Raw genomic sequence first — 275,513 nt, forward strand, 5'->3', positions numbered from 1 at the left:
CTATCGCTCCCTCCGTTCTATATAGGGCGCTTCTTAGTATATTAGTAAGGGTATTTTTATACTTTTTTTTATATAAAGTACTATTCTTAATATTTAAGATACGGGTTCTTCGGGTAATTCGAAAGTTTATTCAGTTCGCGGTAATTTATAAACGTTTTATAAATTCTTTAATATATTAAAAGGGTTCTTTTATCGGGTATATACTTATACGTCTTAAAAGTGTTAGGCGCTCTCTTTTAAACGTTTATAAGCTCGCGATTTTTCTTAGGCGTGTTTAAGGTATTAGTCCTCGAAGTACTCCTTTTAATCTCATCCTTCTAAGTGGCATTATCGTAGCCACCGTAGGTCTTTTTATACTAATAAGTACGCGCGTCGTTTATCGGGGATCGATATTCAGATTTTTTTAATAATATAACCCGGGTATGGTTACGTAATAAGTTATTTACTAATCCTTCGGGGAAACTATTCGTGCTTAAGTTTCTCCGCGAGGTGTTCTATATAAGCGTCGTGCACGCACGAGATCCATAAAAGCGTGAAGTATCCTTCGTATGTAGGGGAAATTCGTAGGTTGTCTTTTATAGCGTAGTTATTATAGATTCCTTAATTAAACTTAGCCGTGATAAGTATTTAGCGTAGGTGTTTCGAGTCGGGGTAAGGAATATTAGGGATAACTAACCATCTATCGGTCTTTAAATCTCTAAACTTAGCGATCTCGTATATTAGTTTATTTATTAGCATACTTACTAAGCGTTCGTAATTTATAGGTTATTTTAGCTAGCTCGTAGTATCGTTTATTGAATTACTATTTTCGTTGTAAAGGAGGGATCGTTCCCTTCGTATTATTGCGACGCTTCGGCTATAGTCTTTCTTACCTCCGGGGCTTTAAGGAACTATCCGGTACTTTCTTTATCCGTTAAATAAGAAGTATACTTATCGTTATAATAAGCTATTTAGGATAGGCTATCGTATTTAATAATAACGTTATTATTTTTAATAATTATTATAAGGGTATTTTTTACTTTAATAGCGTTAACTTATCGTTCGTTTAAAACTCGTCGGAAATCCTTCTTTAATATTTTCGAATATAATATCCTAGTTTTTAATAGTTATAATAAATACCGCATAGTTTTTTATCTTATTTATCGTATTTAGTAACGTCGAAGTTTATAAGCTTACTATAATAGTTATATATCGTAATATTCTTAGGCGATATATAATTATATTAACGTGGTCGCCCCGTATTAGCTTAAATTCGACTAGTCTACCGCTAAGGTCCGCCTTATTTCTTACGGCGTCGTTTATATATATAAATATTAATTTTAATAATAAATTCTATATACGAAAGGAAGTTATTAGGGGCGTTAAGCCGGCTAAGTTTATTTTTAATATTATTCTTTAATCCTCGATAATATATTATAATTTTCGTAGTTTCGATACAGTTTAATCGAGCTATAATACGCCGGAACTCGGCTATGTAAAAAGCGGCTAATCCTTTTTATTTAAAGGTTTTAAGTTCTTTCTCCGCCTATCACTTTTTATCGAGGTTTTAGAAAAATAATTTAAAGGTTTATTTAAGACCGTCGTAACTTTTGAAAATACGTTATACCTCTATGCAGCATAACTTAACTTATTAGTCGTTTTTTATAAATTCGTTTAAATAAGGTTTAAACTAAGCGAGTACTTTATTTTTAAAAAACGAGGCGGCATGGATAACTCGTTAGGTAGCGTTTTAGAACGTCTCTTTATAAAATTATTAATAGGCTTTAATTTAAATAAAAAAGCCTTAGAAATTTCCGCTTATTCCGTTAAAAAGTGTTAACATATTAATTTTTATACCCTTTTTTAATATAATAAGGGTCTAGATAATATTAATAATTATATAAAAAAGACGCACTTCTTTATATAACTTATTAATATTATAGGGTGTTTATCTTAAAGTACTTTTAGTTAAGAGCTCGTTACGCTCCTTCTTAAGCTTAACGTAATAATATTAATAATTAACGCTCTCCTACTCGAGTTCCTTAATTCGTTTAATTAATACTTATCGGGTAAGTTCATTATTACTATCGTCGCTATTAATGTCTATAGTAGGGTCCCGTTGAGAGGTATTAGGGGTAGCGATAGGAGTTTTTCCTTATTGGACGGTGTTACTAGGGCCAGGTATAGACATAGTTCCTATAATACTATTACTTAAGGATCTAAGTAATAACTCGTAAAAACAAGAGTAATCAAAATATAACGAACGCTATCTAAGTTTTTAAAAAAACTTAATAAAACATATTAAGGTTTATATTAATAATACGAAAAAGTATCTAAACGTGCGATAAAAATCGCTTCTATTAATATAATAAGTAATAGTTTATAAGAATAAAGATAACGGAAAGGCGTAAGTTTTAAAAATATTTATATAAAATATATAGAGAATATTTATCGTTATATATTTAATCTCTTCCCTTATTAATCCGTTAAATTATTTAATTTACTCTTATATTCTAATAATTTAAGTAATTCCTTTATTAATTAAATTACCGGCTCACTTCGTTATTCTTAATAATCCCCGTAATCCCTTACGTAACGTTATTTTTACTACTTTTTTAAATCGTATCTAACCTGCTGCTATTTAAGATACCGTCGTCGTGATCGCCGTGCGCTTTTATAATATAAGTAAGTTTATATTAGCGTAGTTAATAACGCGGTCGGTGGCCGTAATATCGTAGCTTAAGCGGGGTATTATAAATCCGGCCTAATAATTTATAAGTTTTAACCGTATAATTAGGTCAGGTCGTAATATTATTTTCCCTTTTTTAATTACTTTATCCTCGAAGCGCTAAATTCTCTTAAATATTTTTACCCGCCTATCGTATTAGGGCCTAGTAAGTTCTTCCTTCCCTTCGTTATACTTTTTTATTATAATATTTACTTATTATATTAAATCGAGTTAAAAAATCTGTTCCTCGTACAAAGTTTAAAAAAACTGAACAGCGTTATAACCTGGTCGCTCTTCTCGACGAATTTGGTTTCGAGGCCATGCCGTGCTCTCTTTGTTTAGAGAAGGGGTGGAATTATATTATGCTGGACAGTATTTCTCGCTATAAGGAGTGCGTCCGTCATCTTTATTCCTACGAGCTATTACCCATTGTATCGGTAGAAGCGACTTCTATCGCACGTTTAGATACTCTCTCGTATTGCCAACATAAACCCCAGTACGTCTTACTAGGTTTCTTTTAGAACCCAGATAGCGTTCGTTACATCTCATTATTATTATTATTATTATTATTATTATTATTATTATTATTATTATTATTATTATTATTATTATTATTATTATTATTATTATTATTATTATTATTATTATTATTATTATTATTATTATTATTATTATTATTATTATTATTATTATTATTATTATTATTATTATTATTATTATTATTATTATTATTATTATTATTATTATTATTATTATTATTATTATTATTATTATTATTATTATTATTATTATTATTATTATTATTATTATTATTATTATTATTATTATTATTATTATTATTATTATTATTATTATTATTATTATTATTATTATTATTATTATTATTATTATTATTATTATTATTATTATTATTATTATTATTATTATTATTATTATTATTATTATTATTATTATTATTATTATTATTATTATTATTATTATTATTATTATTATTATTATTATTATTATTATTATTATTATTATTATTATTATTATTATTATTATTATTATTATTATTATTATTATTATCAGCTCCCGGGACTATGCACGTGGGCGAGCAGGGCACTAATATATAGGTCGCCCTCGTGACCATCTCTAACTAGGCGAACTTCTTGCCTGCGCAGTATCGTGAACCTTCTGCAGACGGGCAAACAGCAGTAAATGGAGTAACGAAAGACGTCTTTCTTTCATGGCCATCACTGCCCCTCCCCTCCTTCTTTCTTATACGCCTCGTTGCACAGTCCTCTCCGCCTGTGCGACCACCTGTAGTGGGCGGGTAGGGGAGCAAGATCTTGAAGATGGCGGCGGGGCAGCGCGGCACGGTCTCAGTTACCGTATTCGCCCTCCTCGCTCATGATCCGGTGACGACCCCTGTGTGGCGTGGCTGGATCCGACGGGTTGTTAGCATAGCGCATGCGCGCTCTTGAGGCGCCCAGCCATAGCCAAAACGAGAAGCAAGCCGGCCCCCGTTAAAGAAGAAGCAGTTGTAGTCCGAGAAGCGCACGAATTCAGACAACGTCAACAATGGCACAAGATCAGATGGCCGGTGATACAGGGATCAATCCTTCCGCAGGGCAGTTCTCGACACCCAGGATTGGCCAATCCGTGCCCCTGACGCAGTCCCAGCAGGCAGTAACCATTGACGGCTGGCGTCGCACTAGCTAGGATGAGCAACCACAGGAGTGTAATCACGGGTCGTCCCGAGTCTGAGACTGGTCTCCCAATGATCACGGTGCGGACCAAGCCGGGTCTGCTCTAGCATTCCGCCGCGGCAAAGTCGTCGACCCGGCTATATCCGAGACTATCCGATTTATATTAACAAGAGGAGGGAACTTTATTTGGATGCGTATAGTTGGCCTTGGCGCTCCATGCGTGTGGCATTCGTTACCAGCTGGTTAGTACTACCTTGGGTTGCATTGCCTAGTGGCACTACGCAGACCAAAGGTTGTCTCAACGACATTGACGTAACTAATTGAGCCTCTCATGGTCTTGTATGGCTTTTATTAAAAACGAGTCTATGTTTCTCTTCCCAATATGTCTCGACTATCTCCCAGCATCAACCCTCTGGCCCACCCGAGTACCAGTAGTTACTTTCTCCTCATCATCCTAGACGCCGTCAGCACGCTACCCTGTCCACAGAGGAATAATAGAGAGGTTTATAAAAACTTACAAATTTCGGTACATTTGGGAATGGCGCCAAAGTTGTTCTTGGTCGCCTCCCACCAAGCCGACGCGATCATACCGTTATTACAGCTGTCCGGGACGACAAGCTGCCACTCAAACCTATTACCGACCATGCGGCAATCGAACTGGCTTTCTGCACACTGCCCAAAGGGGTGGAGATTGTCTCGGAGGCCGTTGCACAGACCATTGGGGTCAGTGACACCGGGCACGTCAAAGATGGTGTATTGAAAAGCGGCAACACCGCCGACGAGTTTCCGAGTGCAGCCGACAGCAGCAGCTAGGGAGGGAAAGCCTGCCAGAGCGGCGAGGACGACGGCAGAGGAGGTGGTGGTGGTGGTGGTGGTGAACTGCATTCTGAAGATGGTGATCTGGAAGATGATGATTTGCAAGTGGGAGATGTGTGTGTGTGTGTATGTGTGTTTGAGATGAGAAGTTTTTACTGGAATATGTCGACAGATGAAGGGGCTTTTATACTTCTCTTCTAGTGATACTGGTACGATGATAAGTTGTATTCCTCAACTTCGACCCCACCGATGTTAAGCGACAACGAAAGCCTACCCAGCAAAGACGAAGGACCGGGCATAACATCCGATTCTGGAACACCTGTGCCGCAGTCAAAACCTGTGCCGCAACCGCAACACCTGTGCCGCAACCAAGACCTGTGCCGCAGTTAATACGAGTTGTGTGGGGCCTTACGAGTATATCGCCATGCGACTTCCGCAGTTGCCTATTCGATATCATTAGTCCGGCATAACCAAACCCAATAACCGCATACTTGGACCCTCCAATGCGGCGTAGCACAGCCCTGACCAACCGCTCAGAGTCCGGTGGATCATCCGAGCCTATAATGATCACTCCGGCGATGCAGCCGAGCGGGTCGAACAGGCGACAACTTCAGAGCAAGACCCTGAGCAAGAAGCACGGCTTCTCTGCCAGAAGAAACCTTGCAGCCAACAGAGAATAAGGTCATTTCGCCTCCATGGGCACAGGTATATAGTTCCTTGGTCATCCCGACTTCTTTCTACACTCCCCTCATCCTCATCTTCAAGACATCAAGACTCTACCAACCTTACTACCAATCTTCATTGACCAAGCATCAAGAGTAAGTCTACACATCTCTCCCCTTCCCCCAAAACCTACACGTTGTATATTGACCTGTTTGTCCGTCTGTCCAGACTTCTCCAACCAGCCACCATCATCATGCAGTTCGCCAGCACCACCACCGCCGCCCTGCTCCTCGCCCTGGCCCCGGCTGCCTCCCCTCGCGGTCACCTGCAGGGGAAGCGGCTTCGAGGGGTGGGTAATCACGGCCAACAGCGTGGGGGACATCCCGGGCACCTGCGGCGGTCTCTGGGATAACTTGAAGCGCTTCGCCGACTGCGTCGGCGTCAGTGGTAGCTGGTGCGGCGGGACCAACGGCCACCTCGAGTGGCGCTTCACCGTCCCTGACACTTGTAACAAAGGCATGCTCTCGTCCACCTGGTGGGAGGCGACCCGGAACCAGTACGGGGCCCTCGCATGCTAGATGCTGGGAGCCAAGAGCCAACAGCAGCGGGAGGATAAGAAGACCTCCCGGGAAAGAAGCTAAGGGCTTGTCGACGGGAGAGACATGAGAAGTTATGTATTTAGAGTATCAGGAAATTTTCTGAGCGTATAGTCGTTTCTGGCCCCCTCCATCCATCGGAAAGAGCCATCGAACCAGCAGTCCCGACGAATTTACACAATTAACACTCAAATAAAAGAACCACGGGCTTCTTCAGCTTAGAATCACTACATACCAGGAGGGTCGCAACCTAGATGCTGAACCATCTCAGGACCTCTGCAAAAGCAGCATAGCAAGCGAGGACCCTCATCCATGACCAAACCAGGCAGATGGCAAGGGCACAGCGATCGACATATCCTGCCGCCGTTTTTGGCGAGTGCCAACTCGTGGAAAAGAAGTCTTCCATGTTGCGGTGAACGGGACGGGCCGAGCCTCCTATCCCTCCCTTTCGCGCGCAGCACACGCGGCCTTGGCCGTCCTCCTGTCTCGTTTGGCGGGATCGCGGGATATGTCATTCACCACCGCCACTGCGAACCGCAAGCTGTCTTTCCCCGGCATCGACTTGAGTCGCCGGCCTGTGTCTGAATTTGGTCCTCACTCGTGTGCGATGCAATATTCCGACCGCTTCATCTCGGATCGAAAGGCGGACTGGATAGGCAAGTGCTACACTTTCATACCCGAAAGCATGAATGCTGGGGCGGCCATGTTGCTCTCTCATTTTACATGGATTTAGGGCACCACTTTACACTGAAGGATGTTATTAAGCATCGTACTATCGCAGCGCAAAGCTCATTTGCTCCATTCAAGGGCTGAGTGAGGTGAACGATGGGGAGACCGAAAGGACGACAACACGGCCTTGTTATAATAGGATTTGCTTCATAGTTCCGTAGGAGAACCAGCGTCTTGGTCCTCCTCATCATGGACACTCCAAAAAGCGTGTTATGCCCATATCTCGAGCTTCACGCCCGAGACCGGGAAGAAATGGAAGATGGCCAAGGTGTTGCCATTACGCCTAGAGCCCTCCCTGGTGGAGAGGCTCCTTTCAGTAGATCACTATTATGCTATGTAAGCATATTTAGCATATCTCAACTCCAAAATCATCAATGCAAGAATGCATGAGCGTAGATAAGTTCTTCACATGGCATTCCGGAGTTTCACAAGTGTACCTACGGCTTCCTGGGACTTATCCGAAAAGGCAGTCATCTTCATTCCATGTGGTAGATGCCCCAGATAAAACATTGGCAGCCTCCCGGTATGCCTTTGAATCCGAAGGTGTAGGCCGGAAAACGTCCCAAAGGCATATTCCTAGGCGCTTCTTCCACCCTCCAATGCATCTGTCGGGAAGGTCCATGACGATAACGCCCACGGCCGTTGACCGAACGGTCCCATGTTGCCGCTGCATCACCGTGCCTAGGTGCAGGACGGAAATGTTACGATGAAGGTCTTTGGAAATGGCGCTTATAGTATGGGCAAGGTCAAGCTGCTTGTCCTCGGGAACGTCCTTCAAGGAGTGGTGCGCCTGGAGCCTCACACTGTTCAGCACTGCCGTGATATCCAGGGACACGCGGACCGGGCTCGGGTGGTACTTTCTCTTCTGACCGCTTGCGTCGAACTCCGAGACGAACTGCCAGGCCTCTACGAGAGGTTCGAAGAGGCACCGCTTGCCCTGAAAGTAGCCATACACCCAAGGTGCTTTTCTTGTAACTTGTCACCATCGCCAGTGGCACAACAAAAGCTTGATGGGCACCTCGGAAAATCTTGGCCTGTCTGCCAATCTCTCTCGCCTTCTCTTCGGAGCCCAGGTTCTGATCGATGCACGCAATGTCGACCCAAACGAAGTCAAGGTATGCCTCCTTTGCCACTCGCATGAGGGCGTTCTTGAACGTGTCAACTGAGAAAAGCTTCGGGCAGATTGAAGGGATCTTCCAAGTGATACCCTTCACGGGAAGTGAGGGGCATGGGGGTTGATGGTCGCAACGCAGCTCCCAGCGGCCCCAGGTATAGGACAATACGGCATGCTTTGGCTCCTTGAATCCACCATAGGAGTTCCCCTTCGCCCACCTGTATGATAGCCACTCGGGGATGTACAGAAGCCTCGACGGCCAACTGCCCATTGGGTCTGGTACCGTCGCATCCCTGAAAAGCTCGGTCAGTGAATCCTTGATCTTGTTAGGGTAGTTATCCTTCTTACGGTTCGTCCAAGGCCTCCCAGAAATATGGCTTTGGCCGGAAAGAAGTATCTGATGCGGACACGGTTGAGACTAGTCGAGTGTTGCCAACGCCTGGTTGTGCGAGAGCCAACCCAAGATCAGACAACGAGGCGGCATTGGTTAATGCAGCTTCTTGCATAATTGATTGAACCCGTCTGTCGGCGTCATCATATCTTGAAGTATCTCTCCTCTGTACCCGGGATCCTGCAACGTAATCGAACTTTGGGGATCTTGATGGATTGTTTATGATGCCAGAGCCCAGGTAGACGCTGTCGTCCTTCACCTCGGGGTCAGCGTCGTCGTCGAGCTCGTCCCAGGGGTTAGGAAGCAGAGAAGATGTACTTTGTGTCGTTAAAGGGTCTTCGAGATTGTCGCGATTCGCGTCGTCCCTTGGCCCCGTATTGCTCGAATGCTGAACTCCTGGTCTTCCGACTCTGTAAGGCAAGTATTGGGGGGTATCTGATATAGGGTCAGAACATAATACAGGAGTACCCCTCCTAATTGCAATTGTCGCCCACACTGCTTAGGCTAACCTACCCATCTGTGCATCTATGGTAGCTGATAGCGGTTCAAGTCTGGGTGGGATACCGATTTATCAGGTTTGGCGTGAGAAAGTAGCTGACATGATCCATGTACTTGGTGTATGGTCTCGAAAAGCTCCGGACGGGCCAGAATTTGACAAGTGGCTCTTGGTCAGCGGATGAGGCTGCGCTGGTAACACAATGCTCGTTTAGAGGGCACAGTAGAATCCAGGAGGGTACTTACGCTTTGTCGAGAAGGTTGACGGTAGTGTTATTACAGTAACTTGGGCTTCTCCTACCGTCTGTATTCGCACTTGACCAGCGTCAGCGTCCCAGGGTTCCGGAATTCACCACGGCCGAATCCTTGTCATCTGATCCTTTTGAAATGGTAGGTTGTATTGGCGTAGGAAATGTGGGAAACCTTTCATCCCGACCCAATCACACAACTGCCCTCCACACAGAGATACGATCACCCCCCCTGGCCCCCATTCTAGGTTAAGAACACTGTATTTTTAAACGAGACGCAGACCCGACGAGAAGCATTACCCCAACGTCTACGAGATCCCATAGAGCGACTTGGATTAGGATAATCGGCGACGTCCAGCGCCATACTTGCCCAGGTAGGTTTCTCATTTGTCGATGACTCCCAGCATATATCGTGCTGCCTAAGCCCCATCCTTTATAGCCTCAAGTGGAGTGGTGAGTCGAGGCAGGCACGCTACTAAGCCACCCATAGACCTATCTGCCTATTGATCCTTCGAGTCTGTCATAATAATATCGCATAAGACGCTTCCACGCCTCTAAATCTGGGTCTGATTGAGCCTGATGACGACGAGGCCGACAGGCAGCTCAAAGCCGCACTGCAAGACCTTGTCGACGGCAAAGCCGAAGCCGCCATTGTCGCTCAGGAGATCGACAGGCTTATCGTCAGAGATTGTCAGAGAGGATACGAGGCACATTCCGCATCCCTAAAAAACAACGAACCCGAAGACGGTGATGAAGATACGGTAACATTTCCCAACCCGCCAGGATGGACCGAATATCTTTGGAGAACCATCGGCTAAGCTGCCATGGCTGTTCCGCACAACCACAGTGGCCAAGACCGCCTCGTCAGCTTCCTCCAGGAGCTATGGCGCCTTCCACCCCATAGTGTCCAGTACATCTCAGCACACGGCGATGCAGTAGAACACACCTCCTGGGAGGACGACCGGCAGAACGATCGATTTTGCCAATCTATGCGCCTGCTCGACCACGGTTAGTAGTCTTCTCCGTTGTCCCAGCCATACTTTGTGCGCGCGTGTGTGTTCGGCAGTCATTGACAACAGGCCATCGTCGTGGGCATGTGCGAGTCCGAAGACGCAGGTCCCGCGCACCCGCCCGAACACGTCAACTTCTCCGCTTTCCTGGCCCGCGTGTTAGCGCGCGGCGTGGTAGACACGACCCGGTTCTGCGCCCTCGTCATGGACGCGTTCCTCGGCCTCCGCTGGCCCTACAACAAGCAGGCCGACAGGAGCGCGCCCTGCGTCCTGGCCGCGGCACAGTGGATGGAGCATGCGGGCGCGGCCCTGTGGGAGCTGTGCGAGAAGAAGGCGTATGCGGCCAGGGGGTTCAACCTGAAGGCCGCGGCCGCGGCCTTGAGGCGGATGACGGTCTCCGAGGAAGGCGGTTCTACAGGCTTTTCGATTATAGAGGCGTTTGGGCCTAGTGTGAAAGACTGGGAGGACGAAGAATAGAATAAGCCATACTCATGGTTTTGTTTCCTTATGGAACACTGGCCTCAAACTGGAATATGCAAGACACCACCGCCAAGTCATTGTGTAGTAGTAAGACTAGCTGCTGTGCTCGCAAAAGGGGTCACAATACTAGCCCTATCAAGCTAAGGGTGACTAGTTATGGACCGGTGGCTCCAGCCATGGATGACATGGTTCTATAAATAGCCAACCTCCCCACACGGGCTTCCAGGCTCCAGCCTTGAGGATACTTAAGTTGGTGTCTAACCATCTGGCTCTCATAACCACGGGATAAAACAAGACGACGTTTAAGGCATCCCTGGACCACACACGCGCACACACATATACGCACAATGCCCATCACCTCGCTCGCGTTGGAACTTCAACGCCAGATCCTTGGCCATGTCCCCACACAAGACCAAGGAAACACGGCGCTGGTGTGCCGCGCATGGTTGGCGCCGTCCAGGGAAGCCTACTGGAGCGGCATCACCCTGAGCCTGGACGGGTACGTGCCGGAGAAGCTGGTCGACTGTCTGAGATCCGGGAGCACGAGCATACCGAGACACGTGGGCGGAATCGTGATCGCCGAGTCCGAGGAGGTGGGAGACCGAGACGAGGAGGAGACTCGAGAGTGGCAGGACGGGGTCGTGGCCCTCATGACGCATTTTCAGACGGTCTCGTCCCTCCATATCCGGTACTTGGATCTCACGAAATTTCCACCGGCTCTGCAGGGCCAGATCCTGCGGCCTGGCATGGTGACGGCGACTTTGGTGGCGGGGCATATAGAGGCCACTGACGCCTCGATGCTGATTCATTTTCTTATGGGCAACCCTAACCTAAAGTTCCTGGGGTTGGGATCGTTCAAGTTTACCGCGTCGGAAGAAAGGGAAGAAGCCGATGCTGCCAGCAGTAGGAACGACACGGATCTCGAGGCCTCTCCCCAGTTCTGCATGAACCAGCTTGGGCATTTTGTCGTGTTTGGACGGAGCTCAGTGACATGGACGGTCCTTATGCCGCTGGTACTTCAACGACCCTCCATCGAAGACCTCAAGACGCTGGTCTTGGGTTCCACGGACCAAGATATTATGACGTCCAAGCTGATCAATCGAGCTGCGCCTTCGCTGCGTTCGCTGGCCTTATCCCTGAGCAACGAAGGTACTTCTCGAAACCCCACCTCCCATCGCACACGAGGAACACACGTACGTAGTAGTTACTGACCAAACTTTCCAGTATCGATCTTTGACCTCGGCCACCTCAAGTCGCTCCGCAACCTCAGCCTCGACATATCGTCCTACGCGACGTGCGAACCGGTCCTGGCCAATACGGTGCAAACCGTGCAGTCTGCCCCCACCTCCTCGCTGGAGTACGTCTTCCTCAACACCGGGCCCGCCGTCCTCGAGAAGGACAAGGAGCGGGAAAGCGCGGCGGCGCCGCTGTGGGCGTCGCTCGACGCCCATTTGTCCTCCCGGTGTGCCAGCCTCAAGGGGATCGTCGTCCTCCAGCTGCTGGACGGATGCCTTGGGATGTTTGCCGCCATGCCCGGGGGTATGGGGGGTATGTTCGACAAGTGGAAGCGGGAGATGCTTGGTTATGCCGAGTCGAAGCTCCCGGCTTGCAAGGAGAAGGGACTCTTGCAGGCGGCGCAGACTTCTGGCGCGTGGACAAGTAGAGCGTTTGCCAACTTGGACGTCCTGGAGTGATAAGGAGACGCATGGCAGACGTTCCCGTCTTGGTGACAATGTGGCGGCCGTGGATTATGCCATGTTTGTCAAACCGTAGGGGTATGAAATGGAATAGCCATTGCCCGCTTGAGAACATGAAGCTGCTGCTGCACTTCTACTCAGACTTACTTGACAGAAAGTACCAGCTATTATAGAACGTCACTTATATGTGACCAAAGCGTAGGCCGCGAGAAATATCAAGTGGGACTGGGTAATTGCTTTAAGTATTACCATATATGTATAGTACGTTTCCTCTTCCCCCGGGCTACAGCAGTTATATACAAATTTCTATAAGACAGAAGCTACTAGTAACACACATATCCGTACAGCACTTCCCTAACAACAGATGCAGAAGACCCATCATGGTACCGTTGGAGAAACACCCTAGCATTGGGTTGACGATGAATCATCCTTGCTACACAACATGTATAAAAAATTTAGGGTTCCGGTAACTTTGCCCTGGGCGGCAACGCGTCCACATCGAACCCAGCCGTCTGCCCCGGCTTCGGCCCCAACCCCAACCGGCTGGACCGCAGGCTCTGGACGTCGTAGTCGACAGTGACGGTCTGCACCTGGACGATCTTGCCGTCGCTGTCGGAGCCGAACTCGGCGGCCTCGGGGCAGAACTGCTGGGGCTTGTTCTTGCCGTTTCGGCACTTGCGGTTGGCGCTCGTGATGATGGTGGCGGTGCGCGAGAGCCCGTGCTTGATGTTGGACGCGCTCGGGAAGGTCCCGTCGAACGTCGACATGATGTACGACTTGCGGCGGCCGTAGGAGGGGCGTATGTCGCGGTAGAAGACGCGCAGGACCGGGATCGAGGCGGCGACGATGGTCGTCGTGATCTCGGTGATGGTCCAGATGGCTAGGTGGCCGTCCTCGAAGCTCAAGTCCGGTTTAGCTAGGAGCGGGATCTTGGAGCAGCGGATGAAAGCCGTAGCGCCCGCACTATATTTGGTGGAAGCGAATTTCGGATTAGCCATCACTGTTCATCACTTTTGTGCAAGTAATCAGTCAGGGTGGGGAAAGGGCCTCAAACTTACAGGAGACCAAGACTCATGCAAGTGGCAACGCCGAGCTTCTCCTTGCTGTTCATCTGCGTCTTCGTGATGACGACCCAAGGAACCAAGACCAGGAGGACATCCATGGCGCCTGAGAAGGCCGCGGCGAACATGCTGAACGAGAGCGAGATGTCGGCGTCCCAGCACTCGCCCTCGACCATCAGGAGGTCCCAGTTTCGCTCCACCGGCGAGCAGCGGAGGAAGGGCAGGACGGCGTTGGCGGCGAGCACCATGTTGATGGACGCGATGACGACCCAGATGGCCGTCCGCAGGGACCCCTCGGTGATGCGTATGAGCGTCAGCGCGAACGACGTCTTGGACCACGCCGCGCCGAGGAGCGAGAAGACAGAGGCGAGGTAGACCAGGAACTGTAGATTGGTGGCGGTGATGGTGGATATCTCGGTGATATGTTGACCAAAGCCCAAGCTGACACCGTATGTGAGGATTGCCACATTGCAGAACATCATTATCTGTAGGTGACGATTAAGAGAAACGTTAGCTGGCTGCCCTTCATATTATACCATATAAACAAAACAGTCCCGGGATTGCTTACCCAAGATGCCACCACGACATGATCGTCCCACCAGAGGCCCCTGTGCCTCGTCCACTTGACATATAGGCGAAGTATGAGGAAGAGGGCGGATAGGCCGACCAGAGACCAGCTGATCCCGAGGATGTACGGGCCTGCGTCCATCGTAGAGGGCGGAACCAGCGCCGACATCGTTGCGTATTGTTTGTCTCTCTCTCTCTCTCTCTCTCTCTCTCTCTCTCTCTCTCTACTGGTTTAAAAGGGGAGAGCAACGGCGTGGTGCAACATCATGTCAAGCAAAATCGGGGGAATGGGCCAAGGCATATCAAAGGCTCAAGAAGTTGGTCAGCGGTGGAGTCGTCGGAGCGCGCATGAATGCCTCCAACTTGGATTCCAGAGCTAACGGGAATGTTTCTCGAAGTCGACGGCGCAGGGTAGTCCCCTGGCCCTGTGATCGACTAGTTGTTTTGTTCTTCTCCCTTGCAAGTCACTATGCCCTGATGCTGGGGAAAAGATCAGGCTAAACGGGTTTGCCGATCGAATGGTAGTGGAAGCACCATGAGCCATGGCTGTATACCGAACCCGGCTAATTAATAATGGCGGTGGCCGTATGTCGGGGGTGTTCCATATTTACTGTTACTGCCGGACTGTTAGGCGTCTGGGTAAGGAATACGTACAGGTGACGGGATTTCCGCCAGCCTAACTGACCGGATCCACAAGGCCATGATAGCCTATGAGGGATGAAGTCGGGAGAGGGTGTCGTGTAAGAATAGGCAGATGACAGCATAAGGATGGGGTCGGTTGGGCTCGCGACCTGAAACGCTAGCAATCTAACTAAAACGGCGGAGATTCACAAAGGGGCCAACCCGGTCGACGCAGAGGCGCATTAATGAGCAAGAAGCAACTAGTCTCGGCGCTAAACAGCCCAACGGACATTTTGCCCATCCCATACTGGTCATAGTCTATATCTGGTTGCCATGTCCGCGACTGCTTGCCTTGCCTTCTCTCCCGTTTCTCCTGCAATGTTCGCTGAAACAGCCAGCTGCCACAACCGGGCGTCGCTGTTCTAGAACGAATGAACAAGCCATTTGGCATGCAAATTGATCCTATCGGTGAGCTGGATAATTAATTATAGCAGTGTGATTTAATTACTTACTCGTGAGGGAGCCTGAATTGCCCCTGTGATATTCATCGTCCAATCGACACGCTAACCTATCTGCTAATTATATAAGTATAGTATATTACAAGGAGAAATGAACCCAGCCAAGTTTTAGCTCGTTGTGGCTATACATAGAAGCACAAAAAAAGGTCGGAATCTGGGGTAGTCAGTTCAGTCATCAGGACGAAGAAGATCGCGAATTAATATTATTTCCTGGGATACAGCCACCAGTTCATGACAAGGCGTTCGAATTGAAGCATGCCACTGAATTCCCTTCAGCTGCGTCGTCAGTGACTACGAAATCACTTTTGAACACTGGCTGGGTCTTGTTCATTTGCTGATAACTACCATCAAGCCACCGTGAGACAAGGACCGATGCCCGTATAGGCAAGAGAAGCGAAGCAAATAAAGGCTTATCTAAGCGCAGGATGATGAATTAATATAGCTAGCTTCCTTGGGCTGTGCATGTAGGGCTGACGGAATATATCTCTAGCTGTGTCAGGTGCTATCAGGCAGATCGGCAGCGATCTACAGACACAGCCAGACCTCGAATCCTAAGCTTTCTCTGTCGGCGGCCACTATGGCTTGTAGTGTCGATCGATCGCTCGATTCGTATCCGGCCAGTGATTCGTTCCCTCCTTTCCCCGGATAATATGCCTCTCTTAAGACGCGTCCTCTAGGGCTTACCTCCGCATTTTTGCGTACCTACAGGATACACCCTTGAATCTTGTTCTTGCGCGTGATCATCGTCCTAGGCTGGAATGCAACCGAGTCTCTGTGGCGGCAGCGAAGAGGAAGCTAGAGTCATCCGGACCGAATTAGAGACGCCGCTGGCTGCCATTGCTCAACGCGAGACAGGCTTCGGTTCCGAATCTCTGAGAGGCAACTGTCGATCTTGCCACGCAGTCGGATTTGTGTCCCGGGCTACAACCATGGCGGTTAATGAGAAGTAAGATGGTATCACAACTCATTGTTAACGATTTGGCTCGTCCAACGATGATGAAAACGGTCAGTATCATGACGATGCCTGCTGGATATTGTTGCTAAAATGTACACGCCTGTTGCAGACCAAGACACAAGAAGGAGCCTTCAAGTGCCGATCTGGCATCCAACAAACCCACACAGCCTCTCAAATCCCATTGAATAGTATTGGTGACATCAGTAGCACAGACGCAGTTATCTAGCTCTGTCGAGGTTATGTGACTCTGGAGATACTCAACTACCATGTTGGCAGTTATTGTTGGCATGAGCTTGTTTCAAGCAAAGAGACCAAAAACCCAGCTCGGTAGACGCAGCCCAGTAAGCCGAGGCGTACCGACCAAATATATGACATATGTGCAAGGGTGGACCACGGAACCCTTTACCGGCCGTATGGAACCGGCTCGATCTCGATGCCCTTCTCGGGGCTTTTCCATGTCGGGCCGGCATCTTCGGGATGCCGTTCGAAATGTTCAATTGTTAGGATGTCAGGGCTTTCTATAGCCAAGTAGCCATATGATGAGCCCATTTGTCCGGATGGATGCGTGCCCCTTTCAACTACTGGTTAACTCTGATTTGCGATGAGATATCAGATTGGTCTGTTCAAGCGCGAGCATTGACTCCTAAAATCAAGGAGTAAGAGATATCATCGCTCCGGAACTGTCACCCAATATGGAGCACACGACGACGCAAAGGTGATTGCTGCAGAGGACTGAGTATGAATTAATATACACTCAAACATTTCGGTCTTTAGTTCCATCCGCTTCAAATATTGGTTTCTGTATCCTATACCTTAAACTGCCTCTGTACGGGGGGAGTGGTGTTGAGTTTCTAAGCCAGCCACATCGGCTAGTAGCAAAAAGGCACCATGGGCACGGCTCAGGAGACACGCTCATCTTCCTTACGCGGACGTCGGCAACCGTCCATACAACCATTGCATTGAAGCACGCCGGAGATGGTCCAGGCTCTTGGGCTGACGCTGTACTGTTTGGGTTTGTTTCAACAGCACATTGACCCTAATTATAGAACCCCGACTACACAAAGTGATGGGGCTTGAGCAGTATCCATGGGACATCACTGGAGACTTACTCTCAAGATATGCACATGTTGGATAACTGTCTCGAATCCAGCATACGTATTGGCGCCTTGTTCACCGAGTTTCTGGGCAACCTGCTGTCAGAATCTCGGGACTTTCAAAGGCCACGCGAGCTCTCCCTAAACACGACCCGGCAATCGCCGGGAACGGCACGGTTGGCACCTCGGCGAATCTCGACTTGCTGCCGTACTGCGATGCCATTTTCACCGAGTAACACAATATCATTCTGCTCTGCCGTACCAAGCAAGCAGAAGTAGCTATCTCTATAAGTACAAGGGACAATGGGAAGTACAAAGGGACAATGGGATGACCACCCAGTAAGCATTGAGAGAGGGGTTCATAAGCCAAAACAGAGTGTTCCTCTTCTAACCGTCACTGGATCCGATGGCTCAGTGGTTGCTGCGGCGTTTACCTATTCCCAGCGTAAAAGGCAGCGGTTAGAAAAAAAATGCTCGAGGCTCGTGTTTCTGGGGTGTGATTTTCGTACGGTTCGATCCTGAGACAGGACTAGACCTTAGCTTTTTTCGTTTTATTTTTCCCCCTTCCCTTTCGTGGTTTCCATTATCCTTCTGCCCCCAATTTCTTTCTATCTCTTTTTATTTCGTTTGACGAGTATGTTCCGTGGTGGCTGCAACGCCATGGGCGGCAGCGTCGACCTCAAACCGCGCAGCAGATAAGCACCCTAACCACTTCGCCGTCCTACCACATAAGCAGCCACCCAAATTGACTACCGATAAGCGAAGCCCCCTGACCCCCTTTTCGCATATAAGTCAGCATCCAACCCCCTCATCAAAAATCGGAGGATACTGCCAGAATCGTCACTTCTCGTGCTTTTTAGCCATGCCCATCCCAACCCCCGAATCCGCCATTCAGCGTGCCATTTTGGCCGTACAAGCTAGCGAGTCAGAACGTGCAGCCTCTAAGAGATTCAAGGTACCCCGAGCCACCTTACGGGACAGAATTAGGGGCAGACCGACCCGGACCGAGTCCAAGGAGTCCGTCAGGACCCTCTCTTCCGCCCAGGAGGAATATCTCAAGACCTGGGCTATCCGACAGGCGCAGCTAGGCCTTGCCCCCAAGCACAATGTGTTCCGGCTATTCGTCGCCCGGCTACTCAAGACGGACCAGCCCGCCCTGCCCCTTGGAATCCACTGGGTGAGGAGGTTCATCGCCCGTCACCCCAAGCTGAAGACCATACTAGCGACGACGATGGACTTCCGACGCGTCCACTGCACATCCGAAGAGAATATCCAGCTTCTTTTCTCTACTTTAGGGCAGGATTTCATCAAGGATATTCCCGCCCGATTCATCCACAATGTGGATGAGATTAGCAGCACTATGGGCCTAGGTAACAATCACCATGTGATTGGCCCGGCCGAATTGGCTAGGATCTTTATCCAGGATACCGCCCATCGCGAGTGGGCGACTGCTGTAGAGTCCATAAGTGCAGATGGTATTACTCTTCCCCCTTTAATTATCTTTAAGGGTGCTAGGTACAGCAGCAGTAGTTTCCAAACCGCGGCGACGATTTCTACGACCTATATATGGATCTTCAGGACTAGCTTTTCGCCTGTTCACTTAAAGGATAAACTAATAACGAGCTAGCGATAGTATAGCTACGGAATATCTACCTGCCACGGACGAAACCGGAGGACCCGGAGCAGTAGCGGCTACTTATCCTAGACGGCCACGGTAGTCACATACAGGAGTACTTTATAACTAATAAAGTCTAATTAATATATTTACCGGCATATACTTCCTATATACTACAACCCTTAAATCTAAGTCCCTTCTCGGTCTTAAAACGGAAAGTCCGGGATACTCTAATACTCCGCTATCAATTAACGTTCAATATGAACGCAGCAAGGCTAACTTTATTTAGGCATAGCACCGGGCCCGAGGGTCAGCTTTTAAGCCTAGGGTGATAGCTAGCGGGTGGCGGGCTACCGGGATCTACCCACGAGACATCTCTAAGCCCCTGAACTCCCGGCTACGCAGATACGAGCAGGGCCGCGGCCAAGAAGTGGTCCCTTCAGGCCCCAGACAACTTAACGACCAGCAGACACCTATCCGGGAAGCGCCTACACCTACCAGCTCCCGGCACACACGTCAGATCGAAGCCCTAGCCCGTAATGGGGATGTTCAGCTTGATGGAACCCATAGGAGGCTGCTGTTCCGTAAGCTCGGAAAGGGGCTTAACTCTTTGAACGCCCAGTTGGCTGGATTGGAGCAAGAGAGGGACCGTTTACAGGCTGAGCTAGATAAAGCACGTAAGCCCAAGACCCGTCGGGCAGTCAAAGACCCTAACCGGGCCTTTGTTACGATGCAGGATGTGATGGCAGTCAAGGATGGAATAACAGGCCAGCAGCATGACCCCCAGGATGAATCAGGGGAAGATGAGATGATCCAGGCTATTAGCTCTGACTCCGAAAGTGATTCTAATATTGCCAGTTGTATTGAGGTGGAAATCCGATAAGATTATATTTTTCCGGTTTTTTTTTCAAATAGTTATTGGCAAAATAAACTTGGGTTACGATATGGTCTGGTGTTGAGTTTGGGTGGCTACTTATGTGGTAGGACGGCTAAGTGGTTAGGGTACTTACTACATTTCGATCCAGAGGGCATTCCGCCACATACAACAAGCCGTCCATTTAATTCGCGGCTCAGTCGTGATGCTGCATGACAGCGTCGACTTCGAGGATCGCATCCGCTAGGCCAGCCGAACTGTCGAGGGCATCGTAGAGCAGATTACAGGCGAGCCCAGTGGTCGACTGAGTTATTACAAGGCAGCCCGACGCAGCATATTTTATGACAAAATACTTAGACGATACGGCAGAAACCAGAACGGATGAGTTGTAGTAGGAACAGAGGGAAGATACGGGTATCCCCTGTCGGTTGTTCTTTCAGAGGCCGGCCGCTGCCATTGCGTTCTCTGATGCACAGGAAATGGCCAAGATTTCGGCTCAGTACTAGAGTTCACGACGTACTGAGAATGATTATGAAATTAATGAGCTCAGCCTAGCTGAAAAAATAAAATAAACGGTTTGATGCGAACCTTGAAGGCGCACAGAGAAGAGGTCAAGATTTGGAAATGTAGATGATATGGTGTTGATGTACCTGGAATCTGCATATGCATGTATCGGTGCCTACCCCACCAAAAAGGTACCTCGAGAATTGGTAGCTTCTGCGTTAGGGACTCGGGAGAGCTGCCCGCAAATGCCCTCCATTGTTAATCCCCTCCAAAACCGGCCGAGCTTTTGAGAGCATTGTTGTGCCAAACCATTTGCGACAGGCAGCAGGAACGCTACCATTATTAGACGAGCCTGAGACGAGAAGCTCATAGCAGCAACACACGACACCCACCCACTGTCGAATTGATTACCGGCTACATTCCATCCCTAGATACCACGCCCAACCGAGGAATTCCTGCCACGACCGCCGCTTCCCCCCCCCCCCCAACCCACCTACCCAGAATCTCGCATCCTTACGAAAGCCAGCGAAAAGCCATGGCGGAAGAATCCAAACTCGTCCCGAACGCCGAGGAGGAAATGAAGGGCAAGGACAGGGCACCCGCCACGGTCGAGTCCGACGACGAAGATGTAGAAGAAATCACCACCACCTCCTCAGCGACGACGGGCGGCGCCAGCAGCAGCAGCAAGAAGAAGAAGAAGTCCAAGAAGACGAAGCTCAAGGAGGTCCTGACCGGCAAGTCGTCCTCGACCACCGCGACGGAGCAGGACCAGGACGCCAAGCTGCAGAAGGCCCTCGGGGGGCTGGGCCCGGAGCAGATCGCCCAGCTCATGGAGCTGAACCCGGCCCTGGCCGCCGAGATGGGCGGCGGCGCCCAGGGGCCCGCCCAGCTGACCGACGCGCTCAAGCGCCTGCAGCTGTCTGATGTCATGACGGGCCTGGCCGCGAGCGGTAAGAACGCCAAGGACATGGGCGCCTACAAGTTCTGGTCCACCCAGCCCGTGCCCAAGTTCGGCGAGAACACGACGGATAAGGAGCGCATCGAGGAGGGGCCCATCAAGGCCGACCAGACGGTCGACCAGGTCTCGCGCGAGCCCCCGCCCCTGGTCGCCGGCTTCGAGTGGTGCACCGTCGAGCTCGAGAAGCCCGAGGAGCTCAAGGAGGTCCAGGAGCTGCTCTACGGCCACTACGTCGAGGACGACGAGGCCATGTTCCGCTTCAACTACTCCATCAGCATCCTGCAGTGGGCTATGATGCCGCCCGGCTGGAAGAAGGACTGGCACGTCGGCGTGCGCGCCACCCAGTCCCGCAAGCTCGTCGGCTTCATCTCGGCCATCCCGCTGCAGCTGCGCATCCACGACCGCGTCATCGCCGCCTCCGAGGTCAACTTCCTCTGCATCCACAAGAAGCTGCGCTCCAAGCGGCTCGCGCCCGTGCTCATCAAGGAGGTCACGCGCCGCTGCAACCTCGCAGGCGTCTGGCAGGCCATCTACACGGGCGGCATCGTGCTGCCCACGCCCGTCAGCACCTGCCGCTACTACCACCGCGCCGTCGACTGGCAGAAGCTGTGGGAGGTCGGCTTCAGCCCCCTGCCCGCGGGGAGCAAGCCGCAGTACCAGGTCCGCAAGTACGCCCTGCCCGACAAGACGGCCGTCAAGGGCCTGCGCGAGATGCAGGAGGGCGACATCGATGCCGTCCACAGCCTGCTGACGCGCTACCTCAAGCGCTACGAGCTCGTCGCCGACTTCACCAAGGAGGACATCACGCACTGGCTCGTGCACGCCAAGAAGGTGGACCAGCTGGCCGAGCAGGTCGTCTGGTCGTACGTGGTCGAGGACGAGCACAAGAACATCACCGACTTCATCTCCTTCTACTGCCTCGACTCGTCCGTCATCGGCAGCGAGACCAAGCACAAGAACGTCCGGGCCGCCTACCTGTTCTACTACGCCACCGAGGCCGGGCTGGACGACAAGGACCCCAAACAAAAGGTCAGCCGCGACGCGCTCAAGAAGCGGCTCAACGAGCTCATGGCCGACGCCCTCGTGCTGTCGCGCCGGTACAAGTTCGACGTCTTCAACGCCCTCTCCCTCATGGACAACGGCCTCTTCCTCGAGGAGCAGAAGTTCGGCCCCGGCGACGGCCAGCTGCACTACTACCTCTTCAACTACCGCGCCAACGCCATCGCCGGCGGCGTCGACAAGCGGAACCGGCTCGACACGGAGCACTTGAGCGGGATTGGATTCACGATGCTCTAAAAAAACAGGAACCACGACAGACAGACAGACACAACAAGGGAGAGGGGTAAAAGAGAATATAACTGCATGGCGGCGTGGCGGGCGGATCTCTGGTTTTGGGTTTGGAGAGGTGCACCGAGCCTAGCATTCCTGGTAATTTAGCTAATAGAGGATCTATTGAATATCATACGGGCCTTTCTGTTACGAGATGCTGTTCTCAGTCCTGTCTTATTCAATATGTGAAGGAAGTGTTTCACTGGTAGACATCTTTGCCCGCTTCATGTACGTATGATATACGTTCTTGTCAATATTTGGAGGGAGCAGGTTCGCATACGTCGATAGATCCTTACCGGATCCGAAGAATGTACGATGTCTAGCTTGCAATAGTTATCTCCGGGAGCCAGCCCTCTTTCGTTCGAAGTCCCCCGATATGGCAGAATCGTCTGCTGCCTGAGAGGACCTGTCGTTTCCGCGGATAGTCGACGATTGGTCCAAGGTGAATTCATAACGGGGACAAGCTGTGTTCCTGGAAGGCCACTTGTACACGTCCGTCAGGATGGCGTCCAACTTACAGTGTTACGCCACTTGCTTGTTCAAAATCCGTCGCCTGTCATCCTGTGGCCTCACCGACCCAGCGTGTGACGTAGCGTCCAACTGCGTTAAACGACGCCGGCTCCAGGTGATCTAACGAAATTACGTCGAGGATCCTGAGGTTCGGTGGCAGCTGTAATCGGTATGTTGATCGCCCGATCCGTTCCGTGATTTCGAATAGTCCAGTGTATATTGCTGGCCGAGTTTCCTTCCAATAACGGCAGCTTTTGGAATGGTGTATCCCTTATGTAGTCTCAGCAACACTTCTGTTTCCTACATTGAAGAACATTAGCAAATGCTTGCGGTCGTAGTAAGCCTTCCACAACGAGCGTAACCGATGTGTACTATCGTATTGTTTGGAGTTTCCTGGACGCCGCCAAGGACAATATTGGCGACAATGAATACCGGAGATGTATCTTACAGACTTTCGTCAGCTGTTGTGGGGTGCCGCTTCCACTTGGTAACGGCGTGACAGTTACTCGCGCGTCAAAGAGGCCCGACAGTGCTAATGAACGAACTATTGTGCTCCAATTGTGGCATGACTAACGCGACATCCGGTCATGAATCGAACATTGAAGGGTTACTGGTTCTACGCCGATCAAGCGACCAGAATCGCACAGCAGTAGCAGCTCGTCTTTCTTGGAGAATCCAATACCGGATTCCTCCCAATTGTCCCAATCCATACCTGTGATGGAGGATAATCGGGATGAACTGGCGGCCCAAGGCCATGGACCACGAGTGAACCTGCCACAAAGGGGCAACCCCGACGGGCCTCACGATAGCAACCGCAATGGAGCAGGAGGACAGAATCCCAACGACCGACAGGACCCAATCGTCAACGCTGAACAGTTTGCCCGAGCATTCGCTAACCTGTCAAAGGACCAATGTAAAATCTGGTGGGAGCGGCGCTTTCGCCATGTAGGGAATATTGATGGTATAGAACTATGTAGTAAATACAACAGACAGACCCTTTGAACGAACCAAACATGAATCTCGCTATGCGCCCACACCTTTGTGTGGCCCTCCGTCGGGCCGCAAAGAAAACGCCATAGGCCCTGTCCACTATCTCTCCATCTCAAATATTTTGCGCGTACACACACAGACACACAGCCGTAGGATGTTGTATATAAAGCTCTGGCTGACTGAATCTCCGTCGCTCATCGCCCTCGCTGCTTCTAGCTCACACTGGCGATGAAGCTTTGATACTGCTCCTCCTCTCCCATCACCCTACCAACAGCCTGATGCGGCAACTTGGCGCCGCCTTTGCTAGCCCACAATACTTCAGTCTGCGGTTGCTGCTGCTGTTGTTGTTGTACATGCCGAATCTGTTGATCAGGCTTGGGCGTCTCGGACCGTTCGTCGACTTGATCCTCGTGCCTGGGCAAGCGCATGGCCAGCAGGATGTATTCCGCTCTCGTCATGTTACTCATGACATCGTCCATGTAGCGCTTCACCTCGTCCTGCGGCGCAACGACTCTCGCCAAGTTCTCCAGGTGCTTCCCAGTCCCGGAGTTCGCTTGCAGGCGAATCGTGATGGGCTGGTAGTAATCGAGGGCAGGGTCTCCACCATATTCCGACTTGCTACCTTTGCGCACCAAGAGGAACGACGCGAGCACCTGAGAGCCACCAGCCTGGTACTCGAGGATGCTGAATTTCGGGAACAGGTATCGGTCACCTGTGCCGCCGACGAATTCGAATACAATGCCCGATATGTCAGGCTTAAGATTCGGTGGCGGCCCTTTTGAGTGCAGTGCCTGTTGCGAGTTGCCGGTGGGCGTCTGCGGCGTCGAGGAAACCGAAGTCTTTCGCCCAGATAGGCTACTCGGCGCTGATTCTGCTGTTTGTGGCCTTGCAGTACTAGCACTCGATGGTGACTGTGCAGGTAGCGCGAGTTGTGGTTTCGGTGCGTCTTTTGGCACAAGATCCTTCAACTTGTCCAACACAGCCTTCAAATCCGTTGTGTCGTTGAACTTGGTCTTCTTTTCAGCCACTCTCTTGACCATGCTTTTCAGTGGCGCATCATCTAATGCCTTCCTCACTAGCAGGATTACTAGAGCGTCGCTGCCTTGGGGCGGTATGAGATCAGCTCCCTTTTGGTTCGGGTTCGATGAAAGAACAATATCCAAAATTGCATTCACTTCGTCGGCGAAATATTGGACAGTACGGCTATCAACGATTAATCGATCTGCCGAGGGACCCTGTTGACCTCCCCTTTTCTTATAGTCGGCGGTTATTTGATCGATGATTCTCTGGAAATGTGCAAGCTCATGAGCAGCAGCATCTCCTACGGCAACTCGTTTCATCAAATCCCTAAGATGAGGATCCTCCGAGGCCTTTTCGGCCAGCGTGACTATGATGGGATCGGCGCCGCCCGGAGCCGGAGTTGCGGGTTTCGCGCCAGTTGTAGGGGGCTTTGCAGCTGCAACGCCTATTGGCGTCCGAGCACCTGGAGGCCCCGTGGTAGCTGCGCCTGGGGCGACAATGGGTGAGTGGAGAGGTCTCGGGTGAGACAATCCTGGCTGTCCCGACGCATGGGCGGGAGAACGTAATGGCTGGTTCAAGTTTGGTGCTGCCACCGAGGGAGATCGCAGAGGTGGCTGGCCCATTGAAGCGGATGGTGCTGATGGGGGCGGCGCAGCCCCTGGAGCTGCGAGTACCGACTCTAGCCCACGCGGCGAGGCTGGTGAGGGGCCATTCGTGAGATACGGATTCATCGCCACACCCGAAACAGGAGGAGCAGGACGCTGTGCATTGGGTGGCGGAGCTTGAGACGGTGTAGGTGGCCGCACTTGCGCATTCGGTTGCGCCGGTGGTAGTGGAGACTGTTGCGCTAGAGCTTGCCCGTTGGCGGCCGCAGCTTGTGTGGACGGTCTCGCAAGCGCTTGCAAAGGAGACGCAGGAACGGCTGCTGCGGGCGTGGACGGCGTGGCGGGAGTAGCAGGTTTCGGCGGTGGTGGCATCACTCCGTTCGGCGGCCCGTACTGCATTATAGGACGAAAGGTCGAGTTTGTCGTGGGTGCCGCAGGAGGCTTCGAATCTTTGATCGCGAACATGGTAGCCTCGATGACGTGCGGCTCTACCGTGATCGTGACGGTACCAATCTTGGTCATGCTATCCTTTGCAGGATTGTTGGGCTCTTCTTTTACCACTCCCTTCCTCTTTATCGGCTTCGTCCAGTACTTCTCGAATATGCCCTCGTGAATCCATTTCTGGCGTGATCGTGTGAGTGACTCGGCAAGAACGCCACTGCAGCAAAATAGATCGTTAGCTTATCCAAACTCTGGGCATTGTGCTCGTTCATGACGCGAACAAGTCAGGCTTACCTTTCTTGGACCGATTGATAGGACTTATTCGACAAATCGTCTGCCTGCGCCTTCTCGACTGTGGGCAGTGAGTTGCCCGTCTGAACCGACTTGGGCAATGGGACCTCCTCGACTATCGGTTCGGGTACAGGCGTGGGAGGAGCTGGCGTAGGCGTGACCGACTTCTCGGGGGGCGTCGCTGTTCGTTTCTTGGCGAGGTGCTCGACGCGAGCAGCAGCCCGAGGGGGCATTTTCCGCTTTCTATCCATGGCTGGGCTAGCTGATGCAATTTCACTTGCGAGAAGCGCACGGCAAGAATAGCATGGGCGCGACAAAGAGACGGTAGACCGCAGCCGCGGATACGAAGAAGGAGGTTTCGGTAGATCAATGCATCCAGCGTAGATCTGTGGCCCTCGAGTGATTTCTTAAGTTGTTCTCAACCTCGGGATCTAGACGAACTCAGCATGACACTTTTAATTTTTTGTCACGCGAATTCGACGTCGAAGTACATGATAATCGATGGCGGGCGCGGTACGGGTGGATTTAGATGGGAAACAGGCTAGATCAATGTGGCCAGGAGGAGGTTTCAAAGAAGGTTGGGAAATGTGAGGCTCAATATTTTGTTGGAAGAGAAGGGAAAGGCAGAGAGACAAGAGGCAGGCAAGCGAGAGCAGCGATAATTGGCTTATGAGACAACGGGCTGACTGGAGGGAGGAGGCTCAAATGTCAGGGTACAGGTACTTGGTCATGAGATGAGATAGATCCAGGATGTGCTTCCTTTGGGGCGTGCAATGCTTGCGACGAAGAATGTCTGGGTCGAAGATGACCTTGGTGTTGGAGGAGCGAGGGCACGCCGTCGTTTTCATTCATGCAACACGAAAAATCGACATTATGGAAAGCAAATTTGATCTGAGTGCAAGCAAGGTACGAGACAAAGTACAGTAGACGGGAGACGATAGGCATGTAGACCTTAAAGCTCAAGACCTTGAGCAAGGTGACAGGCGCGCGTGCGAGAGATGCAGCAGAATTGAGTAGCAAAGCAAGCAGCAGCACTGCAGCAGAGCCTTAGGTAGCCTTGGGTAGGCCTTCCCGCCACGGGAATAAACGTCAACCGGTCTGTGATTCGTGGAAGCGAATGCTAAAGAGCAGATCAGCTGAGCTTTTGGTTGTGTGATTGGCTCTCGTCGCTTTTGCCTCAACAGCCACCCTCCACTTACGGGCCAGAAGCAGGCTTGGCAGGTAAGTGCAAGGGCGACTGGCCAATCCAGCATTCCAGCATTCGAGCATTCGTACCAGGGCTCTCAGGATGGACATTGACGAGACACCGGATTATTGAACCAAGTTATCAGATGTCATCATGGCTATAAAATCGAGGTCTTACACTGTCATCGTTCAATCGAGTATCGATACATCTGATTCTTCCATTCGAGCAGTATGCGAGCCTTGGCGCAGCATGTAGCTGGAGCTGGTTGTCACACAATGGCTTGTGCATGTGAATGGCTTCCAAGGCCTGACTGAGTGTTATTTCAATGTTGTAAAGTGGTAGCCTTTCCAAATTCTTACCTTTCAGTGTTTCTTCTCTGATAAAGCCACGGCAGGTCGCCAATCGAATAGAATATATCATATCAGTAATCATGACTGCGTCGGTTCCTTGCTAGCCAGGCACCACCATCTTGTGATGATGTCGAGATAAGCACGCTTGCTTCTGGCCTGGCCCCACACCTCCCAGCTCGCTCTTCCACTAAGGGCCAACCCAGCCACAGTTCACGACTTGGCCTCATTTGGGTATGTCATCAGCCAACAAACATGTTCAGATCTCGCCAGCTACCCCCGATGAAGTAATAAATCCTACGAACCGACTCTTCGAAAATGATACCCTGATCATCCGAACTTGACCTCTTATCTCTTCCAATCATTTCCGTGCTTGTCCGACCTCCGTCCTGACTTCGCTATCAGGGCCATGGCTCCTAGATGGTCTATTCCTTTGGTGGCCGGCCTGGCCGCTCCTGTCGGCTTATATATCTCCTTCCTTTTGCTGGGATCAATCCCCTTATTTCAGAGACAGTACGTCTGTCCAGTCAGGAACTTCGCCTCGCGATGCATGTCTTTTGACTGTACGAGAGGGCTAACCTATCTGCTGCCAGCTTCTTATACGCGCACAAGCTCAATACGCTCTTTTGGCACGACATCAATAAGCCCGAATACTGGGGATTTGCAAGTCAGTTACATGCTGGCTTCCCTCCTGTTCCCCCTTGTGCCGCTCGCTAACATACCTTTGCACGCAAAGGAAACCAAGTCACACCCTTCTCCATTCAGACTGCCGATGGCGAAACACTGTACGCATGGCACGTTCTGCCTCTACGGGCCTATTTGAAAAACGAAGACAAACTGCAAGCTCAGCCAGCTGGGTTTGCCGAAGATGTCACTTCTACCGAGTCATTCCGGATGCTCCGCGAAGACCCTGATGCGCGACTCGTAGTATACTGTAAGTAACCCTTGCCTTCGCACCGATGTCGCATCCGAGCCTGAACTAATCTTGCTACAGTTCATGGGGTACGTCCACGTCAGAGGGGGAATATGGTGCCGTAACTAACCCTTTTCGCCATTACAGAATGCCGGTCATATTGCGCAAGCCATCAGACCTGACAGCTATCACACCTTGACGGACACTTCCAGCCACCATGTCCTGGCCATAGACTACCGTGGTTTCGGCAAGTCCACCGGGATTCCGTCCGAGGCCGGGCTCATCAACGACGGTGTCGCCGCCGTAGACTGGGCCGTGAACGTGGCCAAGGTACCATCCAGCCAAATCGTCATAATGGGCCAGAGCCTCGGCACGGCCGTCACGGCGGGCGTGGCCGAGCATTTCGCCATGCAAGGCGTAGAGTTCGCCGGCGTCATCATGATCGCCAGCTTTTCCAACCTCCCTACCCTTCTGAGCCGTTACTCCGCTGCCGGATACATCCCGGTCCTCTCGCCGGTGCGCACGATCCCGCCCCTGCTGCGCTTCTTCCAGGGCTTCGTCGTCGACAAGTGGAAGTCGGACGACCGGCTCGCCACGCTCGTGAACTTGGCGCGCCACGGGCTGCGCCTCACCCTGATCCACGCCAAGAACGACGCCGAGATCCCGTGCAGCGAAAGCGACGCCCTCTTCCGCTCCGCGGCCGGCTCGGCCATTGGCACGGACCTGGATGACGAGGACTTTGCCAAGTGGAAAGAGGAGAGGACAGTCCTCAGGGACGATGGTACCTTCGTCGCCCTCGTCGAATCAAGCCAGCCCGACATCGTCATCAGAGAGGAGCTCGTCCCGTATGGAGGTAAGTCGGATGGCTACATATCCTGTTGACACTCATGCTAACGATACCAGGCCACAACGATGTGATGTTGTCTTCTCCAGTCGCACTGGCAGTCATGCGGTCTTTTGGTTTGGATTCCAAAGAGTCGTCCTGAAGTCACATCCCAACTTGAGCTGCCAAAATGGCCATTTGTGCTTAATACCCACTCTAGTCACATCATAATGAGACAGTGGGTGCAAATTTGCAGATTCCTGTTAAGAACATGTTAATATTACCGTTACTGTGTACCGATCTCGGAAGATGCGAGGCTGGATCGGACAAGTAGCACTTCCACAAGTTACCGCGCCGGCTGTCGGGCGCCGGCGCAATGGCTATCGGGACGGCTCCTCGGCCATTGCGGGGACCTGCAGTGGTACGCTTGCGCATCCAGACCTACTCCAACAACTCACCTGCACCCTGATGGACGTAGGAAAAGGAACTCTATGTAGTTCGATCACCTGATCATGGCATCATGCGAGCATTTTTCCGCGTCCAATCGAACAAAAATAAAATTATAATATAGTACCTGTGAAGTAACCTGGAAGCTGTCGTCGAACTCGGCGGTATCCCAACCTCGACCGCAGGGGCAAGATGATAGCTCCGGAGCGCAGGAAGATGATGCGAGGCGCCCCCGAGAATGACATAATTCTCAATAACTGGGGTCAGGACCAACCACGAAGCTCGCCCATCACGCAATACCCCTCCATGTTTCCTAAAGCGGCCGTATTGAGGGGTCGCGGGGCAGCTCGACGAACGCCATCCATGATCTCGTTGACAAATTCTCGCGTTGCTGAGTGATGGCGACATCGATAATAGCACCCTTTTTTTCCGGATTCTTCTACAAACCCCGTTTAGCTCCTGGGCAGCGAATGTACCACGGTAAGTACATAGCATGCTCAAGGATGTCCTGTAAGACGCGTGAGTTTGGGTGAGCGATTCTGGCATGGATGGGGATTGCTAAGCTCGTCCGTCTCTTCTCTGGCGTGCTCACCCCAGGTGGGAATCCCTCCTGCGTTAGAATAAATACTTAACCTGTAGCCCCCCTCTGATCTATTGGAAACTTACATCTTCAGTTTCATCATCCAGCTTCTTTCTCTCATCTGTGATACCCCCCATCCATTACCAGTCCCAAGCAAAATACACATACACCATGGCTGAAGAGCGCGCTACCCCGTAAGTCCCGCGATAACGTTCCTCCCTGACCCAACGTGCAAGAAGCCCCCTACCAGAGAAGGTCTCTCTAGAATGACTTTGCTGATATTGTCCCTTTCTCCGACACAGCCTCCGCCTGGGCTCTACCGCCCCCAACTTCAAGGCCGAGACGACGACGGGCCCGATCGACTTCCACGAGTTCATCGGCGACAAATGGGTCGTGCTGTTCTCGCACCCGGAGGACTTCACGCCCGTCTGCACGACCGAGCTCGGCGCCTTCGCCAAGCTCGAGCCCGAGTTCACCAAGCGCGGCGTCAAGCTGATCGGCCTCTCGGCCAACACGGTTGGCAGCCACGGCGACTGGATTAAGGACATTGACGAGGTCACCGGCTCCAAGGTCTCGTTCCCCATCATCGCCGACAAGGAGCGCAAGGTCGCCTACCTCTACGACATGTAAGCAATTAATAACCTCCCCTCTGCTATTGTCTTCATTATCGAGTCCAACCTTTTTGACTAACAAAACGAAAAAACAACAGGCTCGACTACCAAGACACCACCAACGTGGACGAGAAGGGCATCGCCTTCACGATCCGGTCCGTGTTCATCATCGACCCGAAGAAGACGATCCGGCTGATCCTGTCGTACCCGGCGTCGACGGGCCGCAACACGGCCGAGGTGCTGCGCGTCGTCGACTCGCTGCAGACGGGCGACAAGCACCGGATCACGACGCCCATCAACTGGGTGCCGGGCGATGATGTTATTGTCCACCCGACCGTCAAGAACGAGCAGGCCAAGGAGCTGTTCCCCGACTTCCGCATCGTCAAGCCGTACCTGCGCTTCACGCCGCTGCCCAAGGACAAGACCTCGGCGTCTTAGAGCAGAGCAGAGCAGGTTAGGTGATGATGGATGACGATAGATACAATGATGATGTGAATGAATGAAACAGTAAGGAAAAACTGCTGCCGGACAGACGAAGACAGGGGTTTCGTGGAACGCAGATTGTCGAGGTCGATCGATCAGGAAACAAACGAGATGGCGAAACAGGCCACGCAGATCATACACTCACGGCACAGCTTGGGCTATAGTAGATTTCCCTTGCCCGTTCAATATATACTCACCCCAACTAAGTAATTACAAAATCAAGAATTGAGACCCCAAATGAGATGTAACACGCATTGCACATAATAGGTCCATCAGGTGTGTTTTATACCGTCGTAATGGACACTCATCTCACACCACCACGCCGGACTTCGACGATGACCCTGTCACGAAACACAAGTCAGCCAGACGTCCCCTCCAGACTGGCAGGCGGGCAAAGTGGAAGCAAGGTTTCTCTACCGCGTTGCAGTAGTACGTAGATCATACTCGCGCGTCAAATATGAGTCGCGGAATGTCGGTAGGTGGATCTCTCCGTTGGGCACAGCATGAAACAAACCCGCGGGTGTGAGCTGGGAGGAGAAGTTTACATACATTTATTTTCACCTGTCCACACCGAGATTATACTGGATATCCTCGGTGTAGCAATAGTATTTTAATAATTATGTGCCTATAGTAGGGCAGGCAGGGCAGGCATCTCTGATAATCAGAGGGTGGGGATGAATGTTTGACTGTGGGTGTTTCCTCGAGTACAAGCCAATCCCTGGATCAATGCTAGATCTATATATCAATATGTAGCCTTATATAGATACAAACGGTGTCTCTTCTCTGGAACTCCATCATGCCATCATAGTATGCCCCTTAATACACACTAGCCTGCAACATTGTCGCTATATGTGTGTGAGTATGTATACGTAGTAGTAGTAGTGAGTTTTGTAGTGTGCTCAAAGCGAGAGCAAGCGAGGTGCGAGGACAAGGACAAGGCATTCTGCACATAACGCAGAAAAGGGAATAGGGCGCTTTGCTTAAGTCCTAGACTCACGAAGTTGATGGGGATTGTGGGGGCGACCAGGGGGCAAGGGGTTCGCGAATTTCCAATTCGTCTGAAGTCTTTCTGGAGCTTCCCGGAAGGAATCCGTCTCTTCCTAGGCCGACAGGGCAACAAACGAAGATCCAGCAGCACCGAGAGGTTCGTTGGAATTATTTGAGTCTGATGTCCGAGACATGCTTGTCCGAAGTTGAAGCCGCCTTCCTTTTTCTTTCTCTCTTCGGGTTTTGCCATTTCGAATTCGGATCATACCGGAAAGGGCACGCACTCTCTGTTTTACGTAACAACAGCAAAGTGACATCGTGACTTTCCAGAAGTCGATCGATGGACGTGTGCCGTTGCAGTTGCGAGACGGCCCGAATTTCTAGAACATTGCCTAAAAGGTGCCTAGCGCTCGATAGCCGCGCACCCAAGGTAACAAATAGGAACAATTGGTGTCGAACCACCAAAAGGACCACTCCCGATACGTGGTCACGAGTCACGACCCTGGAGTCCGGGTCACGCTGTACAAAGCTGTACATGTGCGGTGAAGAAAACCATGTGGTTTATATGCCATCTTCATCCCCCATTACGACATCTTGGCTACATATCAGGTACATAAAGTGTAGGTACATGAGTTCTGCTGCTGCACATGCATTGTGTTGTGAAGAGCGTGCCTCGATGATACTTACCATCACACACACCCTCTCCAAATGAATCATACGCGAGGCGTCTTGTTGCGGGTAAATCATCTCGACTGCATTTGGGGGCTTGTAGGCAGTAGACGCTGTTACATTCTGCCGCTTTTCAGCCCAAGGGTTTAGGTACGGATGAGGATTGCGAGGCAGAACATTCGAAAACCGAGGCGGTTACATGTTACGAGAACGGGAGGACCCGTCCGAACTACCACGTAACGTGATATTGATCGAGTTTGAAACCAACAGACCTCCTCCGCAGCTTTTTCTGAAGCCAACGCAGAATGATATGGGAGCAAATGAGGCATGTAACTTTTTCTTCCAGTGTGAACGAAACAAGAAAAACGAGCAAGACCTCTCTTGTCCACTTTTCGAACCAGGGGATGCATGCCCTGCCAGTACATGAGTGATTTAGTCCGGTACCTTGCATCGATAAACCAGAGGGAGGACCAGCTGTGAGGGAACCGCGGATGATACTTGCCCGCCTCGCGAACATGGGTGTTGAGTGGCTTGTTAAGCAGGGGTCCTTTTTCTCAGAGCCCCTGCCAAGGCTCGCAAACGGTACACATCACGATTCCGGCGACCATTTTCCCAGAACGATTATAAGGGAGAGAGTCCGGAGTTGAGAAAAATGCCAATGCAGTCGTACCACGGCGCGCTCTCGTTGGGACAGACACAACTCGGAGCGACATTTCCAAAAGCGTTAGGTGTGTCAGAAAGCACGTGTCTATGTATGCTTATGGCTTATCTAATGCTATGTACATAGTTGTGGACGCAAGTCTGCATGCTGCCGTAGTACAGCATGTACGGATATCGTGAGCTTCATTTCATCCGGTGTTCACCCAGGCAACAAAGTAGCCAGCATTTGACCCGAGAAGCGCGCAGGAGCAATTTTGGCATAGACTCATACGGATGCAGTAAAATTGTTCATGCTGAATTCCTTCCTTTTGATATTACCAATCATTTTCTTCTCGACCAAAAATGATGGCTGATGATGATGGCTGATGACGACGGTGAAGGGTCCCAGCCACCCCCTCCAAAAATGGAGGAAGGGGGCCAAAAGAGAAGGGTACTTCTCCCCCCCCCCAAAAAAAAAAAAAAAAAAAAAAAAGCGTTGGTTCAATCAATTAATTCGGCGCTCCATATCCGTACCCGAACCCACCACCAACTTGACTTGAGTGACCTGCCTTTCTCAAACAGATGCGTCGCCTATGTCGATGTCAGCCTTTCTGGTCTCTCTCAACCCCCCTTTCCCCACCGAAAAAACGGCGCGTGCGAACAACCTTTTGCCCCGACCTAGCCAGAGAACATCTCCAATTCCGTCAATGAATCACCAGACTGGCAGACCCATCCCGACATCCCGGCACACAAGCGAGCAGCGAGCAGCAGTGCCAAAAATAGCCCGAGACGTCAATTTGGAAGCTAAACTCAAATTAGCCGGCGGTTTTGGCTTCGCTGTCTGTGGTTGTGGTGCCAGTGATTTGTGTGACTGCTGTCAATCTGTCACACAAACCCACGGACTACGCTTGGTTTGGCGGCCGACAAAGAGCGAGAACGAGAGAGCCCAAATCCACCCGCCCTTGGCGCATCCGAGCACCCGCGTGTCTTCTCTTCCAACCGCCAACAACGAGTATCTGCAGAAACTACCACCAATAATAATACTCATAAGCTGAAAGTGTGTGCCTACATACGACGGGACGTCTGTGCGACAACCCATCCGGCATCATTCTATCCCTGATCCTGCTCCCTCTTTCTACTTACTACGCCTAGCACACACCATTTGTACTGTCGAACCCCCAATAGCTTGCTGGGACCAGGACCGTGGGACGGGGTTAAAATAAAATAAGAGAGGCCCAAGAAAAAGGGCATCTCAGCCTAGCCCGGAACGAACAAGGAAGGGCAGGGGAGGGCCTTGAGACGATCCGCGGAGGACTACGGGACGAGGTAACATCCAAGTCCATCCTCCCTCTTTCCCACGAACTTCCTGGCAATTAAAATTACAACGTCGTTCTCCCCCCATCCATCCCCATCCGCTGCAAGGTACGTCCAAAATCCACATGTACATAGCCAGCCAGCACCGACTGACTGGGAGCGGAGCGGCACTTTCTCTCGCTCCCACCGCCCCGTTCGCTGCCTGCCCATGACTGCACCCTCTTGCGTCTTGCCCCGTTCGCGCCTTCACGTTTCGCTTCATCCTCGCTGTCTCTGTCCCTCACCGATGCTCATATCTACCTAAACTGGCCAGCCCACCCTGTCTTGACTCCATCCACAACACGCACCCAGTACTTGTACATATGTACACTACAGCTGCTCCTCATCGTGTGCCCTTACCACTTACTGGTAGCGCCCTGTCGCATGGCGGACCATCTTGTGCTGTTTCGTCCCGACGGCTGCTACGTGACGACAGACCCTTTTCCCCAGTCCTAGCCCTCGCTTAACGTAGCACCGATCGTTATTCTCCCTCTTCACCCTTCTTTCCTGCCTTCTTTCTCTGCCCATAGACTGCACCAGAGTATCGCTTCCCATTTTGGCCTAAGTCGGAGGGGCCTCCGCTGTTAAGTCGCTCCCGGCCCTGGCCAAAGAACCTATCCACCATTCTTGCTTTCACCTCCCAGTTTCTTCTTGCTTTCTTCACTTTTTGGCTTCTTTCTCCTCCCTTCCTTGCATTTGGTTTTGAGACTGCCGGGCCGTTACGTTGCGGCGGGAGGGCAACATGTCGGGCAAGCAAGGACTAATATCGGGGTTCGCCTCAGGTGGTGTGGTCGACGACGAAGTCTGTCCCTGGGAATTCGAAACCAAGCATTCCCGCTTCCGACTCGGAGCCGAGTTCAGCAAATCCGACGCGGCCATCAGCCCCGACGAGATCACCATCCGACATATTTGGAGAAGCTCTTCGAGGAATCCGAAAGAAGGCCAACCCGAGTAAAGAAGCCCTGAGTAACCAAAAAGAAGAGCCGAGGAGAGAGAGTAGAGAGGAATCGTCCAGACTCAACAGGGCACCGTCCCGACTGGCGTTGAAGGCTTTCAATACCCAGAACACTCCGCCGCCGACATCTGCACCGTTGCCTTCTCGAAGCGGTACGCCACAACATGCGCGAAATCTAAGCTTGCAGAACAGTCTCGAGAAGCCTCTTCCCGAACCCCCGCCAGTTCTCGACACAAATAGTCCGACCACGCCGTTGGCCCCTACGCAGAACAATCCCCGTCAAGCCTGGACTCCATAGTTGATAGCGATTTCGAGGGGACATACAGGTGGCCTTGGGCTCCGATGTAGAGGGCAGGAGCAGGACCAGCACGATGGACTCCAACACATCCAATCCGATGGGCCAGTTATATGGTGGCGGAATGGATACCAGCGGGAGCGTGAGCAGCGTGGCGAGCTTGTCGAGGAACGATGGCCACGAAGGAGGACCACACAAGGATACCAAGACGCAGCGCACGAATGGGCCTGCATCTGCAGGGCCCTCACCCCCTACGGCCTCTTCCAGTCGGACACCGGCAGTGGGCCAGGCGGTAGGGACACCTTCCACATCCTCATCGTCGACCCATCTCTCGGGGTTGATGTGCAATGTTCATCGCACTACCGGAAGGGAGCCACACCCGCTAGTAGGCGCTACGACAACCATTCTTGGAGACAAGCTGTACGTTTTTGGAGGACGCATTCTTTCACGCAGCCGGCCGGCACCTCTCACGGCCGACCTTTTCGAGTTGGACCTCATCAGGCGCCATTGGACAAAGCTCGAGACCAACGGAGACGTCCCGCCGCCGCGTTATTTCCATTCTATGTGTGCACTGGGAGACACCAAGCTTGTCTGCTACGGAGGCATGTCACCAGTCAACAACCAGCCAGCTGCGACCAGCCAGGATCAACAACCCGAAGTAACTGTAATGTCGGATATTTACATATATGATGCCCCAACCAAGAAGTGGACATACATCCCCACGCAAGACGCGCCGCAAGGCCGATACGCGCATTGCGCCTGTATTCTGCCATCATCCGCCATCTTTTCATCCCACAAGGCGCCTTTGTCAGCTTTGCAGCACAATCCCTCGTCGGGAACCCCAACGAGGGCAGGATCGGCATCAACATCGACGGAGCTGGCGGTGCCGAAAATGATTGTAGTGGGCGGTCAAGATGGGGCCAACCACTACATCGAGCAAATCAGCGTCTTCAACCTGCGTAGTCTTAAGTGGACGTCAACGCAACCGCTTGGTAAGTCCTGTGGTGCGTATCGTAGTGTGGTCGCGCCACTCCCACCCTCGGTTACTTCCAGGCTCGGCAAGGCCAGCGCCATCACACCGCGCCAGGAATCCGGAATCAGCCAAGAAGCCCGGGAGCCAGGATCTTCGATGCTCATTTACTCCAACTACAACTTCCTCGATGTGAAGCTGGAGCTTCAGATTCGCGGTTCCGATGGGTCTCTGGCGAGAGACCAATGTCTGGGGCATACTCGCCTCCCGGTCTTCGCTTCCCTAACGGGGGAGTCATCGACCACTACTTCGTTGTCAGCGGAACATACCTCACAAGCTCGAAGCAGGAGTATGCGCTCTGGGCACTGGATCTCAAGAACCTGACATGGGCCCGCATCGACGCGGGTGGCAGCATCTTCAGCCAAGGTAGCTGGAACCGAGGTGTTTTATGGAACAGGAGAAACACGTTCGTGATCTTGGGCAACCGGAAGAGGAGTCTAGTGGACGATTACAACCACCGACGGATAAACTTCTCTAACGTGTGCATGGTGGAACTGGAGGCTTTTGGGTTCTATGATAGCCCCCGAAAGGTTTCACCAATGTCCGGTTTCGTTTCGGCGAGCAATCCTTATATGATGCCAGGACTAAGCCTAGCGCGAAAGGCTGGCTGGACCGCTGGGGGCCGACTCCATTCGCGTGCTGCCGAAGAGCTCGGCGAGAAGGCATTAGCGCTCCGAGAACTGGCCGACATGGACATTCTTTGCATCGGCGGCGAACGAATCCCCATCAATTCGCGAATCGTGGGCCGTCGATGGGGCCCGTACTTTGTGCAGCTTCTTCGCGAAGGCGCGGCTACGCAGGACGGCAGTGATTCGGCTACACTGAGGACGGGCTTGTCTAGCTCAGCCGGAGCCAGAATGTCTGTGATGACCATCACGCAGTCCAACACACAGTCGAACCGGAGCACGGGCGATAGTTCCTTAAGCGGCAGCTTTGGTGGCCAATCAACTAATGGTTCGGCTAAGCCGCCGAGTACGGCAGCAACCTCAGTATCTGGAAACGGTCCTACCGACTTTACCACCATTAATGCCGCCCCTACTCCCGCATCTCTGCCCCCCGCCTCTCGGCCACGATGCCTCTACCTACCGCACACCTATTTGACGATTCAAGCGTTGTTGCACTTCCTTTACACATCGTCTCTACCGGCTACCTCGTCGCCGCTCTGCACGCCACAAATTCTCTGCTCTCTGCTGCAAATTGCGCGGCCCTACAAGATTGATGGACTTTTGGAGGCAGTCGTCGAAAGGCTACATGCGCTTTTGGACTCCCGTAATGCGGCAGCAGTTTTCAACGCTACAGCCATGGCTGCGGGTGGCGGGCGAGGTATTGACGGGACGCTCAACCCCAACTTCTTTGTTCACCCAGACTCCATGTTGGCCGGCAACGGGCCAAATGGCCGTTCGATGTCCATCTCGAACTCTAGCACCGGCGACGACATGTCAAGCAACATGAGTGGACTCCGGATCAACACCAGCGTCCCGGGCGCGCGTCCGGGAAGCGGGGAGCATAGCGCGACTACTAGCGTGAGCGGAAGCGAGTGGAGCAGCGAGGTGGGAGATAGCGAACGGGGTGCGGTGCGCGAAGTGTGGAGTGGCGAGCTGAGCAGCGTCATTGGCCTACAGAAACGTGGGCTGCGCGGGCTGATGGAGGGCCGGCGGATGCGAGCGACGGTCGACCGGAAGCGAGAAAACAACGACGGGTCCCGAATGGAAAGTTATGGGCAGGGGCAACAGCAGCAGCGTGTCGGTCTGGGGATTGCCAGTACCTGAGAGCAGCTGGGAGGGCTGAATTGACTTGACCGGGTAGCGAGGGGCTACTAAGAAAGTGATTTGTTGTTTCGACTACATATATAGGCGTCTACGATACTCACACACGATTCTCTCACACATAGCCTCGGAGTCATGACAAAAGTCAACAACAGAGCTGGAGTTGTATGTAATCGATATACTTTGGGGGTTTGGGAGATCTGACCTAGCCTGGGCATTTGGAGGAGTATACACAATGGGGGGAGGGTTCAATTTTTGTATATATTCAGTATTCTGGTATGAATGGACGAGATATCCTAGGAAGAAGACAGCATTGAGGAAGATTAGACAGTTGGGCCTTACATTTGAATGATTCATGATGGTGATATGATTTCCCGTTCAATCGCTGAGTGAGGCTCAGTAGGCCATTCTTACTCTGTATTTCTGTCAGCTCTATGGTTTGCCCATGAGTTTCAAAAAAATATGACTTAGATGGAGAAGGCCTGTCGAAAGTGTCCGAACCATTTATTAGGGGTTCAAGCTGAGGACGAGATGCCGAGGTATTTTTAACTTGAACTATGTCGACGAGACTCCAGCCAGTCAGGATGGGCAGGCTTTGTCATACCCCCCGAGCACCCCACCCCACCTCAATCAGGGATGTAATAGTGTCATGGTCGAAAACCTAGGCATGCCGGGGTTGAGTGAGCACCCGCTTGCACGCGCTTGCTCGCTCACTCCCATCGATCTCGAGATTCGTTCCAGAAAAGAAGAAGAAGGTCCAAATTGCATGCAACTCATCGGCGACGACAATCACCGACCCGACCCGATTAGAACATCCATCTTTCATTATTTCCTGGCGATATATACCTACCCGTCTATCCGCCAGTAATAGAGAGAGAGAGAGAGTGAGAGCGCTCACTCACTCGAGGGCTAGCTGATCTTGGCAGCTCACTCGCCTCATAAACCAACAGGGGTGGCACACAAGCTGCCGCCGCCGCCGCCGCCAGCCTTCCAAGACGGCAGGATCAAACTCAACCGATCTCAAGATGTGAGCAAAAAAACTCCTACCGTAGAAGAACAAGAGAAGAAGACGGGAAAGGAAGCGGGTACCCGGGAAAGGAAAGACAAGAAGAAACTCGCTTTGGCTAACGAAGCACCGTCAGGTCGTCCTTCCCGTGCGTGGCCGAGGTCGTCACCAATCCGGCCTTTCCCACCGCGCTGTGGCATTTCGAGCCGCACCAGAGCGGCCTCTTGCCCGTCGCGGCGGATCGAGGCGGTCCCATTGACATCAGCTACGAGGTCCATGGCGATGGCCCCATTAAGCTGGTCGTAGGTTCATCCTAATAACAGCCACACCCTTGGCAAAATACATGCATTCTTTGCTGCTGCTTACTAACTGAACCCCCGTGCGTTCTCAACAACACAGCTCATCTGCGGACTGGGGTTCCCGAAATGGTCGTGGCAACGGCAGACGCTGCACTTCGGCCACGACCACGGCGACCGGTACAGCGTGCTGATCCTGGACAACCGCGGCAGCGGCCACTCGTCCAAGCCGCTGATGCGGTACTCGACGTCGGAGATGGCGCGCGACGTGCTCGAGGTGGTGGACCACCTGGGTTGGACGGCGGAGCGCCAGCTGCACGCCGTCGGCATCAGCATGGGCGGCATGATCGCGCAGGAGCTGGCGATGCTGGTACCGGAACGGCTGGCTTCGTTGAGCCTGCTCAACACGGCCGCCCGCATCGAGAACACGACCTCGTTCGCCGAGGACATGTCGCGCCGCATCACGATGCTGATGCCCAAGTCCTTTGAGCGCACCATCACGTTCGCGGCCTCGAAGATCTTCGCGCACGACTGGCTCGACGAGCCCGACGAGTGCCGCGTCCCGGATGTCCACACGACGCCGCGCGTCCGCCCGCCCCAGCAGCCGCCGCCGCACGACCCGGCGCTGGGCAACGGCAACCTCGAGCACGGGGACCCGCCCGTGCCGAGCAACTACGGCCGGTTCCGGACCAACTACGAGCGGTTCGCGGCGCAGGAGATCCACAAGTCGCGCGACGTGGAGGGGTACACGAAGAAGGGGTTTCTGCTGCAGCTGGTGGCGGCGGGGTTCCACTGAAAGTCGCCGGCACAACTCCAGGAGCTCGCGGACCGCGTGGGGCGCGAGCGGATCTTGGTCGTGCACGGCGTCGAGGACGACATGATTCCGGTGCCGCACGGCGAGAAGCTGATCGAGCTGCTCCGGCCCGCGGCGGGTCATATCGTGGAGGGGATGGGGCATGCGCCGGTCGTGGAGAAGACGGAGTGGGTGCACGGGGTGCTGGAGGAGCGGATTGCGGTGGGGGAGAGGTTGAGTGGGCGGGGTTGAGGGGGCATGGGTAAACTAGAGTAGAGTGGTGAGGGGGGAAGGGAAGAGGAAGAAGAGGCGTCGTTGGTTCGTAGGTCTTATTGTTAGTCTTCCCCATGCTGGCATCAGGTAGATGTAAGGGGCCGGGCTGTTGGTTCTGCTCAGTAGCCTCTTCATACCGAGTTATTGTACGTACAGACCCAGGGTTGTTTGGTTTTGAATACACGGCTTCAAGTTTCATATAACCCATTGTGAAGTGCAGATGATATCCTAGCTGGTTACCTTTGTGTCTGTGTGTTACTGCTTGCAGGGACATTGTTCGGACGAGTGGTGGTAGCTGTTATGTGGCGTACACAAGTGAGCGGCTAAGGGGCTAAGGAAAGCAGGCACGTGATGAACTTGCTCCCCAATCTGTCTCCTTATTCGGGCTTTCCGCAGAGGATTGCCATACGTCGAGCGCTTGAAGCTCTTGCTCGGTTTCTGGAAGTGATGATGCAGTCGCTTTGTAATATGGTCGTCGCAAGTGACATCTGGGATTGCCGGTTGAGAGACCAACGAGCCTGCAATATGCTTGAGGAAACTCCGAGTTGGAACAATGGCCCGGGATATGAAAGATTATATGCTGAGAAAGGAAAATTCAAATCCCAACGTTGAAAAGAGGACCAGTAGTGTAGGAGTACGGAAGAACACGAAAAAGGGGGCGGTTTCATGGTGCTTCCCTGTCAGCCGTTCCCTTGATAGCCATGGCCATTACCATAAACTTAGCAAACTCCAATCAACATAACAGTATAAAGATGCCATTATCAAGCAAGGAGGAGGACTCGTGTGAACATAATAGGAAATGTCTATAAGTACTGAGATCCACGGTTTGATAGAATGGTTGACTCTCCTCGTATTCCAAGAGAATCATTCAACAGGAACAGCAAGCCACGGCTATCAACATAATCCTACAACACGAAGGAACAGTTAATAGTGAACAACACTGAGGTTTCGTATCCAATATACCTAGACACAACCCGTCCAAAGGATTCGTTAGCCCGAAGGACCTGAAACCTAGTGGCCCGGGAGACCAGTTGCAGGAAGCGCAATATGGAATGGGCAGTTATTGTGCCCCGAGTAGCAGAGAAAACCACGGCCCCTTCCAGACAGGTGGTCTTGATTATTTGATTAGTGACAATGACGAGTGCAGAACAGCGTCTGCCTTTGCAGCCATGAGTATTGGTAGTGGTCATAATGACAACCCGGCCAGGGAGGAAACCGATGAAGCCGGCGGCGCGGCAGACGACTGCAACGACGCAGCACATTGGTCGGGCCTCTACTACCACACGAACCGCAGCAACTCCGTCGCGTACTTCAGCGAAGGCGGCGTCCCCATCGCTACCGAGACCGCAGACCTCGACCGGCCGCTCGACGGCGTGCCCAAGCTCCCCGGCGACGCCGGCCTGGTCACGACGTACAGGACGGAGCATCGAGACATCTCGCCCCCGCCCACCGCCACTTTTCCAAGTACCACCAGCACTTCCAAGCAGACCCCGGCGCCGGCGCGGCGGCGGTCACCGGCTGGGGCCACTGGGCGGGCCGCGACGCGGCGCAGGGCACGACCGCGTGTGACTACCGCACCCACGACGGGGGCACGACATGGCGGGCGCGGTGGATCTGCGGACGCGGCGGACTGACGCCTGGGCCGACGAGGAGCTGGATCGCCATGTGCCGCCGAAGGGGTGGGCGGGCTCGATGGCGAATGTGGAGCGCGGCAAGAAGGTGGGGGGGGGGGGAGAAGGAAAAGGAGAAGGAAAAGGAGAAGGAAAAGGAGAAGGAAAAGGAGAAGGAAAAGGAGAAGGAAAAGGAGAAGAAGGCGGAGAAGAAGTGGAAGTGGAAGGAGGAAAAGGGGGCTGGGCAGAGCAGGCGGGGCCGACGTGAAGGGGCTAAGTGATACACACATCTTCCGTCCGTCCTCCAATGATTCTTTTGGTATCCTCCCAGGCGTGCGTAGATGAGTGGTAGGTGGGTAAGTCTTGTACTTGGCAAGGTGGTTTTAACTTGATTGTTGTAGTAGATCAATAAAGTAGGGTTGGCATACAGCAAGAGGCTGTCCAGGTGACTACAGGGCAGCAACGTTTGAGGGCAATGGAAATGCAGTGCAGGATGGGGTTTCTCAGGATGTCGGCTTTTTATCTCTTTCTTTCTTTCCTTCAGGCGTCGGTTGTCACAGGAGTTCGTTGGCAAGGGCTATCAAATACTGCAAGGGTGGTCCGTCGATTGTGAGGTTAGATTCATATTCCGGAGCACTTGATGGTAGTTTTGATTCAGTCATTTAACCAGATATATGTGACGTATATGAGCGAGAGAGGAACGGACCGACAATGCTACTTAAAGTCTCCTTGCGCTTTCTGGTCTCGTACAAGATCAGATTCATGACTCCTCGAACACCTTCCCAGCCTTGAGTGGTGAGCATGGTGATTCAGTACTACATATCATGCCACAAGACGAGCCAAGAATCATGATGCGTCCCGGATGAACATCTCAAAGATGGTACATACCGGGCTCTCATGATAAGCAGCCAAACATGGCCAATCTGGAATATAAAATGCTGGAAAACCTAGCTCAGCAAACCAGGGGTTCTCTTCCAAGGGAAAGGACCAAAAGCGCTACAGCATAAACAGAGAATAAGAGCATACCCAAGCATATCGTAAGGTCTACCGCGGACACGAACCAATTGGTAAGTTAACAAAAAGCACACACATCAAACTCGAGAGGTCTTCTTGGGATCCGACATCAGGAGGCGGCAGTAGCGGGTATGGCAGCGGGTATGGCAGCGGGTTTGGCAGCAGCGGGTATGGCAGCAGTGGCAATTGGGACAGCGGCGGGAAGTACTGGGGCGGCAATTCGTCAGGAGACTATGGCTCCTATAACACCTCGACCTATTGGCCCCCGACCACCGGCTACACCACGACAGCAGGCCCCGGCTCCACGAACTATGCGAGCTCGGGCTACATGAACTCGACCCTGGGCCCCCAGAGCACCGGTTACAACACAACAGGAGGATACCCCAGCTCGATAGAATACTACAACTCTACGGGCTACTATGACAGCACAACGTTCGCACCGTCTCAGGCGCCGTCGTCCCTTGGAACTCAGGGGAGCGCCACCTACGATACAGCAGGGGGCTCGAGCTCGGCGGCCTCGACAGCGCGTGCCGGCACCTACGCGGACATGAGCGGCTATACCCACCCAAGCACCTCCAACGTTGCCTCGGCAGCAGTCTTTGGCCCCTCGTATAATTCCCCACTGCTCCCGCAGAAACGACAGAAACCGATGGCGCCCCGCCCCTTAGCCCCGAAGAGCAAGCGAGAATAGACGTGGCAGAAGCAGAGAGTGCTGGCACCATCTCGAGGGGCTACCGCACCCGAGGCGGGAGACTGTTAGGAGTCGGCATAGAGTCAGCCGTGGAGTCGATGGACATGACGCCCCGGATGCCGGGCGGCCAATCGACGCACACCCGGGAGACCGTGGACCTCTCGCCGCCCCGCACCACCGGTAATCGGACCAGGGCGGCCTACAACCGACACAACTTCGACGGGCCGCGGGATGTCGCCGGCTGGGCTGGAGCGCGCGGATCTACCACGCGCGGAGGCGGCGTGGCAGGAGCGCCGGACAGAGGACGAGCGGGCGGCGGGGCGAGGGGTGTACCACCCGGGGACAGCTGGGCCAAGCGGTTCTCAGCGCAACGCCCCCGGCCCGCCACCTGAACAGCACCAGCACCGCAGGCATCACCGATAGGCAGATGAGCAGATGCGGCGGTAAGGTGCCCGCTGGGCTCCAAGCTCCAAGACTGCATGAAGACCAGCAACGAGGATAGAATCAGGTAGGATCAATATGCCAAGGACCGAGGCGCGCAATGCAATTCGAGCGAGCTTTCCGTGGTATTAATTAGTTAGCTACACAAGTGGCTTATTCATCCTGTTGTTTATTACCCAGCTGAAGGCTGGACATGAACAGTCTGACGCCTTGTAGACGTCACCACCAAAAAGTCGAAGTATCGGGAACTACAGGAAGTGAACGATTGTAAACAAGCAATGGAAATTCAAGTAGGGTATCTATCTATATTAATGGGAAACGTCATGATTCGTCAAGACATACTATACTGCTTACTCCATTTGCCTTATCGGGTAGGCAAGAAGTGCTTCGAATCCTCCTCCTGCTGGGCAAAGGACTGGGGGAAGGCGGCGATGCCGGCGACGATGCCGGCGGCCATGAAGATGAGGGAGATGATGGACCAGATGACGCCCCAGCACTGGGAGGAGCCGCCGTAGCGCTTGGCGAAGACGCTGGCGTCGGAGCTGTTGACCTTGCGCAGGATGAGGTCGTCGCAGATGTCCCAGACGGAGTAGAGGCTCGACATGACGCCGATGAACAAAACCACAAACCGCAGGGGCTCGGCGTGCACGATGAACCAGCAGGCCACCAACAAACCGACGGCCAGCAGCACCGTCAGGACGGTCAGCCAGTCGCGCTTGCCCCACCAGAGCGTCAGCAGGAAGCAGACGGCCAGGACCATGCTGGCGATCTTGCTCGCGACGATGTCGAAGCCGCAGAAGATGAGCAGCGCGCCGATCAGGGACGAGCCCAGGTAGCCCGCCGGCAGCGTGATGGCGCTCTTGCCGCCGACCATGTGGGTCACGCCGCCCTCGCGCGGGTCGAGCGAGATAGACTTGACGTGGCCGCCGGTGAGGACGGCGGTGATGGCGTGGCCGAACTCGTGGAACGCGATGACCAACATCTATGAGACGAAATTTGTTAGTTTCATGGTGAAATACGTATCATAGCACATTCACATGGATGGGAATGAGTAAGCAAGAAGAAAACTAAGCAACAACTTACTTTGAAGGGCCAGAGACTCCATCGGACGTAGGGTAAGTTCCACAGCAGGGCGATGGCGACGACGTAGGCGGCGATGACACCGAGGGTGACCTTCTGGGCATCGCTGGTGACGGCTAGGTCCCGGCGGTACAGGACGTCGCGGGAGGCGAGGTGAGCAACCCCGGGCCGGCTGCAACCACGGCGGCTCTCGCGGTCCGGACCAGCTGATCCACTGGGAGACTGCCGGGTTTGACGATAAGCGGCGCCATATTTTTAGTTGTCGCTCTCCAGGCGCGATGTGTTTTGGTGTGTTGTGGTACGGAGTACAAAGCAGTCTTTCCAACCAATTAATCAATTTGTCGCAGAGCGAGTGTCGGTGTGTATACACGTAGGAAACGAACGTATGTAGGTGTTTTCAATAGGTTGGAGAAAAAGTGAGTGAAGTTATTTGTGAGGTTGGCTGAAAATGGCCGGTTCTTCATTCATTCATTCCTAGGTTGGTCGGCAATGCGGCAAAGCCAGAGTGAATGGTTGGCCGGGGTCGGCTGACGTGGACAGGACAATGAACAGCCACCCTTTTTGCATCGATGGCCATGCTTCCCTTGGCTTTCGGGATAGGCAAAAGCGCTGAAACACGCAAGGTCATCGGGTGGTGGCCCCTCGGCAGCTGATCGTCGAGGATTTAGCGGTTTGTTTTGACTGCGCCCTGTTTTTAGACGCTGGGCAGCGCAACCCTACAGTGTCTACTAACCTTACCCATGAATCTACTCCTACGACATTACATCATTCTTCATGCCCTTGCAATGCAATACAATCACAGCAACCCAATATGTCTATACATGCATATATGTATAGTCAACGTACAGGTTACCGAGACTCGAACTTCGCAGTTGTAACATACCCTCGTTTTTGCCAAAAGTTGTCGACATTGGCATGCAGCCAGAACCGATTATCCGCCCTGACTGGGATTAGTGGCGGCAGTTGATGGCTTGGCAGTGGCTCGGCTGCCAACCACCAGGCAAAAGGATGGAGGCTAACTTTAGCAATTGGGTTAGCCGTTACTGTACGCCCGCGGAGCCCCGTCAGCCCAAGCGACACGCAATCCAGACTCGTCAGGCCGTGACCGCGTAGGCGCTGCCTTTCTTGTGCGATACGAGGAGTTTGACCAGCTGCCATTCGTATAGTGACCAGCTGCGTACTTCGCATGCTGTTTGCTCGTCAACTGCGGCCGCTAAGGACTTTATCTTTTGAAGTTGCCGCCAAGCGATATGAACTCGATTTGGCGGGCGAGGCAACCTGTTCAATATGTACATACTGCAGTATGCACGCCTTAAGTGGTCAGCTCCCATTGTTAATTAGAATGCCGAACTCCACTTACTCCCGAGCACCTTCGGCCACTCCCGCAGCATCCACCCCTTCGAGCTACCGCTGATGGCCGGCTCGCGGAGACTCGGGAGACTCAGGTTGTAAGAACATTACACGCCCTGTCTTGCTGTATGACCTTGATCCTAAAACAATGCTTGTTTTTGCACTTGCTACGTTTCTCCTGGCCAGGTAGGATGCTATACAGCCGATGGCTCCAAGCTCGTCGACTTTAACCTCGCCTGGCCTCGATCTGTCAGTCTTCAGGTCTTGCAAAGCACCGAGCCATCTCGCCTGCCTGTATGTGCCGAAATTGTAGCTGAGCTTTTCCTAGCAAGATGGATTTGCCATGTGCGATGTCATAGGTCGCTCGGTACGACCAGGCCCTTCGCTTGCCCTAGTTGCTTGTGTAATGCTGAAGAGACCGAGGGCCTCGAATAGGCTTCCATAGGCCACTCGATCGTAAAGTAGTATAGAACACTATTCATGTGGCGAGCCGATGTATAAAGTCTCACGTATATATATGAAGATACTCAGCATTCCACAGTCCAGTGCCGACTTACATGAGTTCACAATTTTGCAAGTAGCCGTTATCCTCACCCCTTTCATCGCAACTGCTGGTCTGTCTCCAACTCGCCTTTCCCCAACAGCAACCAGAATCATACTTCAAAATGAGATTCGTCGCTCATCTCTTACCCATCCTGTTCGGAGCCATTGCAGCTCAGAAATATGGAGGATCCTCCTTCCAGATCCAAAACTTCATCGCCGGGGCGCTTCCCCACTCAAGCGATGGGTAGTATGTGGTTATACTTATTTGCGTGCTTGCTTGCCACAATAGACCAACGTACTATACTGTACACACGGGATAACAACTAACATGGAAGTACAGTGCAGACCTGGACTTTGGTTTCTCGGAGGACTCGAGTCCGGCCACATGCGATGCCACCCCGCCCAGCTACCAAGTCTTCCCCTCGGTCCCGTGGACGATCTGCAGCGACTATCGAACGGCTTTCAACTTGACCAAGACCAGCGACGGCGGCGCCGAGCTGCGACTGTCGTACCAGGCCGAGCCGGGCGGCTCGTTCACCAACGGCACCCACAAGATCGCGCCCGACGAGATCATCTGGATCAACCAGCAGTCGCCGACTGGCGAGGTGCAGGTCTACGTTGGCCCTCAAAACTTTGACGTAAGCACGGGGTGAACAGCTGGGTTCAAGAATGTAACTTTCCACCACGAGTCTGAGGACGGCGATGGGCTTCAGATAGCAAAAGAAAAGGCCATAGATCGTTTTACGATAGTGCTTTGACTGGTAAATTGTAAGGCGATTTAGACAGGTACACCTAGGTGTCTAAGTGAAGGTGGGACGGGTGAGATCAAGAAGCAATGCTGTTTGCATCTTGCTGTTGGGTGTGGCCAATCTGCCAATATTTACTCTACATCCGTCGTACTTTTGCCATAAGGTGAATCAGAATCATGCATCATCCTTGACTGAAGGTGATCTGAAGTCAATGTCAAGCTCGGGAATATCCGCATCGCATTGGTGAAGGAATGACGCAGCTACTTGATGCAGCTACTTAACACACAGGAAAGCTCCGATTTTGCCGCCCATGACCGCTTTATTCTCAACATCCCAATCAACCATCAGCTCTCTCGCATGCGCCCGCGCGCCTGGAGTCGGGCCATTTCAAGCAGCCAGATTGCAGCAACAAGACGTACGATTCTTTTCTCCGGATCGAACGCCCATGTCATCGGTCACGTTAACCTTGCAATTCTGGAGCACTGCTGTGCAGGAATCTCCAAACAACCTAGTTTATCGAGGCCAGGCCTTGTCGCTATGAGCGTCAACGCAGTTTCGTCATGTCCTCGACATCAACTGCAGCAGCCTCGACCTTGACGCGACCGAGGATTGCCATCACCTTCGTTTCTGCCGTCGCCGCTGTATCCATCTCCTACTACTGCTTCTCCCAGTATTTCCAGGCTTCAGATACTACTGCCGAAGGTCCGAGGGGCCTGCACCGAAGCAATGCCGTCCGTCGAAACCGTCGTCGCTCCCTCCGTCCCGATGACTCCTCCGAGTCGGACGCCCAAGCCCAAGGAGACGAGAACGCTGACACGAACAACGCTACCCTCCCTTTGCTCGGACCTTTAAACAATGACGACGATTGGTATAACGACCCTTCCCAGGCCCCTCGACAGCGGACCGGCGAGAACATTGTTACCCTGCTGTTTAGAGTATCCGAGGACAATGCCCGTCGCAACGCCTACGTCCATCGCGGATGTCAGTGCAATGGCTGCGGTATGGTCCCCATCCGGGGCATCCGCTACCGCTGCGCCAACTGCACCGACTTCGACTTGTGCGAGGTCTGCGAGTCGCAAGGCCTCCACATCAAAACGCACGTCTTCTACAAGGTCAGGGTTCCCGCGCCCCCGTTCGGTCCTCGCCAGATCCAGCCCGCCTGGTATCCCGGCGATCCAGATAATGCTCTGCGTAACTTGCCGCGCCATCTGCTCGCCAAATGGGCCAATGAGACGGGTTTCGAGCGCGTGGAACTGGACGCCTTCTGGGAACAGTGGACTTTCATTGCCAACACGGAATGGAGAGACGACCCGACTGGACTTTGCTTGGCCATGGACCGCAAGACTTTCGAGCGTTGCTTGGTCCCCTCGGGCGGCTACCAACACACCACGCCTAACTTGATTCACGACCGGATGTTTGCATTCTACGACACCAACAAGGACGACCTGATCGGATTTGAGGAATTTCTTCACGGTGTCTCGTATCGAAAGCGCAAAGACAAGCTCAAGCGGACATTTGAGGGTTATGATATTGATGGCGACGATTTTGTCAGTCGAAAGGACTTTCTTCGCATGTTCCGGGCGTACTACGTACTCTACAAGCAAATGCACCGTGACATCCTGGAAGGTCTGGACGACCACATGATGGCAGCAACCGAGGTACAGCAACTGGTCAACAGCAGGGCTCCCCTGAGTAGTCTGTTTGGCAGGGAAGGCCGAGTGCCACCGGCTGACCACTCGCGACCCATGGAAGGCAAGGTGTTCCGCTCGAATGGCGACGTCGACATCCATGATGGCAAAGTTGGCGTCATAAACCAAGATAAGCCAGACACGTGTAGCCGGGAGGACATACTCAGCGGCCTGTTCGCTCGCAATACCAACCAGAGCTTCTTCACCGAATCTTTCAGCTCGTCTTCTCGACAGCCGCGCTCCAGCAATGTTGATTCCAGGTATTTCTCTGGTCTCACGAGTCCGCCCCAAAACATCGTAGATCTCGAATCATTGGTCAACGGCGACTACAGCCAGCTCAACGATATTATCGCATCTATTAGTCGTGATGACACTTCTCACAGACCGGTGGATGATAATGACAGCGTCTCTTCCGAAGACCAAGATCACTCTTCTCCTGATGGCGACGCCGAAGTGCCCGAAATCCGCTTTGGCGATTCCAGAGGTTCTATCCGATACATAAACGGCACCAATCGGCGCGCTGCTACTATAACTCGCGTCCCGCACCCAACTGGCTCGGCCAATAGCCAAAGACTGAGCAACGAGAGACGCCGCAGAGTCCAAGCTAGGAGACAGCTTCTTGAACGGTGGAAGCGGCGTCAGTTCTACCTCGACGTCGAAGAGGGTGCCCTTCCCCCCGCAAGGCTGGGATGAGAACGAAGACGTGCTGGAAAGTCTGAATGGCGTTGCCGAATCATCCAAGTCTGCCCAGCCGGCTCCTTCCCCGTTCTAGATCCTCTTCGAAGGTTCGCTTTGCCGCGGACACGGATGATTTCGATATCCGATCCAATCCCTCTACCTCGTCGCGCAGCGTACTGGAGAGATGGGGCGGCATGGAAATTCCCGATGCCGAGCGCGATGCTGGCAAGGAGATCCTGTATCAGGTCACGCAACAAGCTTTCAACGAGCTCTTGGACGATATCTTCAAGAAAGCCGAAGATTTGGCGATTCGTTGTGCGGAAACCCGTGCGGAGCGCAACAAGTACCGTCACCTCTTCGAACACCTGGAGGTGGACACGACCACGACGCCTCCGGATGATGAGCCCGTTTCTGGCACTGATGCACACCCAGCGCCCCAGCAGCAGGGCTTGGAGGAATTACTGGAAGTTAGTGGCTACACAGTCGAACCTCCTCCTCCTGAATATGCTGGAACATCTCAGACCAGACCTGAAGAACGGAATACTCCTAACGGCGCTGCTGTCGATGCTCACACCAACACGGAGCACCAGTCTGATCCAACCCCCACCCAGGCGACGTATGTGCTGCACACAGAATCTACCCCGACCCGACTATGCCTCAGTTCCGGCCCAACGATGCAGCCGAGCTACGTCTTAGTCAAGAAGTCCCACCTGTCCAGGCTACTACTACCTCATCTACCTCGTCCTCGCTGGAGCCCACGCACATCTCCCGCAAGGAGGCCCTTCATGCCAACACCAGCGACGACCAGAACGGACAGGGGTGGTCGGAAGAGGACGAGAACGAGAAAGAGAACGAGAACATCAACGGCACGGAAGACAAACACAAGCAGCACCGCCAGACGCACATCATGCAGGCGACGCTGGAGACGTGGAAGCGGCTGGACGTGGCGGAGGAGGAGGCCAAGACGCGCGGGGGCTGGGGCAAGCTCAGCTTCCGCGAGTTCGAGGACATCTACCGCGAGCACGAGTTCCAGGACAGCTCGCGCAACCGGCTGGACTACCTCGGCAGCTGGATCGATTTCTGCATCCCCTGAGAAGCGGGTGCCGCCGTACGACGAGGACGAGCGCTGTCGCGAATGCCACCCGGAGGGGGGGAGGACGTGGTTTCGTTGGGGCTGTTGGAGCGCATGGTGGAGGATCATGTCGAGGCCTTGCGCCAGTTGTCCGAATCAGTCGGCTGACTACAGGGGAACGAGTGGTTGAGTGGGTGAGTGAGCAAGTATCCAAGCAAGAAGATTCGGAGCTGGTGCCTCAACAATGAAATTTGGGGAAACATAGATACCAAGCAGGAGAATAGAGAAGAAAGGCGGCGCTATTGATGATTGTGTATGATAGGCATGGATTGTTATACCAGAACTAGGGGTCTGCCATAGAGAACCCGGCCGGTGGGGAAAGAGCCGTGGCTGGGTATGTATTGCGTAGGCAGTACAGCTTGCGGTATACTTATTTTCACTTTACATGCTATGCCATCTTCTTACTTGTGCCGAGCAGTTCCCATTCAGATAAATGACTTGTTACCGTCCTTTTCGTATACCTGTGGCATGACATCGATTAATCTTCAACATGGCGCTCTGGTGCTGGAGCTAGTCAAACGGAACAGCACCTGCTGTGCCATATCTTCCTAAGACTTTTTATACTTGCAGAAAAAAAAAAGAAGAAGAAAAGATCTTGGGTCAATTTTCCTTGAAGTTGCTTGATGACCTGCAACAAGAACTGACCCCGGCTCCGGGGTAAAGCGGGTTGGGTTTCGGGTTATGTGCATATCGCGGTTCATGAAGCAGCTTATCGGGGAGCCTAGTTTTTCCGGACAGCCCAATCGGCCCAGGCCGGGTGGATGGGATCTCAGACTTTGGACGCTCCCGATTCCTGGCAATTGGATTCAATTTAATTGCACCCCCCACGCCAGACTGCCACCGAAAATCAGACAATTCACGACGAACGACGACTACGATCATGTGCAACCCGTCGATAGCCAGGTCGAAGACGACGACAGCGCCCATGTCGCTCCTCTCCTCCTTCATGCGGTCCATGACCCTCAACGCCTCGAGGCCCGCCGCTTTCCGTGCGTCTGCGTCTGCCACGAAGCAGTCGATGCGCTGCATTTCCCACGCGGTCATGCGATCTGCTGCGCGACCTACGACTGCGCTGGCGACGACGGCGGCTAAGGCGCTGCAGCCGACGATACAACAGCAGTCGCGAGGGATGAAGGTGCACAGTTCGGTCAAGAAGCGATGCGAACACTGCAAGGTACGTCACGAGGACGAAGGCGAGGACGGACGGGGGTTTTCTTGCTTTGCGATTTAGTTTGGGGAGAAATCCAGACCCTTCTTTTTGGACCGCGAAAAATCGATCGGATGAGTTCACAGTGAACATTGCGAATGATAACTAACGATTATTAATTCTATCTTTTAGGTGGTGCGAAGGAAGGCGAACAAGAGACACCGAGGATACCTGTACATCATCTGCAGTGCGAACCCGCGACACAAGCAGCGACAAGGGTAAACTGGTCGAGGTCGATTGAAAGTTGACCGATGACGAATTCGAGCGGACAATCCCCGACGATCAAATCAAGACATTCTCAGAAGACGACCACATTCAGACAGAGTTGTAACGTTAAGCCTCACGAAACATGTAAATTACGGTAGACGCGGCAGGGGGGTTTGCTAGGGCGGAATAGCATACCGGAGCAACAGCAGCAGCCATCGGAAACGAACAGCGTCGAGCGTTGAGCGAAAGAGAGACCAGGCAACGGGGCGATGGCCTGCAGATGCTGTCAGGCCTAAAGCTTTAACAAATGTATATTTCTTCGTCTGCATGGGAGACGCCCAACCAGCCCAGACTCTGCTCCAAATCTACATCCCTCCAATGTATCTCTCCATGGTTTCCCACTCGTTCTTGCCCGTGGACAAGAGATATCTAATGTGACCCTGTGCGAGATCAGAAAGCGCCAGCTCGTACGTGAACACCAGTTTTGATAGGTAGGCAAAAGGCTGGCTTACCAGGTCGGTAACGCCGCGATGCCTCTCAAATTCGGCTCGCGCAAAGCTGCGGGTTTCGGCCTTTGTCGTTGCATCCTTGATATGGCCTGTACCCCGGAGGATGGTTCGGTATAAAGCCAGGACTCGTGATCTTTGAAGAAACTAGTAACACAAGAGGAGGGGGGTTTCACTTAGTATAATCGAACATGTGTTTGTTTTTGACAAGTTAATGATACGTAGGAAAGTAATATTTTGTATACGTACGTGCTCTAAGCTCAGGGTTGCGCCGAGGCGACCACCACCACTACCACCACCTCGACGAGGAGGCGCCTCGGTCGCATAGCTTCGGATTCCATGTAGGGACGACCTTCCTACCACGGAGGCAGCCCGGCTCGCCGTCGAATAGCGCATGTCCAATGCGGGATTAGGCGGAATCACTCAAGGCATTGGAATTCTTTATACAAATACTTTTTACAAATAGCATATGGGAGAGTGTGCCAATGGTCTGAGTTGCTGACGACGGACGACTTCGAAATTCGAGATGCCAAATTCTATGTAGATGCCGAAAAAGAAACTGGAGCTTTCTGGGAGAGCTAACGTGGGGTTTATGCATCTACTGGGGTGGGGACCATCATGCTCGAAGGTGTTTCTGCATACGGTGGGAGAGAGCAGCAACAGCTACCCAGATCCTCACTCTTCTTTCTGATCCTGACTTTTCTGAAGTAATTGAAGTGATTTGATGTTGCTTCTATACTCATGGGCATGAGAGTTCGAAATTTCGGGTTTATGTCTGCATTCGTCGCCGCGCATGCTCGAAACCCATAGCAGAAGGTAACTCGCAGCAACAGGGAGTCGGTGCATCCAAAAGCCCAAGCCCTACATAGCTATGGCGACGACCAACACGAGACAGAAGCGCAAGCGCGGCACGCCAACCCCAATCGAACTGGTGAATAGAAAAGACGATGCACAGTTCATTGCAGACCACCTACGTCCCAGGTAAGTTTTTCTTTTTTCCTTGACGACACACCACCAATACCAGCCCTTGCACACATCGTCATACATCAACATTCTGACTAACACCATCACCACACAGCAGCCCCGACTGGAACAAGTGGACGCACCCCAAGACGCAAGAAGCCTACGGCCTCAGCCTGGTCGGCGCGGGCCGGCTGAGCGAGGCGGACCTGGCGGCGTGCCTCGGGCTGGTCGAGGAGACCAGCCGCGCCGACTACGAGCCCTCGTCCATGGGCTGGAAGCCGGGCCAGAAGCGCGCCGAGATGCGGTCCGCCGAGCTCCGGTACCTCCTGGTCCGGAACGGCAAGGGAGACATCCGCGGCTTCACCTCGCTCATGCCGACGTACGAGGAGGGGCAGCCGGTCGTGTACTGCTACGAGATCCACCTCAAGCCGGAACTGCAAGGGTATGTGTACATATAAGTTTTTTGCTTGTTTTATCTACTTACTTACCACCATAATGAAAAAGAAGAAGTAGAAGAGAATTTTTACACTACATATACTAACAAGAACACTTTTCACAGGACTGGTCTGGGACGGCAGCTCCTCGAGTACCACGAGCATGTGGCCCGCCACACCCCGACGGTCGCCAAGGTGATGCTGACGTGCTTCCTGAGCAACGAGCGCGCCCTCGCCTTCTATCGGCGGCGGGGGTTCGCGAAGGACGGGCTGTCGCCGGAGCCGCGCAAGCTCCGGTTCGGCAAGGTGTTCGTGCCCGACTATGTGATCATGAGCAAAGGCGTTGTCAACGTCGTCGACGACGAAAACGAAGCAGATGCGGCGGCGGCGGCATCGTCATGACATAGGTTGATGACATAAATAACTATGCGGCTGGCTGCCTTGTTTGGGGTTTGGGCGAAACGGTAATCAGGGTGTGTGTTTGGTTGTGTTTGATGGTATGGTAGGCCACCTCTATTACATATATACATAATCCACCTAACGTACCCCACGGTCTAACTGACCACACGGTCTAATTAACTATTTTCCCGCAATTCTTAATAACTAAGTCTATTTTATCTCTCTTTTATTATTTTATTATAGTTAATAATTAAAAAAAAGCGATATATAATTAATGTTTTAAATACTTTAAAATAGTTTTAAATTAAGTTTTTAATTTATAATATAAATTTATAATATTTTTTATATAACTTTACGTTTTTAATATTATAGCGATATTTTATAATAAGATATATAATTATTAATATAAAAGCTTATTATTTTTAAAGAAAATATAATAATTTAATATATAATTAAATTAAATTCGTAATCGTTTTTTTAAATAAATAATATTAAAGATATAACGAATTAATTACTTTTTTTAACGTGATATAAAACGCGTCGGCGTTAATTAAGCCTTTAGTTTTATATAATAATAATTAAACCTTTAGAAGCGTTTTAATTAAAAAATCGATTATTAAAGAGTTTTTTACGAAAATCTCGACGCGTATCGCACATAATTTATCCTCGTATAAAATATAATTAATAAATATAAGATCTAAGAGGAGGATATTTATAATTTTAACGAGACTAGCTTTTTTATAAGCTAAATCTCGTTTAAAATAATCGTTATAACCTTTAATTAATACGAGAAGCTTAAGGTAGTTTAATAAAGAGATTAAAAATAAGTTATAATTATTTAAAGCGTTGGATTATACGATTACGTCATCTCTTTATATATTATATTTATTAAAAAAACGCACCTCTTTTTTAATATAAAAATAGCTTATTATTAAAGAATTAAGTAATCGTAGTTATTAAAAACGACTAGATTATAAACGAGAGAAACGAGGATTAAATTTAATACTTTAATAAATATACGAAATCTTATACGAAAAGTATTTATTACTTATTAGTATAAAAGTGCATCGATCCCTAAGTATTGGCAGTATACAGGTGTGATAGAATAAAGTTAACGCTTGTCTCGTATATATTCTCTATAAGAATGTGGGATATTATAAAGAAACTGGAAAGAGAGGGGCCCGGGAGCTATAGGACGTACGGATACTTCTTCTATCTTATTTATTACGGTTGGCGGGTTAGTCCCCGCGGGGTAGCACTTAAGGCGTAAAATTAAATAAAAATAACCCGAAGAGTTATTTCCGAAGCTTTTATTTTATAGCGTAATAATTAATTTATACGTATTATAATATAATAACTCTTCGTTTTTATTAAATAAAAAATATAAGTTTAATTCTTATATTTATTAAATAAGAGCTCTTTTTAATTACTTAAACAAGATCGCTAATAAGCGGGCAAGGCTTTATACGGACTAGTTACCCGTATAAAAGCCTTAGAATTTCTCTATATCGAGCTTAAATAAATTATATAGTACTAGGGGTTTATTGCCTTAAGTATAAGGGTATACCTTTAGAAAGAGGGTATAATATTACGATCGGCGGGTTGGTCCCCCGCGGAGTAGCACTTAAGGCGTAGAATTGGACAGAAATGACCCGAAGAGTCATTTCCGAAGCTTTTGCTTTGTGGCGCAGTGGTTAGTCTACACGCACTATAACACTATTATAATTATCCCCCCTTTATTTAGTAGTCCTTGCTATATCTTTAGCGTAAGATCTTTAAGTGGTAGAAACGAATGTGTTCCGTAATTCTCGCAAAATGCCCTAGTAAAGGGTAGTAAGGGTATAAAGTAAGTAAAAATAAGGGGATCGCGTATTATATTATTAACGCGTTAATAAATATCTTTAAATAAATATATAAATAATCGCGATAAGCCCCTTATAACTTTAAAATAAGGTTATTCTAAGATTTAATTAATTCCTTTCGCTTTAATTAATAATAATCCGTCGTTTCGTATTATAATCTCGTCGTTTATTTATACGCTTTTAAATAAAAACTATCGCGAATCTCTTTTTTTATATTATAATAACCGCCGCTCTTTAATTATTATAACCCGACTTAACTATGCGGCTAAGACCCTATTCGCCGGAACGGAACTACTATACCCCGACTAGGTTACGACGTTATAACTACCCGACCGCATTATTAACCATATTAATATAAACTTTCTTACGTTATAAAAATATATAAACATAATTACGAGGGTATTTTAAATAACGAAAGGATAGACCCGGCCTAGGAAAATAGTTAGGAAAAAGCCGCGGAACGAAGAGTAACTAGATTACCGCTTTAATAAGTAAGCTAGGAGCGATAGGATCACGACGCTCCTGAGTAAGTTATTAAATTAGATCACCGTGATCTAAAGGATGAATTATAATAAGCTAATAACGGATTACCGTAAGCTAGCGGATAACTTAACGGATTAATAAAAAAAGGATTAAATATATAATAATAAACGTTTTTTATATATTTTATATAAATACTTTTTATTTTAATAATTAATTTAAATATTAATTTTAATTTATTAATAAAATAAACAATTTTAACGAAACTATTATAAATACTTTTAAACCTATATATTTTAATTACTTTCGTTTTTATAAACTATTACTTATTATATCGATAAAAGCGACTTCTATTATATATTCGGATACTTTCTCGTATTATTAATATAAACCTTAATACGTTTTATTAGGTTTTTTTTAGAATTTAAATAACGTTTATTATATTTTAATTATTTTTATTCTTATAAGTTATTATTTAAACCTTTAAATAATAATATTATAAAAACTATATTTATATTTAACCCTAGTAATATTGTTCGATAAGGAAAAGTTCTTATCGTTACTTTTAATACCTCTTAACGGGACCTTGTTATAGACGTTAATAGCGACGAAAATAACGACCAGCTTATATAATAAGCGTTAGTTAAGCGAATTAAAGAATTTAAATAAAAGAGCGCTAATTATTAATATTATTATATTAAGCTTGAAAAAGAGCGTAACGAGCTCCTAGTTAAAAGCACTTTAAAATAAATACCTTATAATATTGATAAGTTACGCGAAAAGGTGCGTTTTTTTCGTATAGCTATTAATATTATTTAAACCCTTATTATATTAAAAAAGGGTATAAAGATTAATACGTTAACCCTTTTTAATAGAATAAGCGGAAACTTCTGAAGCTTTTTTATTTAGGTTAAAACTTATTAATAATTTTATAAAAAAATGTTTTAAAATTTTACTTAACGAGTTATTTACGTTACCTCGTTTTTTAAAAGTAAGGTACTCGCTTAATTTAAACTTTACTTAGATGAACTTGTAAAAAATAATTAATAAGTTAAGCTATACCGCACGGAAGCATAGCATATTTTTAAGAGTTACGACGGCTTTAAATAAGCCCTTAAGTCATTCTTTTAGGACCCCGATAAAAAGCGACAGGCGGAGAAGGAACTTAAAACCTTTAAATAAAAAGGATTAGCCACTTTTTATACAACCGAATTCCGGCGTATTATAACTCGACTAAACTATACCGAAGTTACGAAAATTATAATATATTACCGAAGACTAAAGGATAATATTAAGGACGAGCTTAACCGGCTCGACGCCCCCGATAATTTTTTCTCGTATATAAAGCTTACTATTAAAATTAATACTCGTATATACGAATAACGCCGCGAAAAATAAAGCGGATTTTAGCGATAAACTAATTAAACTTAAATTAATATAGGGCGATTATGTTAATATAATTATATATTATTTAAAAATACTACGGCGTATAGCTATTATAGCGGGCCTATAAACCTCGACGCTACTAAATATGATAAATAGGATAAAAAGTTACGTAATACTTATTATAATTATTAAAAACTAGGATATTACGCTCGAAAATATCGAGTATTGAAAAAAGATTTTTAATAAGTTTTAAAAGGATGACACGTTAATATTATTAAAATAAAAAACACTTTTATAATAATTATTAAAAATAATAACGTTATTATTAAATATAATAATTTATCCTAGATAGCCTATTATAATAATAGGTATACCTCTTATTTAGTAGATAAAGAAAATACTAGATAATTCCTTAAAACTCCGAAAAGCGAGAAGGACTATAGCCGAAGCGTTGCGATAATGCGAAGGGAGTAACCCCTTCTTTATAACGAAAATAGTGATCCGATAGATAGTATTATAAGCTAACTAGAGTAATTAATAAACTACGAACGTTTAATAGGTATATTAATAAACGAGTTAATAAATAAGATTATTAAATTTAAAAACCTTAAGATTAATAGATGGTTAATTATCCCTAGTATTTTTTACCCCGGTTTGAAATACTTACGCTAAATATTTATTACGGCTAGTTTTAATTAAAAGATCTATAATAACTATATAATAACGAACGGCTTATAAATTTCTTTTATTTACAAAGGATATTTTACGCTCTTATAAATCTTGTATATATACGATATTTATATAGAACACCTCGTAAAGAAACTCGAATACGAATAATTTCTTTGAAAGATTAATAAATAACTTATTATATAACCATACCCGGATTATATTATTAAAAAAATCCGAATATTAATTTTAAACGGACGACACGCGTACTTATTAATATAAAAAAACTTACGATAGCTATAATAATACTACTTAAAAAAACGAGATTAAAAGGAGTATTTTAAAGATTAATATTTTAAATACGCCTAAAAAAAATCGCGAGTTTATAAACGTTTAAAAAAAAGCGTTTAATATTTTCCGGACGTATAAGTATATATCTAATAAGAGAACCTTTTTATTATATTAAAGAATTTATAAAACGTTTATAAATTACCGCGAATTTAATAAACTTTCGAATTATTAAAAAAACCCGAATTTTAAGTATTAAGGACAGCACTTTACGCGGGGAAGAGTATAGAAATACCCTTACTAGTATATTAAAAAGCGCCTTATAAGGAAAGGAGGGAATAATGGCGACGATATGAGGATCGATCGTAAGATATCATTAATAACCTATAGACCCAGCGTTCGGGAAATAAACGCCGCTTATTATAAAAGGACGATAATAAGCGGACCAAAATAAGTCCTTATGCTAAATAACGGATAATCGAGCTATCTATAAATATATTATATTAATACTAAGTATAAAGGGAGTTTATATTAAAGCGTTACTTAATAGCGGAGCGTAAAAAAACTATATTTCACTATGAATCGTTAATTGCTTTAAATTCGAATAATAGGAGAAAAACGTTTTATACCGATTTAAAACCGTCGATAAAAGATTTATAATTTATAATAATAAAGAAGTACGGAAAGAAGTTGCGAACTTTTTAGTTAATATCGAAAAACGTTATAAAAGAATTACGTGTAATATTATAGACGTTATAAGATATAATATAATTTTAAAAATATCCTAATTACGGGTAAATAATTTTAAAATTAATTAAAAAATAAGCTAATTTTTATAAGATATATTAAAAAAAGGTTTAATTAATAAATAGCGGTTTAAGAAGCGACCTTTTAATAAACTTAAAGTTTTTAAAATATATATTATTATTAAAAAGCTTAAGTTAAACGTTATAATAATTATACTAAAAAAGTACCGGTAATTCGAAACACTTTTTAATAAGAAATTAGAAATAGGCTTACCGCTTTATATACGGTAGAATTATAAAATACCCCTTAAAAATAGGAAAAAACCCCTATTTATACCTATATATAAACTTAACCAAGAATACGAACAAGCTTTAAAAGAATATATTATAAAAAACCTCGAGAAAGGAATTATCTAACCATTTACATTATTAATAAACTTCTTTATCCTCTTCGTTTTAAAAAAGAGTAAAAACGGGAAACCTAAATAGCGTATATATATTAATTATTAGAAGCTTAACGAAATTATTATTAAAAACCGGTACCCTTTACTTTTAATCGGCGATTTATAAAATAAACTATTATATATTAAAATTTTTATAATATTCGACCTCTTTAATATATATAACCTAATCCGAATTAAAAAAGAAAAGGAGTAAAAAACCGCGTTTCGAATTAAGTACGGCTATTTCGAATATTAAGTTATACCGTTTAACTTAATTAATATATTAATTAACTTTTAATTTATAATTAATTATATTTTATAAAAATACCTTAATAAATTCGTTATAATATATTTCGATAATATCCTTATTTATTCTAAAAATAACGAATAATACCGAGAATATATAAAGTTAATATTTTAAAAATTATAGAACGCTAACTTAATAATTAATTTAAAAAAAGCGAATTTTATTAACGATCCGTCACTTTTATAAAATACGTGATATCCTTGTGCGAAATCCGAATAAAACCTTCGAAAATCTTAATAATTAGAGAATAGTTTACGCTTATAAACGCTATAAAAGTCAGATCCTTTTTAAGATTAGCTAACTATTACCGAATTTTTATCCCCGGATTTAGTAAAATAGCGATACCCCTAACGAACTTAATAAAAAAGGACGAACTATTCTAATAAATAGAGAAAAAAAATAAAGCCTTTTATAATATTAAGGAACGAATTTTTAACGAATTAATACTTCGTATAATAAACTCGTTTAAACTTTTTAAGGTTGAAACCGACATATTAAATTATACGATCAGAGGATAACTAAATTAACGAAATAATAACGGAAAGTCGCACCCGGTCGTATTCTTTTCGAAAAAGCTTAACAAACTAGAGCTTAATTACTAAATTTATAATAAAAAGCTAATAACTATTATTAAAGCTTATAAAGAATAAAGATATTATTTTAACGGAATAATAAAACTAATTAAAATCTATACTAATTATAAAAACTTTATAACGTTTATTATTATTAAAAAGCTAAATAAATAATAAGTATAATAATTTAAATTCTTTTTAAGATTTAACTTTATTATTATTTACTAGAAAAGTAACGAGAACGGTCGCGCCGACGCGTTAAGCCGACAACCGAACTATTAAAAAAAGGTTCCGCCCAAAACGCAGATAATTTTTATTTACGATTAAAACGGTAACTTCGTACTTTTAAAATAATTAAACGTTATAAACCACGTTTAATATAACGACGAATAGGTTATTAAGTTTTAACAATTTAATTAAACCCTTAACCCCGCGAATTACTTTAAAGATCACCTCGAAGACCGCGACGGTCTCGCCTTTTACCGAGATAAGATTTTATCCCCGAGCAGTATCGCGAGGATTTTATTAAAGAATTCTATAAGTATCTTATACACGGATATTAAGGGATATTTAAAACCTGGAAAAGAATTACTAAGCAATTCGATTATAAGAACCTTAAACTAACCGTGGCTAAAGTAATTAATAAATATAACCTTTATAATAAAACTAAAGCCACCCGATATCGATTATACGAAGAATTATAGCCGATCTTACCACTAAATAAAGCATAGAAAAATATCGCACTTAATTTCGTTATTAAGCTACCCCTATTAAAAAAACCTCTAATTAAGGTTAATTACGATAATATCTTAATTATTACGAATAAATTTATAAAGTATACTTATTTTTTACCGTATAAAGAATTTAACGATATTAATAATTTAATATACACGTTCCTTCGAATTATCGTTAATTAGTACGGGCTATTCGAAATAATTATTTTCGATAAAGATAAACTGTTTACCGCTAAATTCTAGAAGTTATTTATAGTATAATTTAGAATTAAGCATAAACTATTTACAGCTTACCACCCCTAAACGAATAAATAAACCGAGCGGATAAATTAAACCTTAAAATAGTATTTACATTGTTACGTTAATTATAAATAAAATAATTAGGCGTAATTATTATTTATAACTTAATTCGTTTATAATAACGTAGATAACGAAGCTATACGTATCTTATTATTTTAAACAAATTACAGGTACGACCCGGAAATTATTAGAAAACCCCTAGAAGGAGAATTAGTATTAACCGCGACTATATAAATCGAAAAATTAAAGGAATTCTAAATTATATTATAATAAGACCTTACCTTCTTTTAATAGCGAATAAAAAAATACGCCGACCAGATAAAGTTAAAGGGACTAATTTTTAAAAAAGGAGAAAAAGTTTACCTCTTATAATAAAATATTAAAATAAAACGATTAAGTAATAAATTAGACTTTAAAAAAATAGGACCATTTAAAATCGTAGAAGCTATTTTAAAAACTAATTACTAATTATTGCTATTTAAAATAATATAGATATACCTTATATTTTATATTTTATTACTCGAACCAGCGGCTAAAAGAACTCTAATCGATATATAATTAGAAATCGAAATAAATTAATATAAGTATAAAGTCGATGGAATTATTAATAAAAAAAAAGAAAGGACGAAGTTTTTAATACCTCGTTTAATAAAAAGGCTACCTATCGGAAAATAATACTTAAAAGTTTAAGAAGTACCTGGCGAACGCCGCGGAAAAACTTTAAAAGTTTAAAAAGGAGCTTCCCCCGCGGGGACTAACAGCCTAAGTTCAAAGAAACTTATTAAACCAAAAAACGGCTAATTAATATTTCTAAAGATATTTAAAGAATAAAAGTTATTAAAAACGAAGTTCTCCTAGTTAATAATCGAGGAGGAAATATCATCTTTTTTATTTAATTCTTATATTTTTTAATAAAACGCCTCCGAACGTTTTTTTATTATAACCTTTTTTATATAATAAAAACGGGTTAGACAACCTAAAGCGGTAAATAACTACGTTTATAAAAAAAAATAAAATCTTTTTTATATTTAATTCTTTCGCTTCTAGCTTTTTTTATTAAGTAGCTAGCTTCGTTAAAACCGATATAATAAAGGTATTATTATAAAAACGACTAACCCGAATATATTCCAAATAGCGAAATAATTTCTTATTTATATAATAAGCTAGGTTCTAGCGAAAATAATAAGTATAAGGTATATTAATTAAATTACCCGTAAATTCTACGTTAATAATAAAAGTTAAACGCGTAATAGTTTTTTTAAACCGAGATTTTTCGATACGATTAATCATAATAAATAAATATTATAATAAAAAATAAAAAAAAAAGAACTTATTATAACTTAATAATACAGGTAATTAAAATATTTATAAAATCGATACTTTAAGGATAAAGCGATTAAAAAAAGGAGGATAATATTATAACCCGACCTAACCATACGGTTAAGACCCTACTCGTCGGAACGGAACTACTATACCCCGACCAGGCTACGATATTATAACTACCGACCATATTATTAATTATATTAATATAAACTTTTTTACGTTATAAAAATATATAAATATAATTACGAAGGTATTTTAAATAACGAAAGAATAGACCCGGCCCGGGAAAATAATTAAGAAGAAGCCGCGGGACGAGGAGTAACTAAATTACCGCTTTAATAAATAAACTAGGAGCGACGGGATTATAACGTTCCCGAATAAGTTACTAGGTTAGATTACCGTGATCTAAGGGATAAATTATAATGAACTAATAACGGATTATTATAAGCTAACGGATAACTTAACGAATTAATAAAAGAAGGATTAAATATATAATAATAAACGTTTCCTATATATTTTATATAAATATTCTTTATTTTAATAATTAATTTAAGTATTAATCTTAATTTATTAATAAAATAAACAGTTTTAATAAAACTATTATAAATACCCCTAAGCCTATATACCTTAATTATTTTCGTTTTTACAAGCTATTACCTATTATATTAATAAAAGCGACTTCTATTACACGTTCGGATACTCTTTTATATTATTAATATAAACCTTAATACATCTTACTAGGTTTTTTTTAGAACCTAGATAACGTTCGTTATATTAATATACCTAACTGCTTAATAATTATAACGGCGGCATTTTATTTATCGCGCCCGATTTATCTTATTATTCTTACGTTTCGTTATAAGCTTTCGCTTATAAACCCTTTATTAACGAGCGCCTTAAATTTAGTTACTTTTTTATTAACCTTTAATTCCTAGCTTATAACTAGTTTAACTTTAAAGTAGGTTATTATAATAATAATAAAACTTACGAGGTTATAAGTTTATCGTATCGATTCGTTTTCGAGGCGTTTTAGTTAAGCTCTCTCGATAGGTTTTTAACGCGCTAATCGGAAATTTTTAAATCGTTATTATCGTGTTTTTAAGCTTAATAAAGTATTTTTAAGAGGTTAATAATAATAATACCTTTATTTTTCTTATTAAACTCCGCCGCTATATAAGTAATATTTTATACTGTCTCGTCGTCTCTTTTTACCGCGTGGTAAAGGGCTATAAAGCCGAGTTCGGAATTTCCGGCTCGCAAAAGTTTATTAAAATAATAGGATTCCTACGGTAAGCTTTTAAATCCCGACCTCGTTTTATTAACGGTAGTATTACGAATAAATAAGCCTAATTACTTACCGCTAAGAGTACGCTTTACGAAAAGACGCTTTACATAAGCGTTTCGCCTTTCTCGGTATTAATATTATAAATATCTTATATTTATTAATTATAAGCTTATTCCGTTAATATTTCGTTAAATTATAAAAAAAGCCGACGCTTTTAAAACTATAATTCTATTACGCTTTCTTTATCGCGACCGCGGTTTTACTATTTAAAATATAGCCCTTAATTTTATTAAAAAGCGAGCTTTCGTACTTCTCGCCTCTTTTTATAAGGATATCGCCGAAACTAGGTTACTTATTTTAAAAACGAGTTAAGCCCTTTAGGCTTAGCGTTTTAAATAATTATACCGTTAAGTTTTTATTCTAGTTTTCTTTTCGTAATAAAATAGATTCCCCGGTATAATATAAACCCCGTAACCGATTAATAAGGCGTAAATTTTCTAGTTTTATTATTTAAATAAATAAGTTTAAATCTTATCGAGGTCCGGCTTTAGCCTCTTTTTAAACTAATTAAATAATTAAATAATAAAGGTTTCGAGGCCGGTTCTATTTTTATAATAATAATTTATAAGACCTGCTTCTTCGTTTTATAACTAATAATATAACTTAGTTCTTTTTCTCGTATTAGGCTACTTTTATAAAAACGTTTACTAAGTTCTCGGCCGGTTTTTATTAATTATATTCGGCGGGCTAACCCTTTTACTTCACTAAATAATATTATCGCCCTTCTTAACGCATCTTTTCCCTGACCTCCTCTACCTCCCACTTTTCGTCATCCTCTAGTTCTAGTATCGGCAAGGTATTAGAGGATGTTACCTTCTATAGCTCTAATAGCTAGATAGGGAATATATCGTAGAGGCGGGAATACTTCTCCGGTAAGGCCAGCCGGTACGCTAACGTTCCGATACGCTCGAGAACTCGGAACGGACCGACGAACTTTAGGGCTAGTTTTTTATTCTAGACCTTTATTATTTATCTAATTTTAAAAATAATTAACTTGTAATAAGAATTATAATATTTTATTTAAAATTTTATTACTTTTTTTTTAACGTTTTCTTATTTTTATTCGTAAGTTTTATAGTTTTAATAGCTTATTTTTAATTACTAATACCCCTTTTATAAAAGAGTCGTTTTTAATAAATATATAAAAGTTTAATTAATAATTATATATAGCTTTAAATAATAATAACCTTATTATTAAATTTATTAAAAAATTAATAATATAAAATATTATATATAATAAATTCGGCTATAATTTAAAGTATTTCGCTACGTAATACTTTAAATATATTTTAAAAACTTAGTTTATCCTTTCGGTTTAGCCGTCTATTTATAAATAAAATACCGTCGAATACCTTAGTTTTATTTTATTTTCGAAATAAAGTTATAACTAGAAGTTATTAATAAAAATCGAGCCTTATTCGAAAAGAGCCCCTTCGGGCTACTAAACTAATACTCGATTTTTTTATAAAATAGCTATACTAGCTTAGCAGTATTAATTATTTTTAATACGGGGAAAAAAAGGATAATTTATTATATTAATTTATTATTACGAGGATAGTATTAACGAACTATTATTTATAAAAAGAATTAAATAAACTTATAATAAAATCTATACTATATTTTTTTTTTAAACGGCTAAGCTAAGGTAACGAAGCAAGTTCATTATATAGACGGTAATATTTCATTTTAAAACCGAGGTCTATAACGTAGTGTAATAAACGCTATCCGGGTTCTAAAAAAAACCTAGTAAAACGTATTAAGGTTTATATTAATAATATGAGAAAGTATCTAAACGTGTAATAGAAGTCGCTTTTATTAATATAATAGGTAATAATTAATAAAAACGAATAGTAATTAAGGTGTGTAAGCTTTAAAAGTATTTATAATAGTTTCGTTAAAGTTATTTATTTTATTAATAAGTTAAGATTAATATTTAAATTAATTATTAAAATAAAGAGTATTTATATAAAATATATAAAGAATATTTATTATTATATATTTAATCCCTTTTTTATTAATCCGTTAAATTATTCGTTAGCTTATAATAATCCGTTATTAACTCACGATGATCTATCTTTAGATCACGGTAATCTAATTTAATAGCTTACTTAGGGGCGTCGTAATCCCGTCGCTCCTAATTTATTTATTAAAGCGATAGTTTAGTTACTCCTCGTTTTATAACTCTTTCTTAGCTGCTTTTTTAGATTAAGTCTATCCTTTTATTACTTAGGGTATTTTTATAATTATATTCGCGCGTTTTTATAACGTGGGAGAGTTTATATTGGTATAGATAATAGTGTGGTCGGTAGTTGTAATATTATAGCCTGGTTGGGATATAATAGTTCCGTTTTAACGAGTAAGGTTTTAGCCGTATAATTAAGTCGGGTTATAATATTATTTTCCTTTTTTTAACCGCTTTATTTTTAAAATATTAATTTTATAAATATTTTAATTATTTATATTATTAAATTATAATAAGTTTTCTTTTTTTATTATTTTTTATTATAATATTTATTTATTATAATTAATTATATTAAAAAATCTCGGTTTAAAAAAATTATTACGCGTTTAATTCTTGCCGTTAACGTGGAATCTACGGGTAACCTAATTAGTATACCCTATATTCGTTATTTTCGTTAGAACCTAGCTTATTATATAAACGAGAAATCGTTTCGCTATTTAGAATATATTCGGGTTAGTCGTTTTTATAATGGTATTTTTATTATATCGGCTTTAACGAAGCTGGCTATTTAATAAAAAAAGCTGGAAGCGGAAAAGTTAGACGCGAAAGAGATTTTATTCCTTTTATAAACGTAATTATTTACCGCCTTAGGTTATTTAACCCGTTTTCGTTATATAAAGAAGGTTATAATAAAAAAAATATTCGGAAGCGTTTTATCGAGGAATATAGGAGCTGGATAAAGAAGATAGTATTTCTTTTTTAATTATTAATTAAGAGAACTTCGTTTTTTAATAACCTTCGTTCTTTAAGTATTTCTAGGGACGTTAATTGATCGTTTTTTAGTTTAATAAGTTTCCCGAGCCTGGGCCGTTAGTCCTTACGGGGGAAGCTTTTTTTTAAACTTTTAAAGTTTTTCCGTGGCATTCGTTAAGTATTTCTTAGGCTTTTAGGTATTATTTTTTAATAAGTAGCCTTTTTATTAAACGAGGTATTAGAAGTTTTATCCTTTTTTTTTATTAATAATCCCGTCGATTTTATATTTATATTAATTTGTTTCGATTTTTAATTATATATCGATTAGGGTTCTTTTAGCCGCTAGCTCGAGTAATAAAATATAAAATATAAAGTATATCCGTATTATTTTAAGTAGTAATAATTAATAGTTAGTTTTTAAAATAGTTTTTATAATTTTAAATAGTTTTATTTTTCTAAAGTTTAATTTATCGCTTAATCGTTTCGTTTTAATATTTCGTTATAAAAAGTAAACTTTTTCTCCTTTTTTAAAAGTTAGTCTTTTTAATTTTATTTAATCGGCGTATCCCTTTATTTATTATTAAAAGAAGGTAAGGTTTTATTATAGCGTAATTTAGAGTTTTTTTAGTTTTTCGATTTAAATAGTCGTAATTAATATTAGTTTTTTTTATTAGTTTTTTAATAATTTTTAAATTATATTTATAATTTATTCGAAATAATAATATATATATAGTTTCGTTATTCGCGTTATTATAAATAAATTAAGTTATTAATAATAATTATACCTAATTATTTTATTCGTAATTAATATAGTAATATAGGTATTATTTTAAAGTTTAGTTTATTCGTTTAATTTATTCGTTCGTTTAAAGGTGGTAAGCTGTGGATAGTTTATATTTAATGCCGAGTTATGCTATTAGGGATTTTTAGAACTTGGTAGTAAATAACTTATTTCTATTGGAGATAATTGTTTCGGGTAGCTCGTATTAGTTGACGATTATTCGGAGGAACGTGTATGTTAGGTCGTTAGTATCACTTAATTTTTTATATAGTAGGAAGTAGATATATTTTGTGAGTTTATTCGTAATTATTAAGATGTTATCGTAATCGACCTTAGTTAAGGGTTTTTTTAATAGGGATAGCTTAATAACGAAATTAAATATAATAGTTTTTTATATTTTATTTAATAGTAAGATCGGCTGTAATTCTCCGTATGGTCGATATCTAGCGGTTTTAGTTTTATTATAAAGGTTATATTTATTAATTATTTTAATTACGATCGGTTTAAGGTTTTTATAATCGAATTATTTAATAATCCTTTTCTAAGTTTTAAATATTTTTTAATGTCCGTATATAAAGTATTCGTAGAATTCTCGGATAAAATTTTCGCGGTATTGTTTAAAAATATAGATCTTATTTTAGTAAAAGGCGAGACCGTCGTGGTTTTCGAGGTGATCTCTAAGGTAATTTACGGGGTTGAGGTTTTAATTAAATTATTAGAATTTAATAACCTATTCGTTATTATATTGGACGTGATTCGTAACGTTTAATTATTTTGAAAGTGCGAGGTTGCCGTTTTAGTCGTAGGTAAGGATTATTTACGTTTCGGACGGGATTTCCTCCTAATAGTCCGGTTATCGGTTTAATATATTAACGCGACCGTTCTCGTTACTCTTTTAATAGATAATAATGAGGTTAAATTTTAATAAGAATTCGGATTATTATATTTATTATTTATTTAGTTTTTTAATAGTAGTAAATATTATAAGGTTTTTATAATCGGTATAAACTTTAATTAGTTTTATTATTCCGTTAAAATAATACCTCTATTCTTTATAAGCTTTAATAATAGTTATTAATTTTTTATTATAAATTTAATAGTTTAGTTTTAATTTATTAAGCTTTTTTAAAAAAAATGTAACGTGGTGCGATTTTCCGTTATTATTTCGTTAATTTAGTTGCCTTCCGATCGTATAGTTTAATACGTCGGTTTCGATTTTGAAAGGTTTAAACGGGTTTGTTATACGAAATATTAGTTCGTTAAGGATTCGTTTTTTAATATTATAAAAGGCCTCGTTTTTTTTTCTGTTTATTAAAATAGTTCGTTTTTTTTATTAAATTTATTAAAAGTGTTATTATTTTATTAAATCTTGGAATAAAAATCCGGTAATAATTAATTAATTTTAAAAAGAATTTAACTTTTGTAGCGCTTATAGGCGTAAGTTATTTTTTAATTATTAAAATTTTCGAAAGTTTTATTCAGATTTCGCCTAAAGATATTACGTATTTTATAAAGGTGACGGATCGTTAGTAGAATTCGCTTTTTTTTAAATTAATTAATAAATTAGCGTTTTATAGCTTTTAGAGTATTAACTTTATGTGCTTTCGGTATTATTCGTTATTTTTAGAGTAGATAAAGATACTATCGAGGTATATTACGATAAACTTATCGAGGTATTTTTATAAGATATAGTTAATTATAAATTAAAAGTTAGTTAGTATGTTAATTAAGTTAAACGGTATAGCTTAATATTTAAAATAGCCGTACTTAGTTTAGAACGCGGTTTTCTACTTTTTTTCTTTTTTAATTTAAATTAAGTTATATATATTAAAGAGGTCGAATATTATAAAGATTTTAACGTATAATAATTTATTCCGTAAATCGCTAATTAAAAGTAAGAGGTACCGGTTTTTAATAATAATTTCGTTAAGCTTTTAGTAATCGATATATATATACGCTATTTAAGTTTCTTATCCTTACTTTTTTTTAAAACGAAGAGGATAGGGAAGCCTGCTAATAATATAGATAGTCGAATAACTTTTTTCTCGATATTTTTTATAATATATTCTTTTAAAGCTTGTTCGTATTCTTGGTTAAGTTTATATATAGGTATAAATAGGGGTTTTTTCCTATTTTTAAGGGGTATTTTATAATCTTATTATATATAAAATAGTAAGCTTATTTCTAATTTCTTATTAAAAAGTATTTCGAATTACCGATACTTTTTTAATATAATCGTTATAACGTTTAATTTAGGCTTTTTAATAATAATATATATTTTAAAGATTTTAGGTTTATTAAGGGGTTATTTTTTAAACCGCTATTTATTAATTAAACTTCTTTTTAATATATTTCATTAAAGTTAGCCTATTTTTTAATTAATTTTAAAATTATTTACTTATAATTAAGGTATTTTTAAAATTATATCGTATTTTATAACGTCCGTAATGTTATACGTAATTCGTTTATAACGTTCTCCGATATTGACCGGAAGGTTCGTAAATTTTTTCCGTATTTCTTTATTATTATAAGTTATAAGTCCTTTATTAACGGTTTTAAATTAATATAAGGCGTTTTTTTTCTTATTATTTAAATTTAAAGTAATTAATGATTCGTAATAAAGTATAATTTCTTTACGCTTCGTTATTAAGTAACGCTTTAATATAAACTTTTTTTATATTTAGTATTAATATAATATATTTATAAATAACTCGATTATCCGTTATTTAACACAGGGACCTGTTTTGGTCCGCCTGTTATTATCCTTTTATAATAAGCGGCGTCTATTTCTTAAATGTTACGTCTATAGGTTATTAATAATATCCTGCGATTAATCCTTGTATTGTCGCTATTATTCTTTCCGTTCTTTATAAAGCGCTTTTTAATATATTAATAAAAATGTTTCTATACTCCTATTTATACGAAATATTATCTTTAATACTTAAAGTTCAGGTTTTTTTAATAATTTAAAGGTTTATTAAGTTCGCGGTAATTTATAAACGCTTTATAAATTTCTTAATATAATAAAGGGGTTTTTTTATTAAATATATATTTATATATCTTAAAAATATTAAACGTTTTCTTTTAGACGTTTATAAGCTCGCGATTTTTCCTAAGCGTACTTAAGGTATTAATCCTCGAAGCACTCCTTTTAATCTCGTCTTTTTAAATAATATTATTATAGCTATTATAAGTTTTTTTATATTAATAGGTACGCGCGTTATCCGTTTAAGATCGATATTCGAATTTTTTTAATAATATAATCCGGGTATGGTTATATAATAGGTCGCTTACTAATCTTTCGGGGGAACTATTTATATTCGAGCTTCTTCGCGAGGTGTTCTATATAAACGTTATATATATACAAAATTTATAAGAACGTAAAGTATACTTTATAAATAAAAAAGATCTGTAAATTATCCCTTACCGCGTAATTATTATAAATTCTTTTATTAAAACCGGCCGTAATAAGTATTTAGCGTAAATATTTCGAATCGGGGTAAGAAATACTAAAAATAATTAATTACCCGTTAATCCTAAGGTTTCTAAGTTTAATAATCTCGTTTATTAATTCGTTTATTAGTATACCTATTAAGCGTTCATAATTTATTAATTATTTTAATTAGTTTATAATATTATTTATCGAATTATTATCTTCGTTATAAAGAAAGGGTTACTCTTTTCGTATTATCGCGACGCTTCGGCTATAGTTCTTCCCGCTTTTCGAAACTTTAAAAAATTATCTAATACTTTCCTTATTTATTAAATAAGAGGTACACCTATTATTATAGCAAGTTATTCAAAATAGGCTACCGTGTTTAATAATAATATTACTATCCTTAATAATTATTATAAAAGTGTTTTTTATTTTAATAACGTTAATATATTATCTTTTTAAAACTTATCGGAAATCTTTCTTTAATACTTAATATTTTTAAACGTAATATCCTAGTTTTTAATAATTATAATAAATATTATATAACTTTTTATCTTATTTATTATATTTAATAATGTCGAGGTTTATAAGTTTATTATAATAACTATACGTTATAATATTTTTAAACGGTATATAATTATATTAATATAATCGCCCCGTATTAATTTAAGTTTAACTAGTTTACCGCTAGGGTCCGCCCTATTTTTCGTAACGTCGCTCGTATATACGGGTATCGATTTTAATAATAAATTCTATATACGAAAGGAAATTATTAAGGGCGTTAAGCCGGCTGAGTTTATTTTTAACGTTATCCTTTAATCCTTAGTAATATATTATAATTTTCGTAGCTTTGGTACAGTTTAATCGAACTATAATACGCCGGAACTTAATTATATAAAAAGCGGCTAATCCTTTTTACTTAAAGGTTTTAAATTCCTTTTCCGCCTGTCGTTTTTCGTCGGGGTTTTAAAAGAGCGATTTAAAGGCTTGTTTAAAGCTGTCGTAACTTTTAAAAATATTTTATACCTTTATACAGTATAGCTTAATTTATTAATCGTTTTTTACAAGTTTATTTAAATAAGGTTCGAATTAAATAAATACTTTACTTTTAAAAAACGAGGCGGCGTGAATAACTTACTAAGTAACGTTTTAGAACGTTTTTTCATAAAACTATTAATAAGCCTTAATTTAAATAAAAAAGCCTCGGAAGTTTTCGCTTATTCCGTTAAAAGGGGTTGGCGTACTGATCTTTATGCTTTTCTTTAATGTAACAAGGGTTTAGATAATATTGGCAGCTATATAGAAGAGACGCACCTCTTTGCGTAGCTTATCGATATTATAAAGTGTCTATCCTAAGGTACTTTTAGCTAAGAGTTCGTTACGCTCTTTTTTAAGCTTAACGTAATAATATTAATAATTAGCGCTCTTTTATTCGAGTTTTTTAATTCGTTTAACTAACGCTTATCGTATAAGCTCGTCGTTATTTTTATTACTATCAACGTTTATAACAAGGTCTTATTAAGAGGTACTAAAGGTAATAATAAGAGTCTTTCCTTATTAGGCGGTATTACTAAGGCTAAGTATAAATATAATTCTTATAGTGCTATTATTTAAAGGTCTAAGTAATAACTCGTAAAAATAAAAGTAATTAAAATATAATAAACGTTATCTAGGTTTTAAAAAAAACTTAATAAAACGTATTAAGGTTTATATTAATAATATAAAAAAGTATTCGAATATATAATAAAAATCGCTTTTATTAATATAATAAGTAATAATTAATAAAAACGAATAATAATTAAAATATATAAGTTTTAAAAGTATTTATAATAATTTTATTAAAACTATTTATTTTATTAATAAATTAAGATTAATATTTAAATTAATTATTAAAATAAAAAATATTTATATAAAAAATATAAAAAACGTTTATTATTATATACTTAATTCCTCTTTTACTAATTTATTAAATCGTCCGCTGGCTTATAATAATCCGTTATTAGTTTATAATAATCCATTTTTTAAATCACGATGATCTAACTTAGTAGCTTACTTAAGGGCGTCGTAATCCCGTTGCTCCTAGCTTACTTATTAAAGCGGTAGTTTAGTTACTCCTCGTTCTATAGCTTTTTCCTAGCTGTTTTCCCGGGTCGGGTTTATTCTTTTATTACTTAGGATACCTTTATAATTATGTTCGCGCGTTTTTATAACGTAGAGGAGTTTATATTAATATAACTAGTAGTGCGGTCGGTAGCTGTAACATCGTAGCCTGGTCGGGGCATAGTAATTCCGTTCCGACGAGTGGAGTCTTGGCCGCATGGTTAGGTCGGGTTGTAACACGTAGGCCTTTATATATATAGCTATATCCTTTTATAAATCGGGTTAATAAAACTTTTTTTTAAAGAATTTTATTATATAATCGCGTTTAAAATAACCGTTAAAAAGGTTATTATAGTATACCTATAATAACTATACTTAAAACGATATTTATTTAAAGATATATATTTTTTTATTAAAATATAATAATCTATTTATTATTATCGCTTATTAATATTTCGAGTCCGCCTCGGCCCCTGAAACCTCTCCGCTTTTATTAATAAGCCTCATCCTTTTTTTAAGCTTAGTTAATAAGGGTTTCTAAATCGAGACTAACTTCCGACAATAGCGGGTCTTCCCGTTACACCAAATCTCTCGCTTTTCAACAAGTTATCGCTTAAGCTAGGATAACGCGTTTAGGCGTTAATTTTACCCCGTATACTACCTAGGCTAGTACGCGAGGCCTGCCTTTTAAAAAACTAATATTTATTACTAGTTTTCTTTTTAAAATAAATAATAATATTAAATTATTACCCGTATCGGTAATATAATTTAGCCGTCTTAACGAGCTATTAACGGGGTTATTTTTACCCGGTTAATAAATAATTACGAAATCGAAAAGGGTTAAATATATATATTAATATATTTAGTAATTATTTAACTTATTAATTTTTATAAAGCTTTATAAGTTTTAATAATTTAAAAATATTTTAATAATATATTTTACTTTTTTTAAATAATACTTCTAATATTTAAAATACGATATTATTACGAGTATCTTTTAATTTAATATATTATAATTAAGCTCCGCCTCGGAAAACTTTTTAAAATAAAAGGAAACCGGGTATTAATAGCTTCCGGTACCTTTTTAAAAAAGGGTTCTAACTATTACGAACTTAGAAGCGTTTATTTCTAACCGTACCAGCTTTTTGAGGTCGAAATGAGTTAAGAGCGGCGCCGTTTAAAAGGCTTACTTTAAAAATATAAAAGCTGTTTTAACAGGGCTATCTAAGTAGAACGCTCTTACCTTTTATCCGGTTTCGCTGTCCTTAAATAACCTTATTAATAGGGTAGTAATCCCGGAATACTTTTTTATAAAGCGTCGGTAAAAGTTATAAATAAACGTTGGCGCTAGTTAGTCCTTAATTATATCGATTTTTAAAAGATTTATAAATACCTCCTTTATAAAGATATAATACTTTAAAAATTTTAAAAACTTTTAAAAAAATTAATATTTAAATAGTTTTATATATAAATTAGTTTTTAAAAGCTTTTTAATTATTTATTATAAATATTTTATATAAGTTTTTTTATTTAGGAAATAAATTAAAATATTATTAATATATATTATATAATAAATATTTATTAAGTTCTTTAAATATTATAAAATATAATATTAAAAAATAGCCGAGGTATTAATAAGGTTTATTATTATTATTAAAAATTCGAAATAGCCGTATTAAGTTTAAAACGCCGTCTTCTACTCGTCTCCACGCTTAATACGGATATAATAATATATATCCTTAAAATCGATTTTAAAAAAAATTATAAATTAAGAAATTCTATTTAATAATTTTAAAATAAAAGGTAAAATATATCGGTTTTTAATAATAACTCTATTTAATCCTTTATAATTAATATAAAGGCGTAAAGTTCCGTTCTTTTTTAAAATAAAAAAGATAAGGGCTCTCGTTAAACTTTATAATTCTCAGATCTTCCCCCCTTTCTTCATTTTATTTAACTACTCTCGTAATACCTAAAGTTCGGAATACGATAAAAGGTAGATGAGTCGGTAAGGGGGCTCCGTCCCGGGTTCGAAATCGATAATATAGCTAGCTACTCGATCCGACAAGAGGACATTATATTTTTCGGTCTCGAAGAAAGTAGTTAAGTATTAGACATAGCTAGGGATAAAGGGTAGGGCCCTTTCTTTAAACGTTTCTCCCTCTTTTTATACTTCTTTTCGCGGAGATATAATAATATAATAAAATGTATTACCTTTATAAGCGCGGTAAAAAGGGCGAGGGTTTATAAATTAAACTTTAATTACGTCGATAAAAAATTATTAACGGTTCTTTCTCGTGTTAATAACTAGTTTTAATTCTTATATAGCTTCGTAAAATAATAAGACCGGGGTATTTTTATAGCGAAAGTCTTAGTCGATAATAATATAAAAGCGTTAAATCCGTTTTATAACCCTTTAAAAATTAATAAAATTAAACTTTACTTAATAAATATTATAAATAAAAATATATAAATTATTCATAAAGTTAATAAATACTATTCGTAAAAAGGTTTAAAATAATTTAATTTATAAAACGAAAATATAACTAATTATATTTATTTTAAAGTATATATTTAAATTAAAATAAATAGAAATTAATATTATACGTAATAAAAGAGTAATAATTATAATAAGGGTTTATAAGGTTTTAAATACCTTTATAAAGAGATCTTTATTTAAAAAAGGTACACCTTTATTTAAAACTTTTTCCCGTTTTTCGAAATTCATTATATTAATACTTAGTTTTTAATAAAATATTTATTAATATAATATCTTTTTTTACTATATTAATAATAAGTAATATAGTTTAAATTTAAATAGCCCGCGGTGCCGTTTCGTGCCGGTCCGGCCTACGCGTTCTTAAGATAAAACGGTAGGGTAAATACGTCTTATTTCTTTTTATAGTTCGGCGGGCCCTGCTTCTTACGTTTAAAATTCCTAGGCTCTAAATTATTTAAACTAACGTAGCTTCGCGGGCCCTTAACGGGCGTTATTATTATTCGGCCTTTCGTATTCCCTTTTCTTATTAATTTTAATAAAATTTCTTACTTTCTTCTTATTAAATCGATTATATTATTCCGTTATTCCGGAATATTATCGTAATAATTTATAATATCGTAACGTAAAGGTTAAAAAAGCTTACCGAAAAAGTAGTATACACGTTCCCGGTTAGAACGCGGGCGGACCTAGCTTTTTAAAAAGGCTAGGTACTTATAAAACTACCGCGGATTTTAATTTAAGAGTTAGTACGCCTCTTTTAATTAAGAATTAATTATAGCGGTTTCGTTAATAAGGCTTTAAATAACCGCCCGCGTTTATTTTAAAAAGGTTATTTAATAATATTTTAATTATTTCGATTCGTACTTAGAGGCGTATTACTTCTTTAAACGAAATTACTATTTTATTTCTTAAATTATTTAGTTATATACGTATAAAATCTTAGCGTAAGTGTTACGGTAATATTTTAAAACAGCTTTATAAATTATTCGTAACTTTTTAACCTAATTTTCTTACCGTGCTTTAATAAAAGTTAAATTAAATTAATTATATTAAAACTTAATCGATTTATTAAAGTTTAGATCGAGATCGTTAACCGATAGGGTTCCGTTAATATCGCTATTTAAGGATAGATTATTAATAAGGTTTAAGCTATGCCCCTTCGATTTTAAAGGGGTATCGGCTTCGCCGCCTAATAGGTTTAAAAAGGATAGAAAGTCTTTTACGTCCTTATTTTTTTATTAAGAGGCTTATTTTTTAACTTTTTTAAAGTGTTTTTTAAATAATAACCGTTTAAGCTTTAATTAGTCGAGCTCTTTTTAAAGGCGTACTTTTAAAGGTACGTTAAGGGGAGCGTCGAGCCCGATAATAAATAAGGGATTATTAATAATATCCGTAGCTGCTCTTGCTTCTTTTTCTTTTCTTTTTTTAAAAGGGGGATTCGTCGGTCCTTTATTTTCGCCATCCTTAATTATTGTGTTCAGAGGATTAGGGGTTATAAAAGTTCTCCCTTTTTTCTTTAAAGTCGATATTATTAATAGGTAAGTTATGTTATAAAAGCGTTAGAATTATGAAAATGTATCGATCCTTAGGTATTAGCAATATATAAATGTAATAAAATAAAGTTAACGCTTGTCCCGTATGTATTCTTTATAAGAATATAGGATACTATAAGGAAATTAGAAGGAGAGGGGCCCGGGAGCTATAGGACGCACGGATGCTTCCTCTGTCCTGTTATAATTAGTCTTTAACGATTATAAGAGCTATTATTCGATAACTTTTAAGCTTTATTATAAAGAGAATTCGATTATTATACTCTATATATTTTCTTATTTATTATATAAGCTTTAATTTTTTAATGTCAGCTGTTTTCGTGCGTTAAAAAAGTCGGACGAGAAAGAAATTAAACGTTTTATACGAGCGTATATTACTTGTATTTTAAAAGAGGACTTCTTACTAGCGTTCTTAGAAGCGTTCTAAGCTATTTTTATTATTTTAAATATCTAGGGAGGTTTTTAAGGGGCAGGACTTATATCGTACGATTTAAAATATATTATTTAATAATTAAATATAAAGTTACGTACGCCGACGCTTTTAGTGACCTCTTTTAACTTATTTATACCTTAAGAATTAAAGATTTTAAATAATTTAATTAAAGCTTAATTTTAAACCGAGTATATTAAAAATCGAATTGTATAATATTAAAATAACTCTTTGATATTAATTTTAATTAAGTTTAATTAAATTACGAAAAGTATAACGTAGGTTATATATTAACTCGCTTTATTAAAAAGTAAAGTAATATAATAAACGTTATTTAAGTTTTAATAAAAACTTAATAAAGTATATTAAGGTTTATATTAATAATATAAAAGAGTATTTAAACGTGCGATAAAAGTCCGCTTTTATTAATATAATAAGTAATAGCTCGTAAAAACGAAAATAATTAAAGTATTACGATCGGCGGGTTAGTCCCTCGCGGGGTAGCACTTAAGGCGTAGAATTAAATAGAAATAACCCGAAAAGTTATTTCCGAAGCTTTTATTTTATAACGTAATAATTAATTTATATATATTATAATATAATAACTTTTCGTTTTTATTAAATAAGAGACGTAGGTTCGATTCTTATATTTATTAGATAAGAGTTCTTTTTAACTGCTTAGGCAAGATCGCTAATAAATAGGCAAGGCCTTGTACGGACTGGTTACTCGTATAAAAGCTTTAAAGTTTCTTTATACCGAGCTTAAATAAATTATATAATATTAAGGGTTTATCGCTTTAAGTATAAGGGTATGCCTTTAGAAAAAGGGTATAATATTATGATCGGCGGGTTGATCCCTCGCGGAGTAGCACTTAAAGCGTAGAATTAAATAGAAATAACCCGAAGAGTTATTTCCGAAGCTTTTGTTTTATAACGCAGTGGTTAGTCTATACGTACTGTAATATAAAGTATATAAATTTAAAAATATTTATAATAAAGTTATTAAAACTATTTATTTTATTAATAAATTAGATTAATACTTAAATTAATTATTAAAATAAAAAGTGTTTATATAAAATATATAGGGGATATTTCCCGTTATATATCTAATTCCTCCTCTACTAATCCTTTAGATCACCTGTGGGCTCATGGTGATCTCGTTGCTGGCTCACGGTGATCCATCCCTTAGATCACGGTGATCCAACCTTGGTTAGCTCACCTCGGGCGTCGTGCCTTTTGTCGCTCCGGGGTCCGTTACGTGACTCATCGTACCTTATTATTATATCTGCCTTTATTCGTCCTATCGTTACGTGGGCTAGGGCCGCTTGTCTTATCGCACGATATTAGAGTGTAGCTACGTGCATATTAATATAGCTAGCGGTGTAATTACTAGCTGTAATATCGTAGCCGGACCGGGTTATCGTATCCCGTGCCGGTAAGTGGGGTCTTTTAGCCGCATAGTTAGGTCGGGTTATAATAAGTAATCGCATTATAAGAAGTGAATAAAATACTTAGCCGGCGCTATTATACGAAAAAAAAACAGCTATAAAATAAAGGATTACTTTATATATAAGTTAAAAAAAACTTATAGTTTTAAAAAAACGTTAATAAATAATTATAAAACGAATCGCATTAAAAGAGTAGTTATATAAAAACGTTTAAAACATGTTTATAATATTATAAAATTTATAAAGAGCTTAAATATAATGCTTATATTTATTAAAATAATATAAAAGTATTTAAAAATAAAGATTCCGATTAATTTCAAGATATTAAATACGTTATAGCGGAATTAATTTATACTTTATTAAATAAAGTCTTTAAAGGTGGTCATTTAGACCGTGTGGTTAGTTGGACCGTGGGTACGTTAGGTAAATGGACGAATGGGTGGTTTACGGTAAACCAGTTTGCCCACCCCAGCAATCCTCGTCTCCTGCGTCCGTTTGCATAAGAAGCTTGCATACGAGTGTATGCATTTATGTATGAGTAGGCTCGTTGTCAGACATTGAACAACAACGTGTTGGAGATCTAATCGGCATGGATTCTGTTATCCAATTTCATCCCGCGGGTGGGATGAAGCGAAGGGCGGAAAACGAAAGCATGCCGCATTTCGCTGCTGCTCCGCTTCTGTAGGATTTGGACTCTGACGCCATGTCATCTTAGGCGGATTCCTTAGCGCAGATCTCCAGGGCAGTGTCATCTGCTTGCATTGCATGTACAGCATTTTCGGCAGTACTTCCTGGCTTACTCATACAAGCAGTAGTAACACTACCTAAGGAAAGCCATGCCTCAAAGCATACTGAAGATGCTCAGTTCAAATACCAGAGAATGTTATTCCGCCTCTTGTTCTCGGCCATTGCGACGAACCTATCCCCAAAGAAGGGTCAACTAGAATAGGAAACAAATTGCTTCCATCAGCCCTAGGACGCTAAAACGCGTCGGCCCAAATTGGATTCGCGCTACTAAAGTCCCCTAATTTTCAGCAGTGCACAGCACCTGCAGCAGCCACCACTCAGCCTCAGCTCGGCTCCTCGAAGAAGGTCCCTGATTCGACGGCGGTTTGGAAAGTCCTAGGGACTCGCCAATGCGCGCCAATGCAGATCAACACCACCTAAACCTAAAAAGTTGATGAATGAAGAACCCTTGCTGCTCCTCCTCCTTTCAGCATCGATAGTGCCTTACACAAATGGCACCGATCGTCCACTCTTCCATGGGCCACAATGGGCTTGAAGGTAGCTTCTATCATCGATCATCATCATCGTATGTTGCAACACCTCAGCATACATGAAGCGAAGGATTTAAGAGATCAACAGATCAACACAGCCAGACAGCTCCGTCATCGACAAGTCGCTCCGAGAAGAGAGATGCTTTCGCCAGTTCAATCCCTCCACTATTGTTATCCGGTGGATAGCGTGTCACAACCCGTTATCCCAGTCAAAAGCACACACATAGACGAACCTAGACAGCTCTACCATGAGAGTCGTATTAATAGGTACCGTATGGTCACGGCATTGACCGTGTGTGTTCCACTTCATCTCCTCCACAGCCAGACTAAAAGGGTCCTGGACTCGGCTAGGCATGACCCTGGAATCACTCGGCGAGAAGGGCCCTTGTTTGCCTAAACGGAGAGCATCGCACTTACTTTTTTCTTTCAGCTGTGCCTCTTTCTCTTTCAGCCCCCCCCCGGGTCCAATAGCCCCATGGCGGCAGCGGCAGGATGTCAGCCCAACGCCTCCCCCATGCTGGACTTTAGTACACGTGAATAATAAATGCAACAGCCCCCCCCCTCTCCCCCCCAGCAACAGCACATACATACTTCCCTTCCTTTGTCTGTTGTCGTCTGGTTTGCCCGTCTGATCATCGTACCAAATCACCCACCCATCTCTTCCCTCCTCTAGCAAGCGGTAGAGATACAGGCAGACTCACTCCCACAATTTATTACTGTATTGTTTTCTTTTCCTCGTTGTTCGTGTCGGCATCGACTCTAGGCTTCATATATATATTCCGCTTGGCATTTTACCACACACACCACACAACCTTCAGCAACCACAAGAACACCGTCAAGATGGAGCAACAACAGCAGTACCAGAATCAATCGCCCATGCAGCCGATGCACCAACCCATGCCCTCCCAACAGGTCCAAGGCGGCGAGTGGCAGAACAACCTGTGCAACTGCTCGCCATGCGAGAGCTGCGTCTTGGGCACCTTTGTCCCCTGTCTCTGTAAGTAGTCACTCACTACTCTACCCACACCTCCACCATACCACAAGTGGCGAGAGAAGAGAATAATTACTAACCAGAAGGGAAACACAAAAACAGTGGTCGGCAAGACGGCGGACCGCATGCGTGACCCCACGATGCAGACGTCGGACCTGCTCAACAGCGACTGCCTGATCCACGGCGCGCTGACGTGGTTCACGGGCTGCGGCTGGATCTACGCCATGATGAAGCGGACCGAGATCCGCGACCGGTTCCAGATCCCCGGCTCGGCCGTGGGCGACTGCTGCACCTCGTACTGGTGCCCGTGCTGCGCCGTCATCCAGCAGGACAACGAGGTGAAGTCGCGCCTGCCCGTCGCCGGTGCGGCCATCGACAACCAGTACCAGGCGCAGCCCCCCATGGGCATGCCGTCGCCGCCTGCGCAGGCCGCGCAACACCACTCCAGTAAGGAAGGGGGAGCGACGACGCCGGGCGTTGGGCAGTACCAACCGCAGCAGGGCTACCAGTAGCAGCAGGGTGGATCTACTCGGGTGACGAAGCTGAGGCAGGACTTTTTCCGTCGGATGAAGGCTTGAGACCGGGGTTTTATGGATAATGAGAGCGGTTTGACGACCATGGGGCTGTGTCTTTTCTTCTTCTTCGATACCACTATAGCATTAATGGAAGGGTCACGCGCCTAAGAATCACTCATGAACGCAGTTCAACTTCCACACGTGAAGACGGAATGAAATGGAGACCATACCCTCCTTCTAAGGAATCACATGAATACAGGGGGTTGGTCCTGGATTTATGCCGACTCTGCTTGAGTCACGTATACTTTACAGCTCATTGGTCGTATCAGCCTCCGCTAACGGCTGGGAGAAACACTCGATCACAAGATTCTGCTGTGGCATAGGCGAACCTGATGGGCAACGACAGCAGCAGCGGGCGGAGGCGAATCAGGGCCGACGTCGATGTGAAATGTGCGAACCAGCCTCTCTCACATTTCCTTGGCAAACTTCATAGCTAAACACAGCTCACTTGGTCCCGCCCCGTGAATTCGGCTTCGGCAATGTGCACCACCACCCTCATTGGCTGCCGCCTGTATCTGGGTATGTCATCCAGCTTCTCGGCCCCCCTGACGATGGCCTTTCTTCCCATCGACGCCGGGCTATGTTCGAAAACCCGTCTGCTGTCATCTCAGGATCGTCCAGTGCCGCATATACATGTCGTTGTCCAACTCGAATCCATCCGACGTCCTAATCAAGCCGTTGGAGAGGCCAACGATTTCGGGTTTCCTTTTTCAAAGTATGCTATTCCCCTGATCTTTTGGCTTGCATGGATCCGCCAAAGACCCTACTCATCACGAACTATATGACCGTGGTGAATTCTGCGTAGGATAGTGCCAGGTGAGGTGCTGTCGTCCATACTTAACCCCTTGATTCACTTGGCTACTACTCGAAAGGGGTAAAAGGCGGGGTGGTTGGGAGCCCGGTTGCTATTTAAGAAGTCGAGACAGTTCACGAGGAATGATTGAAATAATTTAAATTGTTGGCAAGATGTGTAAAATGCGTGGCCGTGTGGTTTATTGAACGCTAAAGAGGTATCGAATGAGAAAGAAGCCGATGTTTGCACGCCCCCGAGCTGAATATAAGACCGACCCACCGAAACGCCCGAAAGAAACTCTTCCCCACGAGCAGCCCTGTGTGGCTTCTATGTGCGTGCCTTCCTCCCCCCTTCTCTAAGTAGGTTTCTCTCTACTTTTTCTCTAGCCTTCCTCTTATTTTGCTGATTTTGTCTCTGTCCTGTTGACCGTTTCCGTACCTTTTCTTTCTTTTAGTCGGCCCGGAGGAACGTCTTGAAGACCGGGTCGTCGGTGCAGTCCTTGTAGGGGTAGCCGATCTGCTTCAGGAACTTCTCGAGCTCGTGGACCTCGGCGCACTGAATGCCCGCCACGATCTCGCCGACGTCGCCGCCGCTGTTGCGGTACTGGAACAGGCTGATGTTGTAGCTCGTGCGCAGCGTCAGGAGGAACTTCTGCAGCGCGCCGGGGCGCTCGGGAAACGTGAACATGTAGACGCGCTCGTCGGCGACGGCGGACCTACCCCCGACGAGGTAGCGGATGTGCGACTTAGCCAGCTCGTTGCCGGACAGGTCCGTGACCGCGTCCGCGCCGAATGTGTGGTCGACGCGCTCCGTCAGCCGCCGCAGCTCCGTCGCGCGCTCGCTGACGGGCGCGAGCAGCGAGATGCCGACCAGCACGTTGGCGACGGCGTCGTGCGCGTACCGGTACGAGAACTCGGTCACATTGTGGGGCATGATGCAGTCGATCAGCTCGGCGAAGGCGCCGGGCCGCTCGGGGATGCGGACCGCCAGCAGGGCCTCCTTGCCCTCGCCGAGGTGGCGCGTTCGCCGACGAAGCGGAGGCGGTCGAAGTTCATGTTGGCGCCGCTCAGGACGGCGACGAGGGAGCGGTTCACGTTGCTCGACGGGTTGGCGGCGACCCACTTCTTGAGCCCGGCGACGGCGAGGGCGCCGGCCGGCTCGACGATGGAGCGCGTGTCCTCGAAGACGTCCTTGATGGCGGCGCACGTCTCGTCCTTGCTGACCTGGACGATCTCGTCGACGACATCCTGGCAGATGCGGAACGTCTCCTCGCCGACCGTCTTGACGGCGGCACCGTCGGCGAAGAAGCCGACGTCCTTGAGGACGACGCGCTTCCCCTGCGCGAGGGACTGCGCCATGGCGTTGGCGTCGTTCTGCTCGACGCCGATGATCTTGACGTGCGGGTACATGCGCCGGAGGTAGACGCCGACGCCGGCGATCAGCCCGCCGCCACCGACGCAGCAGAAGACGGCCTCGGTCCTGTTCAGGTTCGTCTGCCCAGCAGCTCGGAGCCGATGGTGCCCTGGCCGGCGATGACGTAGGGGTCGTCAAAGGGGGGGATGTTGATGAGGCCGTGGGTCCGCTCCAGTCGCTGGCACTCGGCTTTGGCAGTATCGAAGTCGGGGCCATGCAGGACGACGGTGCCGCCCAGCCTCGAGACATTTGCGTGTTTGATGCTGGGCGTTCCCTCGGGCATTACGATGGTGGCCGGGATCTTGAGCTTGCGGGCAGAATAGGCGACACCTTGGGCGTGATTTCCGGCACTGCATGCTACGACCTGTGGATCCAATCACAATCGAATCAGTATTACTTCAAAAACATGCCGTCAATGGCTTTCGTATTTCTTACTCCTTTCCAGCTTTGCTCTGGCGACAGATGTGCCATCTTGTTGTAGGCGCCGCGCAGCTTGAAGCTGAAGACGGGCTGCATGTCCTCGCGCTTGAGCAGCACATTGCACTCCAGCCGCCTGGACAAGGTGACGGCCGGGGTCAGGGGCGTCCGCTCGCATACGTCGTACACGCGGCTTGTGTTGATCAGACGGACGTAGTCCGGGTGGCCGTTCGGCAGGAGGTAGTCCTCGGGTACCAGCGGCGTGGAGCTGGGTGCCCGCGGCGGCGACGTGGGATTGACGCTGTACTCGGTCAGGGAGAGCCCCGACAGGGAGGGCGTGCGGCGCCGTGGCCGTTGACAGTGGCTGTGGTGCCATTGGTCTGCGGCATCTGGTCGGTTGTGCCATTGGTCAGGACGGCACCGTCGTCAGTTGGTGCTGCCGTTGACGCCATTGTGGTTATGCCGTTGACAACACCGGAAGAAGCCGAGAGATAGAGGTGTGGGTAGCAGTAGCAGCAAAGATGGTAGATTCGAACAAAAAGCCGTCTGAGATGTAGGGATAAATAAGTAAAGTAGCAGCCCCTAATAGAGCATCTCGACCGCCTTATTGAATTAATATTAACCTATGAATCCTACGGCTCTGCCCTGCCCGAGTTCGGCGCGCGAGTTCTGGGAATTTTCCAAGTGGATGTGGGGCAATGCACTGTCAGCTCGCAGCAGTCAGAGTCATGGAGGGGTACTCGGGCAATTACCTAAAGATAGGCGCATCTGATTGCCATATGGATGGACCCTGGACTTGAGTTGACGTTACGACTAACAGCAAGGCCTCATACAATTGAAGACATTCAATGTTGATCTATTTAATATTGAGTTCAGATCATGCAGACCTCGAACGATTACAAACTTAATACTCCATATCCTGGCCCGGTAGTAGACGCGGGGCTTATATGAGGCATTCATATGTTTGTATCAGCCAGTGATCAGGTACGCAGTATGTAAGTACTACGTAGAAGCAGAGAATTGATCTCGGATTTTCCATGGAGCTGAGAGCTATTAGCAGGAAGCATCAGAGGTATGTCGTGCCATGTGTTCTGTTTACCCTTCAATTCCGATGGCCTGATTCTAGGTACCGTCAGAGCTCCAATTTCGGCTTAGTGGGCGGCAAGCTCCCCCCATGGTGCCTAGCACTGCGCCTAGGTACAGCGAACTTACATAATTGTGAGCAGGGGTACCTGTCCGCGTATCCATGTCATCATCGTTTGATTTTCCCGCGGCATCGTGCATTTTCCCCAATTGAAGGACGAACGACTGGCAATCCCGGGGAACCGACGACGACAACACCCGGTCTCTTGCAACAGACCACCCCCACGGACAACACCTAGGGAAATACAGGCGGGAAGCTACAGACCGACGCAATCATGGCCGACAAACCGATGCCCTCGTCCTTTGACGACGATAGGTAGGTCGACTACTCCGCCGGAGGGGTGCGGCGTCTTCTGCGTACCCACAACAAGAAAAGAAGCTCACGTTGGGTGTCTCTCAACACAGGGAATACCAGGAGACTGGCTCGCAGAAGGTCTGGCGCAAGCTGAAGGAAGAGCCATTGGTTCCGCTCGGTACGTTATTCTCTCCCTCTCGCATCCTGCCGATTGCATTTACTGCCGCCAATCGATTACCCCTCCGACATAGCCTCTTCTACTCCAAATCAAGACCGACGAGAACATCACTAGAATTCAACCATGCAAAAATTGACCACCTCCCTCCAATCCAACAGGAACCATCCTAACCTGCGCCGCCCTCTACAACGCCTGGCGCGGCATGCGCCGCGGCGACCACGCCCAGGTGCAGCGCATGTTCCGCGCCCGCATCGGCGCGCAGGCCTTCACCGTCTGCGCCATCGTCGCCGGCGGCGCCTACTACGGCAAGGACCGCGAGAAGCGCCAGGAGCTGATCAAGCTCGAGGCCCAGCAGCGCGCCGAGGAGCGCAACGCCAAGTGGCTGCGCGAGCTCGAGGTCCGCGACCGCGAGGAGAAGCAGCTACAGGACCACATCAACCGCCGCCGGGAGCGGCGCCAGCAGCAGGCCAAGGAGAAGGAGAAGGAGGCGGACGCGGCCAAGACGACAACTACGAAAAGTACCGATTCGGCGGCGACGGCGACACCGGCCGGAGAGACGACTTCGGACGCCGAGGGCCAGGTGCCCCTGGAGGGCAAGAAGGAGGGATCCAATGTGTTGGGGGCTCTGTCACAGGCGGCGGGCGGGAGCTGGTTCGGCAAGAAGAAGGAGGATGCCTCGAAATCTTCAGATGAGAAGAAGAAGGAAGCTGCTTCGAAACCTTCCGATGAGAAGAAGCAGTGAAAGGAGAACAGAGGTGAAAAAGCATGAACACGCTGGATTCAAAGATACCAAAAAAAGAAACGTAATACTGATGATCACATGCAATGGGGGAGGGGGATTGTTGTACCGATGTTCGCATTGCCTGAAAAGCTGCATATCCGTTCTGTATATATGTACGAATACAAAAAGCCAGGGAGGGAATTTGGAATCACTCATTACTGCTTATGCCTTCGGCGCATGCCAATGGGACCAACAATATGCATACTAAAGTATGTACAAATACAGGACTCGCTTGATCACTTTTTTTCTTCCGGAGAGGAGTATTCGTACTCGCCGCGATATTAATAAATTATGCATACACCATGAATCTGCCCAACGCCGTGAACCATTCTGCGAAGCCACAGAAACCGAAACGAAACATGTCGTACCACCCTGAAATCAGCTCATGGAGCCCCCGGATCGGTTATTCCCAACCAACCCCGCCATCTCCAGCAGCGCCCGATCCGCCTCCCGATCGCCCGTCCCGAGATTGATCCGCCGCCGCGCCTCGGCCTCGCGCTGCTCCCACTCCCAGCGCTCCCGCTGCCCGCGGGCCTCGTCGTCGCCGCCGCAGCCCCAGACCTCGATGTTGTCGACCTGGAACCGGTCCTGGAAGTCGTGGCGGCGGGCCGCGCTCGTGGCGAAGGCGCCCCCTCTAGAAGTGTAGTCGTGCGTGAACACGCCGAACTCGAAGCTCGAGTCGATGACGAGCGACACGGGGCCCAGCGTGCGCAGGGTCGGGTGTCGTGACGCCGTCGCGCCTTTGGGCGAGGGCAGCCGACCGTGATGCCCGGGAAGGCGGCGGGCGCTTTCGCGAACGAGACGTAGTTCTGGTTCACGGACGAGGCGCGGAACACGTCGTGCACGGGGCTCAGCTGGAACAGCAGCGTGTCGGCATCGCCAAAGCACTCGCGGTGCGCCGCGCGCCAGGGCTGCTTGACCAGCACGCCGAAGATGACGCGGTCCTCGCTGCGGCCCGCGGGGCTGCCGTCGGGGAACCGCCGGGGCGGCAGCGAGTCCGTGAAGATGCCCTCGGCCCCCTGAGCGTGGTGGTAGGAAGAGGAGGACTCGGCGAGCCGGGTGCCCGACACGAGCAGCAGGGTCGGGCCCGCCAGTTGAAGACCTTGGTCTCGAAGCTGCCCATGGAGAAGCCCGCGTCGGCGCCCGAGTAGAGAAGCCGCAGGCGGCGGAAGAGCTCGTTGCCGGGGATGAAGAAGGAGAGCTGCGACACGAGGTTGGGGTTGAGGATGTGGCCCTTGTTGTCCGGCAGGAGGGGCGGCAGGGACGATGACGAGGTCCTTACTCTCCTTATGGCCGGCGGCGACGAGGGCGGCGAGCCGACCGAGGAGGAGGAGCCGCCGCCGGTGCTCTGCTGGCGCTTCTTGGTGAAGTCGAGGTTGCGCGAGAAGAGGAAGTGCTCGAACAAGGCGTTGAAGCCCTCGAACAGGAACGGCAGGTTGGCCGGGAGGATGCGCCGGAACTGCGCAAAGGTGATGCCCGGGGCCCGCTCGACGTTGATGAGCGACGAGAGGATGCTGTCGGCCGTGTCGCGCAGCCCGTCCAGCGCGTCGCCCGCCCGGACGCGCTCGGCGTACGTCGACAGCGTCTCCTGCGGGCCCAGCGGCGCGACGAGCAGCAGCAGCATGAGCAGGCGCCGGAAGTTGTCGGCCGGGATCATAGCGCCGTGGGTCGAGGCCGCGTGCAGGTCGCCCGCCTTGAAGGCGTCGTTGAGATCTAGCGAGTTGAGCGCGGCCAGGACCAGCTCGTCGTCGTCGGCGTCTTCCACGCCCCCATCATCTTCGTCGTCGCCAGCTTCATCGACGGCGAAACCAGCCGCATGGCTCCTCCCCGCCGCAGCGGTGGTGGTGCCGGAGGAGCCGGCCTCTTTGGTCGCCTCGTCTCCTTCTTCTACTGTAGGTGAGGCCGGCCGCTTCTCAATCTCGGACATCTTCCGGTCGTAGACGGCCAGGCTCTTGAACAGCAGCTTCCTACGCGTGGCTGCCCCCTTGGCCAGGATCTTGGTGTATCTGTCGGTGAGGATGGCAACGCAGACGATCATCTGCTCGAAGCCCAGGACGGCGGGGGCGTCTTCGAGAAACGGGAAGGCGCCGATGTACGACAGCATCTGGAAAACGACGGGTGATACATTGAGGACGTCGGGCAGCTCGAGGAACTTGGCGATCACATCTTCCTTGAGGTAGCGGATGTGCTGTTGGTTGTCCGCGAGCGACTTGAAGTTGTCTTTGAAGCAGTACAGTTCAAGCGGTTCGAAGCATTTGCGGGCGAATTTCTCGGCCTGGTGGTGCGTCACACAGACATAGTCAATGTCAGTAGACGTTTTCCTTATCAACACTTGTCACCAGGGTTGGGTGCGGGTACGTAACCTACCAGCTCAGCCGTGATATCCTCCTTGGAGCGCACTTCTTCAGAATGAGCTTGTCCCATGGTGCATTGCGGATGGTGGGCTTCAAGATTGAAGCCACTCAAGGACTAATCAAGTTGTCGTGGGCTGAAATCATTCCCAGCTTTGTTTCAATTTCGACAATGCTTTTTCCACCAAATAGGTTGGGGTTTTGTGAGATTGACTGACCGGTCAGGAATGCAGGATAAGACCAAGAAGATATAATTACGTGCCTAGAGAGGGTCGTCGTGACGTACGTAGTCCCGGCAGCTTGGCAAGCTTTGGTGGGGTGTCCGGGCGAGTCCCACAGCGTTGGCATTGGAGGTGGCTTGCACTAACGGAGTACCTAAACGTTCAATCGCTAAGGCATTCCTGCAGTGCAACGGTTGGCCCCCGAGTCAGTGCCAGCAGCGACAGGTCGTACGAGACCTCAACAAGATTTGCGCGTAATGTCAGTTCATAAAGTGTCACGTCCCAATACTTCCGCATCCTCGTGATAACATTTCTGTCATAACGTAGCTCGGATTACCTAAAGAAGATGCAGCCAAGCCAGGCCAAGCCGACAATGCTCTTCATGACCAGTGGCTGAGTTGGTACGTAGGTACTCATCTCAAGTCCTCGCCAACTTCCATGTTACTCGAGATGTTGACAACTTACATGTCTACCTACTCAATTAATGCCTGCCAATCGGCTATGGCCTAGCGGCACCCAACTCTTCTTCAACTCCTTAGATGTGAGAACTCGAGATCTAGCGAGGATAAGCGGGACTCCCAAGGGATTGGAAACAATGCCAATGCCAGGTCCCGATTCACAGCGAATCAGTTCTCAGCAAGTGCGGTATGATTGGGAATAACTCCTATTGAGAATTTACCAGTCCGGTTGTTTTCCATCGAATGTGACTTGACCAGACTGATCCTTTGTTTTTGGGTGCTGTCTTGTCTATAAATAGGTATCCAAAGAAAGCCATTGTAAGCCCCTATCCAGGATCTCCAACCCATAACCAACAAAGCAACCACAAACATTTACTTACACACGATACAATGACACAACAAGGAACATCCAACGGAGCCGCGTCCAGTGCCCCTGAAGGCACAAACACTGCTCCATCACCATCATCATCAGAGGTAACCTCCATCCCCTGGACGCCTTCCCCCGCTAACCTAGGCCGTCTCCACGCCCTGCCCCCCGAGATCAGAGTCATGATCTACCAGCACGTCATGGACGCTGACGACGCGACCCCCATGGTCCGCACCCTGGTATACGACCTGGCCCAGCGCGACCTCTACGTCCAGAGCGCCCATCTGGCGTCCCTGCTGTCGCCGTCCCGGGGCCTGCTCGCCGCGAACCCCGAGGCCCTCGCCGAAGCCGCCCGGCTCGGCTGGGTCCGGCTCGCGGCGCGGCTCGTCACGTTCCCGGGCGCCAGCGTTGCGCACCCGGACCAGGGGCTGCTGGACCAGCCCCTCACATCCCAGGCCATAATCGCCGGCGACGGCGAAGACCCCCTCCTGTTCCACCCGGCGACGACCGTCTTCTACACGGACCAGTCCTCGCTGACGCGACTAATTAACGCCGTCGCCGTCGGACTCGCCCCCGCCGAGCGCTTCGCCTGGCTCACCGACCTGGCCCTGGACCGTCGCACCTTCGAGCACATGTTCTGACTGCCGCGGCCCGCCGGGTCCGGCCGCCTCCCCGACCTGCCCTTCCCGGCGCTGCCGGGCCTGCGCCGTCTGATCGTGGGGTTCCTGCGTCGGTGGCAGGACGTCGTCGTGCTCGAGGGCCCGTACCGCGATGTGGTCGAGGAGGTCAGCGTCGTCATCCATTATGCCTCAGACAACGACAACGACAACGATGGCGACGGCGACGGCGAACCGACCATCCGGTACGTCCAGGTGGATCTGGGACGGTTTAATCCCGTGTTCGGCCTCATGATAACGGAGACTGTCCTGCATACGCACTCGTCGATCCGGGCTCTGAATAGGGCCGGCGTCCAAGTCGTCTGGGCCGCCATATGGCAGGGCGTCACCAGGAGGCGCGACATCCAGATAGGGCCGCCTCTTCAGGTAAGCGAGTAGTCGAACTGTAGCTGCTTGTTCATGGAGAGTAGGCGTCGTTTCTGTAGTACTAGTTGAGTAAGCTCAATAAATGCCCCTTTTGCGTAACTGGGAGTAGTCGGTCGCAGGATAACTGGTAGCAGTAGGATAACTAGCTGTCGGAGGGATAGTTGGCGGTGAGTAAAAGTAGCTGTGGTACTTCCAAGGCTAGTCAAGTTAACTAGTACCGAAATACAGGGAAAGCATGCCATATTGCCAGGATGCCCAGAGCCTCCATATTACGTAAATTGTTAAAACCCCCTGATTGTTCACCAAGTGGAATAGTGTCATGTAACAAAGCGGAATATTTTTATTACCCCAAACCCCAAATCCCCCTGTTAAATATCGAGATAGAACGAAATCCAATTGACAGAGCTGAAATAAGGACCCGAATAAGACTTTTTCACCCATCGCTCCCTGCCTCATCATCCCATAAAGATCCGAGCTGATCGCCTTCACCGCTTTCGTCCTCGTTATCATATGCGATCTTGTCCAGAAACTCACCCTGGGCCGCGGAGTAGTTCCAAAGCTTTGCAAGTCGCCCAGCTGGGTTTCAAGCGAGACACCGTGCTCTTGGAGGAGTAAGAGCTGTATGAACAGAGATTCCACCATGTCTAGTAGAATGTCTGGTGGCGAGGGATATGTTCCGCGAGCATTCCGGCTCTGCAGGGAACCGAAATAGGATATGCACGGGATCTTGGCAGTGTTCTCTAATCCCACGAGACAGGCGGCAGCCAGTGTGTTCTGGCTGGGATGAGACACGTCGTGTGGCCCTTGTATCCATATCGTGTTAGAGACCAGGCTCGATATCCATGTTCTGAGCCGACGCTTGATCTGGACATCTACGGCAACCTCCAATGCCGGAGAGGTAAGTCTGACGAGCTCCTGGATTCTATAGTTGTGCTTTACCGCAATAGGCTCAAGAAGTCCCAACACGTCCCTCACACTACAGCAGCTTGTGACTGGTGTTTCGTCATTGTCTGCCACGTCCTTCGCCCTGGGCGTCTCTTCTGGAAGAGACATCACAGGTCCCGGCTCGAAGGCTACCTCTCCAGGGGTAAGAAGTGGTTCGTTATGATTGTGGTCTAGGGGACGGATGACTTTGCTCTCGAGGACGGCCCGAACATCAATGCCAAGTTTGTGCATTATTTGTGTAAGTGTCCGCTCCATCTCAGACTGCTGCCGCCGCCTGGTATCCCTTTGGGAGGTCAAATCGGCCTGCATATGGGCCCCTTCGGCGTGTCGGCTCATTCTATTTCCGATGGACTTGATCCGCTTACGCTTCTCGGTAAACAAGTCGTGGAAGGCTTGCTCATCAAAGGCCTAGATGAAGCGTTTCCAGGAAGTCTTGGACCATTGTGTGAATATCTCGGTGAGGAACTCAAACACAACCGTATGAAGCTCCATGATGTAACGCTGCATCATGCCTTGGTTCGGGAAAAGGTTGATCAGACCATTCCAGTAAGCCATATCCTGGCCAAGCTCCTCTAAGCTGCTAGCCACCCCTTCGGCTAGTTTCTCATGGTTGGTACAAGCCTGATTCTCAGTCAATTGATATTTTTGGATAGGGGCATGGTTTAAAAGTCATCTGGAGGCTTACCGAGGCAACAGCAGATAATGATCCAGTGAGGAGGGTGATATACTTTTCATTGGTAGGGATCATCGAAACAAGCTTGCTGTGGGACTGGACAGTCTCGCAGAGGCGGATGAATATCGTTTTCACTTTACCAGTCTTTGTGCTGTTTCGATTCTATTTCCACGTTGTGGACGCTTTCGAAACACTGATGCAAGAGTTTTAGACTCGGAGCTTCTCATGACGTTTCTATCTGCTGATCTGGCGGGAGGCTTTGGCAGAGTTTTGACCATGCCTTGTAGAGCTCGCGACTCTGGGAAATCAAAAACCGGTTCTTCGTCTGGGATAAGGCTGCGTTGGCGTTAATATTTGTCTTGAAAGATCTAGGGAGCGAAATTCAGAAGTCGAATAAAAGAGGGGGCATATTCCAGATAGGCATCGAAATTACAAGGAAAGCTGAGGTGAAGGAGCGATATAGCAGACCGTGGCAAGATAGAAGATCAGCAAGAATTCATCTGACCCCTAACCTTTACGAAATTGACCTCTTTTGTATTGACTGAGACGAAAAACACCCGACAATATAAAGACAATGACCGCTAGAATCAACTGTTTCTGGCCCAGAATATGAGTATGAACTCCCAATCTCTCCTTCATCGAGCCCCGAAAGGAAATGCACAAGATAACAAGTCTTGGTGAACTGTGGTGCATAGCGAAGGGAAATCTTACTCAATGGCAAGTTGCCGGCCTTCGGAGAGAAAGAAGTTCCATTGGTCTCTGAGTGCTGCTAGATTTCTTTCTCACTGACTGTCAATAGCGACCGTTATTGACAGGCTGCGGCTTAGTAAGTCGCATGTACGATCTTGCCGGAGGTCATTGCTGAACGACTGTACAAGCTGATCCATAGCAAGTATTGATACGTTGTAGGTTGCTGTGCGTGCTTAAGTAGCCTAATATTGCTAAATTCGATTGTATATCAAGCGAGGGATTCGAGTATTGAATTGGAGGAAAGAGTAAACTGAATTCTGGTCTTTCGACCGAAGATGACAATGTCAGAAAGGAAAGGCGGAAAAGGGGTGAAAATTAGAATGGAAAACGGGGCCAGAAGCTGACCTCTGAAGTCCTTTAAACTACTACGAAAGAAGAGGAAAGGGTTTTGAAGTTTCCTTGAAATCGTACCTCTCATCTGTTTGATAAAGAAGGAGGTGTTATCATCTGCACAATTTTGCGTTGAACCCAGGCACCTCTACCAACGTACCCTTCAGAGCCTTGCGATCTTGCATCTAAAAGTGGCCATGTCGCCATCTAGCGATGAATCAGGAGATCCTAACTACAGAAGCAGCAACAGCAGCAGCTTACAACGCTTAAGGCCACGTACTGTCACCTAGAGACTCTATGAAAAGCAAGATCAAATTGCGGGAGACAAGGATGGAGTTGGTATGGAAGACAGATATACTAAAATACCAGAGCCGAGTGTGCTCTGGTCTGCCTCGGTGTACAGCCAGAACGACCTGCCCTCGTTGCGACCCAAAGGGCCGGGACAACCGCCAGGGATGCCGCCGCAATTGAGACCGTCTGTTATTTTTGAAAGCGACAGACACCTAGAATTAGGCACCGACCAACACACAGGGCGCTACATCCTCGGCTGAAAGCCGATCTCGACCAGCCTGGACTGGCTGCGTTTTTGAAGTGTCTCATCAAACTGTAGTTTCCCTTCCTAAGGAAATGAGACGCCACAGAACAAAGCTGATCCACACAAACGGATCAGTGACCATCGAGTCTATGAACTTTCAGAATGTATACCCAAGTAGGATTATTATAAGATCGCCTTTATTATACCGGATACTCAAATCCCTTGCTGGCTACTATCCTTGGATTTTCGGCGATAATTGCCGGGATCATGGGTATGCTCTTACAGCAACACACCCATCGCCCGGCTCATTGTTACTGGCTTTCCACAAACCTTGGATATTTCTCCTACATCGCTTTCTGGAGTTGGCAGCATTCACCGAGACACAAGAGCCACAGTGTTTACAGGATGAGGAGAACATACAAAGTCTGGAGAAAGAGATCAAACATCTCGAACAAGAGCATTCGCGTCATCTGGTTGAGTTTCCGAGGCCATATTACAACACACATGTTGTTCCTTGTATCGAATATATGAAGCAACAAAACCCCGAGCTCCCATTCGATATGTTGTGGTATGTATTTGCCCTGGCACAGATGTCTACACTCGGACGGGTGCGAATGCGCGGGTGTGCGTATGCGTGGTCATGAGTATCGAGAGCAACTTGCCCAATACTATCGAAGAACGGCAATCTAATACAGCGGCGTGGATACTGGACCTGTGGCATTTGGACAGTGATGGAACCTACATTGGTAGAAAGGCAACACGATATCATATCTCAGCCTATACCGGGCGCAAAGCGCTTACGACCCTCGAGGTCTGCCCGGCTACCGTCTGGGATGCGTTCGACAAGGGTGAAAGGCGCAGCAAGATGTTAGAGCATAACACGGTGGTCTTCAAATCTCTACAAAGGGGACATATGCTCGTCCACTACTATGGTCCAATCGTCCATAGCAGCAAGCATGTGAGTCCCACAATACCAAATACCATCGTATATACTAATACTATATTCTAGTACTCGGGACCAATCGTTATAGACCACAAGCGGGGCAGGCTCAACATGAAGGTACCTCAGGAGGCACCGCCTTCCATGGCGCGCGACTGTTCGACTCGCTACGATGGGTATGACAATATGATAGTCAATCGGATCGAGACGGAGGAAGACGATGCAGTTTCACCAAACCGCAGCCCAGTCGTAGTAGAAATGGAATCGAAGATGGACCCGAGGCGTGCAGTCCCTGAGTCAAGACGCCATCCCGGGAGTTACACTGGCAACAGTGATACCAGACCTGACCGAAGGCTTCCCTATGCGTCGGAACTCACCACAAGTCTGAGCGAACATCAGCTTCTCTTACTGGCTCCGGCCATCCGAGGTTTTGCACTCAAAACAAAACAATGGTGTAAGTGCACAGTCGACTATTGTTTTCCTACGGTTACTAATTAGTTGGTTGATGCGGCCATAGTGGAAATTGAGCCCTACGGCATTCGAGAGATCACGAAATCGGATGAAAGCATCGTGAATCTAGGTTTGGGTGAGGCTGAGCTTGAGACCATAAAGGGCCTTTCAAGACGACAGAAAAGCAAGCGCGCAACATGGGCGGCGGACTTCATCGAAGGCAAGGGCACGGGCCAAATTATACTACTACTACATGGGTATCTTTACTTCCGTTGCTGTCAGAAGCAGGTTTGCGATGCTAACGGTGAGCCCAGGCCACCTGGTGTAAGGAAAACGTATACTGTCGAAGCAGTCGCACAGTACCTCCAACGCCCTTTACTATGTTTGACCATCGCAGATATAGGCACTGTCGAGACGAAGGTCGGGCAGGACTGATCAAATGGTTCACGCTAGCCGAGGCTTGGAACGCTGTCCTACTCGTGGATGAAGCTGTCATCTTCCTCAAGCGGAGGCAGAATCGCGACCTAGCAAGGAATGGACTAGTTTCAGGTAAGTTCTAGTGTTATACTAACTGATGAGTGGTTTTAGAAACTGAAGTTAATCTTATCCGTGAAAGTGTTTCTACGCCGTATGGAGTACTTCAAAGGCCTCCTTTTCCTCACGACCAACCGCGTGGGCCAGATCGACGACGCCTTCATCTCCCGCGTGCACGTCACCATCGGGTACAACGCGCTGTCGCCGGAAGACCGGGCCAAGATCTGGGAGGGCTTCTTCCGCAAGCTGGGCACGGAGCGCGCCGGCCAGATCCAGATCTCGCCGGCGGCCAAGAAATGGGTGCGCGAGAAGGCCATCTCCGGCGAAGCGCAGCTGAACGGCCGGGACATCCGCAACGCGCTCCAGACGGCCATCTCCCTGGCAGAGGCCGAGTGCGAGGAGGACCCGGACTTTGACGAGGAGAAGATGACCATCATTGTGGACCAGTCGCACTTCCAGCGAGTCATGGACATCACCAACAAGTTCCAGCTGTACTTCCAGAGCATCAGGAGAGAGGACGAGAAGAAAACGAGCGGCTGGGCGGTACGATCGGAATGACTACTGGAAGGGCGAGGTCAGGGCTGAGGACCGGGAGGGGTCGGATTTCTGAAGTCTCCACGAGTGTTTTCATCCTTATGGGCTTTCATCGGTGTTATAGGGCTTTCATCTACTCTTCTCGTTTTGCTGTTGATTTCATATTTCTTCTCGTCCCTCTTCAAATCCGCAGTAAACTGTAGGCAGATCAAACGTTGCGGAACTCCGGGTTGCCACAATGTCACTTCCATTATCCAGTGTATACGGTACGTCTCGCATCCTTCCTGGGGCGATGAGATTCACACGTTCGGTGCCGGGTACTATAACAAGAGTGGTCTGCGTATCAAGTAACCTTTAGTCACTAAAAGGGGTCAAAGTGGAGGACCAAATACAGCTCAATTGACCACCTCCGAGCCAAACTCAATCAGCGCAAAATTTATTCCATTGTATAGAATATCCTAAGGCCCTCTGTCTGTCTTCCATTCCCTTTCCAACAAGCAGAACTTATCCAACATGGAGGGCAAGAAAATTCTCGTTCTAGGAAGCGGCATGGTTGCAAAGCCATGCGTTGATTACTTGCTTCGTAATCCTAACAACACCCTGACAGTTGGTTAGTTGCCCCAATATCCCTCCCCGGATTTTCATATAGGTGCTTCGCTGTTCCCATGGCTCCAAATTCATGTATTTGAACTAACCCTAATATGCTTCATTATCTTCTCGCACGCTCTCTAGCGCAGAGGCGTTGGTGAAGGACCGATGCAAATGCATCGGCCATCTGCCTCGATGTGACCGCGGCCTCTCCCGACCTCAAGGCGGCCATCACGGACCACGACGTCGTCATCTCTCTGGTCCTCTTCATCTACCATGCGGACATTGCTCGACTGACCATCGACACCAAGACCGATGTCGTAACGACCAGCTACGTCTCTCCGGCGATCGAGGAGCTTGACGAACCGGCTAAAGCGGCCGGCGTTACCATCTTGAACGAGGTCGGAGTCGATCCCGGCGTCGATCATCTTTACGCCGTCAAGGTCATCGACGAGGTGCACGCGAAAGGCGGCCAGGTCAAGGAGTTCTACTCTTACTGTGGCGGTCTGCCGGCGCCAGAGTCGTCGGACAATCCTCTCCGATTTAAGGTAAGTCCCACCTTTTGTGCACAATGTTTGGTGCAAATAGAAATTGCTTACCTGCTCTGAACAGTTCTCCTGGTCGCCGAGGGGTGCCTTGCTGTCGCAGCACAATTCCGCCGTCTTCCTTAAGGACGGGAAGGTGGTGGAGATCCCCAACAAGAACTTGATGGCAGCGGCGGAACCGTACCACGTCATAGACGGCTATTCCTTCGTGGCATACCCAAATCGTAACTCGGTTCCTTTCCGCGAATTCTACCGGATCCCCGAGGCTCAAACTGTGATCCGCGGCTCGCTCCGATACGAGGGCAACCCTGCACTGGTCAAGGCCTTAATCGACCTTGGCTGGCTGAACCCGGCCGCCCAGGACTGGTTGGTCTCAGGCAAGACCTGGGCACAGATCCAGCAGAAGGCGACCGGGGCAACGACAGATAGTGAGCAGGACCTAATTGCCAAAGTAGACGAAGTCTGCAACTTCCCGGACCGGACGACTCGAGCCGCCGTCCTCGACGGGATCCGGTGGATTGGGCTGCTTTCCCGTAAAGAGGTCGATGCGCGCGGCAGCCTGCTGGACACCTTGTCCGCGCGCCTGGCGGACATCTGCAGCTTCGAGGCAGGCGAACGCGATCTCGTCATGCTGCAGCACAAATTCGTCGTAGAGTGGCGGGACGGAACGAAGGTATGACATATAGCATGTGTTTATTGGTTCGGAGCTGACAAACAACGCAAGGAAACCATCACTTCGACCTTGGAGTTGCTGGGCGACCCCCATGGCTACTCTGCCATGGCCAAGGCAGTTGGGGTCACATGTGGCATCGCCACCCAACTGCTCCTTGATGGCCACCCCGCCATTGCGAAGCCGGGCGTGGTTGCTCTGTACACCAAGGATATCTGCGATCCCATTCGGGAGGCGGTGGAGCGCGAGGGTACCAAGCTCATTGACAGATACTCTCGCCAGTAGATCAGTGTATTGGTAGATAGAGATGGGGACGTACGTCCAAAGCATCAGGCGAGAAAATGAGAAGAAACGAGCTGCTGGGCGGTATGGCCAGAATGATTACTTAGAAACTTGAAGGATAAGTATCTAAACTTTTGGCGGACTTCTGCAGCTTGCATACGGTTTCTCTTGATGACTCTTTTTGCTTTATGTTTCGTACGTTTCCTTTTCTCCTTTACCCCTAAATGCCCAACCGTTATTGGCCTTGACATGTCTTAAAGTCCCCAATGTGTTGTTTCTCGACATAGTAAGTCCAATAGCTATCTAATAACACGGACTTTCGTTTTCTAAGTATATTGCAGACAAGAGGGAGAGTAGCTGGCAAACCTTGAGGAAATGTCTAGAATAATGGATGACAGGCAACGCGTAGAATCAATAACCTAGTATGGGAGCCTTTCTGAACACCACCCTTCATGGTTTCATACCACTCATTCCTAGTGGCTCAATCTCTATTACCTGAGTCGAACGTAACAGCAACCCGATCACCAGAAACTCCCACTATTAGCTCCTTCGGCGGAGTAAATTATGCATCCCATGTCCAAGAGCCCAGATCCCACTCTCTACGTAAACTGGCACTACTCGACGGTTGTACTGTTTTATTCGGTTCCGGACCGCTCGTAGCCTGCCGGGTTGTGGCTCCTTCAAGAGGCTGCCATGCCTCTGCAAGCATGAAGTCGAGATCAGGTATGTAATCGGCGCTGATAATGTCGGCAAAAGGTTTAACGATGGCATTGTATGCATTCCTTACTATGGCCTGTTCATCGTGAATCATGGGTGACTCAGAGGAATGGTCCCGGTTGCAGGACTCGAAGACCCTGTCCTGAAGCTGGCTGTCGACGATGTCCGCCATTGAAAGTAGATAATCCGTATTACAGGGCTCGCAATCAGTGTCTTGGAACGAAGGCGTATATCGACTGTAGTCTAAACCCACAGTTAGAGAAGAACTTGGCGGTATTGGGCAATGGCCGAGTGCGGCGGGGTTGACCAGTACGGAACTCACAAGGCACAGGTATCTTCTCCCGGGAAATAAGACCTTGTAAAGCTCGGTCCATCGCTGAAACTCGCTGAGATTCTTTTGGCCCCTTTTCGACCGCACTCGAGCTTGCATTTACCCGTCTATTCCCTCGGGGTTGGTTAGTTCTCTCAGAGGACAGGCAATGAGCTCTCGCATATGGGCCTTTAGAGAGCGAATGTCTTCGAACGAATCTCCGCAGCGGAGACATCGATGCTCGTGAGCCTTGTGTCTTCGGAAGAGGTGCTCCCTATATTAGATGGTCAGATCAACCGCAAGCTCCGTAGCTGATCCTCCATCCGCGGAACGTACTTACTTGACTTTACTCACCGACCGCCAACCAGGCCCCACGCTGCTCCTGCCCGTGGAACTTTCGGTGAGCGGGACTCATCCTCCCCGTCTGTATCGGACCCCTGGTCATCATCTGGAGATTTTTGGTATTTGCCATTCGCATTCCCTGTGTTTTGCACACCCTTCCTTTTTAATGATTGAGGAACTGAGCCTGAAGGATCAGAGTCATTGTTGTTGCCTCGGGTATCGTTTTCTCCAATCTGAGCCTGACGAGTAATGAGAGCCACTGTGCTTTGAATCGCCTCGCGATGAAGTTTCAAAAACACCCTCAATTTCGACAGGTTGACGGAGTCGTATTTCTCGTTATGGGGATTCACGGTCCCTGCCAGAGAGCCAGGGTCAGATCTGTCGTTCTTACTACTTCCATCAAATTTCTGTTGATCCATCTCTTTTGGGCGAGAAGTATATCTGAATCGCGGTTCTGATTTCGAGGTGAGACTGCCAGATAAACCGTACTCTGGGTCATCGTCAACACCGAGATCGAAATCTGAGCCAAAATGAGTACGTGTTCAGTTGGGGTAACAGAAGGTGCTTGCATGGGCTAGGAATGACTTCTTCCGGGAAAATGACCTGGAAGACAAGTCTCCATTTCTGAGCATCAGGGCTTGGTCCATTGTTGGTGGACTCTTCTATTCTGGAGATCTCGACAAGCATCTCGGCTGTGACGACATCCTTTTCGAAACAGATGCCATTGTCTTGTCGGAAACAGCTGATGCCTCCGTGTCCGTGCTCAGCTAGTTCCTTTAAGCATCCGAATATTTCGCCGCAACGAAAGCAGAACCGATTGTCTTTTTCCATGTGTGCGTCTTCAATGTGCTGCCTGCACATCTTATTATTAGTATAGATTGCCAACCGCCCAAGTGGCTAGATTTGGCGTACTTGATACTTGAGATAGAGTAGTAAGGATGCTGACAGCCATCCCAGTTGCAGTGTCTTGTGCGATCATGCTGCAGGAAGGGACAAGCGAAGAGTTCCGTCGCTTGCATCCGGTGATGAGCGGAATCTGTATCTGGGGGCTCAAAAGACTCTATGCCCAGAGCTCGAGCCCATCCATGGTCTGCTTGGCCTCCAGCGGGCACAGAATGAAGGGGATCCAGGCCATTGTTTCCAGGTTGAGACATGGCAGATTTCTCCTTGTTCAGATGAATTGATGTTTTAAGTAGTCGTCCCGCAAGTACGGTGAGGGCAATAAAGTTGGTAGATGTTCGGATTGCGAGGTGGATTACAGGTCGCAAGTTATGGCCACGTGACAAACGTAAGTAGCCAAGAAAAAGAAAAAGCAAGGAACCCGAAGTGCGATAATCGCAGTCGAGAACTTGTGATTTGTACCAATCAAATCACTGCCTCGGTGAGATATTCAGTTGAGGATCAAACACCCTTTGAGATTATCGCAGACGAGCCTTTCGCCTTTTGCCCCCCACGATGGCGAGAGAGGGATGTGAAACAGAACAGAAATGGCTAAGAAGGCTCAGGTATAGATAAGAAATAGCTAGAACATGCTATAAAAGTGTGGTATCCAGCATTGCGATCCAGTTCAGATCCTTCTTGTGCAACATCTCTAATAGTATTTTCTTGTACTTTCAATATCGAAACACACACTTGAGCCAAGATATCAACGATTCAAATGGATTCCAATACCTCAACACGCCCCGATGTGACTCCCCACCATAAGACGCTACCAAGCAAGTGAGTGGTCCGCATCCTGCCCAACATCAACTGAAGTGGCCTAGCTGACATGCAATCGAAAAAGTACAAAGTCTGAGAAGGAGACGAAGCGAGAGGTCGACAGGGCACAGCGGGAAGATAGAGTGGCAATGTTGTTTCTCAACCAAGGACCTTCTAGATCGCCAGTGAGCGAGCGCCTTTTTGCCCTGCCCGGCAATGAAATTTGGCGGGAACAAGATAAAAGGGGAAAGCTATCCACAGGGGATGGGCAGTGGACATGTACTTCAATTTCATAATGTATTACCGAGAACGCTTGCCACCTAAGCAACTTAGCAGAGCTCGACATAATCCGCCTGACTAAGATCAGGTATCCGGCTCCTCCTCTCTGCCATCATGATAGAAAGTGAGCGCATAACTAACCCTACTTAGTTAACCCCCCGCCCCTTCAGCGCACCCCGCAGCACCTTCTGCATCTCAAACACATGGTCCGCATCCAGCATGGTGTAGTGCGCCCCCGCGCACTCATGGAACCGCACGTCCCGGCCCCTCGCAAAGTCCGCCCAGGGACGCAAATGATCACAGAGCCAGCGCTGCTTGTCGCTGCCCACGGCGAGCAAAGGGTGCGCGTAGAAGACGTCGATGTGCGCCACGGCGCCGGCCGGGTCGTAGCGGCGCGCCAACCCCTGCAGGCTCGCCGCGATCTCGGCCCACCGCGCCAGCTTGGCCGGCGTCAGGTTGTCGAGCGCGCGGAGCCGCGAGGGCGGGACGGCGGCGAAGAGGTGGGCGAGGAGGTCGTCTTTGGTGTGCTGGTGAGAATGGCAACTGGTCAGCTGCCTGGCTCGAAAGTTGGCACTTCATGGGTTAGCCTGGGATATGTGATTAAGTACTTACCTGATGATACTCGGCCGATCGCTCGACGGCTTCCCTTTCGGTGAGGAAGCCTAGGAAGTAGGCCAGGTTCAGAATCAGCTCACACATATCAAGCTATGCCCACCTCGTTAGGCCCCTTTGTACTATTATGCAACTTTTTATCGTGGTAAATACAGCAAAGGTTACTACTGACCTGCACCATCCGCCACTTGATATGCGGCGGGCCGTTGAGACTGCCCATGAAGCCCACTCGGTGACCCGCAGCCTCAAGTTTCTTGGCAGTCTCGAAAGCAATCATCGAACCGAAAGAGTATCCTATTAGCACGTATGGGCCCTCGGGTTGATGCTTTAGGATCGACTTCATGTAGACACTGTTTTGCCATCTCGGTCAGCCATGCTAGCTCTCCACCCAATGCTGTCGGGGTAGGGTTAGGGGGTTATCTGACATACCTTGTCATGTGGTCTATGGACGAGAACATCTCCTCTCCTGGGTTGAATCCGGGTGCTCTTAGAGCATAGACCCGTCGATCTGAGAAGTATGTACTGATATTCAGGAACACTAGGATCTCGCCTAGGCCGGGATGCACGAACCATATCGGAGGTGAATCGGAAGCTCCCGACTGCAACACGACAACCGGGTTGTACTCAGTTGCGCTCTGCTTGGAGTACGAGAGCGCCGCGGCCAGATCCTTGATGCTAGGGTTCGTGAGAAGCGTCCCGATCGGTATGTCCCGTTCCCAGCCGAGCTGCTCCTGAACGCGACTCTTGTAACGCAGCAGGCGGATGCTGTCCACGCCCATGTCGACCAGGCTGTCATCGACACCCACTTCCTCGAGAGGGGTGTCAAACTCTGCAGCGAAGGCCACAGCTAAAGCTTTTTCCATTTCAGTCCCGGAGCCGCTCTTGACGACGAACGATAGAGCGAACACCGCTTAGCGGCTTCGTCGGAGTACTCCCTGAACTTTCCTTGCTCGTAGGCAGCTTTCAACGCAGATCTCGAAAGCTTTCCCAGAGACGATTTCGACCTTTCCTGTGTGTCAGAACCAATGCCTCAATCGGCTTTTCGGACCAAACTCACAGTTGTGTGGATGGCAACGGGATGACATCAAGGGGCTTCTTCGAGCAGTACAACAAAGTTGCCTTGGAGATTTCGGAGACTGTATTGGAGAACTCTTCGTCCGTGATGTCTTCCCTGGCCTTGAACGTGACTACGATTTCTTCACTGTTAGCCCCCTGAGGCCAAGTGGGGAAGGTTGATGTAAAGGATGCGACGAGACCAGCCTCAGCTTTGTCTTCAATGACGGCTTCCAACTCGTGCGAGAAATACTTGACTCCGTTTATAATCAAGGAGTCCTTGGTGCGACCACTCAGCATCAAGTTGCCCTGCTCGTCGACATAGCCGGTATCCCCGTCTTGAACCACCCGTCATCGGTGAAGCTCGCTTGTGTGTTGATGGGGTCGTTGAAATACCCCTGAAAAACAGCGGGTCCTCGAAGCTCGAGATTGCCAGACTTGCCACATGCTGAAGGACTGTTCCCGTCGCCGATGATTCGCATTTCCATGCTGTGCGTAGGTCGGCCCAGTGAACAGAAATCACCACTACTATTAGTCTTATGCTCCAGGGTCGGGAAGTTCTGGTGGTAGATGGACCCGGCACAAGTTTCTGTCATACCGAACGCAGGTCGCAGGACATCCGAGTCCGCTCCCATCTCGTTCATCAGTTTGTTGAATGCCTTGCCCGTACTGACAGTGTTGGATTCGCCACCAGACACAATATGTCTAAGGGTAGACAAGTCGTACTTTGCCCGGCTGTCCTCCGAAGCCGCTGCCTTACACACACCCGCCAGGAAGAAGTTAGGAGCAAACGAGACCGTAACCCTATGGCTGCTCATCTTTTCCAACCAGACTAGGGGGTCTTTGATCGCGAGCTTGGGCTCAATGTGGACCTGGGATGCGCAGACGGCCATGGCGTGTAAGTGGACCTCGGTGACACATGCAACATGGTCAAATCCTGTCCAATTGCAAAGAGTCAGCATACAGAGATGATATGTATGGTTATAAATGTGTTTTGCCAGCTATGGATTTTGACTCACCGATCCAGTTGAGAAAAACGTCGTTGGCCGTGGTCTCCAAGAGTTTGCGTTTACCATCCAGCGCTTGCAGAACCTGTGAGTGCCGCAACTCCACAGCTTTCGAGTTGCCCGTGCTGCCAGAGGTAAGCATCAGGAATACCAAGTCCGGATCCGTGGCATGTCGTTGCTGACAATAACCATCGCTGTTCTTTTCGGTTGCTAGATGTCCGTTAGCTGCACTATTGGAGCCTAGCTTCTCCAATGAGACATTGTTGAATCTTGCGAATGTTTCGATAGATATCATGCGAAGCTCGCTAATGGCTTCTAGTTCGACCTGTAAATGAGTCGAAGTGATGACTATGCGGATACCCAGAAGGGTTTTCAGGTGCCGGAGATGGCGGTCTCTGGAGACAAGATCTGAAGCCAGAGGAGCCAAGACTGCCGGGACCGCACCAGCGGCGATGATGGACCAGAACCACAGGACGTAGTCCTGTTGCGAATCGAGATGCAAAAGCACAACCTCTCCCTTGGAGATTATCCCAGCCCGCAGCAGTCGGTTAGCGTTTCGCTATGGCTGTGTTAGCTTGAACAGTTGTACGTGTCTTTCTAAACCCACATTGGCCCTTCTCAGCAAGTCTGAATACGTTGTAGTGCTAGGGTCGCCAGGATTCGACTGGGTGTAGAAAGCAATGTGCTTGCAAGTGTCAACGGCCGCTCGTTCGAGAAGGCCCAGTATGGTATCCATGGGAGGAGGCATGATTGCACCTGTTATGAAACTGAAAGGTCTAGCTGCTTAGAGTAGAAGACGGTCGCGCTTGTTTCGAGCCCATTGAGGTGATGCATTGGCCGGGTATGCAAAAAGGAATATGGCTGTGAGCTAGTTTCGAGCTGCAACGAAAAAGAAAAGAGGTTAGTGGTCGAGAGAGGGGTGAATATCAAGAAACTCGTATTCGTCATTCGTTGCTATTTGCTGGTTGCTAACGGGTAAGCAGCAGCACTGCATTCAATGCTAGACGTCTTCTCATGGATCATCAAGCCAACGATGTGCTTCCCGGCACTTTGGGAACACGGGAACGGCACATAACAAGTAACTAGGGAGATGGAGGCTGACCGTCCGTCCTGTCAGGCAGACAGCCGAGGAGTGAGACAGTGCCTAAAGATAGACGTGCTAGCACGTGCAATACGCAGGGCCTCTCAATGCGCTTGAGTCATGGCTTACGATTGGTGCTCTCCTAAGCGAGGGCTGCGTGTGATGCGGTAGTGATGACGTCGCAATATATGTAAATATAGCCCTAGGGCTGACCAACTAGACCCCAAGGGACCGGGGATGCCTTATCTCAGCCCCGGTAACACATGGGAGCCGAGTGTTGACCCCCACAGAGTCGCCAAGACGGTCCAGGCCCCTTGACGGCGGCTGACATTCTTATTTGTGTGATACGGATCAGGCATTGGAGAACAATGCAAGCACCCTGACTTGGGGGCTGGGTGTCTTCCATAAGCGACACCAATGCATTGCATAAATTATGCAACCTCTGCCCATGTGCATATTGAATGCATCTCATTATCACATCAAGATGACTAACAGTTTAGGTACTCATTATCATTGGACAGGAAGTGCGACATTGGCTTGGACATATTCCTCCCGTTGCCATTCGGTGCATCGTGATACAATGCCTTCCTCCAATGAGGTGTTGTGTATCCGGGCCCTTTTGGAGATAACCTTATTGTGGTTAAGGGGTATTCCAGGGTATTCCATAGTGGATACACCGATGAGTCAGCCGAATCTTTAGCACCTAAATGGCACTCTGCGAGTCTCGGAATTTTTTCAGTCACCATCAACCCTCTTGACCATCTTTTCGTCTTAGCCATGCCATGTTTGCAACTCGACACAGCATATCTCATGTTTCGATTCCCCATGGACTACTTTCCCACGCCGGTGGTCTGCTCAAAACCACCCTGATTTGGAGACGAAGCCTCGGCGTTTCCCGCTGCTGCACCCTAGGGGTGCTACCTTTGATGAGAAAAACCCAAGACGCCGGCGCTTGTTCTCGCTCTCGATTCTCGACGATAAGCTTCAGCGATCCCATAGAGTACCAATGGATCGACGGCGTCGAGCCGCTGGCGCTTTACGAGCCCGGCGGATACCACCCCGTCATGGTGGATGACCTGCTGCACAGACGCTATCGAATAGTGGATAAGCTTGGGCACGGTGGGTACTCGACCATCTGGCTCGCCCACGACGAGCAGACAACACGCTACGTCGCGCTCAAGGTGAGCATCTCGGGCCAGATGCTCCCGCGCCGGGAGCCTAGCATCCTGCGCACCCTGTCCGAGTCCGTGTCGACGGCTCAGGAAACCACCGCTCCGGAGGTCTTCGATGCCAGCACGACCCTTCCTCGCGTCTTGGATGTGTTCAATGTCCGGGGACCCAATGGGATTCACGTGTGTTACACCAAGACTCTGGCCCAGGGAAACCTCAAGGATGCGTCTTTTAGTCGCCTCTTCCCTATCGAAGTCGCCCGAGTACTGACCGCGAGATTGGCCCTAGCTGTGTCCCTGATCCACTCGCGGGGATTTGTCCACGGCGGTAAGCTCCTCCTGACCATCTCCACGTATGAGATCTGCAAAAAAAACTGATATATAGCTTTCATACAGATATTCACCTTCGAAATGTTTTGGTCAAGCTTCCGTCGACGATTGACGAGCTCTCCATCGCGGACTTCAGAAAGGCATTTGGCGAGCCTGAGACAGTGCCCATCCTTCGGGCCGATGGGGAGCCACTTCCGCCCAATGCTCCGCCCCAGGCGGTGGTGCCCTCTACCTCGGCAGAATAGCCGAGGAATTTACGCTGGATGACGCACATGGCCTGATTCTCGGCGACTTCGGCGAGGCCTTTGCGCCGGCCACCGAGGAGCGTTTGGGAGGGGACTGCAACACGCCCGTGGCCATGCGAGCACCCGAAGCGCTCTTCGAGCCCGACACGCCCGTCTCGTACCCAGCCGACATATGGAGCCTCGGGACCGCCATCTGGGAGATACTCGGCATGGGTTTCATTTTCAGCGAGTCGGCGACAATGAACGAAATCGTGGCCCAGCAGATCGACGTCCTGGGCGCCCAGGGCCTCCCCCTAGCCTGGAGGGAACACTGGGAACGGCCCAACACGGAGGAGTTGGTCACGAACACTGAGGTAGAGGTCCCGCGCCGACCCGCAGGTGACCGGGAAGTTTGGCCGCCTCTGGAGCAGGCCTTCGAGGTGTTCGTGCAGAAGTATAGACGGGAACAAGAAGCAACGGGCGTCTTTGGGGAAGAGGAGACAAAGGGGATCCTTGATCTGATGCGCGGCATGCTGAGGTTCAAGCCGGAAGAGCGCATGACTATACAGGAGGTGCTTCAGTCCGAGTGGATGACCAAGTGGGCATTGCCTCGAGATGCGTGAATAGAATGAAAGACATGCATCATGATACTGGTCTCTTGCGGACTGACCTAATGGACTAATCTATGAACCGTTTATCGGGTATTATCCAATTACACAAATGTAATGCGCCGCCTGGACTAATCAAGAAGAATAAGCGTCTGTTTGGATTCCCCGTTTATTCCATGGGATCCAGAATTCGAGGCTCTATGCCACCTTATTAGACACATCAAGTAATAGCGTATGCTTCTTCCCCAGGCATCGCTCAACGTCCGCCATCAGGGCCCCGGCCGGCTGCACAAAAGTGAGATCGATATCGGCGTAGCGGCATTCAAGCATATCAGAATGATCCGGATAGTTCACGGCCACCATGGGGCCCGACCCGGCCAGGACCTGGCCAACGAACACCCCCGTCGCATCCATCACCGCCGCGCCCGAGTCTCCCGCGTGCGAGAAGCAGCAGCGCCCCCCACCGGTGTGCTTGGACCCCCTGAACACCTGCCCCGGGAAGGGCACGACCAGCAGCTGCCGCGAGCAGGTTTCCCCGTCAGTGAGTTCATGGGCGCGTTCCGTACGGACGCAGGCTTCGACGCTGTTGGTGACGCCGAGGCTGAAGCCGGTTCGGGCCCCGCGCTTGAGCACGCGAAGGCACGGGATCCCCGGCTTTCCTTGCGTCGGTGTGTCGTCTTTGATGTTCGAGACTCCCCCGTTCATGCGAATGTAACCCTTGTTGGAGTCAATCAATCTCCTTCCGTACGGCCTGTTTCTGGTCCCAATTAGTTTTGGGCACAAAATCGTACTTGTCGGTAAGCGCCTTCTGCTCTGCAATCCATATGCGCATCTTGTTGCTAGCCGGCTTGAACTTGTCCTTGTCGAGTCGCAGAAGTGCCCAATCCCCTATACTTCGGCGCACTAGCAATATGGCCAACCTGCCGGTTTTCGAGGCCGCTCCCCTCCATTGCCTCTAATGCAGGTACAACAGCTGAGGCAAAGTTCCACTTATCTGCCCATTTGCGATTCAACAGATCAGGCTCTTCGGGTTTAGGCCCCGATTTCGACTTCAGCCACTCATCGTGTCTATTCACTTTTGCGAGGGCGTCTAGTATGAAGGGGTCATCTAAATACCCCAATCGCCGCTTTGCGTCTCGCGTAGCTTCGGCGAGTCTCTCAGGTGATCCCTGTGAGACCGCAGGGCCTGGTTCACCGGGCCCGAGAGCTTCCTCCGATTGCGGGCGAATAACATGGGAACAAGCCAAGGCAAAGAGGTCCTCGGATCCTTCTAGACTAACGAATGGCCCAGCAGTTCCATATTGCTGGTTTTCAGGACCACTCGTATCAGCCTCTCCCGCTGTGGTATTCACCACTTCCCAACCAAGATTTGACAAAAGGCGCGGAAGAAGAGACTGGCACCAGTCATGATCCCATAGTTCGCTGTAGCTGATCATACCGTAGCTGGTCATACAGTCTCTGTCATGTACGATCGACTCCAGCGTGGGGATATTGCGATGTTCTGTCAAGCTGGAACTGGCCCCGTGGTCGTATCGTTTGTTTTCCCGGACGTCAACGTGGATCATGACGTTATGATGATCCAGCAGATCCTGGATGTCTTTAGCCACTATGACGACCCGTTCGAACGTTGCTCCAAACTCGACATTCAGCAGGAGTACAGCGGGATATTCGAAATCCACAGGCAAGTCTTCCATTGGGTTAGCCGGGTTCCATCGGCGACCTGCATAGCCAATGCGGATACCGGTGAACCACGTCCAGGGGGTGTTTGCCGACTCAAGCATCTCGACGATCCTGGGCAGAAGGGGCCGAAGGCCAAAGATGATGGGCAAATCTTCAGCTGGGTGGGCGCCCAAGGCAACATATCTCCTCGCGACTGGATGGATTTGACCAGGCCAGCCGCGCTCAGTGCGGACCCCTCGCCATGGGCGCTCGTATATGTCGATTCGGACGATGAGCTTGCCGCCGCTGAGCCCGACGTAGCAGTACCGGCTCTCTTTATCGCTCGGCTTTAACAGCCCAATTATCGATAGGTGCGCCGTGTTCCCAAATACCTTCATGATGAATGAATTATCAAGGTTGGATTAAGCTCTTGCAAAGAGTACGAAAGGTTCAGCTTTTGTCCTGCCAAAAATAATCTGCTTTATATGGAAAAGTTCAGCTAAGTTTGAGCCAAAGATCTGGAAGGTTTAACTACCGAGATCGGCTGTGCACTAAGTTCTAGATCCCGGATGACGGCTTCTGGGCCTGGGCTAGAGAGGCCTGGGCGTTGGTCAATCGTTGGATTGTCGAGACACCTAATTCGACGGTGTTGTTACCTTGGATGGTGACTAGAACCGGATTGGCGATTGTCGGATCTTCCGGGCCTTGGATCTGTTGAATTGGCTTGGCGATCCACGGAAGACGTCTGGGGGCTGGTTGGCTATATATTGGATCCTGGGACCTGACTGGAAGAACCTACGTAGAAGAAAGCGAGTATAATAAGGAGAGAATGAAATGGCAGAAGCGTAGGTAACGGCAGCAGCACTAGAGCTTGCGGTCCCCACGCGGCGCCACCCGTTCACAAACACCTCACTCCCCAACGCACAACCAAGATGCCTGCACCTCAGGACGCGTCAAAAGCGGCGGTCACACGCCGAGCCTCACCATCGCCGGCCTCAACAGCCTCCTCGCAGCGGCATGGACACGACTTCCCGACACACATGTCCACGCCGCCAGCGACATGGCGCCCGGTGCCTTGATCGCGGAGCATCGTAGACGAGGCCCCCCTATCTCGTACATTGGAAAGGCTACAGCGCAGCCTTCGACCAGTGGTACCTCCGAGAAATTCTTATGGAAAACGCAGCTGAGCTCGTAGAGCAATACGATAAGCAGAACAAGCTGTTCCTAAAGGAGCTCTAAGGCAAAAAAGCACAACAATCAACGGACGAACCACTGCACCATCAACAAAGATTCTGACACCTCTGGCAAGACGAAAATTGTTGTACGAAAACATGGAAGGCCACCCAAGGCCATTACATCCTCCTAAACTTTGGCAAACATTTGTTTTCAAGGTAAGCGACTTTCGGGGTCTTTTATTTTCTATTCCACATGTTATTCCTCGTTATACCAGGGTCTTCGGGTGATAGACTCTCCGTTTACTCGAGAAGTTGCGTTTGTTACCCCCTAAGACATCTCGTTTATTCTAATTCTAGATGCGTATTAATACTAACGCCGAGAGTCAGTAGGTAGTTGGCTTGATATAGTTCGAACAGGTTTTCTGACTGATTCGAATGATCGATGTGTGTGCTTCGACGGAAGCACGATCAAAAAGAAAAAAGAAACGAGGGGAAGATGGTGCCCTTGGCCGTCGGTGAGATGTTACCAAACTGTGGGTAGCGAAGGTGGTGGTTATCACGAAGGTTGTATAAAGTATGGTTTTTTTTTTCTTTTTATACCTTACCCCAGAAGGTGGGGGTATATATACAATGGGTGTAGGCTAGTTCCACACCCAGCTACAGTACCTGATGTCAGTGCTCGCGGCGGATTTGCCTTTATTCCGCATGGACGACCCGGCATACTGAGGCACCGAACACGCTTTGCGAGAGAACTTCACACGGCGCTGATCTTCTCGCGAATGTCGAGGCCGACGCCCGAAGGTTCCAAGTAGACGGCAAGCTATTGCCATTCTACGGCATCAAGGGTCTCGAGCGCCGGGAGTTGTAATTACTTTCAGGGTCGTGAGATCTAGGCGCTCTCCCAGGAAACATTCCAGATTGACAAGTATATAAGGGACAGGCTAGATATTAACGATGCAAGGTTCCCATGTAGGCCCAGGGACAGACTCAAGCGTCTATGCGTTTCCCAGCCCCAAGGTGCCAACAGGTGTGGACCTGGTAATGAGAACCCCCCACACATCATAACCAACACATCAATCCAGCTAGGTTATGGCCATACCAGACAACCGCAGAGGCCCGACTTAGTTATCAATCTGCTATGGATTGGTCAGCTACGCCATCAACGTGCTCGCTGTGTCTGAGAACTTACTCTTCGTGTCTCATCAAAGAATGAGTAGCCTATAATACGGCCCAGGGCCACCCGTGTTGTTGCAATACGCAGAAAGCCCAGCTTCAATCCTTGTGTTCTGTGAACTTGAACAGGTTCCGTCTTCGCATCGGGAGACTAAGCATATGGCATCGAGATCATGGCACTTGACGAAGCCTCCCCTGCTACTGAAGATGTTTTCGTTGGTACAGTCGAAACTGGTGCCGTGATTGGCGTCGTCGGTGCAAGCATCATCGTAGTAGAAGTTGCACCACATTGCTTGTGATGAAGGAAGCAATACGGCAGTCAAAATAGTGCCGAGGGCACCAGAAGGCTTCATGGTGGAGATATGGATGGGAACCTCGGTGCAACTTGCTTGTCGAAGATGTTGGAAAAGATGCTGGGCGGAAGAAGGACAGATGGGACTTGGTAAGATATTTATATCTCTACCTCTCCCATAGTTATCCGTGGTGTCGATATTGCAAGCGAACCTCTTTTACGGCCCTGGAAGATGACCGCGCTTACGGATTCAGGTGAATGTCATCTCATCTTACATGTTTGCCCCCAGTTTCAACCGGATAAAGTGTGACCTACTTCGCCTTGTGCGACTATGCTGTGATAAGCGCGAAGCCGCTTTTACTGTACGATTCTGCTACTTCCCTGGCGGGCAAGTGCATATATTATTCCCAGAGACGCTAATTAAATGAGGCCTCGAGTTCCCAGACGTTCGGGCCGCTCCCGCTATTTGCCAGCAATCACTACCTAGATGGCGTGTTACCGTGGCCCCGAGACGCAGGAAAGAAATCGAAGATCGTTCGCTTTTATTATAATGTAATTAATATCCGTCCAAGTGGAACAGATTGCTTGTAAACGGTGGTATCGATCAGGGTATATCTGTACGTAGCAGCGTTCTTTCAATTGGTAGGGTGATGCAGCTCTTATGTCTTTGGATGGACACGATGATACATCGCGATGCATCCGAGCATCTTATGAGACGCTCGGTACTATCATTATCTTAGCTGCGCTCTTCACTGCCGATGGAAGTATTTGCTTACACTGGCATAGACACTGCCAGAGCAGCATATTCTCTATTGAGCTCCTACATGGGATTGGCTGCGTATTCAGGGGGTAGTCGATCACGTGATATCCTAATAGTGCATCTAGTACAAGTAAACGGTTTCGAATATAGAACTAAAGTAAGAGAAGTATCTCTACTATCAACTGGCGTAATTGCAGTTGTTATATCCTTTACACCTGGGCCTTTTGAAGTCGTGACGTTCGCACATCCATGTTGGTATCAGCGTCATGACGGCATACTTACACCACGATGTATTATGACATAATTTGTAACGCCCGAAGCAAGCAAAAACACTTCATGGACCTTTTCAAATAGTAATCATTGAGATAGAATGGGATAATTGGAATGGAAATCGTCTACCGTTTTTTTGGTAACGTCACCTTAAACCAGTCCATAGAACTATAGGGCTACAATTCAGGGGTTGTGCTCCTGGTTTTTCCCCTTTCTATCATCACCTGCACAACAGCCTCGCTTGCTACCACCTGGGCGCACTCAAAAGCCTTCGTAATCGATTTCCATCTCTCTCATCCCAGTCTAGCACAAGTTCTTCAATGCCGCTTCCACAGAATACATTCGCCTGCAGAACGTATAATGAGCGGCCGCCAGGTTGTTTTGTGTTTCGGCTCTCCTGGTTACGATGTCACCGATCTTAGTTTGATCTTCGATGAAGTGAAATTTGACGTTAATGTTCTTAGTTACCGAGTGATACGTTGGGTTTTGGGTGATATTGAGTGCAGTATCATTCTAATGTTTAGTGGCACCTTGTTCACTTTTGCTTGTGGAATGCGCAGATTATACGATCTGCTGGTGTTCCAAGCTCGTCCATCACGTAGGCATACCTTTCATGACTTCGTCGAATCTAAAAGACTCATTAGAAACATCCCAACAAAACCTTTTAGGCCGACGATATACCTCGCGCAAATCTCCTGGCACTCACTCCGCTTTCTACTTTTCCGCACGGAGCAGGAGGCCGGGGCCTAAGTCTGTCGTTTGCTACTTAATTGTATTTCGTACGGGTAGACTGCCGGGTCTTTTCTTGGGTTTGGTGTCGTACGGACTGTTGCTGCTAGAGGACGGCGGTCCTTTAGGAGGGTTGTAGTGGTTGACAGTCTGTGCATTCCCGACCAGATTCCTTCTTCGGCTGCTTCGCCCGATGCAACGTACTCGAGTTCTAGAACTGTTCCTCGTTGTTATTCGGTTTGGACTCTGATCACAGCTGCGCCTCCGCCCTTGATTTCAAGTGCGTCATCGGGTTCGTTCAGTTGCTCAAGATTGTACTTCAGGTTGACGATCTCCTCCTTGAGATCAGCAATGTGCTTCTTGTACAATGTCGACGTGTTCGGTCCTGAGCTGTTGCTAGCGTCCAACAAGACGCCGACTTTGTCCTTGAGCTGTTGGACCTTCTTCAGATGCTTCGCTCGGATCATCTTGCTATTATCATACAACACCTTGATCTTGTTGAGCAGCGAGCGGCACATCGCGTCAGTAGTCTTGAGGTTTGCAACAAGCTCCTCCTCGGATCTCATTACCTCCCTGTCATAGTCAGTTGTTGTTCTTCAGCTCCTTAGAGCCAGCAGATTGGTTGTAGCCACGCCAGTGACTACTCCATCTCCATTCCAGGCTCATCGGTGCCTTATTGAACGCGTGCCGTGATTAGCTCATCCTCTAGTTTAGGCTGGGAGGCTCTCCGAGGCCGCATGTTTGAACTCTGGGCAGCCATTTTACTGCATATAGGGTCCAGTGCGTAGACCAGAACTGAGGACGTAGGTCTAGCCCGGATGATTGAATTCTTGGGCATGAACAAGTTCGGTCGAACTCTGGAATTTGCTGTTGAGTGGTGACCGATCTCCCATCGATAACCGAGTCTGGTGACATTATGACCAGGAGAGTTGATACAAAAAACAACTTGCCTGATGTACTAGCCAAAGCACTGTACAAAAACATGTTCAAGATGTTCGTGAGGGGAATGATGGGCATTAAAACATTAAGAGCATCCAAATTAAAGTCGCTTTTTTGGGCATGCAAGACAGCGAGTCGAGAGTTCCGAGAATAGAGATTGAAGAACCCCGGTTACGACTTCACAGACCCCTAGTTAATCCGGTTCATCACTGGACTGAACATTGTTCTTATCGAACTACGCCCGTGCATGTTTTTCGTCGTCAATGTGCTTGCTTGGGCGCAGGCCCGTCGGTATCGTTGTCGCAGTCGCTGGAGTCATATTTAAACGTTGTTGCCGCCCTTGTTGTCTGCTGTTCGTCTTAGATGGGTCTTGGTGGCCGGTCGTGTTCGTACTCCTCCTGGGGGGGGGGGGGTGCTGAGGAGTGCGATGTAGTACTTTTGCTCGTCCCCCCTTTTCCCGCTCGAATTGGTCCCCTAATCGGGACGTTAAAGTGCTCAATCAACTTGCGGGCGCCTTGCTCCATCATGGTTCCCCTTGAGCGGGCAGACCCCGTCGACCGTTGCCGTAGCTGAGCTGCTTCAGCTGTGCTACATGGCTGCATTGGTTGTACGCCTTCCCTGGTTCTCCCTACCTCATCATCGTCCACCTCGTTTAACAACTTCACCGGGATATCCATGGCATCGGTGTAATGGGACCATGGTAGAGATTCCATCGTTAGATTCACGATCCACATCACCCAATATGCTCGATGGGTTTATCCTCGTTGTCACGAAGTTTGTGATGGTGGAAAGACCCCCCCTGTTCCGAGTCTTCTTCTTCGTCGATTGTCCGTTCACCCCCTCTGATTTCCTTGGTACAGTCTGCCTCGTACCTAACTAGGTCTCAGGCCTTGAAGAGCTGCGATTGGTCACAATTATGAGCCAGACAATTACAGGACCAGACCGAGGACGAGGCGACCACGGAATGGCCGAGGGCGAAGCCGCCTCTGTCGGGATCCAAGTCAACTCGATACCGCTGCTGTCTCGCCTGGATGAGTAGCTTCTCTCCAATGCGGACAGACGAGCAGGCTTCCAGTCCGGTGGTGTGTTGTGCCAACTTGGCCTTGTGATGTAGGGGTGTGTGCAGGAAGTAAGAAGAAGGAAAGCCTAGGTGTAATGTGCCAACTTGGACTTGTGGTGCCGGGATGGTACCCGCGACCGGTCTCGGCGCCGGCGGTCTCGTTCTTGCAAGACTCCAGCGAGCCGGCGTCCTTTCAGATGGGTGTCTCAATGGTGTCCCTCTCCTTGTCGGTGTCCTCGGTGGAAAAGGTCTTTCAGGGGCTTTTAGACCTTCGACATAGCCCTTAGTAATGGTTGGGGCCTCGTAGATCTTTTATAGATTCTAAAACGTTTCTAGTGGCATCCTGGACATTGAAATAACGGACTCCGGTATTGATTAGGGGCATGCGTTTCCAAGGTATGGTAGTTGGTGGTGGGCAAGCGGCTAGTATCGAGCGACCACGAGAAGGAAGTGAAAGACGAGAAGAAAGAGAAGGAAGTGAGCCACGGATAGCAGGGCTGGGACGGATTTCAAACTGTTGAAATCCGCCCACGTTGGCGTCCCGTATCAGGTGCGACGCGAGGGAAAGGCTCTGGTGTCGTTGACTCTACCGCAGGGGTATGCTCACGACATATAGAGCCGTAGTATTCGGACATTTCGTTCCTGATGGTCATTAAGCTGTTAATAAAAGTGCTTGGAGACCAAATAATGTTGGGCAAATCAGGCATGCTCTCTACGATGCCCCTAACCGCTGAACCCCGCACCAGCTCCCGGTGGGCCTCGAATATGTCGTCCAGCCGCAGATGGTAGTCGTCAGGCCGGGGCACGGGCGGCTGGCCGAGCTCGCGCGCGCGACGCTGTGGGAGGGGCGGCGGGGGCAGTGGCGGAACGAGCCCGTACGGCGCTGGCTCGACCGGCTGCAAGACTTCCGGCGCGCCCATCTCGTCAATACGCACGTCTGGGGCGGGCAGCCGGGCCGGGGCCGGAGATTATGACGCTGCGGGGCGTCCGGACCGTCTGGCCCAAGGTGAAGAAGACTCGGAACTGGTCGATGTGCGCCTCGAGGGCGCCCGCGGCGTCTACTACACACGGGCACTGGATTCTGGTTTGAACGGTCCAGTTTTAAAACCAGTTCCAAGATGTGTGTGCGGCCGACAAATGGGACGACCCAAAGGAACGCTTAATTACAGGCACCTTCAGGGCATGATTGCCTATCCCGTGCCGCCCTGCTTGGTACAGTATTCCAAGTGCGTGATCCAAAAGATTGCTTCGGTACCCAATCCTGCTGTGAGGTCCGTCGCCATAGCATCTGAGGGAAGGGTTGTTGGTGTAACGCAAGTGCTTGGACATGGACTTGTTCCACTCCTTGGCATCCTCAGTCGCGGCCATGAACAGAGTGATCTCTTCAAGTTCATCGAACTTCATTCCCGAGGTTTGGCATTCTCTTACCAACTTCTGCCCCTTGGTCACGAACTTGACCGGATCCTTCTGATCTGATGCGACGGCCCAAAGGAACGTTTAGTTTGACGTCTCGAACCATGTCTTGCGGATCTCCGAGTAACAAAGGGGCTGATATTGCCCTAACCAATAACCAGCATGTGATGAGTCCAGCATTGTGGACCGATGGTAAACCCAAGTAACGCAGGGCGAATGCAGTGTGTCGTGGGTTTGTTACCCGGCCAGCTCGCCATGTCGCGAATCTGCTGGGATATACTCAACTCAACGCTGTAGTGTGCGTAAAGGCTTTCCCCTGGGAGATGGAGGAATGGCTGGTTGTGGGGTTCTTCTCCTTCGGGTGATTCATCTCTTCAAGCCAGCCGAACGGTTGGGAATAAAGTATGTCTTCATCCTCAAAGCTGTCAGGGGTGCTTAGTTACTCCGACCGAGATTCGGCTCCTCGAAATTGACTTGGTCCCAAAGCTTCTTGTAATAGAAGTTGGCAATGGACTCGGGTATGTCCGGCTTGGGCTCCTTGGCCTCTCCCTTCTCGTCTTGGGAAGGCTTGTCGACAACAGGCGTCTCCTAGCGGGACAGACTCGAGTGAAACCACGGGTCCAGTAAACCTTGGTGCCCGGCTCGGGAGGGACCATACGCCAATACATTTATCGCCTTGCGCTCGGCTGCTATGCGACAACTAGGGAATCTGGTCACTCAAGCGCGTTATGAACTAAGTCTCAAAGGTCGAATTCCATGTTCATTTCCCTCAGGGTCGAAAAATCGACAGGGCGCCACAGGAACCATTACTGGTATGTCGACTTGAGCCTCCTTTGTGGTGTCCACCCAAAGTGCAAGTTCATTGTTGCTTCACCAGAATCAGGTTGCTCAGGGTCCGAGTGACGTTTCAAGCAACCCGAGCTTGTAGTTATAACGACCGCGACTCACGAGGGCTTGCACAAAGTGGTGGTCGGGGCCCATGGAAGGCATCTCGGAGGCTCGGAGCTGGGTATCGACTCCTGCTCCGGCGTCGGGGAAGAGAATAGTAAGAGGGCTACGACTATAGAATGAAGGCGGCCGCCAAGATGAACTAACCGATAGACGAGGCCCACTGCCACGTGCCGCCAATGTGTTGCTCGCGCTTATCGACGGTTGTCAGTAAGCTTATCTATCTGTCTGTCCCGGATTTCTTGCAAAATACCAGCAAGGTATCCGCTTCATGACGTAGAAACCTTGTAATGGTTTCCTCGATCAACCGGTGTCAGTCTATGATCCCGCATAGTGTCGAATTGGGCAGTCTGATGAATTTTGAGACCCTACAAGTCATAGTCGTTACGAAGGTTCACCAATACATAGGGACTTCGACGATAGGCGCTGCCTCCTTTACACCTCTAGGAAAAGATATGCCTAGCGATGCTGCAGCATGATACCATCTTTGACCATGGCTTTGATGGTGTTTTCTAAGGCATGCTCGATACGGTTGCGTGTGGCCTGCTGGAACTGCACGTTCAGCAGTCGCTTCGGATGGCCCCAGGCCAGCAAAAGTCCGGCTCAAATGTAAGTGAAGGCTGTAGGGGCATAGTTGTGGCGGTATTGTATGTGGGCGTCGACTGCGAAGTAGATGGCGTGCAGGCTTAGGCGAGGCCGTTGCAGCCGGTGAGGGGCTCCAGGGGCGGCTGGGAGAGCTCGGGGACGGCGGGGGTGGAAGACAGCATGCTGATGGAAGTTAAGTAGGTGGGTGACTGGCTGGCTGCCTAGGCAGAAGAGTCTTGGCCTCGCTCTCAAACCTATTTGCCTTCTCCTTGGCTGCCTGCTCGGAGCGTACAGGTGGATGCTGGGTTTCTGTTGAAGACACACTTGATTTAGTGTGGATGATAGATGGGTACGGGGTCGGCATGATGCCGATCTAGTACATTGCTGCATAGGTAGCTAGTGAGAAAAACACAGTGTGAAGCCGCGTGTGTGTGACACAATAGCGAGATCGTGTAAGATGTCCATGATTTTGTCAAAAGGGAGCTCGTCTACCTGTAGAGGGCTGATCCGTACAGGGGAACATCCTTGAGGCCCCAGGCTCCTTCCGACTCGCCGTCCTCACGGATGCTGAGCGTCTTCTCCAGACCCTCCCTGAACCAGGGCTGCCAGCCAAGCACCCCCTCTTCATTGTTTTTGCAGAAGGCCTCGCCGATCTCGGTGTTGCTGTCATGCTTATCCCCTTCCTCCATCCGCGTGGCGTCGTCCGTCGCGATAATTATAAGCTCGAGACGGACGCGGAGCGTGAGCTTCGGCAGCCCCGGCCTGGCGGATCTTGGCAGCCGTTGAATGATGGCCGAATTCCATTACGGTCTCGAACCAGTACCTTGCCTCAATGCCAACATTGTTAAAGCTGACAGGCTTTATGTTGAGCCCCATTAATACATATCTCTATCTCAAGTCATAACATCCAATACGATTTCGATCGTAGTATCGCAATCTGGAATGTAGATTCTCTTAACTACTACCAGCTTTGAGCCTGGTCATTGTAGCATACCGGCAGGAGGACCTGCATCAGAGTGCAGCTAGGCTGCGTAGATCGAAAGTCCCTCGACCAACGTGTGGGGGTTCAGCAGGAATTAGGCTGGGGTCATGGGATCCTCCTTGGTGCCGATGCCCCATGCGACACGAGCTTGACATGGTTCGTGGCGCGCCGCACCAGGGCGCGGCTATAGTCCTGCATTGTATTTTGATTCTAGTCGGTAGGATCCATTCGGCTTCCTGGGCTAGCACGAGTATACTGAGGCCGCATGCGAGCTCGATGCTGTTTGACACCGGTCGGTACTGCGTGGAGATAAATCCACCCGGCTAATCGTGGTTGAGATTGAGCTCCCCAAGGATGTGGAGCGCCATTTCGTTGACGGGCATTGTGATTAATAGGATGTTAGATGTGATCATATTCCTCCGTAGAATCAGTTGCTGATACTCGGTCGATGTGACGTCCGGTAAAGCCGCCGTCGCCGGGTGTTGCAGAACAACGGCAGCTATATTACCAGCACCAATGCCACCACCACCGCGGCCACTGTTCCAGCCACCACTAGGGATCGATCTTGATTCGGACCTCGAGGTGGACCTTGAGTCAGACCTTGAATTCGAAGAAGAAGAAGAAGGCGCAAGTGAGGCAGACCCTGGAGAGTGAGCGTTGGCTTGTAGTCCCCTCGGGAGGGAAGTTCTGGTTTAGTTGAGGAGCGCACCATTGAAAACCCGCACGCTTCAAGTCTCCCCTCTTGCGTGAAACAGCGTCTACGGAAGGTGATGGAGTTGCAACGTCGCTCTCCTCATCGTCCTAGTCCAAGTTCGCCTTGGTGGAGGGCCATACCTGAGATTGCTTGGCTTTTTGCGACGGGGCAATATCCGATGTAGGCGTTTCCGCTGCCCTGCCAGCAGCACCTGTCACTTTTTTCTCCTGGGGCATATACAGACCCGGGGCCATGCCGAGGGAAGTTGTGTTCTTTTTGGGCGCTCTCACCACCTTTATCTCTTCCATGTAGCCGCGCTGCTGGGCGCTTTTCTTCGGAGGTATGAAGGTGGTTCTGATCATTAAGAGTCCGCAACTATTACTTCTAGAGGTTTTCAATATTTTCGTCACTACGAATGCGCAAGGCATCACGGTGGTCTTCGCTGAGGGACTTGAGCTTATCGAGTGTCTCGTCGGGCGAGACCAGATCCGAGTGCAAATTAGATCGCGAAGGTGATACAGAATGACGATGATTTGACAACACGGGCATGTGTTTCATTGACAATGCCTTGTGTCTGCCCAAATCCTCTCGCACGGAGGGCGTTTAGGAGGACTTGTTTGATCTTGCATGTGCTTTGTGCTTGTTGTCTGGGTGTGTAGTTGTCTCTCCATGCTGCTCTTGTAGGGTGGAGAGCTTCTTGTCAAAGCCTTCGATGATTTTGTCCACCCTTTAATTTAATTTAACCGCGTCTCGTCCACGTCCACTTCCGATTCCGATTCCGATTCCGATTCTGCTACCGCCGCCCCCGATAACATCATCGGGAACATCCTCTTCCTCAGCTCCAGGTCCCGCCCATGTCGTCGTCTTCCTCCCTCTATGCCACCACGCCCTGTGGAAGGAGAACTTCCAGGCGCATCCGGATCAACGAGCAAAGCATGGCTACGAAAAGTAAAGGGTCGACAAAATCATCGGATGTCATGAACTTTCTCCGCCCTGGCTTTTGCGGAGATTTTACTGGGTACGTTTAGGTTTTGTGTATGGCGTCCGTGTGGAATTATTTAGGGTTACTGAGGAACCTCTTCACCGGCCGTCGCATGGATGAAGGCTTCGGCGGCTGAGATGGTGTGCCTAAGTCAGATGCTAGCAAGCTCGGAGCTTCACGTACTACAGCCGGCAGAGGTTGAATCACGACTGGGACTCGATAAATCACAACAGGGGATTCATAAAACACGGCCGACGGGCGAGGTCGAGGTTGTGGTCGGGATTGTGGTCGATGTTGACGCAGAGAGCAAGCAGGTGTGGCCTGTACCTCAGGAGTGGCGTGATGCTGGGGGAAAGTCTATTCCTCAGAGCCCCCTGCCTCCAATCTACCCTCCAAGGCAGCCAGGGAAGCGTGGTGGACATCTACCCGCCGAGACCCGGGTCATCTTGACACAACTCCTACATCCCGGGCAATGTCAGGTCTGCACTGGGTCTGTATGAAATCCCAATCCTTTCTCACCTGCCCAAACCCCTCAGGGGTCTGGATCCTGCCCAGCTCGGCCTTCAAGCGGTCTCTCCTGATCCATTCTTGCGTGTGCATGCCGTGACTTTAGACGGGTACGTATCGCCGGCTGCTATATTTGCAACGCATGTATCGTTCTGTGTTTGACTAGGAGAGATGCACGATGTCGACGAGGTCTTAAGAGAGTTATCTGCCAATCTTAATATCAAACGGTACAAGCCCGGGGAATAACGCCAGCGCATAGAAACACAGGCTAATGGGGGCCTGCTTGGTCAGGACGCGGACTAAGCTCCTCCATCCTCACGTCTATGTCTTCGGACAGGTCCATGGGGTCCATCTCCACGTCCATAGATGCTGATGCCTCTAGCTCTTCTAGGCCGCACTGACCCCTAGTACCCTGTGACTATATGGGCTGGCGTTCTTCCCCGGGCTTGTACCGTTTGATATTAAGATTGGCAGATAACTCTCCTAAGACCTCGTCGACGTCGATGGCGTCTACCTGCCTTGCATCTCCCACAGCCTCTTCGAACCCTGGCAAGTGTTCGAATACCTCACCCGTGATATTCTCACGGCAATTCCGCCAGGTGGACGGGTAGCTGTGATATTGGCAACGCCTGTATCGTGGCGTATCTTGCATCCCGTCTTGTCCCAATCGTGGACCGGGTCAACCTTTTTGGCGGTCGGCATGCTTGAAGCTGTGCGTCAGGCTGACCCGGAGGGTCTTGATGACAAAACGCGAGGGCGAGCGGAGAAAGAGTATCATCCAGGTTGTGGGAAGACCGACGCTATCTCGAAGGAGCCTCTGGTTGCCCGGCTTCCCCCTTTGGCCCAGGTATTGATGGAGCTGTGCATAGGTATACAGCTCGACATCGCACCTATTCTGGCTGGTTGGGGCGAAGTTCCGGTCCCGCTCTTCCTCGCCGGGTTCGTCAAACCCATACCCGCTTCGAAGCTCGTCGAAGGCCTCGTCTTTGTCGGGCAAAAAGGGTGACGGGCTGTGAGCGGGGTCCCGGCAGCGAAACCCAGTTCCAACGATGGGGGACCCTGGTGAGGACGAAGAGGGGGGAGGGGACAGAACTCTCGCCACGGGGGAGTGGGGGGTAAACAGGGAAGTATTCGACTTCCCGGTGGGCGATTGACCGACTCAAGGTGATGATTTCCAGAGCTTTGAGTGGCGGGTTGGAAAAAAAGGAAAGCAGAGTATTGTTGTGGGTTGTTATATATATAGAATAAAGAATAGTGCGACAGGATTCGGAGCGACTTTGTCTTTTCCCGCGGTTCGAGGCGGGTAGTGTTCCGTAGTAGCCGCCCAGTGTGTCGTCGTGCTGAACGTCGAGGTTCCGGGGAGGTTCTGGGGCTGGCTCGAGATGGATGCGTTTGGCCAAGCGTCATCTGCTTCGCCTTGTTACGCTTCCTGGCAGCCTGGTCGAAAATCCATCTCGACCAGTGTAAAAGGGGGGGTAGATCATAATTCTGGTCTTGGGCGAAAAGGGCCAGTGGCCTCCGTCTTCGGCTCCAGCGGCGCTCTCTTTGGACCTGTGCCCGGCGGAGTTTTAGGCTTCGGAGGTGGAGGTGAAAGTAGGGAGTGTTGAGGACGCCCTAAGCCATATCATCGCGCGCGATGGACGGTGTAACAGGCCTGCGTGGGACACATCCAGGAGTAGTGTAGCTCGAGAATTGTCCTTTTTGTCAAGTCGATCCTTAAGGTGCAAGTACTTGTTGTCTGCGAGCAAGGGGCGAATGCTGCTTACTTGCGCCATTGTATTGTCGAACGGAGTGCCACCGACGCCTGTGACTTGGGTGGTTTGGTTATTTCGGTACCGTCCAGGGCCGAAAGGTCAAGCTAGATATTGGGCCACTGCAAAGCCGCCATAATTTGGGAGTCGCTTGCAACAAGGGGGATGGAAAGAGTGGTCCATTGCTGGTCCAACCAACGTATGCGTAGGGGGATGTTCCAGAGAGCGTGTCAAAAGCCATGCCAAGTAATATGGGACTTGGTCATCGGGATGAGTGCTGCCAACTGAAATTGCATGTATCCTCCAAGGCTGGTGGGCGGTTTTTGACGTGGCATAGCACCAAGGGGCTTGTGGTCAATGGTCAAGGTCTGTAAATGATATTTATAAACATGAGGGGAGGGAGACGTGATGTGTGAGCCAGGTGAGAATATTTGAAGTGAGTGGGTAGGCTGGCTTGAGATGGGCGTCTATGGACAGATCAAGCATGCGCCCGAGACGCTGACCTGACAAGATGACCCCCCGTTGACCAAGTCTGTCACAGAGTCGTCCTGATGCTTGGCCATCCTCTGGTTGGCTTGGAAGAACGAATGAAGCGAGAGCGTGTATCAAACATAGAGCTACATCAAGCGAAGGGCCGGAGAACATGGACTGGTATTTCTGGCAAGGGTGTAAGGCTCCGGGTGTGGTGAAGACGCTAATCAGTTGGGTTGAAAGAATGGCGAACATCTGAGGTGCGATACCAACAGTGTTGACCCGACGTGATGAGTGAAGTTCGCTGTAGAAACTCAAGTTGAGTGATGTCCCAGTCAAGCAATGAATGAAGACGTTGGATAAGGTTTCCAGTTGAATGAAGATGCTAGACGGCGAAGAAGTTGGATGGTGAGGATATCCGGTGATGATGAAGTAGGATGATAAAACAAAAGTCAGACTACTTTGGTAGTTGTCAAGTGGATGTTATAGTTGAGGAAGAAAGGGGAGTAAGGGTGTTAGGCTGGAAATGGCTTGCAATGCCAACATTGGAAGTAGATGATCATGCTGAGATGGGATGTGGCGAGTTGAGAAAGAGTAGATGATGACTGAAGGATTCAAGAACGATGTAGATATATATCCCAAGTATGGAATGAGAGAAGAGGGTTTGTGAAGAGCCAATGTTGCCTCTTTCTCCCCAACTCTTCCTGCTGCCGGTCACCACTGAGACAGATGCATAATGCCGCAGATACGTGGTTCGCTGAAACGCTCATCCACCTGACAGCGTAGACAAAACCACTCAACAGTCCAAACATTGAGACATCATCAAACGGTGCGCTTGCCAATGATAGATCCCTATTTGTCAAAGAGCCTGGGCTAGAATCGTGACAGCTCACAGTGGATGCCAGACACCAGGACATCATCATGTATGCTTCTACCCGTGAGCAGGCTGCAAGTCAGCCTCGTTTTGCCAACGACAGCATCCACTGCATCCCAACTGGTGGAGATACTAGTTTCAATTGACACATCCGGGAGGAGCAGTCATTCTCACCATGCACCAGTCAACTCCAGAAGCTCCAGAAACTCCGGATGTTGGGCTTCAATGATAAGACAGGACCTGCAGGTTTCTTACATCTATGGAGAAGGCCGAGTGAGACATCAATCAGTTCCATAGATCGAAAATGAGGCATCTGATCTGGTTCAGTAATCGATGCTCTGGGGACAAAGACTGGATGATGGCGATGATGATACGTCACTTGGCGGTGTAAACGCCGAGGAAGAGCACAGATGTTGAGGAGCCTCTGAAATCTGCCCGACCGACATCATGACAGCATCGCAAACAAGCGGATGCATATGCAGCATGTCGGACCATTCATCTCCCAATCGGTGGGGGGAGATCCGATAACATAGATGGGAATAGCCGAACCAACGGAAGCGGATGTGATCTAGCCAAGAGACAGAAAGGGGGAGACCCATGCGGTTCGGAAACACACAGCCAAAGAAAGACACCATGGGCAAGTCTGTCCAAATCTATCACTGTCTCCCGCCTCATCATTCCAGGCTGTGTTGATGCCCTATGCCAGTTTGCAATCCGGGAGTGGTGATGACATCTTGCAACATGGCCGCCGTCATGGTGGCATGAGAACGCATCACCAAACCGGCCGAACAAGCAGCCACTAGATCGACTGGTCATGTCTCAGAAACCTCATGTGCTTTCAACATGTCAAACCCCCAACCCCTTACCTCTCTCCACATGAACTTGATCAGTGTAAGTTGGACCCCAACAGTGACCATGGGCTGGGCTGTACCAATTCGCTGCCGACTTGGTGGGGGATTCAGTAACAAGAGTGGGAATGAGCACATCATCATAATCAGTCAATTATCTTACAATTTCACAAACACGGGCTCCGAAATGAGGCAACTTACCTCTGAACTCATACTAGACTGGTATCCGCCAGAATGTGGCATATAGGTAGTGGCGATATGGTCCGTGGTTTTGACAAAGGGGAGGCATATGAATCGAGAATCCACCTCGGTCAAAGGTGGTCATGGCCATGTTGCAGATACCATATGCGTTGATCTGATGCCTGTTGCAAGTTAGCTCACTCCCATGTCAAATAGCAGTATTATGAGCAATGCACCATCAGCCTGACGAACCGTATGACCTAGCATCACGAAGGCTGGCAATCATTGTTGTTTCGCCGGGAGAAATTCGCAGCATCTAAGCTTTGAGAGTCGTTCATAAAGAAGTAGTAATATTCATGAGTCTATTATTTCGTGAAAAAGGTATTGTTCCCATGCTGCCTACTCCGTTCCCGTGATCATTCCAGCGATCTATGCCATTTCATTTTTATTCGTGTAAAACCTTTACTCCAGGCGGCCAATGCCAAGATGCTCAACGTCAGCCTTGACAATGCGGAGGGTGTTGGTGTTTCCGAGACCACCCTTCCAGCCCTGGACGACGACAAGGGTGTCACCGTGGGAGATGGTGTTCAGGGACAGGGCGTTGGAGACGGCCCACTTGATGCGGCGGTCGACATCCTCTTGCCAGTTGACCTTCTCGAAGTCGGGCTTCTCCTCAGGGAAGTGGAAGGGGTAGACACCGCGGTACAGGTGGCCGAATCGGGAGGTGCTCGCGCTACGAGTAACCATGAAGATGGGGCACACGGGGCGGTACTTGGAGATCAGACGGGCCGAGTCACCGGAGGTGGAAAGGACAATGATACCACCGGCGTTGAGGTCCAGGGAAGCACGGACAGCGGCCATAGCACAGGACTCGGTGACGCTGACGGGGCGCTTGACCAGAGTGCACATCTCCTCAAACGTAGCGACGTAGGGGATGGTGTTCTCGGCCTTCAAGCAAGCCTCGGACATCTCGCGGACAGCCTCCTGGGGGTATGAGCCCTTGGCAGTCTCACCAGACAACATGACACAGTCAGCGCCGTCAGTGACAGCGTTACCGACATCGGAGATCTCGGCACGAGTGGGACGGGGGTTCTTGATCATAGACTCGAGCATCTGAGTGGCGCAGATGACGGGCTTGCCAGCCAGGTTGCACATGGCAATGAGCTTCTTCTGGGCGGCGAAGACCTCGGCGGCGGGAATCTCGATACCCAGGTCACCACGGGCAACCATGACACCATCAGTCTCCGCAAGGATCTCACGGAAGTTGTTGAGACCTTGACGATTCTCAATCTTGGCGATGATCTGGATGTGCTTGCCGTCGGGGCCAAGGACATCACGGATGTCCTTGATATCCTGGCCGCGGCGGATGAAAGAGGCGAAGACCATGTCAACGTTGTTCTTGACACCAAATCGCAGATCGTTCTTGTCCTTCTCGGACAGAGCGGGCAGGTCAACATCGGTGTTGGGCAGGTTGACACCCTTCTTGGAGCTGATGAAGCCGTTGTTCAGGGCCTTGACCTTGAGGGTCTGCTCGTCGACGATCTCCTGCACCTCGAAGGCAAGGATACCGTCATCGACGTAGATGATTCGGCCGGGCTGGATGACCTTGGTGATGTTCTTGTAGTCGACGTACATGTTCTCCGTGTCGCAAGCAGTCATGTACTTCTCATCAGTGGTGAAGTTCATGATGGTGCCGGCAGCCAGGGGAATATCATCGTCGTTGGCAGTGTTGCCAGTTCGGATCTCCGGACCTTTGGTGTCAAGGGCAATGGCGACCTGGCGGCCCTTCTGGGACTTCTCGGCAGCACGGGCATTGTCAATGACAGACTGGTGGTACTCGTATGAGCCGTGGGAGAAGTTCATGCGAACGACATTGAGACCAGCGGTTCGGAGCTTGTTGATAGCCTCGGGGGAGTTGGTCTTGGGGCCGATTGTGCAGATGATGGAAGTACGGCGGAGGTTCTTCTCGGGCTGGTGGGCAGTGTCGATGGAGGCGAGCCACTCGATCTTGCTGCTGACCGAGAGGTGGTCGAGGGCGGTGTTCGCCGAGGACTGGGTGCGGTTGTGCGGCATGGCTGCTTGATCGACTCTGACTTTACTGGCCATTTTGGAAGAATTTCAGTGATTAGCTGGGAACTCAGATGCTGAAATAGGTATAATAAGAGGTGCACTGGAGTGGGAATGGTCCAAGATAAATATGAAGTCCGGGCAGGCGGCGAGGGACGGAGAGGGGGGAGAGGTCGGCGGTATTACAGGGTGAAACCGGACAAGTCCACAGGGAGAATGGGATGACAATTGCTACTCGGCCAAATTTTTTCGGCAGCGGTCGAGGCGGCTCAGGAAGTGAGGTTGCGTAGCGGCGAAAATTAAGCGTCTGGATGCTCAAGGCTCTCGCGATGTAGGGGATATATCGTTCGACCTCAGGTGGCCAGAGGGGCTCAGGTACCATAAAAATGGAGGGGAAGGGATGAGGAATGACCGAAATAGGTCCCGCCCGCAATAGCAAAATGCAACTTACCAGATGATTTGTTGTCAAAGGACAAAACGCGGGTCCTGCAGCTGAAGTTTCGAGCCGGTTTCTTTAGTGATGAAGGTAGGTTCTTGGTCTTGTTTCGTTCCTACGGAAGGTGATCTGACTGGGTTTTCGGTCGAGTGAGTGGGAAATTTTTATTTTTGTATCTCCCGCGTTCTGCTCCAGCAATTGGGTTTGGCTTTGGCTTTTTGCGATGCGCGGAGCTTCCCCAAGCTAGTACAAGACAGACTTGCAGGCAGGACGGGCACAGAGAAAGAAAGTGCCTCAATCTCAGTGGCAGTAGTGGTACTGGGTACACGGGACTCGAGTACTGACTGACTGGAGTGAGTGCAGGTGAGTACAATAGGCCCGTACTGGAGGGGTCGGAGGTGGTGGGAGAGTGGGATGGCAGTTACAAGCTGCTGCTACTGGTTCATCGGAGGTGGGCAGGCAGCCAGGGCCTCCCTAACTGCCCCCTCCTTTTGATTGGCAGCAGCAGAAGCAACAACGCAGCAGAAAAGTGAGCTGCTAAAACAAATGCATTGCTGGGCAGTCCCCGTACATCGGATTTCGGGGACCAGCGCCCGATTTTACTTACCAATAAGATAACATACTGCATTGCAGAATGCCACCTTCACTCTGCACCTGCCACCCTGGAAGTCCGAAGGGGTCCAAATGCTCCATCAGCTTGCTGTGCCTTTTCTGGCTAGCTGGAGATTCTGTTGCAGTCCTGCAGTCAGGTCCGTCTGGGCAAAGTCTTGGTACTGCAATTGCCTGACTCTGGCTTGTTACCCAGGCCTTGGCGAACTTGGCTTATCGCACCCGCACAAGCGCATTGGAACCTTACTTGAAAGTAGCGCAACGCAACTCAACGTTTTGGCGAAACAGTGAAACGGGCAATGAGCGCCAGGTGAAGCGATCAGCCCCGCCATTTCCCAGCCAAAACTCGGGCCTAATATTTGCCAATGGGCTGTCGTCCATGACACCCGTGGCCAGTCTGCGCAGTCTTCTGTCGTCTAGGCTCTCCGGCCTACCCACGCACGTCGTGTCTTCTTCTTTTTTTGGCCAATGTCCAGAAATAGCAAGGCGGTCAGAGCGGAACTGCCGGAAACACATCTGCTTCACTCTTGCTGCTGCTGAGGTGTGATGGTGGGGGTGCGCAGGTGAGGGAGGGATGATTCGGTTTGCAACCCGCTGCCCCCGATAGCTAGCTGATAAGCATGGGTGGTCGGTGGTCTTTCTTCTTTCGCATCGTTGCCTGAGGCACTGATTAGCTAGGCCGAGTTCCCCGATGACGCAGCCAAAAAAAAGAGCCATAGCCACAGCCACAGAGTTAGCCACAAGTAAAAGCATAAGCCACACTTCGGGGCTGCTCTGCCCCATCAAAAAGCATGTGCTTAGGCAGCCTAGAACAGGCGCTAAAGCAAGTGCCCATCGCATGACACAGCTCGCTGCTATCGGTGAAGGAGAGCAGCTGATTGAACCTGGAGATCGTTAAGCCCCATCATCTCAACCCATCACCAACCACACCCTCAATTGTTCATCCTCCCGAACCCACATCAAGAATCCAAGGGAGTCCTTGGATAGCTTCTGCGAATATCGAAACGAAACGAACAACTCTCAAGATGGTGGTCAGTACATACCTAGACATTCCCCTCCTGGCTGGTTCAGCCGGGCTGCCGATTTGGCCGATTTGGGCGCTGAATTCTGAAACTTTGCATCTTCGCCGCCACAGTTCCTCAACTTACTGACGTTTGGTCTCTGGGGAAAGCTCGGCCGATTACTCCACTACAGCGTCGATGCTGTCCTCAGTATGTCCTGATGTCGTCGAACCCCTACCCAACTCCCCCCCGACCGCCTTGTGTGGCTGCCTGCCCAGTCGTTCGGAACGAACAATGTTTCGGAGCTCCGAACTAGGCCTCTCGAGTTCGTTGTGCGACACAGGTTCTTTGCTTCGGAAGGGGCGGGCCGATGGGAATAGAGGGATGTGCCGGGGGAAACAATAGCTGACGAAGATTTCATTCTAGTTTCGACGGTCCTGGCGGGCATGAGACGTTCGACCGGTTTGACGTGAGTTACCCGACCACAAGCTTCCTCTGAGGGGGGTGGTGCAAGGAAAAAAGGGAAGGAGAGAGTGATGAATGCGCAGTCGGCTAACGATTGCCCCTATATGGGACTCGGCAGACCCAGTTTCCAGACGAACCAGATCATGGGCGAGAACAGCAAAGAGGCCAACAAATGGATCGAGAAGTACCTGGGCGTCGGCGAGTGGGTGATGGACACTTCGGTAGCCATGGCGGGCTCCAGCTCCTTCTTCAAGCGCGTTCGCTAAACCATGGTATCGCCATCGTCACATCGCAGCCGTCCTAGAAGTGGAGGGGGAATGCGAAGAGAGGGGAAAGAGTAGTTTTGCTTGCTCCCCCGAGGTGCCAGCGCGTCCTTGGTGGTTCGGTTCCCTCAAAAACTCAGCTTATCGAGAGGGGGCGGATGACGGACTTGCTGCAGCAGAGTGATGTGACGAACTTTGTGGGCGCACACGACACGCTTTCAGACTTGCGGCCGGCAGCAGCAAGCGACATCGGGAAATTCCGGAAGAGGGAGAGAGAGAGGCAAGAGGAGGAAATTTGATGCATCGTGTCGAGTTACCGAAAGGCGTTAGGGTTGACCAGGGCTTTTTGTTTTGCTTTCTTCGTATTCAAGAGAGGATCCATCTCTCTGCTCCTATATGCTCCTTAGATATATGCAATCGAGGAGGGCACGCAACTCTACTTTCAATCCCCACGGAAAATGCAGGTGATTCTGGGTTGGGCATGTGCTGCGTCTCTCTCCATCGGGGGCTTATTAGGCGGATGAAGCTCCGTCGACTTTCATATGGATCCAGTAGCCGAGGTTTACCGAGCTATGGGGGCTCCAGTCCCCCGAACCCCCGGTGGGCGAGAAGAAACGGATGCATGGAAGGTTTGTTTCTTTTTCCATGCAGGGGCTAAGAATACCACCAGTGGATTATAGCTTAGGGAAATATAACATCTGATTTGCTGGTACCGGTTTGGCGAACAACATTGTCGTCCAACAAAGCTGTCAGTAGCATCGTTCGCTAAAATACTAGGAGACCAAGACTTGGAAATATGTATGCTTATGTCTCGCATGTGAATGATGCAGGTAATGCAATGTTGTAATTCTTCGTTATAATTCTTCGTTGAACAGTAGGCAGGTATCCTACACTAGACCCCCTCCAACAACCCCATCCGAATACACATACCGCCGTGTACAGTAGAACATCGGAACACCAAGCGCCATCGCATCGTAACCCTGAAGCTTAAAACACCCCATCTCGAGACAAGCACTGCATACCGCCGCAGTGCCTATTCAAAAAATCGATACTAATCGACATCTTCCCTTCGGCTCTCCGTCATAAGGTCCAGAGGAAGCTCGTTGTGATCGGCGTGCTCCTCTTCCCTCTCGTGGTCTTTGCCGCGGCCGCTGCTTGGATCAGCCGCAGTCGACACCTTCTTGTTCTCCTCGCTGTGATGCATGGACAGGAACTCGGCCGGGACCTCGTTCGTAGAAGATCGATGATCATGCCCATCCTCCTCATCACTCGTCTCGGCATGGTGGGCTTCGCTGAGGAGGCCTGGCGGGACCTCGTTGTCGCTCTCGTCCCGGTGGTGGTGGTGCTGTTGCTGTGAATGTTGCAAGCCGCCGTCGTCGTTGCTGCTTCTTGCTGTTTCTTCTGGGTGTAGGGACCGCTTGAGTGGGCTACTCACTTTGCTGCTTGTACGACTGCTGTCACGACCCCGTAACTTGACCTGCTGTGCATCTTTTGTTGTCGGCTCGGACTGCTGCTGCTCGTCTAGTACAGATCCGCCCCAGTTACGAATCACGCTCCCAGTGATATCTCCGTCGGGCTGTTGCTCCAATTGAACAGGCTCGTCGTGGTGTTCCCGGTCTTGTAGATCAATCAGCCCGGATTTCGTTGTAGTTGTTCGCTGTTCCGATCCCCCTTCCACTTCATCATTCATAGTAGTAGTATCGACCAAATCCTTGTATTCGATACCGTGGCTGTGCATAGTCTCCAACAGCATCCGCTCGCCCTCCTTGAACCCCGTCAACTCGCCTCCGATCGCCGCGATGAGCAGATTGTACCCCTTCGATTCGGCGTGGCCGAGATAGCCCTCGATCTCCTGGATCGTGCGCAGCAGGTCGCTGTACTGGGCGCGGAACAGCTTCTCGTCGTGCTTGCGCTGCGTCTGCGAGTGCGATTCGGCCTTGTCCAGATGGGTGGTGGCGTCTTCGAACCCCGCCGCATCCATGAAGCTGCTGATAACGGCCGCGAGCCGCGTCTCGTAGCCCGAGATCTGCGCGACCACGTCCGACCAGACCTCAATGCCTTCGTGCAGCGCCTCCAATTCGCGATCGACGGCGGCCTGGCGCCGCGTCAGCGTCGCGGTCTCTCCTTCCCACCATTCCTTCGCCATGGCAAGGGTGCGCCGCTCCGGTCGCAGGTGCATGAACTCCTTCCCGGTCACCCGGCCTTCTGTCCACCTTGCCTTGTCGGCAGAAGCTTCCTGCGAACTGTCTTCTGTCTCCGTACTGTTCTTACGGTCCGCCTCGTCAGCGTGCGAGCCAGAATCGAAGTCGCTGTCAAGCTCGAGGACGCGGACCCCGGGCCTCTTCATCATGTCACCAATGCTCCGCTCCGTGTCCTTCAGGGCGCCGCGATAGCCACTCAGACCGCTCTCGCGCTCGCTGCGCGCCTCTTCCATTCTGCGTTCCAGCTGGGATTTCCTGAGCTTCAGCAACCGCAACTTCTCCTCGAACTCTTCGATGTTCAGACACACGGTCTTGTACTCGGAGTCCATGCTGTGTATTTCCCTCCGCAGCGGGTCGTCTTTGTCGGTCTCCATGGTCTTCAACTCCGAAGCGATCGTCTTATGCTGATTCGAGAGTCGGTTGGCCTTGGCGATGGCCGCTAGGCGCGCCTGGCGGGCTTCGAGTATGTACTGGGTCTCCTCGGCCTTGAGGTCGGCCAGCATGGACATGGTACGCGCGATCGAGTTGCGCACCTGCCTCAGGGAGAGCGGCTTGGGTTTGGGCTGGCGTACAGGGATGACCGCGGGGGCCTGGTTTCTCTCATACAAGTCCGTCCGGAAGCGCAACGGCGACTGCGACGCTGACGACCGCCGCGACGTGGATCCTTGCGGTGTACTGGCCTGGCTCGATCCATCCCCACCAGCAGTCGCCGTGTCGCCCGATATCTGGCGCTCTATGGCCGCCCCTTGCGCGTCTAGTAGCAGCTGCAGCTCTTCTTGGATCTGTCGCTCGCGTCGCTGTATCGTGCGGAATGTAATATCGGTCTCGACGGCGGTCGCGCGGTCGCTGGTCTTGGGCGACCGGCCAAGCAGCACGCTCCCAACGAAGCTCATGCTCGAGGACGTGTAGTCCTGGTTGTTCTGCGAGGGCGCACGGTGTGTCCTCCGCGACCGGCTATGCTCTCTTCGTAGCGCATCGTCGCTTTCATCGCGGAAATGGGACGTAAAGGGGGGTGTCCAGGAAGGCAGGTTGCGCGGGTGTCCTCGCATATCCACGACGTCACATTTCTGATGTATCCTCCCTCGGGCTGCGGCTCGGGCTTCCCGTTGCAGGCGCATCCGGTCTACCACACTCATGGGCGGGTACTCCAGCAGCGGTTCGGCGTAGGCCACCGCCTTTGCCTTGCCCTTGCGGTCCTTGAAGTTCCGACTTGCGCGAGAGTCGTCCTCGTAACCGTCCATATCTTGTTTGATGTCGGGCGATAGTAATGGGGACGAGGGCCGGGGCGAGAGGTCTCGGAGATCGTACTCGTTAGAGCTTCTGGGGGTATGTTGGTTATTGGTATGAAGAGGGAGGAGCGGTTCATTGCCGCGGGCCATGCGCGAGAAGAACGAGGAATTCGCAGACGTCATCTTGTATAAGGCTCTAGGCAGATTGTATGTAGATTAAATGCAGCACTTAACGTAGTTTGTTCTCGAATCTAGGAAAAGAGGCATATCAAAGGGGAAGAAGTGCTTGGCTGGTTAAGCTAAGTACGAGGTAGGTAGCCAAGCTGTGACATTTCGCGACGTAAGGTGAACCTATTTTGATACAAGTGATCAGACTGGGCAGAGTCAGTCAATATGATATGATGGAAGCAGCTGACCAATACTGAAAAGAATAGTATCAGCTCTCCGACTTGCTTGCTGTGACTATCGGTATGACAACTATGCTTGATAGGATAGATAGGATGCGAAGGGGAGCTGTGACGTGCCATCATACCATGACTTATCGATAAGAGCTCACGAGCGCAATCCAAGTGCACCACATGCCCTCCAAATGCCCAAGACATGCAGCCTCCCAACTGCGACGTCATTGGCTTATTTCCTTCGCATTCCCTGCACTGGACTTGAACTCCAGCTTTACCAATTTGCTTGCTTACCTGACCTTATTAGATTATGTATTTGTACACTAATCATTTTAGCTGATCTTCAGAATGTTCCACTGTTCAACAGAGGGAACCTGGAAACAAAACAACAGTTCCGCAGAAGAAACAACAACACCCGACAAGCTGGTTGTGATCTGGAGATACCCATCCCACTTTCGTTTTTTTTAGCTTGCCTCAAGAGCCGATGTCACCCAGGTTTGCGTGACAACATAGCAAACTGGTGATATCCCCTCGGTATAAGTCGCCATTGTAACCCCCAGTCACCACCGTAGCAGGCTAGGCTGGTTTAAATAAACCAATTGAACTACAGTACAGGATTCTGCCAACGTTAAGATACGGAATAACGCCCTTGGACCGTCCAATACACGTCTAAATCGAAATCAACGTCAACATGTTTTTCAACGCTTCAGATTTTCAACAGCTATTCCACCGTTGATTCCATACCAAATACACGTCAATAGGTTCGCCGGGCGTTTATTTCAGTGAATAGTTGTACTACGGTTGGTCTGAGCGTTGATTAGATCCAGCCTTTTCTGCTACGGCATGTCCAACATGACTGCAGGGTGCATGCGCAGACGGAAGGATTCAAGCTCCTGTCGCCGCAGAGCAAATGCTCCCTTTCGTGCACTTTACTTGAAACAAGAGCGATCGGCAATCCTGGGCACTGCAATTAACCCTTGGATAGACCACGGTTGCAAGTTGCTTGTTCGGTCACCCCTTGTCCGCCCCTACTAGGCAGGCTGAATCAGGTAAGAACTAACCACCACCTTCGATCTAATTGAGCATATCGTGTGAAGATCCTCGCCCACCTCATGCTCATGCATTGATTGCAGAAAGCATAGCATCCACCTCTTTTAGCTGTGCCACCAGGATCCTGCCCGCCCTTCCATTCCTACCCCAGACCTGCAGAAATGCAGGACCGCCAATCGCACCTGACGGAAGAATGAGCCCATATCGATTGACTCTCGGTGGATGGGCTAACCTGGGAACCCAGTTCGTCCCTCTTTGAGAAGAGGAGGAGCCCGTCTCGGTTATAATGATGGGTGCCCGCCCACCGCCTCATACAGTAAATAAATGCCAGGACGTCTGCTGCTTGCTGCTCAAGCTGCCGTCACGTCACGTCACTGCATCGTCCCGAGCACTTGGTCCGTTGCACACACAAAGGCTGTGAACCGATGATCCCAGCAGTCTTCTAGGTCTAACAGCACTGTTCCTTGCAGCCTGCCAAACTTGAAAGTTCTGTCGTGGAACCATCCTCGTCCCCTGGAGGAAACATTGATCGAGAACCGCAGCAAGCATCTGGACTAAGGTGTAAACTGTCAAGTTTGATCATCCCGAAATCCACAAATCCCAAGCCCGAAGACCTCTCCCATCTTCTGAAGGGGACGAAAGCAACGTGCCTTCACTTGCTGGTGGTTGAAGAGCACGGAATCACGTCACTGTCCCTTAGCTGGCGTCTTTAGTGTGTCTCAGGTCCGTGGTGGAATATATAAACGCCTTTGCTGTCGTTTTCATCTTTTGGCCATCCTGGAACCAGCTGCCGAAGATCCACCCTATTACTCGATCTCTAGGAACACGTCTACCATCTATCTCGAAGCAATGCCGTCGCCATCAGTCCTCAGCGCAAGCCGTATGCTAGGCTATGCTGCTGTTCTTGCCCAGGCCAGCTTGGGAGCCGCCGGTCCTCTTCCTGGGGCTTTGGAAGGGCGCCAGGTTGCCTGCGATGAGAACAATAGTCTGCTCCAGCAATTCCGAGTCACGTCCCATACCGCCGAAGTCTCCTCCTTCTGCAGCAAGTACATCCATGCCGAGGTAAGCCACACCGTCACTCACTGTTCTGCACATTAGCTAACTTAAGCTCAGCCTACTGCAATGGCGTCTGCTCCTGCAGCTGCCGGTACAGTTTCTATCGCAGCCCATCCCATGAAACTTTACAGCATGGAAGCGTACCAGACCGGCGCCGCTCCGCTCACGTACGGCTCACCTCCCACCGCCAGCCCAGTCCCAGGTAGCCCTGGGTGCTTCGGACACGCCGGCGATGCCCCCTGCGCTGTGTCCCAGCAGAAGCGCTCCGTACCTACGGCGCCGCCTATGTTGCGTGACGTGCCTGTTGCGCAGAATTCTCCTTCCTCTTCCGCAGCCGACGCCCTTCCCAGCTTTGTCGATTACGCAGTACCGAGAGCGAGCGTCAGTAGCGCGTGTTCGTGCCTGATCTCTAGCCCTAGCTCTACTAGCTCCGTCAAGCGGGCAGCAGCAGCAGCTGCTGCCGCGTCTACCACCTCGGCATGCACCACCGTGACAGGCTCTTACCCGCGATGACGGTGCCCGCGTTCTGCAACCCGTCCCTGCACACGAACGCCCCGAGCCTGGTCAACCCAGGCGACGTCCCGGTCGCGACGGCCACGGTCGGCGCCGTGAGCAACAAGGTGGACTGCTGCGCGTCGTGCGCGGGCATCTTCAACTGCGTCGCGTGGCAGTTCGTGCCCGTCCACGGTGGGGAGCCGTCGGAGAAGCTGCCGGGCGGGTTCGACCCCTGGGGCCGCGGCGACTGCCAGGTGGTTTATCACACGGGCGCGCCCGACGACGCCAAGAACGTGACCATGTCGGACGCGCTGGCGGTCTGCCCGAACGGCAAGGTCCACGAGATGCTGAGCGGCAGCAACAACCCGCCGGTGGCGGCGTCGGGAGATGGCAGTAGTAATAATCAGCAGTGGAACAACGTTTACTTCAACGGGTGGAATCAGGGCGCGTGTGGCATGCCCTTGAATGCCGGCGAGAGTGGGGAGTCTCCGGGCATGGGAGACAAGTCGAGTCTTTGTCCTGGTAGTTGAGGCAGTGTTGTAAGATAGGATTGTATGATTGAGGTATGCTCGATACATTGGGTACCTGAGTTGCTGTGGGATAAATGAAATGCCTTCTGGTGCCTACCTAGGTATGTAACCTAATAATCTGATTGACGTGTGCTATCACATGGTTTCCATGCAGGAACTGGAGAACGATGATACGGCTAATGGGCTCCTGGACTACCTTGACTTGGCTGGAATTGTTGCTTGACCACGACCCGTAGGTATATATGTAGGTTAACAGCATGGCCCGACAGTTATATGAACCTGTATTAAGAGTGGCCGCAGCCCAGAGCTTATCCTATTGATTCCAGAGGATTCGCGATCTTGGAAGCGATAGTAGGTCGCGATCGAGTGTAACGTTGTGTTACTCAGTCAAGAGTATTCTTGCTATTCAATCTAGGAGTGACCTACTTGACAATGGAGCATAATTCCATGATGTATCATTCAATTATCCATCTAGTCATCATTTCATTCGAGCACAGCATCCAGCTGACGGGCAATAGTAAGTGCCTGAACTTCATTCCTTAAGGTACCTATGTAGGTACATGTAGTTATAGCTAGAATAAGGCGCCTGGCGTCTCGAAGCAAAGCTGCTGTTCTAGTTGACATGTAGGACAAGAACCTATCTAATGGGTCGATTGTGCCTCCCTTAAGTATCAAACCTCAGCTTCCTTGCCATCCGATTGTCCCCGGGGGGAACCGCAACTGCCTTCCACCTTTCCTCACGCGAGCTCCACCCGAGTGGCTTCCGAGTTGCTTCAAATCAAGGAAATAATTAAGATCACCAAGAGAGGGCTTGCTAGCTGGATCCCCTCAATCAAACATCAACAACATGGCAGCAGACCTTGGTGGTGGCATGCTGGACCGCTTGTCCAACGAACTCCTCTTGGAGATCGTCGACCTGGTTCACCTCAAGGTTCTGAGCAAACTCATTCGTACGTCCAAGCGACTTCACCAGAGACTCAACGAGTACTTGTACCGTTCCGGCATGAAGCGCGACGGCCGGCCTCTGCAGTACGCGTGCAGAAAGCAAGGCCGCGAAGACATCATCACACGCGTGCTGTCCTACCATAAGCCAGAAGAGCACGCAGGCATACTAGCACACCGTTTCCAGTACGATTATGACTGTTTCGCAAGAAACAGGACGCCGCTTTTGGTGGCAATTCACGGCGCCAACGTACCAGCAGTCCGCATACTGATCGAACAAGGAGCTGATGTCCACCAGCCCGAGATCTGCGCAACCACCACAATCACCAGCTTTCCTTCTCCTGTCATTTTCATGCAGCCAATCCACGCCATCTTCCAAATCTCGAGGCAACCACAGGAGCAATTCGAGATCATGGAGCTGCTTCTACAGGCAGGCGCCGATGTCAATGCAAAGCCTCAATGCCGCAGCACCGGCCACAACGTTTACACTCCGCTTCTGCTCGCCGTCCTAAGAAAGGCGAATTCCCGCATCGTCCGCTTATTGCTGACCTCTGGAGCCAACCCGACCGAGGGGTGCGGTTTTGACACCTCCGGTCCGCCACTTGGCAGCCAGAACCGTAGTCCTTTGTCCCCCTTCCGCCTATTCCTCCACTTACACGAGGGCTTCACCGACGACCTATACGAATCAGCCGTCTGTTTTGTTAAAGCCGCAAAGCACGATATAGACTCAGCCAACTCCATGCTGCTTGAATGCCTCAGACCCCACGAGGATGAACGTTGGGTCAACATCATCGGTCTGCTCCTCAAGGCTGGCGCCAACCCTCGCATGACCAACGACGATGGCGAATCTTGCGTGGTCCATTTCCTCCAGCGGCACCTCGAGTGGGGTCCTGAATGGGATTTCCGAGCCATTTACGCCACGACACACGAGAATTCGGTCAGATACGACCGTGTCCGGAAGGTAACCGTACGCATTCTTTACCTGTTTGCCAAGGCCGGAGTTACAGTGAACTATGCCGCTGGACCCAATGAACGGACACCTTGGATGGTGGCGGCTTCCCTTCAGCACGAATTCGAAGAGCTATTCATCAATATACTGCATATGGGAGCCAACGGACAAATCAGGCAGGCCGATGGAGGAACGGCCTTCCACCTAATGTTCAAGCATCCTGGCCACCCCCAGAAGGAACGCATTGCGACGCTCGTGAGTATCGGATGCCCCATCAACGCCAAGGACCGCGACGGAAACACGCTGCTGCATATGGCGGCTCTATCGGGTATGGTGGCCGAGAGCTGGTTGCCGGAGCTCATCAAGTACAGGTTCGACCCCTTCGCAAAGAACCGTGCCGGCCAGACCTTCATCGACATACTTTGCTTCAAGCCGGCTACCTCCTTCGAGCCCCAAAAGTACGATCATAAACTGGACGCCTCCTTGCGACAACAGATTGGTGATGCGGTCAAAGTCTTTCCCAAGCCTCGGTTCCCTCGCAAGCTCTCGTCGTCGAACCATCGTTCACATCGGAAAAACAGGGCAGGGGACCCTCGAATGACAAGAAGCAAGAAGGAGGATGAGCGTTATCACGTAGGATCAACATGATGGAAATACCAAGTCGCTTTTTGAGTTGAGGAAAACATTCAGGGGGTCATAGGGACTGGATTGAATGAATCAAGCATCATTGTATTATAACTAGCTAACCCCTTGGTACGTGTAGCTACTCAGTGGCTATTCAGTTGTATAATATCAGATCTCAGCCAGTCAGTCATTCCATCAGCCGTCGCTAGCTGTTCCGTCTCCAGTCAGTCGAACCATTGCTATTCATTCTATCGCCATGCTGTAATGATTCCGTACGGGATTGATCATTCTGTCCCTGATTTTGTTATCGCCGATCGATTGTTCTATCGCTACACGTAGGTATCCCAACTACTGAGTTACCACCCAGGCTTTCTATCCGTCAAAGTCAATTGTACCAGACCACCCACGTTCTGACCCTGCCAGTCAACTCCCGCCTCCCCTAGCCCATTGGCGCCGCGCTTCTTATGGTTGCCTGCTTGAGAGAGCTCCCTCCGTCGAACATGGGACCGAGTTGGAAGCTCCTATCATCTAACAGGGCTTGTGTCACCACATGGAGGCAAGCAAACACCAGATACCAGCCGCCGGAATCAATCAGCCATGCAGTCAGTCACTTTATAATCAACATCACCTGAAATCTCAAGGGTACGCGACGGGCTGCAACAGTAGTGCACGATGAAGTTGAATTCGGTAATTCTTCAACAGAGCCTCATCGATACTTTGCAAGAGTTTCAAAGGTGCAGAGCATAGGAAAAGGGTTCACAATCATATTCGCACTACTATTACTAGAAGATGAGTACTTTGTAATCAAACCGGCTGTAGGGTTTTAACTGTTGCCTTCATTCATCAAGGCCTTTCTATGTCGACGAGGGCACATTTCCCTGCATAACCTGCATGAAAACCTGGAGCGACGCTTCGGGTTCTGGAGTAGCGAAATGTCATGTCAGTCTTCCCGTCACCCAAGTAAGAAACGGACAGAAAAAGAAAAGAAAAGAAGCAAACAGAAAATACGTACGGTAATAAGGCACCTCGTGCCCAGCCTCGTACACGCGCATAAAGCTCAGGTTCCCGGCCGTCTTGAACAGGCCCTTGGCGACGCCCGCGACCTTGTAGGGCTTCATGGTGGCATTGTTGAACTGCGCGCTGGCGGGGTACTTGACGGCGTTGGCTACGTGGAAGTTGCCCATCCAGTTGCAGATGTAGTCGGCGTCGCCCGCCCAGAGGAGGACCTGGATGCCCGTCTGCACCACGGCGGACAGGGTGTCGAGGAAGGACCGGGCGTCTGTGTGGTATTTGATGTTAGTATCTCACTGAACGGGGGGGGGGTGTAACGTGGTGGCGGGGTAGCCCCCGAAAAGAAAAGAAAAAGAAGCCTGCTCACCGTCTCCAGTCCGCCCAAAGCCCTCCCCCGGCGCATTCGGACAAGCCTCGAACCGAACCTTGGCCCCGATCTTCTGCATAACCTCGGGCCTCCTCAAGTAGTCGACATACGTGTTGGGCGGAAAAGGGTCCTGCGACGGCTGGCGCACATCGTACGTATCGAAATCAGTGATAGCAGCAATGGGGTTATCGATCTCGTTAATACAGATGCTGTCGGCGTCGGCGCACTCGGCGTCCCCGCCCGTGGCCACGCACTTGTCGAGCGCGGGCCCGCAGCGCGCGTCGAAGACTTCGTACAGCTGCGCCGCCGTGCTCGCGTTGATGAGGGGGCGGTAGCTGTTGCCGACGGCGAACTCGATGCCGGCGCGCTCCTGGATGGTCGAGTCGAACCAGCCATTATTAATCCCGACGGCCTTGAGGGCGAGCTTGTCCCCTGTGACCTCACCTGAATCGATGGCGGCGTTCTGGGTCTGGATGTAGTGCGCGAACTCGGGGCCGTAGTGGCCGCCGTAGCTCTCGGTGAAGATGCCGAGGTCGCGGCACTCGTACTCGGGGAAGTTGGCGTAGAAGGCCTGCAGCAGGTTCCAGACGTAGGGCGCCGCCGTGACCGTGGAGTTGACCGGGTCGTCGCCGTACGAGAAGCCTGTGCCGATGGGCTGGTCCACGTACAGCATGTTGGCGTAGTTGTTCCAGCTCCAGGGGTTCAGGCTGGGCTCGGTCTCGTTGTTGTAGAATTGGCACGGCCCGTGTTCCTGGAAGAGCCCGATCACTGTGATGAACCTATTTAGTACCACCCCCTTAATATCGCGCCAAGAAACATCTCAGGCCGCCTCCGAATGGGCTGTAAGTACTGACTTGAACTGCATCCGGGACCGCCATTGAACCAAGTGACGAGCGGAGCCTCGGCAGGCTTATTGCGCGCCTCGAAGAACCTTCACTCGTAGTCAGTACGGAGAAAACACCGTATCCTGGCTTGCCGGAGTAGGGCCTCCTCACTCACCAGAACCACATGGACATGTTCTTGCCCACCTCGAGGTAGCCCGAATACTGATTGACGCCGGGCGTGGTCTCGCAGATGCCCGAGTTCTTCACGAAGGACATCTTGGAGCCCGTCTCGTGGTGCTCGAACACGTTGTACGAGACGCCATCCCGCTCCTCGATGTACCGCTTGTTCAGGTGCGAAGACGAACCAGCAGCAGCAGAAGCGGGCGCCGCGACGACCGTCTGGGCGACTGCCGCGAGCAGGGCAGTCGCAATGCCTCGACACCAACGCATTATTGTGTCCGATACCAAAAAAATTGATACAGCCAAACACAATTGAACCAAAATGACACCTCTGCCTGGGGATATTCTCGCTGGGATGATCAGATCTCACTGCTGGCTTTTCCGGGACGGGCCGCAGAGAGGAGGCTTGGCTTATGGCGACGAAGGGAACAAGTCACAATCAGGTGGACAAGACCTCGAGAAGGAAGGAAGGCGTGGTCAGGTAGATATAAGCTCGCGAGGAGTATATAAAGTCAAACCGAAGCCTTGTGAGATAATAAACCAACCGCATGAGGCAACTGCTTTGCGGCAAACCCACCTGCCGGTACAGCTATCTAGAAACCCCACACAGGATGCGTGCATCAATGGGAAGAAGCAAGCAGGCGACCAGGCTCTGTGTATCCGTCCTCCGCCCGCCGCGGCCAGGAACAGATAAAAACAGCTGACCCAATCAGATACGGCGATAGGCAATTTCGGATGCTATCATCATCACTGCACCGAAGAACCGGGAGAACCTGTTGATGCAATTTCACACACTTCGATGGGGCGCAACGCCGCCAGGTCAGGTCTGCGGCATCGCATGCAAGCTGTCCCGATTAGGAAGGTAATTTAGAACAGAGTCGTATCGTGATCTGATGATCGGCGGCCGCCATACCAGCACCCCCGCGCATCCAAGGGCCATGCCAGAGAGAGCGCTCTACTTCTGAGAGCGCGCACCGGCTTTCCTGAACGCATGTGGCTTGGGAAGCGGCCTTGGCAAAGTCTTGCGAAAAGCTTGAGCGAGATGTAAACATACAGCAGGCGCTGCGGGTAGCTTGTAATCTGAGACAGGTTTCTCAGCTTCGTAGAATATCCCGAAGGCAGTTGGGGAGTAATGTCAAGGCTGACAGCCCTTGCTGGTTTTCGGGGCCGGTAGCCGATCGCAGCGTGATCAACAACAAACTGAGAAAGTTGTATCCATAAGTGTAAGGTCAAGTACAGTAAGCCATCGCTCTTGGGTGGCCAAGCGGTTGCGACTCTCCTGCTTCCTACGCAACTACACTTGGAAAGACTCGGTAAGTCCCGAACGAATTGGACGGTAAATCAAATGCATTCACAAAGACGCTACAACAAAAACAACAACGAAAGATACTAGACCGCGTATGGCTTTGCTCATGAAGTCTTGCGCAATCCGAACATGTCTCTTACAATCGTCACCAGCCCTTTGCTTACGGCACGGAACCGTAGGCAAAACAGTGGCGACCCTGCCCTGTTCTAACTCGGCAAGGCCGCCGTATCCGGTAGAGCCGACCTATCCAGAGGAGTCGACGCATTCGGCAATGCTGGCACTTCCGGCAGAGTTGGCTTCTCTGGCGGATTTGACGTATCCGATATGGTAGACTTTTCTGGCGGATGCGACACATGGATTCGAGTCGCATCGTTCTTGGTCAGCGACGCAGCATACGTCTCGATGGCGCTGCGGAGTTGGTAGATAACGCCTTCCTCCCACCAGAAATGGCCCGCACCGCTAATCTCCACGTCAAGGAACTGGGAGCCGGCATGCCCCTTCAGCCGCGCCGCCCACTCCCGGAACTTATGCACCTGCAACATCCCGTCCTGGTCGCCGTATACGGCCAGGGTCGGATTCCGCACCATCTTCTGTTCGGCTGCCTCGACTTCGTTTTGCGGCTCTGCCGTCTCCTGGCCCTCCGAGGAGTCTGTTGCGAGCCGGCCCCGCTTGCGAGACAAGCTGCCAAAGGGGTTGGGTATACTCATGGTGGCCAAGTTGGTCATCAAGCCGATCGGGGGCGATACTGTTAAATAAGCACTGCGGAACTTGGGCAAGTCCGTGACTACTTGCATGCAGTCGACTTCATGATGTCCGTCGTGCGCAGCAATGCCTGTGCTGTCAGATTTGGCCTGGCTCTCGCGTCGTCGTCGTCGTCGCACGAGCTTGGACCGGCCTAGGATATCCTTGACGCCCTTGCGGATCTTGTCTTCGCGCTCAAAGGAGCGTGATCTCCTCACCTCGCGCCTTTTGCGCGGGCTGCCAGTGTCCTCGTCACCTCCGATGCGCATCCCTAGCGACCTCCTGGGCGATATCGGAGTCAATGCAAGCCTGATCTGTTGTTCTGCCAGATGCTGTGCCCGCAGGCGGATATCGGCGGCGGAAGTGTGCACAGCGGGACTGTGGAACAGAGCCAAGATGGAATCCAGTGGGGGGATCTTGGTAGTGACGGTAGCCCCGTACGAATAACCGCATTGCAGCAGTGTTGGGCAGGACGACGTGTGTCCCTCAGCGAAAGTGCGGGAAGGGAGGTTTAGATAATGGGCGTAATAGGCCAAAAACCCCACCACGGACATGTAATCGCCTTGTTCGGGCTTGGAGGTCCAGGACGTGCGGCCACCTGATTTCGAGGCACCTCTTTTCAATGTGTGTCAGTATTGGGGTTTTTACCCGTACCACATATGTGGAAGGGCGATATACAGCACCATGCCACTTCTCAATCTGGGCCAAGAAGTCATGTGACTGACCTGAAGTTAAATGTAGCCACCACAAACCCCGCCTGAACTAGGATACTGCTAATGACATCGACGATAGGGTCATCGTAAGAGCCGCCTAGTGGCGCATAAGGATGGGCAACTATATACGAGTTAACATACTCAGGTAGCCATTTATAAAGATGATGCTGGTTTAGCGATCGTAGGTTTGGCTACCGATTGCGATGTGGCGGCCCCATGGCGGGGCAATCGTGTCGTCCTCCGGAGATTCAGATTGCGATTGTGATTGAGGAGGGGTCAAGTGGCTCGGAGGGTGGAAGATTCGACAGTCGAGCTTGTGGCCATCATGAATAGAGGGAATGGTGAAGCTCAAGGCGGGCTTTACAAACATGGTGACGATCCGCCGACATGTTGGTGAAAACAGGCGCAATAAGGGGGGAGAAACAAAACAAGCAGGCTGGGATGACGGAATTGAGTTGATCTTTTGTTGCTGTGTCTGTCGAATCTCCGGTGGTCTTCTGGAAGGCGCTAAGGTTAGGGAAGTTGCAGTGCGCATTCGCATTCCCTGGGAGAGCGAGACCGACTCTCCACGACTTACGTCAGTCCCCGACAGGGATGGCCAAACAAGCCCTGACAAGAAACTCCCGATGTGTGCCTGCCACAATGTAGACGCGTTTCTCACAAACAAAAAGCTATTTATTTTTGTATCATTTCTAGGCATTGGCATTTCCCCTATTTGTCCACTATGGCCTACTTTTCTATAGTGAGTGCTGCGTCCTAGATCTCACGTAAGCCGAACTGATTACGACAAATATCCCAGGCAGTTGGGGAGCGCCTTTGTAACGTCAAAATGTGAATGCATTTTGTGGACTGGGCCTCAGATTATATCATCTTGCAGGCTCAAACACCATGAACCCAGGAGAATTGCCCTTCAGGATAGGGGAAGAGCTGCAGGGTATTAGAACCTGAGTAGGACCATAGACAGCCTCCGCCCAACTCACAAAACTGCAACCATTAATGACAATGCCAGTCAGCATGGTTAAGTTTCTTAACGAAGTGCAATATCGTTATACAGCATACATTGTACATAATGTGCTTAAGACTATATCTGTTCGAGAGGAAGCTAGAGATGTCAAAAAGCAAACACCTCATGTTTAAAGTGGATAGACACCCGTCCATCCAGAGAGGCTCACTGTGCCAGCCATACCTACCCACCTACTCAGTAAAGACGTGCTAGCCGCTGTACCAATCCCGCGGCTCCTCGAGGTAACCAAACCCCAGAAGGCCCATAGGAAGACGGCATCCGGAGCCAGCATAGCTTCCTGGACTGTCCATACGTGGTGGCACCAGGGGCCCTTTCTGGGACTGATCCGGCCCAAGGCTGCCATGGCGGCTCTGAAAGACTCCTCTGACTTTGTAGACGTGCAACAACCTCTTTGGGACTGGTCTTGGAGGAGGCAGAGTTGGTCTCGGAGCCGGAGCTAATTCCCGGATCAAAAACCGCTATCTACTCCAGAACCGAGACGCCCGCTTCCGTACCGGCGAACTGCGCTTCGTCCTCGAGCTCGCCCATCCACAAGAACGCGCGGGTGCAGTCCGAGTGGATGGCGCGCATTCGGCTGACCTCGGCGCTCTTCTCCCGGGTGTTGGACTGATTGATTGCACAGCCGATCGACCCAAAGCGTTCGCGCGGGCCGACGCGTAGCGCAGGCGGACGAGTATGTCCTCTAAGCCCCTCGGTGATGGCCACTTGCTGCCGCCCGTCGAGCTCGAGAGGCGCCGCAGGGTTGGCTTGATGCTCCATACGTACGGAGAGGGCCTCGTAGGGCTGATGGTCAACGAGCGAGTTCGTGAGCAGTTCGCAGCGAGGAGGCTTGTCCTACTCGCCGGGCAGGAGGAGTAGGAGGCGGAATTCGTCATCCGTGAGGGTGTCCATCGCGAAGACTTCCAGGGCGGGGAGTTCCTAGGCTTCTTACAAATACCAGTCAAAACATCTTTACCACAATGCTGATAGGAATTTGGCAGAATATGTGTTTGAGCTAAGTCCCTATCCATATTCACTACACTACTTAGTTTGGTGAAAGAGTCCGAAGTGCTATCCAATACGGACCGCATTACTTGGGATAGGTGGGTCACATCACGGAGTTCGGCCGGCCCTCCGCGGCCATGGCTGATCTACGATATGCCATCATCTTCGTCCAGCCGGGCACATGTTGTAGCCGGTCTTGTTGCAGGTATGGAAGCCCATGATCAAGATCTCAGTCTCGTTAGACTAGCGGGCGCGGTTGGCCGGCGCTTCTCTATGGATCGATGTTCGCGACGACTCAAGGTGCCCATAAGCTTGTTCAATTCTTGCCTAAATCCTTACATTTAGGCTACGGAATGAGTCCGAAGCATTGTGTGCAACTTCCTTCTGTCAGTAACGGGCGAGCTTCTTCGGATCTACAGAAAGACAGAGAACTCGATCTTTGGTCCTCGTAGGACGGCTACAATATTTCATATACTATTCGATTTGAGTCGCGATGGATTGTTGCGAACCAAACGAGACGGAATGCCTGGCCCCCGTACTAATTAGTTCGTTGCTCTCCAGGACCAGGAACACAGAGACAGCATGTTTGACAGAGTCATCGTCTATTTTGCCCTGAATACGACGCTGCATTTACCCGCCAACCCAACGCGTGTATGCAACGTGGTCGGGTGACGAAGCTTCGGGTCACCTTTGCCAATAGGCATCCAAGGAGAGTATGCGCGGTCCGTGGCAGGAAATTGCCCCGGAGAAGTTCAAACAACGCGGAGATGCAGGTGGACATCTGACTCGAGATGGCACGTCGGAGAAAGGCAGACTGTCGACGATCCAGTTGCCAGTTTCTCATTGTTCGTCTTTCTGAATACGGAAAGAGTTTCACATGATTCATGGAAGAGGGAAGAGCGGAGCTGAGTCTCCGATGCCACAGCTGGAAGAGGGAGTGTAGCCCAGTCGGGCAGAAACCCGGGGAAGTACCACTTGGGACGGCTCTGTGCTGTAACCTCTCCCCACGGGGATCATTGATCAGTGCTTCGAGTTGCCTTTGTAGGAAGGAACGTTTTCTTCTTCTTCGAGGGGCAGAACGCGGGGCAAGCCGCACGAAGGAAGATGGAAAAGGGAATTTTGCACGTTCCGGGAATGAGGGATCTCGATGGTCATATACGCTATCCCTCCATTTCAAAAACTGGAGGCAAGTCTTGAAGACTGGAAGCAAACATGATTTCATGCAGCTCGTACGTATGTAAGAAAATACAAGTACATAACATCACGGACATAGATACATACATGCACAAACAAGCACCTCGCACGGCAATGGCTCCGACTAGAAGCTCGGAGGCGGCGGCACATTTTAAGCTTTTCCATGAGAACATGGATTAGGCGACATGGCGCTGCCTAGTTCCCGCCATTCTCTTCTGACAGGCCGACCTGGTTCACGCACGACATTCTAGTTAGAGTTGTTCTTTTTTTTACCTTTGAAGCAATGGAAAGCCATAGATCGACGGGTCGTTCCAAGGCAGCGCAGCCTCATAAGTCATGGCTGTCTTGGTATGGTGTGATGCTTGCGTACATAACTGGTTTATTAGCCCCCAAAAAGGCAGAGGCACCCGAAGCCAGACAGCTATGTCGAGCAATCCTGTCTCAACAGCACCCACCCCGCACTGCACAAGCATTGTCTGGTGTGACCCCGTGGTCGGCCCTTATTGGATCTGCCCGTCGCTGGGGACGGTGTGCTGGGTCATGAGTCGGACAACTTGGTTGTTCGTTCTCCGTATTCTTGGTGCATCCACGAATGGCTCATGGTAATGTTGTACTGCATACATCCTGTGCTTCGGCTGCCCAAGTCTCTGGACCTGCATCTGGCTGGCTGGCTGGCTTCTACAGACCTTCCTTTGACACGTAACTATCAATCTGGCCTTACGATGCGCAAGACTGGAGGATAGAACCTTACTTGTTTGTTAGTGCCACAACAGCCTCTACCCGAATTCCAAGGTCAGGAGTACGTGTTCAATATTGTGGTCGTGCAGAGTTGTAAGGGGTAGAAGGCTATCTGAACTGGGGGTGACAAGGCCTTTAATTGGGGGCCGCATGACCTTGTGGGCTCACTGTGGGCGGGCCAAATGCGGGCGGGGAGTTGGGGGTCAGCAGGGGAGACGGGACACTCGAGATGCCGGCGCTGATCTCAGCTCGGCTTAGGTGCCATCCAATTGAGCTCGAACAGCGATCTCGATTCGTCAGATCAGGGTCGCTAGTCTCGCTAGAGTCGCTAGAGTCCTTAGGAGTCTTGGACTAAGCTGCCCGCTCCCAGCCCACCCCAACTCGGTCCCCTGTAGTGCCTAATGTCTTTAATGTAGCACTGCGCTTCCCCTCTGACGTCTAGGCCTGCAGGGCCCAGTCACTTTAATCAACAATAAGTCTTTGTCAGAACTATCCCGCCCTATTCATTCAACACGCTTCGTCTTCGTCGTCGTCGCTCCTGTCTGTTGTCGTCTTACTCTTTCCGACCAGGCAGCCAGTGCTTCGCTACCACGGCGATCCAACTAATCCGCCGCATATCTCTTCTCTTAACTTGTGTGTATTCCTTTCGAACTGCATATACCCTACAAACCCGCTGCGTCATCCATCCGTTTCTCCGACGTACAATCCCTCGAATTACTTCTGGCTTGTCGCATCACATGCGATAACACCACACCAATATATCCTTGCGACGCAACCCTCTTTCACGTCCCCTCGACTTCTCGAGTCCTTTATTTACGAACGTGCATAATATCAATACAGCCAATACTCCACGAGAGCAGACATTGGGACTACAACTTCACCGCCTCGGACGTTTGGGCCACCGATCTTGCCGAGTTTGGAGACCGCCAACGCAGAAGGGCCTAGGATGCTCACCCGTCAAGTGCTTCGACCGTTCCGATCTCACCCAATCCAGACTCTGTCTGTGTCTTCTCCATCATGAGCGAGCTACTCCTCCCGAGCCTTCGACTTACCTCGCCCTCGTCCCGCAAGGTCCAGTCGAAAGGCGACTCTGTGTCCAATACAACATGCCCGCAGACTACTGCGATTTCGGCGACCGAGTCTCTATACAAGGCCCTTAGGAGCTTGAGCAGTCTTGCTTTCCCATACAAGGATGGCATTTCCGAAGCTGAACGCGAAGCACAGCGGAAGCTGGACGAGCGGAAACAAATCCTTATGGCAAGGTTAGAGAGTGCCGATAACTATGGCCAATGGGAAACGGCGGCGCAAGAGCTGGATGTTCTGCAAGGAAACGAGGAGTGGAAAGCCGATACATCCAGCGGCGATTACCAACCAGACTTGATCGAGTCGCGGTTGAGGGATCTGGACACGGCACGCACCAATTGTGACCTACGTGGCATGCTGCACCTCGTTCGAACCGCTTTATCAAGAGACCTGGGAGGCATGGGGAACATCGATCTTTACAGGCACTCGTACTGTGGCACCAAAAAGCTCATAGAACGATATGTCAACTCCACGTTGCAGACCATTGCCGCCGTGGTAGAGCGAAGTGCCCACCCTCTTCCTGGGATCTGAGAGACCAAAGACCTCCTCGATGCCGTTCTGTTCGCGCGCCAAAGCTTTGGGCGGAGCGCCCTCCTGCTGAGCGGCGGTGGGACGTTTGGCATGAGCCATATCGGGGTTTTGAAGTCGCTGTTTGAGGTGAAACTGATCCCACGCATCATCTCCGGTGCCTCGGCCGGCTCCATCGTGTGCTCTGTAGTGTGCACAAGGACAGACGACGAGATACCCCAGTTGCTCGAGGAATTTCCTTACGGAGACCTGGCGGTCTTCGAAGAACCAGGCAACGAGGATGGTCTCATGGCTCATGTCCGCCGGCTGCTGACGGAAGGCAACTGGTCTGACATCAAGCATCTGACCCGAGTGATGCAGAATCTGCTGGGGGACATGACGTTTCAGGAGGCATACAACCGGACGAGAAGAATCTGCAACATCTGCGTGTCGCCTGCGTCCATCTACGAACTTCCCCGGCTCCTCAACTATGTCACGGCGCCCAATGTCATGATATGGTCTGCGGTTGCTGCCTCGTGCTCGGTGCCATTGGTGTTCAGCGCCGCGCCATTGCTGGTCAAGAACCCCATTACCGGAGAGCACAGCCCGTGGAATCCAACGCCTCAGATGTGGATTGATGGATCAGTCGACAACGATCTACCCATGACTAGGCTTGCCGAGATGTTCAATGTCAACCACTTTATTGTCTCCAGGTCAATCCCCACGTCGTCCCGTTTCTCGCCAAAGAAGATGCGCCATACCCTATTTCGGACCAAGATCAAGCGCATTACGACAATGAAGGAGATTGGTTGTCCACCATGACGCAATTGGCAAAGGGAGAGGCTCTTCATCGTATGCACATATTGGCAGAGATTGGCATCTTCCCGAGCCTTGTGAGCAAATTGCGCTCCATTTTGAGCCAGAAGTACGCTGGTGATATCAACATCCTTCCTGCGATGGGGCTCTTGGATCTGCCCAAGATTCTGAAGAACCCAACGATAGGTTTCATGCATCGAGCATGTCTCTTGGGGAACGCGCCACCTGGCCCAAGCTGGCGCGCATACGTGACCGCTGCGCGGTGGAGCTGGCCCTCGATAGAGCTGTACATGCCCTGCGAGCGCGGGTTGTGTTTAGCAAAAGCCAGGTTGACTTGCGACGAATGGCCACAGGCAGTCTGGTCAACCCATTCAGGGGCAGCGAAACCTTCCAGCATGAATATGAACCTGCCCCCCATAGAAACCGTGACAGCGAAGGATAAACTGAGACAGCGTCATAGGCGATCGAGCGGCAGTTGTGTACAGCCTATAGCCCTGCCGCGGCGCCTGGACGACCCCTATAAAGTTACCGATGATGACACAGATGTGGAAGAGCGTCTCGAGATGGCCTTGCGGAAACCGCACGGGAAGCCGAAGCTCAAGCTGAAGCGGTACTCTAAGAGCCAAGCCCTTCAAACCGGCCCGCTTACGACGCCCCATCTATCGTCGGTGAACGAACCCAACGCCTTCGACTTTGCCCAGCCTCCATCGCCCGTCGATCCCCAAGCTCCTGAAGGCAGCACCGCGCTCGGACCCGCCGACTCCCTGTCGGCGCTCAAAGCGTCCGAGGTCGAGGACAGCCCTGATCCGACGACAACCTTGGATGAAGCATCCACGATATTTTCAAGCCATGGCCCCAGCCACTCTAGAGAGCTGGAGACTAGTGATCACTACACTTCGGATGCCGATATTGACAGCCGCAGTGACGACAGCGCGCTTGGCCCCGGTATCGTCCGTTCGCTTAGTGAAACTGCAACGGACAGCGACAATCCGTCGCACCGAAGGGACGAATCATCCCACGGAGCCCCGACACCCAAAGAGGATATGTTCTCTCGTAGTCGCCGCGAGAGCAGTTCTTGGAACGGGATCTTTGATCCCGTCGACCTGGGGCCGGCCTCTGGAGCTGACTAGTGGATGACGATGGTACCAGCTCGGCAGCAGAGCACACAAGTGGCGAGGGGCGAGACGAGATAACCATCGTGGAGTATCCTGTAATGGACGATGATGAACCCGGCGTTAGTTGGATGGAGATATGAGCTTGGCTTTGGTTTTTGGTTTTGGCGCTACCAGGCAGGCTGGAGGATCCCTCGAGCTTTCGTTCCCGTTCGCCACTGTTGACTCCTTCCTGCATTTGCATTTTCTCGGCTGGGAGAGAATGATGGTTTCGAGCACTATACGCATAAGCCTGCAATAGGCGAAGGGTTGGATGGGACCTCCTGCATCACATTAGAGTCCTACTTCGAGTCCAGACGAGACAAGGGACTACTGTACTGGGAGGTTATGACAACTAGAGTAAGAAGGGCATGCATTATTATTTATAGCATATCGTTTATAGCCGGTACATTATGCATCTTATTATTATATTAGATACAACACACCGAAATTGCACGCACCCGAGGAACCGGTCCTGGATATGAGAATCCCCCATCTGGGTACAGGACCCAGAGACTGCCAGTACCCACACGCAAACACGCCCGGCGTTGTTCGCCGCCGCCGTCAGTGCGAATATTGTGTGATTTCGCGGCCTTCCTCTTCGGGTCTAGCTGCCAAGCCCAGTGCCGGGTCGCGATCTTGGCGATGCCGCCGGTCTGCAGTGTAATTGCCAGAGAGCCAAGCGGACATAAGACGGCTTTCCTTCCGTATGCGGCTCGAAAGTTTGTTATCTCTTGCGGGCTTTCTGGGAGGACCCCTCTCCGATTCCTTGGGGTTGGCTTCGGTACAGGATTGGGGGAAGCTGTCCAGGGGAGAACAGAACAGAGCTCTGGACCTGCCTGCCCTCCACCCTACTATGAACAAACATATGCAGCCAAGCGATACACGTCGAGTCGTACAACTGCGTCCAATTGGCAAATCACATTGCTTGGAGATATGAAATCCCAAGCAAGCAAAAGCTCGCAGCACGCGACTGGCTTGGCGGATGGTAGAAATACCATGTTGCCGCCGCGGCTGATTCAGAAAATGTCTTGGACTTGATCTTCTTTTCTGGCCCTCAAGCAAAGCCTACCCCCCTCTCGCTTGCCGTTCTTGCCCCTCCCGTTTCTATATATCTCTCCCTTCCCTTCGTCGTCTACTACTCCCTTATCCTGTTTGTGCGTCTTCGAATGTGAAGACAACCTAATCCACTGGTACTATGAAGACCACAACAGCCCTCCTCGCCGCCACGGCAACGCCCGCCGTTCTAGCCACCAATGGCACGTGCAAGCCCTACGTCACCTCGGAGGCCCTGCAGGACCTTATCCGCCTCGAGGACCTGCTGGCGGGCAGCCAGACGCTGCAGGACATCGCCGACGCGCACGGCGGCAACCGCGCCTTCGGCGGCGGCGGCCACAACGCCACCGTCGACTGGCTGTACGACACGCTGCGCGCGACGGGCTACTTCGACGTGGTCAAGCAGCCCTTTGTCGAGCTCTTCTCGGCCGGGTCCGCGACTTTGTCTTCCTCGTCCTCTTCCTCTGGCACTAACAAAACGGTGTACACGCCCAAGACGCTGACGTACACGCCGGGCACGGGCGGGCAGACCCTGTCGCGGCCCGTCATAGCCGTCGCCAATTTGGGCTGCGACGCGGCGGACTTCCCGGCCGCGGAGGCGATCGCGGGCAATATTGCGCTGGTGCAGCGCGGCTCCTGCGACTTCTCGAAGAAGGCGTCGCTCGCCAAGGCCGCGGGCGCGGCGGCTGCTATCGTGTACAACAACGTGCCGGGCGAGGTAGCGGGGACGCTGGGCTCCCAGAGCGACGCCAACGCGCCGATCGTCGGGATCCCGCAAGCGGAGGGCGAGGCGATTCTCTCCGAGCTGTCCACTTCCGGTACTCCTCTAGTGCTGGACCTGTTCATCGAGTCCATCATCGAGAACCGCACCAACTACAACGTCATCGCCGAGACCAAGGCGGGCGACAAGGACAACGTGCTGGTCCTGGGCGGGCACTCGGACTCGGTGTTCGAGGGGCCCGGCATCAACGACGACGGGTCCGGGTCCGTGGGGGTCTGGGCCGTGGCGCAGGCCTTGACGCGGTTCCGCGTCCGGAACGCCGTGCGGTTCGCGTTCTGGGGCGCTGAGGAGTTCGGCAAGCTCGGGTCGTTCTACTACGTCGAGCAGCTCAACCAGACGGGCGAGGCCGAGGTGGCGAAAATTCGGGCTTATCTTAACTTTGACATGGTACGAAAAATTACCGACCAACCCCTTTTCCGCTTCTTTACTTGTATAGGAGATGTTTTTTGATACTAATGATCTAATGACTGTTTTCGCCACTACTACAGATCGCCAGCCCCAACTACGTCTACGGCATCTACGATGGCGACGGCAGCGCCTTCAACTTCTCCGGCCCCGCCGGGTCCGACCAGATCGAGCGCGACTTCGAGGACTTCTTCAAGGCCAACGGCCTGCCCTCGGTGCCGTCCGTCTTCAGCGGACGGTCTGACTACGCCGTATGTGTATTTTTCTTCTTCTTTTCCTTCTCCTTTCCATTTGTCCGACTCTTCTCCGTCACGGATTAGACAGCCAATTCCGCCACCCCCCAACCCCTCCTCCTCACTAACGACCCTTGAACCCAAAAACCAGGGCTTCATCGAAAACGGCATCCCCTCCGGCGGCCTCTTCACCGGCGCCGAAGTCCTCAAGACCCCCGAAGAGGCCGCCCTCTTCGGCGGCGAGGCAGGCGCGCCCTACGACGCCAACTACCACCAGGCGGGCGACACCATCGCGAACCTGGACCACGGCGCCTTCCTCGTCAACACCAAGGCGATGGCCAACTCGGTCGCCAAGTACGCCATGAGCTGGGCCAGCCTACCGGCGGTGCACCTGCCGCAGCGGCGGTGGTCCGCGGACCGCCACCGCGGCTTGAACAACGCCAGAAGTGTGGCGGGACACGGGCATGCGCATGCGCATTCGGGGCCTTGTGGGCAGGCGGGGGATGTGATGTAGGGAAAGTTCAGGATAAGAGAGAAAAAAGGAGACCGAAGCATTTGCCCATATTCCGGTTATAATATAATGTACAGTCTTGCACATCTAGTCCCTCATGTTCAAATATCGCCCATAGTGGTATGTAGCTCATATTAGCCTCGCTCATCAAGTATACTCCCGGGTATTACCACGGAAGTGGATGCAAGATGCATCCCCAAAACCTCCAGCATATAGCCTACGCTACCCTAAATGTATATAACCCATTTCTCCCGAGGTACATAGATACCCATCATAGCTTCCTTCCCCTGTTCTTCTCCTGTAGAGTGCCTGTTGAGCAGGTTGCCTGCTTAGACAGCACCGTGCAGCTTGGACTAGACGTTCCGGTTGTGTCGCCGGAACCCGAACGTGGCCAGGCCGAGGGTCAGGCCGACGATGATGAGGATGGCGATGGTAAACTCGGACATGGTTCCTGTTCTCCCCAGTAAGTCAGAAACTCTCCCGTATTTCTCTTTTTGTCACGGAGAAGACAAGACGGATACGTACAAGGCCAAGTAAGTATACACGAATCGCGTGAGTGAATACGAAAATTATACTAGTGTCTCTTAGATGTTTGAGAGGCGATATTTGGATCCAGTGTAGTTGTGAGGGGATTAAAACAGGCTTCTTAGCTTGTGAAGAGCCTGTGGGACAGCAATGCTTGCTTGAGTCAGTATAGCGATGGATGTTGCACTCCAAGATGTGCGTAAAAGTATAACGAGGCAAGTAAGACTCTGTTTGGCCGTGTCAGGCTAATAAGAAGTTTTCTTGACTCCATCAAGGCTTTGTGTCTGGGAGACAAAGGTGCCGGGCAAGCAACCGGACGCGGTGAGTTAGGTTGATTTACTGAAGATGCCTAGACCTTTGTTATGAGACAAGACGGGAGAGAAGACAAAGGCATTCCAAAAGTCCTTCTCGATCCGTGAGAGCCACGTTTGCTACTGCATAATCCTTGGAGTTTTGAAAGCATCGCTATTGTATCTCAGCTTGTAGTGTATCGTATTTAGGGGGCAACGCAAAAAATAGAGCGCAATGGGAGATTTAGGTTTTTTTCTTGTATCCTCTTTGATGTTGTGAGTATTTTATGAATCAGGCAGTCATTAGATACCCCTGAACCACTTGTGCCAGCACACTCATCTTGCAAGTAACCTCCTTGATGAAGCACCATGTGTAAGAAGCCTGTGCCCAGTTAAAGATAGAGAATATGAGGAAGGTCCGCCATCCGGTATTGTCGATTGCATGAGGTGTTATTTAGAAGAAGAAAAAACGGTGTTGAATAACCACCACCTGGCAGAACCCACTGATGTGTGTACTATTGAAGTTATCCATGTTGCTCTAGATACACAGGGTTAGTAGGATGAGTAGGACTGCTAACCTGCCGCGCAGGCCTTAGGAGTCCTTGAAGGAAAGATCTCGTGTATATAAATCCAAGGGACCGGACCCTATGAGATGTCAAAGCTCACTGTGCATTCCGCAAATCAGCATTGATTTTTTCCAGAGGCAGGTAATGACAGTGAAGTAGCTAGGTAGCCGGTATCTCACTAGCTGCAAGATAGGCCATTGCTACTGATGACCCTGAAATCGTAGCCCCTGAGACGGTATCCCATTACCACACCACATCACACTGCACACGATATTTAACCCACTATGGCGAGTCTATGTAGAACTAGATGCGAAATAAGAGATTTCCCCTATGTTCTTAGATGGCTGGTTAGTGAGCTGTATACTCCAGTGAAGTACCTAACTATCCATCTGCTCCTCGACAATCGTATCATGGTTACTGCTGCGATGGAAATTCGGTATAGCTGGTTACTATATATATCATGGGCTATAGGGTAATAAAGACGTCAGTATCGATATGCCGAGAGGACTCGCGGGTAGTTCCAGACATTCCGTGTAAGTGCGCCGGAAACGCGGCGATGCGAGTCAGCCCATCATTTCTGGGTATCATGGCAGCACGAGTCATTGCTAAGTAAGCTCTGCGTAGCATGTCACGCACGCGATGATGGTTCCTCTGCTGGGTTGGGGTTGACACTGGCTCTCGACTGCTATTCGCCTGCTTGCCTCGTTCAAGAAACTTTTATTCGGGGTTATCCTCGTTATGTCGTCCGCTAATAGTTGCCCCATGGCGGTCGGTTCCACCCGACCTCAGTGGCCCCAAATGCAGTAGTGTTGCCGCAATGGATCACCCGGAGAGCCACTGGCAAGAAAATCTCCGAGGCGACTTCCGTACTCGAATAACGGGGTTGCTGAGTACGGAGTACCTACTGTATCTCTCGTTGCCTGTAAGCAACGGACGTCGATCTACAGTTCGACTTCCCTAAAGGGTATCCCGGCCACGGACCCCCCGCACCGCCCGTTACAGTAAGAACTCCAGGCTATGTTAGTTAAGTCATGTGCTTGAAGTCTCAATGCTACCATCATGGCTATTTATATTTTCCGTGTGGTCGATATGGCGTGTAAGCGTCATAAGGTAGCGGGTGCCGGTGTGAATACTTGACGAAGTACTGGACCTTTTCGACTTGAAGATGTCTCATATCTCAATGTCTCCCTTATATGAAAACCCGAGCGACCGATCAACCCTACAGCTACCCCTACAGCAGCGTTAGTCAACACTTATCCGATTCGCATTTCAGGGGTATGTGGCACCTAGATCAATTATATATCGGAAAGACTTAGTAGTACGGAAGAAAGACACGACCGTCCCACTGGAACCAATGGAAACCAACCTACTCCTCCGACCACTGCGACCGGTAGGGACCAATGGACCTGTGACGCCTCCTACCGTTTCCATCGCCAATCTCTCGACCAAGCGTCAGACATGCCTGCAATGCCGGATCCGCAAGGTGCAGTGCGACGGGCAGCCGACGACCTGCGGCAACTGCCAGAGGCTGGAGTTCGACTGCTCGTTCCGCCAGACGACGGTCGGTAGCGCCTCGATGCTCTCTTCGACTCGACATGGGGCCACGGCAGGGTTGCAGCTTCCGGGGCGTCGGCGTCGGACGCAGGCATGCGTGCACTGTCACACGCGCAAGATGTGATGTCTGGGAGGAAATCCTGAGTGCTCCAACTGCATCAGGAAGGGCCTCGTTTGCACGTATCCTGCGTCCTCCGCGTCGAAGAGGCGACAGCAGATGACAGATGCCACCTCCTCCGAATCGCCCGACAGTAGTCGCCACAGCTGGGCCTCGTTATCTCCAGCAGCAGCCGCAGCAGCAACAGCCCAACAAGATAGAGGCACCGAGGGAGCGGCACACAGGGGAGGTAAAGACGTCCTAGATCCGACCATCACCAGTGCCTCCTTCCCCTTAACAGCCGCCGCGCCGGACCCGATCACACTGAACAAACTCGTCGAAGACTAATTCGAGCACCTGTCCCCCCTGCCATCGTACGCCTTCCTCCACAAGCCGACAGTACAACAGCGGTGCCAAGACGCAACCCTCGACGCGCCCCTGAAGCTAGCCCTCTGCGCCATAACCGCGCTGCTGCTACAGCGCCCCGCCCACTGCCACGACCTATGGGCGCAGCAAGCCGAGCACCAGCTCCTCCACGGCCCCGCGGCGCTGTTCCGCCGCCCCTCGGTCGCCCGGCTGCAGGCGCTGCTGCTGCTGATGCGCTACCGCACCGAGAGCGGCGACTTCGCGGCCGCCTTCATGCTGGCGTCGCTGGCGGCTCGCGGCACGCGGCGCGCTCGCGCTGCAGCACAAGGGAGCCCTGAACGAACCGGACCCGCCGGAGCCGCAGCCGACGTCGAGGCTGTCCGAATTCGCCAAGTCGCAGCAGAAACTTTCCGTGCAGAGCCTGCTGCTGCAGTCCGACTTCGTGGACGACAGCGACGAGATCGCCTTGTCTAACCCAGGTAGTCCATTTGACCAGATTACCACCACCACCACTTCAGCAGCAGCAGCAATTCAGTCTGCTAATACCTTCGAGGTACCGATTGTGACGACGACATCGGTACCGAACCCTCCACCACCACAACAACCCCCGAGTGGTTTTGGCGCGGATCCTACCGACTTCTTAGCCATCAAAAACGACGGCAATAGCTTCGATTCGGGCCTCAGCCAGGGGAGCGGGTCCGACATCACCGACGACGACTTCGTCTTCAACCCATGGATGGGCTTCCCTGAAGGCGGCAACCTCTACATCGGAATGGGCATGTCGTGGAATATTGACCAAGAAGACTATTGACGTGGGAAATGTACAACTCATGTATGCAGCATACACAAGTACTTACACTTGGACAATAATGATATCAGCGGGAGGAACTCCGAAACCCAATACACTCCCTCTGGTGCTGTGCTGTGCTGTGTGCTGCGATGTGCTCGGATGTTCAAAGACGTGCGTGAGATAAGCGAAAGAAATCACTGGTACTTCAAAAATCAAGTAGGCATGTTTTCTTCTTCTTTCTTTTTACCAGGTCCTACCTGTGCCTCTCCTTCGTCTCAACGTACGCTGCCGCCGCCTCTCGCGCCGCCTCGCCTCCTGCTCCTCGCGGTTCCACGTGAAGAGCAGCCGCAAGGCGACGACGGACCCCCCGAGGAAGACGCAGATGAGAATGGCCCCTAGGGCGTTCCAGTACCCGATCTCCATGATATCGAACCACCTTCTTGTCTGGGCCGCCGCATCGGCAATGCCGCGTGCCGTTTCTCGTACCATGTGTTCTCCCGTCAAAGAGGGGGAGATCTCTTGGAGCTTTTTATGTATTAAGAACATAACATACTGGGGCTCAAGTGAGCGAGCGAGTGAGAAATAAAAAATTTCAACAGTCGTGCTGCTGCTGTTGTAGTGCTGGTTGATCTGCTGTTGTTGCTGTATTGGGTTGCTGGGTTAAGTACTTCATTGAGGCCTGAACTGAAATATTACGAAAGCCAGAGAAAAAAAGAAGGGAGCAAGAGCAGCAAATCAAGTGCAAGCACGACATCTTTATCAGAATGATTTCAATCTTGCTCTTCCCAGTCACCCATCATTGGCACACGCCTGGGTCTACCGGGCTGCGGATCACAGAGAGGCAGGCGTGTGCAATCAGTCACGATGGCACGCGCCCACTCACGGGCGCTGTGGTGGTGGAGGCAAGCAAAAAAAAAAAAACCCACGCGCCCGCATCCGTCTAGAGCTTCCAACGCATCAATTACCAATTGCAGAGGACTTGGCCCAGTCATAACGGCAACGGCGGCAATTGGTATCGAGAGCCGATCACTGCTTGGATGGCTGCTGCTGCTGTCGGGGGCGGCGTCTTTCCTCTACAGTAAAAGAGGTAGATGTAAGGAGATGGATCTCTTCAACTCAACACGCTTGCACTTGCGCTGGCTCCTTTGTGGTTTGGATTCAACCTGTCCTTCTTTGGTGCAAGACAATGATGATATGTTTATATACCCAGGTACAGTTGAATTCTGTCATATACGACCATATCTTGCTGAATACTAGGGATCCCGTCCGCTCTCCCATATATAAGCAGCAGAGAGCCGAATTAGTACTAGGGTCGGTGACGACCTGGGAATCCTCGGTGTTGTATGTTTTTGACTTGTTTTTTGCCCTATCGTAGATCCGGATCATGCGACGACAATCAAAGATTAAATGACAGATTCACAAGCGGACCGGCACTGATGATTTTGAGCGGTAGCAGGCTTGTTACCATAATTAGTCCGTACGGATTGGGGAAGTGGAATAGTTGACTGAACCGAATCCCCGTCAGGCGATCATTTAGTCGTTTCATAATTAAAAGAGAGGTTTGAATTTCGTGACATGAACAGAGTCACTATAGCTGATGAAATGGCTATTTCTATCCTAACAACATAAGCGGCCTATTACATAACGTTTTGAGCATGGTTTCGCATTTTCGTTTAGGATCTCAATCTGTCTGGTGGTGGTTGGCGGATATGCTGGGTAGTAGTAACTTGGACGACTATCCAGATCTCGGCCGAGCAACTACTTCGCGAAGCTCAAGATCGCCAGGACACACAGGTGAAGGCGCCTACCCAGCGCTTTGAAGATCTGGAGGAGCTGCACGAATTCCAGGGCCGGTAGCTCGGCAACGAGCCGCGGGACGGCGCCGCCGTGGTGGGATGATCTGTGCGCCGCGCCGTGGGCTGTCGAACAAGCCCGGCCTCGTCCCCGTCGCTGCCTCGTGGGCCTCGCTGTCGCCGTTTTCGTCCGCGCTACAGGGATGATGAGTGAATCGCCATCTACCTTAAGGCATTGCACTACCCACGTGTTGCTCAACAGCCAGATATGTCGATCATTACATTTAGCTGGCAAACTCTCTCTCAGGGCCTAGACTCTGTAAAGGCCATACGAAACAAATTGATAGGTAATTAAAACCCACAAATTGCCTGAGGACTCACTTCAAGATAGCACGTGCACACTGCGCAAGGGGGCGGAGTTCTTACTTCTTAATGGATAATATATGATCTAAATTTGAATAGATTTCGCTGTTGGTGTTGCTGCTGTTCTTGTGAAACGAATGACTGGTTTGCCGACCTTGGCTGAGGATGAGAAGGTATAGAGTTCGTCGTCCAGCGCGTGGTCGGTCTTATTATATAGCTATGTCGTCGGTCCCGGCGGTGCGGCCGATGGGATGACTGTCATTCGCCAAGGTTGGCCCGACCAACGACTCCCACGGTACACACCACTTGCTAGCTATTGCACGCTAGGGAAGTAGAGCCACAATAGACAGATCTGGCTGTCTCGCTTTGAGCGTGTTGAGGCATTACCAAGAGGCTGATGCGCTGGATTGCCTGCTGTTCATGTGGCAGCTCGTATTCACGCCGCGACGTGCTTTGTCTTGGCAACACCGAAGCTACAAAGTCGCGGATAATGTCTTCCTCGCTCGCGCATCCTGGTTGACCGACAGGAAAGGCCAACAGCGCTGTAAGGAATCGAACCCAACCTCCATATATCAGAGTACTGATGTCCGATGTGCGTGAGTTGATTCCGGAGTTCTTCTATCTACCGCGACGCTCAAACCTAGCGAATCGAGCTTACCGTAGACAGCGTCCCACGTGGCGCCGGCTCCAACAGTCACGCGGGACTTGTCGGCGCTGAGCTCGACGGAATCGAGACCCCGCATGTCGACTACGTAAATAAGCACACGTACACGATTTTTCTAGTTTGTCGTCACCAGGCAAGATCTGAAAGCAAAATAATCCCGTACAGAATGGTATTCCTCAGTTTCAGTCTCATTGTCCAGTAGTACAAGCTATGTCGTCAAGGATGCCGTCTTAGGCAGTAAACAGAGTCGGGCATTAATGCATGAAATGGCATAAAGAAGCTTATTCTGGTGCCCCCTCGGAGGCCTTCCTGGAGGCGGTAGAGGACGTTTCGCTTCGAACGGAGTGAGAAGAAGATCCAAGAGGACTCCGTTGTCGAGAAGAAGGCCTAGCTTAGTGTTGGGAATATACTGCATTGTAGTTCCTTAAAGACAGTGGCGGAGCGATAGTTGTCCTCTGAGCGGGGCTCGCGCAGCTCCCCGGCTACACGTGCGCGTCGGACGCGTGCCTGTACCGGACGGTGAACTACAACAACATGAGGCACCACGCCCGAACGGCGCCGCACGACGGGGGAGCCGATCGGCCCACGGATCCCGGCTGGACGCCCGTCACGGTGCACTCTGGTAATTCGTAATGGGGTACCGCTACTGCTCCCGGACACTTTGGCCCGTAACTCGGCAACGAGACGCGGGACGGCGACGCCGTGGTGGTATGATCTGTGCCGCTCGTCGCGGGCTATCGAACGGTCCCGGCCTCGCCCTAATCGCTGCCCCGTGGGCATAGACTTGATCTACTTATATTATCAACGGTATTATTGGGGGTTGAATACCAGGCGCAGGGGGAACAAAACAAAACTGACCCTGACACAGGCCCACTCGTCCGTATTGGCCCAAACGAAGTACTGTCGACGGATCCCGCGCGAGGTTGAACGACCGCGCCAGCGCGCCCTAGCCGCCGAAGCAGAGCCCGTCGAGCAGCGCCTCGGCCTCGTCGACCGCCGCGCGACCTGCGATGCGGCCCCATCCCATCCCCAAAAAACGGCCGGCCCACGCCGTTGGGAGGCCTACGAGCGATACCCAGCGATGGCGACGGTCTACACCGAGTGGCACGACGACCGCCTGATCCCGTGGGTGCATTTCGTGCCCTTCGACAACACCTTCATGGATATCTACGCAATCATGGAGTTCTTCCTCGAGGGCCACGATGCCGACATACTTTGTTCCCTGCATGCGCTACTTCGCGAGTAACGCGAAAGCCAGATCCCGCGATCAAGCCACCCATTTCCCAAATCCGACCGCCATTGGAGGATGGAGAGATAGCGACCAATTTGAATTTCAACCGTCGACTGCGCAACAATCTTTATAACCTTGGCAAATTTGAGCTATGAGAGATCGTAAAAGGTTGTCTCGCATTTGCTTGGAGGGATCCCGGAAGAGCAGGGCGGGACGACAAAATAGAATATGAACCGTGTAGCATGAGGACAAATCCAGCCTGATCATGTATGTACCTCTTTCATGCAAATATTTTCCGAAAAATGATTTAGTATGGGGGAAAAAATAATCGTGAGTACTTTATTAGCTCAAGCCACAACACTTACTTGATGGCGGTCATATCATGAATCCCAGTCACCCATAGTGTAGGAGAACCACGGAGCACGAAGAGGTCAGGCAAGTGCAGTGCAATCGAGAAAGTCCCTAGACATACATGAGAGTAAAGCACGGCGAATATAACACTGCTGGGGCCGGAAAACGCTGTTGCCAAAGTCCGAATTAGAAGACGAAGTTGCGGTTGTTGTACCTGCAGGTAAGCCGCATATACAGTACGTAGATCGTGCAGTAATTTGACGCCAGCGCTTCCGGGAAAGCCTTCAATCCGGATTTCTGTAAGTGCCAAGTGTCCCACCACCAAGGCTGAGCTGTTTCCGTCATCGGTCTGATATTCTGAGCTTGTTTAAACTGACTCATGGCACCCAGAGCCTCACAGATAATAAACTTAATTTTCCATGGGATTCGGAATCGGAATCTTGAGGTGAACGCTCCCCCCCGGCTAAGTGCAGGGTATCGTGCAGCTTCTTTTCTCATGTGACAAACGGTGTATGCATTCCTTCCCATGGATGTCGGTACTTGTTGGTGGTGCTAGCGGATAGGACAGTATGCTAAGAAGCGCGAGAACAAACGGCAGTTCCTGATCGACTGGCAGAACGGCCGCTCTTCGGAATGGATCTTTGCCCAGGGCAACGAGGGCGGCGATCTCGACTCGATGACGTCCGCCCTCACCTGGGCCTACCATCTGCAGCACTCCACCCAGAATGACAGCCACCCCGTCAAGGCCATCGCCCTGCTGCAGACGCCCACCGCCGCCCTGGACCTGCGTCCGGAGAATAAGCTGGCCCTCGACAACTCCAAGATGAGCTCAGGGCACTCAGATATCCTCACCCTAACACGCGCTCTGTAACGCGATTATTTACTTCCAAAGCATAATGATCTACATGCCCGGGTAGATATCCACTACAATTGATGGCGTGACTCCTCACCAGGCCACGAATGGTGACCATCTGATGATGCATAAAAGTATGTAAATTGAGGCGCTACGCACGGAAAGCTCAAAAGGGGGTATATATGAACACAATATCATCAAGACACAATATCCAACTCCGCGACGATGTGGTCCATCACCATCCACATCAAAATTTCATTTCCTTCTCCCAGTAGCCCTTGCGGTCTTCGCGCTGCGAGATGCGTAGCCAGAAGTCACTGGCCACCCAGAACACCGCACTCCACGCCCGAATCGGCGTCTGAGGATTCACGATAGTGAAGTCGAACCGTCGCAGTAGCTGTTTAGACAATTGTCAGCTATTCAGTCATGTCATGAAACAGGTTGGGGAGTAATAGGAGACGTTACCTCAACGAAGACCTTATTGAGCTCCATCATCGCGATGGATTTGCCGAGGCATTGGTACTTGCCAAACCCAAACTCGAGGTCTACCAGATTGGCCATGAATCTATACTTCTCTTCACTGGCCTCCAACCATCTCTCAGGCCTGAAGACGTTGGCGTCGTAGCCCCACAGCTCCCTAGATCGCATGAGACCGAAATAGTTGGTCCCAATCTGGGTTCCCTCGGGCAACGGGCAACCGTTGACGATATCGCCACCCTTGGGGACTTGCTTGGATCCCAAGCCAGTAGTAGGCGGATACATGCGCAGCCCTTCCCGAATTACGGCTTGAAGGTAAGGCAGCTTCTTAGCTTCGGACTCACTGATCGGCGAGCTCAGCTTGCCTAAGTCGGCAGCATCATCTATTTCTCGCCGTAGGGCCATGTAAGCTACAGGCGTCGTAATCAGGCAGAGCATGGTCATGCTGATAGCAGTTGCGGTGGTCATGGAGCCGGCAATACTGGGAATACATCAATCATCAATCCAAACCCGCCCGGGGGTTGAAGAATGCGTACGTCTGGACGAATACCTGTTGTATGAGCTCGGCACGGGTCATGCCACTGTTGATGAACGCCTGCATCATGCTCTTTCTGTGGCTTGGCGCCAGGCTGTAGACGCCGATCGACGAATGACCTGGCAAACCTGTTACATAACTGTCAGCTACTGGTCGCTGCCACCAACATCGATACCGTGCTATTACTTACCCCATGAGACGGCCGAAACCAATCTGGTCGTGTTCGTTAGGCATAAACTTGCTAAAGGGCCAAGCCTGGGCATATTTTGCCAACCAAGGCATGGTCGACATTATATTCATGGCTGGTAGTGATGAGTCGTGGATCTCGTGGTATCGATAGAGGTCTTGGTCTTGGCTCAAGTAACCAAAGGGTTCTCCGAATGAGATGTCGCCAATCACGTCAAGCGTGAAGAAAGACACTTTCTCGAAGAATTGCAATGGGCGATAATCTGCCGCCGTGGAACAGTACCTATCATTGATTAAGGTCATGAATAGGCTAACCTGCCTGTCAATGCCCGCGCCAAAGCCAAAGCCTTCATTCTCTCTGCCTCCGAACTAGGAGGCAGCACGGCTGAATCAGCACCTGCACATCCCGTTTCAATGATTAGGATACAAACTTACAGCGGAGGTCATCTTGGCCCGGAGAGCTTTGTGCTCTGCCTCATTGCGCTGCGAGACGACATTGTCCTCACCATGGCAGATGCGACCGGTTTCGTAAAAATCTCCTTTGGTGTAAGAAGAGCGAACAGCTGACATCATACGGAGGACATCGGGATCTGTCGACAGTACTTCGTTTGGGCCAATACGGACGAGTGGGCCTGTGTCAGGGTCAGTTTTGTTTTGTTCACGGACGAGCCGTCGGCCGAGAGGCAACAAGCCGTTGGGACAGGGATCTAAGCGAACCGTATTTCTCGGAGATATCTCTGAGGTGTTCGTGGAGCTTTCCGGTCAAGGCCTTCCGGACCATCCAGAACGAGGAGACGGAGGCCCAGAAGGGGCCGGGGATATGTCGCAGTCGGTACCATGAGCGGAACTGTTGGAGGAGGAAGACGGCAACCAAGGCGAGAAGGCAGGGTAGCACGATGGACTGCAGGAGGCCATGCTGTGCCGGCTGAGAAGCCGCTGTAACAATACCCATGACCTGTTGTATGCGTGCGGTTTATGTCGTTACAGCGATGGAAAGAGGCAGGACGGCGGTGCCGAGGAAGCAAGATGAGTTGACCAAGTTGGCGGGTGTAGCAGTTCCAGGCTGTCGGTAACGAACCGGAGTGTGTAGATGCAGGTCTGAGGCTGTGCTAAAGTGAAACGAAGGCTGGAAGTCTATGTACATTGGACGGTCGATTGGGTAAGGTAAGATCTGATATTGAATGCAAAGGAGGAAACTGTCTTTTTCAAGGGGGTTTTCCAGAACAGCAGGTGCAAGTCGCAAGAAACAAATAACCACCGGGTGTAGTGTTTGACACTGGATCCAGTCACTTGGTGACCAATTAACTCAAGAGAATGTGCGATGACTGAAGCTGTAGGAGTGAGGATGTTGGTCACTGAGGATCACGCATATCCGTTACACCGCCCGGTGTCCGCAAGAGCAAATAGAATTGATAACAGTAACCAGCATTCTTGCCTGTTAGGTGTGTGTATTCAACGTGTGGCAAGCAGTGGCTGAGGGCGAGTGAGTATGTGGGATGTGAGTAAACACCGAGGTGTAAAGCCTGGTGTACTTGTATTAACATCAGTTTGGGCGATACCTCCTCGTCAGTGGATGAGGTAAGGGAGGGGTATTTTTCGAAGGAAACGGAGGGATACTGGACTTTTCGGAGGATCAATTGAAGATCCACTCCTCGGATACGATCAATACCTAGTCCGACGTCAATGGAGATCAGGCTATGAGCATGCGATAGGTAGATGTAGCAAGGAAGGAGTACAGGTTGCTGGGAATGGCCAACAGCTAACCTAGAGGGCAGAAAGAGTCAAAATGGGAAGGAGTTAAGATGACCTACATAGAAGTTAGGTCATGTAGCTTATTCTTTAGGTCGACCGCACATTAGACCTCACATAATAAAAACCGTCAACTACAGATGTTCTGTCTACCCATCCCTCTTACAACAGCGGTGAGTATTAATAGAACAGAAGGGGGACGCAGAACAATGCTGATATATGTATTTTCTTACATCAATTGGCATGTGGATCAGATATCACATATGAAGATGCCTCGCGGATTAATCGCTCGATGTCGGTCGGGATGCTGTTGCTCTGATGCTGTTGCTGGCTGCTGATCCCGACTGAAAGGATGGGGATGCATGCATAAGTGCGCTGGTGCGTGGCATGGTGGGATTGTTGCAACAGTCTAAGCTAGTTGCTGGACCAGGCACCCCCGCACTCCCACACCCCGCCAACCCAATTGGATGGAGAGCATTAAGGAAGGAGGCATAGAAATATCGTCAGTTTTTTGTTTCCATCCAACTCCAATTTCCATTTTTCACTCTCTGTTCTTCCTGACCTCACTTCTCCCCAATCCCTCTACTGTGACCATACCCAGTACAACAGGGTGAAGTGATTATTATTGCTTGTATCTCATATCATTCATCTCACCTATCCATTCACCACAACCCACCTCAGCTTGACCTGGGGAGTCTGTGCCTATGATGATGACCTGAGACCAAAGACGGCTGCTCTTTCAGAGACAACACATTGCCACGTATCTGTTGTATGAAACCCTATTGGCCCGGCATCACTCAACAGAATCTGGGCGTCTTAGACCTGCATGCGCCGCCGCAGTTTTTCTTCAACGGCTTGCCGCTCGGCTTTGAGGCGGACCATGGACTGTCCACTATCGAAGTTGACATGTCGTTCCTCCTCGTCGGCCGATTTCACAACATATGACGGGTGATAAGAAGCTTTCAAGCATGTGGTTTGCTTTTCGGGCAGCTGACAGACACTATCCGATCCCGCCAAGGCGAGAAGCTGCCATGGCTTGCTATTGGTTTAGCCACGCGTCTCGGCATATCCGCGATGCAATAAGCCGTCGGCCGGCCCCAATGCCTAGGCCGCCACCTGAGCGGCGCACTATCTAAACAGCGCAGTGTTGAACATGCCCCCTATACTTCAGAGCATCGTGATACTCACTACCGAGGCCCCAAGACGGATAGTTGCAGCATATGCAGCCGTCGTGTATCATGGCCATGTTTGCGGTTGAGCCTGTTTTGCTCCATGAGTTACACGACGGTTGTTTGTCTCACTCCTTACTTCATTTTACATTGGCGGCAGCAGCTGCTGGTTCACGACCGACCTGGGAACGATTGGCGAGCTCGAGCCTGAGAAATTAGGTTTCTCTCTTGGAAGCAGCTGAATATGTAAGTGAACTCATCTAACCTACCTGCCACCCAAGATCATTTTAGCTCGGCCGTCTCCCTCCCCTCCTTGCTTTTTCTCTCTCCAAAGGTTCTAGGCGGCGGAGGTGGAAGCCGTGGCTCCAACTAGCCGATCCAGTCGCATCGATCGCGGGGACGGCAGATAGCTCCCTATTCACCACTAGTAACCTGCGTACTACGTATTACCTACTCCGTACATTTTACTTACATATGAACCATGCCATGGCTAGCCCTGCTGCTTCTCTTCTTCCCACCATGAAGCTTAAAGTTGTCGCACAGAAGAACAGTGTGCCAGTACAAGGACAACTCATCGCATCTATCGCATCACCATCCTCTGTTTTCGTTGCTCAAGTTCGGACGGCAGCTGCGGCTCTCTTTCTCACCATGGGAGACGGCAAAGGTATGTACGTCTAAATATCATCTGCCATCCACCTGAGTTGGGATGAACAAACTTCAATGGGCAAGCTTGCCGATTGATTTGCTCCGACACATTACTGGCCTACCCCGTATCCATTTTGACCCCCAGCTGCGCATTTTACACAAGCAACTTACACGATTAATCAATCGTTTGCTACTTTTCCCGAGAGACCGAGCGTATGCGATGTCTAACTGCGCTAAATGGCGTGCACTGGTGTAGATGAAAGCTCGAACCACTCAACGGTCTCGCTGCCAACAAATGCATCATGGTCCGAAGCGTCAGATACAGCCCAGTCGTCCATAGCCCCGGGCTCACCAAGCACGATCGAAGACGACGAATTCGAGCCAAGCGATTTTGACGAAGAGTCGCTTGACGATTCTACCTCTGTCGGATCGAGTGTTTATGGTCACAGCTACCGAAATGGCCGGCGCTATCACAAGGCACGTAATACGAGACAAGACAAACAAGATCGTGGAGGTCCTTGAATCTGACTTGTGCTGGCTTAGTATCGACATGGACGATACCCCATACCAAACGACGAAATGGAACAAAATCGGGAAGACATGCTACATGCTATGATGATGGAGGTGACCAACGGCAAGTTATTCTACGCGCCAATCGATGAGAATCCGCAGAAGATCGTGGATTTAGGGACCGGAACCGGAATTTGGGCCATTGAAGGTAAGCGGACACTTGAAGACCTATTCCTTGCGACCAACAACGTCTACACGCCTCCACGATACCCGAAGTCCCGACATTGACAAACTACTCTTGCACAGTGGGCGATTTATATCCAAGTGCCGAGGTCACAGGCCTGGATCTAAGTCCAATCCAGCCAGTATGGGTGCCACCGAATGTGAAGTTTTTGGTGGATGATGTCGAGGATACTTGGTTAAATGGTGACAATATCGACTTTGTCCACTTGCGCAACATGGTGCCGATCCTATCATCACCTGTGGCGCTATTGAAGCAGGTGTTTGAGTACGTCACTCCCGTATTCGCTCTTTCATGCCATTGAAGCTTGGACTAACTTCGTTTGCGTTTATAGCAACTTGAAGCCCGGTGGATGGGTTGAACTGCAGGATGTGGACGGGGCGGTTCATTGCGATGACGGCACCTTACCTTCGGACTGGCCTCTGGTTAGGTTTTGCGACCTTATGATTGAGGCTTTCGCCCAGCTGGGAGGAAGATCGCACGCCGCCATGTTTGGGGGCAATTACTTGCATGAAGCCGGATTCGTGAACGTCCAACATCGGACCGCCAAGCTGCCATACGGCACGTGGCCGAAAGACAAGTCAGTACCACCATCGCGATTTCTTTGTCGGTGTTTGTTCTTTCCTTCCAAACAATATGAGTGCTAAATCTAAGCTCAATAGGACCATGAGGTTAGTCGGACTGTACTATCGTACAGCTGCTGAGGAGTTCTTCCCTGCCATGGGAGCCATACAGATGCCGTTACTTGGGTGGTCTAAGGTATGATAGACAACCCCTGATACCAATCAAAGTATTGCGCCAGATTCTTACCAAGTTCTCGACTTTAGGAAGAGATGGAAGTGTTCTTTGCCCAATGCAGGAGCTGCATGAGAGATGAAGGCGTTCACGCATATGGCCTCATGCATTTTTGGAGTGGGCAGAAGCCCGAGAGCAGCTGAAAACCATGAGCGAATGCGTCCTCGTCGTCGAAGGAGCAGATGCGCCGCTTTATAACGGGCATGACGGCCAAGGCTCGGTCTCTCTCCCTCTTCCTTGTTGCTGTCAAAGTCGGAAAATTCAGCATAACTCCTGAGGAGAATTGGAGAAACCCCAAGAGGACCCAGTATGAATGACGTCTCGCGGGATTAGAGCTGCCAAGCGTCCGAATTTTCCGTCGCGAACGAGGGCGCAGGCTGCAGCTGCGATCGAGGAATGAGATTGTTGTTTCATGAGCTGGCAACGGCCAAGGTCGAAAGCGCCGGCGAACATCTCGAAACACGAGAAAAGCAGCCAAGGGAACAACGGCGGCAATAATTAGTAAGAAGGCTTCGGACGAAAGCGATTTGATTGTCTGGGGTTGCCAAGCTTGCCAGAAATATCGAACGACGAGTAATTGGCATCAATGGGAAAAGAAAAAGGTGATGGTGCCGTAAACCGGTCAAACCCAGACCTGGATGTTTGAAGGGGCTCCCCTTCTCCCCTTCTCATCACAAGGTAGGATTGCTGGATAACAGTGCCAGGCGCTGACAGGGGCCGGGAGACACTGTTCAAAAGAGCAAGCGAAAGAAAAGGGAAACATGGGGATTTAGCCCGTTTGGGTGGCTTGGGGTCCACGATCCCACATTTCAAGAAACGTCTTGGCGCGACAGATGCGCCGCAAGGAGCCAATGCGGTGGATCAGCGTGCAGGGGTGGCATCAGGGGTGCATCCCTTCATTCTCTCTACAGCAGGTACAATCTCTGACATGTCTGTCTGTCGTCCAATTCCGATCTGCCATGGACGGCCAAAACTTTCCCACGCTATCGACAGAAGGTTGTTTCTATTGTTCGTCTAGTCTGGCAGGCTACTCCGGCAGGTGGCATTTGTGATTTACCTGGGCGTGACGGGTGGGCGGGCAGACCCGATACGGCACACTATTAAGTGTTTCCTCAAGTAGGACTAGGGCATCGCAGTAATGGTGTAGATCGGGTTCCGGCACGCTCGAGTTTGAACCGTTTGATTGAACCGATGCGGTCATCAAACGACAGGAACAGAACAGAGAGAGCTGTCACGGACAGATCTCAGTGTAGATCAGCAAACATCAACCACCGATTCGACCGTCAATCATCCATCTTGGTATAGACACACATGCAAAAGTCCGAGTAGGCATATGCTTCTAGATACTGATGATCATCGATGATCGATCTGGATTGGACTGTACTGCTGCAACGCGCCAATACGTCCCAAACGACTTTTCATTACCGATGCGAATGAACAGCGATGCAAGCTCCGGCCAAGCGGCCAACCCACGATGTGTTGTTCCAATTAAAGGTGGGCAGGCTTCCAGAAGCGGGCTAGTTGGGCCGTATCGTACGTTCAACGGCCCCGACCACTTGGCATGCTACTCTGTCATTCCTGCTTTGCTCTGGTGCTTTCTCGGCACTGCTTCTGCTTCATAACTCGAAACCTTAGACGACCGTTGTTCACACCGTCCGAATCAGACCCTTGGGTGCTCGCCTTCTCAGTCAGTGCTGTGTGCCGCCCGCCCACCGCTTGGCCCGACTTCATTTTAAGAAATATCAAATATAGCCCGCCCAACCGTCAAGAACCATCCTCGGTTCCACATGCCCTCGCTTGGCTACTGCCTCAGATCCCGGCAGACAGGGTCCGACTTGAACCAGATTGAGGACCAGTGCTACTGTACCCCTCGAGCCTCTCGTGACCACTCTGCCTTCGGCTCTCTTTCTCCTTCTCCCCTGTCCAAGCCCGTTGAGGAGAGCCCGTCCCGTCCACTTCGGACGAGATGATGCTGGGGCGATCAGGGTGCGAATTTCCTATTGAGTTAACCTCCCTGGGTCGGATCCGCTCGTTCTACTGCCGACCACTCCCAGCCATGTCCCTTTCCTCTTGGACTTGAGCCTCCTTGTGGAGTCGGCTAAACCAACCCTTTTGCTGTCCACCAATGGCGTGTTGTGTCGTGGGAACCGCCTCTGCTCAGCTTGAGTCTCCATTGGCTCGAGCCCGGATATGCTTGGATTACCGTTTTGTTCATTTTCCGCTGGCCCCATGCGACTCAATGGGCGAACCCACCTCCATGCGACGGGAACTGTTGGAGATGGGATGGTCGTGTTTTGATTGGGAGCATGCTTCCAGAGTTCCAGCAGCCCTGGACGCTGCCCGTCTCCACGCCGCTACCCGCCAGAGGCTCAGCATCCTGTCTCGACTAGCCCCCATCAACTATTGTGGGCACACTCTGAAACCCGACAGCTCGTGAGAACTTGCGAGCAACGCGTATATAGCTGGTGATGCCTTACCACCATCGTCAGTTTTGTTTTTCTCGTTCTCCACGCCGATTCTCTTCATCTCTTAGCAGTTCACTTCTGTCCTTGTGCAATCCTGTGGATTAGCCTCGCCTACCTTCTATTCTTTCTTTAAACCCTTACGCTGCTACTAGCTTGTATTCACTTCACCGTTCCGTCCCTCTTTTTTGACTATTCCCGGTGCCGGACACTCCTTCCGCTTTATTTCCAACAAACAAGATGTCTTCCTTCAAGATCCTTTCCTTGGCTGCCCTCGTGGCTGTTGCCCAAGCCCACTCCCAGCTCTTGAAGATCCAGGGCAAGGCTGGCTCGCCTGCCTCTGTTGGTCTTGGAGGTGAGTTACTACGATATTCCAGTATACCGAGGTTATTGGACTAACGAGGAGTTCATTAGTTGATCCCAACATCGCCCGCAATTGCACAACCATCAACCCTTGCCAGCAGGACTCGACTATTATCCGTGATGCCGAGATCAAGCAGAACATTGTCAACGAGTGCGGTCGCAATGAGATCAACGGCAACATCGACATTGGCGAGAACACCGAGAACGCCATTGCCGCCGGCGCCGTGACAGAAGCTGGCCCCGGTGAGAAGCTCACCGTGACCCTCCACCAGGTCAACGCCGACGGTGCCGGTCCCTACGCCTGCGACCTCATCGAGCAGGGCAACACTGGCATCATCACCCAGAACCTGACCGTCCAGAACAACGTTCCTGGTGCCAACGGCTTCTCTCAGGAGAAGTTCAAGGACTTCGAGATGACCGTCATCATGCCCCAGAAGTTCGACTGCACTGGTGGTAAGTAGTATACAGTGTCTGAGCTTCATCGTCTGTCCATTTTTCTAACATTCGCAATAGCTTCCACTGGTAACATCTGCACTGTCCGCTGCCGCAACAACGCTCAGGCCGGTCCCTTCGGTGGCTGCTTCCCCGTCAAGCAGGCCAACAAGCAAGCCCAGACCAACAACGCCAAGACGATCCCCACCAAGTCCAACGTCCAAGCCATCTCCGCCCAGGTCGCTGTTGACAAGCAGGACTTCTCCGATGCCGTCGCCGCCAACCAGAATGCCGGCACCCCTGAGGCCAAGAAGGCTGACGAGGCCGTGAAGGCCATGCTCGCCCCCGTCTCCAGCGCTACCTTCCCCACCCAGACTGTCTCGGTCGAGCTCGGTGCTGCCGCCACTGCCCCTGCCAACAACAACAACGCTGGTGGCAACCGTGGCGGCAACCGCGGTGGCAACAACGGTGGCTTCGGCGGCAACGCCAACTTCGGTGGCAACCGCAACAACAAGCAGCAGAAGCGTGACATCCTCCGTGCTCTCCGCATGGGCAACTAAGTTTTGACCACACTGCTTTTTGCATGGGGTGTTGGTGGTTAACTGCCTGTCACGATAACGAGAAGGGGGCGCCAAGTGTTTGATTTTCATATCTTGTTTGCTTGTGTATATTTCGGATATCTAGAAGGGGGAATAGAAGAATGATGAGAGATCGAATTTCAAGTCTGTCCACTCAAGTAACGCACGCCGGGAAATACCAGCAGGATTGGGAAATCGCTTTTCATCATCTACTTTGGACTATAGAGAGATTATCAAGCGAGAATCGATCAAAGAGAGATGGACGAAATCTTGACAAGTGTTTTCCCTTAATTGCATTTGCGGGAGGACCGTATAGAAAGTGTTTGCATAGCGTATAGAATCTGTTTTCATATTGTATCATAATTTCCTAACTGCATTACTCTCGCCATTATCCATTGCCATCCATCAGTGAGTGTGCGACATGACTGCCAATATGCAGCCCAATTATTCAACTGAATCAACCAAACACTCTAATTACGAAGACCTCATCATCAATGCTCTAGTCCCCCTAAAACAAGCAAAAAGGGTCACGAGAGAATCTCTCTGCGTGCAAGCACCTTTAGCGCCGAGCAGGTCGACTTGGCTCTGAGCTTGGCACTTGGAGACACACTCTCTCCATCCATTACCATTGGTACTCCCCACGGAAGGGTACATATCATTCCAGTGCTTAGCATCCATTGTGTTTGTGTTCGATCATCGTGACGGGCCTACAATGCCACACTCTCTTACCTCGGGCATGCGGTGTGTTCGGGGCCTAGCCAGCCTCATTCTACCCACACACATCATACAGAGAAAGAAAGGCGAGTGTTCCAAAACGCCGTTTGAGCTTCAGTGGAGTTGGGCGGCATTCTTTTTCTGGATGTAGATAGCTTTGCGTTGTTACTTCGGTCGTCGGTCCTCCGTCGCTTTCGTTACGTATTGTAACCTACACACCTATTTTCGTATTCCAATGGCACCATGCACATACGGTACTGTTTGATGTGCATTATATGCATATCTATACAATCCCGGCCGAACATCAGACGTGGCGGGCGGGCAGATCTGAAACAATGCGCCCGAGGCGTTTTACATAGAATGCGCCCAGCAAGCAACAGATCATCGTTCGTTCCTTGGCATGATGATGGGCCAAGGAAAACACCGCCAAACCTGCCAAAACAGGCAGACGGGCGCTAATCCTGTGTGTTAGGCGCCCCTTTCCCTTGGGCCGGCGCAGATCAAGCGAGACAGCCTTGTTTCTGTTCGTTCGTTCTGTCTGCCTGTTTTGGAAGAGGATGAGAGTTCGTTCGTGGGCGTCAGGGAACTGGCCTGTTACCTGCTACTGGCAGTTTTCTGCTAGGTGTCGCATGAATCGTACGACCCTACTTGCACACGGTTAACTCCCCAAGCCAGGTATTACAGTAGTGTAAGCATAGCTTTCACACCAAAATACAGTGTGTGGCCGATGTTTTTCAAAATCATCGTCCCATCTGTATACGCACCCATCTGAAGTGCTGGAAGGCCTGAATACCGGTAGGTTGACTAATTGCAGCAGGCCCTTTGGGGATTTTGAGATCAATGGGTGTGTTCCCTTCACATCCAGCCCGAACAAGTCAATATGGCAGGTAAATACAGTTGTCGAGCGCTATACTTCATGCAAGAGTTAAACTTGGCCCAGCTGGGTAGTAGTTGGGGTCATTTCTGGTATGGCGACCGTTCGATTACAGCGGTGGCGGTTGTCAGGCTGCTCACGATGGGGAGAGTACGGCATATGCAACTCACCCATGTGCGTCATTTCGGGATGGACATCCGACATTGTTATCATGTCCGCCGTCCGTCCAGAACTAAAGTGCGCCCCGTGCTCAACGGCGATGGAGCAGAACCCGGACGGGGTTTGCAAAATGAGGGCTGGATGATTCACGGACAGCAAAGAACGAAAGAGCGCTCGCTCGCTCGTTGGGGGCATTCAATTCCTGCCTGGTGTTCTAATGATTGATTGGGTGTATTGGAACCTTGGCCCCTAGCCAAAAACGATGACCCTGGCTGAAATTGAAGCCGTTTGGTACGCACTACCCAAACTCCCGGTCAGCATCAGATCAGGCCTGACTTCACGCTTACCTCGCCTCTACACCAAACAGTCATCATGGAGTAAAGATAAGAACATATTCACCTCTTTATTCCAATCGATTAGCTATTGATTCAGCGCCCCGTGTTGCGGGCGATGTGGTGAAAATAGCACCATACCAACTACCTGAGCTAACCAGTCAGTTGGTCGCATACCGAAGACGTGGATACGAATCCTTCCTCTTTGCAGAATAACGCGTCGAGCTGCAGTCCCCCTTGTATCCATTCCATTTCGGCTAAAATCTCACTCGCATTCGTTTATCAGTGAGCCAACATGCATCGTGTGTCGTTTTGTTGGGCTACTGCGCCCCGAGCGAGCCGTAGTGCTTCCTGTTCGGTTCGTGTAGACCGGCTGATTGAATGCAATGGCCATTCTCAGCTTCGGTCAGCTCTATCACTCTCCAGACTGATCAGACATGTCTCTTCTCGTCATTCAACACTTGGTTTAAACACCACCATTCGAGTAACGCATCAACCAATCCGAGACTGAAATAATTAAAAATGGCGGACAAGAAGAAGTTCAAGGCCATCATCATCGGCGGCGGCCCCGTCGGCATGTACCTCGCCCACGCCCTGCAGGAGACGGGAATCGACTACGTCCTGTGCGAGAAGCGCGACGCCATCCCGCCCCCGACCGCCTTCGGCCTCTTCCTCTGGCCCTACGGCCTGCGCCTGCTGCACCAGGTCGGCCTCCTCGTCCCTGCTCACCCGTAACACCCACGTCGGGCCCGCCGGCGACGTCGTCCGCGAGTACAGCGACTTCAGCTTCATCCAACTAGCGTAAGAGAGAGACCCCCGTTCTCGTATTTATTCTCGCATGTCCACAGTATTTAATTCTAAATTCACTTTCACGCGCAGTCATGGCTACCCCGTGCGCATGTTCGACCGCGCCTCGCTGGGCCATATGCTCTACGACACCCTGCGCGAGCCCGCGGCGCACATCCGGACGGGCCGGCAGCTGGTCGACGTCGAGCGGCGCGCGGGCGGCGTCACGGCCCACTTCGCCGGCGGCTCGCGCGAGGAGGGATCCATCATCATCGGCGCCGACGGCATCTGGAGCACGGTCCGCGACTTCATGCGCCGGGACGCGCCCGAGGGCCTGTTCGACGAGTTCCCCTACGTGGCCGGCTACCGCGCCGTGTTCGGCCGGTCGCCCCTTCCTTCTTCTTCTGCTTCCTTGGAGCTCGAGCGGCAGGTAGAACTCCACCGCGACGGCGCGCTGCTCCAGTTCTTCACGTCGAAGCGCGAGGTGCATTTCATCTCGTACCTGAAACTGGACTAGCCCCGGCGCGGGCGCAAGGGGTTCGACTATACCGTCGACGCATCCGACGCGGCGATCGCGCCGTGGCTCGAGACCCGCATCACCAATGATCTGACGTTCCGCAACTTATGGCAGAGCCGAGCCGCAGCCGGCGGGGCGGGCTTGGATGAAGGGATGGTGCGCTTGTGGAACTGGGGCCGCGTGGTAGCTGGTCGGCGACGCTGCGCACAAGGTGCTGCCGAACCAGGGCATGGGGGCCAACGGCGGCTTCGAGGGGGCCGCGTCGCTCGTGAACCAGCTCTCAGCGCTGCTGCGGCATGAATCCGACCCGGGCGCGGCCGAACTGCGGCAAGCCTTTTTGGCGTACCAGGCTGAGCGCCAGGGGGTCATGGCGGCGTACCAGCGCATGGCCCGCGACGAGCTCGACGGCTGGACCCGCAGCGACAGTAAAGGAGGGCCGCCGCTCGACGCACTGCGCGCTACCGATGTATTGATCAGTCCCATGGTCGCCCGTTCCGTGAGGCTGGATTCCGTGCCGTTCCCCGACGAGCGAGCCGGGTTCTCGCCTTGGCTGTACAAAATGCCGGCGGAGGCGGCGAGGGCGGCGGGTGGTGGGCCAAAGTTGTGAGCAGGTAAGTAAGACACTAGCTATTGAGAAATCGCAGCCTCTGAGTTCTTCCTGCCACTGCTATGGGGTTCAGTGTGCACGACACAACGCAATCAAGGTAGATCTGGTACAAGTAGATCCATATCATCGCACATAGAGCGACCACATACATCATCATAGAAGAGGAGTAATCATTATCCGGGAAAGCAACATGCAGTCGAGGGTGTACCGGCAGGCCTCCATATTGTGCTCGTGGAGCTTTCAGCTCAAGGACCTGCTTTGGGTTAGGCTTCCCCATATGGACTATCGATATGTGTACTTTTGCCGGGACGGATCGAACCAATAGGCCAGCGGCGGTTCGGCTCGACACGGTAGCACATAAAGAGCGATGACGTCTGTATGGGTGGTGTCTTTGCATGAGAGCTGAAAAGCACATGCTCATAGCTCAGATCCTGCGAAGAAAACAGTTCCGAACCACCACCATCGGTAAGCAGTAAGATCTGTTACGAAGAGTCAACATTTTTATTGACGGGCCTAGACCCCTGTAACGTTCCCCGTGCATACACGCAGAGCTCGCCTGCCTCATGGGGAAAACCTGCAGGATGATTATAGAGCGTTGGCACCTGTGAGTGGACGCCACAGAGGCGGTCACTGGGGGTCGCTGCCGACCCCCCATGCTCCCCTCATTCTTTCCATCCAACGTTGCAACCCCAAGCTGCAGTGCACAGGGATCCTGGGGTTGCATTCTATCGATTAGTGCAGCCTTAGCTAGCCTCGTATTCCAACCGCCTGCAGTGTATTGCTCGATTGGAATGTAAGCCAATAATAAGTCCTACGATGTTTCTTCTGTGTATAAAGCGTCAGCAGATCTCCCTCACCCTTTTGCCTTGGGCAGAGTGAGTACATGCTTCTCTCACATTACCACGCACCATCACAACTTACTCACGTTCATCCTTTATCTCATCTCGCCTCTTTTGGATATTGTATCGTGATATATATACGATTCGATAGAAACACGCCGAGAAAGATGTTACCCTCAGTCGTGGCGGCAGTTGCCTTCTCGGCTGGAGTCGCTCTCGGCTGTGAGATCCCAGCTCAGGCGCCCTCGAGCAACATCCCTGGCGGCTTTGCGATCCAGATCCAGAGCCCGGACTTCCCGGCCGCCGATGGCCATTTTATGAATACCTGGCTTTGGGGAGGTAAGTTCCACCCTCTCTCTCCCGCCTCCTGATATCCCCGACGCTGGCTTTGGCTACCTGAGAGGGCGTCGCACACTTCCGGCAACCCTTGAAACAGTACATGGCGTTGTCCCCTGAACCCTTACTGATATGGTGTCATTGAGTGTCTAGGAGGCGACTTCCACCTCTTCGTGAGTCCGGCGGGCAACGCCACCAACAATTTCACGCTGGTCGACGGCGTCATCACGTACCCCCTGGACCCGATCCGCCGCGCCGTGATCAACGGCGAGTATGAGGTATGCAGGCTCTCTCCCCCCCCCACCACACCCATCCAGTCCCACTACTACTACGTGATGGCTGTGAAAGTAACTGATCAGCCAATTTCTTGTTCCCACAGCCCAAGGACAACACGACCAAGATGTTCATGACGGAGCGCGGCGACCCCCGCGGCGTCTTCACCGTCGTCTACGGCTGCAACCCGAGCGACGACTCCCTGCAGCTGGAGCTCGCCACGCCCGAGCAGGGCACCAGCGGCGTCCAGGGCAACATGGGGGTCCGGCCGTTCAACGGCGACCTTGATTTCCGCTGGCAACCCATCGGGACAACAGGTAATTATGAATTTCCTTCTAAGTTTTGCTTCTTTCCTTTCCCTTTGTCGTCTTCGCTTTCCCATTATTCAATTATAGATCAAGAGTTTCCTAAAGGCGGAGCAGATTTTCTAATGATGCCTGCAGTTTCCGACCCGGATCGCCCGTGGCACAAAGTGACTCTGGTGGTTCGGCCTGCTGCTTCGGCTTGACGGTTGCTCTCCATCGAGGTGGGATAAGTCCGTCGAGGTGGGATAAGTAAGACATATCTGCATAGCATGCCAAAGTGGAGAAATTAAAGAAATGTGTTCAGATTTTATTAAATGGATGACTAGTACCTGTGTTAAATTTTGTGGAAAAAGGGGGAAGTAAAAAAAAGTAAGACACAAGAAAGGAGAAATCACAAAAACTCTAGCATCTCTTGGTTTCGATCCAAGGACCTCCGGGTTATGAGCCCGGCGCGCTTCCCCTGCGCCAAGATGCTCTTTAGTTCGGTTCTCGAGACGACATGGAAGAAAATTGGCTTATTGATCTCTATGACTTTGAGTTGCTTATTGACAGAACCGTAGGAAGGGTGGTTTCGTGTCTATTTGCTCTAGTTCCTAGTGCATTGGCAGGTTTGGTCGTATAAAATATTACAACGTTCCACCGCAGATGTCACAGGAAACTCGTGTCGAAGGAAGAGAGGGTGATGGGAGCATGTGTGCGTCAAGATTTGGTTGTATACCTCATGGAATACGTACATTTATTTACAAGACTTCAGCCAGTTATAGAAACATCATCCAAGAAGAAACATTCTCAGGTCGTCAATTGCTCATGCGCTGCCACAGCTTCTGGTTCGCCCTTAGCTCGAGCGTCATTTTGTTCAACAGATGGGGTTCTCACCACGGCCGAGTTCAGTAAGTGTGTCCTCGGACCCCCCAATGCGCTGAGTACATGACTACCCGCCCTCCTGCAAGTAAAGGGGTATAAGGGGCGGTTTACTGGTTGGTTGGTGGAAGTCACAAAGCTGTGGAGTCATGCTTTTCTTCAGGGGGCGATCGCAATGGATTAGACTCACCAAGAGCCCAACTGGTTTTACCGATTGAACCTTGGGGTTTAAATGTACAATGGATAGAAATGGCCGTCTATTTTTGCCTGGGCATAAGGGACAAAGTCATACTGTATTAACTATACTTTATCTATCATGTGCTCATTCATGTATCATCATTCAGATCAGTCTTAAAGGAAAAGGCTACCTGTTTTTTCCTGTTTCCCCCCCTGAAAAGGCCAGTCTAATCTAGGGGTCTCCTTCACCAAGAACCTTAATACGACTGAGGTAGTCGGGATTGAGTACGGGGTTATGCAGCTCGCTGATGGTGCTCATGCAAGCCGCCGCCGGGTCACCCGAGCCCTCCAGGCTGCCAGCCCAGTACTCGTTGCCCGGGAAGGCATTGCCGTCCCAAGCGTAGCTGAGCACGAGCAGCTGGTCCGCCTTCTCCGGCGCCAGCTTGTCGGCCGGGTTCCGGCGCGAGAACAGGACGTCGATGCCGATGGAGGCGCACCAGTTCGCCAAGGTGCGCCTCATCTTCTCGGAGGCGTCGATCCACGCGATTTCGACGGTGCCGATGTGCCGCAACTCCGCCGTCGGGATGTGGTCAGGGTGCGGTGGAATTCGTCCATGTACAGCCGCGGCTGTTCGTTGTTGTACTGCCACACGCCGAGCCCCAGGCTGACGACGTAGACGTAGGCCTTTCGGCCCGCCGTCTTGGCGCGGTCGATGGCTTCGCGCAGCAGGATGTCGAAGGTGATGACCATGCGGGCCTGGTACAGGCGCGCGTCGAAGCCGCCGGCGGGGACCGAGTTGTAGAGCGGGCAGGCGAAGAACCGCTCGTACGCGACCTCGAGTTCGAGCGGGATGTTACTGCTGCTGCCGCCGCCGCCGCCGCCCGAATTGCTGATCATGAGCTGGTGGTCCATCCGCCCCGCGCGCTCGAACCGGGCCCCGACGAGGCCGGCGATGACGCCGCGCGGCTCGAAGGTGCCCGGCTGACCCGGGCGGGCCCGGTTGTAGCGGCCGCCGTCGTTGATGAAGTAGCTGGGGCCTGAGACGCCCAGAAGCGAGCCTAGCATCATCTCGTCGTAGCTCAGGTAGTCGCGCAGGACCAGGTAGCGGTTCTGGGCGGGCTCGGCCCCGGTGCCGACGCGGTCCCACTCGGCCGCGGCGCCGCCGAGCTTTTGATTGTTGGGCAGGACGGTGTAGTCGTTGCCGCCCATGAAGACGAGGGGGCGCCTCGCCAGCAGGCGGGCGACCTGTTGTTGCCACGTCCAGCTTTCCTTTGCTGGTGCCGTACAGGGCCTTCTCGACGCGGCTGCCGTGCTGGCGCTTGAACGCGAGGAAGTCCTCGACCAGGCGCGGGAAGCGCCGGTGCACGACGATGCGGGTGGCTTCGGCGTCTTGGGCGACGACGCGGGCGTCGAAGTGGCGGGTGGAGTTGGCGCTGGTGGGGGCGCGCGGCGGCGACCAGCTCCGCTGTGGTGGACCGATTAATACTGGGGGAGGCCATGTTATGTTGCTGTGGTGAGGTGAGTGGAAATGTAGGTTTGGCAGCAGAACCCAAACGTAATGCAATTGAACCCAAATGCAAATCAACAAATTTACCAGAGCAAACAGCTGACCTGGAAGCAGGCAGCTACATACGTCTTACCTAAATCTATACCTTAAGAAATCTAGCCACTTTCTTGGCACAAAGCCGCTCATCGAGAAACTCCCTAATAATATCTTCGAGTGGGAAGTAAGTTGAAGGAATGGTGTTATAACAAAGCATAGGCCGTTGCTATGGTTAGGTACTTGTACTTTAGGCTGGCAGGGCGGGCATACTGGCTGACAGGCCTAGAACCCCCGCTATGCATTGGCAATTACTTAAGTAAGTAGGTACTCAAGGAACCAACAAGCCGGGTCGATCTGACATGAAAGGCGCTACCGAGTTCATTCCCCAAGGGAGATAGATTCTAGAACTGTTGGCTTATTTCGAAATGAAACTCTGTTGATTCCAGCTTGTCTTATGTGTTGCGATTCCGTGAATCTATCCAGCACGCTTTTGAACTCGACCTCGTTGCCGATTCTGGGCTGTTTAGCATTCAACCAAAGATGCTTACCGGCGGTGCCCAGCCACCCGCATATCTGGAAACGAGGTTGCATTGGTCGGTCCACAAAGCTTGTGCCGCAAAACCGACATCCAATGCGTACACAACACATCGCCCTGCAAGCAATTCCCCAATTAATTCCAATACTTCAATAACATGTCATGTTCTTGATGTACCTATCGCCTTTTCCAAAGTCGGTGAAACTCGACCGGAGAGGATAACCGGAGGGACCACAATGTGGCTGATGTCGGTTCCGCGACCCGCTCTCTCGGATCTCACCCACTCAGCCCTCCAGGGCCAGGTGAAGAGGGGTTGCAGTCTCCGTATATGTAGACTATCATCTCGATGCGAATTGAGCATAGCGCTTTCAGGAGTCAAGTCGGTGCCCACCCGGAGATAGAGAACGGGTGATCGGCAGCCGGCGAACAGTAAGGCAACGGGGCTCACGATGTCTAGAGGCTTCGAGAGGTCCATATGACCCAACGTCTTTTGCGACAAGTGCGCGGTGGGTGGGAACAGCCAAGACCCTACGAAAACCCAACCTGGAGCCTGCCAGACCGCCGCGCCGCGCCGCACCGGAGCATCTTCTAGGTTTTTCCGTGCCGCAGCCCTTTCTAGCCAGGGAATGCGCCCGAAATAGAAGACAGGAAAAAGAATCGCTGGGGCGCGGATCCATTGAAGAGATGAGGGTCCCGGTCGCTTTGGTCCTACTGACACAGCCGGCTTGGCGTAGGCAGACGCACGACTTTGATGTAAGGCACAGCAACCAGAGTTGGGACCCATTGGACAAAAGGACGAACAATGTCAACAGAACCAACAGCGCATGCATATATGAGGAGACGGGTGCCACCACAAGTCAGTCCGAGATGCCATCCTTCGCATCGAGTATTGCACGCCCCCACCACCCTGACCGTTCCGCATTTTGGAGGAAGAACTCTTTTTATTTCTTTTCTTCGTCGACCGACGAACTGAACCTTCCCTCTTCAGAATAACAGGAGCGAAGGAAAGAAGAACTCGCCAGATAATAACTACACTCCGACAAGATGGCTAGGCCCAGATGCGAAGGCCTCTGGTCCAAGTGGATCCTGCTGCCCTGCTGGATGATACAAATGGGCGGCTCCATCGTCTTTGGCATCGCGGGCGCGATCCTGCTCATCGGCGCCGCCTACGCCGACCAGATCGACCAAAGCAGCAGCGAGTTCTACGGGTACTCCCTCGAGGACATGGCCCAGCTGGTCCGCGTCACGGGCGCCGTCACCCTGGCCTTCGCCGCCATGACCTTCGTCTTCTGCGTCGCCGAGATCGTGCTCTACGCGACCCACATCCTGAACCCCGTCGTCGTCCTCGTCTTCGCCTGCCTCAAGGCGCTCGCCTGGGCCGTCATGGTCATCCTGAACGTCGCGACCGCCGCCCGCGGCGCCGAGTTCCCCTGGCTCAACTTCATCTTGTCCGTCATGCTTTTGGCTGCGGCTTGTGTACAGGTAAGAAGACAAGACACATATTTTACAGCATCCCCCATCAGCATCAGCATCAGCACCAGCATCATCATCTATCTTATCTACCCATGATTCACGAGCTCGAGACAGTGGCTAACACACACCTTCCTTTCCAGCTCATCTTTGGCGCCAGGTACACCCACCACCAGCGTCACCAGCATCTGGCCTCCCACGACCGTGGCCACTACGAGAAAGCCGGCGGGCCCGCGGGTGGTGTCGTCGAGGCGGGGTTCCATCACCCAGGCAACTACACCCTCGTATCCGGGCCCAAACAGCAGCTGCAACAACGAGACACCGAGTACAGGAGTCCGAGCCCGGAAGATCTCGGCCGGGACGATGCGGCAGCTCCTCTGTACAGCAATCAGGACGGCGCGGGGTTGGAGGCGCGGTCGCCGCCGCCGTCGTACCGTTGATCGGTTAATACCCGGGGAAACTGGGCCTTGTTGCGATGTCGAGATGGATATTGGTAGAGGGAGACGGTTACTACTGCCCCCAAATAGGTCATGTATGTGGATAATAGAATGATACCAAACTTCAAAAGATTGCGTCGAGCTTTGCATCCACTGGCGATCATGAATGTGATGACATATGTCACGGCGTTCTGCTGCCTGGTTGCTTTCAATCCCATTCATTAGGCACGAGTCCGCTCGAATATCGCGTAAATAAAGTACGGACGTAATCGGTTGAAGAGTTTGCTGTGCAGCAGCGGGTTACTTTGCGAGTTAGAACTTGGCGAGAGAGCCTACTTACTGAGGTCTGCTCATCCGCTACCCTGTCAAGGACTAGATACCAAGGTAAGCATAAACCCAAAGACTTTCAACTTCTTTAAGCCGCATACATGGACCGAAGATCAACGGACCGTTGGTTAAATCATGGCCGTAGGGGCGCGCAGTTTGGCCCGCTCGAGGTGGCGTCCGAGTTGTCCGCTTCTTGCCCGTGCAGATACCTGCGGGCCGCCCCTCCCCTCTTTTCCAACTCGCACCACAAACATCATCGTACCTACCACCTCCCAGAATACCATTACATTCGAAACAACCGAGTATTAGTCCAACCATAAGTACTTACAAACAGAAAACAACAACAACCAACGCTATTACCGCCACCTGGACGAGACCAACGTCTCCGGCGCCATTCAGGTCACCAAGACTCTTGCTGCCGCGCATAAGAAAGCAGACCAATACGATAGTCTTTATCGGCTCGAGTGCAGGCTAATTCATAGACGGCGGCATCAGTCTGTATTGCAGCTTCAAATTTGCTCTTGGTGATAAATCTTTCATGGGTTATTTACCCCCTTTTTTCTTTTCCTCCATTTTCAGGGGCAATTGCAAAGAATATGGTCAAGATGTCCATTTTATATGAATGAAGATGCAATGACTTACATCCACCATTACTTCAGTCGGCCAGAACTAATTCAAGTCCTATGAAGGCATGGCTGAGGCTCTGACTAATGAATGCTAGTGAGTCTCAATGAAATAAACCGATGCAAGCCCCTCATCTTTTTGCGAAGCAAACAGGTCATGTTATACGAAAGGTACAGCTCATCCATTTATGGATGACGATGCTGGCTTTATTCCTCCGTTTATTTTATTTTAATATAGGAAAAGTCGACTTGGAGATGAGGATGGCCATCGGGAGTAAAGGGGAAGAGAGGGACTATAAGCCATGAGAGGCTCGCGCCCTTTCAGGAGGCTCGCTGTACGAGATCGACTATTACAAGTGTGGATGCTCACAGACGACAAACGCGAGATCGCCATCACTATTGCGCATTCGGCTAGAATCTGTAAGCCATTCTCCGAGATCTCCCTGTATACCTAAAACCAGATTGACAAAGCAAATGAACTCGTTGTTGGGCGACCCTACCACAAGCTATGTGTCTCCCTTTCTCGTGATATTAAGCATGGCCGTGCCTTTTATCTACAACTTCTTCGATGTCTCGTTTATAACGGCCATGTTCATGATGCGGTTGTACCGCTGCGTTGCGAACTGCCGGATGGGCTGCTTGCAGTCCGGACAGCTGGGCAGAGCCAAGACCTCGGATGGATCCTTAGTGAGCGACTCTCGAGAATTATTTCTTCCTATTCCAGCTATTATTACTCGTTATCCCAGTGCCTCGGGGGGGGGGGGGATCACCGCTTATTCGAGAATTTGCCTCTATTCCCTCCTGGGACATCCTGTTTATTCCAAAGAGAGTAATACCGTTATACCTGCCCGCCCCATCGAGCGTGTAAACGGCCGCCACGTTGACCTATCGTCGCCCGCCAGGCGCGGCACAACCTTTCTGCAGCTGCAGCTGTCGCCGCCTGCTGGAATATCCTCTTCATCCAGAGGAAAAGGAGGTGCCAGCACATGTGTTGTGCTGGGAGCATTGGTATTACAACCACGCGGTATATAGTAGTATATCCGCGGTGGGCCGCGGAGACAAAGTTGGCTGAAGAGGACGCCATGGTGATGTAGCCGCGGTGAACCGCGGAGGTGAAGGTGGCCCGAGGGGAAGCCATGGTGGTATAGCGAATTTGTAATTCGTACGTACAGTAATCGACGTAGTATAGAGATCAACGATTTACAAGGATGTATCCTTATTACATGAGAGTGCACTTATGGTTGATAAGGATGTTGGGGAGCGAAAGGAGAAACAATTCCCTCACGCATCGTCCGTAGATCCATGCAACTAGCAGCAGATGCAGTCATTATAAGGTTTGGGTATCCCGTCACGAGCGGCCCCTGTCGTTCGACCTTGCGCAATGGTCTTTGCAGCCTTCGACGGGGCGCAGCTGCACGTCCAAGACACAGAGATACCCACGCTGGGAGTCCGCATGGCGCAGCTGAGGATCGACGACGTCATGCTTCGCGCCCAGCTACGCCTGGTGGGCGCGAACCCGAATCTCTTGGCCCGCCGCTTCCTGCGGGAGAGCGAGGTGTGTGTGGCCGGGATCTAATACTGAGTACCAAATGATAGCTCTTACTCAGTGTTTCTTGGTGCATCTGGCAACGGTGCCAGACTTGGTTTACATGATTGCTCAACCTGGTTCCGTTTGAATTGCGAAACCCGTTTGTCCCCGGACGACAGTAGATGGAAGTTTTTGCTCGTTTTGCACTTGACCAGTTGCGAATCTCTGATTACCTACACAAGCGCTACCAGAGGGGAATCAATTGGGTTGAACACCGCTGAACACCGCTGGACCGGATTACCTAATCTAGCACCACCAATGGCAACGAGGCCATTACGCTTCGGAACAAATCGCCCATCACCATACCCATCTTTGCGTGGACCTCCGCCCGCTTCACCAGTGGTGAGAGGTTTGTTGGCAACTGGCCTCCGGTGCCCAATGCCTCCCTGATCTGCTTGTGTTCGTAGTACGCTCTCTCCTCGTAGGGACAATCTCTCGAGATGTGTCCTTATTCTTCTTGAGGGATATGTTCTTGTGGACAACGCCGGTGGGAGAGACCGGATTGATGCGGACTCCGGGTCGTCGGTCTGCGATGAATGGGGTGCCCATGAGTACCGATAGGTGGTCCTCGTCCCACATTGACGAGTGCCAGACCTGAATAACTATCCTAGTGTCGATAGAGACCAATTCGTAACAGCGACCCGATACCGCTTAAACAACGCGGCGCAGATATACGGGGCCGGCTTCGAGGGCGCCCCGGAGCTGCTGGTCGCGGTAAAGGGTTAATAGCGCCTGTTTAAGTAGGAGCGGTACGAGATCGTTATAATAAACGAGTTAACGTTTATTAAAGCGGGTATAATAAATAAGCGAGAAGAGATTATAACTTATTTAAATTATTAATATTAATATTATAATAAATAGCTTATATATTATAAGGTTATCGCGATATTTATTTTAAATTTATATTATTACTATAAACACTTATAGCTTTATTCGCTAAACGAGATTTATATCTACGAGGTATAATATGTAAAAGATCGGCCCTATAGCAGCTGATAACTTCGTGTTACATCCCGTGGGCTGGATGCTCCGATTCGGAGAAGCGTGCTTATGTTGATGCTACGCTGTGCCAACCAACCTAGTCTCCCTCCCCCTTTCCCTCTCTAATGAGTTTTTGCCCGAAGTGTGTCTCATTTCTTACCCCCCTACTGCTTACATTTCCGACATCCGTACCACTGACCCCATCAACCCGCAAAAACAACCATCCATACTAGTATTACAGGTCTAAAGATGGTGGTGCTACAGGGTGCTAGAGTGGTGGTTGACTGGCTGCTTCCTGGACACGGTCGACGAAGCCATCCGACACCGAATCACTCTTGACGACTTCCTCCGCCGCTGTCTGGCACACTTTGGCCCCGATGGAGTGTCACATACCAAGGATGATGAGCCCGTCGCCATGGCTCGGAAGTGCTTCGATGAAGGTCGATGGGGCTGGCTAGCCGCCGCATTCTGCCTCTGCCTAACCGACCCTCTCGCAAAGTCCACCCACAGTTAGTACTTGCCCCTCAGTATTTCCCTTTTCTGTTACTAGCAAGGTGATTTCCAGGGGGCCTCATACCTGTCTAGGTTCCTCATACGTTTGGCTGGCTCTCCCTTCGGACTACAGTAGAAGATCTGATGACCATCTTCTTCGCCGTTTCCGGCCAGAGTTCCGCTGCGCTGCCAGCCCTGGCGCTGCAGCACAGCGACTCGCCTGACTTGTTCCGGCACCTCTGCGACATGCTCTCGGCGCCGGAGACGGTGACCAACGACGCGTTGGTGCTGACCCTGGTCGAGCGCCGTGCGGGCGGCGTGGCGATGCTGCGGTGGATGCTGGACGAGACGAAGCTGGACGTCAACTGGGTCTACCATTTCGATTATCCGGCGAGCGCCGGCCGCGGGGATGCACGGGAACGTGCCCAGTGGGACGCCGCGTTGCTGCGATGCGAGCGTCAGAAAAGCGCCACGGCCCTTCATGCCGCGGCCATTAATGGGAACGCGGAGGCTGTACGCTTTTTGCTGGACTGCAGTGCCTCTACCGAAATCAGGACGGGGCGTGGCAACACGGCACAGATGCTTGCTGAGCAACGGGAGCAGGGTGAAGTTGTCGAGGTGTTCCAACAGCATCCAACACGATCAAGAGGGCTACGATGAGGTCATCTTCATCATCGTATCTTTCTCATTCCCTAGTTGCAGTACGTTCCCTCGGGCCATCCCCATTTCACTGCTAACAGAACATGCAGTGGTCTCTGGCGACGTTTGCTCAGCAATTGCAAATGCTCCCCATGTCTCCCTTTCGGACTTTTATGCTCTGGAAACCGTCAGTCGGTACGGATTGTGGCTTGGATGCTACGTTTACATTGGTTTTGTAAAAGTAGGGTGGTGTAGGGGTTCTCTTGCATAATATGGCAAGAAGAAAAGGGGGTAATACTGCCAAGGATATGACTTACTTTATAGTAAAATAGATCGATTAGCTGTAACTAACGTATTTTCATAGTACCTGAGAACCTAGTATCTGTTTGGGGAGGTACGTATCAAAGGTACGTCCTCCGTATCTCTCCCCCTTACATCAATACTACTACCTTGATTGGGATGATACTCCACCCCAACCAACTGGTCAAAGCTGCATGGCGATCACAGCACCCCCTCTACTCACTTCGGCCGCCGCGGTCTGTGGTTCTAGAAAGTTAACAGCTCTCAGCCGTCATTAGTGATTTCGCTTCTAAGGGTTTTTTCTTGCTCAGCATCGCCTACAATTTCTTATCACAGCAATAATGGCCCCACGAGCGCCCATTGAACCCTATGTCGCCGTCACCTCGGCACCAGCTCTAGGTACCGACACCTACGTGAACGAAAGGTCAGTCACTCACTTCTTTCTCTTCTCCCTTACACAAATTCTCACGAGAAGCTCGGGACCCTCCTTGGGTTGTTTGCACGCTGAATTAATTAATGATTAACCATTGGCAGACCACTGACCGAACAGGACGGGCGCGGCTCCGTCTTTGGCGGCTTGCTTCTCGCCCAAGCGATTTCCGCAGCAAGTGCCACCACGGACCCGGACTTCTACGCCTACACGTCGACCTCTTCGTTCATCCGCCCCGTCGTCCAGACGACCCAGGTCAGGTACCACGTCGAGCGTGTCTCGGACGGGCGCAGCTACGCCACCCGCATAGTGCACGCCAGCGTTGCTGCTGGCAACACCGATGATGCAGCCGTAGTATACGTTGCTACCATCTCGTTTCAGAAGCGGCAGGGGTCAGCCGGTAGAACCCTGGATTACGCCGAGTGACCACCTGATCTCGACAGCTTGGCGCCGGAGGATATCGCCGCAGGCAGCGGTAGACAGCAAGTGGAGAACCACCGGACCGGCTCGCTCCAGCCCTTCACGCCCGAGGACGAGCCCTTCGACTGGCGCCCGGCCGCGATGGAGCTCGGAGACCTACCATCGGACGCCCGCACCATGGGATTCTCGCGCTCGACAACGCCCCTGTCGTCGTCGTCCGCCGGCGGCAGCAGCGCCACCGCCACGAACCTGGCGGCCTTGGCCTACATGTTGGACGAGATGCTGCTAGTCGTCGTCATCTTCGCCAACCCGGAAGCAGTCGGCCCCGAGAGCCGTCACGTGGCCCTGGCCGTCACCCTAAACCACCACCTGTGGTTCCACGACCCGGGCGTCCGGGTCGACCGGTGGATGATGGGCGAGCGGCGGACGTCGTGCGGCGCGGACGGGCGCGTGCTCATACAGCAGAAGGTCTGGGATCACGAGACGGGACGGTTGGTGATGACGTGCGCGCAGGAGGCTCTGATCCGGCTGAAGGGCGGCCCCAACCTTTGAGCCTGGCTGGCTTGTATAGATATCCAGGTATTTCTGTTCATCCACTAAGTACCCAGTAATTAGTGATTTCCGTTCAATTCGTATATTTGAGAATTGAATACCAATCTAGCACTGAGATAAGGCAGAGAGCTATCTATGATGAAAAGACTGTTTTTGCGCGTTGATGGAGTCAGTGGTAGGTTGTCGGAGAGGTGAGCAGTAGGGAGGGTAAGAAATGGTATGTACTTAGGGCGCAGTAGATTGTAGAGGAAAGGGGGAAAGGGTGTTTACATTCCCAAATAGAATCTTCTTTTCTTAGTGGGCGTTGGCACGGTTGGTCGAGTGGTCAAACATCTGGCATACACCCTCGGTTGGTCACTCGGGCACGGGTCTCACCAGGATGCGGTTTCGAACACGGTAGTGGCAGAGGTTTAGTAAGAAGTTCTAAACTTATGTCCCACAGCAAATCCGTGGCACCTTCATGGTTCGGTTGTATCTAGAGTGGGTAGGAGTCTAGTCATCTAGATTCACCTCCACGGAAAAGATGCAGTATGTTCAGTAACAAGCTCCCCTACCCACCTTTTTTCTCTCTCTTCGATATTGAAGATGGAAAATTGCACAACAAGCCTTTTCGCGGCCGGGTTAGCAGGCGTGAGGTAAGTGAGATGTAAGGGTGTATGTAGTTAGTGATGTAAGAAGTACCTGGCCTGGAATATATGCAGGTACACATGCACAGTGTTGTATTCCGTAAGCATCAGAGTAACCTATTGCCTAGAAACCCCCCAGGTAGGTTCCACGAGTATACATGAGGTATGAATCGGACCCTGGTACTCAACACGTTCATTTACTACGCCCGCTCCTGTCCACCTAGTTCAACATGTCTTGGCACGGTATGTACCATGCACCACCTACTTTTAAATGCGTCGAGGTCTAGAGGCAGAGAGAGCAGCATATATATCCGTTTAGTAGATAGAATCTGTGATCAAGTTGATTACCACGGAGGCCAAGGCAACCGCAGGCATGATCATCATAAGCGCCTCAGGTCGGGAGACCTACTTCATGCGGCCCCTCCCGGCCTCTTCACCCCACATAGGGACCACCCTTTTGAAGAATTGCCCCAAATTCTTACAGGTCTGGTCGCAGGATCCGGACAACCAGGCAGGGGCTGTTGGAGCCCCGCGCCGGGGGAGTTGCCCAGGGTGAATACACCAAGGGCTTCTTTGAGTCGTGGCACCACCTCGCTACTCAGAGCTTGACACCCGTAGAATTTATAGTGGCCAGGCATGACTGAATTAGGGAAGAATTTAGGGAAGAACAAAAAGCAAAACATACAACACCGAGGATTCCCAGGTCGTCACCGACCCTAGTACTAATTCGGCTCTCTGCTGCTTATATATGGGAGAGCGGACGGGATCCCTAGTACTCAGCAGGATATGGTCGTATGTAGTGATGTCTGGTTCGTGGTGAAATATATTGTGACCATCTCTTCCATCACTTAGCAGCAAGTAACCTCAACAGTTTGTAGATTTCGCTAATGCCAGGGCCGACGGACGCGTCTGGCCCCCGCCGAGAAACGAACCTCGAAACTACATAACATACATGTAACAGACCAGCAGCGCCCAAAGCAGTATTCCAATAACGAAAAAAACAATTTCCTAGTACCATAGTAGCCGCCACTTGACTTATCCAATCGTGCCATCTCACTGCTCCATCTCTGCTGCCCGGCTGGCACCCTCTACCAATTGATGATGTTGTCCCCCAATGGGAGCTCTGCACTCTGGACAGCGAGCAAGCTCCATGGGCATGCCGCACTCGCCAATCGCAAACTGTAACAAGGAATCGCGTCAGTCATCAAACCCCAATTCAATGAAGAGTATATATGAAATGGTGTGAAATGCCAGCTGTCGCACAGTAAAGAAGGGAAGGGAAGAGAAGGCCGGAAAACTTACAATATGTCCGTTGCGGCACTTGTACCAATGCCCCGAATGGGTCGCGATCCCGCCTCGCCCGCTCACCATGGCCGCCTTGATGGACGCCAGCTCGTCCGCCGTGACGACCTCGTACCTCTCCGCCTCAAACAGACGCTGCAGTCCCTCCACCGCGACCAGCAGCTCTGGGGCGCCCTCGAAGCTGGCCCCGCACATCTGTGCCGCGTCGTCCAGGCGTCGTCGGGTCGTTGTCACGAATTGGTCTCTGTCGCCGCCAGAATGACCATTCAAGGTATTGCCGATGTAACCGACGATGCGCGCGAAGGCGATGCTCGCCTGGACGGCCAGCCGCGGGAGCCGGGAGGTCTGGCACTCGTCGATGAAGGCCTCGCTCTCCCGCAGGAAGAGGCGGGCCAAGAGGTTCGGGTTGCGCCCGCTTGGCCAGACTATTCCGCCCGAGAGCTTTGCGCCCACCAGGCGTAGCTGGTCGCGCAGCATAACGTCGTCGATCCTCAGCTGCGACATGCGGGCTCCCAGCGTGACCTGTTGGTTGAAAGCCGCCGGCGTGGGTATCTCTGTGTCTTGGAGGTGCAGCTGCGTCATGTCCTCGTCTAGCGATGACGAAAACGTCTGGCGTTTGCTGAGACTACTTCTCGAGTGCACAATGGCGTCCGACAGCTTCTTGATCGGCTGCTGTTCGTGGCTTGCCTCCTTACAGAACGCCTGCACCTCCTTCCTCAATTCAGTGCATCTGCCGTATCTGGAATGGTAGGAGATAAGGGGTCCTGCTTGCTTGAAGGCCACATGTCTGCTATCGGGGCGCCGTCCCTTGACAATGTCTGCATAGGAGTCTTCCAGCGATGTTTCGATGGCATCGGTGGCCTCTTCCAGCTTCTTGAGCCTGGCCGCGCCTTTCATCTGGAACTTCTTCGACGTCTCGTCCATAACGGCCATGTTGATGATGCGATTGTACCGCTGCGTCGCCAACTGCCGGATCGGTTGCTTGCAGTCTGGACAGCTGGGCAGAGCCAAGACTTCGGATGGGTCTTTAATGCCATTGTACCTGCCCGCCCCGTCGAGTGTGTAGACTGCTGCTATGTTGACGAGCCCATCGAGAGACTCGGCCGTGAAGAAGTGCCCGCAACTGAGCGTCACGACCGGAGACTCGTCGAGGTCAATCTCGCCGAAGGTGCGGAACTCCAGCAGGTCAACGCGGCTGTCCAGCTTCTGCAGGCAGGCCTGGCAGTGGCCTTCGAGACATGTTTCGCCGCAGAGGCCGGGGCATTGGTGACCACACTTCAGCTGCTTCTGGCATCTCTCGTCGCAGGGGAGCCGGTCGCAGGGCGCGGCGCATGGCATTGAGCAACCGCCTTGGTGCACGCAGAACCAGGCACACTTCTCAATACAGGGCGGACACGGATCTTGACAGGGGAGTGGGCATCGAGAGTGTGCGCATCGAACCTGTGCACCTGCGGTTAGCCTAAATTCTTTTCTACGGCTAGATTATTCAACAAGATATGTAATCATTTCTTACCTCGCAGCGACTGTCGCAAGGGTCGCAAGCCTCACCAGCGTGACAGCGCCTTGGACAAATGTGACCGCAAGTGCTGCGTGGTCGCTTGCACAACTTCTTGCATGGCTGGTGCATAATTTTGACCTCTCCGTTCTCCTCCTTTCTGCACTTTCCACACATCCCAGAGCAGCTGTGGCCACAGTCGCCGAGCAACGCGTCACATTTCGTCGGGCAGTGGAAGTCTTTCGCCGTAACGTCGGTGTTACAGGGGACCTTGATAACATGCTTGCAGCCGGTCACTTTCTTCTCTACCTTGATGTGACATACGACCCCCGACGGTTGCTGAGCCTGATGGCAAGGAATATCGTCGACAAAGTGCCCGCACGGAAGTAGCACGTTGCGCATCGGCACCATACACTTGCCGCAGTCCTCGCCGCATAATTTGTCGCAGCCGTGGTTGCATGGGCTATGGCGACGAGGGCATGGCTGCGGGCAGAGGAAGGCCTCGTGCATCGTCTCTGAATGGCATTTGGCCTGGCACTTGTGGCCGCATCTGGCATGGCGCCGGTCGCAGGCCAAGCTGCAGCCGCCCTCCGGGCTGAATCTGGCGAAGTCGTCGGGCTCGCCGCAGCGGATCGCCGTGTCGGGGTGGCGGGGACAGCATAGCTCCACGGCCGGCCCAATGCGGCCCGCGGCTTCGAGCTGGCTGCGGACCTCGTTCCACATGGCGATGTTGGAGTACGTGTCGACGTTGCCGACAAGGTACATGCCGTGCTGGGCACGACTCAGCAAGACGTTAATCCGATTGACGGTGCGGAGGAATCCGACTTTTCTCTGGCTGTTGCTGCGGACCAGAGACACGATGATCACTTTGGCTTCCTCCCCTGGAAGTTGTCGACAGTCGCAAGGCGGAGGCACTCGACGAGCTTTTTCTTCCTCATTGATGACAATACTGGCGATGAATCTTCTTCAATAGGGTCCGCGGAGAAGCCTTCTTTCGCCATGGTTTCCTCGTCTCGATCACTCATCGTAATTTCGAAATCAGAGCTCAATGATGCACGAAGCTTCTGGAGATTGCCAGTATAGGGGGTAATGACTGCGATATCTTCGCTCTTGTAGACGCCTTGTCGAACAATGTGGCGAACAAGGGCTTGGACCATGCCGACCTCCCACGTGTTGCTGTGGGATTTCAGCCGTCCATCGTCGCCTGCAGTATCTTCCGCGTGATCATGATCCAACCTACCGACTCTCGGCGTTAGTACTACTCCTTTTGGAATAAACGGGATGTATCAGGAGGGAATAAAGGCAACTCCTGGAGTAAACGGAGAATCCTTCCCCCCCTGAGACACTGGGATAACGAGGAATAACCACTGGAATAGGCAGGAATAGACCCCGAAAGCCGCTTACCAGAACAAGTTGTCCCGCATACCAACTACATGGGGTAAACTAAGTACCGTTTGATGGTCTACCAGGTTCGGATACATTGTTTTCCGCAGCAAGGCGGCTATGTCGGATCTCATGCGCCGCTGGATATTGAGCTGCGAGAGGGGAATAGGGGGCAGCCCGGGCTGGCCGAGGGCCAGTCGCTCAAACTGACTCCGGTCGAGCTGATAATCTTGCCCGCGGCTGCTCTCGAGGCTCAACGTGCTCCAGCTGTTGATGGTGGGGCGGAGCTGCTGGTGGTCCCCTATCTGGATGAAGTGCTCCACGCTCGGGAGGAGAGCGGATACGACATGGGCCTCGAGCACCTCGCCGGCCTCTTCGCACAGGACGACTTTGGAACGCAGGCCGAGAAGCAGAGAGACTTCTCTCGCCATGCCGGTGGTCGTTATGCCAATTATGTCCGCATCTGCTAGCGTGCGACGATTCACCTCATTGTGGACGGCGTTGATCTGGCTGCGCATCGACTCGGTCTCGGCGATGTTCTCGTGTAAGAGCTCAATCCGGTCTTGTTTCATTTGGCTGAACCAGACGTCTATCAGCCGGCGGCGGTCTCTTGACGGAATGCTGTCCACATTACGCTCTGCTTGACGCAGCAGCATCCACGACCCCTCTTCATCTAGGGCTGGTGCAGATGCGGCATGGTACGCGCAACCGAGCCACGATCCAATAGGATCTTTTCCGACTCTGGCGAAACCCTCGGCGTCTTCTTCAAAGAATTGAGAGTATACCTTCGGGTGGTTGCGACGGAGAAAATGACCAAGAGCTGACAGCGGGTTCTTTCTCAACTTTTGGAAAGTTGCCAGGCTCACCCCCATCTTCTTTAATTCGTCTTCTAGAGACGAATAAGTGCTTCCCAGTAGGTAACCCTCGTGTCTTGTTTTTGTAACGTTCACATTAACATTCCGGAGATTATGCTCGTCGATTTGCGAGGTACGGCTCTGCCCACCGATGCGAATAAACTTGGTTATGCCGACCTGCTTGAGGTGCATGAGAAACTGGTCCAGGGCATGGTTAGTAAAGCAGACAATGATAATTGGTCCCAAATTCGCCTTCCTCTTGCAACCCAGCAGCACTCGAATTAGTTGGACCCCGAGATAAGACTTTCCTGTACCTGGTGGGCCCTGGATGAGGGAGAACTCTTGCGTTAGGGCGGCCACGAGGGCTTGACACTGGCCGCGATCAAGAGCCAGCCGAGACTCGAGGTCGTTGATAAGCGAAGTGTCATTCGAAGAGCAAGCAGCACTCAAAGAAAGGGGTGGTCCATCGCCAGTTGCGATCGGGTCCAGGGAGAAGCTGAAGCCTGTGGCACGAGCGTAGCGTGGAGGCTCGAGACTACGTGAGCGACTGGGGGACTCTTCAGGCTTCGGAATAATCCACTCTTGGAAAGGAAAGTCACCCATCCTAGTCATTCGCTGAAGGTTCTCCAAGACAGGAGAAAAGGTAGCCGGTATCAATCCTGGCAACTCCACAAGTACCCCTTTACTCTTCTCGGTGTACATACGTAGCGCGTTTCCTACATCGGTCGGACCCTGCATCGCCAACTTGGCCTTGAAAACTGGTGAGATGGCAGACAGCAGGCTGTGCTCCGAGGGACCCTCTAATGGCTTGTTGCTGACTGTGAGGGCCAGCAGCATCACGGAGTCGTCCGCTGGAAAGACGAGGTAAAGAAGACTGCCGACTTCCAGCCTCTTCGCCCCGCTCCACCATTGGTGGCGCTCTTTCACAGTTTTCTTCTGCAGGTGTTTCGGCGGCGTGAAAGTAATATGAATCTCAAAGCCTCGTCTATCATCCACTGAGACATGGCTGATGCTCGAGTTATGGTACAAGTGTACGTTCGCATTGAAGTGCAACTTGTGGGGAGCATCATTCCGGGCGACAGACGGGATCAGAGCTCCAAGAACCTCTTTCAGGGGGCCAAACACATCGTGACGAAGCAGGCGAAAATGGGTATCGAGATATCGCAGAGCTGGTTCGTCAAGAAAGTGAGGCTGGCGAAAATCGGTAGAGGGCAAATAGTCTACATGGTCACTTAGAAGCTCGCCAGCTGTTGGCAAGATGCTGATTTGGGCAATGTTGTGATGGTCATTGTCATGTCTAGTACCAGGCAGTTTGAGTTCTCGGGGGTATACTGATGGGACATTAGCTGTCGCTCCAGCTGATCGTGCGTGATCACCATTGGTGGATGCGGTCATGCGGCCGGTCGACAGCCGGGCTATCTTTCTGAGGATGCTTAGGCGGTCGGTCTTCATTCGACGATCATTCTCGGTGTCCAGGAAAGGTATGACCAAGGCCAGCTGATCGAAAAGGGTGAGGAGATGCTCGCAGAACGCCACTCGTTTCTCACGACTAAGAAGCTCATGGGTCGTGTCGAGCACCAATTGCACGTAATCCGTCAACTCTTGCATAGGGATATCGTGGCGACGACAGCCACTCTCCAGATTGACACAGAAGGACGTCAAGAACGGAACGGCACGGTTCCCATTGGAGCCACTGATAACGCTGTACATGGTTCCGACTGGAGTATCGATTGACAGACAATCCAAGATCTTGGGATGCGTGATGAGTTTCAACATGGCTCGGGTGATCAAACGGACTTCGTCCCACTGAACATGAACTCTCATCTCCAGCGTCTGAATCAGATAGAGGCAGCCCGCGTACTGGTCGTCGGTAAGGTCTTTGACCAGCAGCTGATACTGGTCGAATGCCGACGACTCTACAATCGCAAGAGCTTGGCTCCAGAAACTCTTCAATGTAGCTCTTTTGTCAACAGATGAAGGCTGTCGTCTTAGCAGGCGTTTCCAATCGCGATAGTTATTGCGCTCATCCTCGGTCTCAGTGTTCGTAGCAGATTGAGACGAACGGGGCCCAGCAGCAGCAGCAGCAGCAGCAGTAGTAGTAGTAGTAGTTGAGCCTCTTTCGTGGGAGTACTTGCAGCCCGAGCCATAGTGACAGGTACCCGTTCGTAGGAAGAAGTGGCAAGGTTTCTGGCTTTGCGGTTTTGAGGAACGACTGCTGTTCGCTTCGTCCAGTGATCCGCCTCTTTGGCTATTTGACGAACGCCGCCAGCTTCGCTGATGCGAAGATGACATGTTGCCCAGTTCCCAAAACAATGGATGGAAAGAACGTTAAATAGGATCGAGGAACAGGATAACTGTCTGGGGTAGAGTTATTCATCCATGTGTTGCAGTGGGTAAGAGGAGAAGCTAGCAAGATGAGAGGGGAGAATGGTTTACGATAGCCACGAACAGCAGACCACTTCTCCAATCACCCTAGCAATGCATTCCAAAGAATGTACAACGCGTTCTCCAAGGCATAAGAGTTGCTTGGATTCTTTGATGGCCATGCAGCCTCGCGTTGATATTATCATGTGCTTTGACTGGTGCAAACAGTCGTGCGGTTCGGCAGGCGGCAGCTTTGTTAGGAATCTATAGGTGTCTGGTTGGGGATAGAATAGGTACTGAGTCAGGGACGGGACATCAGCACTGAGATAGCTGGCTAGCCAAACGATAATACCAGTCAGGGACAACGAGCCAGGCATCCAGGTAACCAGAAAACTTGGAATGATGGTTCAGGTATCATTCTGGACCTGAAACTGGCGCTCTGTTGCCTGGGTTGAAATTGGGACTCGTAAGGTGCAAACGCCTTCGAGACCATCCTGAACAGGTGGTGGTGGGCCTCCCGCTCAAAGAGGGTAACACAGCAGAAGATTTCAGTATCATTGGGTCCATTTTTGTTGTTTGCTGTCCAGTCGAATTCGGTGTCAGGATACAAACGGCGTGTTTTTGAAGTCGGCACACAGAGTCAAACTGAAACAGATGTTGGACTCTCCGCGTTTTCTGCGTCATCATTATCGATTTCTTTCTTGCGGCTGCTTCAAGTGTGGGTCGTCAAGTCCAGATGGCTGCACGCACCTCCCTCCAAGAGTACGTGAGTGTAACGAAACATACACGAGGGGCGAAGAAAAGGCAAGTGGTAGATTGTAAAGTACATGTATGTATGCATTGGCAGTCGGGTGTATTAGGAACGTCCTGCTCACTGGCGAAAGCGGCAGGAGGTGGCCCGCCTCACGTGCACGCCTTTACGTTTTTTACCAATGTACATAGTGCCAGCTTTTACTCAATCGATTCAGGGCATGAGAGAAGGAACAATCATGTTATTGGTTGTTGCCAATCTACCTACTTACTGAGCCTTCTCTGCCTGAGGCTCCACACTCTTGTGTGTTTGATCAAATGCATTTGACACTGCATTGTCTTATACAGCCTTCACCCAAGACCTCTTCCTACGCCTTTCCCTTGTAGAAAGTAACCTCAAACCGACTATTGGTAGAGTCCATGATCGGGTGCAAGTTAGTCTCCAGCAAGAAGACCTGACTGGCATCACATTTCGAGAGGTCCCAGTCCTTCGCCGCCTGACTAAATCCATCGCCCGTGATTCGCTTCAGGGCAGGCGTGCCCGTCCCCTTGTTCTCGAGGGGAGCGCCGCTCAGCATGTCTACCATGCAGCCCCTGATGACGCCGCGGCCGTCGTTGGAAGTGATCTTCGCCCCTCCGCCACAGCCCTGGAGGAAGGAAATGTCACCGCTCATCACGCCGTTGAGGACACTCGACTCGACCCAGGTGGCTAGGCTGAGGACGTTTCCATCGGTGTTCGAATTAGGGGTGCCGCGTACGATGCGGCCTTGCCAAGCGTCACAGACCTGGACGAACCTGCGAGCACCGGAGGGGACCTTTGGGTTCGGGTTGTTAGTATGATAATCGGCTAAGCTTTCACCAAAGTGGTATATAGAACAATGAAAACTTACATGGAGGTACTTCCAAGAGTGGGTGTCACGGCTGTTCTCATACAGAAAGTAGTTCTCGCCTGACGTGTCCTGGTTGGTCACGTAGAAGCCGGGACCAGTCTCGGGGTCGCCCTCTAGCAAGATAGTCAGCAACTGTGAAACAATAACACTTGTTCAGCTCTTGTGAAAAGAGGACTCACCTGTCAGGAACGTGGCGTCTTCCATCTTTCCGCAATACACGATGTCCGTCTTGTTGTCGGTGCCGCCAAGAGGTGAGGGTGAGACACCATCATCACGGCCGTGAAGAGGCACAAAAGGGTACGAGGCAACGGAGACAATCCAGAAGGGAAGGAGCAAGAGGATGAAGGCGAATAAGTTAGACATCTTCCTCACCATGTTGTCCTGATCGTAGAGTTTTTGGTTGAATGTCGGCGGTGACGTTGAGTCGAAGAGAATGGATACTGGATATTTGACTGCGGCTGTGTCGAGTAGGAAGAGAGAGGGCTATGTGTAGTGAGATGTGCTCGAGAGGCAACAACGGTCGGAACTGTGGTTGATGATGGAGAAGGAAAGGAAGTCCTGAATTTCTGGAAGATAGAGGTGTATTTATACACTTGAGGAGCAAGTGAATGCATCACTCAGATACAATATAATGTGTCGTAGTGAATACAATGCTCACCCCTTGCGCTGGAGCCACCAGTCTCTTATATTCACACTCTGCAGCCATGCAGTGCTTGCTTCACTTTCTCTCGATGTCTCCTTGCATTCAATGGCAGCATGGCAAACAGCGCGGGGTGTGATGATTGCACCATCACGTTTGATCATGCTAGCTATTCTGCCAGTGCTAGGCAGGCGACTCTTCGACATACAGTGACGAGCTCTACGCAAGGAACGTGTTTCCATTTGCTATTTTAGTCATGACTTACCAAATGCACAACCACGGCCATGTGTGGTATGGAATATCCAACACACTCGAGATGTTTGTCTCGATATAGGAAGGGAGACTTGGTGCTACTTGACACCCCCACGACGATTACGGACAATGCGCGCACCCCATACAGGTTACCACCATTCCAGCTTCCCCGATGATAGAGTATTAATATGCTGAATATGATGTCTCTCTGTATTTCTTGTGGCATGGACTTCAGTGACCGTAGGGGTACGCAGCCCAGAGTTGCACACGCCTAACTTATAGTAAATGAAAAGCAAGGGGATGCCCTCTTAGTATATTGTCTAACTGCTAAACAAATTCGATTAGTGATTGTATATACTAACGATTTGGAAAAGAAGAAAATAGGATGAGTAAACAAGTTGTGACCAAAATTTTCCACAGGCAGTAGAGATTACACATTCCAACATGGCCCTGATGTCAAGTATCTCCCCTGATATCCGAATCAAGTCTGGACCAACTCCATAACGACCATACAATCTAAGGTTTTGAAGTGACCTCCCAACATCAACTGTGGTCCAAATTTCATCATGGATATTGTGTGGCTACCTAGTCTGATAATATCAACGTTTGCCCTCTCCCAATCACTATGTGACTTCATTTCACCCATCATCACAACTAGTCGGCATGCAAAGCTGACATCTGCGCAAACATGACACCCACAACTAAGAACTTATGGTACAAGCGAAGTAAGCCCTCAAGATTGGCTTTTATGCGATCAGGGACAGTCATCGGTGATAACTGCTGATAATACAACTTATGACGGAATAACCAGCGGTAGTTTCTCCTAACAATTCGGACTCTCTAGGCCGGTAAATCAGCCGAGTGGTGCTAGTTCTAGCGAATCTAGTATGGAAAGCACAATTCATAATTCATTTGCTGTTATTTCGGAATAACCCTATTCTCCCACATATCGTAAGGAGAGATGGCACACAAGTAGGGGGCGAGTCTTGGCATATCCTAATCATCGCCTCGACTACATAGGCCATACAGCTATACCTAAACATGCCGCCGCGGCAATCTATCTTCCAATATCATGCTACTCCCCTTCTCCGCAATCGCATAAACCGTCGCCTGCAGATGCGCGCTGATCTGCAGCGGCATCACACTAGCATCAACGACTCGGAGCCGCCGGACGCCGTAGACGCGCAGCCGCGCGTCCACGACGCCCGCCTCTATGCCCTTCCGGCCGCCCATGGCGCAGGTCCCTACCGGGTGCCAGTCGGAGATGGTGTTCTCGCGTAGCCACTGCCGCCAAGCTTCATCGTCGTTGTTCTCGCCGTTGGCTGTTGACTGGGAAGCAACAGCAGGAGGCGACGCACGGGAGCGGATGATACTGGCTAACGGCTGTGCGTCGCAGATCTTGTGGGCGAAGCGGGCGCAGTGCACCATGAGCTCTAGATCTAGTTCCCCGTGCTGTCCGCAGTAGTACTGCGGGTCGATGGCCGGGGACCCCATGACGCCACCACTTTGTCGAATTCCGGTGCTTCCCGTATCAGTGGGCGTAGCTGGTTTGATGTGAGTGCTCCCTCTGGAAAAAGGATTTGCAAAATCTGCAGCATTGTCCCATACTTCTTTCCACTCAGGGGTTGTGGCTTGAAGAACGGGTTCCAGTTTCCGAGGTCGAAGATGTACTCGATCTGCCCAACTCGGGCCTGCGGACCGAATCTCTGACTGCGAATGCTGCGTTCTTCTGACGAGTACCCATCTATTCTGGCTATCGTGGCCTGAGCAACTGCGAGAGTCTCAGGAGGCACGAAGTGCTGGAATGGTACATAGCAAATGGAGCAGGGAAGCACAGTCAGGGGCCCCGTCTGAGACTTGTGGTACAAATCCAGGGCCGCGGTCTTAGCGTCTGCGCTGAACTTCAGGTCATCTGGGTTCTCCAGAGTTGGGTCAACTTCGAAGATCATGGCAGTCACTGCTCGTCCCGGGTAAGCTTTTGATCCTTGCGACTGTAACAAAGAAAATGCTTACTGAAATGGTCCTGCATATTTTCTCCCACGCATGGGCTTTCCACCTTTGTCTGGATACCAGCGCGAGACAGGATCTTGGGGTTTCCTACCCCTGAAAGCTCCAACAGCCGCGGTGACTGGACACTGCCCGCTGATAGGATGACCTCTCGCAACGCCAATGCAGAGTGCTGTTCGTTTTCATGCTTGAATTTGACGCCACAGGCGGCCCATTCATCTCCTTCTGGGCGCAACTCGATCTCTTCCACGACTGTTTCGCACAAAACCGACAGGTTGGGACGCGCCGCGTTCGGCTGGTAGTACGCGGTGTTGGAATAGCTTCTCTCGTACGTTGCAGGATCCACGGCGTTGATGTTGGTCCATACCCCGACATTCGACCCCGAAAGGTGCTGCTTGTTCGTGTCTACCCCCGAGGGCGTTCAGGGTTTCATGCCACAACTTGTGGGATGGTGAGTATTGCCGGGCATATGAAAGCTGCACTGGCCCGTCAATCCCTAGGGCCCTCGGATCGAAGTGTTCTTGATACTCGTCTTGCGACCTGGGCCCTTTTGGATGGAAGTGTTCCGTCTTCTTGAAGAAGGGTCTAACAAACAGTCTGAGCTATAAACATCTCGGCTAAGTTTCCCAAGGAGACTCACAGCAAGTCGTTCCATCCCCATCCCCGGTTTCCGAGCTTCTCCCAGGCATTGTAGTCTTCCCGGTTGCCCCGATTCCAGGTCATGAAGTTCAATGCACTCGACCCGCCAAGGACTTTACCCCCCGGCCAGTTCAACACTCTCCCACCGAGGCCGGGCTGCGGGGTTGTCTGGAACTGCCAATCGAGTGGGGTGCCCAGGGATTCACCATAGCACCCCGGGATGCTGACAGCGGCATCACCGTCGACGATGGGTCCAGCTTCCAGAACGCCTACTGTGATATCCGGATCCTCAGTCAAGCGCGCCGCGACCGCGAGGCCCGCTGTGCCTCCCCCTACGATGAGGTAGTCGAACTCCCGCCTCAGAAACTCTGCAGATGTGACGATGGGCATTTTGTATGTTCTGTCGTGATGATGCTATATTGCCGGCACGCAGGTTGGCTACAGGCGGTATGTTGTGGCTGCGAGTACTGAGGTCTGGAATAGTGATGCTGCATGATGAGCAGCCCAAATGAAAACCCGGGAATCAGGTCAAGATAAGCAATGGCTTGCCCTACTGGGCTACTCCGAATGTCGCTAAGGTGTGGCACAAAGTTCGGCGGCCATTGGCTCAAATTTCATCCCGTGTATCTGCAGTGCTGCATGGAACATTCGACGAATCATGATCCGAATGTCTTGCACCACCGCTCCGAAACTGGGGACTCCGAAAGGGAGAGCCTACCGGAAATGTTGGCTCACTTCTTTTTTGACTGCTGCTCCGACTGCGCCGGCTTTTTTGGACTTTGCTGATTGTTCCACCCCATGCCGATCCTCCACCAATCCCCCAGTCCCTTTTCCTCCATAACGCACCCGAACTCGGCCGCTTTCTCCAGCTCCTTGAATGGCGGAGGCGGAGCCGCCGCCTGCCCACCAGCGCCAAGGAGGAGGACCTGCTGCAATGCAGGCTTCTGCACGCATTTGAAATCCTTGTAGCGCAGATCATGGACGGCCTTGATCCAGGCGGCGAGCGCGCCCTCTTCAGGCGCTTCGGCGTACATCATGCCGCCCGGCCCGCGGCCGCTGCGGACCAAGACAAAGGGCAAGCCATGCTGCAGCGCCGAGTCTTTGACGCGCTGCAGCTTCTTGCGGCTGGTGATGTGGTGCGTGCGGATCAGGGCCGTGTAGAGTAGACGCGATCCTGATGGGGCTGACATGACCGTGGAAGCGGTGCTCAGGTTCTCATGACCCTCATTTCACAGGGACGCGCAATTGACAAGTGGTTCAGATATAAATGCTGTTGTTTCTAAAGACGTTTTTGGTGTTTTGACCACGAACCTTGTTAGTGGCGTTCTGCTTACGTACAGACGTACTCTGTGACGAGTGATTGTGGCTGAGGAAGTAAGAGAGTAACCTAGGTTAATAGAGACGGGGTACCAGTGCGTAACATATGATTGGACGACGCTACGTAGCACTGCATCCAGCGTGAAAGAAAGAAGTAGGCTTGATTATCATGTCTGCGTTTTCCTCAGAAGCTCAGATACCAGTCGCGGGAGATAAGATACTGCAGATAACGCCCATAATGAAACCCACTAGCCACACCAAGCCAGCTGTAGTCTGAGGTCCAAGGCAAGTCTGCGGTAAGTCATGATTTGGCGTATCTTTTGCCAGGAGATCCACCAGAAACCCATATTCTCCCATATCTTCAACCTTACTCAATCAACGTTTTTCGAGCTCATCGTCACCTTTAGCATCAATGAAATCTCGTATATCGGTGGCTTGTTTCTTGAAAACCCCTCCTGTCCAATGATTCCAATCGCCATCGGGATGAGCGCGGAGGAAGTCCTTATGTTCGAGAAACTGCTGTAAGAAAATCTTTAGAACAAGGCTGCACGCCTCTACAGGCATCCGCTTTTCCTGGCCAGTGTGCCAATGGCGTAAAGAATCCATGTGGGCTTTTTCCAACTCTATGCCCTCTTCATCGAAGACATTGTTTAGGTCCAAGTAAGATAATACCTGAACGAAAGAATATAATGTATGCTGATACGAGAGACTCATAACTTCCTCTGCGACGGATCCTACTGCCTGCTCGGTGCCAGTTTTGATGTTCAGAAAGTCACCATAAATGCACTTGTTGCACCAATCATATGTTTGGTCTTCCAGAGGACGGTAATCCAACTTTTCTAGGTTGATGTCCTGACAAAACCCATGGCCAGTCCATCGGCTCTCACATCTTCTCAGTTCAACAGTGGAGGTAGGGCGAAGATGTCCGCATCGATAGTAAAGATAGTGTCTGTCAGGAGAAAGCATCAATCAACCCGACTATTCAGTTAGGCTGGGTCTGGGCCAAGTTCTCACCTCACGCGGCACATTGTGAAATGGTGAAATATAGGTTGACTGTGTAGTACTTCTCTGGTAAGCTAACGCCCCCTCTCGCTGACCCCCTCGAAAATGTGAAACTCGCTTTTTTAAAAGCTTTATAATTATTTAAGGAAAATATATCAAAATACGCTATTTTAAAATAAATAATATATTTTAATAAACTAATAAAGAAATTAAAACTAGGAATTTATATATTTAGTTTTAAAGTTTAAAATATAAAATTAAAGAAAATCGAAAAATAACTTTTTTAATAAACTCTCATTTTATATTTTATATACTTTATATATCATAATTTTTTTTAATTTATTAAAAATTTAATATAGAAATAAGTTAAGGAAATATTTAAACTTTATTTTATACTTCTTATAATATAATTATTATATTTATAAATAAAAAAAGTTTTCGATTTTATATTTAATTTATTTAATTAAATATAATATTTTTTAATATATATATTATTTATTTTAAATATACTTATAATATAATAGAAAATATAAAAGAATATTAAAAGAATTTAAATATTAAATGTTAAAAAAGGTTATTAATATATAATTTATAAAGATTAAAAGTATAACTTTTTAAATATAATAATAAAATATAATAACGTTTTTATATATTTTAAATACTTTTAAAAACTTATAAAACATATGTAAAGTATAATATATATTAGTAAAATTAATATAGTTTATTATTAAATAATTCGTAATCTTAACGAACGTTATATAAGTTTTAAAAAGAATCTAGTAAAATATACTTAATTTTATATTAATAATATAGAGAAAATTATTTAAACGTGTAATAAAAGAGGCGTTTTATTAATGCTTTTAAAATTATATTATTAATTAATAATTCTTTTTAAATAGGTTATTTAAATTATTATAAATCGTTAGCTTTAAAGTTTTTTAAATATATTATCCTTAGATTATTTTTATATAACTAAAATTATATAGTTTTAATTATTTATAGCTATATAGTTCGTATTAATCGTTTAATATTATCGTTGTTATTTTATTTTATATTCTTTTTTTAATAATCGTTATTATATTTTTAACGAGTGAGTTTATTATTATTAATAAGTTATAAGCGTTAATTAAATAAAGCTAGTTTATATTAAGTTTCGTATATATTTCGAAGTATTATAAAGCCGTGTCGAAAATAAGTTTAAGTTATAATAATAACGTGGTTTATTACTAATGCGGCTATATTATTAAATTAGCTACTCCTTTTTCTAAGTTACGTAATTAAACTTTAATACGTAATATCTCTATAACTATAATACCGATTTAATCGAAAAAAGATCGTATAGTTTTAATAATTTAAGCGACGCGAGAAGGTCCGAATCGAATTAATTAAAGAGCTGCTACAAAAGTGTACGACGTCTTCCGAGCTATTATAAGCGACCGATTCCGCGGTACCGAACCTCGACGCGAAATCCGATATTTATAATATAAATTAAATCTAATTAAAAAAGAAGTACTTTATAATTATATAATTAATTTAAATACTCGAAAAATACCTCCTAATATTAATATTATAAAAAATATAGTTAATCTTTTTTTAAAGTCGCGCGGCGGCGACCGCGTTAATAAGTATTAAATTAAACACTTTATTAACCGTAACCCGGACTTCAAGACCCGAATAAACCGTCGATACTATTATTAGAGGGCTTTTTATAAAGATATAAGTATTATTTCTAGCTAGTTCGCGCTAGTCGTAAATATTAAAACTAAATACGGCATTTTAAACGAAAACAAATAGAATTTTAACGAAACCGGCTTTATAATAAGTATAATCGAGTTAATACTCGTTTTAATATGCGCCGATCGTTATAAAAAAGAGAAATCGGTTTAGCTTAATAATTATGAATAATTAACGGCTATTAAATGTATTAATTTATAAAGTTAATATATTCCGCAGTTTTTAATCGTTTAAAATTAATATTACCTCGTAAATTAATTTTATAAATATAACTTACCGGGCGATTAAGTAATTAAACCGACTTTTAATACTTAAATTAATAATAAACGAGCTTAAACTAAATTTAATATTTTAATAAATATACTAAAACTCGGTTAAAAAGCTTTTATTACCTTTTAATCTTAAACGGTTACGAAAGCTATATTTCGGCCGAATTTTAAGAATATTATAAGAATAACGACATTATTACGCTCAATATACTTCCTTATTCCTCTTACCTACTTTAATTTTTAAATATAATACTTTATTCGCCGTTAAAACGTACTTATTCGAAATAAATTAAACTATTTATTAAAGTATTTATAAATTATATTACGAAGCTAAAATTCTTTATCGCTTTTAAGGCCGCGTATTTTATTATTTCTATAAAAACTAATATTAAATCTAGATTTAATATATCTAGTTTAATATTTTACTAACCCGATAAAATAATTAATAAGCTAGATATACGTCTTTAAACGCTTATATTTAACTCGTCGCGTCCGGGAACAGTTAATACTTATAACCTTTAAACGCCGTTTAACTTTTAATAAACGATTAAATACTTTATTTTTATTAAAAATAAGGTCTTTACTTATTAAAAATAAAGTCCTTACTTATTAAAAAAGCTCCTCGATATTAATTTTAAATACTATAAACTAAATAATTAAAAATATATAACGTATTTTATAAGCGAATATCTTATATAAGTAAATATCCTATTCTTTTACACCCCTTTTAATAAAATATAAATTAATTTCACCACAACGCATTTAATATATTAAAATTAATCGGAATACTCATCTCTAAATACTTCTATATTATTCTAATAAGTACGCGTATTATACTCGGGCTCTCCGTAAATTCTATAGCGTTATAAACGTGTCTTAAACGTCCTCGTATAATTACTCCTTTAACGCAATTCGTTTTATAACTATTTATTAATATCCTTTTAAAACTATAGGTCTTTTTTAACTTATATACGAAGTGATCCTCTATTTTATAGCCGTTTATTTTTCGTACGGCGGCGCCGGCTAAGCATCTTATTTATTTTTCGAAGTATTAGGTTCTTACTTTTTAAAAAAGTAACTCGGTATATAATATACGTTATAACTTTTACGATCTAATTAAAACTAATTAAAATAAACGTTAAAAAGTTATTTTAATACCGTATAATACGGTTTCGAACGTATTCGATTTAAGATTAAGCCTTAATTAAATTACTTAGAGTTTTTAATTCTTAAAAAATAAATAGGTTAAAAACGTTCCCGAAAGTATTAAAATATATAGCTTTATATTTAATTATAAAATAATATATTTTAAATTATATAAAATAAGTCCTATCCTTCGAAAACCTCCTTATATTTTCGAAACTATAAAAATCGCTTAGAACGTTTTTAAAAACGTTAATAAGAAGTCCTCCTTTAAAATATAAATAATATACGCCCGTATAAAACATATAATTTCTTTCCCGTATACCCTTTTTAATACATAAAAATAACTAATATTAAAAGATTAAAGTTTATATAATAAATAAAAAAGTATATAAAATATAATAATCGAGGTCTTTTTATAATAAAGCTCGAAAGCTATTAAGTAGTAGCTTTCGTAACCGTTTAAGACTAAAAAGCGATAACAACCCTTCGTATAAAACCTAATATATTAATTAAAATATCGAATCTAGTCCTCGCCTCTTTTATTTATAGTTTAGCTATTTTTAATAATTACGATCACCTAGTCCTTCGGTAATAAGCTGTTTTCGTACTAGGAAAAAAAGTGCGTTTTCCCGGTAAAAATAATATACGGAGGAATAGCGTAACCGTATAATCCGACACCCTAAATAACTATAACCTATTCCTGGTTCTTTTACTATATTACCCTAGGCCTTTCGTATTAATCGGAGGTAGTTACGATTATTTCGGATAAGATTTAGCCTATAAAAATGCCGGTCCCGTCGAAATTATAAATATCCTCTTTTTAAATCCCGTACTTAGAAATTATATTCCGTACGAAAGTAAACTACGCGTAAGCCAGCTGACGGTGCTATGGTCACCCTATACAACAGCGACCCTTAAATTTAAATAGCTCCTAATAGTACCATATATAAATCAATATATAAACTAGTTAGCTTTTAATTTATAATTAATTAAATAATACCATCGTTTTCCTTTTCTTTTCCTCTTTCTAATGGGCCGTAAACTTGACGAGTTAGTACTATAACGCGCGATTTAAGATGTTATAAATAGCTCGTTAATAAAACAAGCCGCCGAGAAGTATAATATTTTTAAAATAATTCTAAGGGCTCGGATTCACGGCCGTAAGACTATAAAACAACGGAATAAGTCCTTCCAAGCCTTAATAATAACGGAAAAGTTTTAGATCGTGATTTAATACTTTATATAATATGATCTAGGCTGCTTATCGACGTACGTTATCTTCCGGATATTCGCTTAACGGATTTTTTAAACTAACGGGATTAATATAATCCTCGGTAAACATTAGGTTAAAAGATTTATTACTCGTTATCTATTTATTAGTACTACTTTTTTTAAAAGGATAGATTTTTTAAAGCTTAATATAACTTTTGTAAAAAAAATTATCGAGTTTTTCGAGCAGCTTAATAATCTTATTCTAAAATCGATCCCTTTAAAGTTTCGGTTTAACGTTAACGAGATCAGTAACTAGCTCGGCTATAAAACGAATATAATAATTATTAAACTTATTAAAATAAAGAAAATATTAATTATAAATTCCCTTAACCGAGAATAGGCTTTTATAATAGAATATAATAACGCTTTAAACCGAGCCTTGCCTCTTCTTATTATATTTAAGGGTTAATAAGTTTAATAGTAATAATTTCCGGAAGAGGAGGACTCGTTAACGGATACTATAAAGGATTAGGTTTTTACGGCATCCCTAAAGGCTAAACTAATAAGGAGCTAGCCTTGTTATAGCTAAATAAGGTTTTTATCCTTTATATAAAGCTTAAAAACAAGGATTAGTAACGGCTTATTATTTTAAATGGTTACGCTAACTACGTAAGCGAGGATTTTATTATAACGTATTTAAAATATAAAATATAGCTTTTCTTCTTTCCGGTATACTCGTCGTATTTATTATAACCTTTAAATTTTAATCCTTTTAATATATTAAAAAGTATTTACTATTAAAAAATAACTTTATATTATATTGGGTTTAATAATATAAATATAAGTAAAAAAACTTTTTTTAATATTACGAACTAATTAAAAAGTTTACCTTTTAACTATATATAATAATTAATAGTTAAGCCGTAATTAATATATTCCCTCGCGATATTAATAAGCCCCTTAATAGCTAAAACCGGAAAATAAAAAACCAGGTAGAGGCAGAACTATTTAAGCCTCCCCCCGACGTTTTTAATAAATAATTCTCCTTTATAACGTTACTAATACTTATAACTAGCCGCTAAATTAAAAAGTTAGCGGATACGGTTAATAATAATAATATTATTTTCGATAGCGCGACGCGCCGGGTTTTATTCCGGAAGTTCTAAAAGAGTTTAAATACTTTAAACGGCTAGATCGGCTAATTAGAATACGAGAAGTTAGTTTTAAAAAGTAATTTAAAGAAAAAAAGAAATAAAAAATGGAAAAGAGTAATACCTAACCCTAATTAGAAATTTACGCGTATACGAAATACTATAGCAATTAAAAGGGAAATAAATAGCGTTATATTAGAACCTTAAGCTGTTACTCCTTTATCGTCAGCGCCGGAAGCCGTTATAATTAAATCTAACTCTAAATCTAAGATTAAGAGTGTTATAAAAGCGTTTCAGGATTGAAATAGTGTTTTTAAGATTTTGTATTAATTTTTAATTAAATTATTCGTATTATTATTATATAGTATTATTATTAGTTTTTAAGGTCGCCGTTGTATAGGGTGACCGTAGCACCGTCAGCTAGCTTAATACGCGTCGAGATTTTTATAAAAAATTCTTTAATAATCGATTCTTCGATTAAAACGCGTCCGGAGGTCTAATTATTATCGTATAAAATTAAAGGCCTAATTAACGCCGATGCGTCCCGCGTCGCGTAAGTTAAATAATTAATTCGCTATATCTTTTATATTACTTAGCCGAGAAAGAAACGATCGCGTATTTAAATTAATAATATATCGAATAATCGTATCTTTTTTAAAATTTAAAAGCTTTTTAAAATTCGTAAATATTTCGCGTTATATAGGTTAATTATTTTATCTACGCTATAGAGTTTTTAATAAAACGTAATAAATTAATATAGCCTTTTATACACTTAAAATTAAGGATTCTTAAAACGCTTAAAGCGCTAGAATTATATTACTCTCTTTTTAAAGTTATAGCATTTTCGGACGTAAAAGAATATAAACAAAGGTTAAGGCTGTAAGGAAATTTATAAAAATAAGACATTCGCTTGTATAAGACATTCGCTTGTGGGATACGATATATTAAAAACATATAATCCGTACTCTTATAAACTACGGTCGGCACTCGTAGGGTCAGCCCCTTATTAAGCTACCTATACGCGGCCTTTCTTTAAAAAAGAAAACATTATAGAAGTAACGAAACGAGCGTTTAAATATATATTAGAAAAATATATTTATTATTAATTTATCGTATATTAAAACGTATTACGAAATTAATATTATACTCTTCTATATTATATAATTAACTGTCCGTGCCTTAGGCCGCGATTTCTTAGCTTTATTATAATATAATAATATATAAAATAACCTTTATAAAAAATTAAATATATACCTTATAAAAGGCTAATTTAATACTTTAAACGCCGGAAAGCTAAAAAATCGTGCGTTTAACTTAAAAAAGCCCTTACTATATAAGAATCTTAGAAGCTATAAAACGAGAAGATAAAAAGAAAGCGTTTAATAACTAATAAACATAGAACGAGGGGTTCGTCGAAGCGGAAGGCGACCGGTAGAAGGCGTTATAATATTTACGGCGAGACAGGTTATAATACGTGAACATATAAAAAGGATATAGAATTAAGTAGTAAATCGAATAAAAGTAATTTTAATTAACTTAAAACGCTAAAATTAAATTAATTAATATAAAAATAGTAAGATATAAGAAAAGTAGCCGACTTAATAATAAACTATATTATTATTAAATAACTTATTTCTATTATTTATCGAGTTTAATTAAATCTTAACGTGTAGTATTTTATAATTATAATACTTAAGTTATTCTTTATAAAAACCACTTATTTTAATAATTTAAGCGATATAAAACCTTTTAAACTTAATAAGCGAGAAGTATATTATAAAAATATTATATATTTTTAAAGCTATTTTATATTATCGAATTTACGGCCGAAGTTTATAACGCGAAATTCGATATTTATAATATAAATTAAATTTAATTAAGAAACGGGGTTTTTATAAGTGTATAATTAGTTTAAATACTTAAAGAATACCTATTAATATAATGAATATTAAGTTAAGCGATTTATCCACGGTAACTTAAACTTTAAAAGTAAAATAAATCGTTAATATAATTATTAAAAGGCTTTTTAAAAACATTAAAGCGTTATTTTTAATTAGGTTAAATTAATTATAAATATTAAAGCGAAATATAATATCTTTAATAAAAGTATATATAACTTTAACGAAACTAGCTTTATAATAAGTGTAACGAACGCTATTTAAGTTCTAAGAAAAACCTAGTAAAACGTACTGGGGTTTATATTAATAATACGAGAGAGTATTTAGTCGTGCGATGAGAGTAACGCTCTTATCGATATAATACGTAATAGCCGGGTCGTAACGTAATAATAAGGGGTTAAGTAAAGCTATTTATATAATAAGGTTATTAAGGTTATTTATTTTATTAATAAGTTAAAATTAATACTTAAATTAATTATTAAAATAAAAAGTATTTATATAAAATATATAAGGAATATTTATTATTATATATTTAATTACTGTTTTATTAATTATATGTAATATTATTTAATAATTATAATTAAATTATTTAATATTATTTTATTAAGCTACGCCTTACTTTATTATTATATAACTTATTTTTAATTATTTATATTATTTTCTTTATTTTTATTTACTTATAATTAACTAGCTTTATCGTATTATTATTATAATATTAATTATTATAATAATATAGCGGGGTTTATTATTGCTAACCGGTGGGGTAATTCTTAATACTAGTTTTTATAAACGCTTTAAAGTATTATATCGCCATGCCGAAAATAAGCCTAGCCGCATAATTAGGTTAACTCGTTATATTATTCTCCTTTTCTTATTTATTTTATTTTTAAAATAATTAATTATTATAAGTACTAGGTTCTATTACTTTTATCTTAATTTTTAATAGGTTCCCTTCTTTTTTAGTTTTTATTTATAATATATACTTATTATATTTAGTCGTATTAAAAAATCGCGATCTAAATCCACTCGTTTTTTTACCGTTCGTCGTACTAATTTAATTAAGGCTTTTAATGAGTTTAGTTTCGTCGTTATGCCTTATAGTTATTATATTTCGAAAGGATAATTATATATTATAATAAGAGGCGTTAATAAATATAAAGAATATACTCGTATTAGCTACGCTTATAATAGAACCGGTGTTTCGTTATCTTTTTTTTATCGGGTATAAAACGAGCACAATCGTTTTTTTCGCAAAGAGTTAATTATAAAAACGTATTTCTTCGAGCTATATTGTTAAACTAACGAAGCCGTAGCTCGTTTAATTCGTTTTAAAAAGTAGAAAGAAATAACTCGCACTTAAAGTATAAAGTTAATATAACGAGGTCTTTATTCTTTAAACGAGTTAAAAAAGTAAGAGCGTTAAGAGTTTAAAGTTATTTTAACCATTTAAACCTAAGGTAGTTTCGATATTATTAATTAAAATATAATATATTTTTCTTTCGATCCGCTATTTAAAGTTATTTCTTAAATACTCGTAAATTTTTAGCGGCGGTTTTTAAGTATTTCTTAACTTCTTAAGTATTATTTTTTAAAATAACTTTTACGCTTTTAAATAGTTTAATCTTTTTAAAGTTTAATTTATTACTTAGTTATTTAGTTTTCATATTTCGTTATAAAATATATACTCTATTTCCCTTTTTTAAAATTAATCCCTTTAACTTAGTTTAATTAACGTATCTCTTTATTCGTTATTAAAAAAAGGTAAGGTTTTATTATAACGTAATTTAAAGTTCTTTTAAGTTTTCGACTTATATAATCGCGATTAATATTAACTCTCCTTTTAAGGGTTTTTTAATAATTTCTAAGTTATATTTATAGTTCGCTTAAAATAGTAATATATATATAGCTTAGTTATTCGCGTTATTTTAAATAAATTAAGTTATAAGTAATAATTATACTTAATTATTCTATTCGTAATTAATTTAATATCGTAGGTATTATTTTAAGGTTTAATTTATTTATTCGATTTATTTATTCGTTTAAAAATAATAAGCTATAAATAGCTTATATTTAACGCCGAGTTATACTTATTACGACCTGACCTAACGACGCAGCCAGTACCCACCCTCGAGACGGAACCAAGATGACCCGAAACGCTTACGAACTAATAAACGGTTATTAACCCCGCCGGTTAACGCTTACAACTACACCTGCGACAATAAGAGTCTATCATATTAACCACGATAACCGACACCACGATAATAAACGTACACGGCCAACCTAGGACAGCACCCGTAGGATGGCACAAGATAGATAGGCAGGAATAAACGGGTAGAAATAGCTAGTATAAGTTAGATAAATAAAACGGAGTTATATGCCGATAAAATAAAGAGCTATAAGATCACGACGTTTTAAATAATCCCGGAGTTATAAGATCACGACGCTCTTAGTAATCTCGGAGTTATAAAATTACGAAGCTTTTAATAATCCGGCGTAAATTAATAAAAGAGGGATTAAATATATAATAACGAATAATTCCTTATATATTTTATATAAATATTCTTTATTATAATAATTAAACTAAATATTAATCTTAACTTATTAATAAAGTAAATAACTTTAACGAAACTATTATAAATCTCTTTAAATTTACGCACTTCAATTACTTTTATTTTTATAATTATTATATATTATATCGATAAAGGCGGACCTTTATCGCACGTTTAAATACTTTTTTATATTATTAATATAAACCTTAGTATATCTTATTAAGTTTCTTTTAAAACTTAGCTAGCGTTCGTTATAATACTATAAGCGATTTTTTAAATTTTATAATAAATAGCGTATGTTTATTAGAAATAATCGTTTCGAGTAGTCCGTATTAATTAATAATTATTCGAAAGAATATATAAATTAAATTATTAATATAGCTAAATTCGTTTTATAATAAAAAGTAGGTATACTTTATAAACTTATCTATAATTACTAAGATATTATCGTAACTAACTTTAATTAAAGGTTCCTTTAATAGGGGCAGCTTAATAATAAAGTTAAATGCGATTATTTTTTACGCTTTATTTAATAGTAAAATCGGTTATAATTCTCTATATAACTAATACTTAATAACCTTAGCTTTATTATAAAGGTTATATTAATTATTTACCTTAGCTACGAGTAGTTTAAAGTTTTTATAATCGAATTACTTAATAATTTATTTTTAAGTTTTAAATATTCTTTAATACTTATATATAAAATACTTATAAAGTTCTTTAATAAAGTCTTCGCGATATTATTTAAAAATATAAATCTTATCTCGGTGAAAAATAAGACCGTCTCGGTTTTCGAAGTAATCTTTAATATAGTTAACGAAATTAAGGGTTTAATTAAGTTCTTAAAACTTAATAACTTAATTATTATTATATTAAACGTAGGTTATAACGTTTAATTATTAAAATAATACGAAGTTATCGTTTTAGTTATAAATTAAAAAAGTTCGTGTTTTAAATAAAACTTTTTTTTAATAATCTAATCGTCGGCTTAATACGTTAACGCAACCCTTCTCGCTATCCTTATAATAAATAATAATAAGGTTAAATCTTAATTAAAGTTTAAGCTATTATATTTATCGTTTATTTAATTCTTAAATAATAATAAATATTATAAGGTCTTTATAATTAATATAAACTTTTATTAGTTTTTTATTCCGCTAAAATAATATTTCTATTCTTTATAAGCTTAAATAATAATTATTAATTCTTTATTATAAATTTAATAATTAAGTTTTAATTTATTAAGCTTTTTTAAAAAGAATATAAGAAAGTGTAACTTTTCGTCGTTATTTCGTTAACTTAATTACCCTTCGATCGTATAGTTCGATACGTCGGTTTTAATTTTAAAAGGTTTAGTAGAATTTATTACGTAAAGTACTAGTTCGTTAAAAATTCGCTCTTTAATATCGTAAAAAGCTTCGGCTTTTTTTTCTATGCATTAGAACGACTCGTCCTTTTTTATTAAGTTTATTAAAAGTGTCGCTATTTTATTAAATCTAGGTATAAAAATATAGTAATAATTAATTAGTTTTAAAAAAGATTTAACTTTTATAGCGCTTATAGGCGTAGGCTACTCTTTAACTATTAAAATTTTTAAAGGTTTTATTTGAATCTTTTCGAAAAATATTATATATTTTATAAATATATCTAATCGTTAATAAAATTCGCTTTTCTTTAAATTAAATAATAAATTAACGTTCTATAACTTTTAAAGTATTAATTTTATATACTTTATATATTATTTTTTATTTTTAAAACAAATTAAGATATTATTAAAATATATTATAATAAACTTCTTAAAGTATTTATATAAAACGTAGTTAATTCTTATTTAAAAGCTAATTAATACCTTCATTAAATTAAATAGTATAGCTTAATATTCGAAATATTTATACTTAGTTCAAAACGCGGTTTTTTATTTATTTTATTTTTTAAATCTAGATTAAATTATATATATTAAAAAAATTAAATATTATAAAAATCTTAGCGTATAATAACTTATTTCGTAGGTCGTTAATTAAAGGTAAAAGGTACCGGTTCTTAATAATAATTTCGATAAACTTTTAATAATCGATATATATATATTACTTAGGTTTCTCGTTTTTACGCTTCTTTAAAATAAAAAGGATAAGGAAGCCTGCTAGTAATATAAATAGTCGTATAACTCTTTTTTCGAAGTTTTCCGTAATGTACTCTTTTAAGGCTTATTTATACTTTTAGTTAAGTTTATATATAATTATAAATAAGGGTTCTTTCTTATTTTTAAAGGGTGTTTTATAATTTTATTATACATAAAATAATAAACCTATTTCTAGTTTCTTATTAAAAAAAGCATCGAATTACCGATACTCTTTTAATATAGTTATTATAACGTTTAGCTTAAGTTCTTTAATAATAACGTATATTTTAAATATTTTAAGTTTATTAAAAAGTCGCGTTTTAAACCATTAATTATTAATTAAACCTTTTTTTAATATATTTTATTAAAGTTAACTTATTTTTTAATTAATTTTAAAATTACTTACCCGCAATTAAAGTATTTTTAAAATTATATTATATTTTATAACGTTCGTAATATTATACGTAATTTATTTATAATGTTTTTTAATATTAATTAAAAGGTTCGCGACTTCGTTTTATACTTTTCTATTATTATAAGTTATAAATCCTTTATTAACGGTTTTAAGTCGATATAGGGCGTTTTTTTATATTCGAATTTAAAGTAATTAACAATTCGTAATAAAATATAGTTTCCTTATATTCCATTATTAAATAACGCTTTAATATAAACTCTTTTTACGTTTATTATTAATATAATATATTTATAAATAATTTAATTATTTATTATTTTATATAAAGACTTATCTTAATCCGCTTATTATTATCTTTTTATAATAAGTGGCGTCTATTTCTCGAATGCTACTCCTATAAGTAATTAATAATTTCTTGCGGTCGATTATTATATTATCGCTATCGTTCCTTTTGTCTTTTATAGGGCGTTTTTTAATACGTTAATAAAAATGTTTTTATACTCTTCCTCGTATAAAATACTATCCTTAATACTTAAAATTCGGCTTCTTTAAATAGTTCAAAGGTTTATTAAGTTTATTAAAATTTATAAGCGCTTTATAAATTCGTTAATATAATAAAGGGGTTCTTTTATTTAATATATATGTATACGTCTCAAAAATATTAAGCGCTTTTTTTTAAACGTTTATAGGCTCGTAACTTTTCTTAGGCGTGTTTAAGGTATCGATTTTTAAAATACTCCCTTTAATTCTATCCTTTTAATTAATATTATCGTAATTATCGTAGGTCTTCTTATATTAATAAGTACGCGCGTTATTAGTTAAAGATTAACGTTTAAATCTTTTTAATAATATAATTAAAGTATAGTTATATAATCGGTCGCTTATTAATTCTCCGGGGAAACTATTTATACTCGAGTTTTTTTACGAGGTGCTTTATATACGCGTTATATAAATACGAGATTTATAAGAGTATAAAATGCCCTTCGTATATAGGGGAGATTCGAAGGTCGTCTTTTACCGCGTAATTATTGTAGATTCTTTAATTAAAACCGGCCGTAATAAGTATTTAGCGTAGGTATTTCGAATCAAGGCAAGGAATACTAAAAATAACTAACTATTCGTTAATCTTTGAGTCTTTAAATTTAACGATCTCGTTTATTAACTTATTTATTTATATATTAATTAAACACTTATAATTTATCGGTTATTTTAATTAATTTATAATATTATTTATTAAATTACTATCTTCGTTATATAAAAAGGGCTACTTCCTTCGCATTATAGCAATACTTCGGCTATAATTACTTTTACCTTTAAAAGCATTAAAAAACAATTCGGTTTTTTCCTTATTTACTAAGTATAAGGTATATTCGTTATCTTAATAAGCTATTTAAAATAAGTTATTATATTTTATAATAACGCTATTACTTTTAATAATTATTATAAAGGCGTCCTTTACTTTAATAACGTTAATATATTATCCGTTTAAGACTTTTTAAAAGTCCTTTTTCGAGGCTCGATATTTTTAAGCGTAATATCTTTATTTTTAATAGTAATAATAAATGATATACTACTTTTTATTATGCTTATTATATCTAATAACGTAGAAGTTTATAGGTTTATTATAATAATATAATTATTTTATATTATTTTAAATTTAATTAATTCATCGTTATTATTCGCTTTACTTTTTATGTTATTATTTATATTTATAAGTATCGATCTTAATAATGAATTCTATATACGAAAAAAATTATCGGCAGTATTAAGCCGGCTAAGTTCGTCTTTAATATCGTCCTTTAGTTCTTAGTAATATATTATAATTTTCGTAGCTTTAATATAGTTTAGTTAAGCTATAATACGTCGGAATTTAACGGTATAAAAGGCGGCTAATCTTTTTTATTTAAAAGCTTCGAGTTCCTTTTCTACTTATCGTTTTTTATTAAGGTTTAAATAATTCAAAAGTTTATTCAAAGTAGTTATAACTTTTAAAAATTCGTTATACCTTTATACGGCAAAGCTTTACTTATTAATCGTTTTTCACAAGTTCGTTTAAATAGGGTTTAAACTAAGTAAATACCTTTTATAAGGGTCTAGACTAAGTGGTACACCTTAATATTTATTATCTCTAACTATAAAAAGAATTCTTTAAAGAGAAAAAGATTCTTCTTAATTATTATATAAATATTACCTATTTATATATATGCTTTTATTTTAGTATATATATGCTCGGCATTTTTAATAAGTTTTATAAAAAGCAAGAAATGCTGATTAGTAGGTCGTAAAGGGGCCACGGGCCCCTAAGTCTTATTAATAGGGGTTTATCTCATAACACCTTCTTTTTAAAAAACGAGGTAACGTAAATAATTCGTTAAGTAGTGTTTTAAAACGTTCTTTTATAAATTATTAATAGGCTTTAATTTAAACAAGAAAGTTACGGAAGTTTCCGCTTATTTTAATAAATAATATTAATATATTAATATTTATACCCTTTTTAAATATAATAAAGGTTTAAATAATATTAGTAGCTATATAAAAAAGACGTACTTTTTCGCGTAGCTTATTAATATTATAAGGTATTTATTTTAGGGTACTTCTAACGAAGAGTTCGTTACGCTCTTTTTTAAGCTTAGCGTAATAGTATTAATAATTAACGTTCTTTTATTCGAATTCTTTAATTCGTTTAATTAACTCCTACGGCTTAAGGTTATTATCGGTATTATCGTTATTAATATTTATAACGAGATTTCGTTATAAGGTATTAAGGGTAACGATAGGGATCTTTCTTTATTAAACGATGCTATTAAAGCTAAGTATAGATATAGTTTTTATAAAGCTATTACTCAAGGTTTTAAATAGTAACTTATAATAATAAAAGTAATTAAAATATAACGAACGCTATCTAGGTTTTTAAAAAAAAACCTAATAAAACCTACTAGGGTTTATATTAATAATACGAGAAAATATTTAAATATATAATAAAATTAACGCTCTTATCGATATAATAGGTAATAGCTAAGTCGTAACGTAGTAACGAAAGGTTAAGTAAAAGTATTTATATAATAAGGTTATTAAGACTATTTATTTTATTAATAGGTTAAAATTAATATTTAAATTAATTATTAAAATAAAATATATTTTTATAAAATATATAAAGAATATTCGTTCTTATATATTTAATCCCTCTTTTATTAATTACGTTTATTTAATAATCTTTATTAATTATATTTAATATTATTTAATAATTATAATTAAGCTATTTAATACCGTCTTACTAAGCTACGTTTTATTTTATTATTACATAACTTATTTCTAGCTATCTATGTTATTCTATTTATTACTACCTACTCATAGCTAAAGTGATCGTCTAAAAGTCTACGCAAAAACCACCCTCATTAAAACTCACATTCCACCACCCTTTTACCCCTTCTAACTTTATATTTAAATAACTCTATTAATTTAATATAGATTTAAGCGAAATTAGTCACATTTTAACCGCAGAGCGTAAGCCTAATAGGGAATACACATCCGAGGCTATCGCGGCCATTACGACGCTAGCTACTATCGGGGTTAAAAAAAAAAGCTATTACCGACGCGTTCTAAACGCGTCGGCCTATTACTATTAATAATCTCATAAAGCGCTTCATTTAATAAAAGTCACCTAAAATAAAACTAAAACCTAATCGCCTTTATAAAGTATCGACTCGGTAAAAGCGTTATTTATCTTAATTAATACATAGAAAGCCCCGTACCACTTAAAGAAAGCTTTATTTAAATATTAATATTATATTAAGCTCTAAACGACGCTCCTTCTCGATTAATACGGCAAAGCGCGCTCTACGTAAAAAAAAAGATCGGCCATTAGCGCGCTACGAAGCGCATCCTCTTAACAAAGGAAAACGTTAAAAAGCGGCTCGAATTCTGTCGTTATTAGTCCTCTCGTGCGCGCCTTAGGCGGCTAATACTTTACCTTTTCTCAAACGAATATACGATCTAGAACGAACCCTTCACACCAGGTCGCTAGGTCTTCCGGTACGGTTTAGAACACTACCGGAAGGATCTCATCAGCCCTACATCTCACGGACGGCTTCGAATTAGCCTTATAATATAAGCTATAATATAGCAAAAAGAAAAGGAAATAGGAACCTCCCTTTTAATTTTTTATAAAGGAGATCCGGACTCTCCCGCCGGCGGCTTTACTTTTACTAAGTATATTAAGGTTTTAAAAGCTGCTCTCCTTTCTTTTTATAAGCTTAAAAACTTTTTTATATAAGATAACGCGCGTATATAACGATTTAACACCGTTAAAGAGTTTTTAAAATTAAAGGGTATTTAAACGATTAAATAGCCGGCATATTTATTTAATATAAACCTTATTAAATAAGTTTAAAAAGTTTTAAAAACTAAAATCTATAAAATTAAGCCTTCCTTTTAAGACTTAAAAAATAATATATTATATTAAATCTATACGAAAAAAGTAATCTAATTAACGTAAGCAGTTTTAGATCTAAGCCTTATTTATAAACTCTTACGTTCTCTCCCTCGTCGCCTTTTTATTATACGTTACACTAAGGGTTAATATAATAATTATTAAAATTTATTAAATTAGTTACGTAATAATATAAGCTTTTATTAAATTCTTTATTAATTTAAATATATTATTAATATTTAAACGTAAATAGTATTAAAGGGGGGAATCGGCTAAAAGTGGCCCTTACGCAGACTTTTAGACACTGATTTTAGCTGGCCTTGTCGTGCTGTCATCGTAGTATTAGTTATCGTGGTATTATGGCGGTGTAGCGGGGTTTATTATCGCTAACCGGTAGGGTAAGTTTTAGTACTAGTTTTCGTGGGCGCCTCGAGGTATCGTATCGCTGTGCCGAGGATAAGTCTAGCCGCATAATTAGGTTAAGTCGTAATAATAAGTATAATTAAATTAATACTCGTTATAATAGCCGTCGATTAATATAAAAAAGCGAAATCGATTTAATTTAATAATTAAAAATAGTCGACGACTATTATATATATTAGTTTAAAAGGCTAGTATATTTCTTTATTTTTAATTATTTAAAGTTAATATTATATTATAAAGTAAGTTTTTAAATATAATCTATTAAACGATTAAATAATTATATTAACTTTTAATAATGAATTTAATAACGAAATAAGCTTAACTTAAATTAAATACCTTAATAAATATATTAAATTAAAAATAAAGGGTCGCTATTATATTTTAATTCTTATTAGTTATAAAAGTTATATTACTACGTAATTTAAGGTATATTATAAAAATAACGAAATTATTACGCTTAATATATATATATATTTATATTACTTATTTTAATTATTTAATATAATATTTTATTAATTATTAAAACGTATATATTCGAAAGTGATTAAGTTACTTATTACTTTTAAAGCCGCGTATTATATTACTTTTATAAAACTTAATGTTATGTTTAAATTTAATTTATTTAACTTAATACTTTATTATTTAAATAAAGTAATTAATAAATTAAATATACGATTTCGAATATTTAAATTTATTTTATTAAATTTAAAAATAATTAATATTTATAACTATTAAACGTTATTTAACCTTTAATAAACAATTAAACACTTTTTAATATTAATTTTAAATATTATAAATTAAATAGCGAAAAGTATAGTTAAAATAGCTTATAAACTAACTTTTATATATAATTAAATATTTATTTTTAAAGAGGTTAATTTAGTTTTTTAAAGCGTTAAAAAGTTTAAACAATCACGAGTTTAACTTAATAAAGTCTTTATTATTAAAGGCTTTTAAAAATTATAAAACGAAAAGGTAAAAAAAGCATTTAGTAATTAATAAGGGTTTATTGAAACGAAAAGCGATGTTACGATCTGCGCGTTAGTCCCCCGCGGGGGTAGCACTTAAGTCGTAGAATTAAACAGAAATAACCGTCTAGTTATTTCTAAAGCTTTTACTTTATAGCGTAATGGTTAGTCTAAACGTACTGTAACAGGCGACCGGTAAAAGGCGTTACGATATTTACGGCGAAATAAGTTATAATACACGAATATATAAAAAACGATATAAAATAAAGTAGCGAATTAAATAACGAGTAATGTTAATTAATTTAAATTATTATAATTAAATCATTTTTTATAAAAGTATCGAAGTATAAAATATTTAATAATATAAATTAATAATTAATAAACTATATTAATATAATTTTCGTTTTTTAAATAAATTAAAAAAATAAAAGCGTTAAAACTTTAAAGCCGTAATAATCGATTAAAGTAATAAAGGCTTTAACGTAGTAAATTAAAACGCCACGAAATCTTTTTCTCCTCCGTTTTTTTAATCTACCGGTTATTACGCTTTAAAGGTTTCGAAAAGCCTCGCCGGCGTTTTTTAAATATTTAAGTTTTTATATATTATTTTTTAATAAGTGCCCTTTTTATTTAACGAGGTATTTTTATATTTATTTAATGCGTTTTTAATTAAAATTACCACGATTTTGTATTTATATTAATTTATTTTAACTTTTAATTATATATCGACTTTTTTATTTTTAAAAGCTAATTTAAATAATAAAATATAAAGTAAATCCGTACTATTTTATATACTAATAATTAATAATTAGTTTTTAAAATTACTTTTACGATTTTACATAGTTTAATTTTTTAAAGGCTAGTTTTTCGCTTAGTTATTTAATTTTAATATTTCGTTATAAAATAAACTTGTTTCTTTTTTTAAAAATTAATCCTCTTGTTTTATTTAATTAATATACTTATTATTCTTCTTTAAAAAACGATAAAGTGTTATTATAAAGTAATTTAGAATTGTTTTAATTTTTTCATTTATATAGTTATAATTAATATTAACTATTTTTAATGAGCTTTTTAATAATACTCGAGTTATACTCGTAATTTATTCGAAATAATAAATTACGCGTAATCGCGTTATTTAATTAAAAAAAGAACTTTATTAAATATAAAAGAATAATATTAAATAAACTTAAAAAAGGCTTTATATTTAATAATAAATAACCGAAATATTTATAAATATAATATTATAATAATAATAAACGTAAAAAAAGTTTATATTAAAGCGTTATTTAATAATAAAGTGTAAAGAAACTATATTTTATTATAAATCGTTTATTCCTTTAAGTTTAAATAAAAATAAAACGCCTTATATTAATTTAAAACCGTTAATAAAAGATTTAAAATTTATAAAAATAAAGAAATATAAAAGAAATTCGTAAACTTTGTAATTAATATTAAAAAGACATTATAAACGTTATAAAAGACGATATACTTTTAAAAACATTTTAATTACGAGTAAATAATTTTAGGCATATAAAGATGCGTTCCCTTTATTTCCTAGGGGCTAAGACCAAGTTAGGGGCGCCTCATTAACGTAGTAGATTTTCACCAGTTTTAATATATTAGGCGGTCTTTTCATCCCTATAACTTCAGCAATATGGAGTTTACCTTAACGTATCCCACAAGCGAATATCTTATATAAGCAAATACCCTATTCTTTTATACCTTTTTTAATAAAATATAAATTAATTTCACCATAACGTATTTAATATATTAAAATTAATTAAAATCCTTATCTCTAAATATTTCTATATTATTTTAATAAATACGTATATTATACCCGGGCTCTCCGTAAATTCTATAGCGTTATAAACGTGTCCTAAACGTTTTTATACAACTATTCCTCCGACGCGATTCGTTTTATAACTATTTATTAATATCCTTTTAAAACTATAGGTTTTCTTTAGCTTATATACGAAATGATTTTCTATTTTATAGCCGTTTTTTTTCGTATGGCGGCGCTAGCTAAATATTTCATTTACTTTTTAAAATATTACGTTCTTACTTTTTAAAAAAGTAATTCGGTATATAATATACGTTATAACCTTTATAATTTAATTAAAACTAATTAAAATAAATATTAAAAAACTATTTTAATACCGTATAATACGGTTTTAAACGTATTCGGTTTAGGATTAAGCTTTAATCGGGTTATTTAAGGTTTTTAATTTTTAAGGAATAAATAAGCTAAAAGATGTCCCTAGAGGTATTAAAATACGTAGCTTTATATCTAACTATAAAATAATATATTCCGGATTATACGGAATAAGTCCTATTCTTTAAAAGCTTCTTTATATATTTAAAATGGTAAAAATCGCTTAGAACGCTTTTAAAAACGCTAGTAAGAAGTCCTCCTTTAAAATATAAATAATATACGCCCGTATAAAATATTTAATTTCTTTCCTGTACACCTTTTTTAATATATAAAAATAGCCGATATTAAAAAGTTAGAGCTTATATAATAAATAAAAAAGTATATAGAGTATAATAATCGAGTTCTTTTTATAATAAAGCTCGAAAGCTATCGAGTAATAACTTTCGTAGCCGTTTAAAACTAAAAGGTAATAATAACCCTTTATACGAGACTTAATATATTAATTAAAGTATCGAATCTAGTCCTCGCTTTTTTTATTTATAGTTTAATTATTTTTAATAATTACGATTACCTAGTCCTTTAATAATAAGCTGTTTTCGTATTAAGAAGAGAGGTGCGTTTTCCCGGTAAAAATAATATATGGAGGGATAGCGTAACCGTGTAATCCGACGCCCTAAATAATTATAATTTATTCTTAATTCTTTTACTATATTACTTTAGGTTTTTTATATCGATTAAAAGTGGTTATAATTATTTCGGACGAGATTTAGCTTATAAAAAAGCCGGTTTCGTTAAAGTTATAAATATCTTTTTTTTAAATCCTATATTTATAAATTATATTCCGTATAAAAGTAAACTACGCGCGATACGCGTCGGGATCTTTATAAAGGATTTTTTAATAATTAATTCTTCGGTTAAAACGCGTCCGGAAGTTTAGTTATTATCGTACGAAATTAAAGGCCTAATTAACGCCGACGCGTCCCGCGTTACGTAAACTAAATAATCGATTCGCTATATCTTTTATACTATTTAGCCGGGGAAAAAACGATCGCGTATTTAAATTAATAATATATCGAATAATTGTATCTTTTTCGGAATTTAAAAGCGTTTGAGAATTTATAAGTATTTCGTATCGTATAACGTATCCTATAAACGAATATCTTATATAAGCGAATGTCTTATTTTTTTACACCCCTTTTAATAAAATATAAGTTAATTTTATTATAACGTATTTAAAATATTAAAATTAATCGGAATCCTTATCTCTAGATACTTTTATATTATTCTAATAAGTACGCGTATTATGCCCGGGCTCTCTATAGATTCTATAGCGTTATAAGCGTGTCTTAAACGTCCTCGTACGATTATTCCTCTCCGACGCGATTCGTTTTATAACTATTTATTAACGTCTCTTTAAAACTGCAGGTCTTCTTTAGCTTATATACGAAATAATCCTCTATTTTATAACCGTTTCTTTTTCGTACGGCGGCGCCGGCTAAATATCTTATTTACTTTTTAAAGTGTCGCGTTTTTATTTTTTAAAAGAGTAACTCGGTATATAATATACGTTATAATTTTTATAATTTAATTAAAGCTAATTAAAATAAATATTAAAGAGTTATTTTAATATTATATAATACGGTTTTAAACGTATTCGGTTTAGAATTAAACTTTAATTAAGTTATTTAAAGTTTTTAATTCTTAAAGAAAAGGTAGGTTAAAAAACGTCCCCGGAGGTATTAAAATACGTAACTTTATATCTAATTATAAAATAATATATTCCGGATTATACGGAACGAGTCCTATTTTTTAAAAGCTTTTTCGTATATTTAAAACAGTAAAAATCGTTTAGAACGCTTTTAAAAACGCTAATAAAAAGTCCTTTTTTAAAATATAAATAATATACGCTCGTATAAAACATTTAATTTCTTTTTTATACGCTTTTTTTAATATATAAAAATAGTTAATATTAAAAAGTTAAAGCTTATACGATAAATAAAAAGATATATAAAGTATAATAATCGAGTTCTTTTTATAATAGAGCTCGAAAGTTATTAAGTAATAGCTTTCGTAACTATTTAAGATTAAGAGGCGATAACGATTTTTTATACGAGACCTGATATATTAATTAAAGTATCGAATTTAGTCCTCGCTTTTTTTATTCGTAATTTAGTTATTTTTAATAATTACGATTACTTAGTCTTTTAATAATAAGCTATTTTTATACTAAGAAGAGAGGTACGTTTTCTCGGTAAAAATAATATATAAAGAGATGGCGTAACCGTGTAATCCGACGCCTTAAATAATTATAACTTATTCCTAATTCTTTTATTATATTACCTTAGGCTTTTTACGTTGATCGGAGGTAGTTATAATTATTTCGGACGAGATTTAATTTATAAAAAAACCGGTCTCGTCGAAGTTATAGATATCCTCTTTTTAGATCCCGTATTTATAAATTATATTCTGTACGAGGGTAAATTACGCGTGATACGCGTCGGGATCTTTATAAAGGATTTTTTAATAATCGATTCTTCGGTTAAAACGCGTCTAGAAGTTTAGTTATTATTGTACGAAGTTAGAGGTTTAATTAATATCGACGCGTCCCGCGTCGCGTAAATTAAGTAATTAATTCGTTATATCTTTTATATTACTTAATCGGGAAGGAAATAATCGCGTATTTAAATTAATAATATATCGAATAATCGTATTTTTTTCGGAATTTAAAAGCTTTTAAGAATTCGTAGGTATTTCGCGTCGTGTAGGTTAACTATTTCGTTTACGCTGTATGGTTTTTAATAAGACGTAATAAATTAATATAGCTTTTCGTACGCTTAAAGTTAAGTCTTCCTGGAGCGCTTGAAATATTAGAATTATATTATTCTCTTTTTAAAGTTATAGTATTTTCGGACGTAAAAGAATATAAAAAAAGGTTGAGGCTATAAAGAAATTTATAAAAATGGGACATTCGCTTGTGGGATACGTTAAGTTAACTATTTCGTTTACGTTATAAAGTTTTCGATAAGACGTAATAAATTAATATAGCCTTTTATACGTTTAAAGTTAAGTTTTCTTAAAACGTTTAAAACGCTAGAATTATATCACTCTCTTTTTAAAGTTATAGCATTCTCGGACGTAAAAAAATATAAAAAAAGGTTAAGGTTATAAGGAAATTTATAAAAGTGGGACATTCGCTTGTGTAGGATATTCGCTTGTGGGATACGTTACTCAATTTCTTTTCCTTTCGGTTTCTTACCACCGGTCACAGACTCAGTATTGTCAGTACTTGTATGGGGTATTGATTACTTGCCATGAGTTGTCGTTAGAAATCATGCGCCGCAACCGGGTTAGGACGTGGCATCCGAGTCCCAACAACCAACAACAAACACCCATTCCAAATAGAACAAAGGGAAAGACTTCCAGGGGCTCTCAATCACAGCGAATTTCCATTAACATAATGATCGAAACCTCGTAGTACCAACCCTTTACTATTTGCGCACAGTAATACAAGGGGCTTCGATATCTTGAGATAAAGATGTCTCGAGTCCCTGTTGTGTCTATCACGTGAGGTTTCAAACAATCGCCAAAACCAAGTCAAGCCAGGGTCTGGCTTCTGACAGTACACTTGCACTCCCGTCGTGTCAGGGCTTCCTGTATTGAGCTCCCGCTAAGAGACTGTAGACAAAGCATCCACGCCGGACTATTCATTATATACTATAGGCGATTAAATATTGGCGGTACTCCAATGCATGTGCTACAGCAAGACCGAGGAGACTTTGCTCCAGGCCATTACAGCTCATCTTCCCGTTTCTTAGAAAGGTATTTTCCTCCAGTCTTGCTCTCAGGATAGAGCATGCCACCTTTGAGTTCCAGAAGCCGCAGCATATAGAAAATCAATGCATCCCGGCGATCCTTGCTCTCCGTGCACCCATCCCTCATTGCCCTCCATGTTTCCAGATTTGTTTCAGCACGTCTACTTAAGGCCGTTCGATTTTCTTCAGTAAAGCCTCCATGATTCTCCCAGTATTGAAGTAAATCATCGAAAGCTTCACGAATGCCCCTTTCCGAAATATCTCTAAGTTTCGAGCCACTGGAGGCCGCTAATTATTCGGTGACTTCTTTAACATCCAACTTAACGCCATTGGAGCAGCCGGTGCACCAATTCTGCCCCTCCTTTTCCTCTATGACGAGTCGCACTGGAGTAGAATGGGCACCGTCTATTCTAACTCTGTTATTGGCATCGTAGAAATATACCTGGAGCTAAAAACGATCTTCTCGAGGCACCGGATGCCGGCAATTATGATAATAAACAGTAGGCTCTCTATTGTAGCAACGTCGAGGTTAGATTAATTAATAAAACGTTTTAGCCATCATTTCTTAAACGGATAACACAGCGTGGTCAACAACTTACGTAGTAGAAGACATAATAACGTATCCTATAAGCGAATGTCCTACACAAGCGAATATCCTACACAAGCGAATGTCACATTTTCACAAATTTCCTTATAGCCTTAACCTTTTTTTATATTCTTTTATATCCGAAAATATTATAACTTTAAAAAGAGAATAATATAATCTTAGCGCTTTAAACGCTTTAAAAAGACTTAATTTTAAGTATATAAAAAGCTATATTAATTTATTACGTTTTATTAAAAACTTTATAGTGTAAACGAAATAATTAACCTATATAGTATAAAATACTTACGAATTCTTAAAAGCTTTTAAATTTTAAAAAAAATGCGATTATTCGATACATTATTAATTTAAATACGCGATCGTTTTTTCCTCGGCTAAATAATATAAAAGATATAGCGAATCGATTATATAATTTATATAACGCGAGACGCGTCGGCGTTAATTAGGCCTTTAATTTTATATAATAATAATTAAACCTCCGAACGCGTTTTAATTAAAAAATCGGTTATTAAAAAATACTTTATAAAGATCCCGACGCGTATTACGCGTAATTTACCTTTATACGGAATATAATTTATAAATACGAGATCTAAAAAGAGGATATCTATAACTTCGATAAAACAAGCTTTTTTATAAATTAAATCTCGTTCGAAATAATCGTAACCACCTTTAATTAACGCGGAAAGCTTAAAGTAATATAATAAAAGAATTAGGAATAGGTTATAATTATTTAAGGCGTCGAATTATACGGTTAGGCCATCCTTTCGTATATTATTTTTATAAAGAAAACGCACCTCTCTTCTTAGTATAAAAATAGCTTATTATTAAAAGACTAGGTAATCGTAGTTATTAAAAATAACTAAACTATAAATAAAAAAGCGAAAACTAGATTCGATATTTTAATAAATATACGAAATCTCGTACGAAAAGTATTTACCGCTTATTAATCCTTAACGGCTATAAGAGCTACTACTCGATAATTTTCGAGCTTTATTATAAAAATAACTCGATTATTATACTTTATATACCTTTTTATTTATCGTATAAGCTTTAACCTTTTAATACCGGTTATTTTTATATATTAAAAAGGTTATATAAAAAAGAAATCGAGCGTCTTATACGGGCGCATATTACCCATATATTAAAAGAGGACTTCTTACTAGCGTTCTTAGAAGCGTTCCAAGCTACTTTCACCGTTTTAAATATTTAGGGAGGTTTCCGAAGGGTAGGACTTATACCGTACGATCTAGAATATATTATTTCATAGTTAAATATAAAGCTACGTACGCCGACGCCTCCGGCGACCTCTTCCGGCTTACTTATACCCTATAAATTAAAGACTTTAAATAACTTAATTAAAACTTAATCTTAAACCGAGTATATTATAAATTAAATCGCGCGATATTAAAATAGCTTTTCGATATTAATTTTAACTAAGCTTAACTAGATTACGAAAGGTATAACGCAGGTTATATACCGGCTCGCTTTATTAAAAAATAAGGTAACCGTATTATAAAAAGTAAATAAAATGCTTAGCCGGCGCCGCCGTACGAAAAAGAAACGGTTATAAAATAAAAGATCACTTCTTATATAAGCTAAAAAAGACCTATAGTTTTAAAAAGATATTAATAAATAGTTATAAAACGAATCGCGTTAAAAGAGTAGTCGTACGAGGACGTTTAAGACACGCTTATAACGCTATAAAATCTACGAAAAACCCGGGCATAATACGCGTACTTATTAAAATAATATAAAAGTATTTAGAGATAAAAATTTCGATTAATTTTAATATATTAAATACGTTATAATAAAATTAACTTATATTTTATCGGAAAGGGTATAAAAGAATGAGACATTCGCTTATATAAGACATTCGCTTGTGGGATACGTTAGTTAATATAGAAACTTGCATACACTCAAGTTGAACGCTTCTAGTGAATTTAGATCAGAGAATTTAATCATCGCAATCAGACTCTGGTTGCTATTTAAGCTTGAGCAGCCACATCGAGACAACAAAGACGGCAGGTATTGACTGGGCGTTAGTAATAAGTGATGCTGCAGTTATCCTAGGAGCGTACAAACACAAGGGTCCCTGCGCATATGAGAGTGATCCTAGTTCATCAGCTTCTTCGCGGACGTTTTTGAGATAGGGATATCCCATCATGCAGCAAACCGAGGTCAGTTGAGCATGCCACGCACCCTTCCTACAGCTACCAGCTAGGCATTCATTATCGTTTGCCTACAGGGCCATGGTAAGCAATTTACTCGGTTGAGTTCTCATTTTGCTTGTGTTTGGAATGTTGTGCCATCCAACACCAAACATCCAAGTTCCAGTACAAAATAAACAAAGAAACGACTTCCAGCATGGCCCAACTCGTATGACGGCTCATGTTGGTTGAAGACACATCTTTTGATCACGACATCTTTGCATGTAGCAGCACGAAAGGGTTCGCATGCCGGAATCTGCGGTGGTAATATGACCCCCTTTCCACTTACTGTCTTCGTAACCACACGGTCGCCAGCCTCAGGCCTCGCAATGGGATAATTTCTTATGACTTGGTTTTTGACAGTGGGTCTATCATAGTGGCCATCGCATTGGATCTTGAGACCCCGGGCCTCCCTACAGAACGCAACGTGTCACCAATATAATTCATTGCGCGCAATACACAGTCGTACCTTGGCGTCACTCGGATACACATGTCACAGTAAGATGAATGAGAGGCTGTTCCCGGTCAAGGATTGGGCTTCTCTGGGCATTCGAGGATGAAGAATGGACAAATAGGGAGTTCAGTCCCCCCCTGAAGTGGTACACCACGAGTAAACGTATCTGCATCGGGCCATCTCAGAATCTCTTAGTCAGTATCATCATTTATTTTCCTCCTTCTTCGATATCACTGCCCCTTTCCAAATATAAATGCAGAATGCGAGCAATAAAAATTGACAAATACCCCACTGTTCCGAGCTATATCAACCCCGGCCCCCGCCGTACGGATATCTAATCAAGTAGTGATCGAGACCCAAGGACACGAAACCCCAAGTAGTCAGTCGCCTCCTGGGCATCGTTGCGGTTCGACCATCGTATCCACATAATAGGCGGCTTGATTTAATGCCTGCTCCGTATCGTGACTGGCACGGGTCGTCACCTACCCCAACACTATATCACCAGCAGACCGAGGTTTACCATCTCTCCTCACCTTGGCCATCCCAAACCCAATAACACAATTCAAGCATTTCACTCTATCCATAAGCCCAAATACTGGCCATTTTCTCCCATCCAAGCAATGCCACACCGATGCAATTCGGTAGTCTTCCGTGGCGCAATTGGCTAGCGCGTCTGACTGTTACCATCCCTAATAAGGATTTGCAATCAGGAGGTTGACAGTTCAAGCCTGTCCGGGAGAGTTTCTTTTTTCGTTTTACTTAAAATCAGTAACCAATTTAGTTGCTATTTATGATTCTATCTTTTCCTTTTTAGCATACAAAGGGGTATATACCATTAGAGCATACTGGCTGATCGTCAGGCCACGAAACTCGTGAGTGATCGGCAGCATACCTATAGACAGACCATGCCGATCACGGTATAACAAAAGTTGTCTATTCCATTTGAAAGCCGGGTATCTCATTACAACGTGTCACAGGATGGAGGGGCTTGCCTCGTTGCCATGTGGAATCGCGACCGTGATACGATAAACTCAGGAGGCTCTGGGAGATAAAGACGAGAAGGAGTGTACCCTGCTTGCTTAGCTTAATAAGGGGAGAAAATACACGACAATGAATCAGGCGGCAGGAGGTTAGTTAGTTCGTTCTCGCAGATACCTAGAACTTGACAGAGCGCGCCCGATTTCCAATTAGATTCGGATGATCGCATCGATGAAAGTAGATCTCTTCTCACCGTCGGCTTTAAGAGGCGGGAAGGCCCACCTACCCACTCACTACCGAGATGTACTTTTCTAGAAGGGAGTTTTTGACATGCATCAGATATTGAGACTGCAAGTGGGATGAAACCTCGCCAAAAGTGATGGCCTGGAAGGTCTTCATCCGATGTATTCAATCGTCCGCCTTACATAGTAGCTACCTATGGTGACCACAATTGCCGAGGTGCACTGGCGAGGGTTGAGGGGAGACTTGCATGATGTAATGCGTTCTTATACGAGAACGAGAATAGCGTCTGTACGTCCGCTCTTCTCCGCACCTGCAGAGGACACGGCGGAGCTTAGATTACAAATGCGCTTCTCTTCGAGGTTATATAGACAGAAATTTCCCCGAATGTAGACCTTTATGCATGTGCTTTTATCTATTTGCCGTTTTGAATACTTCATATTCCGTGTAACATCGATTAAAGGTCGAAAGTCGCAACGGTCGTTCTAAATACTTAAGTGCTTGCCCATACGCAGCCAATCACAGCACGCGCCGTTGCTCACGCCAAGACAAGATGAAGGAGTGTATCATTTTGAAAGGTTAGCAGCTGCCTGCCCCCTAATCTACAACAGTCTGTAGATACTTAATTGATGGCTGGCTGACCGACCTCAACAGGCCCGACGGTCAGGATTGTGGACTCGCCCATCCCCAAGGCCGAGAGACCCAATGATGTTATCATCAAGGTCGTCGTCAGCGGATCGAACCCCAAGGACTGGAAATGCCCCGAGTGGATGAACGTCGAAGTCAACGAAGGCGACGACATCGCCGGTATCGTCCATGAGGTCGGTTCCGACGTGACCGAGTTCAAGCCTGGTAAGTACTTACCTAGGCAAGGGTCACACTGGAATCAGTCGAGCTAAACATGCTTGCTTTCAAACAAAAGGCGACCGCGTAGCCGCCTTCCACGAGATGCTCCAGCCCGGCGGCTCCTACGCCGAGTACGCCATCGCGCACCAGCACACCACGTTCCACATCCCGTCCAAGACCAGCTTCGAGGAAGCCGCGGCGATCTCGCTCGCGGCCATGACGGCGGCCCTCGGCCTCTACCTGCGCCTGCAGCTGCCGCAGCCCTGGACGCCGGCGACGTCGCCGATCCCGCTGGTCGTCTACGGCGCCGCGTCCTCGGTGGGCGCGTACGCGGTCCAGCTGGCGCGGCGGAGCAACATCCACCCGCTGATCTGCGTCGCGGGCAACTCGACGGCGCACGTCGAGTCGCTGATCGACCGCAGCAAGGGCGACACCATCGTCGACTACCGCGAGGGCGACGAGGCCGTGAAGGAGGGCATCCGCAAGGCCGTGCCCGAGGGCACCAAGCTGCTGCACGCCTTCGACGCCGTGTCGGAGAAGGGCAGCTACCAGAACCTAGGCCAAGTACTATCTGCCGACGGCGGCGATCAGAAGGCGCGCCTCACCCTCGTGCTGCCCGGCAAGGTCTACGAGGGCATCCCGGCGCACGTCGAGCAGAGCACGACCATGGTGGGCGATGTGCACGGCGACCACCAGGACTTCGGGCACGTCTACTTCCGGTACATGGCGCGCGGCCTGCTTGAGGGCTGGTTCCGGCCGCAGCCGCAGGAGGTCGTACCCGGCGGCCTTGGCGGCGTCCAGAAGGGGCTCGAGAACCTCCGCGACGGCAAGGCGCGGGGCGTCAAGTACGTCTTCCGCATCGCGGAGACCGAAGGTGTGAACTAGCTTCTTCTTTTCAAGATGCCTTTTAAGAACGATCTCACCAGTAGCCTACTGTCTTTCTTGCATAAATCAATGAACAAATTCATATAGCTCGCAGCTCACTCGACCTTTTTGATGTCAGCTTCGAGAAACCGTCTTTGACTTGTTGGACAATGCTTGTAGACTAAATCGACTGGGGTGGCACCGCACTGTGGAGAGGGCTGGATGCAGTTAGGCGGAGCTGGACGGGTTGCGCCGGACTCGCGTAGTGCCTCGAGTCGAGTTTGTCTTTCAACTTGTGAAGTGCGGCAAAGCGAATGAAGTCTCCTCTTAGAAAGCAAACAAAAGAATGTCCTGATGTCTTCACACATCTTGCTCAATGTGCCACCTATCGAACGGCCAGCTGAGCTGACTCTGAACCAACCCTCCTGGGTGAGGCATTTCCGGAAGTCTCGGCCGTCGCGTAGTGTCTGTTATGGACATCGGGGAAGAGTCGGTTTACTGGCGAAGGTAAACAAAGCCAGCCGCTAGCATGAGCGCAAATTGCAAGTGGAGGCAGCTTTGGGGGGCCGAGGCCACTGGACAGGGGCGAAAATTCGGGGGAGAAGAGAGGTGCTAGCACAGGTACCGTCCACTCTATAGGGGAGGTTCTGATTCTCGGAGGTATGCTTGCACAAGCCGGTAAGATACCCACCCGTACGACCATCGACAAATGCCATGCCATGCCATTTTGACATCGGCCTTTTCTTCCCATTCCTTCTCTGCTTCTGCTTCTGCTTCTGGTATTGAGGGCGCCAGTCGGTTACACTTCTTTCGTTTATTTGGATAGTTTAGGTCGTTCTCTATTTCAATTGATTCTGTTCAATTGAATCCCATCGTTCAAGAAGTCCAAGAGAACTACGACAGCCCATTTCACTCGTTCCACTATACTCTCGTTTGGCCCGAACCCTCACCTCGACGACGACGACGACACCATGCACTACCTCCAGTCAGCAGCCGCCATGGCCCTGCTCGCCTCCTCGGCAGCAGCCCTGCCCAACAACCTGTTGCGCCCGCGCGAGACCGACGCCCCCGCCGCGTCCGCCGCCCCCGACTCCAACAACAACAACAACCTGCCGCAGCCCTGGGTAACCGTCGGCGACGACGGCAAGCCCTCAACAGTGACGCCCGTCCAGACCACCATCAGCGGCATCCCGACCGTGATCTCGGCCCCGCCCAACGAGCTGACCGCGACCGTCTTCACGTCGTACTCGGAAGCCGCGGGCCACACGAGCACCGGCACGCTGCCCGCAGCGCCCACGGCGACGGGCACCGACGGCCAGGGCGGCGCCTTCCTCAAGTGCAACAAGCCGAAAGGCGAGCCCAACGCGCCCTTCTGCCAGCCCGTGCCCTGGCACGTCCAGGAGTACCGCCCCGGCAACACGTACTACTTCACCTGGGACGCGAGCTGGTTCAAGGCGGCGCCCAACACGACAATAAAAATCCAGGGCGACTACGTCAACGAGACGACGGGCGAAACCACGACCCAAGCCTTCGAGTCCGCCACGGGCGTGACGGCCTCGTGGGGCTACTGGGCCTGGTTCGCGGACCGCAAAATCCTGCAGGGCCAGCACGCCGTCAACCTGTCCATCTCCCTGGGCGCCCTCAAGCCCGGCGGCCAGGCCGCCGGCGCCGACCTGATCCGCGGCCCCCAGATCCTGCTCTCGGACCCTCCCGTGCCCAAACCCAAGCCCGTCCCCTCGCCCGCCGGCCCGGCCCTCTACATCGGCCTGCCCGTCATCCTCGGCTTCGCCCTGCTCTGCATCTTCGGCGTCTGCATCTGGAACGCGCGGCACCGCCGCATCGAGCTCGGCGACCTCGTGTCGCGCGGCCGCATGGGCTCTACTTCAAAATCCAAGAAGGCGGCCGAGCGCGTCCAGCTGATGGAGCGCGAGCTCGCGTCCGACGGCACCGCCATGTACCGCGACCTCGACGACGACGCCCAGCAGATGGGCAGCCCCAACAACAACTCCCCCCCGCTGGGGCGCCCCAACCGGCCCCGCCGCGACAGCGACGCCCTGGGCAGTCTGGCCGGCACGCCGACCGAGGACCGCCGGATGAACTTCCAGAACCCATCCGTAACGGATGCCACTCACCGGGACGACGGGGGACGCCCCAACGCCTTCCGCGACGAGCTCAGAAGACAGGATGGCGAGCGCTTCTAGGGGATTCGGCTCCTCCGTTCTGCTGGGCTGGGACGTCCACGCCGCCAACAGCAGCAACCCCAGCAGCAGCAGCGCAAATACCGAAGGGTCGAGGAAGATGTCGACGATTGGGTGCACTGCTGATATAACCGCATCTATCAACAGCTGTCACTGGAAACGTTTGGGTCATGACACCGCGCCCTTTGATGGAGCATAGCTTTTATTTCATGACCTGAACTTGGCTGAACTTGTAATGTTCACATGATGAGACACGGATGCTTACTATGAGTTTATCGACTAGAAGAAAATGGGAAGAATGGGCATAGAGACGAAATTCCAATGCAATGGAATGAAACCCGGCACATTACGAAGCCGGGACATATTGGTTTCAAGTATAAAAGTCTCGTTCGCCGATGTGATGTTCTGGCGTTACTTATTTTGATTTTAAATTATCTGACTGTCTAAGTTGGGCCTTCATGGGCAGTTCGTTGAATTCTACAATCCTTCCAGAAAGATCGTCTGACAGGTGGTCGAGCATTCCACCGCCACTAAAGTCTGTCTATTTGCCATCATGGTCTACTGCGGTAGACAAGATGCTACTTGGCACCTTACTTCCAGGTCAACGTCCACTCCTGATTCCACGCTCCCTTCGCCGTCAGATTATTGAGTCCCGTGACGCGGAGGACGTGCAGAGACTCGTCAAAGGTCCATACTTGACCGATGTCGACGCCGTTCAGCTCGACCGTGGTCACGGGCTGCTGTAGACCCATGACGGTCACGTTGGCCAGGGCGTTGGGATCGGTGAAGTTGCCCGAAGGGCACGCCTTGAGGCTTGTTGCCGTGGCCGAGAAATCAACCCACGTAGTTGCATTAGGAACCAGGCTTTCCCCGTCGTCCAAATACACCCCCCGGCCGCAGCACCCTCGCCGTCAAGCCCAACGAGTACGCTCCAGGGGCTGCTGCGGACTGCCGCCGTGGTGAGACCGGGCTCTTGCAGCGGAAGGACGTTGCCGCCCTTGATGTAGAAGGGTATGTGGCCGAGCGGGGCGTCAATGGTCACGTTCTGGCCCGCCGTGACCCCCGTGATGGCGGTCTGGTTGTACCAGTCGTACCAGACGGTCCCCTGGCCCACGCCGGGGAACACGCCGTCGACGGTGGTGGCACCCTGCTCTAGACAGGGCGTGACGAGTACCGCACCGCCGAGGAGGAATTGGCGGTCCGCGGCGGCTAGCCAGGGCTCGTTGGGGAAGTCCCAGGCTAGGGCGCGCATGGTGGTGGAACCGGTGGCGTGGCTAAGATAGAAAGTTGTGTACAAATAGGGCAGCAGGGCGTAGCGGATGCGCATGGCCGCGCGGCTGGCTTCAGCCACTGCGGACCAAATGTACGGCTCTTGGCCACTAGTCCCGAGCGTATTGTGATTCCGGTAAAAGGGGAAGAAGGCCGACAGCTGCATCCAGCGTGCGCAGAGCTCCATGTCGGAGTTGCCCGAGAAACCGCAGGTGTCAACACCGAACATCGGGATGCCGAACAGCGAGTACGCCAGTGCCTGTGGGATCGAGAAGAACATGAACGACCACAGGGAGTAATTGTCTCCGCTATAGCCATGTCAGATTACGCACTTAGGTTAGAACGGTGAAAAGTGAGAGACTCGATGGAAATGTGCTTACCCCCAATGGCCTGCCCATTTACCAGATCCCGCAAATTGTGAGCGCCCAATGATGAAGGGTCGCTTCGACGGGAAGACCTCTAGCAGAGCATGGTAGGTGGCATTCAGGATCTGGTGTCCGTAAACGTTGTGAAAGTCGTACTCGAGCGTCCCGCCATGGTGAGTTGCGTTCGGGCTAACAGCATGCACCGCGAGATCGCCTGCTTCATTCTTGATCGCGTACGGTGGCCAATTTATGTTGCGAGACCCTGGCGTGGGCGTGGTACGGAAGTAGGTGGTCGTGGTTGAAGTTGTCGCCGATGTTGGTGTTGCAGAAGCAGAGATTCGCGAGGACACCGACGAAGCTTCGGTGGCATTGGTCTTGTTGAACCCCTCAGGGTAGGTGAGGATCTCGTTTCCGGGCTCTCCGGGCAATGAGAATGGCGGATGAACAGGGTTCTGCGCCAGATTCCCACTGCCGCAGCTGCCGACGCAGAAGCTAGAGACCTCGTTCATGTCTACAACATGCGGTATTAGTAATAGGTACCTCGAGTCATTCAGAGGACCAATCCAATGCTTCTGCTCACCTATCCAAATACCATCGAATTTGACTTTCTCGAAGTACCCCTTGACCTCAGAAGCCCACCAGCGATTAGTACCGGTGCCACTACAGGAGAATGGGTTAGCCAGAATACCCAAATATGAAGTGACGTTCCAAAGAGCCTCAAAGGAGCCAAGCAACTCAATGCCGACATCTCGTAGATTTGTAGGAGTGCAGATAGTTTCGGGAGTAGTTACTTCAAGAGTGCACCAATCCAATCAGGAAACACGGTATAGCCAGGCCACACAGCGCCGTAATAGATCGAGCCTGTGCATACATGAATCAGTCCACATTCAAAGGCAATAGGTCGTAGCGACTTACCATCCGGGTTCATCAGGAAGGCATCCTCCTCCAATCCACGGTTGTAGATGGGGTAAGCGTCGCTCTCATTCTCGAGGTTGGGTGCATAGATAGCCGCATCCACGATAGGGATGTAGTGCTTCTTGTTCTCATGCAGCTTGGACAGGAACTCAGCGCCTTCATCATAGGAGAAATTGACGGCATCGTTTTCGAAATCCCGGTATTGATGCATGTAGTCGATATCAGCTGCATGAAGAATCAATCAGTACGTGTCGATATGTGACTGGCCAATGGAGCAGGTTTGAGAATGTACTCACTCCAGATCGTTTCAAGCGGGATCTCGAACTTCTCGAAGTCGTCAACCACGTCTTGGAGATGGGACCAGCTTTTGTAACCCCAGCGGCATTGGTGGTAGCCAAAAGTCCAGAGCTGCTGCATCGCAGGCAACCCAATGGCACTCTTCTGGTACGATTTGCTGACCGCGTCTTGGGTTGGTCCCTCGTAGAAGTAGAGATCTGGTGAGCTATGGTAAGCACTTCTGTGTCTTGAGCGAGTCTAATACTATCTGCTCACCAATACTGCCTCCTAGTGCTCGCCAGGTTATGCCCTGTTCTTGCAGAATAATCTCTTGAGCATGGGCATTTCTCTGGAATACACCGTGGGTGTATGACTTATACGTCGCTGACTTGTCTGTTGCATTGGGAGCATACGTCAAGCCGCCCGATGTGCTGTCCACCTCAAAGTAGCGGGTGTCGTAGTAGATGGGATGGTGCCCATATATGTTGGCATCGATGTCATCACCCACGTCCGCAGCAAATAGGGTTCCTGGGGATGTTTAGCCGCATATCGAACTCAAGGAACACATATAGGACTTACTCGTGAGGTTATGGTTGAGCCTGAACCCGTGGATCACCTCTCCAAGCCCATACAGGTTGTAGTTCTCTGGTAAGCGCGACACGAACTCGATGAACTGGTCGGCGTAGACCAGCTGAGTTCCTGTCGTGGTGAAGAGAACATCGCCAATAGACTTTCGCGTGATGTTGAAATTGAAGGTGGGCTCGTTAGCCCACTGGAAGACGAGGTCGCTGTCTGCGCCCTGGGCCTCAGTGGCAGCCTCGGGTTTCGGAATCAGCTCTTCAGGCAGAATGAACCAAGTGCAGTTCTCAGAGCCGATGTACTTTGGCTGGATCCCGACGTGAAGTCGATCCACAGCTTGGTAGTCCACAGTGAGAACAAGAGACTCGATATCATTACCGTAGAGATTGCAGGGCTTTCCGGCCAATGTGAGATCAGCAGTCAGGCCATTGGTGGTCTGGACGACATTGGAAGCCTTGTAGCCAGGGCAGGCAACCTGAGGGTCAACAGCCTTCGGGTCCTTAACGTTGGGGATGATGTTCTGGCCCTCATCGGCGTCCGGAGGGACGATGAAGCCAGTCTCAACGCTGATCTGGGTAGAAGTCGGCGTCTGGGACGCAATGAGGGAGACTAGACCAAGCAAGGCAGCCAGTAGGATCAGCAACGGCCGAGCCATGGTGTCTTTCCGACGGTAGCGAGTGTACAGAAAACGAGTTGCGATGAACAGTGAGGATAGAGTGCTGACAATCAGAATTAAGTACGTGGTTGGGTCTAATCCCAGAGACCAGAGGCTTAAGCTAGACGTTGAACGATGGATAGCCAGGAGAGCCTCAATGGCAGACGCGAAGATGCCGTGGTGGCCATCTTCGGCGACTACCCAGGAGGCTGGGTTTATATAATCGTAGTTTCCCATGATACGTTCATCAACCACCTGGACAAGGAAGGAGCGCATATGCATACAGAGCGGGTAGACAAAAGAAATGCTAGGTAGGGTAAATACAATACTGCACGACAATACAGGGGTGGAAGGTAGTCTGATTAGGTAGGTAGCCTGCGGTGTGGCGTAGGAACATGCGATGCGGTTGGACACGGCGAGGATAGTGAGCTGGGAAGGATTACTACGGTGGAAATCACTTCACCCGATATGGACACAGTCGTTTCCGCCATAGATCGCCTAGAACTGGTGGGCGTACAGTCGGCAACTGCCTCTCTCCATGCGGGCTCGCCGGAATTCTCGGTCAAGCACCTTTGAGGACATTTGGAGTAAAGAAGCAGGTGTGGAGTAGGGCCACTCCGACCACAGTACAGTATGGGGTTGAAAGGGAGCTTCTTCGGCGGTTCTCCTCACTCCAAGCTGGAGAGTGCGGGGGAGTCGGCACTCGGGAGACCAGGAATGTGACGATGATGCTGGACAAGATTCCAGTGTACGCAAGGTAGCACGGCCAGTTGCGTTGTTGGTGTACGTTAGGTACGACAGGGAGGGCAATGGCATCGATGATTCATGTAAGCGCATACCCACCTCATGTAGGTACGACGTAGTACATACATAACCTTACGTAGTTCAATTATTAGAGAGATGAGAAAGAGGCATTGCCGCATTGGAACTTGAAAGCCTGCCGCGTGCGGGGTCCAGGATGTCGGAGTTGGGGGTGGAGAGTTATTAATTGGACCTGGTGTCCAGCACTGCTGCGTGGAAGGATCATCGTCAATAGTTGATAGTTCGCAGTCTCTCTCGCCAAAATACGCGCGACAATCAAGATAACTGCAGACACACTCGCGGGAAATATACGGGCGTCGCATCCAGTCGTATGTTCATGATGAGCCGCTGCTAGGTGTGACTGTTGCTATTGCCCAAAGTGAGGAAACACGAACAATTTCGGTTACATGGTTTGGAGCTATGAAATTCTACGCCATTCTCCCGCTACTATGTTCTTGCCTTCTACCTACTGTACGACGTTGCAGACATAAGGAAATACACCCCCTCCAGGTAGTGAAATGACGTTTGGTAGCCGCGATACAGGTGGCGAAGAGGGATACCCTCCAGTTCATTCTGATTGTGACTTGATGTAAGTCGATACATGCCTTCGTGTGGGTCTTGGGAGCTCTTACCCCAGATTTGGCGAGCTCAAAAGCGGGCAAGTGGGACGAGCGAAGTATGCTTGGTTAAATGCATATCGAGCTGGGGCTTTAGATTACCTAAGGTAATATAACCTGTTGAGAGCATAAGGCGTGACAGGGATTAATTACTGCACGACGCGAACTACGTAGAGAAAGTTGAAGCTCCATTTCATCGAACAAAGTAGTCATCATCCAACCCACCGAAATACGCCATACACACCACCACCACCATCACCACCACCTCCACCACAAGATATTTCTCACCTGACATCAGAATCTCGATCAACCGGTTCATCATTAGTTTGCGCGCCCCACCGGCAGACAACATGGCGCCGACAAGCGCGAACCCGCCCGCCTCGGTCCTGGCGCAGCAGATCCTCGACCACAAGGGCCCCGCCTACACCTTCAACTTCACGCCCTTCCTGCGCAAGACGTACGGCCACGGCCTGGCGCCGAACCGGCCCATCTGCAAGGCCTTCCTCGCCGGCCACTGCACGGCGGCTACCGACTGCCCGGACCGTCACGTGACGCCCTCGGCCTCGGCCGCCAACAACGCCTCGTACAACTCGCTCGTCTGCAAGCACTGGCTGCGCGCCCTCTGCAAGAAGGGCGAGAGCTGCGAGTTCCTGCACGAGTACAACCTGCGCAAGATGCCCGAGTGCAACTTCTTCGTGCGCAACGGCTACTGCTCCAACGGCGACGAGTGCCTGTACCTGCACATCGACCCCCAGTCCAAGCTGCCCCCCTGCCCCCACTACGACCGCGGCTTCTGCCCGCTCGGCCCGGCCTGCGCCAAGAAGCACGTCCGCCGCCAGCTGTGCCCCTCGTACCTCGCCGGCTTCTGCCCCGACGGCCGCGCCTGCAAGGAGGGCGCCCACGCGCGCTGGGAGAAGAACCTCGAGAAGCCCCAGCCCAAGACCGAGAAGACCGAGGAGGAGCTGCTGCAACAGCAACAGGCCGCCGCGCGCCAGCGCTACGAGGACTACGGCGGCGACGACGGGGGCGGCCGTGATGGCGGCGGCGGCGGCGGCGGCTGGAGGGATCGCGACGACAAGGGCGGCGACCGCGGCTTCAGGGGCGGCCGGGGAGGTCGTGGCGGATGGCGCGGCGGCAGAGGTGACAAGCGCTTCGGTAGGGGTAGAGGGCACCACTAGTACCGGCTTGGTCAGGACGAGTCATGGGTTTGTACGTCTTGGATGAACTCTATCAGAGCAACGGCATTCGTTTCGCGGTCCAGCCCAGATTGATGGGAGATGCACGCTTTGCCTTCGCCTGAATCCGTCCCGCTTGTTCGAGTACGACTACGAAGAAATGCTTCATGGGTATATATTTTGGTACCACAAGGGTGTCATGGTGTGCAAGGGACGATCCACGATCAAGCATCTGCCTGCATCACACCGCCAAGAGGCTGCAAAAGCATGAAATTGTGCCGGGGAGGTGCTCGCTGCTGGGATCTACATCGACCTGACAGCCCTTGAGCAGGAAGCGCCCCAATACTTGCACAACATGAATTTTGAACCACGTCAGGCCAGGGGTCTTAGCAGAACATCATTAATTGGCCAGCAGCCAAACATTTGGGAACTACCCGATGGTCTCGTCACTTTCAGGGTATGATCACAAGTTGCATTAGATATGAGCAGCCGGCTTGTAGTTGAAGGAGGCAAGCTTCTAGATAACCAATAGATAATCAAAGACAAATATGCATTTGGTATTCATGCTAGAGTCGTGAATCTCTCTTTCTCCAAGATGGATATCGAAAGGAGTATCGTAATCGTTTCGTAGTACGCCGCCCCCTCTTCAGTATATACATCATTCATGTCCTGTTTCCATTTTCTTCCTTTCCTCTGGATTGTCATGACATGGCAGAATTATTTCATCACCTTCCATCACATATATGCACCCCTACCTACTCAATCCTCTTTCCACACATTGCTCACTCCCTCGTGATCGTGTCCCACCGCAATGAAGTCGCTCCCCTCCCCGCCATGTTCGCTCCCGCCGCTGGAGCTCCCCTCGCCATCCTCGCCGTCCGTCTCGCTACTACGGCTGCCCGTCGTGTACGACCCGTTGCCGCCCCACATGCTGAGCTCGTCGACCTTGCGGATGCCCATCATCCACGCGACCAACCCTTTCGGCACCCAGCGGCCCACGAAGCCGTACAGGCCCGCGCCGAGGCCGACGCGCACCAAGGGTCGCTGGTCCGACCCGTCGATCACGTCGAACACGGCGTGGTGCAGCTCCCGCAGCGAACTGCCGCGCAGTCCGCGGATCCGCCCTGCCGAGATGGCCGACGAGCTCTGCGACATGAAGTTGCGGCCGTAGACGTGGCGTGCCGCCTCGGGCCACGTCAGCGTCTCGGCCGACGGCGGCAGCAGGCCCGCGTGGTGCGCGTGGTGGCGGACAGTCGTCGATCCAGTGCCGCCCACGCTCGTCGTCGCCGTCTGCGGCACGAACCCGGCCAGGTCGAACGTGCCCAGCTGGATGTGCGTCACGGGGATCGCGAGCGGCCGCAGCTCGCCCGTCAGGACCTCGGTGAAGGCCGAGAGGGCCGAGCACACCGTCGCCTCGGGCGCGTGGAACGGCGGGTTGATGGAGGAGATGATGGACGGCGTGAAGACCAGCACCTTGGGCGTGGTCGGGCCGCTGTCGGTCGTAGAGTCCTTCTTGTTCGGAGTCGCCGCGGCGGCGGCGGCTGCTGCCTCCTTTTCGCTGCCGGGCGGCGTCAGACGTGACGTGAGGAGTGGCAGGAAGGACTGGATCGTCAGGATGGGATGCAGCAGATGCGTGTTGAAGAGGTCCGCAAAGGAGGACGGCGGGATGGTCGCGATCGGCGATGTTTGGTAATTGAGCGAGGGTATCAGGATGACGGATTTCAGCGTCAGGTAGTTCGCTTTTGTTCGGGGCACGGCCGAGTGTGGTGTTTGCAAATAAGTTGCGAAGCGTTCGATAGAAGCGCCGGCGCTCGGTGGCTATCGCGTTGTCTCGTCAGTTTCCTTTGCCTTCTTTCTGGATGTTGCTGTCCGCCCTCGGAAATGCAAAGAAGAGAAGATCACTTACGTTGGTGATGTCGATGTTTAGCGGCTTGATATCGGGCCGCGACAGGTGCTGGACCATGAGTTCATCCTCAATGGTGCTGCAGACGATGTAGACGATGAAGCCCCTGCGCTCCAGGTCGAGAGATAGCGACTTGGTCAGAGGTAGGGACGGGGAGCCCGCAATCACGACCACTTCGTGGCGCCCACCGTTGCGGGCGCGTTTCGCCCGACGGGACTTGCGCATGTATTTTGTTTGCCGGACGGCCTTGTAAGTCACATAGCCCACGGTGAAGACCATGACGCCAGTGAGGATCTTGTGTCGCACGACCCAGTCCTGCATGCGCTCGACGGTGGACATGTGGACGACCTCGATCGAGGGCGGCGGCCGCGCCGGGACCTTGGGCCGCAAGTATTCGGGTACCCATTCTGCGGTCGAGAGGGTTTCTCTTACCACGTCGGCCGCTTTGTCTACACCTTTGTCGACATATTCGGCTACCTCACCGGAGTATTTCCTGATGTGGTTCGGTAGCGAGGAAAGCTAGAAATTGGGTCGCTATTCGTCAGTGGAAGGGCTCTCCACAGCTTGTCGGTTATCAGTGTGGGGGATGCACTTACGATGTCCAGAAACTGTTGATCATCTGCGGACATTGTTCAGGCTGTATCATGTAAAATCAACATAAGACTCACTCAATGGACGAGAAGCTTTCCAAAGATTGATTTCGTGATTTGATGGGAGGTTGGGCGGTTGGGTGGTGGCGGTGATTGAGTCCCGGCAGCTGACGAACCCGTCCGTTTTAGCAGAAAGTCAAGGCCCCTCCAGTTCTGATACAGCGCTCGCTGTGTTTGTTGATAAACTGATAAGGCAGTGATTTTTTGCGTGCATGAGGCAACAATCTCCCTACCATCATTGGGTGGAGACGATCCGATCATCCCCGGACAGACCAGCGCGTCCCGCATTGAGTCTTAGACAACACCCACCGCCATTTTTCGTACAAGGATATCCCATAGTCCTTATGCACTTCTCTCACCTCCCAATGCTTTACGAAATCGTAGCAATTCTTGGGCTAGGGATAGTGCGCTTCAGAGTACTAAAAGGAGCGCATAAAATCTGTATGGATAATTTACAATTAGTGTCATGCATACATGCTACCAGGAATAGGAATCTCTTGTCCTATTTAGTATCAGTTGCTTAGTACAGACTCCTTACTTCAAGGCATTTGCTCTCAGCTCGTCAAGATGGAGGATCGACCTGATTGACATCTGGTTGCGCTGGTATCAGTGTTAATTGATGACAATGAGCGAACTGTAACTTGAAGTGCTCGTAACATGCTTGCGCCATATCGTATAGATCTACTTTGTACTGGTGTCCTTGAATAATCCGTCTGACTCTTGGGAAACCCGCCCATTTTCTCATCCAGAGGGCGCAGTTTATTAGTCCCATGTAGTCCATTCAATTCCTCGGATGAGAATGAGGCACGCCGCTATTCTCTGTGAGGTGCCTGGTAACGTCTTCACTACCCGTCTCCGACTTGGCCGGAACTGTGGGCCGGGATCTTGACATGCTTGGGATTCCCCACTCCTTCTCTTGGTAAGGCTGATGATCTCCTACTCACCGACAAATATGTACACAAGCGAATGGCCAAAATGTATATTGATGGCCGTAGGAGCTACGAAAAAGAGCCCCCAAGTAGTTCTTCTCGGCAGACTATATCCAACAAAGGGTAAGTTGTAGATGAATCCATCCCGGGAAAAGATCACGAGTATACAATCGTAAATCCCCCGCTCTACCCCTCCGCAATTCCCACCACTCCATAATTGGTTTTAAGTATGTAGGAAAGGGAGGTGATACCGAAGCGGGCCGCGACAATCATCCCCAACCCGATCCCGAGTGTAGTGGGACATGCCCCCCGGGGTGGATTGGACGACTGCTTCCACCGCCCCTCTCTCATCCGCGCAAGAATCCGAGCTTCAATGGAAATGTCACTCGAAGGTAATGCAGAAGGCTTTTTACCAGAGCTGCGATTCGTCCAGTCTTCAATGATGAAGGTTTGGTATGATTAAGGATCCACACAGCCTACAAAAAGCAAAGAGGGGTAGTATTGTTAGCTGCAGCACACAGTAGGTGGCACAACATGTCCGACCATCCATCCATCTTTGGCATCTATCTTCAGCATGCCCACGCGGCACTCCTGTATAAGCTGTAACGATAGTGCGTAAACTCTCACATGCGGTTCACCATCACCGATATGAAAGACGCGCGTGCGACTCGTAAAGGGCGTCGACAAGCACACCGAGTTCATCACGCAGTGGAAGGCTGATGTCGCCTCACGACCCAGCTTTTAAACCCTACTTTGTCTTCCAGCTCTCAAATGCTGCGCATCATCTTAGAAGCACGCCGTGGAGCAGGGTGGCAACGTACTCAGCATGAACCCGGAGCGGCTGGGGCGCCGCCGACGCCGTGCTGATTCATATGCAAATTGAGGCCGAGACAGCCGAGCTCGAGAAGGAAGGCCCGGGAGCGCGTCACCCAGTTCCGACTGGGCCTCCAGAAGTACAGCATCGAGGTCGGATCGGATGTGGGGTGGCAGTACCTCAACTACAGTCTATGTCGACTCCACCCAGGACCGCATCCGGTTGTGCGGCACCACCAACATAGTTTTCATAAAGGACGTCTCGGCCAAGTACGACACGGAGCAGGTCTTCCAGAAGCGGGTGCGAGCTAGGTTTAGAGTACCTTTAGACAACTAATAGAATAGTCTATGTTATTAAGCCCTAATGGGGATATCTAAGGTGAATTTGCTAATTTATTAACTTTGTAAAAATGGTAAATATTTTAAGTATTTTTAAGTAAAACTTTAATAATAAATATAATAATATTATTATTCATAAAGTATAAAACACTAGTAAAGATAATATAATAAAAAAAATTTAAAATTAACTTTTAAATTATTATTATTTTTAATTATTATTATATTTTTAAATATATATATATATATATTACGTTTTTAATTTAAAGTATTTTAAATAATATAATAGTTTTATATATAACTTATAATTATAATATTAATTAAGGGATTTATAAGATTACATTTAAAGTATTTTTTTTAAAAAAATAAAGTTAATTAAAAAATATAACTCTTTACTTTTAATAAAAAAAGTTATTTTATCTATTAATTTTTTTTAAACTAATTTAAAGTTTATATTAAATATATATTATACTTTAAATAAAAAAGCGACTATTATATTAATAAATATTAAATAGATTAATTTAAAAAAAAACTTTTTTTATTAAAATTTATCGTATTAAAATAATAAACTTTTAACCTTTTTAATATATATTAAATAAAGTTATAACGTAGTTTATTACTAAGTTAACTATATTATTAAATCGACTACTTTTTTTATATATTATTACTTTTATATAAATTAGTTTAATTTTCACGTTTTAAATTAATTAAAATTATTCTTTATTTAATTTATTACTTAATTTTATATCTTTTTTATATATTCGTATATTATAACCTATTTCGCTGTAAATATTATAACGCCTTTTATTAGTCGCCTTTTATTTTAATAAACCCCTTATTTTGTATTTATTAATCGCTAAACGCTTTTTTTTTACTTTCTTATTTTATAGCTTTTAAAATTTTTATATAATAAAGGTTCTTTTAAATTAAACGCGCGATTTTTTAATCTTTAAACACGTAGAGAATATTAAATTAACTTTTTATAAACGTTATTTTAACATACTTTATAAGCGAGCTGCGTACTTTTAATTAATTTTTTTATAATTAACTTTATATTAACTTTTCCATTTTTATAAGTATAGAATTAAAAAAAAAAAAAAAAAAGTTTAATTTAACGCTTTAAACGTTTTAAAATAACCCGAAATTAAATATATAAAAAGTTATAATAATATATTATATCTTAGAATTAATATTACGTAGCCGACGACGCGGAATTTAACCACGATCCGAAATCTCTATAAACTCTTAAAAGCTTTTTAATTTTAAAGAGGAATTAATTATTCGATATATTATTAATTTAAATACGCGATCATTTCCTCCCCGGTTAAATAGTATAAAAGATATAGCGAATCGATTACTTAGCTTACACGACGCGAGACGCGTCGGCGTTAATTGAGCCTTTAACTTTATACGATAATAACTAGACCTCCGGACGCGTTTTAACCGAAGAATCGATTATTAAAAAGTCTTTTATAAAAATCTTAATACGTATCGCGCGTAGTTTATTTTCGTATAAAATATAATTAATAAATATAAAATATAAAAAGAGGATATATATAATTTTAATAAAACCGGGTTTTTTATAAGTTAAATTTTATTTAAAATAATCGTAACTACTTTTAATTAACGCGAAAAGCTTAAGGTAATATAATAAAAAAACCGAGAATAAGTTATAATTATTTAAGGCGTTAAATTAAATAGTTACGTTATTCTTTCGTATATTATTTTTATTTAAAACATATACATTTTTTTAATATAAAAACAGCTTATTATCAAAGGATTAAGTAATCGTAATTATTAAAAATAGCTAAATTACGAATAAAAGAGGCGAAGACTAGATTTAATATTTTAATTAATATATTAAGTTTTATACGAAGGGTTGTTATCGCCTCTTAGTTTTAAACGGTTATAAAAGTTACTACTCGAAAGCTTTCGAGCTCTATTACGAAAAGAACTCGATTATTATATTTTATATACTTTCTTATTTATTATATAAGTTTTAACCTCTTAATATTAATTATTTTTACATATTAAAAAAGCGTATAAAAAAGAAATTAAAGGTTTTATACGAGCGTATATTATTTATATTTCTAAAAAGGATTTCTTATTAATATTTTTAAAAGCGTTCTAAGCGATTTTTATCGTTTTATATAATCCGGAATATATTATTTTATAATTAAATATAAAGCTATATATTTTAATACTTTTAGGGATATCTTTTAGCCTACTTATCCCTTAAAAATTAAAAACTTTAAATAACTTAATTAAAACTTAATCTTAAACTAACGTATCTCACAAGCGAATGTCTCACATAAGCAAATATCCTATTCTTTTACACCCCTTCCGATAAAATATAAATTAATTTCACCATAACATATTTAATATATTAACATTAATCGGAATTCTTATCTTTAAATACTTCTATATTATTCTAATAAGTGCGCGTATTATACCCGGGCTCTCCGCAGATTTTATAGCGTTATAAACGTATCCTAAACGTCTTTATACGATTATTCCTTCGACGCGATTCGTTTTATAACTATTTATTAACGTCTTTTTAAAATTATAAGTCTTTTTTAATTTATATACGAAGTGATCTTCTATTTTATAGCCGTTTTTTTTTCGTACGGCGGCGCCGGCTAAATATTTTATTTATTTTTTAAAGTATCGCGTTCTTACTTTTTTAAGAAGTAACTCGGTATATAATATACGTTATAACTTTTACGATTTAATTAAAACTAATTAAAATAAACGTTAAAAAGCTATTTTAATATTATATAATACGGTTTTAAACGTATTCGGTTTAAAATTAAGCTTTAATTAAATTATTTAAGGTTTTTAATTTTTAAGGAATAAGTAGGCCGGAAAACGTCCCCGGAAGTATTAAAATACGTAGCTTTATACCTAATTATGAAATAATATATTCCGAATTATACGAGATAAATCTTATTTTTTAAAAGCTTCTTTATATATTCGAAACGGTAAAAATCGTTTAAAACGCTTTTAAAAACGCTAATAAGAAGTCTTCCTTTAAAATATAAGTAATATACGCCCGTATAAAATATTTAATTTCTTTTTCGTACGCTCTTTTTAATATATAAAAATAGCCGATATTAAAGAGTTAAAGTTTATATAATAAATAAAAAGGTATATAAAATATAATAATCGAGTTTTTTTTATAATAAAGCTCGAAAATTATCGAGTAGTAACTTTTATAGCCGTTTAAAACTAAGAGGCGATAATAACTTTTTATATAAGACCTAATATATTAATTAAAGTATCGAATTTAGTTCTCGCCTTTTTTATTCGTAATTTAGCTATTTTTAGTAACTATAATCACCTAGTTTTTTAATAATAAATTATTTTCGTATTAAAAAGAGAGGTACATTTTTTTTAATAAAAATAATATATAAAAAGATAGCGTAACCGTATAATTTAACGCCTTAAATAATTATAACTTATTCCTAGTTTTTTTACTATATTACCCTAGGTTTTCCGCGTTAATCGGAAATAGTTAAAACTATTTTAAACGAGATTTAACTTATAAAAAAGCCGGTCTCGTTAAAATTATAAATATCCTCTTTTTAAATCTCGTATTTATAAATTATATTCCGTATAAAAATAAACTACGCGCGATACGCGTCGAGATTTTTATAAAAGATTCTTTAATAATCGATTCTTTAGTTAAAACGCGTCCGGAGGTCTAGTTATTATCGTATAAAATTAAAGGCTTAATTAACGCCGACGAGTCTCGCGTCGCGTAAATTAAATAATTAATTCGTTATATCTTTTATATTACTTAATTAAGAAAAAAACGATCGCGTATTTAAATTAATAATATATTAAATAATCGCATCTTTTTCGAAATTTAAAAAGCTTTTAAAAATTCGTAAGTATTTCGCGTCGTATAGGTTAGCTATTTCGTTTACGTTATAAGATTTTCGATAAGACGTAATAAATTAATATAGCTTTTTATACGTTTAAAGTTAAGTCTTTTTAAAGCGTTTAAAGCGTTAAAATTATATTACTCTCTTTTAAAGTTATAGTATTTTTAGACGTAAAAGAATATAAAAAAAGGTTAAGGTTATAAAGAAATTTATAAAAGTGAGATATTCGCTTGTGAGATACGTTAAATACGTTTAAAACCGTATTATATAATATTAAAATAACTTTTCAACGTTTATTTTAATAGTTTTTATTAAATTATAAAGGTTATAATATAAACTATATATTAAGTTACTCTTTTAAAAAGTAAAAACGCGATACTTTAAAAAATAAATAAAATACTTAGCCGGCGCCGCTGTATAAAAAAAACGGCTATAAAATAAAAGATTATTTTATATATAAATTAAAAAAGACCTATAGTTTTAAAAAAATATTAATAAATAATTATAAAACGAATCGCGTCGAAGGAATAATTATATAAAGATATTTAAAATACGTTTATAACGCTATAAAATTTATAAAAAGCTTAGGCATAATACGTATACTTATTAATATAATATAAAAACCGTTTAAAATAATAATTATTAATATATTTAATTAATTTTAAATATTATAATCGAATTAATTTATAACTTATAAAGCTTAATAATAAAAAGTATATAGCTTATTTATATATATAACTCGCTTATATAATTCATTATATATTATTATAATATAGTTTATTATATATTAAAATATATTATATATCAAAACACCTTTTTAATTTTTTTAACCACTTAAACTTTAACGCGTAATATCTTTATTATTATAATACTTATTTAATTTAAAGAAACTCGTATACTATTAGTGATATAAGCGATGCGAGCTCCGATAAGTCCTTTAAGTAAAAGAGCTGTTACGAAAACGTTTAGCTACTTGCCGATTGCTCTCCTCGAAGATCGGTAAGAGCCTCGATACTTTAAACGCCAAGATCGGACTGTTGGAGGCAGAGAAGTCGGCGATGGAGGTCAATCTGGAGGCGGCGAGGTCGAAGAAGAGAAGGCAGGTGCTTCCTGACCGAAACCAGGCCTTTGTGGTGATGCGCGATGTGAAGAGAGTCAAGAGGGAGCTGGCATCGGTCGCATCGGGGTCGGATGTGACACTCCCCCAGAGAGCGAGGAGGAAGAGGAGGAAATTGATTCTGGAAGTGTTTCTGAGGTCGAAAGTGTTATTGAGGTTCAGATGCGATGTATTTAGGTGTAAACGTCACTCGCTGTTAATCAATCAATTGAAAAAGTCGCTCGTTACGATGTTGTGTTGATGCTGAAATGTGTGGTTCATCGATGCATTGGATCAGTGAGAGGGTGTTGATCTTAGCGTACGCTCGTGGCCCCCATCCAACGTGGGCGCAGAGTCATTGTCCACCTCGACTTGATCGTGCGCTACCCGTCTACTGCCGGCTCCCTGGAGCTGCTGCCTCTGCCCAAGTTTTGTCCAAGCGACCCACGCGCGACGGCACGAAAGACCCCTTCCACGGGGACCATCCCACCGCACCGACGTATCGGATCGGTCCAGCGCCTTGGCTACACCGATCTTGGCTGCGTGCGCGCTAGAGCCTACCGACACCTAGAGAGGGGACATTGGCATGAGCTTGGCCTACCCTCCCGCGACGCCCTCGGGAGATAACACCACCGCTGGCATTGGCAATGCCAGCTGCACACAGCTTGCTATATTGAGACAGGACATCCCGCAACGGCACCAGGGGCGACGGCAGACGCATTTTACAGTAGTGCGCGACCCAAAAGGCCGTGCTGGTTGGTATCGGAGAAGGCCTCACACGTCGTCTTCGGGGTGGAGTACTAGTGGGGATAACGCGAGAAACGCCGCGCGTGTGGACTCTCGTGATTGACGGCCTGCTTTATATTACACTAGCGACGACAGATGGAAAAAACTGACCCTCGATGGAGGAGTGTGTGCAAGTTCAACTTATACTAGCCGAATGGCGAAAGAGCTTATAGTCAGGAGTCATTTTCCATCTTATGAACCTATGTATGCAACAATCGACTGCATCCAAGTAAACAAAGTATTCTCGTGTAACTGACATGACACTTCCATAGTACACGATACCACTAGCAAATTGACCATGTAACGCGAACTCTTCCGTCTTACATACGCAATACCAGCATTGTTTGCTTAACCCCTGTAAGTGTCTATCTGATTAAGAACCGATCAAACATTAAGCAAGTACAAGGGCTTGCAAGGTATAACCAACAAAATCGACTTTGTTATGCAGACTCTTTTATTGTACACACCGCCGTATTAACACTGCTTCCGTAACCAACATCAAACTCTTAGATCTGGGTTGATGCAATCAAGCAGACTGCTTGGAACCTTGGGCCTCGACGTACTTGGAGAGATCCAAGCCGGCATTCAGCATGCCGCGGCCTTCGTTCTTAATCACTCTGGATTCCTCGCTCGCGTTCATTCGGTCCTGCAGGAATTCGATGCGGGTCGGGAGTGTCTGACCGAGGCGGTGCACTCTGCACGCTGCCTGCATCTTACTTTCGAACGAGCTTGGCTCCTCCATTCCGATGAAGTTGTTGCATTCTTGGAGATTACATCCGAATGATAATATCTCGTATGAGGAGATGAACACCTGGTGGTGATCATGCGACTCTAGGGCCTCGATGAATGCCGCTCGACAATATTTTTTATTCGTCTCGGGAGGCTTGCAAGGTACTTCCGCGTGAATGTACATCATGCGAAGCTCGGAGAAGTCCTCCAGGAGCAACATCAACGTAATGAGGCAAGTCACTGGATTCAGGGCGTATACGAGCATGTGCTCCTTCGGGTCAGTTGTTCGCATCATCTCCGTGATGCGGTCGTGGAGATACCGGTACTTGGGAGCTCCGGCCCGGAGGACCTCGCGATGCTTCCAGAATGGACACTTCTTACACTCGAGTAAAGCGGCATCACGTCGGTAGTCGGACGGTGTAAGCAGCTTAGTGATTTGGGAGGATAACTTGTTGGTGGTGGTCGCCTTCAGCTGCTCAGAGGTAATTTTCATTTCGTACCAGATCTTGGTTAACGGGGGATACCCACAGGAGCGGAGGATGGCGGCGTAGCACTCGACGCCCATGTCCTGGGTGGACGCACGACCGCTCAGGAGCTCTGTCGTAATGGATTCCTTGGTGGGCAGCGGACCTCTTCGATTGGGCGGGCGTCGCTCCCACGCGTCCAGCTTCTTCTGTAGCTGTGTAGTCACCCACGACTGCACGTAAGAGGCGACACCGCAGATTGCGGTCCATGTTTCGCCCTCGGTGGCCATCGGACAGGCCACATTTTCGATTTTGGGCGGCGACATGGAAACGATAGGGTTTCCGTATTGGTCAGTGCTATCCTGATCACGGTGGATCATGGTTTGATTAGTGAAGGCATCGCGGTCGATCTTGTGGCTGTTCCACGCAGGCACGAGTTTTTCTCTGATCTTGGCTGCGTCGGTCCAACTCAGGCGAGACAAGATGGAGTTTTCGTTGCTCGTGAACTTCTCCTAGTCCTTCACGGCAGGGTCGTAGTCCAGCTTGAATCGATCTGCGGTGTAGCCAAAGTGCTCTACTGCCCATTTCCAGGCATCGGGGCCGAGTGCCTTGAGAGAACCGGAGACGGCCAAGAGGGATACTGGCATGTTGGATTTCTCACGTATAGTCTTGAGGAAGGCGAAAGGCATAGTGCGTGCGGTACCGCCGCCTTTGTATTTGTGGACTTCTTCGAGCACGACGCGGCCAAATGGCAGTGCCCTTGGGAAATGGTTCTCTCTGGCCTTAGTGCTGATGAAGTAACACTTCAGTCTTCCGTTCTTGAACGGGGCCAGCTTCTTGGTAACTGGGTGCCTTGGCCCATCGGATATGCTTGCCGGGTCACAGACGAAGCGCTCGTTGCCTTCCTCCTTGCCAGTTCCACTGCACCAACTCGGGGAGAGGACCTTGAACACGAAGTGGCTGGCCGGGCTACCAGGTCTAAGGTCGATATGCTTCTTGACTTGATTGACCCAGTTGTCGATTAAGATCGGCGGCATGAATACGATCGTAGGTAGTTGGTGGACGGTATTGGCAATTTTCCAGGCCCAGCTGTAGCGTTCACAAGGGCACTGCATAGTGCCAAACATGGGCTTTCGAGGACACTTGTCACCAGGTTTCTGGTGTACGCCCAGGTGGTCGTCTGGGTGGTCTCTGATGTCCATCTTCATCTCGACGAGATACACTCCGGATGTGAATACCAACAGGACTAGCAGCGTCTTGCCTAGACCCATAGCGTCGGCCAGTAGGGCTCCGGCGACTCCATTCCGAGCCTGTTGACTGAGGACCATGAAAGCCCCCACCGCTTGGTAGTGAGTAGGCTTCGTAAGGAGGCCGACGACTCTGACCTCGGCGTCAGAGATGTCGCAGCCAAAGAATTCACATGCTTGGGCCCATATGTCCTTAGACCAACCGTCATTGGCGTCCGAGAGACCCTTCGAGATCGCGTCAGTCTCGCTTTGGTGTACATCGTCAGACTCTTGGGCGACGGGTTCCTCGTGTATAGACTCTTCATCAGAGTCTTGCAGGACGATGGCCTTCTTGGCGGGTCCTGCGTTACTTGTCAGCAATGTCTCACGTATGCCAATACACGAAGTTATTCTTACCGTCTTGCGTCAAGTCAATAACTTTCAAAGTAGAAGAGGAGCTCGGGTGAGCGGCCATGGCAGGCGGAACTGGAGAAGAGTTAGTCGAGAGGCATAATAACACATGGCTCGAATAACTCGATGCAGGCAACTCGTACGGTCGCTATGGGGTGGTTTGGTACTTACGTGGACTTAACACATCTTGAATATGTGGAAAGGGCGAGGAGCGCAGTTGGCTACTGCCAGCTCGGGTATTAGTTCGCATATCGAGAGGTAAGCCCTCGTCACTGTTGTTGACCTGGAGCAATTGGTGTCTAGAGCCAGCCTCGGGCTGCTCAATGGATCCAACTGTGCTTGGGGCCAGACTGGACGATTCTAGTTTGGGCCGCTTGTAGTCGCCAGACAGGTCGAATTCTGCCTCTCGCTTGGCTTCGTTGGTAAGAACTCGTTTGGCCGCATTACTGCGAGCCTTCATCTCCACCACCTTGTTGAACAAGTAGACTCGCTGTCGAACCTTGTTCGCTTTCAAGGCTGTGTACAGAATATCATAATGCTCGCCTTTCGTGATTTCGTTCACTAGGTAGCTGCCGGTTAGGTCATTCGCAATAATGTCGTCTGCGACACTGGCAAGTAGGTCGGCTTGTGGAGTGCAGATTTCGCGCGCAACACGTTGCACGTCCCACTGCGACGGGTCATCCATGGCGCCGTAGGTAGACATATTGGGTCTTGATGGCGGATGGGACTTGGAAAAGGTGCGATTCTTCGTGCGGGGGAGATAGATGATATGAATAAGTCACAAGGATGGGGAAGGAAGATGGAGTGAGGTATGGATCACAGCTGGACAAGTTCAGGGTGATGTTGGTAAGGTGGAAATGGATGCGGTTCAAGTTGCCAAAAAGTTGGAACTTTTGAACACGAGAGTCGATTAGGAAGTTGGAAATGAAGGAAATGCAAAAGGAAAAAAAAAAAGAGGGAAAGGCGGTTGTTTCCTTTAATGGATGAATTGATCTAAGTAGGATGGGTGTTTAAAAGGCTGGAACTCGTAAAAGTGGGAATGGGAAGGGGAATGAGGTGCGTAATAAGAGAAAAGGTGAAGTGAAGGTGACAGCAAGGTACGCGACAATGTACAGAACAATTATATACCATTATATGTACCCCTGTATGGCCTGCCGCACCGTGTCCTCTAAGCTCGTCCACCCGCGGCCCGTCATCCGCACAACTAACGCCCTCGCCCTCGCATTGGGAACCGTAGTCAAGTTGCGCCCTTGCCCTGGGAAGCCCGCGGCCAACCTATGACTGGGAGGGCACACCTTGCGCAGGACGGCCAGGATGTCGTCGAAATTGTAATGGTGGGCAAATGCGAACAGCCGCTCGTTCCGTACGTCGTCGTATATGAGCGCCGCTACCTGCAGCACGGCGTCGTCTTGGATGTTGACAAATGACTGCGGCGGTTGGTTGCCGATCTCGGGCGGCACCGCCCGGACGCCCCTGTCGTATAGGGCCTTGATCCAGGCGTGGGTGCCGTGGTGGCCTTGGTGCCGGGCATCCAAAACGGAGCCGAAGTTGGTGTCGGGGAGCAGCGTGTTGAAGACGAAGCGGCGCGCATGTTCCTGGACCCACGCCCAGGCCACTTGCTCGCCCTTAGTCTTGCTTGCGTAGTATACGTCCAACCTCCGCTGTATGTTTTCCTCGTCGTAGGGCGGTGGCGACGGCGGCGGCGGCTAACCTCGGCCCTGCGCCAGGCACTGCCTACAACAAGCGGAATAATCTGGAAGATGACTACCGATCGGGCGCATCAAGCCGTGCTGGGTCGCCGGCCAAGCCGCCAGCCAAATCGGCAACGCCGCCTCCGCCCAAGCCGCCCCCATCTGCCGCCGGTCACCTGATTTCGGGTCTACCCAAGTCCAAACCGAATTCAACCCCTGCTTCTCGGTCGTCTACCCCTGGACCCAAGACCAAGGTCAATATCTCGGGTGGCACGGCTATGCATGGTGCTTCTTCGGCCTTGTCAAATTTGGATGCCGCCATCAGAGCCCTGGAACTGACGACGAACCCGGAAGAGAACAGCGATGCCTCGAGGAAATGTAGTTGCGTCGCCGCGAGGCATCCTCTGCTGGTTGCTGCTCCGAACTGTCTGCATTGCGGCAAGGTGATCTGTGTCAAGGAAGGGCTGGGTTCCTGCATTTCCTGTGGTACCCGCTGTTGAGTTCATCCGAGGTGCAGTCCATGATCAAAGAGCTGAAGGCCGAGCGTGGGCGAGAGAAACAGGCAGCCGACCGGGATGCCCACAGAAGGGCCGATGTGTCCCGAACGCCAGCCCCATTCACGAAGCCACGTGAAAACAACGAGGCTCCATCTTCTGCCGAGGCCAAGGCTTTAGAATATCGTGATCGCCTGCTTACCTTCCAGAACCAAAACGCTCGCCGGACCACAGTCAAAGATGAGGCTGCCGACTTTGATGTGACTAGCGTCATGGCTGGCAGGGGCGGGAGCATGTAGTCCACCCCGAGGAGCGCGCCCGGGAGCTCAAGCGGCAGCAAAAGGTCCTGCGAGAGATGGAGTGGAATACCCGGCCTGAATACGAGAAGCGCCGGCAAGTGGTCAGTATCGACTTGGTGGGAGGCAAGGTAGTTCGAAAGATGGCCGCAGTCGAGCGACCAGTCAGCCCAGTGGACGATGACATTGTTGAGGTCGCCGAAGAGATTCCAGCAGGGCCAGCCTTTGTCGGCAGGAATCTTGGAGGTGGGGATGGCGCCTTCAGCAAGAACCCGCTTCTCGCAGGATTGATCAAGCCAGTTTTCATGCCCGAAGGCAAAGGAAAGGGCGCCGAGCTGGAGGAACGAAAAGACCGCAAGACAAAATGGAGGAGGGTTTAGGACAATCTGGATGACAATTCCGAGGTGATTCTGAACGGAGGAGCTTACGGGACTCAGCCTACTGCCGGCCAGGCCATCACCGCTGGCGGCGGTGACGAGCCAGATTGCGGATAGAGCATAACGTTTTTTAACAGGAAAATAGAAATGCTTCAGGCCGCCAACGTCTGATTCCCTCAGAGCATTCATAGCTGATGAAATGACGAGCCTGACCACATTGATTGGTTTGTATATGCTATTCTTCTTATATACGTGACATATCTGCTATATATGCGTTTAACCTGGCCTTTCTTCCACTATTTACTTACGAGACGGTCAAGGTGGCAGTCTGTCGGATATCTCGACTACTGGCCCCGACGCTGATAGTGAAGGCGCCGGTCGGCACCACCCAGTTTTGCCTCGCTACGTCCCAGTAGCTGAGGTCTCTTCTCCGGAGCTCGAACGTGGCCGTGCGGGACGCGCCTGCCTCCAGCGGCAGCTTCTCGAACCTGCGCAGCTGTTTGAGCGGGGCAGTCACCGACGAAGGATAGTCCACGTAGAGCTGCGCGACCTCGGCGCCCGCGACGGAGCCCGAGTTGGGTACGTTTACGGTCACGGTCGCGACGGTCTCGAAGAGATCGGCGCGGCCGCCTGAGACGATAGCGCCGGTGGCGGGGCCTGATTTCGGGGCGCCTTCAACGGCGATGGCGGAGTAGGTGAAGTTAGTGTAGGCTATGTACATACGAGCGACAGGTCAGCACAATTTGGGGAAGATACGACGTAAGTTAAGAGGGAAGGGTGGATTGGTAACTTACAGAAGCCGAAACTGAACTCGTAGCGTGGGGCGATGTTGGCCCGGTCAAAGTGGCGGTAGTCGATATACAGCCCCTCGCTGAAGCTATCGCTGCCGCCGCGGCTGACGCTGGTGCCGTAGTCGCCGGCCGCCTTGGCGATGGTGTAGGGCAGCTTGCCCGAGGGCGAGTTGGCGCCGTAGAGCACGTCGACGAGGGCGTTGCCGCTCTCCTGCGAAGGTAAACCTGCCCAGACGACGGCTTTCACGCTGGGAAGGGTCAGGATGGTCTCGAGCAGGATAGCCACTTAGTGCACGACGACGATCACGTTCTCGTTGGCTTACGCGACGGCTTGCACCAGCTGGTTGCCCGAGGGCCACAGGTCCAGGTGGTTGCGGTCGCCAGCGTGGCCTTCGACGGTCATGTAGCCCTCGCCGCTGTCGGACGTGAGGAAGACGATGGCAGCGTCGGCGCCGCGGGCGGCGGAGGCGGCAGAGGTGCTGTCCGTGGCTTGCAGGAACCAATCTAACTTTCTTTCCAGACTACAACAAGAGTGTACCTGCACATAAGCGGTCACAGGAGCTGAAGTCAAATCTCATTGAGTTCATTTGGTGCAGGGCAGATGTGAAGTGACAGGTCGTGGTGGTGCTATAATCTGCTGTGCAGTCGATCGTGCGTTATCAGGCACAAATGGCTGCGGCAGCATGACCAATTGAACTAGTCGGGCGCAGTTACATGGGGGCGACATGCCGGAGTTCTTTATTGTAGCAAGCGGAGGCTCTGCGGGCTCGACGTACATGGTACAGGTTGCGGTTCGGTGTATGTGGTCAAGCGCATGTGATCGGGAGCCGCGACTCGCCCTCGCGGGCATGTTACAAGCTCAGCACTGCAGTGGGTACGTGTACGAGCGAGCTGGGACAAGCCTAGGCCTGGTATATGGGCACGATGGGCAGTACAAACGATTGAGCACGCAGGATTATTAACACGAGCCGGAACAACAAGGTCAGGGAGAGTTTGAGCACTGTGTGCTAATGTTCGATATCCGATCTCTGCTGATGGGTTGCTTATTCTTGCGACGTTAGCCGTCCACCAACCATTTCCCGTCTACTACTTGACCAGCCGTTCCATGGGCGTGCTAGGGCACCCTCATCCTGCAGGATGATGATTTAGGCGAAGGTTCCTTCCTGGCGAACTCAGCCACGCTGCTGTGTCTAGCAGCACCAACACCAATCGGTTTTCTATATGATTCGCCGACCATTCAGCTTGGTCACGTTCGTTATCGACCCGACAGCTTCTCCTAAACATAACAAATTAGGAGTCGACGCGTGTTATCAACAGGTCGGCCCACGATAAACATGGCCTTGACTTGATGACTGCAGGGGATGAGAGACAAGCAGGCTCAGCAGCTTTTTTCTTCGCAAGGAGTCGCTTAACGTCTTTACTTTAAGTAACCAGCTTAATTAGTTTCTTAAGATTTAGTTAAACATAACTTTTCTTATAAACTTATATTATAAAATATACGTAATTAAAAGAAATAAGTATTATATATAATTAAATAAGCGGTAGTATTTTTATATTTAATAAACTTTAAATATATATAATTAAATATTATAAAACGATTTTATTATATAATAAATAGTTATTAAACTTTAATTTAATTAAGCTAGCTAACGATGTTATAATTACTTTATTTAACGGCGACTTTAAAAACTAATAATAATATTATATAATAATAATACGAATAATTTAATTAAAAATTAATATAAAATCTTAAAAACTGTAACGAACGCTATCCGGGTTTTAAAAGAAACCTAGTAAGACGTACTAGGGTTTATATTAATAATATAAAAGAGTATCTAAACGTGCGATAAAAGTCCGCTTTTATTAATATAATAGGTAATAGTTTATAAGAATAAAGATAACTAAGTTATATAAATTTAAAAGTATTTATAATAAAATCGTTAAAGCTGTTTATTTTATTAATAGGTTAGATTAATACTTAAATTAATTATCAAAGTAAAGAGTGTTTATACGAAATATATAAGAAACGTTCGTAGTTATAAATTTAATCCTTTTTTTATTAATCCGTTATTATTTAGTGATTTTATTTAAGCGCGCTCGGCATTACTTAGTGATCTCCCCTGATTACGCTCTGCGCTGCTTAGTAATCTTTTTTTAATTACGCCCCGCGTTATTTAATAGTTTTATTTAAACGTTTACCGCGTTATGTAACTTATTAACGGTTGCCGTTATTTATAAGCGTTTACGTCTTATCGCCGGGCGAAGTAGTATTATTATTACTTATTATTAAAGAAGGTTTAGTTTTATATTAGTATAGCTAGCGGTGCGGTCTATAGCTGTGGTATTGTAGCCTAGTCGGGGTATGGTAATTCCGTGCCGGTAAGTAGGATCTTTTAACCGCATGGTTAGGTTAGGTTATAATATTATTCTTTTTTTAATCATTTTATCCTTAAAGTATTAATTTTATAAATATTTTAGTCGCTTATTATTATAATTTATAATAAGTTCTTCCTTTTTTATTACTTTTATTATAATATATATTTATTATAAATAATCGTGTTAAATAATTTCGAATTAAGTTTAATTATTCTTTTACTGTTTATTATACGGATTTTATTAAAATATTTTCTAAATTTAGTTTTAAAATTATACTTTATAATTATTATTTTTTAAAGGGGTAGCCTTATATAATAATAAAAGGCGTTAATAAATATAAAGAATATATTTATATTAATTACGCGTATAATAATATTAAAGTTTTATTATTTTTTTTACGGCTTATATAGAACGAGTATAACCGCCTATCTCGAGAAGAGTCCGCCGCGGAGGCTTATTTCTTAAAGTTTTAGCGCTAGATTAACGAGGCCGTTACTCGCTTTATTTATTTTTATAAATAGAAGGAAATAGTTTATACCTAGGGGGTTAAATTAGTATAGCGTAGTTTACGTTCCTTAAACGAATTAAAAAAGTAAGAGCGTCGAGAGTCTAAGGCCGTTATAACCGTTTAAGCTTAAAGGGGTTTTAGTATTATTAATTAGAACGCGACCGACTTCTTTTTTAAGCCGATTCCTAAAGTTATTATTTAAACGTCCGCAGCTCTTTAATAATATTCGCTAAATATTTCTTAGGCTCTTAGGTATTATCCTTTAATAAATAGCTTTTCTATTAAAGGAGGTATTAAAAGCCTCGTTTTTTTTTCTTTTATTAATAATTCCGTTAATTTCGTATTCGTGCTAATCTGTTTCGACTTTTAGTTATATATCGATTAAGGTTTCTTCGACCGCTGGCTCGAGTAATAAAATATAAAATATAACGTGTATCTATATTATCTTAAGTAGTAATAATCGGTAATTAGTTTCTAAACTAATTTCTACGATTTTAAATAGTCCTATCTTTTTAAAATCTAGTTTATCGCTTGGTCGTTTTATTTTAATATTTCGTTGTGAGAGGTAAACTTTTTCTCCTTTTTTAAAGGTTAGTCCCTTTAATTTTATTTAGTCGGCGTGTCTCTTTATTCGTTATTAAAAGAAGGTTATTACGACCTGACCTAATCATGCGGCCAAGACCCATAAAACCACCGGGCCGGATTTACGATGCCCCGCCCAGGGTACGATATCACGGCCACCGACCGCGCCGCCAGCTATACTAATATGAGCGCACCAATACTATAAAAGCGCACGGCGATCACGACGACAGTATCCTAAACCGCAGCAGGCTGGACACGGCCTAAAGAAGCAGTAAAGATAACGTCACGTGATGGATCACGGGGATCACCGGGAACAACGAAGTGAGTCGGTAATCTAACTAATAAAGGGATCACCCGGATTATTAAAATATAAAAGTAAGCTAAGTAATTTAACCGATTAATAAAGAAAGAAATTAAATATATAATAATGAACGTTCTTTATATATTTTATATAAATACTTTTTATTTTAATAATTAATTTAAATATTAATTTTAATTTATTAATAAAGTAAATAACTTTAATAAAATTATTATAAATACCTTTAAACTTATATACCTTAATTACTTTCGTTTTTATAAACTATTACTTATTATATTAATAAAAGCGATTTTTATTACACGTTTAAATATTTTTTTATATTATTAATATAAACCTTAATATATTTTATTAAGTTTTTTTTAAAACTTAAATAACGTTCGTTATATTTTAATTATTTTTATTCTTATAAATTATTACTTAAACCCTTAAATAATAACACTATAAAAACTATATTTATACCTAGCCTTAATAATACCGTCCGATAAGGAAAGACTCCTACCGCCACCTTTAATACCTCTTAACGGGACCCTATTATAAATATTAATAATAATAATAATAACGACGAGCCTATACGATAAGCGTTAATTAAACGAATTAAAAAACTCGAATAAAAGAGTACTAATTATTAATATTATTATATTAAATTCGAAAAAAAGCGTAACGAGCTCTTAATTAAAGGTATCTTAAAATAAACACCTTATAATATCAATAAACTACGCGAAGAGGTACGTCTCCTCCGCATAACTACCAGTATTATCCAGACCCTTGTTATATTAAAAAAGGGCATAAAGATCAGTACACCAACCCTTTTTAACGAGATAAGCGGAAACCTTCGAAACTTTTTTATTTAAATTAAAACCTATTAACGGTTTTATAAAAAAACGTTTTAAAACGTTACTTAATAAGTTATTCACGCCGCCTTATTTTTTAAAAACAAGGTACTCGCTTAGTTCGAACCCTATTTAAATAAACTTATAAAAAACGATTAATAAATTAAACTATACCGCATAGAGGTATAATATATTTTCGAAAGTTACGACAGCTTTAAATAAGCCCTTAAATCACTCTTCTAAAACCCCGACGAAAAGCGACAGGCGGAAAAAGAGCTTAAAACCTTTAAGTAAAAAAGATTAGCCGCCTCTTACACAGCCGAGTTCCGGCGTATTATAACTCGATTAAACTATACCGAAGCTACGAAAATTATAATATATTATCGAAAATTAAAAAATAACGTTAAAAACGAACTTAGCCGGCTTAACGCCCCTAATAATTTCCTTTCGTATATAGAATTTATTATTAAAATCAATACTTATATATATAAATAACGACGTAAGAAATAAAACGGACCCTAGCGGTAAACTAATTAAACCTAAGCTAATACGAGGCGACCACGTTAATATAACTATATACCGCTTAAAAATATCACGATATATAATTATTATAATAAACCTATAAATTTTAATATTATTAAATATAATAAATAAAATAAAAAACTATATAATACTTATTATAATTATTAAAAGTTAAGATATTACGTTTAAAAATATTAAGTATTAAAAAAAAACTTCCGACGAGTTTTAAAAAAACGACACGTTAACGCTATTAAAATAAAAAATACCCTTATAATAATTATTAAAAATAATAACGTCGCTATTAAATATAATAATTTATTTTAAATAGCTTATTATAATAATAAGTATACCTCTTACTTAATAAATAAAGAAAACACCGGATAATTCCTTAAAACCCCGGAAAATAAAAAGAACTATAGCCGAAGCGTTGTAATAATACGAAAAGAATAATCCCTTCCTCATAACGAAAATAATAATTCGATAAATAATATTATAAGCTAACTAAAGTAATTAATAAACCACAAATATCTAATAAATATATTAATAAACAAGCTAATAAACGAAATCGCTAAATTTAAAAACCTTAAAACTAACGGGTAATTAGCCATCCTTAGCATCCCTTACCCCGACTCGAAATACCTACGCCAAATACTTATTACGGCCGGTTTTAATTAAAAAATCCACGGTAACTATATAATAAAAAATAACTTATAAATCTCCCCTACTTATAAAAAATACTTTACGCTCTTATAGATCTCGTATATACACGACGCTTATATAAAACACTTCGCAAAAAAGCTTAAATACGAATAATTCCTCCGAAAAATCGGTAAGCAACCTATTACATAACCACACCCGGATTATATTATCAAAAAAATCCGAATATCGATCCTAAACAGATAATACGTATACCTACTAATATAAAAAGATTTATAGTAATTACGATAATACTACTTAAAAAAACGAAATTAAAAGGAGTATTTCGAGGACTAATACCTTAAACACGCTTAAAAAAAATCGCGAACTTATAAACGTCTAAAAAAAAGCGCTTAATACTTTTAAAACATATAAGTATATACCCGATAAAAAAACCCTTTTACTATACTAAAAAACCTATAAAACGCCTATAAATTACCGCGAACTTAACAAACCTTCGAATTATCAAAAAAACCCGAACCTCAAACATTAAGAACAGCACTTCATACAAAGAGGAGCATAAAAACACCCCTACTAGCATACCAAAAAGCGCCCCATAAAGAACAGAGAAAATAACGGCGACGACACGAGGATCGATCACAAGATATCGTTAATAACCCATAAACGCAACGTTTAAAAAATAAACGCCGCTTATTATAAAAAAACGATAATAAGCGAACTAAAACAGGTCCTTATATTAAATAATAAATAATCGAGCTATCTATAAATATATTATATTAATACTAAGCGTAAAAAGAGTTTATATTAAAGCGTTACTCGATAGCGGAACGTAAAGAAACTATATTTCATTATGAATCGTTAACTGCCTTAAATTCGAATAATAAGAGAAAAACGCCTTATACCGATTTAGAACTATTAATAAAGGACTTATAACTTACGATAATAAAAAAATACGAAAAGAAGTCGCGAACTTTTTAATTAATATTAAAAAACGTTATAAATAAATCACGTATAACATTACAAACGTCGCAAGATACAATATAATTTTAAAGATACCTTAATTACGAATAAATAATTTTAAAATTAATTAAAAAATAGGCTAATTTTAATAAAATATATTAAAAAAAGGTTTAATTAATAAATAGCGGTTTAAGAAATAACCTCCTAATAAACTTAAAATCTTTAAAATATAT

At 47.1% G+C, this 275,513-nt stretch overlaps 78 protein-coding genes across 78 annotated transcripts; 43 read left to right on the forward strand and 35 right to left on the reverse strand.

Moving 5' to 3' along the window:
* Positions 1-4,281: 4,281 nt before the first annotated feature.
* On the reverse strand, positions 4,282-5,283 carry PG994_007119 (uncharacterized protein; the record flags this gene model as incomplete). Its single annotated transcript, XM_066858528.1, has 2 exons — positions 4,282-4,403; positions 4,917-5,283. 2 exons carry the CDS (start codon positions 5,281-5,283, stop codon positions 4,282-4,284), a joined length of 489 nt encoding a protein of 162 aa, XP_066715470.1.
* A 626-nt stretch (positions 5,284-5,909) lies between these two features.
* PG994_007120 (uncharacterized protein) lies at positions 5,910-6,455 on the forward strand (the record flags this gene model as incomplete). Its single annotated transcript, XM_066858529.1, has 2 exons — positions 5,910-5,919; positions 6,145-6,455. The coding sequence occupies 2 exons, from the start codon at positions 5,910-5,912 to the stop codon at positions 6,453-6,455; spliced, it is 321 nt and encodes a 106-aa protein (XP_066715471.1).
* Positions 6,456-7,948: 1,493 nt separating this feature from the next.
* Positions 7,949-9,224, reverse strand: PG994_007121 (uncharacterized protein; the record flags this gene model as incomplete). Its single annotated transcript, XM_066858530.1, has 3 exons — positions 7,949-8,609; positions 8,665-9,142; positions 9,221-9,224. 3 exons carry the CDS (start codon positions 9,222-9,224, stop codon positions 7,949-7,951), a joined length of 1,143 nt encoding a protein of 380 aa, XP_066715472.1.
* A 1,050-nt stretch (positions 9,225-10,274) lies between these two features.
* PG994_007122 (uncharacterized protein) lies at positions 10,275-10,937 on the forward strand (the record flags this gene model as incomplete). Its single annotated transcript, XM_066858531.1, has 2 exons — positions 10,275-10,458; positions 10,567-10,937. 2 exons carry the CDS (start codon positions 10,275-10,277, stop codon positions 10,935-10,937), a joined length of 555 nt encoding a protein of 184 aa, XP_066715473.1.
* Positions 10,938-11,287: 350 nt separating this feature from the next.
* Positions 11,288-12,634, forward strand: PG994_007123 (uncharacterized protein; the record flags this gene model as incomplete). Its single annotated transcript, XM_066858532.1, has 2 exons — positions 11,288-12,089; positions 12,165-12,634. The coding sequence occupies 2 exons, from the start codon at positions 11,288-11,290 to the stop codon at positions 12,632-12,634; spliced, it is 1,272 nt and encodes a 423-aa protein (XP_066715474.1).
* A 458-nt stretch (positions 12,635-13,092) lies between these two features.
* PG994_007124 (uncharacterized protein) lies at positions 13,093-14,434 on the reverse strand (the record flags this gene model as incomplete). Its single annotated transcript, XM_066858533.1, has 3 exons — positions 13,093-13,600; positions 13,696-14,183; positions 14,267-14,434. 3 exons carry the CDS (start codon positions 14,432-14,434, stop codon positions 13,093-13,095), a joined length of 1,164 nt encoding a protein of 387 aa, XP_066715475.1.
* Positions 14,435-18,315: 3,881 nt separating this feature from the next.
* Positions 18,316-19,951, forward strand: PG994_007125 (uncharacterized protein; the record flags this gene model as incomplete). The annotated part of the gene is made up of 2 exons (XM_066858534.1): positions 18,316-18,630; positions 19,451-19,951. 2 exons carry the CDS (start codon positions 18,316-18,318, stop codon positions 19,949-19,951), a joined length of 816 nt encoding a protein of 271 aa, XP_066715476.1.
* A 1,030-nt stretch (positions 19,952-20,981) lies between these two features.
* On the forward strand, positions 20,982-22,700 carry PG994_007126 (uncharacterized protein; the record flags this gene model as incomplete). Its single annotated transcript, XM_066858535.1, has 1 exon — positions 20,982-22,700. The coding sequence occupies one exon, from the start codon at positions 20,982-20,984 to the stop codon at positions 22,698-22,700; it is 1,719 nt and encodes a 572-aa protein (XP_066715477.1).
* Positions 22,701-24,445: 1,745 nt separating this feature from the next.
* On the reverse strand, positions 24,446-26,841 carry PG994_007127 (uncharacterized protein; the record flags this gene model as incomplete). Its single annotated transcript, XM_066858536.1, has 2 exons — positions 24,446-26,516; positions 26,594-26,841. The coding sequence occupies 2 exons, from the start codon at positions 26,839-26,841 to the stop codon at positions 24,446-24,448; spliced, it is 2,319 nt and encodes a 772-aa protein (XP_066715478.1).
* Positions 26,842-28,532: 1,691 nt separating this feature from the next.
* On the forward strand, positions 28,533-30,022 carry PG994_007128 (uncharacterized protein; the record flags this gene model as incomplete). The annotated part of the gene is made up of 6 exons (XM_066858537.1): positions 28,533-28,636; positions 28,717-28,790; positions 28,860-29,057; positions 29,118-29,125; positions 29,184-29,889; positions 29,940-30,022. 6 exons carry the CDS (start codon positions 28,533-28,535, stop codon positions 30,020-30,022), a joined length of 1,173 nt encoding a protein of 390 aa, XP_066715479.1.
* Positions 30,023-31,057: 1,035 nt separating this feature from the next.
* PG994_007129 (AhpC/TSA family protein) lies at positions 31,058-31,935 on the forward strand (the record flags this gene model as incomplete). The annotated part of the gene is made up of 3 exons (XM_066858538.1): positions 31,058-31,080; positions 31,189-31,512; positions 31,596-31,935. The coding sequence occupies 3 exons, from the start codon at positions 31,058-31,060 to the stop codon at positions 31,933-31,935; spliced, it is 687 nt and encodes a 228-aa protein (XP_066715480.1).
* A 4,435-nt stretch (positions 31,936-36,370) lies between these two features.
* PG994_007130 (uncharacterized protein) lies at positions 36,371-36,881 on the forward strand (the record flags this gene model as incomplete). The annotated part of the gene is made up of 2 exons (XM_066858539.1): positions 36,371-36,483; positions 36,581-36,881. 2 exons carry the CDS (start codon positions 36,371-36,373, stop codon positions 36,879-36,881), a joined length of 414 nt encoding a protein of 137 aa, XP_066715481.1.
* Positions 36,882-36,954: 73 nt separating this feature from the next.
* On the forward strand, positions 36,955-39,677 carry PG994_007131 (uncharacterized protein; the record flags this gene model as incomplete). The annotated part of the gene is made up of 2 exons (XM_066858540.1): positions 36,955-38,065; positions 38,143-39,677. 2 exons carry the CDS (start codon positions 36,955-36,957, stop codon positions 39,675-39,677), a joined length of 2,646 nt encoding a protein of 881 aa, XP_066715482.1.
* A 763-nt stretch (positions 39,678-40,440) lies between these two features.
* Positions 40,441-41,772, forward strand: PG994_007132 (alpha/beta hydrolase; the record flags this gene model as incomplete). Its single annotated transcript, XM_066858541.1, has 3 exons — positions 40,441-40,538; positions 40,817-40,982; positions 41,080-41,772. 3 exons carry the CDS (start codon positions 40,441-40,443, stop codon positions 41,770-41,772), a joined length of 957 nt encoding a protein of 318 aa, XP_066715483.1.
* Positions 41,773-43,211: 1,439 nt separating this feature from the next.
* Positions 43,212-43,676, forward strand: PG994_007133 (uncharacterized protein; the record flags this gene model as incomplete). Its single annotated transcript, XM_066858542.1, has 1 exon — positions 43,212-43,676. The coding sequence occupies one exon, from the start codon at positions 43,212-43,214 to the stop codon at positions 43,674-43,676; it is 465 nt and encodes a 154-aa protein (XP_066715484.1).
* Positions 43,677-43,705: 29 nt separating this feature from the next.
* PG994_007134 (uncharacterized protein) lies at positions 43,706-43,933 on the forward strand (the record flags this gene model as incomplete). Its single annotated transcript, XM_066858543.1, has 1 exon — positions 43,706-43,933. One exon carries the CDS (start codon positions 43,706-43,708, stop codon positions 43,931-43,933), a length of 228 nt encoding a protein of 75 aa, XP_066715485.1.
* A 596-nt stretch (positions 43,934-44,529) lies between these two features.
* Positions 44,530-45,357, forward strand: PG994_007135 (uncharacterized protein; the record flags this gene model as incomplete). The annotated part of the gene is made up of 2 exons (XM_066858544.1): positions 44,530-44,532; positions 44,725-45,357. 2 exons carry the CDS (start codon positions 44,530-44,532, stop codon positions 45,355-45,357), a joined length of 636 nt encoding a protein of 211 aa, XP_066715486.1.
* Positions 45,358-45,461: 104 nt separating this feature from the next.
* Positions 45,462-45,749, forward strand: PG994_007136 (uncharacterized protein; the record flags this gene model as incomplete). Its single annotated transcript, XM_066858545.1, has 1 exon — positions 45,462-45,749. One exon carries the CDS (start codon positions 45,462-45,464, stop codon positions 45,747-45,749), a length of 288 nt encoding a protein of 95 aa, XP_066715487.1.
* A 413-nt stretch (positions 45,750-46,162) lies between these two features.
* On the reverse strand, positions 46,163-47,100 carry PG994_007137 (uncharacterized protein; the record flags this gene model as incomplete). Its single annotated transcript, XM_066858546.1, has 2 exons — positions 46,163-46,780; positions 46,882-47,100. Coding segments are annotated over 2 exons (837 nt in total), but the record flags the coding sequence as incomplete, so codon positions are not given.
* A 1,793-nt stretch (positions 47,101-48,893) lies between these two features.
* On the forward strand, positions 48,894-49,424 carry PG994_007138 (uncharacterized protein; the record flags this gene model as incomplete). Its single annotated transcript, XM_066858547.1, has 2 exons — positions 48,894-49,018; positions 49,112-49,424. 2 exons carry the CDS (start codon positions 48,894-48,896, stop codon positions 49,422-49,424), a joined length of 438 nt encoding a protein of 145 aa, XP_066715489.1.
* Positions 49,425-50,080: 656 nt separating this feature from the next.
* Positions 50,081-52,979, forward strand: PG994_007139 (uncharacterized protein; the record flags this gene model as incomplete). Its single annotated transcript, XM_066858548.1, is given in 4 exon segments — positions 50,081-51,692; positions 51,805-51,949; positions 51,981-52,502; positions 52,520-52,979. The coding sequence occupies 4 exon segments, from the start codon at positions 50,081-50,083 to the stop codon at positions 52,977-52,979; spliced, it is 2,739 nt and encodes a 912-aa protein (XP_066715490.1).
* Positions 52,980-53,898: 919 nt separating this feature from the next.
* Positions 53,899-54,447, forward strand: PG994_007140 (uncharacterized protein; the record flags this gene model as incomplete). Its single annotated transcript, XM_066858549.1, has 2 exons — positions 53,899-54,192; positions 54,358-54,447. The coding sequence occupies 2 exons, from the start codon at positions 53,899-53,901 to the stop codon at positions 54,445-54,447; spliced, it is 384 nt and encodes a 127-aa protein (XP_066715491.1).
* A 350-nt stretch (positions 54,448-54,797) lies between these two features.
* Positions 54,798-55,334, reverse strand: PG994_007141 (uncharacterized protein; the record flags this gene model as incomplete). Its single annotated transcript, XM_066858550.1, has 2 exons — positions 54,798-55,085; positions 55,188-55,334. 2 exons carry the CDS (start codon positions 55,332-55,334, stop codon positions 54,798-54,800), a joined length of 435 nt encoding a protein of 144 aa, XP_066715492.1.
* Positions 55,335-55,809: 475 nt separating this feature from the next.
* On the forward strand, positions 55,810-56,737 carry PG994_007142 (uncharacterized protein; the record flags this gene model as incomplete). The annotated part of the gene is made up of 3 exons (XM_066858551.1): positions 55,810-55,919; positions 56,017-56,343; positions 56,461-56,737. 3 exons carry the CDS (start codon positions 55,810-55,812, stop codon positions 56,735-56,737), a joined length of 714 nt encoding a protein of 237 aa, XP_066715493.1.
* A 27,746-nt stretch (positions 56,738-84,483) lies between these two features.
* PG994_007143 (PLAC8-domain-containing protein) lies at positions 84,484-85,146 on the forward strand (the record flags this gene model as incomplete). The annotated part of the gene is made up of 2 exons (XM_066858552.1): positions 84,484-84,640; positions 84,737-85,146. The coding sequence occupies 2 exons, from the start codon at positions 84,484-84,486 to the stop codon at positions 85,144-85,146; spliced, it is 567 nt and encodes a 188-aa protein (XP_066715494.1).
* A 1,306-nt stretch (positions 85,147-86,452) lies between these two features.
* Positions 86,453-88,284, reverse strand: PG994_007144 (Tryptophan synthase beta subunit-like PLP-dependent enzyme; the record flags this gene model as incomplete). The annotated part of the gene is made up of 5 exons (XM_066858553.1): positions 86,453-87,007; positions 87,034-87,481; positions 87,508-87,779; positions 87,851-88,138; positions 88,192-88,284. 5 exons carry the CDS (start codon positions 88,282-88,284, stop codon positions 86,453-86,455), a joined length of 1,656 nt encoding a protein of 551 aa, XP_066715495.1.
* A 955-nt stretch (positions 88,285-89,239) lies between these two features.
* On the forward strand, positions 89,240-90,190 carry PG994_007145 (uncharacterized protein; the record flags this gene model as incomplete). Its single annotated transcript, XM_066858554.1, has 3 exons — positions 89,240-89,291; positions 89,381-89,448; positions 89,607-90,190. Exons 1-3 carry the CDS (start codon positions 89,251-89,253, stop codon positions 90,188-90,190), a joined length of 693 nt encoding a protein of 230 aa, XP_066715496.1. The 5' UTR covers positions 89,240-89,250.
* Positions 90,191-90,607: 417 nt separating this feature from the next.
* PG994_007146 (uncharacterized protein) lies at positions 90,608-92,653 on the reverse strand (the record flags this gene model as incomplete). The annotated part of the gene is made up of 4 exons (XM_066858555.1): positions 90,608-90,969; positions 90,999-91,275; positions 91,332-92,504; positions 92,597-92,653. 4 exons carry the CDS (start codon positions 92,651-92,653, stop codon positions 90,608-90,610), a joined length of 1,869 nt encoding a protein of 622 aa, XP_066715497.1.
* A 996-nt stretch (positions 92,654-93,649) lies between these two features.
* On the forward strand, positions 93,650-94,681 carry PG994_007147 (uncharacterized protein; the record flags this gene model as incomplete). The annotated part of the gene is given in 3 exon segments (XM_066858556.1): positions 93,650-94,241; positions 94,256-94,347; positions 94,367-94,681. 3 exon segments carry the CDS (start codon positions 93,650-93,652, stop codon positions 94,679-94,681), a joined length of 999 nt encoding a protein of 332 aa, XP_066715498.1.
* Positions 94,682-95,102: 421 nt separating this feature from the next.
* Positions 95,103-96,514, reverse strand: PG994_007148 (uncharacterized protein; the record flags this gene model as incomplete). Its single annotated transcript, XM_066858557.1, has 5 exons — positions 95,103-95,204; positions 95,309-96,022; positions 96,089-96,235; positions 96,300-96,383; positions 96,428-96,514. 5 exons carry the CDS (start codon positions 96,512-96,514, stop codon positions 95,103-95,105), a joined length of 1,134 nt encoding a protein of 377 aa, XP_066715499.1.
* Positions 96,515-98,542: 2,028 nt separating this feature from the next.
* On the forward strand, positions 98,543-100,384 carry PG994_007149 (p-loop containing nucleoside triphosphate hydrolase protein; the record flags this gene model as incomplete). The annotated part of the gene is made up of 5 exons (XM_066858558.1): positions 98,543-98,860; positions 98,912-99,130; positions 99,341-99,549; positions 99,696-99,841; positions 99,909-100,384. The coding sequence occupies 5 exons, from the start codon at positions 98,543-98,545 to the stop codon at positions 100,382-100,384; spliced, it is 1,368 nt and encodes a 455-aa protein (XP_066715500.1).
* Positions 100,385-100,873: 489 nt separating this feature from the next.
* PG994_007150 (uncharacterized protein) lies at positions 100,874-102,448 on the forward strand (the record flags this gene model as incomplete). The annotated part of the gene is made up of 4 exons (XM_066858559.1): positions 100,874-100,894; positions 101,173-101,496; positions 101,561-102,166; positions 102,242-102,448. 4 exons carry the CDS (start codon positions 100,874-100,876, stop codon positions 102,446-102,448), a joined length of 1,158 nt encoding a protein of 385 aa, XP_066715501.1.
* A 559-nt stretch (positions 102,449-103,007) lies between these two features.
* PG994_007151 (uncharacterized protein) lies at positions 103,008-104,968 on the reverse strand (the record flags this gene model as incomplete). Its single annotated transcript, XM_066858560.1, has 5 exons — positions 103,008-103,398; positions 103,597-103,746; positions 103,827-104,255; positions 104,353-104,667; positions 104,727-104,968. 5 exons carry the CDS (start codon positions 104,966-104,968, stop codon positions 103,008-103,010), a joined length of 1,527 nt encoding a protein of 508 aa, XP_066715502.1.
* A 969-nt stretch (positions 104,969-105,937) lies between these two features.
* On the reverse strand, positions 105,938-109,211 carry PG994_007152 (acetyl-CoA synthetase-like protein; the record flags this gene model as incomplete). Its single annotated transcript, XM_066858561.1, has 9 exons — positions 105,938-106,342; positions 106,404-106,496; positions 106,576-106,753; positions 106,833-107,250; positions 107,298-107,407; positions 107,461-107,748; positions 107,805-108,393; positions 108,476-109,022; positions 109,071-109,211. The coding sequence occupies 9 exons, from the start codon at positions 109,209-109,211 to the stop codon at positions 105,938-105,940; spliced, it is 2,769 nt and encodes a 922-aa protein (XP_066715503.1).
* Positions 109,212-110,470: 1,259 nt separating this feature from the next.
* On the forward strand, positions 110,471-111,890 carry PG994_007153 (protein kinase; the record flags this gene model as incomplete). The annotated part of the gene is made up of 2 exons (XM_066858562.1): positions 110,471-111,041; positions 111,259-111,890. The coding sequence occupies 2 exons, from the start codon at positions 110,471-110,473 to the stop codon at positions 111,888-111,890; spliced, it is 1,203 nt and encodes a 400-aa protein (XP_066715504.1).
* Positions 111,891-112,073: 183 nt separating this feature from the next.
* On the reverse strand, positions 112,074-112,580 carry PG994_007154 (uncharacterized protein; the record flags this gene model as incomplete). Its single annotated transcript, XM_066858563.1, has 1 exon — positions 112,074-112,580. One exon carries the CDS (start codon positions 112,578-112,580, stop codon positions 112,074-112,076), a length of 507 nt encoding a protein of 168 aa, XP_066715505.1.
* Positions 112,581-113,371: 791 nt separating this feature from the next.
* Positions 113,372-113,887, forward strand: PG994_007155 (uncharacterized protein; the record flags this gene model as incomplete). The annotated part of the gene is made up of 1 exon (XM_066858564.1): positions 113,372-113,887. One exon carries the CDS (start codon positions 113,372-113,374, stop codon positions 113,885-113,887), a length of 516 nt encoding a protein of 171 aa, XP_066715506.1.
* Positions 113,888-118,163: 4,276 nt separating this feature from the next.
* Positions 118,164-118,499, reverse strand: PG994_007156 (uncharacterized protein; the record flags this gene model as incomplete). Its single annotated transcript, XM_066858565.1, has 1 exon — positions 118,164-118,499. One exon carries the CDS (start codon positions 118,497-118,499, stop codon positions 118,164-118,166), a length of 336 nt encoding a protein of 111 aa, XP_066715507.1.
* A 1,115-nt stretch (positions 118,500-119,614) lies between these two features.
* PG994_007157 (uncharacterized protein) lies at positions 119,615-119,911 on the forward strand (the record flags this gene model as incomplete). The annotated part of the gene is made up of 2 exons (XM_066858566.1): positions 119,615-119,699; positions 119,760-119,911. 2 exons carry the CDS (start codon positions 119,615-119,617, stop codon positions 119,909-119,911), a joined length of 237 nt encoding a protein of 78 aa, XP_066715508.1.
* A 530-nt stretch (positions 119,912-120,441) lies between these two features.
* Positions 120,442-120,852, reverse strand: PG994_007158 (uncharacterized protein; the record flags this gene model as incomplete). The annotated part of the gene is made up of 1 exon (XM_066858567.1): positions 120,442-120,852. One exon carries the CDS (start codon positions 120,850-120,852, stop codon positions 120,442-120,444), a length of 411 nt encoding a protein of 136 aa, XP_066715509.1.
* A 2,514-nt stretch (positions 120,853-123,366) lies between these two features.
* Positions 123,367-123,567, reverse strand: PG994_007159 (uncharacterized protein; the record flags this gene model as incomplete). The annotated part of the gene is made up of 1 exon (XM_066858568.1): positions 123,367-123,567. One exon carries the CDS (start codon positions 123,565-123,567, stop codon positions 123,367-123,369), a length of 201 nt encoding a protein of 66 aa, XP_066715510.1.
* Positions 123,568-130,629: 7,062 nt separating this feature from the next.
* PG994_007160 (pyruvate kinase) lies at positions 130,630-132,273 on the reverse strand (the record flags this gene model as incomplete). Its single annotated transcript, XM_066858569.1, has 1 exon — positions 130,630-132,273. The coding sequence occupies one exon, from the start codon at positions 132,271-132,273 to the stop codon at positions 130,630-130,632; it is 1,644 nt and encodes a 547-aa protein (XP_066715511.1).
* Positions 132,274-134,414: 2,141 nt separating this feature from the next.
* On the forward strand, positions 134,415-135,011 carry PG994_007161 (uncharacterized protein; the record flags this gene model as incomplete). The annotated part of the gene is made up of 3 exons (XM_066858570.1): positions 134,415-134,490; positions 134,707-134,749; positions 134,864-135,011. Coding segments are annotated over 3 exons (267 nt in total), but the record flags the coding sequence as incomplete, so codon positions are not given.
* A 1,048-nt stretch (positions 135,012-136,059) lies between these two features.
* PG994_007162 (uncharacterized protein) lies at positions 136,060-138,621 on the reverse strand (the record flags this gene model as incomplete). The annotated part of the gene is made up of 1 exon (XM_066858571.1): positions 136,060-138,621. One exon carries the CDS (start codon positions 138,619-138,621, stop codon positions 136,060-136,062), a length of 2,562 nt encoding a protein of 853 aa, XP_066715513.1.
* Positions 138,622-140,771: 2,150 nt separating this feature from the next.
* Positions 140,772-140,981, reverse strand: PG994_007163 (uncharacterized protein; the record flags this gene model as incomplete). The annotated part of the gene is made up of 1 exon (XM_066858572.1): positions 140,772-140,981. One exon carries the CDS (start codon positions 140,979-140,981, stop codon positions 140,772-140,774), a length of 210 nt encoding a protein of 69 aa, XP_066715514.1.
* A 470-nt stretch (positions 140,982-141,451) lies between these two features.
* Positions 141,452-141,967, forward strand: PG994_007164 (uncharacterized protein; the record flags this gene model as incomplete). Its single annotated transcript, XM_066858573.1, has 1 exon — positions 141,452-141,967. One exon carries the CDS (start codon positions 141,452-141,454, stop codon positions 141,965-141,967), a length of 516 nt encoding a protein of 171 aa, XP_066715515.1.
* An 847-nt stretch (positions 141,968-142,814) lies between these two features.
* PG994_007165 (ankyrin) lies at positions 142,815-144,506 on the forward strand (the record flags this gene model as incomplete). Its single annotated transcript, XM_066858574.1, has 1 exon — positions 142,815-144,506. The coding sequence occupies one exon, from the start codon at positions 142,815-142,817 to the stop codon at positions 144,504-144,506; it is 1,692 nt and encodes a 563-aa protein (XP_066715516.1).
* Positions 144,507-145,336: 830 nt separating this feature from the next.
* PG994_007166 (carboxypeptidase S1) lies at positions 145,337-147,134 on the reverse strand (the record flags this gene model as incomplete). The annotated part of the gene is made up of 5 exons (XM_066858575.1): positions 145,337-145,401; positions 145,495-145,761; positions 145,861-146,628; positions 146,715-146,791; positions 146,860-147,134. The coding sequence occupies 5 exons, from the start codon at positions 147,132-147,134 to the stop codon at positions 145,337-145,339; spliced, it is 1,452 nt and encodes a 483-aa protein (XP_066715517.1).
* A 1,242-nt stretch (positions 147,135-148,376) lies between these two features.
* On the reverse strand, positions 148,377-149,994 carry PG994_007167 (uncharacterized protein; the record flags this gene model as incomplete). The annotated part of the gene is made up of 3 exons (XM_066858576.1): positions 148,377-149,526; positions 149,637-149,745; positions 149,820-149,994. The coding sequence occupies 3 exons, from the start codon at positions 149,992-149,994 to the stop codon at positions 148,377-148,379; spliced, it is 1,434 nt and encodes a 477-aa protein (XP_066715518.1).
* A 1,116-nt stretch (positions 149,995-151,110) lies between these two features.
* Positions 151,111-151,407, reverse strand: PG994_007168 (uncharacterized protein; the record flags this gene model as incomplete). The annotated part of the gene is made up of 1 exon (XM_066858577.1): positions 151,111-151,407. The coding sequence occupies one exon, from the start codon at positions 151,405-151,407 to the stop codon at positions 151,111-151,113; it is 297 nt and encodes a 98-aa protein (XP_066715519.1).
* A 3,174-nt stretch (positions 151,408-154,581) lies between these two features.
* Positions 154,582-157,100, forward strand: PG994_007169 (acyl transferase/acyl hydrolase/lysophospholipase; the record flags this gene model as incomplete). The annotated part of the gene is made up of 3 exons (XM_066858578.1): positions 154,582-155,142; positions 155,182-155,799; positions 155,868-157,100. The coding sequence occupies 3 exons, from the start codon at positions 154,582-154,584 to the stop codon at positions 157,098-157,100; spliced, it is 2,412 nt and encodes an 803-aa protein (XP_066715520.1).
* A 1,219-nt stretch (positions 157,101-158,319) lies between these two features.
* On the forward strand, positions 158,320-160,110 carry PG994_007170 (uncharacterized protein; the record flags this gene model as incomplete). Its single annotated transcript, XM_066858579.1, has 3 exons — positions 158,320-159,345; positions 159,447-159,614; positions 159,748-160,110. 3 exons carry the CDS (start codon positions 158,320-158,322, stop codon positions 160,108-160,110), a joined length of 1,557 nt encoding a protein of 518 aa, XP_066715521.1.
* A 2,732-nt stretch (positions 160,111-162,842) lies between these two features.
* Positions 162,843-164,316, forward strand: PG994_007171 (uncharacterized protein; the record flags this gene model as incomplete). The annotated part of the gene is given in 4 exon segments (XM_066858580.1): positions 162,843-163,162; positions 163,205-163,475; positions 163,494-163,883; positions 163,909-164,316. The coding sequence occupies 4 exon segments, from the start codon at positions 162,843-162,845 to the stop codon at positions 164,314-164,316; spliced, it is 1,389 nt and encodes a 462-aa protein (XP_066715522.1).
* A 222-nt stretch (positions 164,317-164,538) lies between these two features.
* On the reverse strand, positions 164,539-164,784 carry PG994_007172 (uncharacterized protein; the record flags this gene model as incomplete). The annotated part of the gene is made up of 1 exon (XM_066858581.1): positions 164,539-164,784. One exon carries the CDS (start codon positions 164,782-164,784, stop codon positions 164,539-164,541), a length of 246 nt encoding a protein of 81 aa, XP_066715523.1.
* A 3,277-nt stretch (positions 164,785-168,061) lies between these two features.
* Positions 168,062-168,343, reverse strand: PG994_007173 (uncharacterized protein; the record flags this gene model as incomplete). Its single annotated transcript, XM_066858582.1, has 1 exon — positions 168,062-168,343. One exon carries the CDS (start codon positions 168,341-168,343, stop codon positions 168,062-168,064), a length of 282 nt encoding a protein of 93 aa, XP_066715524.1.
* Positions 168,344-169,223: 880 nt separating this feature from the next.
* On the forward strand, positions 169,224-169,568 carry PG994_007174 (uncharacterized protein; the record flags this gene model as incomplete). Its single annotated transcript, XM_066858583.1, has 2 exons — positions 169,224-169,229; positions 169,278-169,568. The coding sequence occupies 2 exons, from the start codon at positions 169,224-169,226 to the stop codon at positions 169,566-169,568; spliced, it is 297 nt and encodes a 98-aa protein (XP_066715525.1).
* Positions 169,569-169,797: 229 nt separating this feature from the next.
* PG994_007175 (pisatin demethylase (cytochrome P450)) lies at positions 169,798-171,700 on the reverse strand (the record flags this gene model as incomplete). Its single annotated transcript, XM_066858584.1, has 6 exons — positions 169,798-169,947; positions 170,016-170,508; positions 170,564-170,701; positions 170,753-171,117; positions 171,184-171,380; positions 171,466-171,700. 6 exons carry the CDS (start codon positions 171,698-171,700, stop codon positions 169,798-169,800), a joined length of 1,578 nt encoding a protein of 525 aa, XP_066715526.1.
* A 2,485-nt stretch (positions 171,701-174,185) lies between these two features.
* Positions 174,186-175,827, forward strand: PG994_007176 (uncharacterized protein; the record flags this gene model as incomplete). Its single annotated transcript, XM_066858585.1, has 6 exons — positions 174,186-174,330; positions 174,568-174,734; positions 174,855-175,029; positions 175,128-175,329; positions 175,397-175,642; positions 175,725-175,827. The coding sequence occupies 6 exons, from the start codon at positions 174,186-174,188 to the stop codon at positions 175,825-175,827; spliced, it is 1,038 nt and encodes a 345-aa protein (XP_066715527.1).
* Positions 175,828-178,559: 2,732 nt separating this feature from the next.
* Positions 178,560-179,674, forward strand: PG994_007177 (uncharacterized protein; the record flags this gene model as incomplete). The annotated part of the gene is made up of 3 exons (XM_066858586.1): positions 178,560-178,674; positions 178,734-179,135; positions 179,196-179,674. The coding sequence occupies 3 exons, from the start codon at positions 178,560-178,562 to the stop codon at positions 179,672-179,674; spliced, it is 996 nt and encodes a 331-aa protein (XP_066715528.1).
* A 2,619-nt stretch (positions 179,675-182,293) lies between these two features.
* On the forward strand, positions 182,294-183,681 carry PG994_007178 (uncharacterized protein; the record flags this gene model as incomplete). The annotated part of the gene is made up of 4 exons (XM_066858587.1): positions 182,294-182,502; positions 182,651-182,987; positions 183,075-183,230; positions 183,286-183,681. 4 exons carry the CDS (start codon positions 182,294-182,296, stop codon positions 183,679-183,681), a joined length of 1,098 nt encoding a protein of 365 aa, XP_066715529.1.
* A 1,006-nt stretch (positions 183,682-184,687) lies between these two features.
* Positions 184,688-185,637, forward strand: PG994_007179 (uncharacterized protein; the record flags this gene model as incomplete). The annotated part of the gene is made up of 4 exons (XM_066858588.1): positions 184,688-184,859; positions 185,010-185,134; positions 185,236-185,446; positions 185,573-185,637. The coding sequence occupies 4 exons, from the start codon at positions 184,688-184,690 to the stop codon at positions 185,635-185,637; spliced, it is 573 nt and encodes a 190-aa protein (XP_066715530.1).
* A 1,067-nt stretch (positions 185,638-186,704) lies between these two features.
* On the reverse strand, positions 186,705-188,165 carry PG994_007180 (uncharacterized protein; the record flags this gene model as incomplete). The annotated part of the gene is made up of 3 exons (XM_066858589.1): positions 186,705-187,043; positions 187,142-187,937; positions 188,113-188,165. The coding sequence occupies 3 exons, from the start codon at positions 188,163-188,165 to the stop codon at positions 186,705-186,707; spliced, it is 1,188 nt and encodes a 395-aa protein (XP_066715531.1).
* A 1,429-nt stretch (positions 188,166-189,594) lies between these two features.
* On the forward strand, positions 189,595-190,460 carry PG994_007181 (uncharacterized protein; the record flags this gene model as incomplete). The annotated part of the gene is made up of 2 exons (XM_066858590.1): positions 189,595-190,032; positions 190,164-190,460. The coding sequence occupies 2 exons, from the start codon at positions 189,595-189,597 to the stop codon at positions 190,458-190,460; spliced, it is 735 nt and encodes a 244-aa protein (XP_066715532.1).
* A 4,152-nt stretch (positions 190,461-194,612) lies between these two features.
* On the forward strand, positions 194,613-195,128 carry PG994_007182 (uncharacterized protein; the record flags this gene model as incomplete). The annotated part of the gene is made up of 1 exon (XM_066858591.1): positions 194,613-195,128. The coding sequence occupies one exon, from the start codon at positions 194,613-194,615 to the stop codon at positions 195,126-195,128; it is 516 nt and encodes a 171-aa protein (XP_066715533.1).
* Positions 195,129-195,748: 620 nt separating this feature from the next.
* PG994_007183 (acyl-CoA thioesterase II) lies at positions 195,749-196,809 on the forward strand (the record flags this gene model as incomplete). Its single annotated transcript, XM_066858592.1, has 3 exons — positions 195,749-195,831; positions 195,942-196,229; positions 196,281-196,809. 3 exons carry the CDS (start codon positions 195,749-195,751, stop codon positions 196,807-196,809), a joined length of 900 nt encoding a protein of 299 aa, XP_066715534.1.
* A 1,679-nt stretch (positions 196,810-198,488) lies between these two features.
* PG994_007184 (uncharacterized protein) lies at positions 198,489-204,761 on the reverse strand (the record flags this gene model as incomplete). Its single annotated transcript, XM_066858593.1, has 5 exons — positions 198,489-198,614; positions 198,738-200,177; positions 200,251-201,003; positions 201,183-201,408; positions 201,712-204,761. 5 exons carry the CDS (start codon positions 204,759-204,761, stop codon positions 198,489-198,491), a joined length of 5,595 nt encoding a protein of 1,864 aa, XP_066715535.1.
* A 1,190-nt stretch (positions 204,762-205,951) lies between these two features.
* PG994_007185 (uncharacterized protein) lies at positions 205,952-206,848 on the reverse strand (the record flags this gene model as incomplete). The annotated part of the gene is made up of 3 exons (XM_066858594.1): positions 205,952-206,398; positions 206,474-206,586; positions 206,653-206,848. 3 exons carry the CDS (start codon positions 206,846-206,848, stop codon positions 205,952-205,954), a joined length of 756 nt encoding a protein of 251 aa, XP_066715536.1.
* Positions 206,849-208,400: 1,552 nt separating this feature from the next.
* On the reverse strand, positions 208,401-210,401 carry PG994_007186 (uncharacterized protein; the record flags this gene model as incomplete). Its single annotated transcript, XM_066858595.1, has 5 exons — positions 208,401-208,932; positions 208,974-209,322; positions 209,379-209,624; positions 209,740-209,957; positions 210,013-210,401. 5 exons carry the CDS (start codon positions 210,399-210,401, stop codon positions 208,401-208,403), a joined length of 1,734 nt encoding a protein of 577 aa, XP_066715537.1.
* Positions 210,402-210,742: 341 nt separating this feature from the next.
* On the reverse strand, positions 210,743-211,201 carry PG994_007187 (uncharacterized protein; the record flags this gene model as incomplete). Its single annotated transcript, XM_066858596.1, has 1 exon — positions 210,743-211,201. One exon carries the CDS (start codon positions 211,199-211,201, stop codon positions 210,743-210,745), a length of 459 nt encoding a protein of 152 aa, XP_066715538.1.
* A 502-nt stretch (positions 211,202-211,703) lies between these two features.
* Positions 211,704-212,356, reverse strand: PG994_007188 (uncharacterized protein; the record flags this gene model as incomplete). Its single annotated transcript, XM_066858597.1, has 2 exons — positions 211,704-212,277; positions 212,343-212,356. The coding sequence occupies 2 exons, from the start codon at positions 212,354-212,356 to the stop codon at positions 211,704-211,706; spliced, it is 588 nt and encodes a 195-aa protein (XP_066715539.1).
* A 29,284-nt stretch (positions 212,357-241,640) lies between these two features.
* On the forward strand, positions 241,641-242,818 carry PG994_007189 (uncharacterized protein; the record flags this gene model as incomplete). The annotated part of the gene is made up of 3 exons (XM_066858598.1): positions 241,641-241,665; positions 241,742-241,939; positions 242,010-242,818. 3 exons carry the CDS (start codon positions 241,641-241,643, stop codon positions 242,816-242,818), a joined length of 1,032 nt encoding a protein of 343 aa, XP_066715540.1.
* A 950-nt stretch (positions 242,819-243,768) lies between these two features.
* On the forward strand, positions 243,769-244,998 carry PG994_007190 (uncharacterized protein; the record flags this gene model as incomplete). Its single annotated transcript, XM_066858599.1, has 1 exon — positions 243,769-244,998. The coding sequence occupies one exon, from the start codon at positions 243,769-243,771 to the stop codon at positions 244,996-244,998; it is 1,230 nt and encodes a 409-aa protein (XP_066715541.1).
* A 587-nt stretch (positions 244,999-245,585) lies between these two features.
* PG994_007191 (alpha-glucosidase) lies at positions 245,586-249,291 on the reverse strand (the record flags this gene model as incomplete). The annotated part of the gene is made up of 8 exons (XM_066858600.1): positions 245,586-245,808; positions 245,883-246,572; positions 246,645-247,140; positions 247,210-247,419; positions 247,545-247,769; positions 247,841-248,038; positions 248,097-248,348; positions 248,400-249,291. 8 exons carry the CDS (start codon positions 249,289-249,291, stop codon positions 245,586-245,588), a joined length of 3,186 nt encoding a protein of 1,061 aa, XP_066715542.1.
* A 1,531-nt stretch (positions 249,292-250,822) lies between these two features.
* Positions 250,823-251,650, forward strand: PG994_007192 (mRNA 3'-end-processing protein yth-1; the record flags this gene model as incomplete). Its single annotated transcript, XM_066858601.1, has 1 exon — positions 250,823-251,650. One exon carries the CDS (start codon positions 250,823-250,825, stop codon positions 251,648-251,650), a length of 828 nt encoding a protein of 275 aa, XP_066715543.1.
* A 756-nt stretch (positions 251,651-252,406) lies between these two features.
* On the reverse strand, positions 252,407-254,179 carry PG994_007193 (uncharacterized protein; the record flags this gene model as incomplete). Its single annotated transcript, XM_066858602.1, has 3 exons — positions 252,407-253,465; positions 253,554-254,069; positions 254,147-254,179. 3 exons carry the CDS (start codon positions 254,177-254,179, stop codon positions 252,407-252,409), a joined length of 1,608 nt encoding a protein of 535 aa, XP_066715544.1.
* Positions 254,180-262,573: 8,394 nt separating this feature from the next.
* On the reverse strand, positions 262,574-263,620 carry PG994_007194 (uncharacterized protein; the record flags this gene model as incomplete). The annotated part of the gene is made up of 1 exon (XM_066858603.1): positions 262,574-263,620. The coding sequence occupies one exon, from the start codon at positions 263,618-263,620 to the stop codon at positions 262,574-262,576; it is 1,047 nt and encodes a 348-aa protein (XP_066715545.1).
* Positions 263,621-263,752: 132 nt separating this feature from the next.
* On the reverse strand, positions 263,753-265,580 carry PG994_007195 (uncharacterized protein; the record flags this gene model as incomplete). The annotated part of the gene is made up of 2 exons (XM_066858604.1): positions 263,753-264,828; positions 265,049-265,580. The coding sequence occupies 2 exons, from the start codon at positions 265,578-265,580 to the stop codon at positions 263,753-263,755; spliced, it is 1,608 nt and encodes a 535-aa protein (XP_066715546.1).
* A 427-nt stretch (positions 265,581-266,007) lies between these two features.
* On the reverse strand, positions 266,008-269,304 carry PG994_007196 (beta-glucosidase 1; the record flags this gene model as incomplete). Its single annotated transcript, XM_066858605.1, has 7 exons — positions 266,008-266,533; positions 266,916-267,040; positions 267,265-267,820; positions 268,044-268,446; positions 268,530-268,774; positions 268,850-269,005; positions 269,252-269,304. 7 exons carry the CDS (start codon positions 269,302-269,304, stop codon positions 266,008-266,010), a joined length of 2,064 nt encoding a protein of 687 aa, XP_066715547.1.
* Positions 269,305-275,513: the final 6,209 nt, after the last annotated feature.

This window comes from Apiospora phragmitis, assembly GCF_038363925.1.
Source record: "Apiospora phragmitis strain CBS 135458 chromosome Unknown utg000007l:1.0-2108841.0:1.0-2111359.0, whole genome shotgun sequence".
Lineage (NCBI taxonomy): Eukaryota > Fungi > Ascomycota > Sordariomycetes > Amphisphaeriales > Apiosporaceae > Apiospora > Apiospora phragmitis.